The sequence below is a fragment of the Macaca fascicularis genome, chromosome 19, assembly GCF_037993035.2.
Source record: "Macaca fascicularis isolate 582-1 chromosome 19, T2T-MFA8v1.1".
In the NCBI taxonomy this organism is placed as follows: domain Eukaryota; kingdom Metazoa; phylum Chordata; class Mammalia; order Primates; family Cercopithecidae; genus Macaca; species Macaca fascicularis.
In genome coordinates this window covers 53,779,116-53,992,451 of record NC_088393.1, presented here as the reverse complement: position 1 = coordinate 53,992,451, position 213,336 = coordinate 53,779,116, and the positions used below count along the sequence as shown (strand labels likewise).

The following is a 213,336-nucleotide window of genomic DNA, read 5'->3' as shown; positions in this document are numbered from 1 at the left end:
GTGCACTACCCTCCAGTGCCCCACCACCTCTCACCCAGAGTACTGCAGTCACCTCCTCAATGATCTTCCTCCTCCTACTCTCAACCCCTTAGGTTCTATTTTCAGGCTGGGCACAGTGGCTCATTTCTGTAATCCCAGCGCTTTGGGAGGCCGAGGCAGGTGGATCACTTGAGGCCAGGAGTTCGAGACCAGCCTGGCCAACATGGCAAAACCCCATCTCTACTAAAAGTACAAAAATTAGCAGGGCATGGTGGCGCACATCTGTGATCCCAGCTACCCGGGAAGCTGAGGCACAAAAATCACTTGAGCCTGGGAGGCAGAGTTTGCAGTGAGCCAAGAAGGCACCACTGCACTCCATCCTGAGCAACAGAGGGAGACTGTCTCAAAAAAAAAAAAAAGGGTATATTTTCTTTTCTTTTCTTTTCTTTTTGTTTTTGAGATGGAGTCTCGCTCAGTCGCCCAGGCTGGAGTGCAGTAGCATGATCTTGGCTCACTGCAACCTCCACCTCCCAAGTTTAAGCGAGTCTCCTGCCTCAGGCTCCCCAGGTGCCTGCTATCACACCTGGCTAATTTTCATATTTTTAGTAGAAACGGGGTTTGCCGTGTTGACCAGGCTGGTCTCAAACTTCTGACCTCAAGTGATCCATCTGCCTCGGCCTCCCAAAGTGTTGGGATTACAGGCGTGAGCCACTGTGCCCGGCCAAGAGTATATTTTTAAAACCCAACAAAAGTGATCCCATTAAAACACAAGCCAGCTCACCTCCCTCCTCTGCTCCGAGCCCTCCTGTGGTCACTGTCTTACTCTGACTAAAAGCCAAAATCCTCATCTCAGCCCACAAGGCCCCACACAATCTGCCTCTCACCCAAGTCTGGCTCTTTTCCCACCCTCTCCCGTTTGCTCAATCTTCTCAAGCCGCTTTGTCCTCTAAGCTGTTCCCCGAACACTTCTGGAACATTCTGGCCTCGGGGCCTTTGCATTCACCCTTCTGGCTCCTTGGACAGCTCTTGGCCCAGATACCTACCTACATAGCCTACTCTGCCACTTCCTGCAAGCCTTTGCTCAAAGGTCACCTTCTCCCCGAGGCCTTCCCACCCACATATTCCTGATCCCTCCAACCCATCTCTACTTTTCTTTCCTCCTTAGCACTTATCATCATCTAACGTGCCTCGCAGCTGAGTAGTTTATGTCTCTGGTTGCAATGGTCAGTTTCACGTGTCAGCTTGTCTAGACCGCTGTCCCGTCATTCAGTCAAATATGAATCTGGCTGCTGCTGTGAAGATATCTCGTAGATGTGATTAAAGCCTATAATTAGTTTACCTTAAGGAAGGAAATCTATCCTCGATAATCTGAGGGGGTCGGGTGCGGTGGCTCACGCCTGTAATCCCAGCACTTTGGGAGGCCAAGGCAGGTGGATCCCCTGAAGTGTGGAGTTCAAGACAGACTGGCCAACATAGTGAAACCCTGTCTCCACTAAAAATACAAAAATTAGCCAGGCATGGTAGCACGCACCTGTAGTCCCAGCTACTTGGAAGGCTGAGGCAGGAGAGTTGCTTGAACCTGGGAGGCGGAGGTTGCAGTGAGCCGAGATCGCACCACCGCACTCCAGCCTGGGAGACAGAATGAGACTCTGTCTCACGTAATAATAATAGGCCAGCACGGTGGCTCACACCTGTAATCCCAACACTTTGGGAGGCCGAGGCAGGCTAATCACCTAAGGTCAGGAGTTCAAGACCAGCCTGGCCAACATAGTGAAACCCCATCTCTACTAAAAATACAAAAAAATTAGCTGGGTGTGGTGGTGGGCACCTGTAATCACAGCTACTCGGGAGGCTGAGGCAGGATAATTGCTTGAACCAGGGCAGCGGAGGTTGGCAGTGAGCCAAAATCATGCCACTGCACTCTAGCCTGGGTGACAGAGCAAGACTCCGTCTCTATAAATAATAATAATAATAATCATCATCATCTGAGTGGACCTGCTACAATAAGTCAAAAGGTTTTCAGAGCAGAGCCGAAGCTTCCCTGAGGAAATTCCACCTGCAGAGAGCGGCTTTAGTTCACACCCAAAGCTCCAGCCTGCACTTCCCGATGGGTGCCCTTTGTATGGATTTTGAAGGTGCTTAGCCAGCCCTACAATCCTGTAAACCAATTCCTTGCAACAAATTGCTTCATACATACCCCCTACTGGCTGCATTCCTCTGTGTTATACCTGATTGATGAAGTGATCTACTTCCTGTCCATCCCCCATTCCCCACTAGAAAGGAAGTTCTGAGAGTGGAAATCAGTATTTTGTTCACTGCTGTACCCCAGGTGCCTAGGGCGGCACTTTTTTTCTTTTTCTTTTTCTTTTTTTGAGATGGAGTTTCGCTCTTGTTGCCCGGCTAGAGTGCAGTGGCACGATCTCAGCTCACTGCAACCTCTGCTCTGGTTCAAGCGATTCTCCTGCCTCCACCTCCCGAGTAGCTGGGATTACAGGCGCCCACCACCACGCCCGGCTAATTTTTTGTATTTTTAGTAGAGACGGGGTTTCACCGTGTTAGCCAGGATGGTCTCAATCTCCTGACCTCGTGATCCACCCACCTCGGCCTCCCAAAGTGCTGGGATTACAGGAGTGAGACACCGCTCCCTGCCTTGTTTTTATTTTTTTGAGATGGAGTCTCTCTCACTCTGTCGCCCAGGCTGGAGTGCAGTGGTGCGATCTTGGTTCACTGCAATTTGTGCCTCCTGGGCTCAAGAGATTCTCCTGCCTCAGCCTCCCGAGTAACTAGGATTACAGGCACACGCCACCACACCCAGCTAATTTTTTTTTTTTTTTTTTTTTTTAATTTTTAGTAGAGACAGGGTTTCACCATGTTGACCAGGCTGGTCTCGAACTCCTGACTTCAGATGATCCACCCATCTCGGCCTCCCAAAGTGCTGGGATTACAGGTGTGAGCCACTGCGCCCAGCCTTACATTCACCATGTCTTACCTGATCCCACACCCCCAAGTGGGACCTGGGCCAGAGACTTGAGTTTCACCTAGATATCTTCCTTTCCCTCCCTAGCCCGACACTCATCATGCTTTCCATATATTCTCTCAAACGTCTCTCCATGTCCCCCCTTGACACTGTCCCTGTCTTAATCTAGTCCCCCCCGCCCCATTCCTAATCCTTTTCTTACCCCTGCTCATGACTTTTTTTGACTCTGCCCAGTAGTCTTGCTCCCTTCCACCCACCCTCCACACAATAGGCAGAGGGGCCTTTTATTTTTCTCTCTCCCTTCTTTTGAGACAGGGTCTCACCCTGTTACCCAAGCTGGAGAGCAGTGGCCTGAGCATAGCTCACTGTGGCCTCCAGCTCCTGGGCTCAAGCAATCCTCCCGCCTCAGCCTCCCAAGTAACTGGGACCACAGGCATGTATTTTTTTGTTTTTTTGAGACGGAGTCTCACTCTGTCACCCAGGTGGAGTGCAGTGGTGCAATCTCAGCTCACTGCAACCTCCACCTCCGGGGTTTAAGCGATTCCCGTGCCTCAGCCTCCCGAGTAGCTGGGATTACAGGCATGCACCACCATACCCGGCTAATTTTTGTATTTTCAGTAGAGACAGAGTTTCACTATGTTGGCCAGGCTTGTCTCGAATCTCTGACCTCAGGTGATCCGCCCGCCTCGGCCTCCCAAAGTGCTGGGATTACAGGCGTGAGATCCACCGCGCCCGGCCCAGGCTACGGATTTTAGCTTTTATGTTCATTGTACCAGCAACTGTATAAGTGCTCATTTATATTTATTGAGTCGATGAATGAAGCACCGCTTGTCGCATCACCTTGAGGACTCCTGCAGGATGCTTACGAACACATTTCTCAGCCGGACGGAGCTCCATCATCCTGCCATTCGGCTCACCTCACCTGCGTTCTGGCTTCTTTCCTGTCTGCGTGCACTTGCTTAAAGTCATGCCGGCGTCAGGATTTCCCTCCCTACCAGCCAAGAAGCTATTCCCTCTAATCTTCCCCGCTCCACGAGGTAAAAGTGCGGACAGAGGGGCCCCCAAGGCGTGATTGGAAGGCTTGCGGGTTGCTATGGTTACCGCATCCGCCCGGGGCGGGACATCCTCAGGACGCCCCGCCTCTAGGGGCTGCGAGGTGGGAAGCTCTGGAGCTGCCCAGCACGGGGGCGGGCAAGCCCGGAGGCAAAGCGGTTTCCTCACGCCTCCACTCCACCCACGCAGTTGTCAAGGAGACAAAATGCTTCCCTTCAGCGCTGCCTCCCTCCCCTTTCTCCTAGAGAAAGGGACAGTTGCGTAGTTAGAGAGCTGGGTGGGCTGGAAGACTGTCCGAAAGGCTGAGTACTGGCGCGCTCCCAGTATCTCTGCCCCCAAGGCTCGCTACGCCTGCGCCGAGACCCAGTCCCGGGTACGACCCGGGACACGCGCATGCGCGCGACGGAGTTTTTGCGCGTGCGCCGTTGTGGCCCCAGGGGCTAGGGTACCCGCGCGGCGCTAATCTTACGGCTGCGCAGTTGCGGCCTGCTGGTGGGGCTCGGCGGAGCGCGGTTCTGCGCCTGCGCTGTGCTTGGGGAGGTGGGAATGAAACCCAGGCTGTAAGGGCGTTGTGGCCGACTAGCCCTGGGCGCGCTTGCGCCTTGGCATGCGGGGCGGCCGGAGGCGGGGCCCAAAGAGGGGAGGGAGGGAGGCTGGGGGTGGGAACAGGCCGCAGAAGCCCGAGCCCTGACCCACCGGCGGCTGCGGCGGCGCCGGTGAGTGACCCGTGACCCGACTCGGTCCCCACCCTCCGCGACCCTCGCTCTCCCTGCCGTCCCCCGTAGCCTCCGCTGTCTCCTTGTGATACGGGACCTCCGTTATCTCTAGAGCTCCCCTTAATTTCTAGCAATCCCCAGAGCCTCCACAACCCCCGCAGACCCTGATCCCTAATATTTGATCGTTCCAGCTCTTCCAGTGATACAGGAGCTCCCACCTCACCATTATTCCTGGACATTCTCTAAGGGCCCTTCTCATATCAGTCTTACAGACGGCCCGGTTGCCCCCTGGAGCTCCTAGAGCGCCTCCTCTGCTCCAGATTCCCCCCTTCTTGCTGCATCGCCCCTTCCGCATCTCCTTATCTTCATGCATCTAAGACCCCCCCAAGGCACCCCCATCCTCCCTCCATTTCCTATCCTCCCATGCCCCCATTATCTAACTCCTGCAGACACCTCCTCTCCTCGCACTTTTCCTCCTTTCCCTCCATCCCTCCAGACCCTCCCCCAATTTCTATCAACTCTTCAGCGTGGCACTTCGCCCCGCGCGAAGTCCGAGCCGAGCACTCGGCCGGTGTCAGCTATTCTTAGGCGCTTCCGACTGCCCCGGGTGCCCGTCGCCCCCGCCCGCCCCCCGCCCCCCGCCCTCACTCCTGCCCCGGGGACTAAGAAGCTCGCGGCCTGGCGGTGCGGGCGGGGCGGCGGCGGGGGGACGCCGAGCCCCCGCCAGCCCCGTGCGTCCTTTGCCCGCAGCGCCGGCGCCCCCCATGCGCCAGACGGCAGGACGGCGGCGTCGGGGGGCGCCATGGCCTCGGCGGCGGCGGGCGAAGCGGAGGAAACCACCCGGTTGCGCAAGCCGCGCTTCTCGTTTGAAGAGAACCAGATTCTGATCCGTGAGGTGCGCGCCCACTACCCGCAGCTCTACGGCGCGCAGAGCCGTCGGGTGAGCGTGGCCGAGCGGCGGCGCGTGTGGGACGGCATCGCCGCCAAGATCAACGGTATCACCAGCTGGAAGCGCACGGGCCAGGAGGTGCAGAAGCGCTGGAACGACTTCAAGCGCCGCACCAAGGAGAAGCTCGCTCGCGTGCCGCACTCCACGCAGGGCGCCGGGCCCGCCGCGGAGGACGCCTTCTCCGCGGAAGAGGAGACAATTTTTGCCATCCTGGGGCCAGGTGTGGCGGGGCCAGGGGCAGGTGCTGGGGCGGAGGAGCCCCCCGCAGCCCCCTCTTCACAGCCGCCGCCCCCGCCAAGCGCCTGCCCCCAGCGCTACGTGTTGTCGGAAGACCGCCGGGAGGACCGACGTGCAGGTGAGTGTCTTCGGCATCGCTTAGCGAGAGCTAGCACACACAGAGTCGGCTGTGTGTCTGCGCTGTTCCAGCCTTGCTGCAGCCCTGTGAGGTGGATGCTGTCCTTTTCCCCATTTTATAGCTAGGGAAACTGAAGCTCAGAAAAATGAAATGACTTGCCCCAGGTCCCTTAGCTAGTAACTGTCAAGAGTCAGGAATGGAACCAGACCCAGGAGGCCTGACTCAGGTCCACACCTGGGCTCATCAGCGCAGGCAGGATTTCATTAAATGCAGTGTAGAGTAGTGACTCTGGAGGCAGGCTGCCTGGGCTCCTATCACAACTTCGCCACTCAACTGTGTCATCTGAGTAAGTTACTGTACTTCAGTTGCTGCATCTGTAAAATGGAGATAAAAATAGTCTGCACCTCAAAGCGTTTCTGTGAAGATTAAATGAGCTAATATGGGTAAGTTGCTTAGTTCAGCACCTCCTGAACTCTGTTAGTTCTTGATAGAATCGTCAATGCGGTGAGATGCATACTATTTCACTATTTCGTAAATATAAGACTCAGACATGTTTGGTAATTTTCCCAAGGTCATGCCTGGGATAGAGGTGTGGAGAGCTGACTACAGAGACTTCCTGCTTAGCCTTGATTCTGGATTATTTCTTCTACAGCCGTTCCCTGAGCACCTGCCCCGTGCTCGATGAGGTTGGGGACACATGGATGACTGAGCCAGTCTAGTAGAGGGGTGGGCAAGACAGTGATGACTTGAAGGGTCAGGGCTGGGGTAGGGGATCCTAGGGACTGTGGGAGCCCAGAGAGGGTTTCTGATTTTGGTGGGTGAGGTGGGGGGTTGTCCTGGAGGGCTTCCTGGAGGAGGGGACATCAGAGCTGAGATGCAGAGTAAGAATGAAGAACTGGGAAAGTATTTTTGGTAGAGGGAACAGCATGTGCAATGGCTTGGAAGCAAGAAAGCTTGGCCAGTTTGGGAAACTAAAAGAACTTGGGCAGAGGGTTTACAGTGGAAAGGTTGAAGAAAAGTAACATTTTGAGATGAGTTCAGAGAGGTCAGCAAAGGCCAGACCATACTGGGCCTGTAGGCCAAGGTGAGGAGTTTGGATTTTATCCTGACTGCTATGGGGAGCCACTGAAGAGTTTGGAGAAGGGGAGGAACATGGGCATGATCAAACAGGACAGTTCAAGATTATGTGATTCAGAGAGGTTCATTCACCAACCCAAAGTCACACAGCAAGTAAGCGACAGAGTCAGGACTCAATCATAAGTGTGTATCCAACTCCCAGTCCATGGCACTTAACCACTGAGCAAGATTGCCCAGCAATAACAAGAGTTAATATTGACCACAAGTTAGTGAGTGTGCCAGAATTAGATTATACATGGCTTGGAAGTTAAGGTTAGGAATTTGGACTTACTATTTTTTTTTTTTTTTTTTTTTGAGACAGAGTCTCGCTATGTCGCCCAGGGTGGAGTGCAGTGGCCGGATCTCAGCTCACTGCAAGCTCCGCCTCCCGGGTTTTTACGCCATTCTCCTGCCTCAGCCTCCCGAGTAGCCGGGACTACAGGCTCCCACCACCTCGCCCGGCTAGTTTTTTGTATTTTTTAGTAGAGACGGGGTTTCACCGTGTTAGCCAGGATGGTCTCGAACTCCTGACCTCGTGATCCGCCCGTCTCGGCCTCCTAAAGTGCTGGGATTACAGGCTTGAGCCACCGCGCCCGGCCGGACTTACTATTTTTTTTTTGTTTTGTTTTGTTTTTTGTTTTGAGACGGAGTCTTGCTCTGTTGCCCAGGCTGGAGTGCAGTGGCAAAATCTTGGCTTGCTGCAACCTCCGCCTCCCCAGGTTTAAGTGATTCTCCTGCCTCAGCCTCCTGAGTAACTGGGATTGCAGGCACCCGCCACCATGCCCAAGTAAATTTTTGTATTTTTAGTAGAGAGATGGGATTTCACTATGTTGACCAGACTGGTATTGAACTCCTCACCTCAGGTGATCCACCCACCTTGGCCTCCCAAAGTGCTGAGATTACAGGCCTGAGTCACCATGCCCGGCCTGGACTTGCTCTTGAGGGCATTCAGGAGGCATGAAAGTCTCTTAAGTAAGAAGGTGACACAATCACATGGGACCCTTGTTCTCAAACCTTGAATCAAACCTCAGTGTTTCCATCTGTGAGATGGCCCCATAGGACCAGAGCAGAGATGGTCAACTTATTTTTTCAGAAGCTTGTTACCGCTTCATTCACTCATTTAACAAATATATATTGAGAACCTCATCCAAGGCAGACACTGTGGTAGGTGCAGGGAATACTGTAGAGAACAAGACAAAATTCCCTTCCCTTATGGAGCTGACATTATTATTATTTATTTATTTATTTATTTGAGACTGAGTTTTGCTCTTGTTGCCCAGGCTGGAGTGAAATGGTGCAATCTCGGGTCACCGCAACCTCTACCTCCCAGGTTCAAGCAATTCTCCCTGCCTCAGCCTCCCGAGTAGCTGGGATTACAGGCATGTGCCACCATGCCTGCCTAATTTTGTATTTTTATTAGAAACGGGGTTTCTGCATGTTGCTCAGGCTGGTCTTGAACTCCCGACCTCAGGTGATCTGCCTGCCTCAGCCACCCAAAGTGCTGGGATTACAGGCGTGAGCCACCACACCCGGCCTGGAGCTGACATTCTATGTAGTTGGAGGAAACAGACCACAAAGACGTAACCCCCAAAACAGACTGTATACCAGGAGGTGGTGAGAACTAAGAGGATAAATAAGGCATATTCAGAGGATAGTGAGTCATGGAAGGGGGCTACACAGACAGGGTAGTCAAGGAGGGCTTCTCTGAGGAGGTGAAATTCAAGTAGAGATGGGAATACAGTAAGCCTGACAGACAGCTGGGAGAAGGGCACTCCTGCTAGAGGAAACGGCACATGGAAAGGCTCTGAGGCAGGAACACGCGTACAGCATCCTCAATTAGAACCTTACACAGGCCTGGCCAGGTGTGGTGGCTCACGCCTGTAATCCCAGCTCTTTGGGAGGCCGAGGCAGGCAGATCACCTGAAGCCCCATATCAGTTCGAGACCAGTTTGACTGACATGGAGAAACCCCGTCTCTACTAAAAATAGAAAATTAGCCAGGCGTGGTGGCGCATGCCTGTAATCCCAGCTACTCAGGAAAAGCTGAGACAGGAGAATCGCTTGAACTGGGAGGCGGAGGTTGCAGTGAGCCGCGATCGCACCATTGCACTCCAGCCTGGGCAACAAGAGCGAAACTCCATCTCAAAAAAGAAAAAAGAACCTTACACAGGCCTGGCATGGTGGTTCACGCCTATAATCCCAGCGCTCTGTGTAGTCCCAGCTCACACACTCATTTAAAAGTAGGGAAAATGAGGGCCAGATGCAGTGGCTCACACCTGTAATCCCAGCACTTTGGGAGGCCAAGGCGGGTAGATCACCTGAGGTTAGGAGTTCGAGATCAGCCTGGCCAACATGGTGAAACCCCGTCTCTACTAAAAAATACAAAAATTAGCCAGACGTGGTGGCGTGTGCCTGTAATCCCAGCTACTCAGGAGGCTAAGGCTGGAGAACCACTTGAACCTGGGAGGTGGAGGTTGCAGTGAGTTGAGATTGTGCCACTGCACTCCAGCCTGGGAGACAGAACAAGACTCCATCTCAAAAAAAAAAAAAAAAAAAAAAGTAGGGAAACTGAGAGCCAAAGTTTGCAAATAAATATGATTTTAACTCTTAAACAGTGAAGCTAGGCACAGAGGCACGCCTGTAATCTCAGCACTTTGGGAGGCTGAGGCGGGAGGATTGCTTGATCCCAGGAGGGCAAGACCAGCCTGGGCAACAAAGTGAGACCCCATCTCTACAAAATAATCCAAAAATTAGCCAGGCATGGTGGCACGGCGCCTTGGTCCCAGCTACACATGAGGTTGAGGCATGAGGATCCCTTGAACCTGGGAGGCGGAGGTTGCAGTGAGCCATGATCACACCACTGCACTCCAACCTGGGCAACACAGCAAGACCCTTCCTCAAAACAACCAAAAACAAACTCTTGCAGGGGCACTTCTGTGACTCCTGTGAGCCTTGTGGGCATGAAGGCTACTTTCTGTTCCTTTATACTTCGTAGACTGGAAAAGCCACATTTCTGTGTGGCTGCAATTCCCACGTTCCTCATAAGGAAGACTTACCATCCACACCCATACTCCAGGCCCACAGCCCTTGCCCAAGGAGTGGTTAAGAGCATGAACTCTGGCCTGGTGTGGTGGCTTACACCTGTAATCCCAGCACTCTGGGAGGCCGAGGTAGGCAGATCCCTTGAGGCCAGGAGTTTGAGACCAGCCTGGCCAATGCAGTGAAACCTCATCTCTACTAAAAATAAAAAAAACTAGCTAGGCATGATGGCACATGCCTATAATTCCAGCTCCTCGGGAGGCTGAGGCAGGACAATTGCTGGCACCTGGGAGGTAGAAGTTGCAGTAAGCTGCGATTACACCACTGCACTCGAGCCTGGGTGATGGAGTCAGACTCCATCTCAAAAAAAAAAAAAAAAAAAGAGCATGGATTCTGGCCAAGAGCAGTGGCTCACACCTGTAACCTCGGACTTTAGGAGGCCAAGGAGGGAGGATCATTTGAGGCCAGGAGTTTGAGACCAGCCTGGGCAATACAGCGAGGTTCCCATCTCTATAAAACAAACAAAAGAACAGACTATGGAATCAACCTGGGTTCAAATCCCTTTTCTGCGTATCACTCTATGACACCTCTCTCTCAGCCTCAAGTCACCTCATCTATAAAATGGGGCGATGATCATGGTAGTACCTACCCCAGAGAATGGCTGGGAGGACTCAGTGAAATAATATAAGTGGGGAGCTTAGCCCAGAGCTTAGCCTAGGTCCTGGCTGGAGCAGGTGTCCTGTCACTGTCAGCTCTGCTCATCTCTCTCCCAGCCTCCCTACCTCCTGCTCGTGGCTGGCCCGGGGGGCCTGGACCCCCAGCAGTCAGGGCAGGAAGTGGCTGGTTTGTTTGTTTTTGAGACAGGGTCTTGCTCTGTTGCCCAGGGCTGCAGTGCAATGGTGCGATCTTGGTTCACTGCAACCTCAGCCTCCAGGGTTCAAGCGATTCTCGTGCCTCAGCCTCCCGAGTGGCTGCAGGCGTGTACCACCAGGCCCAGCTAATTTTTGTATTTGAGTAGAGACGGGATTTCACCATGTTGGCCAAACTGGTCTCGAACTCCTGACCTCAGGTGATCCGCCTGCCTGGGCCTCCCAACGTCCTGGGATTACAGGCTGAGCCACCGCGCCTGGCCTGGATGGCTGGTTTTTTGGTTTTGTTATTCTTTTTTTTTCTCTCTCTCTTTCTTTGGCTGGCTGTTTTTGAGAGAAGAGCAGGGTGATCTGATTTGGCCAAGGAGCGGGAGGCCAGCTTCCCCGAGGAAGGAACATCCGAAAAAACATCCGAGCTGATGCAAGAGGCAGTGTGAGCCTGGCCCAGGGAGCGGCACGTGGGAAGACAGACAGAAAGGAGGAGGTGGGGGCAAGTACTGAGGCCCCATAGCCGTGGGAAGAGGCTGGACTTTCTCCTGTGGGTGCTGGGAGCTCTGGGGCCTGGGACACAATCAGCACTGAGTCTCTGGAAGCCCCAGTTCTTTTCTCATTAAAGAAAAAATATTGTGCTGGACATTGTTCTAGGCGCCGGGTAAACAGAAGGGAGCAATACAAAGCCCTGCCTGATGGAGCTGACATCAGGAGGAGGAGACAGACAGCAGACACAGAGCCATACCGTGCCAGGTGGAGATAAGTGCTGGGAGAGAAATCAGGTAGGGTTAGGGGAGAAAAAAGGAAGGGGACGGGGCCAGCCTGAACAACATGGCAAAAACCTGTCTCTACAAAAACAAAACAAAAATTAGCCAAGCATGGTGGTACACACCTGTAGTCCCAGCTATAGCTACTCTGGAGGCTGAGGTGAGAGAATCGCTTGAGCCTAGGAGGCAGAGGTTGCAGTGAACCAAGATTGCACCACTGCACTGCAGCCTGGGCGACAGAATGAGACTCCATCTCAAAAAAAAAAAAAAAAAGTAGGCGTGATGTATGTGAGGATCAGCAAGGAGGCCAACGTGGCTAAAGCCAGGTAACCCAAGAGGGCAGGATGGGAGCCGAGGTCAGGGAGGCAATGGGGGCAGATCGTGCGGGGCCCTAGAGGCCTCAAGGACTTTGCCTTTACCCTGAGTGAGGTGGGAGCCACAGGACGGTTTGAGCATAGTAACAATATCCGACTTGTATTTTTTTAAACAATTATATTGCGATATACAGCCGTGCGCGGTGGCTTATGCCTGTAATCCCAGCACTTTGGGAGGCCGAGGCGGGCAGATCACGAGGTCAAGAGATCGAGACCACCTGGCCAACATGGTGAAACCCCGTCTCCACTAAAAATACAAAAATTAGCTGGGCATGGTGGTGCACGCCTGTAGTTCCAGCTACTCAGGAGGCTGAGGGTGGAGAATGACTCCGACCCGGGAGGCAGAGGTTGCAGTGAGCCGAGATCTCGCCACTGTACTCCAGCCTGGGCAGCTGAGTGAGACTCCATCTCAAAAAAAAAAAAAAAAGAAAAGAAAAGAAACAAAAAAAGATATACATATATATGGCGATATAATTTCCATACTATACAATCAACGCAGTGTACAATTTGCTTGAGCCCAAGAGTTTGAGACCAGCCTGAGGAACACAGTGAGACCTCATCTCTACAAAAAAATAAAATTAACCTGGTGTGGAGTCGCACATCTGTGGTCCCAGCAGCTCAGGAGGCTGAGATGGGAGATTAAGCTGAGGAGACTAAGGCTGCAGTGAGCTGAGATCTCACCCCTACATTCCAGGCTGAATGACAGAGCGAGACCCCGTCTCAAAAAAATAAAAATCAAGGCCGAGCATGGGAGCTCACGCCTATAATCCCAGCATTTGGGAGGCCGAGGTGGGTGGATCACGAGGTCGGGAGACTGAGACCATCCTGGCTAACACGGTGAAACCCTGTCTCTACTAAAAATACAAAAAGGTGGCAGGCGCCTGTAGTCCCAGCTACTCAGGAGGCTGAGGCAGGAGAATGGTGTGAACCCGGGAGACGGAGCTTGCAGTGAGCCAAGATCGCACCACTGCACTCCAGCCTGGGCGACAGAGGGAGACTCCGTCTCAAAGAATAAAAAAATAAAATTAAAATTAAAGTGTACAGGGCCAGGCGCAGTGGCTCACACCTGTAATCCCAGCACTTTGGGAGGCCGAGGCGGGCGGATCACGAGGTCAGGAGACCGAGACCATCCTGGCTAACATGGTGAAACACCGTCTCTACTAAAAATACAAAAAATTAGCCGGGCGTGGTGGCGGGCACCTGCAGTCCCAGCTATTCGGGAGGCTGAGGCAGGAGAATGGCATGAACCCAGGAGACGGAGCTTGCAGTGAGCTGAGATCGTGCCACTGCACTCCAGCCTAGGCGACAGAGCAAGACTCCATTTAAAAAAAAAAAATAAAGTGTACAATTCAATGGCTTGTAGTATATTCAGAGTTGTGCAACCATCGCCACGATCAATTTTAGAACATTTTCATCACTCCATAAAGAAACCCTGCACTTCTTAGCCATCCCCAATCTCCCATCTTCCCCATCTTCCCCCAGCTCCTGGCAGCCACTCATCTACTTTCTGTTTCTATAGATTTGCATTTTGGTTTTGTTGTTGTTGTTGTTGTTGTTGTTTTTTGAGACGGAGTTTCGCTCTTGTTGCCCAGGCTGGAGTGCAATGAAGCAATCTCAGCTCACCGCAACTTCTGCCTCTCGGGTTCGAGCACTACTCCTGCCTCAGCCTCCTGAGTAGCTGGGATTACAGGCATGCGCCACCATGCCCAGCTAACTTTGTATTTTTAGTAGAGACAGGATTTCTCCATGTTGGTCAGGCTGGTCTCAAACTCCCAACCTCAGGTGATCTGCCCACCTCGGCTTCCCAAAGTGCTGGGATTACAGGCATGAGCCACCGCACCTGGCCTATTTTTTATTTTTGAGACAGTCTCGCTCTGTTGCCCAGGCTGGAGTGCAGTAGCGTGATCTTGGCTCACTACAACCTCCACCTTCCAGGTTCAAGCAATTCTGCCTCAGCCTCCCCAGTAACTGGGATTATAGGTATATGCCACCATGCCCAGCTAATTTTTTGTATTTTTAGTAGAGATGGGGTTTCACCATGTTGGCCAGGCTTGTCTTGAAGTCCTGACCTCAGGTGATCCACCCACTTTGGCCTCCCAAAGGGCTGGGATTACAGGCATGAGCCACCGCGTCCGGCCAAATTTGCCTATTTTGGACATTTCATATAAATGGCCCCTATGATCTGTGATTCTTTGTGAGTAGCTTGTTTCCTGTAGCCTAACTGACTTGTATTTTAGTTGGACCCCTCGGTGCTGGTGGAAAAAGATACTGTCAGGGACAGGGGTGGAAGCAGAGAGCCCTCAGGGAGGAGATGACCGCAGTGGTCCTGGTGGGAGATGCTGGTGGTTGGACCAGGGTGGGGACCACTGAGAAAGAAGTTGGATGTATTTAATTTGAAGGCAGAAGCTTCTGTATGCGGATGGTGTCTTAGTAAACAAAAGAGTGAAGGTGTTTAACCTGAGCAGCTGGGAGGATGGAGCTGCATCAGCTGAGATGGGGGTGGCTGAGGGAGGAGCAGGTTGGGGGAGGATCAGAAGCCCAGCTCTGAGCAAGTGAGTTTGGGGCGTTTTTAGACAATGAAGAGTGCACAGCTGGAGACAGGAGTCTGGAGCCCAGGCAGAGGTTCAGGCTGAGCCCAGGAAGCTGGGAGCCCCTGTATGCAAACTATTCAAGCCCATGAGCTTGAATGAGACCCCAGGTGAGTACAGACTGAGGAAACCTACCAGGCTGGAGGCTGAACTGGAAAATCCTGCTGTCCTGGTTGGAGAGAGTCTCAGGGAAATGTCCATCAGTGCCCAGCCACCCCAGCTCTCTCTCAGGCCCCTCTCTCACCTCCTTAGGATCCAGCAGTGTGATGCAGTATCCAGATAGTTCAGAGCCTCATCAAATGTTGGCCCTTAACTGGGCGGAGTGGCTCACGCCTGTAATCCCAGAACTTTGGGAGGCCGAGGCAGGTGGATTGCTTGAGGTCAGAAGTTTGAGACCAACCTGGCCAACATGGCAAAACCCTATCTCTACTAAAAATACAACAATTTAGCCGGGCGGGGTGGCGCCTGCCTGTAGTCCCAGCTTCTTGGGAGGCTGAGGCAGGATAATCATTTGAAGCAGTAAGACGAAGGTTGCAGTAAGCCGAGATCGTGCCACTGCACTCCAGTGTAGGCTACAAAGTGAGACTCTGTCTCAAAAAAAAATTAAAAAACTAGAAAAACTGTTGGCTCTTACTGTCAGTGAGATGGGAGCTGCCTGGCCCAGCAAGGGACTTTCAGGACCTGCTTCCACTAAAGCGGGCACGAATGTCTCTCCTCTGGGTACAAAGACTGGCCTGCCATGGAGCTTCTCTGCCAAGGCGTGATCTGACGTAGGTTTTAAAAGGATCATTCTGGGGCCAGGCGCGGTAGCTCACACCTGTAATCCCAGCACTTTGGGAGGCCGAGGCGGGCAGATCATCTGAGGTCAGGAGTTTGAGACCAGACTGGCCAACGTGGTGAAAACTCGTCTCTACTAAAAATACAAAAAGTAGCCGGGTGTGGTGGCGGGCACCTGAAATCTCAGCTACTCAGGAGGCTGAGGCAGGATAATCGCTTGAACCCAGGAGTTGGAAGTTGCGGTGAGCCAAGATCATACCACTGCACTCCAGCCAGGGTGACAGAGCAAGACTGTCTTGGGGCTGGGGGGCGGGAGGTAGGAAGGATAGTTCTGGGTTCGGGTAGCGGGGAGGTTAGGGAAGGAGGGGGGAAAGGGGAAATCAAGGCAGCATTGAGGGTCACTCACCCCTTGCCTGCATTTCTCTCTCTACAGATACATCAGCCCACAGCAAGGGGGGCTCCAGCAGCCCGGAGCCATGGGCCCGGCCCTCCTGCACTCCCCAGGAAGGGGGCTGCCCACGGCCCAAGGAGCGTGAGTCCCCACCCCCTTCCGCCCTGCAGCCGGTCCAGCTGCCTCGCCTGGCCTTGTCTCCACCACCCCCAGCCCCTCCACTGCCACCCCCACCGCCACTGGCCCAAGTGGCACCCTCGCCCCCTAGCCCCCCACCCCCTCCTCGGCCTCCGCCCACGCTCTCGGCCTCAGACCCCTCCCTGGACTTCCTGCGGGCCCAGCAGGAGACTGCCAACGCCATCCGGGAGCTGGCCGGCACCCTTCGACAGGGACTGGCCAAACTGAGCGAGGCCCTGAGCGCTCTGCTGCCCCTTCTGCCAGGAACCTCAGTCGACTCCCTGCCCCCACCTCTGCCCCCACCCCCACCCCCACCCCCACCCCCCAGGCCCGTCCTGCCCCCACCAGCCCCCAAGGTGGAGATCACCCCAGAGCCCGTGTCTGTGGTGGCTGCTGTGGTGGACGGGGCAGTGGTGGCAGCCAGGGGAGTGATCATTGCCCCAAGGAGCGAGGAGGGGGCGCCCCGGCCACCCCCAGCCCCACTCCCTCCACACGACTCCCCGCCACACAAGCGGAGAAAAGGTTTCCCTACACGCAAAAGGCGCGGCCGATGGAAATCTCCGTGAAATCTACTATCTATGCTCCTGCCTGCACCCCCTCTCCCCAGCTTGGCGCAGTCGAGGGGGGCGATGCTCTCTGCCCATCCCAGCTGCACCCTAGCTCCCTGCTCCAGGGATGTGAGCACCCACTCCCTGTGCTAGTTAGTGCCTGATTCTCTGGGGGGACCTCAGTAATGGGCCCCCCCAACCCCTTTCTCTGGTACAGTGCTGTCTGCCTGGCTGCCTCCCTTAACCCTGACTTCTAAGCCATCAATTTCATGTTATTTATTATTGCCCTATGTGAGGTGGGGAGGGAACCTCTCGGGTCTGCACATCTCCCCTTCCCTAACAGTTCCTGTTCTTGACTTGAAGAGAATTGACCCGTGGGGGACTCCCCACCTGCCCAACCCAGACTTTGGAGCGGGTGGGAGTTGTGAGACAAATCAAAATATGGATGACAAAGAGGATGTAGCCGTGTATACCCCAGGGAGAGGAGGCATTGAGTTCTGATGGGAGAGGTATAGGTTGGGTTCTCTGCCTACCATTGCTGTCTCTGACTTCCGGAGCTCAACCCCCTCCTTTCTCCCAGTGGTGACAAGATATCAATAAACTTATTTTTAATACAATTACTTGAGGCTCTGTCTGAGACAGGCCTGGGGGACCAGCACCTACACCTGCCCCGCCCCCTCCACAGGTAGGCAATTGGGAGGCTAGTGGTTTTCCAGCTTTTTTTTTTTTTTTTTTTTTTAATTCTTAAAGCCATCAAGTCTTGTGTTTACATGAAATCTTCCTGCTCGTCCTTTAGATACCAGTCTAAATGTCACCTCCAGGAGAAAGTCCTAGATTCCTTCCCAAGGCTAACATGGGTTTGCCTCTTAGAGTCTCTCTCAGTGTCCTGTGGTTCTTTTTTTCTCTTTGCTTTTCTTATTTCTGGTTTTTCGTTTTGTTTTGTTTTGAGACAGGATCTCGCTCTGTTGCCCCGGCTGGAGTGCAGTGACACGATCACAGCTCACTGCAGCCTCGACCTCCCAGGCTCAAGCAATCCTCCTACCTCAGCCTCCCAAGTAGCTGGGACCACAGGCATGTGCCACCATACTCAGCTACTTGTTTTATTTTTCTAGAGATGGGGTTTTCCTATGTTGTCCAGGCAGATCTCAAACTCATGGGCTCTGGCAGTCCTCCCACCTCAGCCTCCCAAAGTGCTGGGATTACAAGCATGAGCCACCACACACAGCTGGGTTCTTTTTCATAGTGTCTTTAAATGAACACAGGCCTTTATCTATTTAAGGCACATTTGCCCCATAATGTCACAAAGGCAGGAACTGGTTCTTTTACTCTGCTGCAGGGCCAGGTAACAAAATAGGTAATCACCACCACTCTGGACTCAGACGTGGCTCAAGTGCTGGTGCTGCCCTGGCCAACCGTGTAACCATTGACTTCCAGTGTCCTTACCTGTAGAATGGGCATAAAGATCTCAGAGTCTTTCTTCCTATAATTAGATTATACTTTTTTTTTTTTTTTGAGATGGAGTCTCCCTCTGTTGCCCAGGCTGGAGTGCAATGGCACAGTCTTGGCTCACTGCAACTTCTGCCTCCTGGGTTCAAGTGATTCTCCTGCCTCAGCTTCCCAAGTAGCTGGGACTACAGGCGCATGCCACCACACCTGGCTAATTTTTTTATTTTAACTTAGTTAGTTTTTTTTTTTTTTTTGAGATGGAGTCTTGCATCTGTCCCCCAGGCTGGAGTACAGTGGTGTGAACCCATCTCCTGGGTTCATGGAATTCTCCTGCCTCAGCCTCCTGAGTAGCTGGGATTACAGGTGTGCGCCACCACACCTGGCTAATTTTTGTATTTTTTAGTAGAGATGGGGTTTTACCATGTTGGCCAGGCTGGTCTCAAACCCCTGACCTCAAGTGATAGGCCTCCCAAAGTGCCGGGATTATAGGAGTGAGCCATTGCCACCGCCCGGCCTAATTTTTTAATTTTTAGTAGAGACAAGGTTTCACCACATTGGCCAGTCTGGTCTCGAACTTTTGACCTCAAGTGATCCGCCCTCCTCGGCCTCCCAAAGTGCTGGGATTATAGGCATGAGCCACCATGCCTGGCCAGGAAAGCTTTTCCAGACACACACTCCCCACAGCAGTCATCACAAATTTTAGTTCATCATTTGAGTAAATTTAGTATCTGCCTCCATCACCAGGCTGGGGCTTCTCAGGGGCAAGGCTTAAGCCTGTCTCAGCTGCTATGTCCCCAGCATTGCCCACCACGGAAGAGGGGCTGAATATTTGAATAACTGTCCAGCTTAAAAACAACTTCCATTTATGGCACTTTTCTGTGCCAAGCACCAAGCTAAGCATTTATATGCATGTTTGCATTCAATCTGAAGGTACCCAAATAAAAACAGACTGGAGGGGGTCTCCATTTTTTCCAAGAAGTTTAGAGACTTGTCCAAGGCCACAGCTGGTCAGAGGCCAGTCCAGTCCACCTGAAGGCTGAATCTGGCCAGAAGTCTTAACTCCCTTTAGAGTTTCGTAAATAATAGCCCAAAGGCAATTTTAAGTGACATATGAATGTCTTCTTGAATTAGTCGATAGTTTTCACTGATTTTTTTTAAGCTAACCAGTAGATGAAACCCATGATTGTGAACGTATTACCTAGGATGAGGTAAAAATAGATAGATCTTTTTATTTCTATTTATTTTTTTGAGACAGGGTCTTGCTGTGTTGCCCAGGCTGGAGTGCAGTGACGCAATCATGGTTCACTGCAGCCTGTTACCTCCAGACTCAAGCAATCCTCTCACCTCAGCCTAGTAAATCTTTTTTTAAGGGAGAAAAGTGTTCAAATACAGGTAGTAGACAAAATTGTGAAACCATTTTGAAATTGTGAAGTCTGGGTAACAGAATCAGAGTTGCTGCGGTTCCAGTGGGACGGGAGAAGGGACAAGCAGCCCCTCACTAGACTGAAAACCAGGGCCAACTGGCACATCATTCAAGTATTTTTGAGCACCTAACATGGACCCAGGCCTAGAGAAAGGGGCTGTTGTGGGTTAGAACCTGGAGACCCGCCTCCGCCGTTCCCCAAAGACAGCCCCGTCGTGTTCCCAATGCCTGGGAAAGAAGACAGGAGGGTCCTCAAAGCCTGATTGGGCCTTGCAGGTAGTGAGCGCTCAGGGTTGGGGAAAGGTAGTCTGGTGTTCGCCCTTCCCCAGCAACTCCCTCCTCTTGCCCGTCACTTCTTAACCCCTTACTCTTCCCTCAAATTGGGGAGCAACAGAGGATAAGGGTCCCCCAAACGCCATGCTCCGAATGCACGTAAAGAACCCCCAGAAAGATTGGGGGGGGGGCCGCGGGTAAAGCAGCGTGAATCTGAAAGGCCTACCCCAACCTCCCAGGCGGCGGAAGCACGTCACTTTGTCCGCGTCCGCAGTGCATTTTGGGAATTGTAGTGAAGCGGGTGGAGGACGCCGAGCAGCCGACGGTGTAACCCTTTAGAGACCAGAGCGCGCGGGCAGAGCTGGGACAGGGTTAGAGGGCGGTCAGTCGCCCCCCTTCTTTAGCAGAGAAAACTGAGGCAAGGCTCTGGCTCCGGAGCCCTTAGTCCTCTCCCTTCGCTGGCTGTGGCGGGCCCCAGAGGCATACATCTAGGATTCCGGGGGAGGACAAAGTGCCAAGTGGCCACCCCCACCCCCACCTAGTTGCCAGTTTCCCTTCCCTGCTCTGAAGCCAATCAGGGCTTCTCCGCCCCGCCCCAGAAGCTGCTACCTTCCTAATCCGTCATTGGCCCACCTTTGCTGGGCGGGGAAACTGAGGTTCAGAGAGGGCAAGACATTTTGCCTAAAGCTGCACAACAAATCGGAGCAGAAGTTGGAATCCTGGAAGCCTGTCCACCCACCCCCAAAATTTCTGAATCCGGAGTAGCTCTGATCATTCGTATTGCAAACTCGCCTCCCACCTTTGTGTCCCAGCATCTTGCGGCGCGCCGAACTCCGGCCCCGCGGAGACGGTTATAAGTACTGCGCGCGGAGAGGCGACGACCCCCCCAGCCCGCCTCTGCCCGCCGTTCCCTTTAAGAGCCGGCCCCGGCGGGACTACGTTTCCCAGAAGGCTTTGCTGGCGCGTTATGTAACTTTCCCTGCGAAGCGGCCTCTGGGGCAGAAGAAGGAGGTGGAGGCGGCGGCGGCCGTTGCAGCGGCGGCGGCGAGAGCGGCGGGAGCCCGAGGCGGCTGCGCTCGCGGCCCATCGTGGGGCCCGAGCTGTGCGCCTCGGCTCGGAGCCCGGACCGGGCGGGGGCGCCGACGTGCCTCAGCCTGCCTTTGCGAGGGAGGCGGGAGTGAGCAGAAAGGCTTAGGGCCCAGGGGGCGGGGAAGGGGGGCCGGGCCTGGATCCGGCGGGGAGGCCGAGCCGGAGGCCGGACCGTGGCTCGCGCTGTCCCGGGGACGCGGATCGAACGTCGGCGGCGCGGATCGCACGTCGGCGGCCGGTGGAACGCGGGAGCCGGGCGGCGCGCGGACTGGGGCCATGGCGTCTGTGCAGGCGTCCCGCCGCCAGTGGTGCTACCTGTGCGACCTGCCCAAGATGCCGTGGGCCATGGTGTGGGACTTCAGCGAGGCCGTGTGCCGCGGCTGCGTGAACTTCGAGGGCGCGGACCGCATCGAACTGCTCATCGATGCCGCCCGCCAGCTCAAGCGCAGCCACGTGCTCCCCGAGGGCCGCTCCCCCGGGCCCCCGGCCCTTAAGCACCCGGCCACCAAGGACCTGGCTGCGGCCGCCGCACAGGGGCCCCAGCTGCCGCCCCCGCAGGCCCAGCCCCAGCCGTCAGGGACCGGCGGCGGCGTCTCAGGCCAGGACCGCTATGACAGGGCCACATCATCGGGCCGCCTCCCCCTGCCCTCGCCCGCCCTGGAGTACACTCTGGGGTCCCGCCTGGCCAATGGGCTGGGCCGTGAGGAGGCCGTGGCTGAGGGGGCGCGAAGGGCCTTGCTTGGCTCCATGCCTGGCTTGATGCCCCCTGGGCTGCTGGCAGCTGCAGTGTCTGGCCTGGGAAGCCGAGGCCTGACGCTGGCACCCGGCTTGAGTCCTGCCCGTCCCCTCTTCGGCTCCGATTTCGAGAAAGAGAAGCAGCAGAGGAATGCGGACTGTCTGGCAGAACTGAACGAGGCCATGCGGGGCCGGGCAGAGGAATGGCACGGGCGCCCCAAAGCAGTGCGGGAACAGCTACTGGCGCTGTCCGCCTGCGCCCCGTTCAATGTGCGCTTCAAGAAGGATCACGGGCTGGTGGGGCGAGTGTTCGCTTTCGATGCTGCTGCCCGTCCTCCAGGATACGAATTCGAGCTGAAGCTCTTCACCGAATACCCCTGTGGTTCCGGCAATGTGTATGCCGGCGTCCTGGCGGTGGCTCGCCAGATGTTCCACGATGCTCTGCGGGAGCCGGGCAAGGCACTGGCTTCTTCGGGCTTCAAGTACCTCGAATATGAACGCCGGCATGGCTCAGGAGAATGGCGGCAGCTGGGCGAGCTGCTTACCGACGGCGTCCGCAGCTTTCGCGAGCCAGCTCCCGCGGAGGCCCTGCCCCAGCAGTACCCAGAGCCTGCCCCTGCGGCTCTCTGTGGCCCACCACCGCGAGCCCCATCCCGGAACCTGGCGCCCACGCCGCGCCGTCGCAAGGCATCCCCCGAGCCGGAGGGCGAGGCGACTGGGAAGATGACCACCGAGGAGCAGCAACAACGGCACTGGGTGGCACCTGGAGGTCCGTACTCCGCTGAGACCCCTGGTGTGCCCTCGCCCATTGCCGCCCTGAAGAATGTGGCCGAAGCCCTGGGCCACTCACCCAAGGACCCTGGCGGAGGTGGAGGGCCTGTGCGTCCAGGGGGCGCCAGCCCTGCAGCCTCCTCCACTGCCCAGCCGCCAACCCAGCATCGCCTTGTGGCCCGCAACGGTGAAGCAGAAGTCAGTCCCACAGCGGGGGCCGAAGCTGTCAGCGGGGGTGGCGGCGGCACTGGGGCGACCCCTGGGGCTCCCCTGTGCTGTACCCTGTGCAGGGAGCGGCTAGAAGACACCCACTTCGTCCAGTGCCCCTCGGTGCCCGGACACAAGTTCTGCTTTCCCTGCTCCCGGGAGTTCATCAAGGCGCAGGGCCCGGCCGGGGAGGTATACTGCCCGAGCGGAGACAAGTGCCCGCTGGTCGGCTCCTCCGTGCCCTGGGCCTTCATGCAGGGCGAAATCGCCACCATCCTTGCTGGAGACATCAAGGTTAAGAAAGAACGGGACCCCTAGGCTACCACTGCCTCCAGGCTACTGCCCTCTGCCCTTTTGCCATCCACCGCTGACGCGGATAAATTATTCCCTCCCCGACCCAGCCCAGTGCCACCCCTATCTGTGTACATACTCCCTTCCTCCACCCAGATGGGTCCCCTGGGGTAGATGCATTGTGGGTGGGGGGAGAAAGCTTGTGGCTCCTGTCCGAGGGGATATTTGGGGTCCCTTGGCCCCTCCAGTTTCCCTCTGTCCTTGGCTTGGCTTTGCTGCTGCTTGTAGTTGGGGGAGAGGTGCCCCCCTCCTCCTTGAGAAGGGACCTCCTGAAAATTCGCTCTTTATAAACGAGGCAAAAGCATTTTATTGCCCCCCCTCTCCCGCCCCCTTCTGCTCCTTCAATAAACCGAAAGATGGGTTTTTTTTTTTTCTCTCTCTTCTTGGTCCCTTGGTTGTGTGAGATGCTGCGCCCCCTTTGGGACTGAACTAGTCCTGCGAGGGCGAAGACGTTGCGCGGTAGCCTCCAGGTGGCGCCCTGCACCCAGGCCGTCCCGCCGGGCGACCTTCTGCAAGTGCGACCCACTGCTCACGTTTTAGCCATCGGCCCGTTCTCCAGATGAAAGAACTGAGGCTCAGAGAGGGGATGGCTCCTGTAGGGGAACCACAGACAGTCTCGGGAGTAGATTACCCTTCTGTAGCTGGCCCATTCCCTATCTCTACCTGGAAGGTGGACTCAGCGCCTACGTGGGGAGGGGAAAGAGGCAGAGGGAGGTTTCCTAGAAGAAACGGGCAGGGGGTTCTTGCTGAGTAGAAGGGAGAATTTAGGGTAGACTGCTAGAGGGACTACCTGAGGAAAGAGGAAATTTACCTCCACGGGGTAAACTAACAGGATGCCTAGAAACAACTTGGCTACTTCTCGCCTCTGGTGGTGCCCCAGAGGCGGACGTTTGGGAAGCCCCAACTGGACTCCTCGCCCTCGTGTCGGGAGACAAGCCCCTTCGGCGGCCACCCTAGAGAGCAGAGCGAAAGGCACTCGCCCCGCGGCTGCCTCTGATGTGCGCGGCCTTGTCCCGCACCTGTCCGGGTGGCTGATCATTAACCAGGACTTCCTGCTCGCTGGCGTCACGGGGCGGGGCCTGAGCGGGCTGCGGCAAAGCAGGGGTTAAGGGGAGGGGGCGGCCCCAAGAGCCCAGCCCCCACCCCTGCGGCCTCCCCCGCCAAGCCGAGGTGGAGAGATTCCGGGAAGGGGGAATGCGGGGCTCAAAGGCCCCCGGATGGACCGAAATAGGGAATGATTGTCCTACCACCACCCAGCACTGTCAGATAGCTCTGGGACCCGAGGTTGTCCCCAGATCCCCTCGGGAACCCAGGGTTCCCATCACCTAAATCTGGAGGCCTCTAAAGTCCTGCCCCATCAGCCCGGTTAGGCAGGGATCCCACCCATACTTGCATACCTACATGTCCTAACTCCCAGATATTAGGGATCCCTAGGGCGTCAACTTTCGCATCTGGAGGACCCTCTGTTCTTGGGCTAAGGGGTCCCATCCTTCCTCACCCCCCAGCCGTCAGCTCTCAGGTGTTCTGCCACCCCTGGCACTGCCAGCCTGGGCTCAGGGCAGGGCTGGGAAAACCACCCCTGATTAAATACACCAGGTGATAAGCCCAGGGCAAGAGAGACCTGGATGGAGCTCTGTGCCGGGGCTCCCCTCCCAGGCAAGCCTCTGGCTTCCCCTGACCAGCTCTGCAGACCCAAGTGCTGGGTATCTCACCCATCCCCAAATCTTTAGTGCTGGAGGCCTCTAGACACCTGGCTCCTATGCTGCAGTTGGAGCTAAATTGCTGTGGAGGACACCTGGTCCTTTAAGAACAGCTGGTAAGTGGGTGGGGGGCAGGGGAGTCACCCCCAGCCTGGCTGGTGTGTATTCTAGATAGAGGTTGAGTTAACCATTAACAGAGCAGAAGGCCTGACCTGTGTGGGTGTGGGGGCTGGATCAGCCCCCCTTCCCCCAGTGCCAGGGTGGGGCCAGGGTGGAGGGTTTCTGGATTTATTTGGGAATCAGGGAGCAGGTGCAGAGACTTCGCAACAAACGGGAAACACAGAGAGACACTCAGGGAATGATGGGAGACAACAGAGGTGGGGAGGGAGAGATGCGGAGACCAGCTCACTGAAAGAGACAAGGAGACACAGGAGCCGGAGACCCAGCGAGACAGGGAGAGACTCGAGAGAACCTCAGAGATGAGGCAGACACAGAGAAGGAGAGACAGAAAAGAAAAGGAAATGGACGATATTCTGATAGGTTGAGCCAGACTGAGATGACAGATGAGATGCCAACAACAGAGACGCAAAAGAGGGGAGACTGAGATGCAGAGAGAAGGCAATAAAGAAGAGATGAGAAAAAAAAAAGGAGAGATGAGAAAGACTGAAATCAGGAAAAGGCACAGGTGTGAACTAGAGTGATGACATCCTCAAACTCAAAAGTTCTGTGAGACAGGCAGGGAACGGGAGGAAGTGCAAGATTCTATCTGTTTGGGTCATTTGATCCCCAGTCAAGGCACCTCCTCCAGGAAGCCCTCCCTGACCCCCAGGCTGCATCAGGTGCCATTTCTGCACCCCACATATCCCTCTGTGCTCCCCCAGGCCCAGCCCTGTCCATTCTGGAGTGTTGCTGTCTGGCAAGCAGACTGTGAGCCCCAGAAGGGTAAGGCCAGGGCTGTCTTGATCACCACTGCATCCCCAGCATCACCCAGCACAGGGTCAGCTTAAGGGATGGATAGATTAATGGGCTGCTTCTCTTCCTCAACAAGTGTTTATTCAGCATCCACCATGTGACAAGCACTGGGGGAGATAATGTGGATGGAACAGGAAACAGAATCCAGTCCCTGCTCTCATGGAGCTGGCATTCAGGTGAGAGATGCAAACAGGACAATAAAATACGACAGCCGGCCGGGCACGGTGGCTCACGCCTGTAATCCCAGCACTTTGGGAGGCCGAGGCGGGCAAATCACGAGGTCGGGAGATCGAGATCATCCTGGCCAACATGGTGAAATCCCGTCTCTACTAAAATACAAAAAATTAGCCGAGCGTGGTGGCGCACGCCTGTAGTCCCAGCTACTCGGGACGCTGAGGCAGGGGAATCGCTTGAACCCAGGAGGCAGAGGTTGCAGTGAGCCGAGATCATGCCACTGCACTCCAGCCTGGTGACAGAGCAAGACTCCGTCTCAAAAAAAAAAAAAAAAAAAAAAAAAAATGACAGCCATAGAGTGGTCAGTCCTAAGAAGAAAAAATAAACCAGGGAAAGGAGATAGTGATGAGAGTTGCTATTTTACTTTCTTTTTTTATCTTAATGGAGATGGGGTTTCACCATGTTGGCCAGGCTGGTCTCAAACTCCTGAGCTCAAACGATCTGCCTGCCTCAGCCTCCCAAAGTGCTGGGATTACAGGTGTGAGCCACCGTGCCCAGCCGGGGTTGCTATTTTATTTTATTATTTATTTATTTATTTTGAGACAGAGTCTCACTCTGTCGCCCAGGCTGGAGTGCAGTGGTGTCATTCCAGCTCACTGCCACCTCCACCTCCCGGGTTCAAGCGATTCTCCTGCCTCAGCCTCCCAGGTAGCTGGGACTAGAGGCACGCAACACCATGCCTGGCTAATTTTTGCATTTTTATTAGAGATGGGGTTTGACCATGTTGGCCAGGTTGATCTCAAACTCCTGACCTCATGTGATCTGCCTGCTTCAGCCTCCCAAAGTGCTGGGATTACAAGCATGAGATAACATGCCCAGCCGGGGTTGCTATTTTAGAAAGGGATGTAGGGAAGAGCTCACTGAGCACGTGACACTAAGAACTGAAGGAGGGGAGGGAGTAAGCCAGCAGAAATCTGTGTAAATAGCACCTGCAAAGGTCCTGAGGTGGGAGCCTGCTTGGTTTGTCCCAGAAGCAAGCAGGTGACCAGTGCTGGGGGAGAGTAGTAGGAAATTGAATCAGAGGGGTGGTGGGGGAGCAGTAAGAGGACCTGTACACTGTGATAAGTACTTTGAATTTTGTTTTTTGTATTTTTTGGGACAGAGTCTTGCTCTCTGTCGCCCAGGCTGGAGCGCAGTGACACAATCTCAGCTCACTGCAACCTCCGCCTCCAGGGTTCAAGCCATTCTCCTGATTCAGCCTTCTGAGTAGCTGGGATTACAGGTGCCCACCACCACACCTGGCTAATGTTTGTATTTTTAGTAGAGATGGGATTTCACCATGTAAGGCAGGCTGGTCTCGAACTCCTGACCTCAAGTGATCTGCCTGCCTTAGCCTCCCAAAGTGCTAGGATTGCAGGCATGAGCCACTGCACCTGGCCTGAATTTCGTTTTAATAGGAACAGGTGGGAGCTTTCAAGCAGGGGTAAAGGGATGGAGCAAATGAGACAGAAATGGCATAGAACCCACTGGGACCGACATTTATCTCTGTGTTCTCAACACGGAGCCCAGCACAAATGCCCGATGACTGTGCCTGCATGCGTGAGTGAGACCCCAAACCAACAGAGAAAACGTCAGAATGGCATCTAGATGGACAGACGGGCTCAGAGACCCCCAGGGAGAGGCCAGCTCAGGGCCTGAGGACACTCAGGGACAGCAGGTCCACACAGACCCACAGCAGCCCTGCTGAGAACTCCCGTTCCTTCCAGAACCCTCCCCACCCGGAAAGCTTCCTAGAGCTGGAAAAAACCCCCAGGCCCTCCTGCCCGCCTCACCCGTGGCGTGCCCACTCACACCTCAGGCAGAGGAAGCTGGCAGGCCCCACAGGAACCTTTCTGTGCAGGGGGAGTGGAGGCAGGCGGGCGGCAGGGACGAAGGGAGAAGAGTGGCGGGCGGGCAGGCTGCGGCTACACAAAGGCCCCAGTGTCTTCCCCTCCTGCCTGGGTACAGATATAAATAATACGCACATATACGTTTATATATATACCAGCATGCTGGTGGGGGGAGGCTGGGGGGCACACACTCCCCTAAGGGTCCAGGCATGGCAGTCGGCCCCTGTAGGGGCTGGGGGCTCAGAGACTCACAGAGATAGTGCCCAAGACTAAGAGGCTCAGGCAGAGAGACGGCGGACAGAGAGAAGGAGAGGGAGAAACTTACAAAGTAGGACAGAAAGAGACTTGCAGAGACTGTGCCAGCACTAGATAGAAAGCAAGTGTCAGGAAGCAGGCGGACTTAAATGGAGACACAACAGCCGAACATCCAGAGAAATGGAACTTATCTGCAGAGAGACAGAAAAAGTCACAGGGAGAGGGACAGTGACAGAATGAAGACAACGGTCATTCCAGAGAGAGGCAGAGCCATAGAGAAGCCCAGGTGAGAGGAAGCAGGGACAGAAAGAAACAGAGAAATCGACATGCAGTGAGAGAGAGAGAAGCAGACAGACAGACAGACAGAGTCGAGGCTGAAGGCTTGGGGAGGCTGGTGCCCGGGGGGAGGGGGAGAGTCAGGGCACATTTCCAGTCTGTGGCACACTGTCTGCAGGGCTCTGGTCCAGCCCAGAACAGGCTGAGGGGCAGGAGCGGAGGTGAGGGAGGTGGCCCTTGGGTTCCGGATCTTGGTGTTTACCTGGGGCAGGATTGCAAATAGGCGCCCAGCCTGGCCCACGGTCAGCAAGGGTGGGATGGGCTGGGCCACAGCCTTGGCACCAGTGGGCCCGACACACCCACCTGTGGCCTGGGCGATGAGTAACACATGCACAGTGACACCTGGGTAGATGGTGACACACAGAGGGATAGACACGGTGACACACAGTGACAGATATAGACAGAGCCACAGTGACAGGTCCAGAGTGACGGAGACATAAACAGTCCCTGAGACACCCTGTCACAGACACAGTGACAGACACACTGATGCGTGCTGCGTGCTCACAGAAAACACAATGACAGGCAAACAGGCTGTCAGGCACAGAGGCACAGTAACAAAGCACACAGCAATGAACAGACACAGAGAACGTGGTGACGGCCACAAAGAAGACAATGACAGAACAGTCACCTACATGTGTACACGGTGAGACAGTCAGTGACACCAACACAAACCCAGCAATGGACACCAACACAGAGGCATCCAAGCACACACACTCATGCGCTGAACAGAGACCCATCATGGAGTAACACACGAACCCACAGACACAGTGACATCGAGACGCTGACAGCAAGACACGCGAATAAAGCCCAGTGACAAGCCACTTAGACACACATGTCCTACCTAGCTGTGACCGCCTGGTCACCAGTGAGCGTGTGGCTTCTGGGAATCCACCTCCTCCCATATGGCAGGCTATGGCGGAGAATGGGGGTGCCTGCCAGGGAGGGCTTGGGACCCCAGGACTACACTGCGCTGCCGTTGTCCCTCCCATCCTGCAGACCAGCGGGGTGCTTAGGGGCAATGACTCTGGGCCCAGACTGCCTGGGTTCATGCCCTAGCACCCCACTCATTATCTGTGCAAGTTACTTCACCTCTCTGTGCCTCGGTTTCATTCAACAGTAAAGTTGTGGGGAGCGGGAGGGATGCAGCCCATCAGTTCTGTAAGGTGCTAACACAATTCCTGACTCGTGGGAAGCCCTAGGAGCTTTTAATTATCATAATCACCATCATTACCATCATCATCATCATCATCGTCTCATGCCTCCTAATGCTGACAGCCCTCTGCCCACAGCTGGGACCCTGCCCCAGCCTCTGTCCCAACCCACGGGCCCTTCCCCTGGACCATGTCACCTTAGGCCCACAGCCCAGGGCCGCCTGTGTCCCCATGGCCACCCCATATCCCTGATTTGTGGTGTCCCGTGTCTGTCCATGCGTCCCATGTCTGACCGTGGTACTTTTCCACGTTGGACATCAGCCGGCTGTCCCTGGGGTGGGGGTCACACCTGCCCACGCCAGCAGAGCTGGTGGCCACCAGACACCCCGATGGATGGCCCCACCCTCCCCCGAGGACCCTACAACAACACCCCGCCCCTCCGGCCACCTGAGGTCCCCACTGGGGCGGCCTGAGGCCCGAGCCTGGGGACAGGAAGCCCCAGGCCTGGCCGCCCTGAAAGCCTCTTTCAGCCAGGGCCTCCTCCCGCCACCACCGACTCCTCCCGCGGAATAATATTTGGGCTGTTGGCCGGGGGGCGGGGGCCAGATCCGGAGGCCGCCTGGGAGAAGCCAGAAACCGCAGGGCTTCCTGCCTCGGGCTGGCCGACTCCGGGAGAGACCCCCAGGCCTGAGGGAGGGGGGCGGGTGCCTGGGGAGACTGAGGGCCTTTCTCTCGGCCCCAGTTGTTTTTTCCAGGAACCAGGAGGAATTCCCCGGCCTGCCCAGGACAGCGAGGCTGGTGGGATGGACGGGGAGCCAGCGCGGCAGGGGGCGGGGGTGACACGCAGCCGGCAAGGCGGGGCGCAGCGACAGGAATAGAGGGCCTGGCCTGCGAGGTGGCAGGTAGAGGCGGAAACCCAGGGAGCTGGGAGAGGGATGGAGGCCAGAGAAAGAGAGACCAGAGATCCAGGAAAGGAGTAGGGGGAGACGGACCCCAGGAAAGAGTCACTCTGAGAGGAGGGAGAAACCCAGAGACCCAGGGGAAGGGTGGGAGCGAGTCAAAGCAGTAGAGAGAAAAGGGGCAGTGCGGGGAGAGAGAGCGAGCGAGCGAGCATGAAGTGAGCCATAGGAGAGATAGCACCAGCAGCTCAATGACACCAAGAGACACAGATAACAGATAAAAGCACAGAAAGAGGGTCAGGGACAGACTGATACAGAAAGAAATGACACTGGCCAGGCACGGTGGCTCATGTCTGTAATCTCAGCACTTTGGGAGGCTGAGGCAGAAGGATTACTTGAGGCCAGGAGTTCAAGAATAGCCTGAGCAACACAGGGAGACCCCTTCTCCATAAAAAATTTAAAAATTAACCAGGCGTGGTGGTGTGCACCTGTAGTCCTAGCTACTCGAGAGGCTGAGGAGGGAGGATTGCTTGAGTCCGGTAAGTCGACACTGCAGTGAGCTGTGATTATGCCACTGCACTCCAGCATGGGTGACAGAGCAAGACCCTGTCTCAAAAAAACAAAAAAAGAAAGAAAAAAAAAAAAGAAGGAAGAAAGGAAGGAGGAAGGGAGGGAAAGAAAAAGAGGAAAAAAAGGACACTAAGAGACAAGGAGAAAGATGGACCCACAGAAACTGAAAGACACATCACACCAGTGTGCATGCACGCGCGCACACACACACACAGGTGGATTACAGTCTTTGGTCTTCAGATGACTAAATGGCTGTCTGGCTGACTGAATAAATGAATGAGCAACCAGAGAGCCAGCAACCAGGAAAGGCAGATGACGGATAAGGAAAAGACATAATCAGATCAACCTTGCCCACCCACTCCAGCCCCGCTGAATGACCTTAGCCCGGTCTCATCCCATCTGGGCCTCAGTTTCCATTCTGAAAGGAGAGGTGGGAGGGGCACAGTTGTGTTTCCCGGACAGCCAATCTGAGCAACAGACAGGCTGACTCAGAGTCACAGGAGAGACCTGGGGGACAGACACCCAGATCCCAAACCCAGAGGCTCACAGTGGCTGAAGGAGGATGCAGCTCTTTCCACACACACCCTCTTGCAAGTGACAGACACCAGGCCAGCCTACTCTCCACACATGTTCACATGCAAATGCAACAGTGACAAGTACACAGCAAAGGTGGCCATCAGACACACACGAACACACATGCTTTCTTTTTTTTTTTTTTTTTTTTCCTTTGAGACAGAGTCTTGCTCTGTCGCCCAGGTTGGAGTGCAGCGGTGCAGTCTCGGCTCACTGCAACCTTTAGCTCACTGCAACCTCCAACCTCCGCCTCCCGGGTTCAAGCAATTCTCCTGCCTCAGCCTCCTGAGTAGCTGGGACTACAGGCGTAAGCCACCATGCCCGGCCTAATTATTGTATTTTAGTAGAGTATTTTTAGGTCAACTTCGCCATGTTGGCCAGGCTGGTCTCACAACTCCTGACCTCAAGTGACCCGCCCACCTCAACTTCCCAAAGTGCTGGGGTTACAGGCACAAGCCACCGCACCCAGACTACATGTTTTCTTTTAAGCATGTATACATGGACTCACAGAAATACAGAACACACAAGAACAGCCAGCCCTGCCATATGCATGTTGTCCCACACACGCATTCTCTGAGGCAGTGAGTTAGGCAGAGAGTGACATTCAGACACACACGTAACACGGTGTGAGACCCAGAGGGACCCAGGGATAGGTGTACACAGGGAACTACACACACAACACAATAAAGACATACACAAAAGGCAGGGCACAGTGGCTTACACCTGGAATCCCAGCACTTTGGGAGCCTGAGGTGGGTGGATCACTTGAGGTCAGGAGTTTGAGACCAGCCTGGTCAACATGGTGAAACCATGTCTCTACTAAAAATACAAAAATTAGCCAGGTGTCGTGGCGGGCACCTGTAATCCCAGCTGCTTGGGAGGCTGAGGCAAGAGAATCACTTGAACCCAGGAGGCGGAGGTTCCCGTGAGCTGAGATTGTGCTACACACTCCAGCCTGGGCAACAGAGCAAGACCCTGTCTCAAAAAAAAAAAAAACATACACAAGAGTCCGATATCCCCAACCACAAGTAAGCACATAACCAGGGTATGAACAGACACACAAACCCACACAATCAAGGGATACCGACAACAGACAACACTCTGTGGTAGACCATGAGGACCCCAGTAGGCATAGTGCTATCCTATGACACACAGAGCACACACACGCACACACACACGCAGATAAACTCCAACACGTGCACAATCTCCAGTCATTGAATTGACACCTCATCTGTCCTTTTTCCTCCTCCCCAGCTTAGTCAAAGATTATTCGGCCGTTAGGCTTCCAGAGCCTCAGAGGTAGAGGTCTGTGTGTATGTCTGGGAGGTGGGGGTGGGGAGATGGCCTTGGTCACTGCAGAGCCACCTCCCCCTGCTGCTTTGGCCCCACTGCTGCGGGGGCTGCTATCTGTGAGCAAACTGTCCTTGGGGTCAGGGACAACAAAGAGCCAAAGGTCAGGTCGATGCCTCCCCCAACTCCTCCCCCAGAGGCAGCCAGCTCTTGGGGGCAGGAAGCAGAAGGGACAGAGGAGCGCAAATTCAGGTGTTCAAGCCCCACAGGGCCCACTGGCCAAGGAAAAGAGACTCAGTAAGAGGCGGACATGGTGCCTTTAATGATTAAACACAGCCAGTACCCCGCTTCCCGGGCAAGAATCAGACTTCAGTAGAAATTCCCCATACCCTAACCAGCCTTTTCCGGTTTCTCCTGGACCAGAGTTGGGGGAAAGGGTGGGCTTCAGAGAAAACCAAGGAGTATTCTCACCGCCATCCCCTACCCAACCCATGCCAAAGAGAATGGTGACGACATGGCCAACACGGGCCTGCAGCAGCCATCATGGCACATGGTGGCCCACTGACATTGTCACCTACTCAGTATGATGTCCATCAAAGCACCCAATGGGCCACAAAAGGTGTTACACAGAATGGTGGCCAACTTGGCACCTACTGTGCCAAGAAGTACACCAAAAAAGAAGTGAGCACAGCACCTAATGGGGGGCCAAAAAAGATGTCACGGAAATGCTATCACCATCACACCCAAAGGGCCAACCAAGATGGTGGCTATCAAACCATGCAGTGGATCAGCCAATAACATCAATGTAGCAGTCCTCACAGTATCCAGTGGGCCACCAAAATGTATCCATGGTGGTTATCACAGTACCCAATGGATCAACACCATGCCCACTGAGACAGCAGTCGTCACAGTAAGTAATAGACCCACCCAGATGTCAACCAACGGGACAAGCAAAGTGTCACCAGAAGTGATCAGGCCCCAAGAGCTTTGTGGTATGAGCTCCAGCCATACCCACCACCATGTTCCCAGCCCCTGCTAGGATGCATTAAGCAGAGAGCGGGAATAAAGGCCCTGGTAGTAGACTCCAGCCTCCCCACCCTCAGCCCCGTAGCCCCCAAACCCCACGTCCAGTTTGGGAGGTGCTGGTGTCTGTTCTGACATCAGGTTGTTGATGGAGAAAGGGTGGTTGAAGTTGTAGGGCGCATCTAGCTTCAGCTCCCCTGGGAGCTCCAGGCCAGTGAAATAGGGTGTGGAGGAAGGGGGTGAGCCACAGTCCAGAGCCCCCACATCTTCCCCACCCTGGGCCTCAGGCTCAGGGGCCGGAGGTGGGGGCTGGGGCGGGGAGGTGACTGTGGCCACGGGGGTGGTGGTCGAGGCAGCAGACCCTGTCCCGTTCCTAGTGGTGGTAGCAGCTCCACTGCCCCCTTTCTTCACCTTCTCCTCCAGCTTGAAGCGCTTCTGGCGGCGCAGGTAGCAACCGTTCTCAAACATGTTCCCTGAGCTGGGGTGCAGGGCCCAGTAGGAGCCCTTGCCAGGCTTGTCTGGGGAGCGTGCCACCTTGACGAAGCAATCGTTGAAAGACAGCGAGTGGCGAATGGAGTTCTGCCAGCGCTGCTGATTCTCCCGGTAGTAAGGGAAGAGGTCCATGATCCACTGGTAGATTTCACTCAAGGTCAGCATCTTGCCCGGTGCCTGCTGGATGGCCATGGTGATGAGCGAGATGTAGGAATACGGTGGCTTGGCGTGTGCCAGGGGCCGCCGATACCCCTTCGGCATCTCCTTCCCATGCACCAGCCCAGGACCCGGGGCCCCATACCCTGAGCTGCTGCTGCCACCACTGGCACCCAGGCCTGGGAAGGTGGGCCCCAGGGGTGCTGCAGGTGCTGGGGGTGCCAGGGGTCCTGAGGGCAATGGGGAGGCAGGGAGCCCCCCAGGGGGATAGGGAGAGCTTAGAGGGTTCAGGGTCATGTAGGAGTTGAGGGGGGCCATGGTGGGAACTGGGGTCACCGGAGAGTAGACCTAGAGGGAAAGATGAAAGGGGTCAGTGGGGTTCCACTCTGCTGGTCAGCGAAGGATCCCAGGACCCACTGCACATCTGTCTGTCGTCCATCTTGCATCCTCTACAAATCCCTTCCATCATCACCTCTATCTGTAGAATGCGGTCTCTAAAGGTCTCTCCTCACTCCCTAGACATGCCCTTTCTGCTCCCCACTTTCCCACTCACCATGCTCCCATACACTCAAGATCATCCTTTAAGTGATTCTCCAGGGTTTGGGACACCCAGGGGAGTCTCTGAAACCCTTTGAGGATGTCCACGAAGTCAAAACTATTTTCAAAATAATAGTATTTTTTTTTTCGAGGCAGAGTCTTGCTGTGTCGCCCAGGCTGGAGTGCAGTGGCACGATCTCGCCTCAATGCAACCTCCGCCTCCTGGGCTCAACTGATTCTCCTGCCTCCGCCTCCAGAGCAGCTGGGATTACAGGTGTGCGCCACCACGCCAGCTTTTTTTTTTTTTTTTGTATTTTTAGTAGAGACGGGGTTTCTCCATGTTGGCCAGGCTGGTCTTGAACTCCTGACCTCGTGATCCACCCACCTCGGCATCCCCCAAGTGCTAAGATTACAGGCGTAAGCCACCGTACCCACAATCCTAAGTTATTATTAGCCCTTTTCACTCTCTTTCTCATGAAGTGTACAGTGGAGTTTTCCAGAGGGTGTTGATATTTCAACAGAGAGAATACAGAAGCAGACAGGAGAATCTAGCTGTCTTCCACTGGGCCAAACTTGATTAGCAAAAATGGAAAACAGTGCCACTCTTTTGACTAAATTTTTTGAAATTTGGTTCTTTTAATAGAAATGCTTTTACACTAACAAATGATTGCTATTTTTAAGTGAATTAATACATGATTTTAACATTTCTCAGTTCTAATTTTAAATACAGTAAATGTAGATAGACATAACCCACATCAACAGAAACTGTTTGGGCTCCTCAATAATTTTTTCCCACAGGGTCTCACTCTGTCACTCAGGCTGAAGTGCAGTGGTTCAGTCACAGCTCACTGTAGCCTCAAACTCCGGGGCTCAAGTGATCCTCCTGCCTCAGCCACCTAAGTAGCTGGGATTACAGGCAGGCATCACTACACCCGGATTATTTATTTATTTAGAGACAGAGTCTCACTCTGTTGCCCAGGCTGGAGTGCAGTGGTTCAATCTTGGCTCACTGCAACCTCCACCTCCCAAGTTCAAGCTATTATGTCTCAGCCTCCCAAGTGGCTGGAATTATGGGCATGCACTGCACACCCAGCTAATTTTTTTGTATTTTTAGTAGAGACGGGGATTCACCACATTGCCCAGGCTGTTCTCAAACTTCTGGTCTCAAGTAATCCTCCTGCCTCAGTCTCCCAAAGTAATCCCAGGACTTTGGGAGCTGAGGAGGGTGGATCACTTGAGGTCAGGAGTTCAAGACCAGCCTGGCAACATGGGAAAACCCTGTCTCTATCAAAAATACAAAAATCAGCCAGGCATCGTGGCACACGCCTGTAATCCCAGCTACTCGGGAGGTTGAGGCAGGAGGATTGCTTGAGCCCAGCAGTCTGAGGCTGCAGTGAGCTGAGATGAGATCGCACAATTGCACTCCAGCCAGGGCAACAGAGCAAGACTGCATCTCAAAAACAAAACAAAACAAAACAAAAAACAGGGGTGCAGAGTCCTGAGACCAAAAAATTTAATAACTGCTGGTTTATTAGTTAAATCAGCAGTTCTCAATTTTAGTAATCATAAAGAGTTATTATAGGCCAGGTGCAGTGGCTCACGCCTGTCATCCCACCACTTTGGGAGGCCAAGGCGGGCGGATCACAAGGTCAGGAGATCGAGACCATCTTGGCTAACACGGTGAAACCCCGTCTCTACTAAAAATACCAAAACAAAATTAGCTGGGCGAGGTGGCGGGCGCCTGTAGTCCCAGCTACTCCGGAGGCTGAGGCAGGAGAATGGCATGAACCCAGGAGGCGGAGCTTGCAGTGAGCTGAGATCACGCCACTGCACTCCAGCCTAGGCGACAGAGTGAGACTCCATCTCAAAAACAAACAAACAAACAAAAAACAGTTATTATAACTGTGATAATCTAACATATATGTGTAGCTCTTTTCAATCTTTTAGCTTATAAAATTACTGTATTTAGGCCAGGCATGGTGGCTCACACCTGTAATCCCAGCACTTGGGGAGGCCGAGGCAGGCGGATCACTTGAGGTCAGGAGTTCGAGACCAGCCAGGCCAACATGGCGAAACCCTGTCTCTACTAAAAATACAAAAAACAGCAGGGTATGGTGGCACGCGCCTATAGTCCCAGCTATTCAGGAGGCTACGGCAGACCTGCTTGAACCTAGGAGGTGGAGGTTGCAGTGAGCCAAGATTGCACCACTGCACTCCAGCCTGGGCGACAGAGCAAGACTCTGTCTCAAAAAAAAAAAAATAAATAAATAAATAAAAATAAAAAATTACTGTATTTATACATAAAAGTGTTTGAATATCACAAATCACTTTTCAACCTAATATTATGTATCTATTTACTATATATCTTCAAATCTAAGACTTCTCTGGAAGCTGCAGCATAACTTTATGTATTAATACAAACGGGAAAAACAGTTAAAATCATTGGACACCACTGACTGTAAAATGCATCCCATTTTTGGAAATGTTCAAATGGGGGAAAAAGGAGGATCCTAGGTCAATGGAACATGTTAGATATTGCAATGCCTTTCTAAGTAACCCTCTGTATATTCTTTCATTCATTCAACCAATATTTATCAGTTAGCTGCTCCATGCCAGGCGCTGTTCCAGGCACTTCACAAGAATGGTCTCCTTGAATCTTGACAACCGTACTATGGGAGGAGGTGTTATGATGATGCCCATTTTACAGCTGAGCTAGCTGAGGCCCAGAGAGGTTGTTGGGGTCACACAGCAAGAATGGGGGAAGAACTGGGATTCTGCAACCAGGCAGTCTGGCTCCAGACCTGTTCCAGGTCACGCTATAAACGCAGTGACTAGGCGAGGTGCGGTGGCTCACGCCTGTAATTCCAGCACTTTGGGAGGCTGAGGTGGGAGGATTGCTTGAGGTCGGGAGTTCAAGACCAGCCTGACCAACAGGGAGAAACCCCGTCTCTACTAAAAATACAAAATTAGCCGGACGTGGTGGCACATGCCTGCAATCCAAGCTACTAGGGAGGCTGAGGCAAGATAATTGCTTGAACACAGGAGGCAGAGGTTGTGGTGAGCCGAGATCGCGCCACTGCACTCCAGCCTGGGCAACAGAGCAAGACTCCATCTCAAAAAATAATAATCATAAAATAAAATAAAAGCAGGGACTAAGACAGAAATGCCTGCCCTCGTGGTGCTAACAGTCTAGCAGGAACACAACAGTGAACAGAATACGCCAGGAAAACATAGGCATGCTAGAAGGTTGTTTCTTTCTTTGTATCTACCTATCCCTTCTCAACCACTATCTCCCATCCTCTCTGCCCCATCCTCTATCTGGACCTTTCCCCACTGCTTCCTCTGAGGCCTGGGGTCTCATGGCACTGCGCGGGTTGGGGGAATGCTGCTATATGTAGCACTGGCTAGAGCCACCAAATGTGAGTTAACTGGATACTGCCTAGTCTCCTGCCACTGTAAGCTTTTTTTTCTTTTTTTGTGAGACAGAGTCTCACTCCATTGCCTAGGCTGGAGTGCTGTGGTGCCATCTCAGCTCACTGCAACCTCTGCCTCCCAGGTTCAAGCGATTCTCCTGCCTCAGCCTCCTGAGTAGCTGGGATTACAGGCAGGCACCACAACACTCGGCTAATTTTTGTATTTTTAATAAAGACAGGGTTTCACCATGTTGGTCAGGCTAGTCTCGAATTCCTGACCTCAGGTGATCCTCCCGCCTCGGCCTCCCAAAGTGTTGAGATTACAGCCATGAGCCACCATGTCTGGCCCTACCACTGTCAGCTTCCGCAGGTCACAAGGTCGGGGGAGAAACAAGTCTTGCCAGGGTGGCTTAGGGAATCAGGGAGAGAGGGCAACCAACTCAACCCTAAGTCTAAGTTCCAGTGGAGAAATCCTCCACTCTTTCCTTTTCATGTCTCTCCAAGGAGCTCTTTCATCACGTCTCTTTGAATCTCTGTTGGCTATTTTTGCCTTTGTGTTACCTGTCTCAGTACCAGTACCCACATTCCCCTCTCCCATCTCCCTCCCCACCCCGCATTGTTTTCCCTTCTGTCTCCTCCCTAACCTCTTTTGCTCTTCCTCCCTACCCCCCACCCCTCCCGAGTCCTCTCCCATCTTTCTTTCCCCTCCATCTTGGCGCCTGTCTCTCTCTCCAGCCTTCCATCTCTTTCTCCCTTCCCTGGCACTCTCTCTCACTACCCGACTCTACCCCACTCCCATCCCACCCCCAACTCCCACCTGTCTTCCTCCTTCAGCCCATCTTCTTGTTTTTTTTTTTTTTTTTGAGATAGAGTCTCACTCTGTCACCCAGGCTGGAGCGCAGTGACTCTATCTTGGCTCACTGCAACCTCTGCCTCCAGGGTTCAAGCGATTCTCCTGTCTCAATCTCCCAAGTAACTGGGATTATAGGCATGCGCCACCACGCCCAGCTAATTTTTGTATTTTTAGTAGAGACGGTGTTTCACCATGTTGGCCAGGCTGGTCTTGAACTCCTGACCTCAAGTGATCCACCCTCTTCGGCCTCCCAAAGTGCTGGGATTACAGTCATGAGCCACTGTGCCCAGCCACCATCTTCCTATCAATCTATCTATCCATCCGTCTATCCAAGCATTTATCTATCTATCTATCTATCTATCTATCTATCTATCTATCTATCTATCTCCCTCCCTTCCTCCCTCCCTTCAATGAATCCACTCCTCCTCACCCCAAGTCTCACAGTAAAATTGCAGCCACAGTTACTCCCTTCCCCCATGCAATCTCTCCCCCTGGTTGGTGGCTTCAGGTCCCCTCCCCAGAAAAAGAAAAGAGATGAGGTGAGAAGGTTATGGATTAGAGGGGTCCACAGAGTTTCCAAATCCTCCTGTACCCCCATCCCCCATTTCTCCAACCCAGTCAGGCTCTCTGGTATTGCACAGTAAGACAGATAGGGACCCCAGGGCCCTCCTTCCTGGCTCCCCACCCACCCGGAAGTCCTCCTTAAGGTCCGACCTCAAGCACTCCAGCTGCTCTAATCCACCCTAGGCTTTCCCACGCCCCGGGGCTGGGATGAACCCCTGGTGTCCGGGTCTGAACCGGATCTCCCCTGCCAGGGTGGGGCTGAGATTGGGGGAAGCCCTTGGGGGACCTGCACCCCCACACCAGGAGACTGGAATTTCTCCTCTTTCATTTCCTTATTGTCTCTGGAGAAGGGTGTGACAGGGAGCAGAGGAAGGCAGTGTGAAGCCAGAAGCCAAGTTTCTAGTCCCAGACAACCCAGGACCCCAGTGTTCTGCGTGCGGGGCTTCAGAGTTACTACCTCTAAAACAGGGGTGCAGCTAGACCAGCTAATCTGCAAGAACCTGAGACCAACAGGGATATCCCGGGATGGTAACTTTCCAAGTTCCTTCCAGACAGCAAGCTGAGTCACCCCAGCGGGAGGGTGCAACAAGTGGTTTGGGGACCCTCTCAGCTCTCAGTTGCTGGCTGAGTGTAGATATTTCTCTCCCCATTGTTCTGACCCAAGGGGAAGAGGTGGGCTCATTTGATGGGAAGGCTCAGGAGAGCCTCAGACAGTATCACCTAACCATTTCCATTCCTCTAAATATTGCCTCTTCCAAAATATTCCCCAAAATGCTGATTACCTCCAGACTGTACCTCTACTACTATTATTATTATTTTTTGAGATAGGGTCTCATTCTGTCACCCAGGCTGGAGTGCTGTGATACGATCACAGCTCCCGGCAGCTCGAACTCCCAGCCTCAAGTGATCCTCCCACCTCAGCCTCCCAACCAAGTAGCTTAGACTACAGGCATGCCTGAGTAATTAAAAAAAATTTTTTTTTTGTAAAGACAGGGTCTCCCTATGTTTCCCAGGCTGGCCTGGAACTCCTGGGCTCAAGAGAGCCTCCCACTTTGACCTCCCAAAGTGCTGGGATTACAAGTGTGAGCCACTGTGCCAGCTATCCTTCAATTTCTGACACAATTTCCATACAAATTGTCCTCTAAACTTGGATCTATTCAGACTGTGCCCCAAATATCAATTCCTCCTGCCTAGACTCCCATCATTTACTTAAGATGTGCCCCCAAAACAACTGTAGTTGGTTTGTACAATTGGTCTATAGTCGGTTCCCTTAAATCAGGTCCGCAGACTGAGTTCTCCAGAGGCCCAGCTGGGATCACCCCCGCTGCCTGGAACCCTCCATTTCCCACCTGGGTCTCTGCCTTCCCCATCTCACAACTGATACCTCCAGTCACCCTGCCTCCACCTCTCAACACTCCCAATCCCTTCCCCAGTTGGCCCTGCCTCACCCCACGTGCACCTCACACCTCCCCAAACCCAGGACTGGCCCCTCCCAGGCACCCTGCCAAGCCCTGAAGGCCTGGGGATCCAGGAGTCCCACCCTACAGTTTCAAGCCCCAGACTCAAGACTCAGGCACGCTGGGGGCCCCACAGCCACCAGATCTTGACTCCTTGGAGAACCCAGCCATTCCTGCCCCACACCCCATCTCAAGTCCACAGTCCCCTTCCAGGTTAGAAGTCCAAGTGTCCAGACCCCCATAATTCTCAGACCAAGACCCCAACCCCCAGCCCCCACACCCTCACAACGTTGATTATAGAGTGAGGTAGCTAAGGTGCAGGGGTCGTTGCAGCACGAGGAATGGGGGTCAGACTTGAGGAAGGACTTTCTGTCTGTCCGGGTGAGGGAATGAAGACTATGCCCCCACCCCCTACTCCAGGGAAGCCTTGTCTGAGGTGAGACTGGATGGGAATTTTAGCAATAGCTGGAGGTTGCTGGTTTGCGGGGGAGCAGGGGAAGGTGCACAATCTAAAACTCTCCATCTTCCGATTTGGGGAGTCCCTGCTGAGGGTCATGGGTAGGGATTGTGGGGGGATGGAGAAGATCGGCCCCTCTCCTGCCAATGTGAATGGCCACATCTTCTGCTCTCAGATGCCCAACCCTAAGCCACCTGTTGTTTCACCCCCCAAAACGAAGCCTCATCTCTGAGCACCCCCATCTCTTACCCCTGAGCACCAATCCCTATTTCTGACCCTACCTTAGATCACCAGCTGATCCTTACCCCGAACCCCAGTTCTTTAACACTGTGTGCTGGCCCTGAGCTCCCACCTCAGTCTTCCCTTAATGGTGACTCCTCCTCCATCTTTTAGTCTTTCTTTCCCTCCAACTTTGAACCTCACATCCTGAAACCCCCCAGTCTGTCCCCTACCATGGAACTCTAATTCCTATCTTTGGTTTGTTCATATAAATCCCTTGCTTTTTGGGGCCCCAACACCTGGCTCCCACGTTTAAGGTGTGACCCGACCCTTGGCTAAATTCTCCTGACTTCCATTTTCAAGCCCCGGCCGCGGCGAGGCTGCCCAAACAGCGCTCCCATCCATGCCTCGTCCCGGGTCCCTGACTTCCACACCTGGTCTCCGTGTTCCCAGTTCCTCGGCTGCCCAACTAGACGCCTTTGCCCCCTTTTGAACCCACAACCAGTCCCTGCTCCATGTGAGCCCACACCCCGATACCTGCCCCCCACTTCCCGCTCCGCCATCCCCGAGGACACACCTCGCCCGCCTCCGGGTAGTAGCTCCACTCGGCCAGGTCATGGGCCTCCATCTTCACCGAGCCCAGCATCCCCCGGGCTTGTGCCCCCACCCGCCCCCGCTCCAGCCCCGGGGGAACGGAGCGCTCTGGATCTCTCCGCGGGCACGGCCCGAGCTCCCACCGGCGCCCGCCCGTCCGACCGCCCGGGGTACGGCTGTCCCGAGCGCCGCGGGAGGCGGCCACGCTTTATAGCCGGGACACCCCCGCCCTCGCCCGCCCCGGGCTCCCCTCCCGCCTCCCCGAAGGCGGCGCGCTCGGACTGGGGCGCCCCCTGCGGGATCGCCAGGAGACAGACCTCAGGCGCCGGGGACCTAAGCCCCGGGACGCGACAGCTGGGGGTGATTCAGGAGTGAGGGAGCAGGCGGCAGAGACGCTGCAGATACCAAGGGCCCCGAGGGCAGAACTCTGGAGCCTTTCTACCTCAGGGGGTTTCATCATCTCGACATGAGAGGACGAAGAGCCAGAGCCCTGCATGACCGTCGCGGAAGAAAGGGGAATCAGAGCGCCAGGGCCACTATGTGACTATAAGGACCCTTAAGAGGTCTCCGAAATCACATCCCCATTCGACAGACAGGAAGACTGAGACTTCCGACGGCTAGAAATGCTTCAGACTTGACCGGGCGCGGTGGCTCACGCCTGTAATTCCAGCACTGTGGGACGCCGAGGCGGGCGGGCGAATCACTTGAGGTCAGGAGTTTGAGACCAGCCTGGCCAACAGGGTGAAACCCCATCTCTTACAAAAACTAGCTAGGCGTGATGGTGCGTGCCTGTAATCCCAGCTATTCGGGAGGCTGAGGCAGGAGAATCGTTTGAACCTGTGAAGCGGTGGTTGCAGTGAGCCGAGATCCGGCCGCTGCGGTCCAGCCTGGGCGAGAGAGCGAGACTCCGTCTCCAAAAGAAAATAAAAAGAAATGCTTCAGACTGTTGAAAGAGTTAAGAACAAAGGTGGAGAGGATCGGGGCCTCACCGCAGACCCCATTAGGGCAACAGACCACCTCCCCTCAAAGACCCAGGAGCTTCGCTGCCCGAACTCCCCACTCTCCAAGACCAGCCAGCCGTCCAGGGACTCAGCACTACTGAGAACTCCATTTCCCAGAATGCTCTAGTTCCCTAGCCTCACTGTGCCGCCGAGGGGACTACATTTCCCAGAAGGCCTAGCGCCCCAAGCCGGAAATGAAGGGGCCGCTCGCCGTAGTAAGGAGGCGGGCAGAAGGCCGCTCTCACGGGACGAGGCATGGGCGGGGTCGGACTGTGCTCTGGACTCCATTTCCCGGCGGCCCTGGGTGTGGGGCGCGTGCGCACAGTTCCCGGCGACGAACGGAAGATGGCGGCGGCGGTGGCGGAGTCTAGGAAGAGGCGCTGCTGAGGGGGCGCGAGGGGAACGGAGGCCAGAGCCGCGGTGAGCGGGAGGCGGCGTTTGGGCCCGGAGACGAAGGGAGGAGGCGCCTAAAGAAGCAGGGGCGCGGGCGGGGAGGGGGTCGCCGTGGGGAGAGGGGAAGAGTGGCTTTCGCGACCCATGTTTCTTTCCCTGCTCGGGACCCTTCCTTGGCTCCCTAGTGCCCTCGAGGCAAAGTTCCAACGTGGCCCTCCGGGTGCGTCCGCCCCGCAGACCTCGCCTGCTTCGACTCGGCCTCTTTGCTTCTTCCCCACCTCTCGCAGCCGCCCTGGCCTTTCGGTTCCTTAAACTTGCCATGCGCTTTCCCGCGTCGGGGATTTTGCACAGGTTGTCCGCTCTGCCCGCAACATCCTTTTACCCATTCGGCCTGGCCAACTCCCATTCATCCTTCGAGTCTCGGCACCAACGTCACTTCCTCTGCGAAGCCCTCCTTGCCTACCCTCCATCCCGAAATCCGCCTGTTAAATGCTCTTGTCCGTCTCTGTTCCTTCATGTCACGTGTGTTCTAATTTGTTATCAGACTCTTATCTGTGTGCTGTTTTATGATGTCTGTGACCGTGTGTTTCATGAAGGTAGGGACTAGGTTTGTCTCTGTCGCCACTGGGTTCCCAGCACAGCGCCAGTCACGCCGGAGACGCCCAGCTAATGTTGGTTGAAGGAATAAAAGATACTCCTAGAGCCAGTCTGGGGAAACAGGGTAGTCGTCAGATTCCCGGGTAGCAGTGGGGCAGGGTACCACTTCTTAATGAGTACATCGAGAGGAAAGAGGAACCGGTGATACTGTTCATCACAGCAAAAGGCTACACGCATCCCAAATGTTCTTAAATAAGAAGATTGGCTGAAAGAAACTGTAATACATCCACATAAGAAAATACTATGCAACTCTAAAAAGGAATGAGGTAGATAAAAGGAAATGATGAAAATCTCTATACACTGATATAGTGGTCGCCAACATATATTAAGGGAAAACAAGTGGAGGTTAGTGTTTATTGTGTGTGCTTTTTTTTTTTTTTTTTTTTTGAGACGGGGTCTCACTCTGTCGCTCAAGCTGGCACGATCTCAGTTCACTGCAGCCTCCACCTCCCTAGTTCAAGTGATTCTCCTGCCTCAGCCTCCCGAGTAGCTGGTATTACAAACGTGCCCCACCACACCCAGGTAATTTTTATATTTTTAGTAGAGACGGGGTTTCACCGTGTTGGCCAGTCTGGTCTTGAACTCCTGACCTCAAGTGATCTCAGCTCACTGCAACCTCTGCCTTCCAGGTTCAAGCAATTCTCCTGCCTCAGCCTCCTGAGTAGCTGGGATTACAGACGCATACCGCTACCCCCGGCTAATTTTTGTATTTTTAGTAAAGATGGGGTTTCACCATGTTGGTCAGGCTGGTCTTGAGCTCCTGACCTCGTGATCCACCTGCCTCGGCCTCCCAAAGTGCTGGGATTACAAGCGTAAGTCACCGCTCCCGGCCCTATGTCTGCTCTTTTTGTAAAAGAAAGGGAAATATGTATATATGGGTTTTTTCTTTTCCTTTTTTTGCATAAAATCTAGCTCCTGCAGGAGAATTTTATATATGTGTTTAAAAAAAAAAAATCATAAACCAAAAGTCAGTAAGAACGGAACAGTAAAATATTTTGGTTGATCTGGATGTATTATCATCATGAAAAAAGTGGAAATGTTTATTATGGGGTTTTGTTTTTGTTTTTTGAGGCAGAGTCCCACTCTGTGGCCCAGGCTGGAGTACAGTGGGGTTGGGACTACAGGCGTGAGCCACCACGCCCAGCCTGTTTTTTATGTTTTGACTGGGGATGGCATACTGCCTGTTGTTTGGTGGCCAGGATCCTTGGCTTACGTAAACAGACCTGGGGGTGAAAAACAATTCCTTTCAGATAAACAGTACTGTAGCATAGTGGTAAGGAAGATATGCAGCCTTGCTGCTGGCTCTGCCTCTTACAAGCTGTGTGCCTTTGATCAGGTCACTTTACTTCCTTGGTCTTCAGTTTCCTCATCTGTAACATGAAGATTAAAAATAGTAACTCCCAGCCTGGGCGACATGGCAAAACCCTTCTCTACAGAAAGTACAAAAATTACCTGGGCATTCGCCTGTAGTCTCAGCTACTTGGGAAAGTGAGGTAGGAGGATCGTCTGAGCCTGGGAGGCAGAGATTGCGGTGAGCTGAGATTGCGGCACTGCACTCCAGCCTGGGCAACAGAGCGATACCCTGTCTCAAAAACCAAAAACATAAACCTAACTCATGTATATTAATTCTAATATATACATATTAATTTATTTAAACCTTGGTGTCTGAGGTTTAAATGAGTTAATATGTATATATTAGAATTGTGCTCAGCACATGTTAAGTGTTCTGTCTCTCTCTCTCTCTCTATATATATATATATTTTTTTTTTTTTTTCTTTTTTTTAATTTGAGATGGAGTTTCACTCTTGTTGCCCAGGCTGAAGTGCAATGATGTGACCTCGGCTCACTGTAACCTCCACCTCCCAGGTTCAAGCGATTCTTCTGCCTCAGCCTCTTGCGTAGCTAGGATTACATGTGCCCGCCACCATGCCTGGTTAATTTTTTTGTATTTTTAGTAGAGATGGGGTTTCACCATGTTGGCCAGGCTGATCTCGAACGGCTGATCTTGGGTGATCCACCCGCCTTGGCCTCCCAAAGTGCTGGGATTACAGGCTTGAGCCTCCGTGGCCGGCTGTGTTCAATATATATTAACTGATTATTTTTCTTTTCTTTTCTTTTTTTTTTTTGAGACGGAGTCTTTGCTCTGTCACCCAGGCTGGAGTGCAGTGCCCCATCTCGGCTCACTGCAAGCTCCGCCTCCTGGGTTCACACCATTCTCCTGCCTCAGCCTCCCAAGTAGCTGGGACTATAGGGGCCCGCCACCACGCCCGGCTAATTTTTTGTTTTTTTTGTTTTTGTTTTTGTTTTTTGAGACGGAGTCTCGCTCTGTCGCCAAGGCTGGAGTGCAGTGGCCGGATCTCGGCTCACTGCAAGCTCTGCCTCCCGGGTTCCTGCCATTCTCCTGCCTCAGCCTCCCGAGTAGCTGGGACTACAGGCACCCGCCACCTCGCCTGGCTAGTTTTTTGTATTTTTTAGTAGAGACGGGGTTTCACCGTGTTAGCTAGGATGGTCTTGATCTCCTGACCTTGTGATCCACCTGTCTCGGCCTCCCAAAGTGGTGGGATTACAGGCGTGAGCCACCGCACCTGGCCTTTTCTTTTTTTGGAAAGAGGTTCATCAGATCTATGCTCTGTTGCCCAGGCTGGAGTACGGTGGCCCAGTCATACTTCAGTACAACCAGGTTCAAACAGTCTTTCCACTTTAGCCTCCAGAGTAGCTGGGAGTAAAGGTTCATGGCAATATGCCTGGCCAATTTTTTTTTTTGTTTTTTGAGATGGAGTCTTTCTGTGTCTCCTAGGCTGAAGTGCACTGGCATGATCTTGATGCCCAGCTAATTGTGCATGTGTCTAGAGATGGGGTCTCACTGCATTGCCCAGGCTGTTTTCAAACTCCTGGCCTCAAGTAATCCTCCTGCTTCAGCCTCCCAAAATGTTGCGATTATAGGTATGAACCACTGCACCTGGCCTTCTTTTTTAGTTTTTAGGCCTAGTCTAGTCCTGAATTCCTGGCCTCAAGCCATCCTCCCACCTAGACCTACCAAAATGCTGGGTTTACAACTGTGAGCCCCTATACCCATCCTATTTTTCTTTTCTTTACTTTTTTTTTTTTTTTGAGACAGAGTCTTGCTCTGTCATGCAGGCTGGAGTGCAGTGGTGCAATCTCGGCTCGGCTCGCTGCAACCTCTGCCTCCCTGGTTCAGGTAATTCTCGTGCCTCAGCCTCCCAAGTAGCTGGGATTACAGGCATGCATCACCATGCCCAACTAATTTTTTTGTATTTTTAGTATACACTGGGTTTTGCCATGTTGGCCAGGCTGGTCTTGAACTCCTGACCTCAACTGAGCTGCTCACTTTGGCCCCCTAAAGTGCTGGGATTACAGGAGTGAGCCACCACATCATGCCTTTAAAAAAAAAAAGACTTGTTAAGTGCAGTAGTGAGAAAGGGGGAAAGAGTAGAACAAGTATAGCTATTATTTTTCGAGGATTCAAGAGTGAAAGGGCAGGAATACTGAACCCAGTGATTGGGGAGGCTGTTTGGCAGGAGTGTTCATTCATTCAGCAGATGTTTATTGAGCACCTGCTAGGTGCCAAGCACTCTTCCATGCTGGGAATATAAAAAGTGAAGAAACAAAGTCACTGTTCTAGGCTGGGGGGCGATGGCTCAGACCTGTTAATCCCAAGCACTTTGGGAGGCCAAGGAGGGTGGATTGCTTGAGCACAGGAGTTCAAGACCAGCCTGGGCAACATGGCGAAAGTCCGTCTCTACCAAAAAATGATTTCAAATAAATAAATTACTGTCCTCGTGGAACTTATAAATACGTAGTGTGCGATGATAAATGCTATGGAGAAAAAGCAACACAGATGGAGATCGAGAGGGAGTTGAAATTTGAAATACGGTCATCGGGGAAGGCCTTACTGCAGAGACATGTGAGTGGAGTCCTGAAGGAAATGAAGAGGGAAGGAGTTGTGCTGAGATCTAGGAGGAGGAATATTCCAGGCAGAAGGAAGAGAGGCACAGAGTCTTCAAGGAAGGGGCATGTTGGGCATGTTCACGGGACAGCAAGGAGGCCAGAGTGGGTGGAGCAGAGAGCTCGGGGAGAGGCAGTCAGAGGAAGAACAGGCCAGATGCCATAAGGTCTTGTAGACCTTCGTGGGGACATTGGCCCTGACTCTTTGCAAGATAGTGGGTGACAGGCAGCAGGGAAACTAAGGAGGAGGCTGTTGGCTCGTCATTCGTTCAGCGGACACCTATCATGTGATACTGCTGTGACTAGCTATTGTGTAGTTCCTTTTAAAAAATGTATCATTGGCCGGTGCAGTGGCTCAAGCCTGTAATCCCAGCACTTTGGGAGGCCGAGATGGGCGGATCACGAGGTCAGGAGATCGAGACCATCCTGACTAACACGGTGAAACCGTGTCTCTACTAAAAATACAAAAATTAGCCGGGCGCGGTGGCGGGCGCCTGTAGTCCCAGCGACAGGGGAGGCTGAGGCAGGAGAATGGCGTGAACCCGGGAGGCGGAGCTTGCAGTGAGTGGAGTTCGGGACACCGCACTCCAGCCTGGGAGACAGAGCGAGACCCATCTTGGCTAACACAGTGAAACCCCGTCTCTACTAAAAAATACAAAAAAACTGGCCAGGCGCGGTGGCTTACGCCTGTAATCCCAGCACTTTGGGAGGCCGAGACAGGCGGATCACGAGGTCAGGAGATCGAGACCATCCTGGCTAACACGGTGAAACCCCGTCTCTACTAAAAAAAATACAAAAAACTAGCCGGGCGAGGTGGCGGGCGCCTATAGTCCCAGCTACTCGGTAGGCTGAGGCAGGAGAATGGCGTGAACCCGGGAGGCGGAGCTTGCAGTGAGCTGAGATCCGGCCACCGCACTCCAGCCTGGGTGACAGAGCGAGACTCCGTCTCAAAAAAAAAAAAAAAAAAAAATACAAAAAACTAGCCGGGCGAGGTGGCGGGCGCCTGTAGTCCCAGCTACTCAGGAGGCTGAGGCAGGAGAATGGCGCAAACCCGGGAGGCGGAGCTTGCAGTGAGCTGAGATCCGGCCACTGCACTCCAGCCCGGGCGACAGCGCAAGACTCCGTCTCAAAAAAAAAAAAAAAAAAAAAGTATCATTGGCCTGGCGCAGTGGCTCAAGCCTGTAACCCCAGCACTTTGGGAGGCTGAGACGGGCAGATCACGAAGTCAGGAGATCGAGACCATCCTGGCTAACACGGTGAAACCGCATCTCTCCAAAAAAAAAAAAAAAATACAAAAAACTAGCCGGGCGAGGTGGCGGGCGCCTGTAGTCCCAACCACACGGGAGGCTGAGGCAGGAGAATGGCGTGAACCCGGGAGGCAGAGCTTGCAGTGAGTGGAGATCACGCCACCGCACTCCAGCCGGGGAGACAGAGTGACACTCCGTCTCAAAAAAAAAAAAAATGTATCATTGGCCTGGCGCGGTGGCTCAAGCTTGTAACCCCAGCACTTTGGGAGGCCAAGACTGGCGGATCATGAAGTCAGGAGATCGAGACCATCCTGGCTAACACGGTGAAACCGCATCTCTACTAAAAAAAAAATACAAAAAACTAGCCGGGTGAGGTGGTGGGTGCCTGTAGTCCCAGCTACTTGGGAGGCTGAGGCAGGAGAATGGCCTAAACCCGGGGAGGGGAGCTTGCAGTGAGCTGAGATCCCGCCACTGCACTCCAGCCTGGGCGACAGAGCGAGACTCTTGTCTCAAAAAAAAAAAAAATGTATCATTTTCAGCCAGAGGCAGTGGCTCACACCTTTAATCCCCGCACTTTGGGAGGCCGAGGTGGGCGGATCACCTGAGATTGGGAGCTCTAGACCAGTCTGACCAACATGAGAAAACCTCGTCTCTACTAAAAATACAAAAATTAGCCAGATGTGGTGGCGCATACCTGTAATCCCAGCTACTTGGGAGGCTGAGGCAGGAGAACTGCTTGAACCTGGGAGATGGAGGTTGTGGTGAGCTGAGATCGTGCCATTGTACTCCAGCCTGGGCAACAAGAGCGAAATTCCATCTCAAAAAAAAAAAAATAGGATCATTTTTCACCCTTCTCAGATTATTGTTTTTTGGCATGTTTGTTTGTTGTTGTTTTTTTTTTTTTTTTGAGACAGAGTCTCGCTCTGTTCCCCAGGCTTGTGTGCAGTGGTATAATCTCAGCTCACTGCAAGCTCCGCTTCCTGGGTTCATGCCATTGTCCTGCCTCAGACGCCCGCCACCACACCTGGCTAATTTTTTTGTATTTTTAATAGAGACGGGGTTTCACCATGTTAGCCAGGATGGTCTCAATCTCCTGACCTCAGCGATCCAACCGCCTTGCCCTCCCAAGTGCTGGGATTACAGTTGTGAGCCACCGCGCCCGGCCTTGTTTTGTTTTTGAGACAGTCTCGCTCTCTTGCCCAAGCTGGAGTGCGGTGGCGTGATTTCAGCTCACTATCTCTGCTTCCCAGGTTCAAGTGATTCTCCTGCCTCAGCCTCCAAAATAGGTGGGATTATAGGTATGTGCCACCACGCCTGACTAATTTGTGTATTTTTAGTAGGGACGGTGTTTCTTCATGTTGGCCAGTCTGGTCTCGAACTCCTGGCCTCAGGTGTTCTGCCTGCCTCAGCCTCCCAAAGTGCTGGAATTACAGGTGTGAGCCACGGCACCTGGCCTGTTTGTTTTTGAGACAGAGTGTAGCTCTGTCCACAGGCTGGAATGCAGTGGTAGGGATCACAGCTCACTGCAGCCTCCACCTCCTGAGCTCAATTGATCCTCCCATCTTAGCCTCCCAAAGTCCTAGGATTAAAGGTGTGAGCTGGCCAAATTATTATTAATTATCGTAATTGTTATTAACAGTTTATGCAATAACCTTCAGATCTTTTGCAATGTACATAAAAATGATAGTATACTTAGCCAATGTTTACTATGTATACTAACTCATTTAATCCTCAAAATTGTCTTGGGAGGTAAGCCCTGTTACTATCCCTGTTTTCTAGAAGAGGAAACTGAGAGCCAGAGAAGTTCAGTGTCTTGCCTCAGGTCATTCTGTGTATGCATGAACACATACTTGACAAAAATGACTTGAACTACATGTATTGTCCTCTGATGCAACAGGCTGTCAGGGACATCTTTTCATGATAATATATTAATATATTGAGATTCACCTTTTTTTTGTGTGTGTGTGATGTAGTCTGTCTCTCTGGCCCAGACTGGAGGAGTGCAGTGGCACAATCTCAGCTCACTGCACCCCTCCGCCTCCTGGGTTCAAGCTATTCTTCTGCCTCAGCCTCCCAAATAGCTGGGATTACAGGCACAGCTAATTGTTGTGTTTTTACTAGAGATGGGGTTTCACCATGTTGGCCAGGTTGATCTCAAACTCCTGACCTCAGACGATCTGCCAGTTTCGGCCTCCCAAAGTGCTGGGACTACAGGCATGAGCCAGGGCGCTCAGCCTCACCAATTTTTTTTTACCCTGTTTCCTCTGCTGGTTTTTGGTTTATCCTTTCAGATTTTTTTTCTTTTTTAACATATATATTTTTTTGGCTTTTTTTTTTTTTTTTTTTTTTTTTTGAGACAAGGTCTCACTGTGCAGTGACCCGATTTTGGCTCACTACAGCCTCTGCCTTCACCTCCCTGAGTAGCTGGGACTACCAGGCGCGCCACCATGCCCAGCTAATTTTTGTATTTTCTGGAGAGACAGGGTTACACCATGTTGCCCAGGCTGCTCTCCAACTCCTAGGCTCAAGCGATCTGCCTGCCTCAGCCTCCCAAAGTGCTGGGATTACGGGCATGAGCCACTGCACCCGGCCACGTTTTTCTTTTTTTGTGTAAAACAGAAACATATAGTCAACACTGTCTTCAGCTTTGCTTGTTTTCATTTAATATATGCAGTCTCTATCAGTGTCTAGAGACTGTTCTCATTTTTTTTGTTTTTTTCCTTCCTTTCTTGTTACAGTTTCATAGTCTGTTTTTTTCCTTGTAATATAAATTTATATTTATATATTTTCTTTTTCACTTTTTTTCACAGGTGTTCGAGTCCCGTGGTCTTTCATTATGTATGTGTATAACCGTGTTTTTCAGCCAGTCTCCCTGTTTGAGGACATTGGGATTGCTTCTCATCTTTTGCTATTATTTTTTTATTTTTTATTTTTTTTTGAGATGGAGTCTCGCTCTGTCCCCCAGGCTGGAGTGCGGTGGCGTGATCTCAGCTCACTGCAAGCTCCATCTCCTGGGTTCCCGCCATTCTCCTGCCTCAGCCTCCCAAGTAGCTGGGACTACGGGCGCCCGCCACTGCGCCCGGCTAGTATTTTTGTATTTTTTTTTTTTTTTTTTTTTGAGACGGAGTCTCGCTCTGTCGCCCAGGCTGGAGTGCAGTGGCCGCATCTCAGCTCACTGCAAGCTCCGCCTCCCGGGTCTACGCCATTCTCCTGCCTCAGCCTCCCGAGTAGCTGGGACTACAGGCGCCCGCCACCTCACCCGGCTAGTTTTTTGTATTTTTTAGTAGAGACGGGGTTTCACCGTATTAGCCAGGCTGGTCTCGATCTCCTGACCTTGTGATCTGCCCGTCTCGGCCTCCCAAAGTGCTGGGATTACAGGCTTGAGCCACCGCGCCCGGCCTATTTTTGTATTTTTTAGTAGAGACGGGGTTTCACCGTGTTAGCCAGGATGGTCTCGATCTCCTGACCCGTGATCCACCTGTCTCGGCCTCCCAAAGTGCTGGGATTACAGGCTTGAGCCACCGCGCCCGGCCTCGTCTTTTGCTATTATGAATAGCTGTGTAATTGATATATCCTGCCATGTTAATCATTCCATAATTTTGCCAGTGTGACTGTGTTAGATGCCTAAAAGCCCCCTTCCTCCCTTTTAAAAACAACTTCATAGTGTTCCAGAGAGTGGCTGAAACATAATTTATTGAAGCAGGCCTTTTATGATGTATTGAGTGCCTACTATGTGCCAGACTGTGTGCCTGGTATTCCTCAGAGCTATGTTTTTGAAGGTTTGCTCTGGGCCAGGCACTGTGGTTCATGCCTGTAATCCCAGCACTTTGGGAGGCTGAGGCAGGTGGAACACCTGAGGTCAGGAGTTTGAGACCAGCCTGGCCAACATGGTGAAACCCTGTCTCTACTGAAAATACAAAAATTAGCTGGGCGTGGTGGCGCGTGCCTGTAATCCCAGTTACTTGGGAGGCTGAGGCAGGAGAATCACTTGAACCTGGGAGGTGGAGGTTGCAGTGAGCTGAGATCGCACCACCACACTCCAACCTAGGTGACAGAGCACGACTTCGTCTCAAAAAAAAAAGTTCGCTCTGGTGCCCAGTCCAGAGCATATCCCAGGTGGAGAGAAGGGAAGCACGGAGACCTGTAAGGTGGCTGTTGCACATTCATGTGGGCCATCGTTCAGCAGGTGTTTGTGGTTGGCCCACTCTGTGTAAAGCACTAGAGGTGAGGCTTAGACTTCTGGCTCTGCCTTGGGAGATGTCAGTCTTCCCCAAGTTGCAGCCCCCATGCACACATGCATAAGCCAGAGACAGAGCCTGGAGGGGAGAGGGACTTCAGAAGGCTTTACTGGGGAGGAACAGGCTGGGAAGGAGGGTTGAGCCCTTTGTAGATGTTCGGGTGACAATCTAGCCTGGCCCATCTGCTGGTCCCCTGAGCTTGATCCATCCTCTTCTTTCCCAGGGACAAGCTGACGGCAGCCATGGCGAGTGGCAGTGGGGACAGCGTCACCCGCCGGAGTGTGGCATCACAGTTTTTCACTCAAGAGGAGGGGCCGGGAATCGATGGCATGACCACCTCAGAGAGGGTGAGTGTGGCGGGCAGGGCTTGGAATGAGGAAGCACAGCCCCTGGCTTTGGACAATCTTAGGTGGCAAAGCCCTGGGAGTGCCAAGGGGGCTGGACTGGGCTGGCACTATCCCCTGCCCCTTCCCTTCCTTCCAGGTGGTGGATCTTCTGAACCAGGCGGCGCTGATCACCAATGACTCAAAGATCACAGTGCTCAAACAGGTGAGAGCCCCGGGGGCATCCTGGGCTGAGCAGGTGAAAGGGAGGAGGCTGGGAACCTGAGAAAGAAGACACTAGCAGTAACACCAGTGTCTAAATTTACACACGCAGTGTGTGCTGGCCACAGTGCTCAGTGCAGGCCTCTGCTCTTCTAGTTCTCATGAAAGCTCTGTAAGGCAGGGTAATTTCATCCCTGTTTTATACAGAAAGAAGCAGACCCCAGGGCTTAAATCATTAGCCCAAGGTCACTCTGCTGGGAACTGGCTGAACTAGTACTTGAATCCTGGATTCCAGCTCCAAATCCTACACTCTTCATCATTGCATTTCTTCTCTGCCAGTGTCCAGTCAGAGAAGGTGACTGGAGGTGGGGCAGACATGCCTGTCACCAGACAATGATGACCCAGTATGGGCAGGGCTGGGATGGAGAAGGAATCCCAGGTGGGCTCTGGGAGCCCAGAGGGAGATCCTGACCCAGCCTAGGGATGAGGAGTCAGGGAGGACTTTTGAACCAAATCCTGGAGGATAAAAGGAGAGAAGTATACCAAATTAGAGAGACAGAGCATCTCTTTTATTTATTTATTTTGAGACAGAGTCTTGCTGTGTTGCCCAGGCTGGAGTGCCATGGCATGATCCCTGCTCACTGCAACTCCTGCCTCCCCGGTTCAAGCGATTCTCCTGACTCAACCTCCTGAGTAGCTGGGATTATAGGCACCTGCCACCATGCCTGGCTAATTTTTGTGGTTTTAGTAGAGACGTGTTTCACCGTGTTGACCAGGCTGGTCTCAAACTCCTGAGCTCAAGTGGTCCACCCACCTTGGCCCCCCAAAGTGTTTGGGATTACAGGCACGAGCCACCGTGCCCAGCTGAGAGAGGGAGAGCATGTCAAGCTGAGGACACAGAAGTGTGTGCAAAGGCAGAAGACAACATGGGGCACTTTAGGCTGGGCATGGTTCAGAGCAGGAGTTGGAGTTTAGAGACTGGCGAGGTTAGCATGCCTGTGTGATAACCCGTTTGGCTCCTTGATCAGCGTGTAGCCTTGTGGAGTAGCCCCACCTCCGAGGTGGAGTGGATGTACCTGGTGCCTCCCCCATGGGTGGTCATGAGGCCGTTTAGCAATAGTAGCTTGAGTTGTAGCAGCCAGGTCCTGTGCCAGCTCTTTGCTTATTGGAGGATGTCCATGAGAAGGGCTTATTCCAAAGAGTCTGGCCAGCACAAGGGCTTCAGGAGTTGGGTTCTCACTGTGAAGATGTTTGCTGAATCATGGCAATGCGAACTGGGGAGCAGAAGCAGGAGAGTGGGGAGAACTGATGGACAGGTGGAAGGAGGCCAAACCTTAGGAAGGCCTGAGCCCTGGGGCATTTCCCTCTTTTATTCAGCCCCCTCCTGTGTCATGTCCTCACTATCTACCAGGACCTGTGCCTTGTAGGATCTCATTCTGGCCTCCTGATATCCCTTTTGAGTTGATGTTTAAGAGTCTCATTTTATAGATGAGCAAACTGAGTGTCAGAGACCATGCCCAGGGCATAGCACCCTTGGTAGGGAGCAGCAGAGCCAGGCATTGAGATGAGTGTATCTGCTGCCTAGCCCTCTGCTGTCTTCCCCTCTACTCTCCTGTCTGTATTAGTTGGCCCCTGGTTTTATATGGTTATTCTTCCTCCCCACCCCCACTCTCCTTCCAGGTCCAGGAGCTGATCATCAACAAAGACCCCACACTACTGGACAACTTCCTGGACGTGAGTGACTGACAGAAGATAAAGGGGTGTGGTGTACGGGAAACGGGATGTGGATCCTAGTGTAGCCCTGATCCACTTTCTCTCTGACATTGGCAGGAGATCATCGCATTCCAAGCAGACAAGTCAATCGAAGTGCGAAAATTTGTCATCGGCTTCATCGAGGAGGCATGGTATGGGGTGAGGCAGGGAGGCCCGGGAGCATTCTCACTGGAGGCAGCCTTCAGCTCCTGGCCTGGCCTGGAGGCCACCACTGAGAGGCCGGCCCTCTGCTTCCCAGACCCTTTCTCTCTCTCTTGCACACTGATTCCCCAGTAAATACTTAGTAAGATCGAAACCCTGGGGTCATCTGTGATTCCTCTGGTTCTTTTTTTTTTTTTTTTTTTTTTTTTGAGACAGAGTCTCGCCTGTCGCCCGGGCTGGAGTGCGGTGGCCGGATCTCAGCTCACTGCAAGCTCCACCTCCCGGGTTTATGCCATTCTCCTGCCTCAGCCTCCCGAGTAGCTGGGACTACAGGCGCCAGCCACCTCGCCTGGCTAGCTTTTTGTATTTTTTTAGTAGAGACGGGGTTTCACCGTGTTAGCCAGGATGGTCTCGAACTCCTGACCTCGTGATCTGCCCATCTCCGCCTCCCAAAGTGCTGGGATTACAGGCTTGAGCCACCACACCCGGCGATTCCTCTGGTTCTTCCACACTTCACATCTACATTGTCACTAAGGACTGTGGGCTCCACTTTGAGAATATCTGCAGCATCTGACCATTTGTCAGTCGCTTCCTCTACCACTACACAGGCCCAAGCCACCCTTCCCGCCTACCTGACGACTTCAGTGGTCTCTCTCTGGCTCCCTTGCTTCTTTTTCTTTTTAGTTAAATTCATATAGCAAAACTAGCTTTTTTTTTAAATCTTTTTTTTTTTTTTTTTTGAGATGGAGTCTTGCTCAACTGTTGTCCAGGCTGGAGTGCCGTGGCGCAATCTCGGCTCACTGCAACCTCCTACTTCCGGGTTCAAGCGATTCTCCTGCCTCAGCCTCCCAAGTAGCTGAGATTACAGGCATGCACCACCACGCCCAGTTTATTTTTGAATTTTTAGTAGAGACGGGGTTTCCCCGTGTTGGCCAGGCTGGTCTCAAACTCCTGACCTCAGGTGATCCACCTGCCTCAACCTCCCAAAGTGTTGGGACTACAGGCGTGAGCCACTGCGCCCTTTTTCTTTTTTTTTTTTTTTTTTTTTTTTGAGACTGAGTTTTGCTCTGTTGTCCAGGCTGGAGTGCAGTGGTGCGATCTTGGCTCATTATAACCTCCACCTCCTAGGCTCAAGAGATTCTTGTGCCTCAGCCTCCTGAGTAGCTGGGATTACAGGTGCCCGCCACCATGCCTGGCTAATTTTTGTATTTTTATTAAAGATGGGGTTTTGCCATGTTGGCCAGGCCGGTCTCGAACTCGTGACCTCAAGTAATTGGCCCACGTCGGCCTCCCAGAGTGCTGGGATTACAGACATGAGCCACTGCGCCCAGCAAAAATCAGCTGTTTTAAACTGAACAAGTTAGTGGCATTTAGCATATTCACAATCTAGTTCCAAAGCATTTCATTCTCCAAAGAGGAATCACCATACTCATTTCCCACTTCTCCTCTTGTACTCGGCAGCCAGAGTGATGCTGTTAAATGTAAATCAATCTTGGCACACCCCTGCTCTCAGACTCCAACTGGCTCATCAGCTTACTTAGGTGGAAACCCAAACCCTCACCTTGGCTTCATCTCACTCCTGGCCCTGTCTCCCCTGCTCCTCAGAAGTCACTGTTGGATTTCGCAGCCTGTCTGCTTGCTGTGCCTGCTAGGGTCCCTCGTCCCCAGGTTGCCGCCTGGCTCACCCCCTCCCTTCCCTCAGGTCTCTTCCTCAGAAAGCCCTTCCTGCCCACTCCCATGCAGCCCCACGTCTCGGGCACCTCGCCTTCAGTGTTCGTTACAGTGTTCCTCACTCATTGAAATGACCTTGATTCTTCCCGCAAAATACCAGCTCTTTGAGGACAGGGCTTGACTTTTTCTGTCTTGCTCACCACTTTGTCCCCACTACCTGCCTGGAGCAATGTTGTCACCTAGTAGGGGCTGACTACGTATTTGTCGCACACGTGAATGAGTGGAACATAACGGTCACCACGTGAACGCGTACTGTGCCCTAGGCTGTGTTAGATCCTTTCCCGTGTTATCCTCGTAATCTTTATGGCAGCCTCGATGGATACTGTGGTTATCCTCTATTTACAGAAAGGGAAACAGGCTCAGAATGGTAAAGTGACTTGTTCAAGCTGGTCACTTAGTGATTTGTTCATTAAACATTTACTGGATGCTTTGTGACTGAGAGGAAGTAGAATAGCTGCTGTGTATTAAATATTTTTGTTTGTAACGCACTGTACTAAATGCTTGAGCAGCTTCGTTATTCATAGTACTATGGATCAGTTGTTTGATCCTTTAACTGAAGAGAAGACAGGCTCAGAGAGGTGAAGTGAATTTTCTTAAAGTCATACAGCCAGAATGCGGCAAGGCTGGGATTTTATTTATTTATTATTTTTTTGAGATGGAATCTCACTCTGTCACCCAGACTGGAGTGCAGTGGCGCAATCTTGGCTCACTGCAACCTCTGCCTCCTGAGTCAAGTGATTGTCCTGCCTCAGCCCCCCGAGTAGCTGAGATTACAGGTGCCTGCCACCACACCCAGCTAATTTTGTTTGTTGTTGTTGTTTTGTTTTTGTTTTTGTTTTGAGATGGAATTTTGCTCTTGTTGCCCAGGCTGGAGTGCAATGGCGCAATCTCGGCTCATTGCAACCTCCGCCACCCAGGTTCAAGCGATTCTCCTGCCTCAGCCTCCCAAGCACCTGGAGTTACAGGCGCCCGCCACCAGGCCCGGCTAATTTTGTATTTTTAGTAGAGATGGGATTTCACTATGTTGGTCAGGCTGGTCTCAAACTCCTGACGTTAGGTGACCCACCTGCCTCAGCCTCTCAAAGTGCTAGGATTACAGGTATGAGCCATCGCGCCTGGCCAAGGCTGGGATTTTAACTCATGTCTGCAATGCCAGAGCCCAAATACCCTATCTTCCCATTTACTGGGAGAATTCATGATAAATTTTCTGAATTTGTAAAAAGTCCATTCAGCAAATATATACCACGTGACTGCTGTTGTACCAGGCATCCGTGTTAGACTGTAGTATAGCGGTGAGCAAAAACGTATTATTCCTGCCTTCATGTAGCTGACAGCTAAGTTTGATACTTTTTGACTGATTTAATTAATATTTCACATTGTAATGTATGCTGTGAAAATTCTGTGCTGAGCTTCTGTTTATTCATTGAACAAACATTTATTGGAGGCCCTTCATTTTTTTCTTCAACGAAAATGACCCTGCTGGGGTTATTGCTAAGCTAGGAAAGGGTCCCCACTTTTTGAGCCCTCGGACTGAGGCAAGCAAAACTAGTGATTACAGAAAACAAAGTGCTTTAAAGTAGCCATGGCTGGTGTTTACTGAAGGCTTTCTGCATGTCAGGCACTCTTCTAAGCACTTTACATGTATTGTTGCAATTTTCCCAAAAAATTGCATAAACAATTGAGATACATACTATTATTCTAAATTAGGTGAAGTCACTTGTCCCAGTTCACACAGTTGTCTACCCCTACTGTCCCTTCTGTGAACAGCAGGCCCCTGAGAGAGCAAAGGAGTTGGGGTTGCAGGACCAGTCTAGATAGAGGTTCAGGGACAGCTCAGTCTGGAGGCGCCAGGCACCGTTCCCAGTTTCTGGATGTGCCATTCCGGTCCCCTGAGACAGGCCCCTGATTTCTCTTCCCTCCTGAACCTCAGGCTCCTCCCACCTGCTCTAAGACCACACCTTGACCTCACCCCTTTTTCCTCCATCCCTCAGCAAGCGAGACATTGAGTTGCTGCTGAAACTCATTGCAAACCTCAACATGCTCTTGAGGGACGAGAATGTGAACGTGGTGAAGAAGGCCATCCTCACCATGACCCAACTTTACAAGGTGGCCCTGCAGGTGAGAGTGCCTTCCCACGCAGGACCATCCTGCCTGATAGGTCTTGTTGACAGACTAATATGTTGGGGTTCAAAACCAGCATCCGAGCATACTCTTTATGGGCAAGATGTGCTGTTGTTCTGTGGGAACAGATAACAGAGAGCTAATGTTGTCTCCTGGGTCAGGAAGTTGCACTTAACTTCTGGTCCTTCCATTGACCATCCATTTATTCACTCAGTAGACATTCCCTGGACAGTAGAGCATGTCCTCTGTGATGCTAGGCTAGTGATGCTGGGGACACAGCAGTGACCAAGACAGCTTACTGCCTTCCCAGTGCTCATAACCCAAGGAGGGAGGTAGACCTTAATGAATGAATCACATAACTATTGATTATGGAGTGTGATAGGAAAAGAACACTCTATGGTGTGATGTACATTAGCATTAATAAAATGAATGAATCCATTTAATCACCACCACCTTGTGAAGTCAGCATTGTTACTCCTTTACCTTAAAATGTGCGCCTTCATCACACTGAGTGATCACTGTCTGCATCCCCATGAGGGCAGGGCAAGGCCTGGCAACTACTCAGTCCTGTCTCCAGCATCACCCAGCACTGGGCTAGGACAGAGTTGGAACTCAGTAACTGTTAACCAAATGAATGTATTCATCATTCATGGTTCTCTGCGTATCGGTGGAGGGTGTTGGTGATTGATGCGTTGTCTTCACCTTTTTGTCCCTTCCATTCCTTCCTGGCCTGCTGGCAGTGGATGGTGAAGTCACGGGTCATTAGCGAGCTGCAAGAGGCCTGCTGGGACATGGTATCTGCCATGGCAGGGGACATCATCTTACTGTTGGACTCTGACAATGACGGCATCCGCACCCATGCCATCAAGTTTGTGGAGGGCCTCATTGTCACCCTGTCACCCCGCATGGCTGACTCGGAGATACCCCGACGCCAGGAGCATGATATCAGCCTGGACCGCATCCCTCGTGACCACCCCTACATCCAGTACAGTGAGTGCTTCCTTCAGCTGCTGCCCCTTACAACCCTGCACCAGTTTCCTCTCCTTCACACCCCTCCCTCTCTCCCCCTTGTCTTTCTTGGTTTTAAATTTCTGGAACAGTGTGCGCAGTCGCTAAGAGCCCTGATGGAGGTTCAGATCCCAACTGCACTGCTTACTCATCATGAACTTGGGCGAGTTGCTTGTCTCTGTGCTTCATTTTCCTTTCTGTAAATTGGAGACGATAGCGTAGTCCCACTCTCACAGGTTTGTAGTGAAGTTCCATGAGTGTGAGCCAATCAATGCACTAGTTTTATGGTTTTCTTTTTTCTTTTTTTTTTTTTTTGAGTCGAAGTCTTCCTTTGTTGCCCAGGCTGAAGTGCAGTGGCGCAATCTTAACTCACTGCAACCTCCGCCTCCTGGGTTCCAGCGATTCTTCTGCCTCAGCCTCCCAAGTAGCTGGGACTACAGGAGCCCGCCACCACACCCAGCCAGTTTTTTTAAAAATTATTTTTAGTAGAGGCGGGGTTTCACCGTATTGGCCAGGCTGGTCTCAAACTCCTGACTTTGTGATCCACCTGCCTTGGCCTCCCAAAGTGCTGGGATTACAGGCATGAGCCACCCCGCCTAGCAGTTTTATGGTTTTCTTACCTGCAAATTATAAAAGTAGAACATAGGCCAGGCGTGGTGGCTCATGCCCCAGCATTTTGAGAGGCTGAGGCGGGCAGATCACTTGAGGTCAGGAGTTTGAGACCACCCCTGCCAACATAGTGAAACCCCTTATCTACTAAAAATACAAAAATTAGCCAGGCATGGTGGCGGGCACCTGTAATCCCAGCTACTTGGTAGGCTAAGGCATGAGAATCGCTTGAACCCGGGAGGCAGAGGTTGCAGTGAGCCGAGATTGTGCCACTGCACTCCAGCCTGGGTGACAGAACGAGACTGTCTCAAAAAAAGCGTAGTATATATACACTTGGTGTCAAGCAATATGGGTGAGTATAAAGGAATAATGTTCCCTCCTTCAGTTCTGCTTTCCAGAGATAAACGCTGGTAAGAGTGTTATGTTTCCTTCCAGATCTTTCCTGTGCAGGTGTAGGTATTTGTATGTGTATATGCACAGTGTCTGCGTTTGTTTGCTTTTCTGTTTGCAAAAACGAGGCCATGCTTTGTGTTTTCATTTGAGAGACATTAAAGTATAGTAGCTTGTGTCTGACACGTAGCCTATTTTCCCTTGTCTCTGAGCCTGATTCCTCATTGGTAAATTGGGGATCATTATTATGGCATCTAATTTAGGATGTAGGTATGAGCATTTGGTGAATTAATATGGCTGGAATAGTAAACATTCCGTAAATATTAGCTATTCTTATGTATTGTCTGACAGCCTTTTTGACTTAATAGTGTCAGTGACATGTTTCCCCATGAGAATCATGTTCAGTTGCTATACCATATTCCATAGTATAGTTACATTACATTCTTCTAAGCAATGCTCTCTTGATGGTCATTTAGATTTTTAATTCACTATTTTAAATAACGTGGCATTGAAATCAAAACTACAATGAAATATCGTCTCACCCCAGTTAAATAACTTTTATCAAAAAGACGGAACATAACAAATGCTGGCGAGGATGTCGAGAAAGGAAACACTTGTACACTGTTGGTGGAAATGTCACTTACTACAGCCTAAAAATTGTTTGGAGTTTGGAGGTTGGAGGTTCCTCAGAAAATTTGAAGTTGAGCTACCATATGATCTAGCAATCCCACTGCTGGATATGTACCCGAAATAAAGGAAATCAGTGTATCAAAAAGATACCTGCACTCCCATATTTATTGTAGCACTAGTCACAATAGCCAAGACTTTGGAGCAAACTAAATGTTCATCAACAGATGAATAAAGAAAATGTGGTACTCATACACAATTGAGTACTATTCAGCCATAAAAAAGAGGAGATCCTGTCATTTGTAACAACATGGATGGAAGTAGAAGTCATGAAGTGAAATAAGCCAGGCGCCGAAAGACAGCTTTGCATGTTCTCACTTACTTGTGAGAGCTAGAAATGAAAACAGTTGAACTCATGGAGACAGACAGTAGAATGATGGTTACCAGAGGCTGAAAAGCGTTATGGGTGGCTGGGAAGGAAGTGGGAATGGTTAATGGGTACAAAAAAATAATTAGAACAAATAAGATCTCGTATTTGATAGCCAGGCATGGTGGCATGTGCCTGTGGTCTCAGTCTGGGTGGCAGAGGTTGCAGTGAGCCGGGATCGTGCCACTGCTTTCCACCCTGGGCGACACAGTGAGACCCCATCTTGGGGGAAAAAAAAAAGATCTAGTATTTGTTAGCACAACGGGGTAACTATGCTGACAAATAATCGTACATTTTAAAATAATTGAAATAGTATAATTGGATTGTGTCTAACAAAACAGATAAATGCTTGTGATGGATACCCCAGTTACCCTGATGTGATAATTATGCATTGCATGCCTGTATCAAAATCTCATGTACCCCATAATTATTTACACCTACTATATAACCATTAATATTTTTTCAGTTAAAAAGATATGGCCGGGCCCGGATTACGGGCTCGCGCCTGTAATCCCAGCACTTTGGGAGGCCATGGCAGGCAAATCATGAGGTCAGGAGATCGAGACCATCCTGGCTAACACGGTGAAACCCCGTCTCTACTAAAAATACAAAAAATCAGCCGGGTGTGGTGGCGGGCACCTGTGGTCCCAGCTACTCGGGAGGCTGAGGCAGGAGAATGGCATGAACCCGGGAGGCGGAGCTTGCAGTGAGCTAAGATCACGCCACCGCACTCCAGCCTGGGCGACAGAGCGAGACTCTGTCTCAAAAAAAAGGTGTATATGGCATTCATTATGTTTCTGTATAGGAAAAGTCTGGAAAGATACCCACCAAAGTTTTAAGCATTAATTTTGGGGACTGTATTGAGGGGAGTGGTGCCACAAGGGACTTTGAGTTGTGTGTATATACACATATATTCTAGTCTTTCACTATTGCAAACCCATGCTTTGAACATCTTTATAACTTAATTTTTTTTTTTTTTTTTTTTAATACGGTGTCTCACTCTGTCGCTCAGGCTGGAGTGTAGTGGTGTGATCTCGGCTCAATGAAACCTCCATCTCCTGGGTTCAAGCGATTCTCCTGCCTCAGCCTCCAAAGTAGCTGGGATTACAGGCACAGGCCTCCATGCCTGGGCTAATTTTTTGTACTTTTAGTAGAGATGGGGTTTTACCATGTTGGCCAGGCTGGTCTTGAACTCCTGACGTCAAGTGATCCGCCTGCCTTGACCTCCCAAAGTGCTGGAATTACATGCATAAGCCTCCACGCCCAGCCCCTTGTAACTAAATTTTTATACTCATTAATAGTCTCATAGAACTAATCAACTACCGCATTTTCTGTTTTTCCCGCCATTCATAGACATCCAGGTACCAGGATCTGTCTTTCCTTTTAGTCCCAAAAGCTGCTGTCTCCAGAGGCCTGGGAAAAAGAATCCCACTGACTAGTTCTCCTCTCTGTCTCTTAGACGTACTATGGGAAGAGGGCAAGGCAGCCTTGGAGCAGCTGCTTAAGTTCATGGTGCACCCTGCCATCTCTTCCATCAACCTGACAACAGCGCTGGGCTCCCTCGCCAATATCGCCCGCCAGAGACCCATGTTCATGTCTGAGGTGATCCAGGCCTATGAAACTCTGCATGGTAGGTCAGCGCTCTCCCCCTGCCTTCTCTTCACTGGCCAGGCCACTCTTTCTGTGGTTTTTTTTTTTTTTTTTTGAGACGGAGTCTCGCTCTGTCACCAGGCTGGGGTGTGCAGTGGCGCAATCTTGGCTCATTGCAACCTCCGCCTCCTGGGTTCCAGCGATTCTCCTGCCTCAGCCTCCCGAGTAGCTGGGATTATAGGACGCACCACCACACCCAGCTGATTTTTTTTTACTTTTAGTACAGACGGGGTTTCACCATGTTGGCCAGAGTGGTCTCGATCTCTTGACCTCGTGATTCTCCTGCCTCGACCTCCTAAAGTGCTGGGATTACAGGCGTGAGCCACTGCACCTGACCTCAACCTGCCTATTCTTGAAGAAACGTATCTTGGTGGTGGACCTTGAGCGCTAGTCATCCATCTGGCAGGCCTGAGATTCTCCAGATTAGACAGGAATCTTTTGGCATGCGACAAAACTTGATTCAGGACTGGTTTTAATATTGAGGCATGTGGGGGTGAAATGACATGATGTCTGTGAAATATTTTCAAATATTCCAGTCCTCCCCTGCCACCAAAAGGGAGGATAGATGTTCTAAGATTAGCGAAATGGTGATGGGTACACAGAGACTCATATTATTTTCTCTGTTTTGTGCACAAATGAAAACCGAGAAGTCTGGGGTGTACAGGTCGTGGATCTGCGTCTCTCCATCTCTCGGCTCTTTGTTTCTCCATTTTAGTTTCACTCTCTGGTCCTTTCCTTAGGGTAGCAAAGATGGCCCCCCATAGTTCATGGCTCCCATTCGGTTCACTTAGCAACACCATGGGAAAGAGAGTGTCTCCTTCCCAACCATTCCAGCAGAAGTCCAAGGGCTGACGGTCATTGTTTCTGATTGGCTGAGCAGAGATTATGAGCCAATCTCTGAGCCAATAATAGTGGCCGAGGGAATGTGGTGTTCTCACTGGCCCCAGGTCTCATGCCCACTCGGAAGGAGACTGGAAAAGGGGGGTTTCCCTCAACGGAGAAAGAGAGTGTTGTTGGCTGAGGAAGGGGCAGTGGATGCTAGGCAGGCAGAATTACAGGCATCCTTTTTCCCTGTGGAACAGGGGAGTCTCACTTATCAGGGTGACCATTAGAAAGTCATCCTAGTAGCAGGGAGACCAGCGGTGAGCTGTTGCAGCAGTTCGGTTGGGAGTTTCTGGAGGTGAAAGTGGTGATTATAACCCTCCCCAAGCGAAGCATATGTGAATTTCCAGACCAGAGATGGAGGAAGACGAAACTGTATGTGTTTACTAAAAGAGAGGGTGAGTTTTTCTCTTTAAGATTGATACTGATGGAGACCCCCAGGATTTTAAGCATCAGCTTGTAAGGTGGAAAGCCACATGTTAGATCTGAGGGTGAAGGAGCTTTTCTAGTAGATGCCTGCAAGACCACTGCCCAAGTTTGAGGTTGAGAATTAGGACTGGCAGCATGCCATGAGATCTGTCCGCAAGACACAGCTCCTGCCGCTTTCTTCACAGCCAACCTGCCCCCGACGCTGGCCAAATCGCAGGTGAGCAGCGTGCGGAAGAATCTGAAGCTGCACCTGTTGAGTGTGCTGAAGCACCCGGCCTCCTTGGAGTTCCAGGCCCAGATCACCACCCTGCTGGTGGACCTGGGCACACCTCAAGCTGAGATTGCCCGCAACATGCCGAGCAGCAAGGACACCCGCAAGCGGCCCCGCGATGATTCGGACTCCACACTCAAGAAGATGAAGCTGGGTGAGGGGCTGGTGGGGCGGGGCAGGCAGACCATGCTGAAATGTTTCATTATTTACCTTAAACTATGCTGAATTTATATTTACTAAGATTATGTTATAGATTATATTATGTGGGCCAGGCACAGTGGCTCAAACCTGTAATCCCAGCACTTTGGGAGGCCGAGGCGGGTGGATCATGAGTCAGGAGATCGAGACCATCCTAGCTAACACGGTGAAACCCCGTCTCTACTAAAAATGCAAAAAATTAGCCGGGCATGGTGGTGGGTGCCTGTAGTCCCAGCTGCTCGGGAGGCTGAGGCAGGAGAATGGCATGAACCCAGGAGGTGGAGCTTGCAGTGAGCCGAGATTGCACCACTGCACTCCAGGCTGGGCAACAGAGCGAGACTCCCTCTCAAAAATAAATAAATAAATACATACATACATAAATAAGGAATTAGGCTGGGCGCAGTGGCTCATGCCTGTAATCCGAGCACTTTGGAGGCCAAGGCATATGCGTCACCTGAAGTTAAGAGTTCGACACCAGCCTGGCCAACCTGGAAAACCCTGTCTCTACTAATAATACAAAAATTAGCTGGGTGTGGTGGTGCACGCCTGTAATCCCAGCTACTCCAGAGGCTGAGACAGGAGAATCACTTGAACCTGGGAGGCAGAAGTTGCAGTAAGCTGAGATCATGCCATTGCACTCCAGCCTGGGTGACAAGAGTGTAACTCCGTCTCAAAAAACAAAAAAAAAAGGCCGGGCGCGGTGGCTCAAGCCTGTAATCCCAGCACTTTGGGAGGCCGACACGGGCGGATCACGAGGTCAGGAGTTCGAGACCATCCTGGCTAACATGGTGAAAGCCCGTCTCTACTAAAAAAAATACAAAAAACTAGCTGGGCGTGGTGGCGGGTGCCTGTAGTCCCAGCTACTCGGGAGGCTGAGGCGGGAGAATGGCGTAAACCCCGGAGGCAGAGCTTGCAGTGAGCTGAGATCCTGCCACTGCACTCCAGCCTGGGCGACAGAGCGAGACTCTGTCTAAAAAAAAAAAAAAAAGGGAGGGGGAAATTGCCAGGCACAGTGGCTCATGCCTGTAATCCCAGCACTTCAGGAGGCTGAGTCCGGTGGATCCCCTGAGGTCAGGAGTTCGAAATAGGCCTGGCTAACATGGTGAAACCCTGTCTCTACTAAAAATACAAAAATTAGCCAGGCATGGTGGTGCGTGCCTGTAGTCGCTGCTACTCGGGAGGCTGAGGCAGGAGAATTGCTTGAACCGGGAGGCAGAGGTTGTGGTGAGCCAGGACTGCACCATTGCACTCCATTCTGAGTGACAGAGCAAGACTCTGTCTCCAAAAAAAAAAAAAAAAAAAAAAGAGTGAAGTAGAGATCTTACTATCTTTTTTCATAATTAAGTAAGTATACTAAGCAGCAGCGTATTCGGTACCTTGAGTTGTTTTCATTTAGTTTCATTTACTTTAATCTCGGAGTTCTTTCTACATCTACACATAGAAATCTACCTCATCCTTTTTTTTTGGAGACAGTCTTGTTCTGTTGCCCAGGCTGGAGTGTAGTGGCGCAATCTGGGCTCACCGCAGCCTCCGCCTCCCAGGTACAAGCGTTTCTTATGCCTCAGCTTCCTGAGTAATTGGTACTACAGGCGTGTGCCACCACGCCCGGCTAATTTTTGTGTTTGTTTCTTTTTTTTTTTTTTTTTTTGAAGATGGAGTTTTACTCTTGTTAGCCAGGCTGGAGTACAATGGTGCGATCTCGGCTCACTGCAACTTCTGCCTCCCAGGTTCAGGCAATTCTCCTGCCTCAGCCTCCCAAGTAGATGGGATTACAGGCATGCACCACCATACCCAGCTAATTTTGTATTTTTAGTAGAGCCAGGGTTTCACCGTGTTGGCCAGGCTGGTCTTGAACTCCTGACCTCAAGTGATCTGCCTGCCTTGGCTTCCCAAAGTGCTGAGATTACAGGCCTGAGCCAGTACCCCCGACCAGGGTTTGTGTATTTAAAGTTATATTTTACCCAGTAACTTTATCTTTGTTTCCTTTTTTTTTTTTTTTTTTTTTTTTGAGACAGTCTCGTTCTGTCAAAAAGGCTGGAGTGCAGTGCCCTGATCTTGGTTCACTGCAACCTTTGCCTCCCAAGTTTAAGAGATTCTCCCTGCTCTGCCTCCCGAGCAGTTGGGACTACAGGCGTGCACCATCATGTTCCATTAATTTTTTTGCATTTTTAGTAGAGACGGAGTTTCACCATGTTGGCCAGGCTAGTCTCAAACTCCTGACCTCAAGCAATCCACTCCCCTCGGCCTCCCAGAGTGCTGGGATTATAGACGTGAGCCACCACACCCAGCCTCTTTCTGTTTCTTTAAGCTTTTTATTTTGAAATAATTTTGAATTTACAGACAAGTTATAAAAATAGTACTAAAAACTGTGTACTCTTATGAGGCATGGACCACACATTGCGTTCAGTTGGCATCTCCTGAATTAGTTCCTCAGCCTTCCTTTGTGTCTCGTGACATTGACATTGTTAAGAGTCCAAGACAGTTGTTTGGTGGAATGCCCTTCATTTGGGTTTGCTCTTGCCTCGTGATTGGAGTCAGGTTAGGTATTTTTGGCAGGAACGCTACAGAAACGATCCCCTGGTTGCCTCAGTGCATGGGATCAGGAGGCACATGGTGTCCCATTGTTGGAGATGTTAACTGTGAACACTTGGTTAAGATAGTATCAACCAGCTTTCTCTAGTGTCAAGTGCCATTTTTCTCTTTGTCAGTAATAAGCTGGGGGAGATACCTGAAACTTGAAACTATGTAAAATACATGTTTCTCTTTAAACGTTCACCCAGTGGTTTTTTTGGTTTTTTTGGTGTTTTTTTTTTTTTTGAGAGGGGGTCTCACTCTGTTACCCAGGCTGGAGTGCAGTGGCATGATCTCAGCTCACTGCAAGCTCCGCCTCCCAGGTTCACACCATTCTCCTGCCTCAGCCTTCCGAGTAGCTGGGACTACAGGTGGCTAATTTTTTGTATTTTTTTTAGTAGGGATGGGGTTTCACTGTGTTGACCAGGATGGTCTCGATCTCCTGACCTTGTGATCTGCCTGCCTCGGCCTCCCAAAGTGCTGGGATTACAGGCGTGAGCCACCGTGCCCGGCCTCACCCAGTGGTTTTTTTTTTTGTTGTTTTTTGTTTTTTGAGACGGAGTCTCGCTCTGTCGCCCAGGCTGGAGTGCAGTGGCGCGATCTCGGCTCACTGCAAGCTCCGCCTCCTGGGTTTACGCCATTCTCCTGCCTCAGCCTCCTGAGTAGCTGGGACTACAGGCGCCCGCCACCGCGCCCGGCTAATTTTTTGTATTTTTAGTAGAGACGGGGTTTCACCGTGGTCTCTATCTCCTGACCTTGTGATCTGCCCGCCTCGGCCTCCCAAAGTGCTGGGATTACAGGCGTGAGCCACCGCGCCCGGCCACCCAGTGGTTTTAACATCCAATGATGATTATTGCCTGAGTCTATTATTCTGTCTTGGCTCCAAAGAGATTTTCCTTCTACATTTATTAGTTGACATTCTGCTGTAAGGAAGGACTTTCTCTTCTTCCCACTTATTATCAGGAATAAGTTGTTTTGAGCATTACACTTACTTACTAGCATGACAAGATGTTCTAGATTCCTCTTGTACTGTCTTTGCACCAGCCCTGGAATCATTCTTTCTTTCTAAGGAGCCCTGGTTTCCTTTAAGTGAGGAATAGTTTCAGAAATCAAGGTCTAAGTACCAGGTGTGCCCTTAGCTACTGAGTATACATTCTTGATAGCCATTGCCAAAGTGCCTTCTAAACAACTGCACAAGGCCAGGCGCCGTGGCTCACGCCTATAATCCCAGCACTTTGGGAGGCTGAGGCAGGTGGATCACCTGATGTCAGAAGTTTGAGACCAGCCTGGCCAACATGGTGAAACCCCATCTCTACTAAAAATACAAAAAAATTAGCTGGGCCTGGTAGCGCATGCCTGTAATCCCAGTTACTTGGGAGGCTGAGGCAGGAGAATCACTTGAACCTGGGAGGCGGAGGTTGCAGTGAGCCGAAATCATGCCACTGCACTGCGGCCTCAGCAACAGAGCAAGACTGTCTCAAAACACAGTAATAATAATCTTTTCCTAGAGCTCAGCATGATAAGCTGCAGGGGTGTGGCTTACTCCCATTTCCCAGATCAGGAGAACTGAGGCCCAGAATGAGTCAGGTAGTTGCCCAGGGTCATACAGTGCTTTGGTGCCAGAGGCAGAGCTGCAGCCTGGATCTTCATCCGCTGTTTGCAGAGGCTGACTAGAGGCAGGGACCACCTGGGCGCCCCGGGAGGATGGAGGGCCTGCTGCTCTCTCTATAGCCAGCATCTTGTTCTTTTCCCTTATCCCAGAGCCCAACCTGGGGGAGGACGATGAGGACAAGGACTTGGAGCCAGGCCCATCAGGGACCTCGAAGGCCTCAGCCCAGATCTCCAGCCAGTCAGACACGGACATCACAGCTGAGTTCCTGCAGCCTCTGCTGACGCCTGATAATGTGGCCAATCTGGTGAGGATGAGTGAGGAGTGTTTTCCCCTGGAGCAGGAAGGAAGGATCTCCTCCGTCTTTCTCCTGCCTCCACTTCACACTGTCTACCTCCAGAGTACCCTCCTAATTTATAAAGAAAAGGGGTTTAATTGGTTTACAGTTCTGCAGGCTGTATAGGAAGTGTGGTGCTGGCATCTGCTTCACTTCTGGGGAAATTTCAGGAAGCTTCCAATCGTAGTGAAAGGTGAAGGGGTGCAGGCATCTCATGTGGCAGAGCAGGAGCAAGTGAGAGGGAGTGTTTTGGGGCAGGGAGGTGCCACACACTTTTAAATGACCAGATCTTGTGAGGACTTGTGTCCTGAAGACAGCACCAAGCCATGAGGGATCCCCCCCACGATCCAAACACCCCCGACCAGGCCCCACCTCCAGCATCGGGGATTGCAATTCAACATGAGATTTGGGAAGGAAAAAATACCCAAACTACATCAGTGAGCCTCAGGCCTGGGTATGCAGCCCGCTTCTGATCGTCCTCCACTGAGATGTCCCAGAAGCACCTCAGACTCACACGGCAGATCTGCACTTTTCCACTTTCTCCCCACGCTTCTCTGCAGGCCCCACCTAGTTCCCAAACCAGAAACTGGGAGTGAACCTCTTTTCCTTCTCTCCCTAATCCTTGCCCTCTTTTCCACCCCTGCAGCACTTGCCCTGGGCCAGGCCCACCCTTTTCACCTGAAGCCCAACCCTCACTTGCTACCTGGCTCCAACTTCCTTCAAGTAAAATTTAAGTTCCCCTTGCCTTAGTCAGCCATCTTTGATCTGGCTTCTATTAACTTGTTCTACCTTTTGTCTTTTTTTTTTTTTTTTGAGGCGGAGTCTTGCTTTGTCGCCCAGGCTGGAGTGCAATGGCACGATCTTGGCTCACTGTAACCTCCGCCTCCTGGGTTCAAGCTATTCTCTTGCCTCAGCCTCCCGAATAGCTGGAATTACCGGCGCCCACCTCTGCACCCAGCTAATTTTTGTGTTTTTAGTAGAGACAGGGTTTCACCGTGTTGGTCATGCTGGTCTCAAACTCCTGACCTCAGGTGATCTGCCCACCACGGCCTCCCAAAGTGCTGGGATCACAGGCATGAGCCACCACGCCCGGCCATTCTACCTTTTGTCTTATCACATGCTAGGAATTGACCTTTTTAGTTTTGCCATGAAGTTGCTCCTCACCATTTATAAAAATGCCTGCTATTCGTAGTATAAAATACCATATGTCCGTAATGTCCCCCTTTTTTGTTGCTACTACTATGTGCAATCTTGCAAAATATTTGCTTGTTTTCAGTCATCTCAAAAGAACTAGCTCTTTGTTTTGTTCATATTCTTTTGGCACTTTTTCTGTTTTATTTCTGTTGCCTTTATTTCTTCCCTGCTACTTTATTTGAATGTTTTTCCCCATGGTTTTAAGTGATTGGCTCATGAATTTTTAGTCTTCTTTTCCAATGTAAGCAAGCATTTAAGGATTTGATTTTCCATCTAAGTACTATTTTAGCTGCATTCCATACATTTTAATTTATAGTAGTTTCATTATCTTTCTGTTCTAATTAGTTATTACTTAGAGTGTGCATTTAAAGTTCACTGTGTAGCCTTGGCAACATAGCAAGACCCTGTCTCTACAAAAATAAAAATAAAAAAATTAGCTGGGCGTAGTGGCGTGTACCTATGATCCCAGCCACAGGAGAGGCTGAAGCAGGAGAATTGCTTGAGCCCAGGAATTTGAGGCTGTAGTGAGCTATGATGGCGCCACTGCACTCCAGCCTGGACAATAGAATAAGACCCTGTCTCTAAGAAAAAAAAATTTTTTTTTTTTTTTTTGAGACCGAGTCTCGCTCTGTTGCTCAGGCTGGAGTGCGGTGGCGCGATCTCGGCTCACTGCAAGCTCCGCCTCCTGGGTTCACGCCATTCTCCTGCCTCAGCCTCCCGAGTAACTGGGACTACAGGCACCTGCCACCATGCCTGGCTAAGTTTTTTGTTTTTTTGTTTTTGTTTTTGTTTTTTTGTTTTTTGAGACGGAGTCTCGCTATGTCGCCCAGGGTGGAGTGCAGTGGCCGGATCTCAGCTCACTGCAAGCTCCGCCTCCCGGGTTTTTACGCCATTCTCCTGCCTCAGCCTCCCGAGTAGCCGGGACTACAGGCGCCCACCACCTCGCCCGGCTAGTTTTTTGTATTTTTTAGTAGAGACGGGATTTCACCGTGTTAGCCAGGATGGTCTCGAACTCCTGACCTCGTGATCCGCCCGTCTCGGCCTCCCAAAGTGCTGGGATTACAGGCTTGAGCTACCGCGCCCGGCCAGTTTTTTGTATTTTTAATAGAGATGAGGTTTCACTATGTTAGCCAAGATGGTCTTGATCTCCTGACTTCGTGATCTGCCTGCCCACTTTGGCCTCACAAAGTGCTGGAATTACAGGCGTGAGCCACTGCACCCAGCATAAATTTTTTTTAAAGCTCCAAATGTATAGGGAGTTTAAAATTATCCTTTTCCAGCCTGGCCAAGATGGTGAAACCCCATCTCTACTAAAAATACAAAAATTAGCCAGGTGCGGTGGCAGGCACCTGTCATCCCAGCTACTTGGGAGGCTGAGGCAGGAGAATTGCTTGAACCCGGGTGGCAGAGGTTGCAGTGAGCCAAGATTGTGCCACCACACTCCAGCCTGGGGGACAGAGTGAGATTCCGTCTTAATAAATAAATAAATATAAATGAAATTATCTTTTGTTACTAATTGCTGGCATCCATGGATGTTCTCTGTTAGGATTCTGGGGGGTTTTTTGTTTGCTTGTTATTTGAAGTCAATTCCCAGTCCTTACACTTTTCCCTGAACCTCTTTTTGTTCCTCTCTCTCCTTTCTTTCTTTCTTTTTTTTTTTTTTTTTTTGAGATGGAGTCTCGCTCTGTCGCCCAGGCTGGAGTGCAGTGGCCGGATCTCAGCTCACTGCAAGCTCCGCCTCCCGGGTCTACGCCATTCTCCTGCCTCAGCCTCCCCAGTAGCTGGGACTACAGGCACCCGCCACCTCGCCCGGCTAGTTTTTTGTATTTTTTTAGTAGAGACGGGATTTCACCGTGTTAGCCAGGCTAGTCTCGATCTCCTGACCTCGTGATCCGCCTGTGTCGGCCTCCCAAAGTGCTGGGATTACAGGCTTGAGCCACCGCGCCTGGCCTCTCTTTCTTTCTGTCTGTCTGTCTGTCTGTCTCTCTCTCTCTCTCTCTCTTTCTTTATGAATAAGACGGAGTCTTGCTCTGTCACTCAGGCTGGAGTGCAGTGGTGCGATCTCGGCTCACTGCAACCGCTGTCACCTGGGTTCAAGCAATTATCCTGCCTCAGCCTCCCGAGTAGCTGGGATTATAGGCACGTGCCACTGCACCTGGCAAATTTTTGTATTTTTAGTAGAGTCAGGGTTTCACCATGTTGGCCAGGCTGGTCTTGGACTCCTGACCTCGAGTGATCTACCTGCCTTAGCCTCTCAAAGTGCTGGGATTGCAGGTATGACCCACTACACCTGACCTCTTTTGTTCTTTGGACAGGGTGCCAGCTCTGCTGCTTCTTAGTCTTCTCCCATGGTGTTTCTCTACGGGGAATACACACCCCTCCCACTGCAAAGCCTTGTCCTGTATTAGGCTGACTCCTACCCTCCATCAGTTCTCTTGCCCAGGGAGCCCTTGCCTTGCCTGGCTCCTGCTGTGGCTCACAGTACCCTTCGCGTTCCTCTCTCAAGCACTACACTGTATCGTTATTTATTTTCTCTGTGACTTCCCCAAGAGGCTGAGCTCCAGGAGTGCAGGCCCAAGTCGGTTTTAGGCACTGCCATTTCCCCAGTATTGGCATGGGCGTGAAAAGAATGCTTGTTGAGTTAATGATTAAGGAGAGGCTCTCTTCCTGGGCCTCCCACAGGTCCTCATCAGCATGGTGTACCTGCCGGAGGCCATGCCAGCCTCCTTCCAGGCCATCTACACCCCTGTGGAGTCAGCAGGCACAGAAGCCCAGATCAAGCACCTGGCTCGGCTCATGGCCACACAGATGACAGCTGCCGGACTGGGACCAGGTGAGTGTGTCCTGGCCCTAACCTGGGCCAGGGGTTGGCACTTGTGGCTTCTGGGTTCTCCTTACTGGAAGAGCACCTCCTTGTGGTGCAGATGAAAATCATGTGGGAGCTAAGGTGTAGATAATGACAGGTACCACAGATAGATGGCTCAGTGTTTTTAAGTCCTGGGCTTTGAAATCCAACAGACCTGGGTTTGAGGTTTGAGTTGAATCAGATCTCATCCACTTAATAGCTGTATAACTTTGGTCAAGTTAGCTAACCTCTCCGAGCTTCATAGTTTTACCCCGTTTTAACAGTACTATTAATGTATAATACACATAAGTACAATGCAGAACTCTTTTAACTATAGACCTTAGTGAATTTTCACAAAGTGAACACACCAGTGTAACCATCACCCAGATTAAGACACAGGTTAAATATCCCTTGTTGAAAATGCTTGGGGCCGGAAGTGTTTCAGATTTCACACCTTTGCATTTGGAATATTTGCATGTACATGATGAAGTATCTTAGGGATGAGACCCAAGTCTAAACATGAAATTCATTTATGTTTCTTATACGCATAGTTCAAAGGTAATTAGATATAATATTTCTTTTCTTTTTTTTTTTTCCTTTGAGACAGAGTCTCCCTCTGTCACCCAGGCTGGAGTGCAGTGGCGCAGTCTCAGCTTATTACTGCAACCTCTACCTCCCAGGTTCAAACGATTCTCCTGCCTCAGCCTCCCGAGTAGCTGGGACTGCAGGTGCCCGCCACCACACCTGGCTAGTTTTTTTGTTTTTTTGTTTGTTTGTTTGTTTGTTTGTTTTTTGAGACGAAGTCTCGCTCTGTCGCCCAGGCTGGAGTGCAGTGGCGCCATCTTAGCTCACTGCAAGTTCCACTTCCCGGGTTCACACTATTCTCCTGCCTCAGCCTCCCGAGTAGCTGGGACTACAGGCACCGGCCACCATGCCTGGCTAATTGTTTGTATTTTTAGTAGAGGCGGGGTTTCACCGTGTTAGCCAGGATGGTCTCGATCTCCTGACCTCGTGATTCACCCACCTCAGCCTCCCAAAGTGCTGAGATTACAGGCATGAGCCACTGCACCCGGCCCTAGTTTTTTGTATTTTTAGTAGAGACGGTTTCACCGTGTTCACAAGGATGGTCTCCATCTCCTGACCTTGTGATTTACCCACCTCAGCCTCCCAAAGTGCTGGGATTACAGGTGTGAGCCACTGTGCCCGGCCCTAGTTTTACCTATTCTTGAACTAAACTAAATAAGATCACAAAGTCTGGCTTCTCTGGCTTACCGTACGGTTTTTTGTGGTTTTTGTTTGTTTATTTTTAGTTAGTTATTATTTATTTGAGAAGGAGTTTTGCTCTTGTGGCCCAGGCTGGAGTGCAGTGGCACTTTCTTGGCTCACTGCAACCTCTGCCTCCTGGATTCAGGTGATTCTGCTGCATCAGCCTCCCCGAGTAGTTGGGATTATAGGCACCCGCTGCCACCATGCCCGGCTAATTTTTTTTTTTGCTTTTTTTTTTTTTTTTGAGACGGAGTCTTACTCTGTCGCCCAGGCTGGAGTGCAATGGCATGATCTCGACTCACTGCAACCTCTGCCTCCCGGGTTCAAGTGATGATTATCCTGCCTTCCAAGTAGCTGGGATTACAGGCATGCGCCATCACACCTAGCAGATTTTTTTTTTTTTTTGCATTTTTTGTTGAGATGGGTTTCACCATGTTGGCCAGGATGGTCTTGAACTCCTGACCTCAGGTGATCCACTCTCCTCGGCCTATTAAAGTGCTGGTATTACAGGCGTGAGCCACCGCGCCCAGCCTACTGTACATTTTTGAGATTCTTCCATGTTGTCGTGTGAGGTGCTAGTTGGTTTTTTTTATTGCTTAGTAGTATTCTGTGACATGAATATACAATCATTGTTTTATCCACACCGGTATTGATGGACCTGTGGCTTCTTTCGCGTTTTTGGCCATTGGAAATAAAGCTGCTGTGAATGTTTGTGTCCAGTTCTCTTCATGTACGCATGCTGTCATCTGTCTTGAGCATATACCAAGGAGTGGAACCACTGGGTCATAGGGTGTGATCAGTGCTATAAAAACTGCTGCAGGCTGGGTGTGGTGGCTCACACCTGTAGTCCCAGCACTTTGGGAGGCTGAGGTGGGTGGATCACCTGAGGTCAGGAGTTTGAGACCAGCCTGGCCAACGTGGCGAAACCCCGTCTCTACTGAAAATACAAAAATTAGCTGGGCATGGCGGTGGGCGTCTATAATCCTAGCTACTCGGGAAGCTGAGGCAGGAAAACGGCTTGGACCCAGGAGGCGGAGGCTGCAGCGAATCAGAATCAAGCCACTGCACTCCAGCCTTGGTGATGGAGCAAAACTGTCTCCAAATAAAAAAACAGATGAGGGCTGGGCACAGTGGCTCATACCTGTAATCCCAGCACTTTGGAAGGCCAAGGCAGGAGGATCCCTTGAGCCCAGGAGTTCAAGACTAACTTGGGCAACATATGGAGACCTCATCTCTACAAAAAAATACAAACATTAGCTAGGTATGTTGGCATGTGCCGGTAGTCCCAGCTAGTTGGGAGGCTGAGAGGCTGAGGCAGGAGGATTGCTTGAACCCAGGAGGTCGAGGCTGCAGTGAGCCCTGATTGCACCACTGTACTCCAGCCTGGGTGACAGAGTGACACCCAGTCTCAAAACAAAAACTGCTCATCATGTTTCCAAAGAGTCTGTAGCATTTGCTGCTCCCTCCAGCAATTAGTGGCATTTCTAGTTTGAGCCTTAGTTGTACTGAAAAGTGGGGATAAAAAGAGTACCCACTCCAGGACAGTGTTGTGTGGATTTAAACAAGGTTTTGTGTGTACAAGGCTCAGAACAGAGCCGGGCACATAGGAGGTCCTCGGGTTGGAGCTGGTGGGTCTCACACACTGGGTGTCCGTTTGCTGCCTCCCCCTCAGGTGTAGAGCAGACCAAACAGTGCAAGGAGGAGCCCAAGGAGGAGAAGGTGGTGAAGACGGAGAGTGTCCTGATCAAGCGGCGCCTGTCAGCCCAGGGCCAAGCCATCTCGGTGGTGGGCTCCCTGAGCTCCATGTCCCCTCTGGAGGAAGAGGCACCACAGGCCAAGAGGAGGCCAGAGCCCATTATCCCTGTCACTCAGCCCCGGTGAGTCCTCTTCTGGGTGCTAAGGCAGGACAGGAGCCCTGCCCAGCCGTGTGTGTGTGTGTGTGTGTGTGTGTGTGTGTTGTGTGTGTTGTGTGTGTTGTGTGTGTGTTGTGTGTGAGAGGCAGACAGAAGGAAGTCTGGACTGGCCGTGTGTGTGTGTGTGTGTGTGTGTGGTGTGTGTGTGGTGTGTGTGTTGTGTGTGAGAGGCAGACAGAAGGAAGTCTGGACTGGCCGTGTGTGTGTGTGTGTGTGTGTGTGTGTGTGTGTGTGTGTGTGTGGTTGTGTGTGTGTGTGGTGTGTGTGTGTGTGTGTGTGTGTGTGTGTGTGTGTGTGTGTGGTGTGTGAGAGGCAGACAGAAGGAAGTCTGGACTGGGTTCTTCCTGACTCCCGAGTCACTGCCATAACCACTAAGCCTTTGCTGTTTTCCTTCCTGTAAAAAAACAAAAACAAAAACAAACCCTTTTTTATGTCTAAAATTGGGATAACGATAGTATCTTTCGTGTAAGGATCAAAGAAGAATTAAATTAGTTCGTGGTGATGGTGACGGTTAGACAACTAGATTAGATAACTTGAGTGAAAGTGATTGTGATTGTCAAGCATTTTGCATGGTTTTGATGTGTAGTAAATGCTACTGGCTGTCACCATCATTGTCCCCATTATTACCTCCCTTACACACCACAAAATCCAGCCAGTCCCGGCCACCCAAGTCTTTTTTTTTTTTTTTTTTGAGACGGAGTCTCGCTCTGTCACCCAGGCTGGAGTGCAGTGGTGTGATTTCCGCTCACTGCAAGCTCCGCCTCCTGGATTCACACCATTCTCCTGCCTCAGCCTCCCGAGTAGCTGGGACTACTGGTGCCCGCCACCTCGCCCAGCTAATTTTTTGTATCTTTAATAGAGACGGGGTTTCACCATGTTGGCCAGGATAGTCTCGATCTGACCTCGTGATCTGCCCGCCTCAGCCTCCCAAAGTGCTGGGATTACAGGCGTGAGCCACCACGCCCGGCCCCAAGTTTTACTAACACAGCTGAGCAGGATCTGCTACCCTCCGAGCTCTCTGCTACCCTTACCCCTCCTCCAGTCGTGCCTACAAGCAGGTTCCCACCTAAGGGCCTTTGCCTGGAGAGCTGGTCCCCCAGACATTTGTGTATCTTGTCCCTGCCTCCATTGAGATCCCCACTTACAGAAGCCTTTCCTAAGACACCCTCTGCAAAACCACAATAACATCCTCTTCCTTCCTCTTACCCACCGCCCCACCATGCCTCAGAGACACAGGAATTGGAGAGGCAGCAGGGGGATGGGGGCCATCTCTGTGGCCTACCTAGTCCTTGAAGTTGGGAGAGTCACCAGACAGGCCTGTGCTGCAGTCTGGGCCCCTGCATCTCTGTCACTGCTCTTCCACGTAGGCTGGCAGGCGCCGGTGGGCGCAAGAAAATATTCCGTCTCAGCGACGTGCTGAAGCCCCTGACTGATGCCCAGGTGGAAGCCATGAAGCTGGGCGCTGTGAAGCGGATCCTGCGGGCTGAGAAGGCTGTGGCCTGCAGCGGGGCAGCCCAGGTGTGCCCCTGCCACCCCCCACCCCATCCTTCCAGTCCCTCTACCCAAGCGTCTACCTCACATCCAGCACAGAGTCTGGCCCCGGCATCAAACCTCCCTGGCTGTGGACCCCAGCTCTGCTGCCACAGCCGCTTCTCCAGATCACTCCCATCCTCCATAAAACAGAGACGGCAGCGGCAGCTCCCCCCGGGTGACAAGGAGGAAACGTGCCATGCACACAGGCGCTCAGGTGCACACGGCGGGTGCCGGGAGGCCTCTGCAAGTGAGGGCTGCTCTTGTGGTCTTGGTTCTTCACGGTTGTTAACATTCTTACTGTTACTATTTAGCTTTAAAAATATACCTAGTTCTCAGTCCTGATTCTGCCACTTGCTGACACTGTTACCTTCAAAGAATGGGGAAAAGTGACTTTTTTCCCATTCTGTGAAGTTAATTTTTGATTAGCTAGTAGTATAGGAACGTACTCCCTGAGCTGAAAAATATTTCTGGGGAATCCAGATCCAGTACTCTCTTCCGTGGCCATCACCTGCACCCCATCGCCCTCTCCAGAGGTGACAAAGGCACAAATGAGGGGAATCTTTGAGGATCTTTTTCTGTGCACTTAAGTACATGGGTGCTGCTCCTAGAAACTCGTTTTTATCCTGTGATGATCGATCCCCACCCTGGCACCCCCACCCCCTGCCACACAAATGGGACCTTCCTGGGCATAAGGGTCCTTGACTGGCCTTCCTCACTTCACTCCGTGTCTGCTCTGGGAGTTCCTGTGCCTGGGTGGGAGGAGTCGCAGGGCACCAATGCAGAGTCCCTGGATTGCCCACCCTACACTGACATGCTGGCTCGCCCTCCCACCAGGTCCGCATAAAGATCCTGGCCAGCCTGGTGACACAGTTCAACTCGGGCCTGAAGGCGGAGGTCCTGTCCTTCATCCTGGAGGATGTGCGGGCCCGCCTGGACCTGGCCTTCGCCTGGCTCTACCAGGAGTACAACGCCTATCTGGCCGCGGGTGCCTCAGGCTCCCTGGACAAGTATGAGGACTGCCTTATCCGCCTGCTGTCCGGCCTGCAGGAGAAACCAGACCAGAAGGATGGGTGAGGGGGCTGACCCTGCACCCTCCTGTCCCCACGAGGCCCCCTCTTCTGGTGCTGCTCTCCCTTTCTGATTCTGACCACCTCCCTCTTCATCACCCCCCGAGTCAGTCCTTCTCGAGTCCATCCCAAGTCTTCTCTCCTCCTTCCCCCTCTGGAGGCACGTTCAAGGTTGTAGTTTTGCATGTGAGCTGCAGGTCGCACTCCCTGAGCTGTTCCCCAGCTCTGCCACTTGCTCTGAGCATGGTTTGAGTGGCTTTGTCACTCCCCCTGTGTGTCATTTTCCCATCTGTAAATAACAGTACTCACCCATGGGCCTGGAGATAGACTTCTCTACACCCCATTTCCTACCTGAGTTGGTTCTGTAGCTTCCTCCCTGTCCGTGGCCTCCAGCTTACTCATCTGTCCTCCACACAGCAGCTCCGGGAACACTTTGTTATATAAATCCTTTTATTACTTCCCCACGAGGAACCTTCCATGGTTCTCCATTGCTCTTAGGGTAAAGCACAGCCTCCTTACTGTGACCAGTGAGGCGTTATGTTATTCACTCTCTTTGGCTTTACTCCCTGAACATTAGCCACATTGGCCTTCTGTCTGTTCCTCGAGTGTGCCAAGTTCAGGGCACTAGTGCTTCCTGTTCTGTCTGCCTGGAATGCCCTTCCCTCAACTGTGTGTGTGGTTGGCTCCTTCTCATCTACCAGTATACTCAAATGTAACTTCGAAGCAGCCTTTTGAGGCCACCATATCTAAAATACCCACACCCTTCTCCACCCGCCGTCATTCCCTCCCATTTTTATGTTCAATGAATAAAGTTAGGAATCCCTGTTTGACAAAAGGAAGAAATGAGTTTCAGAGAGGTGCAGCCTCTGCCTAGATCATCCAGCCGGCAGCTTTTGAACCCTGGTCTTTTCACTTCCAAAGCTTTATAACCAGGGGCTTGAACAAGCAACCCCTGAGGGAGGGCCTGCTGGCCCTGAGCTCCTACAATTCAGTAGGGCCTGGGAGCCAGGCGGCCTTTTCCTCTGCAGCCATGGCCCTCCCTCCATCTCTGGCAGGATCTTCACCAAGGTTGTGCTGGAGGCGCCCCTCATCACAGAGAGTGCCCTGGAGGTGATCCGCAAGTACTGCGAGGATGAGGTGAGGACAGGCCCTGGTCACTGCAGCCTGGGCCAAGGGACAGGGCTCTCCCCTGAGGATTCTGAAGGGCACACAGCCTAAACCTTGTGGCAAGGGGTTTCATGAGGGACCGGGCTGTTTTGTCAGAGGCAGTCAGGAGAGAGAGCCCAAAGGCACAGTCAGGTGGGCTGAGCTCAGGTCCCTTTCCTCTTGCTGCAGAGTCGCACCTACCTGGGCATGTCCACGCTTCGAGACCTGATCTTCAAGCGCCCGTCCCGCCAGTTCCAGTACCTGCATGTCCTTCTCGACCTCAGCTCCCATGAGAAGGACAAGGTGATCCCCTGCTCCACTTCCTGGCTGCCCTCAGCCTGCAGTTTGCAGAGGCCACCTGTATCCTGAGGAACCAACTCGTTCTTAGTCCGCCTGTGGTGGCCAGCACAGGCTCCTCGTGCAGCCCAGTCCTGTGCTGGGGCCTGAGGGCATTGCCCAGCAGGGGAGCCAGTGTGGCCTCAGCCAGCAGTGAGGACCCAGCATGCTCAGCAGCTGAGCAGAGCAGTGTGCAGCTGCGGAGCCCTGGGGAGGGAGGGGCCGACCATCTGGTGGTGGGGTGGGCAGGGGAGGTGTTTCAAGGAAAGCTTCCTTCAAGAAGGGGAGATGTGGGCCGAGACCTGGAAAATGAATAGCTGGGTGTGCTCTAGACGAGGGGACAAATGTGCATATGCTGTGGTTGAGAGCGCCCTTGACCCATCCTTGCCTGCAGCCTTTTGCCCCAGCCCCTGCCTGGCAGCATGTTTATTCATTCAGCAGACCTTCATTGCACACCCCTGGCCCTGGCCCTGGCCCTGTGCTGCTGCTGGGATCAGAGTGCCCAGGACCAGCCCCTACCCTCACAGGTCCCGGCAGATAATATCTGAGTGAAACAGTGTTTAGCTGGCAGTAGGCGTTCTAGGGAGACTTGGCAGGGAGTGGCACTTTTAAGGAACTGAGATCTCCCTCTGCTTGGAGCTTGGTGAGCAAGGCAAGGAGCAGTGACGGGCAGATGGGCTGGAAAGACGGGCAGATGGGCTGGAGAGGCAGGCAGCGAGGTGGTGCTGTGGGTCCGGCCCTGGCCGGGATATCTGCCTCCTGCGCTGGGGACCAGCTCTGGGCCCTGGTAGCAGCTGGGCTGCCCCTTCTCAGGCTCGGGTCTGTTTTCACATGAGTGTTGCCACACTCGCAGGAATAGCTGTTCTTCCTCTTCCCTCTTCCCTGACCCTGCCCTTCTCCATCTTCCTCCTCAGGTGCGCTCCCAGGCCCTGCTGTTCATCAAACGCATGTATGAGAAGGAGCAGCTGCGGGAGTATGTGGAGAAATTTGCCCTCAACTACCTGCAGCTCCTGGTGCACCCCAACCCACCGTCTGTGCTGTTTGGAGCTGACAAAGACACAGGTTGGGCGCAGGTCATCAGATGCATATTGAGTGCTGCTGTGTCCGCGCTCTGGTCGCTGCGAGCAGAGGGGCTGAGTGGGGAAGCCACCCAGACACCAGTGACGGGAACGGGCAGGGCTGGGACAGCCACCTGGGGGCTGTGGGAGTCAGGGTAGGGGCATCTGACCTAGCCTAGGGGGTCAGGGAGAGAGATCTGGCGGACGAGGAGAGCCAGCCATCGGTGGGGCCCCAGGAAGGACCAGGCAGGGTCATCTCAGGCAGGTTCCCTCAACAGAGCCTTGGGTCCCCCAGGATTACAGACAGGTAGACTCAGACCCCGAGTAAATGGACCCTTAAATGGGAAGTCTTGGGGCCATGATAGGGCAGCACGGGAGGCCTGGCCCAGGTGCCAGGAAGCATTCCCAGGAGACGCACAGCCTTCGGGAGGCCCAGAGTCTGAGCAGGTGCTGTGGACCAGGCAGAAAGGAGGGCGGATGCAAAGGCAAAGAGACCAGGGCCTTCGGGACTGTTAGAAGGGGTGTGTGACCACCATGGAGGGCAGCAGGGCAGCAGCAGGCCGGGGCCACCCCATGCAACACCTGGCAGCCACTGGGAGGCAGCGAGCCGGGGGTTTATTCTGAGGCTACAGGGCGTGGCTGGGCTTGGAGGTGGAGAGGGACAGGGTCAGGATTGCACTCAAAGATCCTTCTAATTGCCTTGTGTGTTGGCAGTCGGGGAAGGCTGGAGGTAGGAAGTCCTGGTCCCACCCCATTTCCCTGCCCTAGAACAATTAGCTCCCCAGCCCCGGCTCCCTTCTCTGCCCTCCCTGGCTCCACTGCCCAAGAAGGGACAGTTACTGAGGGTCCGAGGGGGTTGGAGAAGAGTGTGGGCCAATCCGACGCCGCTCCTGCCCTGTCAGAGGTGGCAGCGCCCTGGACGGAGGAGACAGTGAAGCAGTGTCTCTACCTCTACCTGGCTCTCCTGCCTCAGAACCACAAGCTGATCCACGAGCTGGCGGCCGTGTACACTGAAGCCATCGCCGACATCAAGCGGACGGTGCTGAGGGTCATCGAGCAGCCGGTGAGGCCCCTGAGCCCACCAGGCCCTGCCCACCCACAGGCAGGGCTATGTCCCCAGCTCCAGCTCTTCCCCAACCTGCTCTACCTCAGAGTGTGCCAAGCCCAAAGGGTGGTCACCCCGGGTTGACCCAGGCTGTGTAGCTTGCGGGCGGTCCGCATGTCACTCATCAGTTCCTGAGGAAACGTCAGAGTGGCTCAGCAGTTAGGAGCCTAGAGCTGGATAGAGCTGGGTTCGTGTTCACTTGTCACTTTCTCACTGCGACCTCGGGCCTGTCAGTAAAACTAGGGAAGACATTCCAGTCCCTCCACGCTGATGCAAGGAGTCCATGAACTCAGGCACATAAACCTCTGTGTCACTGTCACTGTTTATGAGCTGACCTTCCCGGTGTTGCTAATGGGACTCTTTAGCTGTCATTACATAAGTCCTTCCCACCTCTCTCTCTCGAGCCACAGGGCTGCCCACAGGAGAAGCAGCTCAGTGACAGACTGTCACCTGAGATGAGAAGGTCTGCACTTCAGTTTGCAGCAGGGTTTGAAACCACTTTTTTTCTTTCTGCCCCTGACATTTTTGGATTACCGAACATTTTCATGATAAATGGGAGAGAGAACTGTATGTTAATCCCCACCTATCTGCCATTTGGGTTCAGTGGGGCCCTTACCTGGAAAATGGGGATAACAGGCTTGTAGTCAGGAGGAAACATTTTTAGCCCCATTCCCAAGGTGAGCCAACTGTGGAAAAGTGATCTCACTTTGCGGAAAAGTGATCCTGTGGTCTGTGAGCTTCCCGAGGGCAGAGACATTCGGTTTTAGTCAGGAGCGTAAACGTTCCTGGGTGAAGGTGGAGCCTGGCCCCAGCTCCTGTGTTTGGCGTTCACCATGGGGCAGGCTCAGGAAGCAGCAGCAGGTGGAGCCTGGTCTGGGCTCACAGCCAAGCCAGCCGCGCATGAGAAACCAAGTCACGAAGCGGGTGGGTGTGGGTGGAGCCAGAAACATCTTTACCAGTGAGTGAAGCACAGGGTAGGCATTCGAGGTCAGGTCGGGTCTGAGCCACACAGGAGTGGCCTGCTGGAGGACAGCCCAGCCAGGGCTGGGAGCTGGAGCAGGCCACATCCGGAGAGGCTGCAGGGAGAGGCCGAGGTTTCTCTGACCTCTCCCACCCTTCCCTACCTTTCCCCCACCCTCCAAACCCTGTCACCAGTCTCACCCTGAGCCCCAGCATTTCCCGCAGCCACCCTGCCGGCAGCACCTGAGCCTTCCCTAAGCTCTCACCCTGGGTGTGGTCATCCCTGTCTCTGCCTCTAGATCCGAGGAATGGGCATGAACTCCCCGGAGCTGCTCCTGCTGGTGGAAAACTGTCCCAAGGGGGCAGAGACACTGGTCACACGATGTCTGCACAGCCTCACAGACAAAGGTGACCCTGGAGACCCCCACCTTTCATGCTTTCCTCCCTTTCCTTAGCCTTCCCCGGGTCCTGGGAATCCGAGCCACTGGGTCCCCAGATGGTCGTACCTCTTGTGGGTCTTTGCCTGTCCTAGGGCCTCAGTTTCTCCATCTGGAACAGTGTGGTGCTAATTGCACGTGAGCAGCCAAGGGTGAAAAGTTCTGCTGTGAAGTTGCCATACATTCCCTCACACCCGCCTGCTTCTCTTTCCTGGGTGCCCACCCTCCCCCACACTCCCTTCTGCCTCCAACTCGGTGCCTCCTGCTGCTTCCATGCAGTCCCACCCTCCCCGGAGCTGGTGAAGCGGGTCCGGGATCTCTACCACAAGCGACTGCCAGACGTCCGCTTCCTCATCCCGGTGCTCAATGGGCTGGAGAAGGTATGGAGCCGGAGGCCCGTCTGTCCCTGCTACCTGGGACATGTGGGACCGGGAGGGGCAGGGCAGCACGTTGCAGAAGCGGTTGAGCGAGAGGCACATAGCAGAGGGCAGAAGACACCTTGTCTGTGGTCAGAAGTCGTGGAAGCCGCTGGCACCTGTGTACCCTGGAAATGCAGAGCAGCTCCTGGACTCATTTGCATGGGCACCCGGGTGCCCGTGGCTCTGCTGCTTCCTCCTCTACCTCAAGCGGGTCCCTTCCCCTCTTTGAGACTCGCTTTTCTTCTCTGTGAGACAAGGATTAGGATGTGACATGCAAGGGACTCAGATGGGGTTAGAGCTGGGGAGAAAGCTCTGTCCTGAGGGTGTGGTGAGGGTAGGAGGGGCTCAGTGAGCCAGAGCTTGCCCTCAGCTCCCCAGGGCGAGCAGAAGGGGTGGCTTGTCTAGAAGGGAAGTGAGGGTGTATCTGACTTAACCCCCACCCCACCGCCTTCTCCCTGTAGAAAGAGGTGATCCAGGCCCTGCCTAAACTCATCAAACTCAACCCCATCGTGGTGAAGGAAGTCTTCAACCGCCTGCTGGGCACCCAGCATGGTAGGTGATGCAGCCTCCTCCCCACCAGGAGGCCCACCCACCCAGGTGCTGGGGCAGGAGGCAAGCTGCAGGCGCCCCCCTCGGGGAGAGGGGCCACATCCCGCTCCCTGGGACACCAGCTGTACTGGACATTTCCATGTGTCCCGGAGCTCCCAGGCCACCCTCCGGGATGCTTGGATGATGGTTTCATTCACAGCAGGGACAAGACTGTGGAGCTGGGGCCGGAGGCTCCAGCAGCGTCTCCCCTTCTGGGATCTGGCCACACCGCAGCCCCTCTCAGGCCCGGCTGTAGTCTGGCCCCTCCTCAGATCTTGCCTGAATCCCTCAAGCTGTGGGCTAGGGGCATTTTGTTTTGACACAGTCAAAAAGAAACAAAACTTTCAACTTAGAAAAACTAGCAAGTAAAGTAGAAGGGATTCTTCGCTCCTCACCCCAGTGGTTGGAGCTAAAGACAGAATGGAGGATGTCTGTTCCACACAGACAGACCTGGTGCTTTAAAACACACACATAGATGGCTCTGGGACCATCAAAAGAGCAGCAGCAAAGAGCCACCCCACCAGCCTCCTCCCTCCACTCCCCCAGGCCCCACACAGCTGAAGGCTCCAGCCACTGTGGAAGGCTGCAGCCTGGCTTCATCTTGTCCTGTGCCGCAAATGCCCATGAGCCCCTGTGCCGCGTTAGAGTCTGTTGGGGACCACACCATGAGGTGGTCCTACCCTACCCTCGCGGGTGCACAGCCCGGAGGCAGAGAGACCCAGCTGTGCCACACACTACCCAGGGTGGGAGCCCAGGATGGGGAGGAGCACACGGTGGCAACCGTAGGCTGCCCGAGGGCTGCTGCTACCTTCGGTGTCCTCTTTTTATGTTGTCAGTGACTTCCCCTGTTTCAGCCCTGAAAGCAGAGGGCACCTCATCTTTGCTCCCAGCTGCCCCGATCTGGGGAACTCAGACCCATCTCTTATGCATCCGTACTGTCTCCCCCACCCTTTCTCCCACCCGCTGCAGGTGAGGGAAACTCAGCCTTGTCCCCACTGAACCCTGGAGAGCTCCTGATCGCATTACACAACATCGACTCTGTGAAGTGCGACATGAAATCCATCATCAAAGGTGAGGTGCTTCCCCCAACTCCAGTGGCCTGGCCCCTGCAATGCCAGGGGCAGGACCTCAGTCACCTACATGCCCCCACTGGAATCTGCCAAGTCGAAGACTGCCACTCACAGCCCCACCTCAGAGCTCTGGAGAGCCACCTCCCTCCCTCCTTTACCTGCCTCCTCCTCCCTCCCTCCCTCCTCCTTTACCTGCCTCCTCCTCCCTCCCTCCCTCCTTCTTTTCCTTCCTTCCTCCCAGGTTTTACCCTTTACAACCCAACTTTTTCTGCCTCTGTCTAAGGCACTCTGATGTACCTGCTGTGCACTGGTACAGAGTGGGCCTAAAGCAGTCGGGGTAGCCCCACCCCTAGCCCCGAGGAATAGAAGGAAGCAGGGCGCACCATGAGTGGTAATCAGAGGCTTAGAGGCGCAGCAGCAGGGCAGACCCAGGGCTCCATGGCACTTGTGGCCTAGGGTAGATGAGGCAGGAGAGCTTGCCTCCAGGGCGGCAGGGTTGGCAACGAACTGACTGGCTCACGATGGCCCCCCACTCACTGAGCACTCTGCGCTGGGCTCTCCCTGAAGGCCTACAGACCTGAGCCTGCTGGTCCGCCACTTGGTGAGTATGTTCATTTCCATTGTGTAGACAGGAAATGGAGGCTCCAGAGAGGTTAGGTGACTTACTCAGGGCCGCGCAGAAGCTAAGTGGTGTAGTGGAAAAAACAGAATCTGAAGTTAAACGGACCTGGGTGGGAATCCCAGCTCTGCCGGTTCCGCGACGGAGGACCACCTCCCCTGAGAGCGCCTGCCCCTCCACTCCTCCTGAGCGAGGTTTCTGGGCCAGGAGCCATCCTGTCCCACGGAGCTGGACACCCTCACTGTCGCCCTCTCTACTCAGAAGACTGCTGTCCTTTGATTTCTCTTCTCACCCTCAGACAGGAAAGGGCTTCCTCTCTGTGCCGCTTACTTTCGTGTTCTAGCTTGAAACGGTGTTTCAGTGACTTACTTCCTAACCTTCCTCTGCAAGTTTTCTTTTTTTTTTTTTTTTTTTGAGACGGAGTCTCGCTCTGTCGCCCAGGGTGGAGTGCAGTGGCCGGATCTCAGCTCACTACAAGCTCCGCCTCCCGGGTTCATGCCATTCTCCTGCCTCAGCCTCCCGAGTAGCTGGGACTACAGGCGCCCACCACCTTGCCCGGCTAGTTTTTTGTAGTTTTAGTAGAGACGGGGTTTCACTGTGTTCACCAGGATGGTCTCAATCTCCTGACCTCGTGATCCACCCGTCTCGGCCTCCCAAAGTGCTGGGATTACAGGCTTGAGCCACCGCGCCCGGCCCCTCTGCAAGTTTTCTCAGAAACTTTTAAGGTCAAGAGAGGAGCTTACGGAAATATCAAACCCGCATTAAAACCCAGGAGGCCCCAAGGCCTCTCGTGGGAGACCCGCAGGGAGGAAAGATCTCCAGGCTCATAGGCCAGGGCTGTGGTCTTCACGTTCCCCGACCCCTTTGGTGATCTGAGGAAAGTTCTAGCCCATTCCCAGGACAGTATGCTCATATAAATTGCATACAGTTCGAGGGGGTTCACACATACACACACACACACACCCCAAGACCATTTGTGGACCCAGATTAGAAGCCCTGAGGATCCTAGGCCCAGAAGAAAGGGCCTTGCCGGAGGCCACACAGGCCACCAAGAGCCAGGCCCCTGGAAGGGTCAGCGGGGGCCTACCCTATACCACCCTACCCTTTTCTTCCAACACAGCCAGGCCTGCACACTGCAGGCTAGACAACCTTCCAGCTGGTGTCCCCAGACCCAGCCCACGTTTTTCCCCTCGGGCACCAGAATTCTTTCTGGTTGCACTCTAAGCTCCAGATCACAAAGTACAGTCCTTTTGTTGTGCACTGTTCACTCCCCCATAGACCACCCTGTTCCTCTGGGGAACTTGTCTATAACTAGACCCACTGCTGGTAGTCCAGCATTAAGAAAACTCAGCACCTCTGCCTACCCGTATCCATCCTGGGTAGTGCTGGGGACACAGGAAGGACAGCCCTAGCCCTGTCCCTCCAGGGCTTACAGTCCAGGGAAAGAGACAAGAAGTCCCTGGCCAGTAACAACTGAGGGGTGGCGTGGGACGGGGCAGCCCAGAGGGGCCACATAACCCAGCCTGGGTGTGGGACATCAGGGAAGACTTCCCAAAAAAGGGGACACTCGGGCTGAGACCAAGGAAGGCTGAGTAGGCGGCAGCAGCAGGAGACTGCAGGGACTGAGGGAGGTGCTCGCTGGCTGGTTCTGGACCTAGGAGACGAAAGAGGGGCCCTGGTCAAGAGAGGAGGTCAGGCTGTCGCCATCAGGAAAGGCGCCCCTGGGGTCTGCCCACAGGAGTCTCGCAGGCTGTGGTGGGAATTTGGCCTTGTTTCTTGAGGGTCTCTGGGAGGGGAGTCAGGTCTGAGCTTTCCAAAGCACCCTTCAGGCTGCTGTATGGAGAATGGATCAGAGGCTCAGGGGAGGCCCAGGTTGGGGGCCAGGGCAAAGCTGACAGGGAAGGAGGAGGGGAGGGCTGATTCTGGAGCCTTTAGGTGGTTGAGAGGGCAGGACCAGTGACCACCTGGCCCTGAGGAGGAGCAGGGGCTTCCTCGGTTTCTGACAGGCCCTTGCCTCCACTCTCTTCCCATTCAGCCGCCTCCCACCTGTCTACACCTCCCCCTCCCTTAGAGACCCCATCCCTGTTCTCTGTTAGCCTCAAGGATTTGGGGGGTTGGGGTGTTCTTCTGGCTCAATAAAGACTTCCTGGTTGACATTCACATGGCAAGTGGTGTTTGGGGAAGGGCTTCAAAGGCAGCTCCTGGGGCCTCCCATTAGCACAGTGGATTGGGGCATGGCCACCTACTGGGGAACAGACCCCGAGGGCCTGCCTTCGAGGATACTCGTGCTGTGCCAACCCTCTGGGTCCTCCTGGTAGTGGCACTGGGTGTTGAGCTCATCGTATGCCCCGGCCCAAGCCGCCTCTTGTCCCTCCCTTCGCTATTACTCTACTGATTGTGCTCATAACCCCCACGCAGCCCTTTGCCTGGCACCCCCCCCCATCTTCCCAGCACCAGCGCAAGCCCTGTACCCTTGTCAGGACCGAGTGGGCAGTCCCTTGGCCCTCTGACAAGCTGGTCTGTGGACTGCTGTTCTCTCTGGAGGGGCTGGTGGAAGCCAATAGCTGCCTTCCCTCCCTGGCAGTGTTGGGGGGCCCTGCCACTCCCCCAGGGCTTAGCAACACATCTTTCCCAAGGTCGTCCTCCAAGTGAGGGGCCATGGGTTCCCTGTTCTACCCATTTTGGGGCTTCCTGGAGTTGGATGTCTTCTCCCTTGAATGAAGCCCGCAGGTTTTCCAAGGGCAGGGCTGCAGTGTGCCTTCTGCTGGGTGGGGGGAGTTTTCTGTCTCCCTCAGGGGCTTTAGAAGTCAAGGTTTTAGAAGTCTTCCCCTCACACGGGCAGACAGCAGGGCCAGGGCTCCCACCTCCCAGGGGGCAGCTGGGCAGAGAGGACAGGCCCACTCTCCGCCTCCTCGCAGCCACCAACCTGTGCTTTGCGGAGCGGAACGTGTACACGTCAGAGGTGCTGGCCGTGGTGATGCAGCAGCTGATGGAGCAGAGCCCCCTGCCCATGCTGCTCATGAGGACCGTCATCCAGTCCCTGACCATGTACCCCCGCCTGGGGGGCTTCGTCATGAACATCTTGTCCCGCCTCATCATGAAGCAGGTAACCCACCCCCGGCCACCCCGCCCTCAGGCTGCAGACGGCAGCAGACCTAACCAGCAGGCTTCTATCCTGCTTGCCCTCCCCTTCCCCTGACCCCAGAGGGAGCCTGGTGGAGGATGGCAGGCTCTGCTCTGCCTCCTTGCCAAGAAAATAGCGGAGTTCCAGGGTCTATGACTGGGCCAGCTCCCAGGTGATGAGGGAGGGCAGCTGGGTGGTAGGAGCTATGGTAACCCTCAAGGGGTGTGCACCCAGGAGAGGCATGGCTGCTTCTTACCCTCCACTGCTGTGTGCCCGGCCAGGATGCATCCCCGAGCTGAAGAATGGTCCAGTTTTTTAAGAAGTGCTAGAAATTTGGGCTTTAGAAATACGACAATGAGGCCAGGTGTGATGGCCCACACCTGTAATGCAACTCCTTGGGCGGCCGAGGCAGGAGGACTGCTTGAGCCCAGGAGTTTGGGGCTGCAGTAAGGAAGAAACGCGCCACTCACTGCACTCTAGCCTGGGCGACAGATGAAGACCGTGTCTCAAAAAAATAATAATAATAACGTGATGGAACAAAAAACCAAATCCCGCAGGGCTAATGTCGCCCCCTGGAGGCTGCCGTGAGAATGTACATGTGACCCGGGACAGGTCCTGGCACCGGCATTGACCTCCGCTGTTTAGCAGGGCTAATGTCGCCCCCTGGAGACTACCGTGGGAATGTCATGAGACGTGCTCCCGCAGCACTTAGCCTAGGCCTGGCCCAGGGGTAGCTCTGGTAAAAGGCGGCTCTGAGTTTTCTTCCACCCCCTTCCCAAGTTGCCCTCATGGTCCAGCCCGCTGGATCGGGAAGACAAAGGCCTCTGGAGGGAGGTCAGGGCTGCTTGTGGCCCATCCAGAGGAATCTTGGATGGTGGGATTTGGGCATGGTCTTGGCAAGGTCTTTCTCCCATTGTCAAGGCGGGGGGACTGCCTGTGTGCCCCTCCCGACAGCTCCCTCCCTCCCTGGTTCAGGTGTGGAAGTACCCCAAAGTGTGGGAGGGCTTCATCAAGTGCTGCCAGCGCACCAAGCCCCAGAGCTTCCAGGTCATCCTGCAGCTGCCGCCCCAGCAGCTGGGAGCCGTCTTTGACAAGTGCCCTGAGCTCCGGGAGCCTCTGCTGGCCCATGTCCGCTCCTTCACCCCCCACCAGGTACCCTTCCCCCCACCCCGGGTGTGCGGTGGGCGGCCCCCTGGGTCCCTCCGGTTGGTGGGGACTGGATGGAGGTGGATACAAAAGGCCCTGCACTGCTAGGAGCTCTGGAGGGTTAGGGCCCCGGGACCTGAGGTGTGCAAGTGGGGTCTCTGTGCCAGAGCTGTCCCCAGCGCCCCCTTCCTGCTCTCCACCCAGCAAGCTCATATCCCTAACTCCATCATGACCATCTTGGAGGCCAGCGGCAAGCAGGAGCCAGAGGCCAAGGAAGCGCCTGCAGGGCCCTTGGAGGAGGTGAGGGCCCTGCAGCCCACCCATGTGGATCCTCAGACTCCCACCCCATACCCCAAGCCAGCAAGGCTCACCATGGCCACCCCTGCTCTGAGCCACCCGTCTCCCAGGGGATGCGCCTGCTGGAAGGGAGTTGGGGGTCTGGGAGACAACTGCCCCTTCCTCCCCATGCCCTTGGTGAACTCAAAGACCACCTCAGGGTGGTTCCTTCTCTTTCCCGCCGTCCTCTGAGCCACCCACCTCTGAGCTTCTGTGTGGCCCTCCCCACCCTCAGGACGACCTGGAGCCTCTGGCCTTGGCCCCGGCCCCGGCCCCCCGGCCCCCGCAGGACCTCATTGGCCTGCGGCTGGCCCAGGAGAAGGCCTTAAAGCGGCAGCTGGAGGAGGAGCAGAAGCTGAAGCCGGGAGGAGTGGGAGCCCCCTCTTCTTCCTCCTCCTCTCTCTCTCCCTCGGCCCGGCCGGGCCCGCCCCCGTCTGAGGAAGCCATGGATTTCCGGGAGGAGGGGCCTGAGTGCGAGACCCCGGGCATCTTCATCAGCATGGATGACGACTCAGGGCTGACCGAGGCCGCGCTGTTGGACTCTAGTCTCGAGGGCCCCCTATCCAAGGTAGGGAGAGCAGCCTTCGCTGCGAAGGAGGAAGCCGCAGCTGGGCCGGGGTGAAGGTGGGGGACGGGCATCGGGACAGGGCCTGAATGGGAGCATGGAGGGGACCACACCATCCAACCGGCTCCCCTTTCCTTCCCCGGTCACCAGGAGACAGCAGCGGGCGGGCTGACCTCTAAGGAGGAGCGGAGCCCCCAGACCCTGGCACCTATTGGAGAAGATGTCGTGAAGACCCCCAGCCCGGCTGCCGAGGATGCCAGGGAACCCGAGGCCAAGGGGAACAGCTGACGGGGCTGGGGGTGGGGAAGGGGGATGGGACGGGGATGCGGGGCTGGGGGACAGGGCGGGGCTTGACCTGCAGGTGCTTTGCCTTAAAAAATAAATAAAAGATGTGAACTTGGGCAAGTTACTGAAAAGAAAAAGGGTGGGCCTGGGGCGCGGGTGCCGTCTCGAGTCTGGCGCGACGTCCGCCGTGGGGCTGCGCGGGATCGGGAGGGCGCGCCGCCCGGAGCCTGCGCGGAACCCACCCTGGCCCGGCTCCCCCCGCCCTCCCCGGGTAACGGCCCCCGCTTCCGGTGCTCAGAAACCGGCGGTGTCCACAGGTGGCTCGCTTGGCTTCCTTGTCTGTAAGCCTTTCTCCTAGAGGTCTGTTCCTCCTGGCGAACCATGGGGGACCTGCCGCCCTACCCAGATCGCCCTCCCCAGCAGCCCCCGGACCGGAGGACTTCCCAGGCCTCCCAGAGGCAGTACAGTCGGGACCAAGTTCAGCCCCTGGCAGCGGACCCCGAGGAGGGGCAGCAGATAGCGCCAGACGCCCAGCGTAACGCCCCGGGTTGGTCACAGAGGGGCAGCCTGTCCCAACAGGAGAGCTTGCTGATGCCCCGGGCCTTCCAGGCTGAGGAAGCCCGGATAGGTAGCATGGAGTACCCATCCATGAACACGGGCTTTCCCTTGGAGTTCCAGCCCCAGCCTTACTCGGATGAAAGCAGGATCCAGGCCGCCGAGGTCACTACCAGCCTAATGCAGCGGCTCCAGCAGGGCCAAAGCAGCCTGTTCCAGCAACTGGATTCCACCTTCCCGGAGCCCCCAGTCAACCCTTTGGACCCGTTCAACCTCTACCAGACAGACCAGTTCTCTGAAGGTGCCCAGCACGGGCCCTACATAAGGGATGACCCTGCCCTTCAGTTCTCGCCCTCTGAGCTGGGCTTCCCACACTACAGTGCAGAAGTGCCTGAGCCCGAGCCTCTGGAGCTGGCCGTGCAGAACGCCAAGGCCTACCTGCTGCAGACCAGCATCAGTTGCGACCTCAGCCTGTGAGCAGGGGCTAGGAGTGGGGCAGGTGGGGGACCCAGGCAGGGAGGGGCCCCACCCAAGTCCCTGCCTCAATCAGTCAGACAAGGGATCGTCCCTCATGGAAAACCAGTGACTGCTCCCGGCCTCTAATTCAGTTCAGAGTCGGAATCAGGGCCAACAACAGCTAGCATTCACTTCCCAGACATGTGCCGGCACTGCACGCACACACGCCTAATTCTCAGGGAGATGAGCACATCAGCCCATCCTGTTTACAGAGGAGACTGAGAAGACACGGAGAGGTTGGGTCGCTTACCCAAAACTACACAGCTAGGATGTGGCAGAGTCAGGATTCCAGAACACGTGATTTGGCTCCCCAAGTCCTCTTGCTTTTCTTTTGTTTTGTTTTCCCCCAGACATAGTCTCACCCTGTCGCCCAGGCTGGAGCCTGGAGCACAGTGGCACGATCTCGGCTCACTGCAACCTCTCCCTCTTGAGTTAAAGTGATTCTTCTGCTTCAGCCTCCCGAGTAGCTGGGGTTACAGGCGTGCTCCACCTCACCCAGCTAATATTTGTATTTTTAGTGGAGAGAAGGTTTCACCCTGTTGCCCAGGCTAGTTTCAAGTTCTTGACCTCAAGTGATCTGCCCATCTTGGCCTCCCAAAGTGCTGAGATTGCAGGCATGAACCACTGTGCCCAGCCCTCCTGAGACCCTCTTATCCTGCAACTAAACCTCCCTGCCTGAGGAAGACACTTGCGAAAGCCACTTAGCTGCAGTCACAATACACTGCTCTCAGCCTCCATTAGATGCCTGGGACGCTCTCTTTATAGGGGAGTGGGCAAGAAATAGAAAAAGTGATCAACTGAAGCTAAGGGCTCAGGTCAAAAATAAGGGAGGCTAAGAGGGCTAGGGAACACATAAAATAGTGGGGGTCTGACCAGGCGTGGGGGCTCAGGCCTATTATCCCAGCACTTTAGGAGGCCGACACGGGCGGATCACCTGAGGTCAGGAGTTCAAGACCAGCCTGGCCAACATGGTGAAACCCCATCTCTACTAAAAAATACAAAAATTATCAGGGCATGGTAGCATGGGCCTGTAATCCCAGCTCCTTGAGAGGTTGAGGCAGGAGAATCACTTGAACCCGGGAGGCAGAGGTTGCGGTGAGCCGAGATCATGCCACTGCACTCCAGCCTGGGCAACAGAGCGAGACTCCGTCTCAAAAAAAATAAATTGTGTGGGTCAGAGAAGGCCTGTCCAAGGTGGTGACATTTGATTAGGGCCCTAAAGGAGGTGAGGGAGAGCATCTTGCAGATAACTGGAGGAAGAGTGAGCCAGGCAGAGCACACGACAAATGCAAAGTCTCTGAGGCTTGCTGTTTTTGAGGAGCTGGTATGTCTGGAACCAAGGGAGAAAGAGGGAGAGCGGGAGAAATGAGATTGATGAAGTAATGGTTCTTACCAAAGCACAAAGCTGGCCCTATCCCTCCAATGCTCAGAATCTGCTATGGCTCCCCATTGCCCGTGGAGGAAGCTCAGACTCCTCGCCACAGCCTTCAAGGCTCCTGACCTGAAACATACAAGGCCTTGCTCATGCCAGTAATCCCAGCACTTTGGGAGGCCGAGGCAGACAGATCACTCGAAGTCAGGAGTTCGAGACCAGCCTGGCCAACATGGCAAAACCCATCTCTACTAAAAATACAAAAAGCCAGGCATGGTGGCGCAGGCCTGTGATCTCAACCACTCAGGAGACTGAGGCAGGAGAATCACTTGAACCGGGAGGCAGAGGCTACAGTGAGCCAAGATCGTGCCAATGCACTCCAGCCTGAGCAACAGAGTGAGACTCTGTCTCAAACAAACCAACAAACAAAAGGCCTTATATGGTTCAGCCCCTGCCCACTGTCCAAATTTCATTTCTAGTCACTACCTGCTCCTTCCTCGGATCCTAGAATCTAGTCAGAATTAACCTCTGGCTATTCCCCAAGTGCCAGCTTTTCAGAGCTTCAGGCTGTCTTCCTGAGAATCCCTAGCCAAAGTCTCACCGCTTCTTACCCTTCCCAGCTTCCATGATGGCCCAACACCACACCCAAGACTGCCAACAAAACAGTTTCCGCATAGCAAAGGGTGACACATAACATGCTTGGAAATCAGACCAACTTGGTTTCAAAGGCTGATTGTGACCAGGCCCGGTGGCTCACACCTGTAATCCCAGCAGTTTGGGAGGCTGAGGCAGGCAGATCACTTGAGTCCGGGAGTTTGAGACCAGCCTGGGCAACATGGCAAAACCCCATCTCTACAAAAAGTACAAAAATTAGGCATGGTGGCACACATGTGTAATCCCAGCTACCGGGGAGGCTGAGGCGGGAGAATCACTTGAACCCGGGAACCAGAGGTTGCAGTGAGCCAAGACCGAGCCACTGCACTCCAGCTTGGGTGACAAAGTGAGACCTTGTGTCAATAAAAAGAAAAATACAAATGCTGGCCAGGCACAGTGGTTCACGCCTGTAATCCCAGCACTTTGGGAGGCCTAAGTGGGCAGATCATGAGGTCAGGAGTTTGAGCCCGGCCTGGCCAACAAAGTGAAACCCCATCTCTACTAAAAATACAAAAATTAGCTGGGGATGGTGGTGCGCACCCGTAGTCCCAGCTACTCAGGAGACCGAAGCAGGAGAATCGCTTGAACCCAGGAGGCAGAGGTGGTGGTGAGCTGAGATCACACCACTGCACTCCAGCCTGGGCAACAGAGCAAAACTTTGTCTCAAAAATAATAATAAGAGGCCGGGCGCGGTGGCTCAAGCCTGTAATCCCAGCACTTTGGGAGGCCGAGGCGGGCGGATCACAAGGTCAGGAGATCGAGACCACAGTGAAACCCCGTCTCTACTAAAAATACAAAAAAAAAATTAGCCGGGCACGGTGGCGGGCGCCTGTAGTCCCAGCTACTCAGGAGGCTGAGGCAGGAGAATGGCGGGAACCCGGGAGGCGGAGCTTGCAGTGAGCCGAGATCGCGCCACTGCACTCCAGCCTGGGCAACAGCGTGAGACTCCGTCTCAAAAAAAAAAAAAAAAAATAATAATAGTAATAATAATAATAATAATAAGAACAATATAAATGTTGGCTAGGTGTGGTGGCTCATGCCTGTAATCCCAACACTTTGGGAGGTCGAGGAAGGCGGATCACCTGAGGTCAGGAGTTTGAGACCAGCCTGGCCACCATGATGAAACTCTGTCTCTACAAAAAATACAAAAACATTAGCGGGATGTGGTGGTGTGTGCCTGTAATCCCAGCTACTTAGGAGGCTGAGGCAGGAAAATCGCTTGAACCCAGGAGACAGAGGCTGCAGTGAGCCAAGGTCGCACTACTGCACTCCAGCTTGGGCAACAGAGCGAGACCCTGTCTGAAAAATAAATTTAAAAAATCAAATTGCAAACCCTCTCCCATCCCTGGCACCCCCAGGCCCCATTCAGTACTTTATGTGTCACCCTATAAATTGCCACCCCATGCCTGACACGCTGTATATATTTTGCTTGTTTGATTAGTCTCAGTCTCCATCATAAGAATGTCGGCCGGGAGGCCACACGTGGCGGCTCACGCCTGTAATCCCAGCACTTTGGGAGGCCGAGGCGGGCAGATCACCAGGTCAGGAGATCAAGACCTTCCTGGCTAACATGTTGAAACCCCGTCTCTACTGAAAATACAAAAAATTAGCTGGGCGTGGTGGCAGGCACCTGTGGTCCCAGCTACTTAGGAGACTGATGCAGGAAAACAGCGTGAACCCGGGAGGCGGAGCTTGCAGTGAGCCAAGATCGCGCCACTGCACTCCAGCCTGGGTGACAGAGCAAGACTCTGTCTCAAAAAAAGAATGTCGACCGTTCATGGTGGCTTATGCCTGTAATCCCAGCACTTTGGGATGCCAAGGCGGGCAGATCACAAGGTCAGGAGTTCGGGACCAGCCTGACCAACATGGTGAAACCCCGTCTCTACTAAAAATACAAAAATTAGCCGGGCGTGGTGGCGGGTGCCTGTAATCCCAGCTACTCGGGAGGCTGAGGCAGGAGAATCGCTTGAACCCGGGAGGCAGAGGTTGTAGTGAGCAGAGATGCACCACTGCACTCCAGCCTGAGCAACAGAGCAAGACTCCATCTCAAAAAATAAATACAAATAAGTAAACAAGGGGGGAGGGGGGAGGGATTGCATTGGGAGTTATACCTGATGTAAATGACGAGTCGATGGGTGCTGACAAGTTGATGGGTGCAGCACGCCAACATGGCACAAGTATACATATGTAACAAACCTGCACATTATCCACATGTACCCTAGAACTTAAAGTATAATAAAAAAAAATAAGGCCGGGCGCGGTGGCTCAAGCCTGTAATCCCAGCACTTTGGGAGGCCGAGGCGGGCGGATCACAAGGTGAGGAGATCGAGACCACAGTGAAACCCCGGCTCTACTAAAAATACAAAAAATTAGCCGGGTGCGGTGGCGGGCGCCTGTAGTCCCAGCTACTCAGGAGGCTGAGGCAGGAGAATGGCGGGAACCCGGGAGGCGGAGCTTGCAGTGAGCCGATATCGCGCCACTGCACTCCAGCCTGGGCAACAGCGTGAGACTCCATCTCAAAAAAAAAAAAAAAGAAAAGAAAAAAATAAGTAAACAAATAAATAAATGTCAGCTACACCTGGGCAGGAACCTTTTCTGTTCCCTACTGTGTCCCCAGCACCAGGCACAGGGCCAGGCACATGGGAGCCGGCTCAGTGAGCTGAGTGAGTGAGGCCCCTCTCTTCCCACTCCTCCTGCGGGAGGCAGGTACGAGCACCTGGTGAACCTGCTTACCAAGATCCTGAACCAGCGGCCCGAGGACCCCTTGTCTGTCCTGGAGTCGCTGAACCGCACCACGCAGTGGGAATGGTTCCACCCCAAGCTGGACACGCTGCGGGACGAGCCCGAGATGCAGCCCACCTACGAGATGGCAGAGAAACAGAAGGCGCTGTTCACCCGGAGTGGAGGCGGTGCCGAAGGCGAACAGGAGATGGAGGAGGAGGTGGTGAGTGAGCCAGTCAGGAGAGGTGGGCTTCAGGGTCAGTGGGAGCCCAAGCATACTTAGGGCACAGCCTGTGTCGAGGCCCGGAGGCAAAAGACAGCATTGGACAATCCAGTCACAAAATAACTTCAGTCTCGGCAGGATGGGGTGGCTTATGCCTGTAATCCCAGTGCTTTGGGAGGCCGAGGTGGGTGGATCACGAGGTCACGAGTTCAAGACCAGCCTGGTCAATACGGCAAAACCCTGTCTCTACTAAAAATACAAAAATTAGCTGGGTGTGATGGCGGGCGCCTGTAATCCCAGCTACTCAGGAGGCTGAGACAGGAGAATCACTTGAACCCAAAGGTAGAGGTTGAAGTGAGCCGATCCCACCACTGCACTCCAGCCTGGGCAACAGAACGCAACTCTGTATCAAAAAAAACAAAAAACCAAAAAAAAACAAAAACAACTTAAGTCTCATGGGTGCCCCCAGTGGAGGAGGCAGGACCAGGTCACAGGAGGCCTTGAACACCAGGCAAAGGATGTGGGCTTTCTTCTGAGGCCACTGGAGCACCGCTGAATGGTTTGAAGCAAAGGAAAGGCTGTCAGCTCTGCTTTTTATTTTTTTAATTTTTATTTTATTTTATATATATATATATATTTATTTTTTTTTTAATATATATAGTTTTTTTGGCCGGGCACGGTGGCTCACGCCTGTAATCCCAGCACTTTGGGAGGCCAAGGCAGGCAGATCACGAGGTCAGGAGATCGAGACCATCCTAGCTAACACAGTGAAACCCCGTCTCTACTAAAAATACAAAAAATTAGCCGGGCATGGTGGCGGGTGCCTGTAGTCCCACCTACTCAGGAGGCTGAGGCAGAAGAATGGCGTGAACCCAGGAGGCAGAGCTTGCAGTGAGCCAAGATCGCACCACTGCACCCCAGCCTAGGCGACAGAGCAAGACTCCATCTCAAAAAACAGAAAAAAAAAAAATTAAAAAAAAATATATATACACACACATACACACACACAGTTTTTTCTTTTTTTCTTTTTTTTTGAGACGGAGTCTTACTGTCTCCCGGGCTAGAGTGCAGTGGCGTGATTTTGGCTCACTGCAACTTTCACTTCCTGAGTTCAAGTGATTCATGATTCTCCTTCCTCAGCTTACTGAGTAGCTGGGACTACAGGCAAGTGCCCCCACGCCCAACTAATTTCGGGGGGTATTTTTTGGTAGAGATGGGGTTTCACTGTGTTGGCCAAGCTAGTCTTGAACTCCTGACCTCAAGGGATCCACCCACCTCAGCCTCCCAAAGTGCTGGGATTACAGGCATGAGCCACTGCGCCCAGCTGTTTTTGTTTGTTTGTTTTAATCTTTTAATTGGATTTTTCACTTAAGCATACCCTGAGAAGCTCCGCTTTTTAGAAAGCTAAGTCCAGCTGCCAGGCAGAGACGGAGACTGGTCTCTCGTACCGTCTCCTACTCCTCTCTCCAGAAAACGATTTTGCCCTGCAGACCTTTTCTGTGAAATTCAGTGCCTCCTGGAGTCTCTGGACACTGAATCAATTACTCCTTTTCTCCCAGCCTCAGTTTCTCAGTTTATAAATTGAGATCCACTAAGAACTGCAGCACCCAGGACTCATTAACATTCCACCGTCCTCAGAATACAAGATGCTTTTCGGCCGGGCGCGGTGGCTCACGCCTGTAATCCCAGCACTTTGGGAGGCCGAGACGGGCGGATCACGAGGTCAGGAGATCGACACCATCCTGGCTAACACGGTGAAACCCCGTCTCTACTAAAAAATACAAAAAACTAGCCGGGCCTGGAGGCGGACGCCTGTAGTCCCAGCTACTCGGGAGGCTGAGGCAGGAGAATGGCGGGAACCCGGGAGGCGGAGCTTGCAGTGAGCTGAGATCCGGCCACTGCACTCCAGCCTGGGCGGCAGAGCGAGACTCCGTCTCAAAAAAAAAAAAAAGAATACAAGATGCTCTTCAACTTCTGCATGGGATCAGGTCCCAATAAATCCATTATAAGTCAAAAATACTGGCCGGGCACCGTGGCTCATGTCTGTAGTCCCAGCAACTTTGGGAGGCTGAGGTGGGCAGATCACCTGAGGTCAGGAGTTTGAGACCAGCCTGATCAACATAGTGAAACCCCATCTCTACTAAAAGTACAAAAATTACTCAGGCGAGGTGGCGGGCGCCTGTAATCCCAGCTACTCGGGAGGCTGAGGCAGGAGAATGGCTTGAACTTAGGAGGTGGATGTTGCACTGAGCCCAGATCGCGCCTCTGCACTCCATCCTGAGTGTGAGAGCAAGACTCCATCTCAAAAAAAAAAAAAAAAAAACATAGGTCAAAAATGCATTTAATACCCTGATAAACCCACCCTAAAGTTGAAAACTCTAAGTCAAGGCCGGGCGCAGTGGCTCAAGCCTGTAATCCCAGCACTTTGGGAGGCCGAGGCGGGCGGATCACAAGGTCAGGAGATCGAGACCACAGTGAAACCCCGTCTCTACTAAAAATACAAAAAAATTAGCCGGGCGCGGTGGCGGGCGCCTGTAGTCCTAGCTACTCAGGAGGCTGAGGCAGGAGAATGGCGTGAACCCAGGAGGCGGAGCTTGCAGTGAGCCGAGATCGCGCCACTGCACTCCAGCCTGGGCAACAGCGTGAGACTCCGTCTCAAAAAAAAAAAAAAAAAAAGAAAACTCTAAGTCAAATTATCTTAAGTCTGGGACTGGCTATATTTAATTTCACAAACCCAGAATTGGATGATGCTTAAAATTGGGGCGAAGTGTTCTTTCACTCGTTCAACAGACTTTTGTTCTGGACTCTATGATAATTCTGACACCTGCTTGGTCCCCTGCCAAGACTTTTAGGAGCGTGCTCTCATTTCATCATGTAACTCAAGCGCCAGGCGTTCATTCTACATGCTGTTACTCTCTGCACACAGAGCCAGTCACTGAGACATTGAGAATCACCAGCTGGAGGGCTTTTCTTTTCTTTTTTAAATTTTAATTAATTGCGACAGGGCCGGATATGGTGGCTCACGCCTGTAATCCCAGCACTATGGGAGGCCGAGGCGGGTGGATCACGAGGTCAGGACTAAAATACAAACATTGTACCAAACACAAAAAATACAAACTACAAAAAACGCACTAAAAATACACAAACTAGCTGGGCGTGGTGGTGCATGCCTATAATCCCAGCTACTGAGGAGGCTGAGGCAGGAGACTGGCTTGAACCCAGGAGGCGGAAGTTGCAGTGAGCCGAGATCATGTCACTGCACTCCAGCCTGGGTGACAGAGCAAGACTCCGTCTCAAAAATAATAATAAAATAAATAAATAAATAATAAAGATTTCGGGACTGATTGAATAATAAAGTGTTGGTGACAGCCTTGTGGCCACGTGGATAGGGGCTGGCAGGCATTTCCCTGGGAGAGGGAAGGATATTGGTCTGTGGCCTGTGCAGATGTACATTACACTTCTTTCCCTGGCTTCTGAGCCAAAACTTTGCTGGCTTCTTTTTTTTTTTTTTTTTTTGAGACGGAGTCTCCCTCTGTCACCCAGGCTGGAGTGCAGTGGCACGATCTCCGCTCACTGCAGGCTCCACCTCCTGGGTTCATGGTATTCTCCTGCCTCAGCCTTCCAAGTAGCTGGGACTACAGGTGCGTGCCTCCACGCCTGGCTAATTTTTTGTATTTTTAGTAGAGACGGGGTTTCACCATTTTAACCAGGATGGTCTCGATCTCCTGACCTTGTGATCTGCCTGCCTCGGCCTCTCAAAGGGCTGGGATTACAGGCATGAGCCACTGTGCATGGCCGTAAACTTTGCTGGCTTCTAGTTTCAGCTTGCTTGCCTTCAATCCCTTTCTGAGCCTCGCTCTCTCTCTCTCTTTCTCCTTCTTTCCTTCTTCCTCTTTTTCCTCCTCCTCCTCCTCTCCTTTTCTTCTTCTCCTCCGCCCCACCCGTCCTCTGGCTGTGTGAATCAAGCAAATGGTATAGATGGAGGCAGTGAGGGCAGACGTATTACCATCCTCTAACATCACTGACTCCTCCGTTCAAGACCTGTCTTCTCCCTTAACTTTCTGTGAAACATGGAGTTCGTGTTAGGAATGCATCAGGCTTCAAGTCACAGAAATCGTGAATAAAAGTGGCTTGTTACAGGAGGAAGAAGGTCAGGGTGGGTAAGGCAGCTGAGCAATGCTACTGGGGACCAGGCAATTTCCACCGTCATCTCCACCACCATTAAGGGTGTAGTACTTTGTCTCCCGTGTGTTGCCTCATGGTCCCAAGATAGCTGCTGTGGCTCCAGATCTTATGTCCCCATTCCAGGCAGGAAGAATAGGGAAAGACAAAAGACAAAAGGCAAAAGATTTTCTCCTAGTGTGGTTTTCCCTTTTCTTCTCCATCAGGGACATCCTCTCCAATGGCTTTCCCTACATCTCACTGGCTGGCATGAGTGGCAGCTGAGTTACAGAATCTTTTAGGTTTCTTTCTTTTTCTTTTCTCTCTTCTCTTCTCTTCTCTTCCCTTCTCTTTTCTTTTCTGAGACGGAGTCTCACTCTGTCACCCAGGCTGGAGTGCAGTGGTGTGATCTTGGCTCACTGCAACCTCCACCTCTCAGGTCCAAGCGATCCTCCTGCCTCAGCCTCCCAAGTAGCTAGGATTACAGGCGCCTGTCACCACGACTGGCTAATTTTTGTATTTTTTAAAGATACAGTGTTTCACCATGTTGGCCAGACTGGTCTCAAACTCCTAACCTCAAGTTATCTGCCTGCCTTGGCCTCCCTAAGTGCTGGAATTTCAGGCGTGAGCCACCACATCAGGCCTCTTTTTATTTTTTGAGACCGTGTCTCACTCTGTTGCTCAGGCTGGAGTGCAGTGGAGCAATCTCAGCTCACTGCAAACTCCGCCTCCCTGGTTCAAGTGATTCTCCTGCCTCAGCCTCCTGGGTAGCTGGGATTACAGGCTCCCGCTTGTATGGCTGGCTAATTTTTGTATTTTTAGTAGAGACAGAGTTTCACCATGTTGGCCAAGCTGGACTGGAATTCGTGACCTCAAGTGACCAGCCGACCTCGGCCTTTCAAAGTGCTGGGATTATAGGCGTGAGCCACTGCACCCAGCCTCTTTTAGCTCTCTTGACTCTAGAAAAGTCTGGAAAAGGTAGACTAGGGAGCGGAGCTTCAGCATTCTCCCCTCTGCCCTCCACCCTACCCTGCGCAGGGGGAGACGCCAGTGCCCAACATCATGGAGACCGCTTTCTACTTCGAGCAGGCGGGCGTCGGCCTGAGCTCCGACGAGAGCTTCCGCATTTTCCTGGCCATGAAGCAGCTGGCGGAGCAGCAGCCAATCCACACCTGTCGCTTCTGGGGCAAGATCCTGGGAATGAACCGCAGCTACCTGGTGGCCGAGGTGGAATTCCGGGAGGGCGAGGAGGAGGCGGAGGAGGAGGAGGTGGAGGAGATGACGGAGGGTGGCGAGGTCATGGAGGCGCACGGCGAGGAGGAGGGCGAGGAGGACGAGGAGAAGACCGTGGACATCATCCCTAAGCCCGTGTGGAAGCCGCCGCCCGTGATCCCCAAGGAGGAGAGCCGCTCGGGCGCCAACAAGTACCTGTACTTTGTGTGCAACGAGCCGGGCCTGCCGTGGACGCGGCTGCCCCACGTCACCCCGGCCCAGATCGTGAACGCCCGAAAGATCAAGAAGTTCTTCACAGGCTACCTGGACGCACCGGTGGTCAGCTACCCTCCCTTCCCGGGCAACGAGGCCAACTACCTGCGGGCCCAAATAGCCCGCATCTCGGCCGCCACGCAGGTCAGCCCGCTGGGCTTCTACCAGTTTAGCGAGGAGGAGGGCGACGAGGAGGAGGAAGGTGGTGCTGGGCGCGACTCCTACGAGGAGAACCCCGACTTCGAGGGCATCCCCGTGCTGGAGCTGGTCGACTCCATGGCCAACTGGGTGCATCACACACAGCACATCCTGCCGCAGGTGAGCGCCGGGACTCCCGCCTCCCACATGGCAGGGGCAGGGGGCTCGCGCATGACCCTGCAATACTGACCTCAAGCTCTTACTCTCTGCTAGGCAACTAACATTCATTCGTTCATTCATCCATCCATTGATTGGTTCAACAGATACTGGCGGATAATCCCTTCGGAAACCTTTGGGGGCAGAGGCATTTTTTTTCCTTTTCTTTCCGTTGTTTTTTTTTTTTTTTTTTTTTGAGACGGAGTCTTGCTCTGCCGCCCAGGCTGGAGTGCAGTGGCCGGATCTCAGCTCACTGCAAGCTCCGCCTCCCAGGTTCACGCCATTCTCCTGCCTCAGCCTCCCAAGTAGCTGGGATTACAGGCACGCACCACCACGCCCGGCTAGTTTTTTGTATTTTTAAAGTAGAGACGGGGTTTCACCGTGTCAGCCAGGATGGTCTCGATCTCCTGACCTCGTGATCCGCCCGTCTCGGCCTCCCAAAGTGCTGGGATTACAGGCTTGAGCCACCGCGCCCGGCCTTTTTTTTTTTTTTTTTTGGTGGGGGGGGAACGGAGTCTCTGTCATCCAGGCTGGAGTGCAGTGGCGCAATCTCAGCTCACTGCAGCCTCCACCTCCCAGGTTCAGACGATTCTCCTGCCACAGCCTCCTGAGTAGCTGGTACTACAGGCACACGCTGCCACGCCCGGCTAATTTTTTATATTTTAGTAGAGATGAGGTTTCACTGTGTTGCCCAAGCTGGTCTCAAACTCCTGAGCTCAGACAATCCGCCAGCCTTGGCCTCCCAAAGTGCTAGGATTATAGGCATGAGCCACTACGTCCGATCCTTTTCTTCTTCTTCTTCTTCTTTTTTCCTCTTTTTTTTTTTTTTTTTTTTGAGACAGAGTTTTGCTCTTGTCGCCCAGGCTAGAGTGCAATGGCATGATCTGGGCTCACTGCAACCTCTGCCTCCCTGGTTTAAGCAATTCTCCTGCCTCAGCCTCCCAAGTAGCTGGGATTACAGGCACGCACCACCACGCCCAACTAATTTTGTACTTTTAGGAGAGACAGGGTTCCTTCATTTTGGTCAGGCTGGTCTCAAACTCCTGACCTCAGGTGATCTGCCCGCCTCAGCCTCTCAAAGTGCTGGGATTACAGCACTTTGAGCCACCACGCCCAACTTTTTTTTTTCTTTTAACACATAGCATCTTGCTGTGTCACCCAAGCTGGCATGCAGTGGCACGATCATAATTCACTGCTACCTTGACCTCCAGGGCTCAAGCAATCCTCCTGCCTCAGCCTCCCGAGTAGCTAGGACTACAGGCAAGTACCACCACAACTATGCCTGACTAATTTTTTTTTTCTTTTTCTTTTTTTTTTTCCTGAGACAGATTCTCGATCTATTGCCCAGGCTGGAGTGCAGTGGCATGATCTTGGCTCACTGCAAGCTCTGCCTCCTGGGTTCATGCCATTCTCCTGCCTCAGCCTCCTGAATAACTGAGACTACAGGCGTCTGCCATCACGCCCGGCTAATTTTTTTGTATTTTTACTAGAGATGGGGTTTCAACATGTTAGCCAGTATGGTCTCCATCTCCTGACCTCGTGATCCGCCCACCTCATGCTGGGATTACAGGTGCCTGACACCATGCCCAGCTAAATTTTATATTTTTTAGTAGAGACGGCGTTTCGCCATGTTGGCCAGGCTGGTCTCAAACTCCTGACCTCGAGTGATCCACCTGCCTCACTCTCCCAAAGTGCTGGGATTACAGGCATGAGCCACTGCTCGGGCGGTGAACCCAGGAGGCAGAGCTTGCAGTGAGCCAAGATTGCACCACTGCACTCCAGCCTGGGTGACAGAGTGAGACTCCGTCTCAAAAAAAAAAAAAAAAAGAATCAATGCGTGGTCAGGTGTGATGGCTCGCTCTAGTAATCCCAGCACTTTGGGAGACCGAGGCGGGTGGATCACTTGAGGTCAGGAGTTCGAGACCAGCCTGGCCAACATGGCGAAACACTGTCTCTACTAAAACATACAAAATTTAGCCGGGCATGGTGTCAGGCACCTTAATCCCAGCTACTCGGGAGGCTGAGGCAGGAGAATCACTTAAACCAGAAGGCAGAGGTTGCAGTGAGCCAAGATCGTGCCACTGTACTCTAGCCTGGGCCACAGAGTAAAACTCCGTCTCAAAAAGAAAAAAAAAAAAGAATCAATGAGTGAATGAATGCATGAATGGGGGTCACACAGTCAGGAGTCCTCATCTCAATACAGCAGTTCTGTCGGCCCGTTTCCCACCTCCTCTTAACGGTGCGGCTAAATCTTGCCCTCTTGCCTGTGCCTGGGTCTCTGAGGACAAGGCTGTGCTTCAGTCCTGTTGGCCCTTCACCTCCCCCACAGGATGTAGGCTGGGCTCTGTGCACTGGGGCCATCGCCTGAGCTTCCCCCCACCCCCAGGGCCGCTGCACTTGGGTGAACCCTTTGCAGAAGACAGAGGAGGAAGAGGACCTGGGGGAGGAGGAAGAGAAGGCTGATGAGGGGCCAGAGGAGGTGGAGCAGGAGGTTGGCCCCCCACTGCTAACGCCACTTTCAGAAGATGCGGGTAAGGAAACCTTCTCAGCCTGTACACCACTAGCTGGGGAGGGCTGGGAAGAAAGGGAGGGGTGGCTGCACTGCTGGGGTCCATCTCCCCGGTCCTTCCCTCCCAGCCTCAGAGGCTCTCTCAGCTAAAAAATGGGCGTGATCACAGTGGCCCCATCAGGAGGTTCTGCCATAGATTTGTGGCAATGGCCCAAACCTTAGGATATGGCCTTTTGAGTCCCATGTGGGCCTGGAGGGAGGGGGATGTAGTTGGGGAGCCCTCCCTAAAGACTGGAGCTGGGTGTATGTGTGTGTGTGTGTGTGTGTGTGTGTGTTGCTGTTGTTGTTTTGAGACGGAGTCTTGCTCCGTCGCCCAAGCTGGGGTGTAGTGGTGCAATCTTCGCTCACTGCAACCTCAACCTCTCGGTTTCATGCAATTTTCTCGTCTCAGCCTCCTGAGTAGCTGGATTGCAGGCATGTGCCACCACTCCCAGATAACTTTCGTATTTTTAGTAGAGATGGGGTTTCACCATGTTGGCCAGGCTGATCTCGAACTCCTGACCTCAAGTGATCCACCTTACTCGGCCTCCCAAAGTGCTGGGATTATAGGCATAACCCACTGTGCCCAACCTGGAGCTGGATTTTGGATGAATGGACAGGAATTTCGTAACATTGGGGCCTCAGGCACTCACAGGGAAGTGGAGAGAGAGGCTAGGAGTGGGCCAGGGGACAAGTCCTGGATTTGAAGCCAGATCCTGCCAGGCTGTGCCCTGCCCTCTGCACCCTGGTCTAAACTGATGGCCAACTCAGGAGCGGAATCACAGCGGCTCCTCAGTCGGGGGGCCCTGCTGGGCACCAGGCACTGCAGCAGGTGTGCGCAGACCTTGTCACCGGGCCTCACTGCCACCCTGCAACAAAGGCCAGATGAGTCTCCCCATTTACTGGATGCAGCCAGCCGAGGTGGGTGGATCACCTGAGGTCAGGAGTTCGAGATCAGCTTGGCCAACATGGTGAAACCCTGTCTCTACTAAAAATACAAAATTAGCCGGGCGTGGTGGTGCACGCCTATAATCCCAGCTACTTGGGAGGCTGAGGCAGGAGAATCGCTTGAACCCAGGAGGCAGAGGTTGCAGTGAGTCGAGCTCACGCCACTGCACTGCAACCTGAGTGACAAAGTGACGAGACTCTGTCTCCAAAAAAAAGAGCGTGCGAGAGAGAGTGTGGTCTGCAGCCAGGGTTCAAACACCGCAGCCCGAGCTGTTGGTGGCTGTAGTTCCCCTTATGCCCCTCCAGGCCTCCCTTATTGCTGCCTGCCTTCCTCCAGGGTGCAGTGCAGGGACTGAGGGCCTTCCTGACCCTGCTGCCCACCCTCTGCTGCCTCTCCACCACAGAAATCATGCATCTGGCACCCTGGACCACCCGGCTGTCCTGCAGCCTCTGCCCGCAGTACTCAGTGGCCGTTGTGCGCTCCAACCTCTGGCCGGGGGCCTATGCCTATGCCAGCGGCAAGTAGGTCTTCCCCCAGCCCCTCCCAGCAGGAGAATCCCTCAGGACTTCTTCAAGGCCTCGCTGGGCTGGGCAACTCACCAGGGTGGGCAGAGATGGGGAGGGCCCCCTTCAGGAAGCCCCTAGGACTGACCCCCTCATAGCTCCTATGAGTTTCACCAGGGCTAAAGTGGGAAATACCAGCCCACTAGGATGGGTCTTGGTGATGAGTCATGACGAGAGTATGGAGAATCAGAGGGTGGGAGGGACTGGCTAAGGTCACACAGCACTTGTGGGATACGAACCTGGATCTCCAGCCCCCTGATGACAGGGACAGAGTCCCTCTCTGGGGAAGCTGACTCCTTCCCTGGGGTCCCCTGGACAGTTCTTCCAGTTTTTTTGTTTGTGGTTTTGTTTTGTTTGAGATGGACTCTCGCTCTGTCACCCAGGCTGGGTGACAGTGCAGTGGCGCCATCTCAGCTCACTGCAACTTCCGCCTCCAAAATTCAAGTGATTCTCCTGCTCAGCCTCCCTAGTAGCTGGGACTACAGGCACATGCCACCACGCCTGGCTAATTTTTGTATTTTCTGTGGAGACAAGATTTCACCATGTTGGCCAGGCTAGTCTCAAACTCCTGACCTCGAGTGATCTGCCCACCTCGGTCTCCCAAAGTGCTGGGACTACAGGCGTGAGCCACCACACCCGGCCTGTTCTTCCAGTTGGAAGGCTCTTCTCTCTATGGGGCAGAAACCTTCCCTCCCACCACCAGTTGTTCCAAAATAATGGCAAGCTTGGGCCAGATGCACTGGCTCATGCCTGTAATCGCAGCACTCTGGGTTGCCAAGGTGGGAGGATTGCTTGAGCCCAGGAGCTCGAGACCAGCCAGGGTAACATAGTAAGACCCTATCTGTACAAAAAAAAAATAATAATAAGTTTAAAACTTAGCTGGGCATAGTTGCACGGACTACAGATTCCCAGCTACTTAGGAGGCAGAGGCAGAAGGATTGCTTGAGCCCAGGAGGTCGAGGTTGCAGTGAGCTGTGATCCCACCACTGCACTCCAGTCTGGGCGACAGAGCAAGACCTTGTTTCAAAAAACAAGAATGGCAAGCCGAAGTCACTCCCATATCTTCCCACCCAGTTGCACACTCCCCACAGTCCTTCTCCTCCAGGCACCTGGCAGCCCTCTGCTGTGCCGCGTGACGGGGTTTGCAGCTGGAGGTGGGCGCACCTACCAGCTTTGTCCACCAGATGGCAGGACGATTTTTCCTAGAATTTCCTTTTTAATCTCGATGTGAACTGGGACTGTATTCACTCCTGTATGAATCACAGCCGTGGTGGGATTGCATGTAATCTGGATACTTTAACACATTCCTGGCATTTATTTTTTCCTTCTCTGGAAGCTGGGAAGAGGCACGTTTGCTTTTGCCAACTCCCTTCTTCAGGCCATACCCCAAGATGCCAACATTCCTCTGAAAGCAAATTATCCAAACTTGAGGCTCCACTTGTCCATCCATCCTCTGCTCCCACCCGCCCAATGCTCTTCTGTCCCCCTACCCATTGTTCCATTGTTTTTTTCTTTTCTTTTTCTTTCTTTCTTTTCTTTCTTTCTTTCTTTTTTTTTTTTTTGAGATGGGGTCTCTCTGTCACCCAGGCTGGAGTGCAGTGGAGTGATCATGGCTCACTGCAGCCTCCACCTCCTGGCCTCAAGCAACCCTCCCACCTCAGCCTTCCAACATACTAGGATTACAGACGTGAGCCACTGTGCCTGGCCTCATTTTTACATATTTTCTTTTCTTTTCTTTCTTTTCTTTTTTTTTTTTTTTTTTTTTTTTTTTGAGATGAAGTCTTATTTTGTCGCCCAGGCTGGAGTTTAGTGGTACGATCTCAGCTCACTGCAACCTCCGCCTCCCGGGTTCAAGCCATCCTCCTGCCTCAGCCCTCCCAGTAGCTGGGATTACAGGCATGGGCCACCACGCCCAGCTAATTTTTGTATTTTTAGTAGAGACGGGATTTTGCCATGTTGGCCAGGCTGGTCTCCAACTCCTGACCTCAGGTGATCCACCCACCTCGGCCTCTCAAAGTGCTGGGATTACAGGCGTGGGCCACCGCGCTCGGCTCTCTCTGCCTCTTTATCGGTCTCTGTCTCCCTCTCTCCCTACCTCTTAGTCCCCTCCCTTTCCTCCCATCTGTTCCTCTTCCTTCTCTAATTAAAATTCTGCAGAAAGGCTGAATTGGCTGGGTTAGGACTGGGCACTAATCTCCTTGTTCATTGTCAATCTCCTCTTAGCAGAATATAGGCACAACCCAGGGATTTTTTTTTTTTTTTTTTTTTTTTTTTGAAATGGAGTCTCGCTCTGTTACCCAGGCTGGAGTACAGTGGTGTGATCTCCGCTCACTGCAACCTTCATCTCTTGGATTCAACGGATTCTCATGCCCCAGCCTCCTGAGTAGTTGGGACTACAGGCGCCTGCTACCATGCCCAGCTAATTTTTACATTTTTTGTAGAGATGGGGTTTCACCAGGGTGGTCATGAGCCCCTGACCTCAGTTGATCCTCCCACCTCGGCCTCCTAAAGTGCTGGGATTACAGGCCTGAACCACCGCACCCGGCAGGGATTTTTGTCTAGTTTGTTTACTGCTGTGTCCCCAGCACATAGACAATTTTATTTATGTCCCACATAATATGTTGGACATAAATAAAATGTCACATATAAATAAATTGATATCCAACATAAAATTATGTCTTACGTAAATAAAATAGGAGCCGCATATATAATTTAAATTTGTTTTGTTATTTTTAGTTACTTACTTCTTGATTTATTTTGAGACAGGTTCTCACTCTGTCACCCAGGCTGGAGTGCAGTGGCATGATCACAACTTACTGCAGCCTCAAACTCCTGGGCTCCAGCAGTCCTCCCACCTCAGCCTCCCCAGTAACTGGAACCACAGGCACGTGCCACTGCAACTGGCTAATTTTTACACTTTGGGAGGTGGAGGCAGGCAGATCACTTGAGGTCAGGAGTTTGAGACCAGCCTGGCCAACATGGTGAAACCCCCTCTGTACTAAAAATACAAAAATTAGGCCAGGCACGGTGGTCATGCCTGTAATCCCAGCACTTTGGGAGGCCGAGGCGGGCAGATCACTTGAGGTCAGGAGTTTGAGACCAGCCTGGATAACATGGTGAAACCCCATCTCTACTAAAAATACAAAAATTAGCTGGGTGAGGTGGTGTGCACCTATAGTCCCAGCTACTTGGGAAGCTGAGGTGGGAGAATCACTTGAACCCAGGAGGCAGATTTTGCAGTGAACCCAGGAGGTGGAGTTTGCATCCAGCCTGGGTAATACAGAGAAACCCAGTGAGCACATTTCACCCTGCCATCCACAACTTTGCAGTCATGCTATGCACACGCTTTGTCCTACCCTTAAAGAAAGTTAAGGCTGGCCAGATGCAGTGGCTCATGCCTGTAATCCCAGCACTTTGGGAGGCCGAGGCGGGCAGATCACGAGGTCAGGAGTTTGAGACCAGACTGGCCAACAGGGTGAAACCCCGTCTCTACTAAAAATACAAAAATTAGCTGGACATGATGGTGTGTGCCTGTAGTCCCAGCTACACGGGAGGCTGAGGCAGGAGAATTGCTTGAACCAGGGAGGCGGAGGTTGAAGTAAGCTGAGATCGCACCACTGCACTCCAGCCTGGGCAACAGAGTGAGACTCTGTCTCAAAAAAAAAAAAAAAAAAAAAGTAAAGTCTGGGGTCTTTGAGGGAGAATTTCACAGTGTCTCTGCCTCTCCAGAAAGTTTGAGAACATCTACATCGGCTGGGGTCACAAGTACAGCCCTGAGAACTTCAACCCTGCCCTGCCAGCCCCCATTCAGCAAGAGTACCCCAGTGGCCCAGAGATCATGGAGATGAGTGATCCCACAGTGGAAGAGGAGCAGGCTCTGAAAGCAGCCCAGGAGCAAGCCCTGGGAGCCACCGAGGAGGAGGAGGAGGGTGAGGAGGAGGAGGAGGGCGAGGAGACAGATGATTGAGGCCCGCCTTCTAGCCACTTTCCCCAAGCAGGTAGATAGCAAATTTCCCCTTAGAGGTCGTTAGTATGTATTAATATTTTCACTGTTTGCTTCCTGTCCCCAGAGGGCAGGGATAGAAAAAGAAGGCAACTACTTCAAATAAAATTTCTCCACGGCGTTATGGATGAGCCATTCATTCATTTGTTCACCACATCTGTTGACATGAACTCCAAGCTAGGGCTGTTGGGCCCTGCAGAGGGCACAGACATTGCCTGGCAGTCTCTGCCACCTGTTTGGTTTTTGTCGTTGTCGTTGTTTGAGACAGGGTCTCATTCTGTCACCCAGGTTGGAGTACAGTGGCATGATCTCAGCTCCCTGCAGCCTTGACCTCCCAGGCTCAAGCAGTCCTCCCATCTCAGCCTCCTGAGTAGCTGAGACCGCAGGTGCACGTCACCACATACACTAATTTTTGTAATTTTTGTAGGGACAGGGTCCTGAGTAACTAGGACTGCAGGCACAGGCCACCATGCCCAGCTAAATTTTTTCAATTTTTCGGGGTTTCACTATGAGATGGGGTTTATGTTACCCAAGCCAGTCTTGAACTCCTGGCATCAAGCGATCTGCCTGTCTTGGCCTCCCAAAGTGTTGGGGCACAGCTGTGAGCCACCGCGACCAGCCCCACCGGTTTTATTTGTTCGTTTACCTCACCATCAAACCATTATTGAAATGCCTCCTGTCAGCCCAGCCCTGGGCTGGGGACACAGAGGTGACCAACTAGCCGCAGCCCTGCCTTCCTGGGCCTCACAACACTATAGGGAGAGAGACTCATCTCCAGACAGTGACAGCCCAAATGGGGAAGCCCAGAGGACTGACAGAGCTCCCGAGCCAACTCTTATAAAGGGTCAAGAAAAGAATGGAGAAAGGCATTCCAAGGATAGGGAACAGAATGTGCAAAGACCCAAGGGCAAGAGAGTGTGATACATTGGGGTAGTTTTTCAAGCCTCATTTTAGGTGATAGATAGTGTGAGGAGTTAGTGGTGAGAGATGAGATTGAAAAGAGGTTGACAGGGGCCAGATCACTTGGGGCTTAACTTTGCCCTGAGAGCACTAGGGAGCTACAGATGGGTTTTGAGCAGGGAAGGGCCCTGATCATATTCATGCTTTAGAAAGACCTCTCTAGGCCAGGTGCAGTGGGTCACACTCATAATCCCAGCACTTAGGGAGGCCAAGGTGGGCGGACCACCTGAGGTCAGGAGTTTGAGACCAGCCTGGCCAACATGGTGAAACCTCGTCTCTACTAAAACTACAAAAAAGTAACCAGGTGTGGTGACAGGTGCCTGTAATCCCAGCCACTCAGGAGACTAAGGCAGGAGAATCACTTGAACCCAGGAGGTGGAGGTTGCAGTGAGCCAAAATCGTACCATTGCACTCCAGCCCACATGACAAGAGCGAGACTCTGTCTCAAAAACAAAAAACAAAACAAAACAAAACAAAAGGCCGGGTGCTGTGTCTCATGCCTGTACTCCCAGCACTTTGGGAGGCTGAGGTGGGTGGATCACCTGAGGTCAGGAGTTCAAGACCAAGACCAGACTGCCCAACATGGTGAAACCCCATCTCTGAGCTGAGATGGTGCCATTGCACTCCAGCCTGGGTGGCAGGGCAAGATTCTGTCTCAAAAAAAAAAAAAAAACAAGGCCAGGCGCGGTGGCTCACGACTGTAATCCCAGCACTTTGGGAGGCTGAGGCAGGCGGATCACGAGGTAAGGAGATCAAGACCACAGTGAAACCCTGTCTCTACTAAAAATACAAAAAATTAGCCAGGCGTGGTGGTGGGTGCCTGTAATCCCAGCTACTCGGGAGGCTGAGGCAGGAGAATGGCGGGAACCCGGGAGGCGGAGCTTGCAGTGAGCCGAGATCAAGCCACTGCACTCCAGCCTGGGTGACAGAGCAAGACTGTGTCTCACACACACACACAAAAAAGACGGAAAAACAAAACAAACAAACAAAAAAACCCAAAAACCTCTCTACATGCCAAGTGAAAGGTGGAAGTGGGGGTGAGACAGAAATCTGGGAGACCAAGAGACACGGTTGATGTGGGGGTGAGGGAAGGGCTCGGGTAGAGGAGGACCTAGGATCAGGGCTGCGGAGAACAAGGAACTGAGAAAGAGGAATTGCAGGTGGTTGAATGCAAAAGACTTGGAGGCTGTAAGCAGGGGAGAGTGAAGATAAATGGTACACATCTAGGAAGACACCCAGGTCTGTGGCCTGGTTGACTGAGTGGACAGCAGATCTAACCCTAAGATGGTGATGCAAGAGAGGAGAAGGATTTGGTGTAAGACGTCAAGTTCATGGTAGGATTCTTTTTTTTTTTTTTTTTTTTTGAGACGGAGTCTGGCTCTGTCGCCCAGGCTGGAGTGTAGTGGCCGGATCTCAGCTCACTGCAAGCTCCGCCTCCCGGGTTTACGCCATTCTCCTGCCTCAGCCTCCCGAGTAGCTGGGACTACAGGCGCCCGCCACCTCGCCCTGCTAGTTTTTTGTATTTTTTTTTTTAGTAGAGACGGGGTTTCACCGTGTTAGCCAGGATGGTCTGGATCTCCTGACCTCGTGATCCGCCCGTCTCGGCCTCCCAAAGTGCTGGGATTACACGCTTGAGCCACCGCGCCCGGCCTCTTTTTTCTTTCTTTCTTTCTTTTTTTTTTAGAGAGACTGAGTCTGGCTCTGTCCCCCAGGCTGTAGTGTGGTGATGTGATCATAGCTCACTGCAGTCTTGATCTCCTGGGCTCAAGTGATCCTCCCACCTCAGCCACCTAAAGTGCTGGGATTCTGGGATTCCAGACGTGAGCCATTGTAGGATTTTTTTTTTTTTTTTTTTTTTTTTTTTTTTTTTTAAGTGTGAGATGCCCTTGGGACACTCTAAGGAGAAATCGTAGAGGCCATTGACTACGTGAGACTAGGAAGATCTATGATGGGGCTGGGTGACTTCAGCAGACATGGGGAGCACTGGCTATGAGTAGGAGCTGTTGGGATCAGTGGGAGACTTTGGGTTACGAGTGGATCACTGGGACACTGGGGCACCGTGGGGATCAATAGAATTTGAGAATCAGAGGTGGGTTTTGGAGGACAAGTGAGGTTGTTGAAAATAAGAAAGTCGGGCCGGGCGCGGTGGCTCAAGCCTGTAATCCCAGCACTTTGGGAGGCCGAGACGGGCGGATCACGAGGTCAGGAGATCGAGACCATCCTGGCTAACACAGTGAAACCCCGTCTCTACTAAAAAATACAAAAAAAAAAACTAGCCGGGCGAGGTGGCGGGCGCCTGTAGTCCCAGCTACTCGGGAAGCTGAGGCAGGAGAATGGCGTAGACCGGGGAGGCAGAGCTTGCAGTGAGCTGAGATCCGGCCACTGCACTCCAGCCTGGGCGACAGAGCGAGACTCCGTCTCCAAAAAAAAAAAAAAAGAAAGAAAATAAGAAAGTCATGGAAATATACATTGGAGGTTGGTGGAAAATATGAAGGATGTTTGGGGTTAGCATTAATCAATAGTGGGTCAGAGGAAGTCCTTTGAGTTGTGTGGGGACACAGGGATTTGGCGGGTCACCAAGGGTGGGGAAGAATGGTAGCAGATGCTGTGGTCATTCAGGGATTTGAATATGTCAGTGGGAAACATTGGCGGTCAGGGGAGTGTATGTTGGGCGTCTAAGGAGAGACCAGGGTCACTTGGGGTCGGCTGTGACTTCATGGGAAGGCTGGACTATGGATGAGGGCTTCTTTGGTGGGGGTCCCTCCGTTGCTAGGCAAACGGTTCCCAGGGCGCGGTTGCTAAGGACTTGAGCTTTCTAACTGGCCACGCCTCTTTCCATTGCGGGCTCCGCCCCCGCAGTCAACCACAAGTCGGTCACAGGCACAAAGACCGCGCCCACCTTCTCGCCCCGCCCACAGTCCCAGCACCGTTACCCGAGCGACCGTGGGGGTTCGTCCCGCCTCCGGACCTGGGTGCCAATCGAAGAGGCGTTGCCGGGGCGACGACTCCACCTTTTCCGGTGCGGGCCCGCGGCTTCCGGCAGGGGGCCCGGCTGCGGGCGGCAGTCCGGCAGCGGCGGGGCCCGGGGGGCGCCCAAGATGGCGGCGGGCGGCGCGGAGGGCGGCTCGGGCCCCGGCGCCGCCATGGGGGACTGCGCGGAGATTAAGTCCCAGTTCCGCACGCGCGAGGGTTTCTACAAGCTGCTCCCGGGCGACGGCGCCGCTCGCAGGTCGGGTCCGGCTTCCGCCCAGACCCCGGTGCCGCCCCAGCCGCCGCAGCCCCCGCCCGGCCCTGCCTCTGCCTCCGGTCCTGGCGCTGCAGGCCCTGCGTCGTCCCCGCCGCCCGCAGGCCCCGGGCCTGGGCCCGCGCTGCCCGCCGTGCGCCTCAGCCTCGTGCGCCTCGGGGAGCCCGACAGCGCCGGGGCCGGGGAGCCGCCCGCCACGCCCGCGGGGCTGGGCTCGGGGGGAGACCGCGTCTGTTTCAACTTGGGCCGTGAGCTCTATTTCTACCCAGGCTGCTGCCGCCGTGGGAGCCAACGGGTGAGCGGCCTGCATCGTGGGGCCCTGGGTGCTGAAAGGATGGACGTTCCAGAGAACTGATAGGAGGGTGCCTGAATTGATATAGGGCCCTGAGATAGGCATCCTAAATGTGATGGACGTCCTGGGGCAACAGCATTGGAGGGAGTACAAGATTCTGAAATGCGATGGGAGGCCCGCGGGGTGCTGGGCAGGCATCTTTGAGGTGATGGGGGAAATCCCCTTTACCCCCGTTATGCGTAGGGGTTCTGGGATGGCGAGTATTGGACATGATGGGGTATCTGAGATGAGGTGGGATCCCCCGGGTTCTGGGGTGGCAGGTATTCTGCAGGTAATGGGGAATCATGAGGTGATGCAAGCTCAGAGGTGATGGAGAACCCAGTATTGCATCCTGGAGGTGTTGGAGAGGGGCTTGAGATTGAGCCCAGGAATGTGGAGAAGTCTAGAAGTGATGGAGGCCTTGAAGGTAATAGGGGATCCAGAAGCTGAATGGGATCCTAGAGAAAATTGGGGTCTGGAGGTCATGAGGGTCCTGGAGGAGATAAGCGTCTGGAATCTGATGGGAGCTCTCAAGGGGATGAGAGGCTCTGGCAGGCGAATCTGCAAGTGTGATTCAGGGCATCTCTAAAGCCGTGTGGTGAGAACCTTGGGAAACTTATGGTGGCCCCAGAAATGATGAGGATCCTCAGAGCCCTGAGGTGGTAAATGGGCCTAAAATGTGGGAGACTATGAGTTTTGATGGGTCCCTGAACTGTGGCGGTTTAGGGATTCCAAAGTGAAGCGAATACTAGGATGTTAGGCTTTAGAGTCCTGGGAATTTGGGTGACCTTGAGGTTTGGGGGTCTTGGAATAGTGTGGTACTAGGTCCTAAGGGAGTTGCTGAGGTTATAGGGTGGAGTGGTGGGGCTAAAAGGAATCGGAGCTCAGGAACTGTGTGGCCCCAGAACCCTGAAGTTGTGGACAAGGGTGTTTCTGAATTAGGGGTGACCCAACTTGGGGGAGGCACTGTGGTCAAGGGGGATCCTTACTATCTTTTTTGCTACTCCATCTGTGATTTAGGTCCCCTTCCCGTCTGTGGTTGCCCCCTCTTTCCCAATCCACCTACTCACCTCCCCACTTCCCTCTGGGTTCTAACCCTGCTTCCTCTTAGTGGTTTCCCCCAACCTCAACATCCTTTTCCTTCCCCTCAGTGGCATACACCATTAACTCCTTTTCTCCCACCCCTCAAGTCCATTGACCTCAACAAGCCAATTGACAAGCGGATCTACAAGGGCACCCAGCCCACCTGCCACGATTTCAACCAGTTCACTGCTGCCACCGAGACCATCTCCCTGCTGGTGGGCTTCTCAGCGGGTCAGGTGCAGTACCTCGATCTCATCAAAAAGGACACCAGCAAGCTGTTCAATGAGGAGGTGATTGCAGCCCCCAGAACCCCCAACTGCTCTGCCTTCTCACCTACCCACTATATGCCATTAGGTTTCAGCTGCCTGGGGACCAGTGTAGGCCTGAGAGGGGCAGGACCAGGGAGAGATGAGAATGGGGTGACAGCAGCTAATGACAGCTGCACTGTACCCAGGCCCTATGCTGTGTTACCCCTGTGCTGAATACTTTACTCCTTGAGTTTTATTTATTTATTTATTTATTTTATTTATTTTTTTGAGACGGAGTCTCACTCTGTCGCCCAGGCTGGAGTGCAGTGGCGTGATCTCCGCTCACTGCAAGCTCCGCCTCCTGGGTTCATGCCATTCTCCTGCCTCAGCCTCCCAAGTAGCTGGGACTACAGGCGCCCACCACCACGGCCAGCTAATTTTTTGTATTTTTAATAGAGACGGGGTTTCACCGTGTTAGCCAGGATGGTCTCAGTCTCCTGACCTCGTGATCCGCCTGCCTCGGCCTCCCAAAGTGCTGTTGTTACAGGCGTGAGCCACCATACCCGGTTTTTTTTTTTTTAATTGTAATTGTAATTGTTATTGTTTTTAATTTTTTTTCCTTTTTGAGGCAGAATCTTGCTCTGTCACCCAGGCTGGAGCACATTGGTACAATCTCTGCTCACTGCAACCTCTGCCTCCCCAGTTCAAGCAATTCCCCTGCCTCAGCCTCCTGAGTAGCTGGAATTATAGGTGCCCACCATCATACCTAGCTAATTTTTGTATTTTTGGTAGAGACTGGGTTTCATCATGTTAGCCAGACTGGTCTCAAACACCTGACCTCGTGATCCACCTGCCTCGCCCTCCGAAAGTGCTGGGATTACAGGCGTGAGCCACCGCGCCTGGCCACTCCTTGAGTTTTCATCAACCAGTGGATGCAGAAGTGTGCTGCCCATTTTGCAGATTAGAGAATTGAGGCTAGTAAATAAGTTGGGACTTAGTTGATACCCTTGCTCTTTGAGTTCTGGGCTTTGGAGGCTTTGGATTCAAAACCCTGCTGCACCACTTACTCACCGTGTGACTTTGGGAAGGTGACCATTCTCTGAGCCTCACTTCTCCTTCTCTGCAAAATGGGATTCCAGTTCCTACCTTGCAGAACCGCTGTTGTAGAATCATACATGGAGATTGCTCAGTCCTGGGCCAACTTGGCCTACGAGGAGATACCAGTAAACGACCTTATCCGCGGGCAGGGACTGCTCTTGGCTTCTGTCTCATTCTCTCTGGTCCAGAGGAGGTGTTCCATAAATATTCTCAGAATGAGTGAATGGCTGAAGGGAGTGAACGGAATAGTGAGTGGATTAAAAATTCATTAGCTCATCCATTCACAAATAGTTTTTGAGCATCCGTTCTGTGCCAGGCACCGTTCCCAGCAGTAGGGATATCACATCTCAGGGCCCTGGACAGGAGGCCCTGCCCTTTTGGAGCTTTCAGTCTAGCTGGGGAGATGGACAGTTAATCAAGTTAAGTCTTCATGTGTCAGCAGGTGATTAAGGCCTGTTTAGAAGAAACAGTGGGGAAGGAGCTGAGGGAAGCTTGAAGAGTCTAATAGGGTGGTCAGGAAAGCCCTCACTAAGAGGTGATATTGAAATAAAGACCTGAAGGAGGCAGGTGAGAAGAGTTGCCTGGGGAAGGGCATCTTTTTTTTTTTTTTTTTTCCTTTCAAGATAGGGTCTCACTCTGTCGTCCATGCTGAAGTGCAGTGATACGATCTTGGTTCACTGCAACCTCTGCCTCCCAGGCTCAAGCAATCCTCCCATGTCAGCCTCCTGAGTAGCGGGGACTACAGGCAAGCACCACCACAATTGGCTTGTATTTTTCATAGAGATGGGATCTCTTTGTGTTGCCCAGACTAGTCTCGAACTCCTGGGCTCAAGCGATTCTCCTGCCTTGGCCTCCCAAAGTGCTGGGATTATAGGGCTGGGCCACCACACCCAGCCAAGAAGGACATTCTGAGTAGTGGGACCAGCTAGGACAAATGCAGGATAGCACAGAAGTCGTGTGGCCAGAGCAGTTACTGAGGGAGAGAGGATGGTAGATGAGTTCCAGGAAATAACAGAGGGGCCGGCTCATGGGGAGTCTGGAAGGCGGTGGAGAGACTTTGCCTTACTCTTAGTTGGAAACCTGTGGAGGAGCCTTTCTCATCGGGGCTCAGCTGAGCCCTGGAAGGCAGAAGTGACTGGAGTGATTATTTGCTCAGTTCTCCCAAGGATGGGAGGCCTCTCATCCTGGGAGAGCAGCTCCTTAGTTGCATATGCTGACTGCCTGAGGGCATTAGGGCCCTGGGCTCTGGAACCCTGCTTGAGAGAGGCTGCTAAGCGTTCAGAGCAGGACAGTGCCAGGTGCTGACTGATACTTAACAGAGCATTGCTGTGGCTGCTGCAGAGGACAGACAGGCCCAGGCAGTGGAGCCTGAGGCCAGTCACACAACATTGCAGGCTTGGGGTGGCTGGATGGGATGGTGAGAGGAGGTCAGATTCTGGGTGTAGTTTTTCTTTTTCTTTTGAGATGGAGTCTCGCTCTGTTGCCTAGGCTGGAGTACAGTGGCATGGTCTCCGCTCACTGCAACCTGCGCCTCCCGGGTTCAAGCAATTCTCCTGCCTCAGCCTCCTGAGTAGCTGGAACTACAGGCGCCCACCACCATGCCTGGCTAATTTTTGTATTTTTAGTAGAGATAGGGTTTCACCATATTGGCTAGGCTGGTCTGGAACTCCTGACTTTGTGATCCGCCCGCCTTGCCCTCCCAAAGTGCTGGAAGTACAGGCGTGAGCCACCGTGCCGGCCGATTCGGGGTGTATTTTGAAGGTTGAGCCCACAGGATTTGTGGAAGGATTGGATGTGAGGAAAAGGGCAGGTGCTGAGGTTTTTTGTCTTAAGCACCTAGCAGGATGGCGGGTTGTCACTCATTTGTCCAGGAATTACCTTCAGGCCGCCTCCTGTGTGCACTGCTTTAAAGAACAGCGAACCAAACAAAGATCCCTTCCTTTGGGGAGCTGGCTTTCTGTGAAGAAATTTCCTGCTTAAAGCCTGACATAGTAAAGATTGGGGGAGGGTTAGGTAGATAGAGCAGAGGTCCCCAACCTTTTTGGCACCAGGGACCGGCTTAGGGAAGACAGTCTTTCCACGAACTGCTGGGGGGATGGTTTTGGGATGAAACCGTTCCACCTCTGATCATCAGGTGTTAGATTCTAGTAAGGAGCGCACACCTAGCTCCCTCGCATGCGCAGTTCATGGTGGGGTTTGCGCTCCTATGAGGATCAAATGGTGCGCTGCTCCAGTAGGAGGCCGGGCTCAGGCTGTAATGCCTGCTTGCTCACCGCTCACCTTCTGCTGCATGGCCCGGTTCCTAACAGGCCACAGACCACTACTGTTCCATGGCCCAGAGGTTGAGGACCCTGAGATACAGGACAATTCTATGGCAAGCAGGACTGTCCCCTCACCAAAGATGACACATTGAGGCTCCTTGGAGCAGCCCCTGTTCCCCCATGTCTTCATGACCCAGTATCCATCTGTCTTCCCCAGTTTGGGAGCTTCTCGTCGAGGAGGACCTGGGCCTGGTGTGGCATCTGCTGTGTGGGCGGGGCCGTGTCCAATGGCCTTGGGGACTTCAGGTTGGGGAGAAGGTCTGCCTGAGTTTTACTGCCTTCTCCCAACCCCACCCTGTCTCCCCTGGCAGCGGCTGATCGACAAGACCAAGGTGACGTATCTGAAGTGGCTGCCTGAGTCGGAGAGCCTGTTCCTGGCATCACACGCCAGTGGCCACCTGTACCTATACAACGTCAGCCACCCGTGCGCCTCGGCCCCACCCCAGTACAGCCTGCTGAAGCAGGGCGAGGGCTTCTCTGTCTATGCGGCCAAGAGCAAGGCGCCCCGCAACCCACTGGCCAAGTGGGCGGTGGGCGAGGGGCCCCTCAACGAGTTCGCCTTCTCGCCTGATGGCCGGCACCTGGCCTGTGTGAGCCAGGATGGCTGCCTGCGCGTCTTCCATTTCGACTCCATGCTCCTGCGCGGGCTCATGAAGAGCTACTTTGGGGGCCTGCTGTGTGTGTGCTGGAGCCCCGACGGCCGTTACGTGGTGACGGGTGGTGAAGATGACCTGGTCACCGTGTGGTCCTTCACTGAGGGCCGCGTGGTGGCTCGAGGCCACGGCCACAAGTCCTGGGTCAACGCTGTGGCCTTCGACCCCTACACCACACGGGCAGAGGAGGCGGCGACAGCAGCCGGTGCTGACGGGGAGCGGAGTGGCGAGGAGGAGGAGGAGGAGCCCGAGGCTGCGGGCACAGGCTCGGCCGGGGGTGCCCCGCTCTCTCCACTGCCCAAGGCTGGCTCCATCACTTACCGCTTTGGCTCGGCGGGCCAGGACACGCAGTTCTGTCTGTGGGACCTCACTGAAGATGTGCTCTACCCGCACCCGCCCCTGGCCCGCACGCGCACCCTCCCTGGCACTCCTGGCACCACGCCACCGGCCGCCAGCAGCTCCAGGGGTGGCGAGCCTGGCCCGGGCCCACTGCCTCGCTCGCTGTCCCGCTCCAACAGCCTCCCGCACCCGGCGGGCGGGGGCAAGGCAGGCGGCCCGGGCGTGGCAGCAGAGCCTGGCACACCATTCAGCATCGGCCGCTTCGCCACGCTCACATTGCAGGAGCGGCGGGACCGGGGGGCCGAGAAGGAGCACAAGCGCTACCACAGCCTGGGCAACATCAGCCGGGGTGGCAGCGGTGGCGGCGGCAGTGGGGAGAAGCCCAGCGGCCCTATTCCCCGCAGCCGCCTGGACCCCGCCAAGGTGCTGGGCACCGCACTGTGCCCACGCATCCATGAGGTGCCCCTGCTGGAGCCCCTCGTGTGCAAGAAGATCGCGCAGGAGCGGCTCACAGTCCTCCTGTTTCTGGAGGACTGCATCATCACTGCCTGCCAGGAGGGCCTCATCTGCACCTGGGCCCGGCCGGGCAAGGCGGTGAGTGGCTCCATGCCAGCCTGCCGGGGACCTGGCAGGACCCTTGGTGGGAAGAAGCAGTCATTGGCAGAGAGAGGGCTTTGTTGCTGTCACAGCCTCTGGCTTCGTGGGGTGAGGGGAAGCCATGGAAATCTTAGTGTCTCAGAACAAGACCTCTCAGATTCCCAGGTGGCAGGCAGCAGAGAGAGGGGTGGGTGTGAGAGCCAGCTGGGAGACGGGGCGTCCAAGGCTGGCCGTCTGAAGGGCAGCAGATGGGCCCCGCATGGCCAAGTCTTGCTGCCTGTCACTCGAACCAAAATCTATTTCTATTGAACATCTGTTTTTTAAATGGTGAAACTTTTTTGAGTACTTCAGGCCAAAACTCTAGGGGCGAGCTCAAGCCTGTGGGCATGGCTGCCAGGCTGGTTCTGGACTCAGGATCTGAGCCTCCTGCTGAAGGCACAGTCTGGGAATCCCAGGCCTGGGTTCCAGTCCCATTCCCTGTGTGATCCCGGACAAGTCACTGCTCTCTCTAACCTCCAACTTATCACCTAAGTCTTAGAGCCTGTAGAATGGGCAGAGGGGGGATGCGTTTGCCTCCTGGGTGGGCTATGGTGTTGGAAAGGTCACAGTAGGCAAAAGCAGGCCTGGCATCTTGTCAGTCCGGAGCTTGTCTTGGGTGTCTCCGCTCCTTAGGGCTTGGACTCAGCTGCCCAGGGTCCTGGAGGCTGTGGCTTGGTTCCTCAGATCCTCGGTTTTGGTATTGTAGAGTCCTGAGTCCCTAGAACTTGAGAGTACAGTCTGAGTGCCTCAGAGGCAAGAGTGGTGGGATTTGGGGAGTCTGGTTGAGTCCTAAAAGAGACCCCTCTGTCTCCCTAGTTCACAGACGAGGAGACCGAGGCCCAGACAGGGGAAGGAAGTTGGCCCAGGTCACCCAGCAAGTCAGTGGTAGAGGTAGGACTGTCCCTGAGTTCTTTCCCCAGCACCTCAGGGTCCCTCCCAAGTTAGAAGGGAGCCCCAGTTTCCCCCTCCCCTCACACCCCTACCCTTACCCCATCATCTCACTCAGGATCTGCCGAGGACTTTGATTATTGAGTGAAAGTGCCGACTGCCAGGACAGGAAGCTAGCTAAGATGCAAATTCCCAACCTAGAGCAGCGGCCTCTGGGGGCTCTGGGGTGGACCCAAGGGCAAGGCCAGGGTGGCAGCAGCTTTGGGGACTCTGGGCTGGCTCCCTCCCCTTGACACTGGCTGAAGTCCAGGTGGTCTCTAACCCCTCCCATTTCTCCCTCTCATCTTCCCCAGGGCATCTCCTCCCAACCAGGCAACTCCCCGAGCGGCACAGTGGTGTGAAGCCATGGATATCGGGGCCCCTACCCCATGCCCCCAGCCTCCTAGCCATAACCCTCCCTGCTGACCTCATGGATCAACGTATTAACAAGACTAACTATGACAGATGGACTGCGCCGGTCCCCCAACCTGCACAAAATTTGGGGGCCCCCCCAGACTGGCCCAGACACTGGGGGAATGTAATGGCCCTTGTGGCCTCAGCCTTGTCCCCCACCCACTGCCAAGTACAATGACCTCTTCCTCTGAAACATCAGTGTTACCCTCATCCCTGTCCCCAGCATGTGACTGGTCACTCCTGGGGAGAGACTCCCCGCCCCCACCACAAGAGCCCCAGGTCTGCAGTGTGCCCCTTAGTTGAGTGGGCAGGGCTGGGGGTGGTCCAGCCCTCACCTGGCCCCCACCCCAGCTGCCCTTGCTATTGTCTGTGCTTTTGAAGAGTGTTAAATTATGGAAGCCCCTCAGGTTCCTCCCTGTCCCCCAGGACCTCTTATTTATACTAAAGTTCCCTGTTTTCTCAGCGGCTCTGTCCCCTTCGGAGGAGGTGGTGTAGAGGACCTGTGTGTGTGCTCTGCGGTTCCAGGCAGTCCGCTTTCCCCAGAGGAGGAGTGCAGGCCTGCTCCTGGCCCAGCGCCTCCCACCCCTTTTCATAGCAGGAAAAGCCGGAGCCCAGGGAGGGAACGGATCTGCGAGTCACACGGCTGGTGACCCACACCAGTGACTGGAGCAGGGCCCTCTCGGGGAGAAGAGCATCCTGCCCGCTGCCAGGGCCCCTCATCAAAGTCCTCATTGGGTGTTTTTAAAATTCTCAAAACTGCCCAGAACCTCATTTCCCAAGCCCTGCCCAGCTGGGACTCCTTGGTCCTTGCCTCGTTTCTCAGGCCTGGCCCTCTCAAGGCCCAGGCACCCCAGGCCAGCTGGAGGCCCCGACTTCCACTCTGGAGAACGGTCCATACTGGAAAGAAGAGCTCAGATCCCTCCTGGCTCTCGGAGCCGCAGGGAGTGTCTTCCCGCGCCACCCTCCACCCCCCGAAATGTTTCTGTTTCTAATCCCAGCCTGGGCAGGAATGTGGCTTCCCGGCCAGGGGCCAAGGAGCTATTTTGGGGTCTCCTTTGCCTGGGGAGGGCTTGGCTCCACCACTTGCCTCCCCCAGGCTTTGGGCAGCAGGTCACCCCTGTTCAGGCTCTGAGGGTGCCCCCTCCTGGTCCTCTCCTCACCACCCCTTCCCCACCTCCTGGAAAAAAAAAAAGTGTAAAGCAGAGAGCCTGAGGGCTAAATTTAACTGTCCGAGTCGGAATCCATCTCTGAGTCACCCAAGAAGCTGCCCTGGCCTCCCACCCCTTCCCAGGCCTCAGCCCCTTTCTCCTACCCAGCCCTCAGCCCCCAGCGCCCAGCCCCCAGCGCCCAGCGCCCAGCGCCCAGCGCCCAGCGCCCAGCCCCCAGCCCCCAGCGCCCAGCGCCCAGCGCCCAGCGCCTAGCTCTGGAGCTTGTCAGGAGCAAGGGGGTGGTTGCTACTGGGTCACTCAGCCTCGACTGGCCCCATTTTAGTAATGGGCAGGTTCCTCTTGGAATCCATCACACCTGTGGCTTCCTCTGTGCTCTACCTTTTTATTGGGGTGACAGTGTGAGAGCTGAGATTCTCCATCCATCCCCTCTAGCACTGAAGGGTTCTGAAGGGCCCCGGAAGGAGGGAGCTTGGGGGGTGGCTTGTGAGGGGTTAAGGCTGGGAGGCGGGAGGGGGGCTGGACCAAGGGGTGGGGAGAAGGGGAGGAGGCCTCAGCAGCAGAGAGAAGTGGCCAGAGAGGCCCAGGGGACAGTCAGGGACAGGCAGACATGCAGCCAGGGCTCCAGGGTCTGGACAGGGGCTGCCAGGCCCCGTGACAGGAGGACCCCGAGCCCCCGGCCCGGGGAGGGGCCATGGTGCTGCCTGTCCAACATGTCAGCCGAGGTGCGGCTGAGGCAGCTCCAGCAGCTGGTGTTGGACCCCGGCTTCCTGGGGCTGGAGCCCCTGCTCGACCTTCTCCTGGGCGTCCACCAGGAGCTGGGTGCCTCCGAACTGGCCCAGGACAAGTACGTGGCCGACTTCTTGCAGTGGGGTGAGTGCCTGCCCTCAGGGCTCCTGCAGATGGGGTGGGGGTGGGGCAGGAGACAGGTCTGGGCACAGAGGCCTGGCTGTTGCGGGGGCAGGATGGCAGGATGGGCATGGGAAGATCCTCCCATCCTGGGGCTCAGAGCGTGGACCTGAGTCCTGGGACAACATTTCTCTGTCCTATGCCACCACCCTGGAGGGGCAGAGTAAGGTCAGCAGAGGCCAGGGTGGCTATGACTCAGAGCCATGGCTTAGGAGTCACAGCAGGCTACACTGCCAACAGCCTCCCATGGCCTCTCTGCACCCTGCCTCAGGGACAGGGCCAGTGTCATGCTGGGAGCTCCCTCTCCTAGGATCCTCTCCCCACAAGTGGGCTCTATGGCCCACTCCCTTGGTTTTCTGCAGCCCAGGGCAAGCCAGGAGGGCCAGCATGGGGCAGCTGCCAGGGGCGCAGCCGACAGGCAGGTGTTCGGCGCCAGCCTCTCCAGCTGCCCCAACAGGTGCCCAGGCACTGGGAGGGCGGTGACTCACGCGGGCCCTGGGGGAGAACCAGCTTTGCAGACAGGCGCCACCAGCGCCCCCTCCTCTGTGATCCAGGAGGGACAACTTTGGGTTCTTCTGGGTGTGCCTCCTTTTGTAGGTTCTGCACCCACCCCCACCCCCAGCCCCAAAGTCTCGGTCCCTATGAGCCGTGTGGGTCAGCCACCATTCTCGCCACCCCAGCTCCCTGCGTCCTTTAGTTCTCCTGGCCCACGGCCTCCAACCTTCCAGCTGCCCCACAAAGCCCCTTCTTGCAAGGACTTTCCAGGGCCTGGGGCCAGGGCTGGAAGGAGGATGCTTCCACTTCTGCCAGCTGCCTTGTCCGCCCATCTCCTCCCCAAGCCCAGGACTCAGGCTCACTGGTCACTGGTTTCTTTCACTCCCAGCACCCTGCCCCTCTGGCCCTCACGTGCCTGGCCCTCAGCGACTGGCACTTGGTCTTTGGTCTGTGTGTGACAAACTGTGTGACACTTGTTTCCTGTTTCTCCACCTTCCCCTGCTTCCTCTTGTGTCCATCTCTTTGTGACCCAGGTCTGGTTCCTCTCCCTCCTCCTCCCATTTCACAGATGGGAAGGCGGAGGCCAAGAAGGGCCAGGCCACTCAGCCTCTGGAAAAACCTTCTCCCAACCTCCCGCAGCCCCTAATGACTCTCCTGGCCCCCCTTTAACAGAGGATGAAGTTGGGCTGGCAGGGTAAACTGAGACCGGGCGGGGTAGGGGTCTGGCGCTCCAGGGAGGAGCACTCCTTTTGTGGCCCGAGCTGCATCTTGCGGCCCCTCCCCTGCCAGGCCTGGGGCGGGGGAGGGGGCCTGGGTTCCTGCTGCCTTAAAAGGGCTCAATGTCTTGGCTCTCTCCTCCCTCCCCCGTCCTCAGCCCTGGCTGGTTCGTCCCTGCTGGCCCACTCTCCCGGAACCCCCCGAAACCCCTCTCTCCTCTAGAACCCACTGTCTCTTCTCCTTCCCTCCCCTCCCATACCCATCCCTCTCTCCATCCTGCCTCCACTTCTTCCACCCCTGGGAGTCCAGGCCTCCCTGTCCCCATGGTCCCTGAGCCCCAAGCCTCCACCCCAGCCGGTCCCCCACCCAAGCTGCCCTGTTTAACATTCCTAGTCATAGGACCTTGACTTCTGAGAGCCCTGATTGTCATCTGTAAATAAGGGGTAGGACTAAAGCCCTCCTCCTGGAGGACTGAGAGATGGGCTGGACCAGAGCACTTGAGTCTAGGATGTGTGACCATGCCGGCTTTGTCTCCCTGTCCTGTTCCTTCCCCCAGCCCCAGATCCAGGGTTTCCCAAAGTGTGGTTCAAGAACCACCTGTATCTGAATCTAGAGGTACTGGATACAACCCCACGTCTGGGCCATTACCCAGGACATTCTACATGAGAACGAGGGGGTGGGGTCCTGGCTGCGCCTGAACTGTCACCTGGAGTCGGGGTGGAGGACTGGAAGCCCAGGAAGGTGGAAGAACTGGGTCTTATTTCCTTCTCCCCTTGTTCTTTAGGGTCTGCCCTTCTGCAGACTTTGTTACCCCACCCTCACCGTCCTGCACACCCTTGGAGCCCTCTGGTCCAATGCCCTGTCCCGCAAAGGGCTTCCCAGGCATCTCGCCTCTATGGGAGGGCAGTTTTGGGTCCCCTGAACCTTACACAGTGTTTATGTGGGGAAGCTCTTGGGAAGCAGACAGTCCTAGGGTGAAGCTGAGAGGCAGAGAGAAGGGGAGACAGAAGGTGGGGTTTTTCCCCTTGTCTCCAGTGCCTTTTCTGGTGACCCTCGGTTCTTTTCCCCCACCACGCCCCCAGCGGAGCCCATCGTGGTGAGGCTTAAGGAGGTCCGACTGCACAGGGACGACTTCGAGATTCTGAAGGTGATCGGACGCGGGGCGTTCAGTGAGGTAAGCTCAACTGGTCGGCAGCCCGACTTGACTTGTGGTGGGTGGGGCATAAGGGTTGGGGTGGGGCCTTAGAAATTGATGAATGACCAAGCCTTAGAACCTAGGGCTGGGCTGGAGGCGGGGCTTGGGACCAATGGGCGTGGTGCGGCAGGTGGGGCGGGGCCACGACTGAGTGCAGAAGCGGGTGGAGTTGGGTCTCGGGGAGCCCTTCTGTTTTCCCGGCGTCTCCACCTTGTCTGCCTCTCTTGGCCTCAGGTAGCGGTGGTGAAGATGAAGCAGACGGGCCAGGTGTACGCCATGAAGATCATGAACAAGTGGGACATGCTGAAGAGGGGCGAGGTGAGGGGCTCGGCGGGCGTGGGGGGCTTTGAGGATCCGCGCCCTCTCTCCGGCTGCAGCTCCTCCGGGTGCCCTGCAGGTGTCGTGCTTCCGTGAGGAGAGGGACGTGTTGGTGAATGGGGACCGGCGGTGGATCACGCAGCTGCATTTCGCCTTCCAGGATGAGAACTACCTGGTGAGCTCCGGGCTGGGGTGACTGGGAAGAGGTACAGAGCCCATGCTGTCACTGGATGAGGAGGTGGGGAGAGGAAGCTCTAGGATTGGGGGTGCTGCCCACCACAAGTCCCCCACGCCTGTGGGAGAGTCTGTGTGCAGTAAGAGGGTGTGTCAGGTGGATGAGGGGCCTTCCTTATCTTGGACGGGGATGGGGTCCCTCACTGCCCCTTTCTGGGGTGTTTTGGGGGACTCCTATAAAGAAGTCTCTGTTGGGGGGGTCTCTTACCTGGAATGGGATAGGTCTTCAGAAATTCTAACGGGGCCACTGCCTAGGGAGGGAGTGTCTGGGACCTATTCTCTGGGTGTTCAGTGGTCTATGAGTTCTCTTTCCCAGAACATCTCAGGGGGAGTGAATCTGCCCAGTGACATTCCAGGAAAGGTTTTTTGTTTGTGTTTTTTTTCGAGGGGCGGGGGGCGGGGGCCGCAGGTGTCTCTGATTTGGCCCGGCAGATCTCTGTGGTTATCTCTGGGCTGGGGCTGCAGGTCTCTGCCCAGGGATGGGGTGTCTCTGGCAGTGGTTGTCCCGGCCATCCGTGATGGATCAGGGCCTCGGGACTACCAGCCACCCATGACGAACCCCTTCTCAGTACCTGGTCATGGAGTATTACGTGGGTGGGGACCTGCTGACACTGCTGAGCAAGTTTGGGGAGCGGATTCCGGCCGAGATGGCGCGCTTCTACCTGGCGGAGATTGTCATGGCCATAGATTCGGTGCACCGGCTCGGCTACGTGCACAGGTGTGTGTGGCATGGCTGAGGGCTAGGGCGAGGGGATAGCAAGCTTGTTCCCTGGCAGGGTTCTTGGAAGGTCAGAGCCCAGAGAGGCCAGGGCCTAGAGAGGGACCTCCTTGGTTGGGGCCCACTGGGGCGTGCCTGGGAGTAGGGTCCAGAACTGTAGAATCCCTACAGGGGCAGAACCCAAGGAAGTGGGGCCCGAGGTGGCACTGCCCAAAGGGGCAGAGCTTGGTGGGACCACAGAAGGGAGGTTCACTTATCCCACCCTTCTCCTTTCCTCGGTGCAGGGACATCAAACCCGACAACATCCTGCTGGACCGCTGTGGCCACATCCGCCTGGCCGACTTCGGCTCCTGTCTCAAGCTGCAGGCAGATGGAACGGTGAGCCAGTGCCCTGGCCACAGAGCAACTCGGGCTGCTAATGAGGGATGGGAGGTGCAGAGTGTGGGGGCAGGACTGGATTTGGAGGGGGCAGGAGGAGGTGACCCAGGCCTAAGTGTGCATCTGTGTGGCAGAGCATTAGACCAGGCAGAGGGAGAGGCTAAGCATTTGGGGAGTGGTTGGAAGGAGGGCCCAGAGCTGGTGGGCCCAGAGGGGTGGGCCCAAGCCTCGCTCTGCTCCTTTTGGTCCAGGTGCGGTCACTGGTGGCTGTGGGCACCCCAGACTACCTGTCCCCCGAGATCCTGCAGGCTGTGGGCGGTGGGCCTGGGACAGGCAGCTACGGGCCAGAGTGTGACTGGTGGGCGCTGGGTGTGTTCGCCTATGAAATGTTCTACGGGCAGACGCCCTTCTACGCGGATTCCACGGCGGAGACCTACGGCAAGATCGTCCACTACAAGGTGAGCATGGCCCCAGGGAGCCCTGGCCTCTCCAGGTAGGCGCTCCCCAACTATCGCCTCCTCTCCCTCTCCCTCTGAGCAGGAGCACCTCTCTCTGCCGCTGGCAGATGAAGGGGTCCCTGAGGAGGCTCAAGACCTCATCCAGCGTCTGCTGTGTCCCCCGGAGACACGGCTGGGCCGGGGTGGAGCAGGTGACTTCCGGACACATCCCTTCTTCTTTGGCCTCGACTGGGATGGTCTCCGAGACAGCATGCCCCCCTTTACACCGGATTTCGAAGGTGCCACCGACACATGCAACTTCGACTTGGTGGAGGACGGGCTCACTGCCATGGTGAGCGGGGGCGGGGTAGGTACCTGCGGCCCCTGCTCAGCTGCGGGAACCTCCTCATGCTCCCTCCAGAAAGTTGGAGTAAGGACAGTGCCTACCTCCTGGGGTCCTGAACCACTCATTCCCCAGAGCACCTGCTGTGAGCCCATCTAGTGCTGAGGACCCAGCAGTGACCTAGACTTATAGTCCAGTGGGGAAACACAGACCAGTCTTCAGACAGTGAAGCCCCAGAATGATCAGGGCTGAGACAATGGAGTGCAGGGGGTGGGGGGCTCCTGACTCAGCAAGGAAGGTCCTGGAGGGCTTCCTGGAGTGGGGAGCTATCTGAGCTGAGACTTCGAGAGATGAGAAGCAGGAGAGGACTCCTCCTCCCTCAGGCTGGCTCTCTTCACCGTGTAACGAGCTGTCGTGGAATGCTTGCTTGGCTCTGGGTGCCCTTTTGCTGGACAATACTGGGGATCCAGCACTGACCAGATCATCTCTGGTCCCTGCCCTCATCCACTTGCAGTCTAGAGAATTAGAGAATTATGGAGAGTGTGGCAGGTGCCCTTGAAGGGAAGCAACAGGATACAAGAAAAAATAGTGGGGCCAGGCGCCGTGGCTCACGCCTGTAACCCCAGTACTTTGGGAGGCCGAAGCGAGTGGATTGTTTGAGCCCAGGAGTTCAAGACCAGCCTGGGCAATGTGGTGAGACCCTATCTCTACAAAAATGTTTAAAAAATTGGCTGGGTGTGGTGGCGCATGCCTGTATACTCAGCTCCTAGGGAGGCCGACCTGGGAGGCTCGCTTGAGCCCAGGAGGTCAAGGCTGCAGTGAGCTGTGATTGTGCCACTGTATTCCCGCCTGAGCAACAGAGGAGAGACTCTGTCTCAAAAATAAGATAAAATTAAATTGAAATTTAAAAATAGGCTGGGCTGCGGCCGGGCGCTGTGGCACATGCCTGTAATTCCAGCACTTTGGGAGTCCGAGGTGGGCGGATCACGAGATCAAGAGTTTGAGGCCAGCCTGGCCAACATGGTGAAACCCCATCTCTACTAAAAATACAAGAAAAGTCGCTGGGCGTGGTTGTGGTTGCCTGTAATCCCAGCTACTGGGGAAGTTGAGGCAGGAGAATTGCTTGAACCCGGGAGGCAGAGTTTGCTGTGAGCCAAGATCATGCCACTGCACTGCAGTCTGAGTGACAGAGTGAGACTCTGTCTCAAAAAAAAGAGAAAAAAAAAATAGGCTGGGCAAGATGGTTCACGCCTATAATCCCAGAACTTTGGAAGGCTGAGGCAGACAGGTCACTGGAGGTCAGGAGTTCAAGACCAGCCTGGCCAACATGGTGAAACCCTGTGTCTACTAAAAATACAACATTTAGCCAGGCTTGGTGGTGTGTGCCTGTTGTCCCAGCTACTCAGGAGGCTGAGGCAGGAAAATTGCTTGAACCTGGGAGGCGGAGTCTGCAGTGGGCTGGGATCGTGCCACTATACTCTAGACTGGGAGACAGCAAGATTCCATCTAAAAAAAAAAAAGAAGTGGGCCGGGCACAGTGGCTTATATTTGTAATCCCAGCACTTTGGGAGGCTGAGGTTGGAGGACTGCTTGAGCCCAGAGTTTGGGACTAGACCAGCCGAGGCGGGCGGATCACTTGAGGTCAGGAGTTCGAGACCAGCCTGGCCAACATGGTGAAACCCCGTCTCTCCTAAAAATATAAAAAATTAGCCAGGTGTGATGGAGGGCACCTGTAATCCCAGCTACTTGGGAAGCTGAAGCAGGAGAATCGCCTGAACCCAGGAGGCAGAGGTTGCAGTGAGCTGAGATCACGCCACTGCACTCCAGCCTGTGCAACAGAGCAAGACTCCTTGTCAAAAAAAAAAAAAAGAAAAAAAGAAAAAAGAAAAAAAGCTGGAGGGGCCACTTTAGATAAGCCCTGAGTTGGGGCTGGTTTGTGGGGAACATGTAAGCCAAAATCAAAAAGCAGTGAGGGGCCCACCCTGACGATTGCCGGTCACATCTGTGTGTCTTGTGCAGGAGACGCTGTCGGACATTCGGGAAGGTGCGCCACTGGGGGTCCACCTGCCTTTTGTGGGCTACTCCTACTCCTGCATGGCCCTCAGGTAAGCACTGCCCTGGATGACCTCCAGAGGCCCCGAGGCTGCTGGAGCTTCCTGGGTCCTGCTCCTTGGCAGCCAATAGAGTTGCAGGATCAGTCTTGGAACCTTATTGTTTTGGGACCAAAGACTCCTAAGAGGCCAGAGTTGGAGGACCTTAAAATGTCAGATACATGTACTTCGAAATGTTAGATTGAACTTTAAAACCTCAGTTACAGACTGGGCTTTCCAGAATCTCGTAACCATCAGCTTTACTCTGTGGTACACAGAGTCACAGGACTTCAGAATCTTGGAAAATATGAAGTTGAGACTTTTATAATCTAATTGTAAAAGAATGCAAACTCTTTGAATCACCCACATAATAATAAGGCCATTTAAAAATATTAATTTAGGCCAGGTGCGGTGACTCACACCTGTAATCCCAGCACTTTGGGAGGCCGAGGCGGGTGGATCACCTGAGGTCGGGAGTTCAAGACCAGCCTGACCAACATGGAGAAACCCTGTCTCTACTAAAAAACAAAATTAGCTGGGCGTGGTGGTGCACGCCTGTAATCCCAGCTACTCAGGAGGCTAAGGGCGGGAGGCAGAGATTGTGGTGAGCTGAGATCGTGCCATTGCACTCCAGCCTGGGTAACAAAAGTGAAACTTCATCTCAAAAAAAAAAAAAAAAAAAAAAAAAAAAAAAGTATTACAGGCTGGGCATGGTGGCTCACGCTTGGAATCCCAGTACTTTGGGAGGCTGAGGTGGACGGATTGCTTGAGCCCAGGAGTTCAAGACCAGCCTGGGCAATATAATGAGACCCTGTCTCTACAAAAAAATTGAAAAAATTTAGCCAGGCATGGTGGTCTGTGCCTGCAGTCCCAGCTATTCAGGAGCTGAAGTAGGACGATCACTTGAGCCTAGAGTTTGAGGCTTCAGTGAGCCATGATAGATTCCAACCTGGGCAACAGAGTGAGACCTGGTCTCAAAAAAAAGTATTAATTACACAAATAATGCATTGCTTATCACAAGTAAATTAGAAAATACAGATAAGGGAAAGGAAGTCGGTATCTCGTGAGCTCACCAGACGGCAGTGGTCCCTGGCTCACACGTGCACAGACACGTTTAAATACTGAAGAACAGGTGTTTTGTTGTGTTTTTTTTTTTCCCTTTCTTCATGCTACTTTGTCTAAGAGAACAGTTGGTTTTCTAATCAGCTTTTATTACTGGACAACATTACAAATACTGTACCTTACCGTTAATGAACTCTAACTCAATTCTGAACTGCTGTGGGGCCTGAACAGTGGGTCAGGATTGAACCCATCCTCTATTGGAGCCCAGATGCATGCCCAGGATAGCTGGGTCCTGAGCCATGTTCCCACAGGAGGGACTGCTAGGTTGGTGGGGACAGCCACTTTGTACCCTAGGGAGGAGCTGTCCCCTTCCCACAGCTGAGTGGGGTGTGCTGATCTCAAGTCGCCATCGTGGGGTCTCATGTCCAGTCTTAGGACCACATCTGTGGAGGTGGCCAGAGCCAAGCAGTCTCCTTCATCAGGTCGGCCTCCCTGTCCTGTGGCCCTAAGAAGAGGGGTCTGCAGAGATCACATGTCAAGGGAGGAGACGAGCTGACCCTGGAACATGGGGGTCTGGACCCCGAGTCCCTGCAGAAGGTTTACAAAGAGCAGCTCCCAGGGGCCCAAGGCCAGGGGAGGGGCAGGGCTTTTCCTAAGCAGAGGAGGGGCCACTGGCCCACCTGAGACTGTTCTCTTCGCGCTGTCGCTCCCCTTCCTCAAATCAGGAGGTCTTGGAAGCAGCTGCCCCTTACCTGTAGGCCAGGAGCTCTGGTTCTCCACCAGAGAATCCGCATTCCGTCTCCCTGCCCACCCCCTCTCCTCAGGGACAGTGAGGTCCCGGGCCCCACACCCATGGAACTGGAGGCCGAGCAGCTGCTTGAGCCACACGTGCAAGTGCCTAGCCTGGAGTCCTCAGTGTCCCCAAGGGATGAAACAGTAAGTTGTGGAGGGGAGGGGGTCCGTCAGGGGCAAGCAGGAGAGAAAAGGTGAGGGCTTCCCGGGTGGCGTGTGCTGTAGAGCCCTCTGGGGACTTCCTGAACAGAAGCAGACAGAAACCACGGACAGACCAGGTTACTTCAGACGTGACACGGTCTCTGTAGTTACAGTGGGGCATTAAGTAAGGCTGTGTGCGTTGGTGGGGATCTGAGGAGTTGAACTTTGAGCTGAACGCTCCTGAAGGAGAAGCCAGCCATGGAAAGAAAGGTGCCAGGTGGTCAGGCGAGAGCCTCAAGGGCAAAGGCCTTGAGCAGGTGGGAATCCTGATACCCTGATTTGTTCCTGTTTGGCTGAACCGTTCCTGAGAATGCTGGAGAGGCCAGCAGGCAACAAAACCCAGCAAGGCCTTTTGTCGTGAGGGCATTAGGGAGCTGGAGGGATTTTGAGCAGCAGAGGGACATAGGTTGTGTTCGTGTTTGAGGACCAGCTCTCTGGTCCCTGTGTGGATTTCGAGGACCAGACTCAGAGAAGGGGCTGAGGGAGGTAGGGAAGGGAGGGGGCTTGGATCATTGCAGGAGCTGTGGGGATTCCAGAAATTTTGAGGGGACGGAGAAGTAGGAGACAAGCAAGGATCCCTAGCCTGGAACCAGTGCCCAAGTTCTGAGTCCTCCAGGAGCCACAGGCAGCCTTAAGCCCGGTCCCCATACACAGGCTGAAGTGGCAGTTCCAGCGGCTATCCCTGCGGCAGAGGCTGAGGCCGAGGTGACGCTGCGGGAGCTCCAGGAGGCCCTGGAGGAGGAGGTGCTCACCCGGCAGAGCCTGAGCCGGGAGATGGAGGCCATCCGCATGGCCAACCAGAACTTTGCCAGGTCGGCGTTGGGGCCGGGGCGCAGGGCCCATGGCAACCCTTGGCAGCCCCTCTCGTCCGACTCGGACTGACTCACTGTCCTTACCTCCCCACAGTCAACTACGCGAGGCAGAGGCTCGGAACCGGGACCTAGAGGCGCACGTACGGCAGTTGCAGGAGCGGATGGAGTTGCTGCAGGCAGAGGGAGCCACAGGCGAGTCCCTCATGTGTCCCCTTCCCCGAAGGGCCGGGAGGAGGTGGGCCGTCTGCTCTGCGGGGCACGTATAGACACCTGGAGGAGGGAAGGGACCCATGCTGGGGCACGCCGCGCCACCGCCCTCCTTCGCCCCTCCACGCGCCCTATGCCTCTTTCTTCTCCTTCCAGCTGTCACGGGGGTCCCCAGTCCCCGGGCCACGGATCCACCTTCCCATGTAAGACCCCTCTCTTTCCCCTGCCTCAGACCTGCTGCCCACTCTACAGATCCCCTCCCTGGCTCCTGGTCTCCCCGTCCAAATACAGGGCTCACCCTACGTCTTTGCGACTTTGGAGGACAGATGCCCTTCGTTCAGCCCCAGATCTCCCTCCGTTCAAGGCTCACCAGATTCCCTCCGGGATCTCCCTAGATAACCTCCCCGGCCTCGATTCCCCTCGCTCTCTCTCGCCCCACTGCTGAGGGCTGGGCTGGGCTCCGATCGGGTCACCTGTCCCTTCTCTCTCCAGCTAGATGGCCCCCCGGCCGTGGCTCTGGGCCAGTGCCCGCTGGTGGGGCCAGGCCCCATGCACCGCCGCCACCTGCTGCTCCCTGCCAGGGTACGTCCGGCTGCCCACGCCCCCCTCCGCCGCCGCGCCCCTCGCTCCACCCGCCCTGTGCCACCCGCTTAGCTGCGCATTTGCAGGGCTGGGCCCACGGCGGGAGGGCGGATCCGCGGGGAGCCAATCAACACAGGCCGCTAAGAAGCAGCCAATGACGAGTTCAGACGGGATTAGAGGCGTGCGAGTGGACTAACAGCTGCCGGCTGTTGGGGCGGGGGTGGGGAGCAGGGAGGCGTGTGGGCCCACCTATGGGCGTAGGCGGGGCGAGTCCCAGGAGCCAATCAGAGGCTCATGCCGGGTGTTAACCTCGCCCTCTCCCCGCAGGTCCCTAGGCCTGGCCTATCGGAGGCGCTTTCCCTGCTCCTGTTCGCCGTTGCTCTGTCTCGTGCCGCCGCCCTGGGCTGCGCTGGGTTGGTGGTCCACGCCGGCCAACTCACCGCAGTCTGGCGCCGCCCGGGAGCCGCTCGCGCTCCCTGAACCCTAGAACTGTCTTCGACTCCGGGGCCCCGTTGAAAGACTGAGCGCCCGGGGCACGGCAAAGAAGCCGCGCCCACCGCCTGCCAGTTCACACCGCTCCGAGCTTGGGTCTCCGCCCAGCTCCAGTCCTGTGATCCAGGCCCGCCCCCTAGCGGCCGGGGAGGGAGGGGCCGGGTTCGCGGCCGGCAAACGGGGCTCGAGGGGGCCTTGTAGCCGGGAATGCTGCTGCTGCTGCTGCTGCTGGTGGGGGATCGCAGACCACTTCTTTCGGCCAGGCTGAGGCCCTGACGTGGATGGGCAAACGGCAGGCCTGCGAAGGCAGCAAGCCGGGTCGTCCGTGTTCCACTTTCCACGCATCCCCACCTACCGTCGGTTCGCAAACTGCAAATCCTCCCTTGTGCATGACGCCCTGCTCTCTGGGGAGCGTCTGGCGCGACCTCTGCCCGCTTACTCGGGAAATTTGCTTTTGCCAAACCCGCTTATTCGGGGATCCCGCGCCCCCCTCACGTGCGCTGCTCTCGGAGCCTGAGCCGGCTCTGACTGCTTCGGCGGTTTGGATATTTATTGACCTCGTCCTCCGACTCGCTGACAGGCTGCAGGACCCCGAACACCCCAATCCACGTTTTGGATGCACTGAGACCCCGATATTCCTCGGTATTTATTGTCCCCACCTAGGACCCCACCCCCGACCCTCGCGAATAAAAGGCCCTCCATCTGCCCAAAGTTCTGGACTCCGCAGTCCGCGGTTTGCGTAGTGGGCAGGAGGTTGCGCAGCGGGCCAATCCGAAGGCGAGTGGAGGCGGCCGAAGGTCTGGGAGGAGCTAGCGGGATGCGAAGCGGACGAATCAGGGTTGGGGGAGGAAAAGCTACGGGGCGGGGCCTTGGCGTCCGGCCAATAGGAGGGCGAATGGGCCACCCGGAGGCACCGCCCCGGCCCAGCTGTGGCCCAGCTGTGCCACTGAGCGTCGAGAAGAGGGGGGATGGGCTGGCAGCGCGCGGCCATCCTCCTTCCACTGCGCCTGCGCACGCCACGCGCATCCGCTCCGGGGACGCAAGCTCGAGAAAAGTTGCTGCAAACTTTCTAGCCCGTTCCCCGCCCCTCCTCCTGGCCAGACCCGCCCCCCCTGCGGAGCCGGGAATTCCGAGGGGCGGAGCGCAGGCCGAGATGGGGAATGTGGGGGCCTGCAGAGGACCCTGGAGACGGAGGCGTGCAGAAGCTCAGTCTCGGGGCGGAGGCTTCGCGCCCTTAGCCCTCCTGGACGGCCCGTTACCTTCTGCATTGTCCCGATGGGGAAACTGAGGCCCTGAGCCAGAAGCACACGCTGGGGGGGAGGCAGAAAGCGCGGCCAGAGGCGGAGGGAAAACAAAGGGAGAATCACAGACAGACGGGAGGGGAACGGACACACACACGGGGACAGAGACCCGGGTCTCGCCTTCCCGGCGTGGGGCGCAGTCGGCCAGGGAGAAGATCGAGAACAGCGGGGAGTGGGGGCGAAAAGGGGGGACAGGCGGGGGAGGGGGCTGGGGAAAGCCCAAGGGAGGAAGAGAAGGAGGGAGGAACTTCCCAAAGTTGCAAAACATGGCTACCTTGCCTGCGGAGCCGAGCGCAGGGCCGGCGGCCGGGGGGGAGGCGGTGGCGGCGGCGGCGACCGAAGAGGAGGAGGAGGAAGCGCGCCAGCTCTTGCAGACTTTGCAGGCGGCCGAGGGTGAGGCGGCGGCGGCGGCCGGGGCCGGGGCGGGCGAAGCGGCTGCGGGAGCGGAGGGCCCGGGATCCCCGGGCGTCCCCGGGTCGCCCCCCGAGGCCGCTGCCGAACCGCCCACGGGCCTCCGCTTCTCGCCCGAGCAGGTGGCGTGCGTCTGCGAGGCGCTGCTCCAGGCGGGCCACGCCGGCCGCTTGAGCCGCTTCTTGGGCGCACTGCCCCCGGCCGAGCGCCTACGTGGCAGCGACCCGGTGCTGCGCGCGCGGGCTCTGGTGGCCTTCCAGCGGGGCGAGTACGCCGAGCTCTACCGGCTACTCGAGAGCCGCCCCTTCCCCGCCGCCCACCACGCCTTCCTGCAGGACCTCTACCTGCGCGCGCGCTACCATGAGGCCGAGCGGGCCCGCGGCCGCGCGCTGGGCGCAGTGGACAAGTATCGACTGCGCAAGAAGTTCCCGCTGCCCAAGACCATCTGGGACGGCGAGGAGACAGTCTACTGCTTCAAGGAGCGCTCCCGCGCCGCGCTCAAGGCCTGCTACCGCGGCAACCGCTACCCCACGCCGGACGAGAAGCGCCGCCTGGCCACGCTCACCGGCCTCTCGCTCACGCAGGTCAGCAACTGGTTCAAGAACCGGCGACAGCGCGACCGGACCGGGGCCGGAGGCGGCGCACCCTGCAAGAGGTGAGGGGCCTCGGGCGGCGCAAGTCCCGCTCTCCTGGGGACATCCCGTCCACCAGCCCTCCTTCCCCGTGCCTATTACTGGGGCTGGCGTGCCGAGGTCCTTGGACACCTCCCGCTCACAACCCCGGGCGCCCGCGGGGCGCGGGGACTAAGCGTGGACGGGACAGACACCCGCCCGGGCCCTCTCCCCGGCATCACTGCCCCGCGCGTCTCCTCTTCCAGCGGCTCCACTCCGAGCTCCTGCCCCAGTCCCATCGGTGTTGGGGAACCACACTGCGGGGCCACTAGAGGGGCTGCGGAAAGGGGATAGGGGCCTGTGGCCACCCTCGGCCCGCGTAGGGCCTGCTTCCCAGCCCCCTTTCTTCGCTGACCGTTACTCTTACCCACCCCCCCCCACACCCCCTCCGAGTCCCGACGGCGTGGTCCATCGTCTGCCTTTGTTGTGAAACGTGAACCTTCCCCAGCTCCGGTTTCCCTGTAACCCAAGACCTTCCCCTCCCACCCTGAGCGCCGGCCTCTCCCTTCTCTGACGCCCCGCGGGGAGGGCACCGGGAACTGTGCTGGCGGCTGCTGCTCCCTCTCTCCAGGGCACTCGCCCTTTATACCCAACCAAGGAACTTTTAGGGCAACCTGGGAGCTCAGCCTCTGGGGACCCGAGGCTGAGGCAGGGGGAGAGCAAGGGCCTCTTCCCTTCCCAGCGCTTCTCTGCAGTGGTGTCCATGCAGGACTTGCAAAAGGCCCTGGGGTTTGGGGTGGTCTCAGAGAGGCTTCATAACGCCTGGAATGACCCACCGAAACTAGGGCCGGGAAAGGTGGGGGAGCAGCCGGCTGGCTCTGTGGGAGGCCCCACAGGCTAAGGGACCCCAATTGACAGCCATTTCTCCTGCCAGCGAGTCTGATGGGAATCCCACCACTGAGGACGAGTCCAGCCGAAGTCCTGAGAACCTGGAGAGAGGGGTGGCCCCAGTGTCCGCCGAGGCCGCTGCCCAGGGCTCCATATTCCTGGCAGGGACCAGCCCGCCGGCGCCGTGCCCGGCCTCCTCCTCCATCCTGGTGAACGGGAGCTTCCTGGCGGCTAGCAGCTCCCCAGCAGTGCTTCTCAACGGGGGCCCCGTCATCATCAACGGCCTTGCCCTGGGCGAGGCCTCCAGCCTGGGCCCGCTGCTGCTCACTGGGGGCGGGGGTGCCCCTCCACCGCAGCCCAGCCCTCAGGGGGCCAGCGAGGCCAAGACCTCCCTGGTCCTGGACCCTCAGACAGGGGAGGTACGGCTGGAGGAGGCTCAGCCGGAGGCCCCTGAGACCAAAGGGGCCCAAGTGGCTGTTCCAGGACTAGCCCCTGGAGAGGAGGTCCAGGGACCCCTGGCCCAAGTGGTACCTGGCCCCCCGCCGGCTGCCACCTTTCCTCTTCCCCCCGGGCCAGTGCCTGCTGTGGCTGCCCCACAAGTGGTACCACTCTCCCCACCCCCAGGGTACCCCGCGGGCCTGAGCCCCACCTCCCCGCTATTGAACCTACCCCAGGTAGTGCCCACCTCGCAGGTGGTGACCCTGCCCCAGGCTGTGGGGCCCCTGCAGCTGTTGGCAGCCGGGCCAGGCAGCCCTGTGAAGGTGGCAGCTGCAGCAGGCCCTGCCAACGTGCACCTCATCAACTCCGGGGTGGGCGTGACTGCCCTGCAGCTGCCTTCGGCCACTGCCCCAGGTACCCCCATCTCCCTCTCTCAGGCCTGGGTGAGAGCCAGGGGAGGGGGTGCAGTCATCTCAGAGGGAGGAGCTGTCAGTGGGCTCCTGGGGGGCATCTCATCCCTGGCAAGTCTCAGTGCCCCGAGGACAAGGCCCACTGGAAGGCTCCTTCTGCCCGCCCTCTAGCCGCACAGTCTCTACCTCTGCGTGGCTTGGCGGGCTCTCCTGGCTCTCACCTGCGCTCGGTCCCTTTCTCCCCGCAGGAAACTTCCTCCTGGCCAACCCTGTGTCTGGCAGCCCCATCGTGACGGGTGTGGCCGTGCAGCAGGGCAAGATCATCCTCACCGCCACCTTTCCCACCAGCATGCTCGTCTCCCAGGTCCTGCCGCCAGCTCCTGGCCTGGCCCTGCCCCTGAAGCCAGAGACAGCCATCTCCGTGCCCGAGGGAGGCCTCCCGGTGGCCCCCAGCCCTGCTCTCCCAGAGGCTCACGCCCTAGGCACCCTCTCTGCGCAGCAGCCACCCCCCGCCGCTGCCACCACCTCCGGCACCAGCCTGCCCTTCTCCCCTGACTCCCCTGGCCTCCTTCCCAACTTCCCAGCGCCCCCACCGGAGGGGCTGATGCTGTCACCCGCAGCTGTGCCTGTCTGGCCAGCAGGGCTGGAACTAAGCACAGGAACAGAGGGGCTGCTGGAAGCAGAAAAGGGGCTGGGGACACAGGCCCCCCACACCGTGCTGAGGCTGCCGGACCCCGACCCCGAGGGGCTGCTCCTGGGGGCCACTGCAGGGGGTGAAGTTGACGAGGGGTTAGAGGCTGAGGCCAAGGTTCTGACCCAGCTCCAGTCGGTGCCTGTGGAGGAGCCCTTGGAACTGTGACCCAGTGCGGCCCTGTGGCCTTTCCCAACAATGGTGCTGAAGATGCAGGGACAGGAGTGGGAGGAGGGGGCCCCAGAAACACGGTTGCTGAAGACCGCAGCCACCACATCCTTCTGCCCGGGTGGCCTCTCCAAGCCCTGGTGGTGCTCGGGGTCGCGTCCCTGGCTGCCTCCTGTCCAGGTCTCCCTCCCCCTGTGGATGGGAAGCTTCTCTGTTACAGCCCTCCCCATGCTGTGTCCTACCATATACATGGGGGACCCAGGGTCCTGACTCAGGGGCCCTGCCCCCTCCACTTGGTACTAGCTGTGAGTGGAACACCCTGCCCCAGGGCCGGACTTCCAGCCCCCAGAGCCCTCTCCCAGTCACTCCCTGAAACACTATTAATAGCTCTGCTGATAGCTGGTGTTGTCACAACTGTCTGGAATCCAAAAGTGGAGGACAGGCAGCCCCGTGCCCCCAAGACTGGAGACCCTCCCCAGCGTGGCATTTCCTGCCGGGGGCGGGAGGGGGCAGCTGTGGGGAGGCGGGGGTCTTCCCCCACCAGCTTTCCTGGACTCAAGCCCTTGTCCTCATATCCGGCCCAGACCAAAGATTCCCTCATTCCTGGGGGCAGCCCTGCCACTGTGTCTCCTTTGTATCCTAAATCTTTATTTTTCTAGGATATGTTATGCCTCCATTTTCAATTAAAATAAAATTACCGGACTACACCACCACCAGGGGTGTGGGGTGCCTTCCAGGGGCGGTCCAGAGGAGCTCGGAACACACCCGGCCTTCCCACTGCTGCCTCCCGAGGGGGAAGAGGGGTTTGCGTTCAGATGCACGGGGTGGCTGGGGAGGGGGTGGCAATGAGGCCTCTTGCAAGCCACAGGCCTCCAGATGAGGGTGGAAGGAGCACCCCAGTGGGGCAGCAGGGGGACGCGGGAGGGCCTGCCCTTGTCTCTCTTGCTGGTAACAAAGGTTCCTCTTGCTTTATTTTATTTAAAACAATAAATAGTCTAAAAATAGAACAGGAGAGGGAGGAGTAGGGTGAGGTGAGCATGAACAGGGTTGCAACTGTGTGGCTCGGGTGGGGACGGGAAGGGGAGAGGGGTGGGTAAACTTCACCTTCCAACACCCTGCATTTCATTTTGGGTTTCCTTCCTAAGCCTGGGGGAGAATCGAGGCAGCTGCGGGCGACTGGTGCTCCAGGCAAACGTGCTCAGCAGTTGGGGCCAATCAGTGCCCCCCTCCGCAGTCCCATGGTACCTGCATTCTCAGGGGCTGGAGGCCCAGGAGGGACAAGTTCATTGATGGGTCCTGGCTTCCAGCAAGAGCTGTGGTTGCCATGAGGGGTGAGGGGAGCGAGGTGAGGGGCCGCCCTTTCTCACTGGATGTGCGGGGGCAGCGGCAAGGCCTTCTCGGCCAGCAGCTGGTAGAAGGGCTTGGGCGTCTCCCAGTCCTCAGCCTCGCTGCTGGAGCCATCCTGCTTCACGATGCGGTTGTGCTGGCGGCTGAACCTGCGAGCCTTGGTGCTGGGGAGACGGCGGCAGGACGGCCCAGCTTCCTCACTCGCCTCCCGGGCATCCCTGTCCCACCCCCAATCCTGTGGCCCCCACAGCGGCCTGGGCCACCGTTTTAGCCTCTACTGGGCGAGCCTTGGGGCCACCAAGTCCTTGTCTGTAAAATGGGACTCAGCCAAGGGCTCTGGGATGTGTTCAAAGTCAGGAGCCAGGGCAGGTGGCAGCTCCTTGAAAGTGGAGGGGACAGGGTTTGGGGGAGTCGAGGTGGCCAAGTGACAGAAAAATCAGACCACACCCCAAGAAACTCATGTGGCAGAGACGCAAAGGAATTGAGGCTGGGGGTCCTTGTCCGGGCTCAGCTGTTCCCCAGCTTAATTGTGGTATGCACCCCTACACCTGTGTCACTCCCAAGGGTTTCATAAGAAGGGGCAACACGCAAATTCCTCGGCCCAGTCTCCCATGCCATGACACCCAAGGCTCCAGAGACAGAGCAGGTTCCAGGGCAGGGAGGCCCTTCCAGCCCCCACCCACAGCTCGGGGCCGGGGCCTCTCACCAGTATGGCCTCCGCTCCTGCTGGGTCATCACCCGCCACAGCTGGGCCAGCTCCTTGGTGGCAGCTGTAGAAGCGGTTCCAGGACAGGATCTGGGACAGGAAGAAGGAGGAGGTAAGGAGAGGCCTGCAGGACACCCTGACTGAGAACTCAGACCCTTCCTAGACTCGTGGGTCTACAAGGCCTCCAAGACCACCCTCGGGAGCTGAGGATGCAGACGGAGCTGGACTCAGTGGCTGTTCACAAGGGGGCATCCGGCATCCCAGGAGCGTGCAGGGGACCTGTGGCCACCGCTCCTGGCCCCCACATCTGGATCTTCCTGTAAAGGAAGATCTTCTCTTCTGTGGCTTCTCCTCTGTGGCTTGGGGGGCCTCCCCATCCCCTGGCTCCAGGCCTGACAGTGACTGGTTCCGGATTGGCACGAGATCTACCAAAGTCAGTCCCAAGGACTTTGCTTAAAACCTCAGAGACCTCTGCTGCCCCCGGGGTCGCTTGGGTGGGGGACGGGACCCGAGCCTGCGCCTCCTGGGGTGACCCCGCCTGCCAGAAAATGAAGCCAGCACAGAAGACAGCGGAACTGAGCGAAAAGGACAAAGATTCCAGACAGCCTGTGTGAGCCCTGAAACCAACTACATCTCAAGGCAATCTATACCTGCCCTTGTTTTCTAGGTTATATAAGTCAATTCATTTCCTTTTCTTGCTGGGCCTGAGGCTCACACGTGTAATCCCAGCAATTTGAGAGGCCAAGGCAGGTAGATCACTTGCAGGTTTTGAACTCCTGGCCTCAGATGATCCGCCCACCTCAGCCTCCGAGAGTGCTGGGATTATAGGCATGAGCCACTGCGCCTGGCCTATTTGTTTTTGAACAAAGTCTCGCTACCAGGAACGCAGGTGAGGCGTTCGAGACCAGCCTGGCCAACATGGTGAAACCCTGTCTCTACTAAAAATACAAACATTAGCCAGGAGTGGTGGCACGCCTGTAATCCCAGCTACTCAGGAGGCTGAGGCAGGAGAATCTAGGAGGCAGAGGTTGCAGTGATTTGAGCCCGGGAGGCAGACATTGCAGTGAGCCGTGATTGTGCCACTGCATTACAGCCTGGGCGACAGAGTGAGATTCCATCCCCTCCCCACCCCCCAAAAAAAGTCCTTTTTTCTGAAGGCTAAAGTCTGAATTGGATTTCAGCGCTGACAATGGATGGACCCTGTCCAATACAATGGGGCCGGGTTCAATTCTGGGGAAGAACTGTGGTCCAGGAAGAGTTCGTGGGGTCTGGGATGGGGAGAAAGTGTCAGACAGCTGTGAGGAGCGGCATGGCCAGGCTACGGGCAGAGAACGAAGCCAGGGCCTTCCCCAGGGCCAAAGACGGACCCCCTACCCACCGGATGTACTGCTTCCGGTTCATCCTGCAGAACATGATGAAGCCATTGACACACTTCTTCTTCATCTGGGGTGGGCAGGGGCCTTTCTTCTTCTCCTTGGGCTTCACGGGGGCTCTGGCTGCTTGGCCCTTCCTGGCCTTTTTCTCGGCTGCTGGCAGGGGTGAGGTCGGCCGGGTGGGGGTCCATGTGGTGTCTTCGTCCTCTTCGCTGGAGCCCGGCATGCCCGCAGGGTTGGCCTGCATATCCTGGGGGAGGGAGAGGGTGGTGAGAGAGGAAGGAGGCCCAGCTGGCCCTGGCGTGTGGCCGTGTCTCTCACCTCTCGCTGCTTCCACAGGGGCTCTGAGTCGCTGTCCTCCGAGCTGGAGCTAGAGCTGGAGCTAGAGCTGGAGCTGGAGCTAGAGTTGGATGGCACCTTGCTGTTCCCGCTCAGTGAGAGGTAGCAGTGGTCCAGCGAGACTGAGGACCGGTGCAGGCTGTGGGACTCAGGAGGGTCTTTGGGGGCCTTGGAGGCTGTGTCCTGGGGCATGACGAGGGAGAAAGATGGGAGGGGAGACAAGTGGTGCCCCTTCATCTCCCCAATACTGCTTTTCTAGGACGTAACATGAGCATTAGCAGCAGCTCAGATTGGCAGGGTGTGGTGGCTCATGCCTGTAACCCCAACACTCTGGGAGGCTGAGGCAGGAGGACGGCAGGGCCAGGAGTTACAGACCAGCCTGGGCAACATAGAAAGACCTCGTTCTACAAAAAATAAGAAAAAAAAAGGCCAGGCACAGAGGCTCATGCCTGTAATCCCCACACTTTCGGAGGCTGAGGCGGGCGAATCACCTGAGGTCAGGAATGCAAAACCAGCCTGGCTAACAGGGCGAAACTCTGTCTAAAAATACTAAAAAATTCGCCAGGTGTGGTAGTGGACGCCTGTAGTCCCAGCTACTCTGGAGGCTGAGGCACGAGAATCGCTTAAATCCAGGAGGCGGAGGCTGCCGTGAGCTGAAATCGCACTACTGCCCTCCAGCCTGGGCAACACAGTGAGACTCTGTCTCAAAAAAAAAAAAAAAGAAATTAAATTAAGTTAAATTAAAAAAAAAAAAAAAAACAAAAAAAAACAGCTGGGCCTGGTGGTGCATGCCTGTATTCGCAGCTACCTGGGAACCTGCGGCGGGAGGGTCATTTGAGCCCAGGAGTTCAAGGCACTGATCTATGATGGTGACACTGCACTCCAGCCAGCCTGGGCAACAAAGCAAGACCCTGTCTTTCTCTCTTTCTCTCTCCTTTCTTTTTCTCTCTCTCTTTCTTTCTTTTTTTTTTTTTTTTTTGAGATGGAGTCTTGCTCTTGTCCCTCAGGCTGGAGTGCAATGGTGTGATCTCAGTTCACTGCAACCTCTGCCTCCCACGTTCAAGCAATTCTCCTGTCTTGGCCTCCTGTGTGGCTGGGGTTCCAAGTGCATGCCACCATGCCCAGCTAATTTTTGTATTTTTAGTAGAGATAGGGTTTCATCATATTGGTCAGGCTAGTCTCAAACTCCTGACCTCAGGTGATCTGCCCACCTCAGCCTCCCAAAGTGCTGGAATTACAGGCATGAGCCACCACGCCCAGCCACGCCCTGCTATTTTTCTTTTTTTCTTTTTTTTTTAGACTAGGTTTCGCTCTTGTTACCCAGGCTGCAGTGCAATGGTGCCATCTCGGCTCACTGCAACCTCCGCCTCCCAGGTTCAAGCGATTCCCCTGCCTCAGCCTCCTGAGTAGCTGGGATTACAGGCATGTACCACCACACCCGGCTAATTTTGTATTTTTAGTAGAGATGGTATTTCACCATGATGGCCAGACTTGTCTCCAACTCCTGACCTCAGGTGATATGCCCTCCTCGGCCTCCCAAAATGCTGGGATTATAGGCGTGAGCCACCGTACCCAGACAATTTTTGTTTTTGTTTTTGTTTTTGTTTTGGAGACTGAGTCTCACTCTGTCGCCCAGGCTGGAGTGCAGTGGCTGGATCTCGGCTCACTGCAAGCTCCGCCTCCTGGCTTCATGCCATTCTCCTGCCTCAGCCTCCCGAGTAGCTGGGACTACAGGCGCCCGCTGCCTCGCCCCGCTAGTTTTTTGTATTTTTTTAGTACAGACGGGGTTTCCCCGTGTTATGGTCTCGATCTCCTGACCTCGTGATCTGCCCATCTTGGCCTCCCAAAGTGCTGGGATTACAGGCTTGAGCCACCGCGCCTGGCCAAGTTTTGTATTTTTAGTAGAGATGGGGTTTCCCCATGTTGACCAGGCTGGTCTCGAACTCCTGACCTCAGGTGATCCACCCGCCTCAGCCTCTCAAAGTGCTGGGATTACAGGTGTGAGCCACTATGCCCAGCCTAGTCTTTTGATTTCAGTTTCCTCATCTGTAAAATGGGGCCACAGGAGACCCTGCTTCGTATAGTAGTTGTAAAATGATGTGGGAAGCTGGGTGCGGTGGCTCACACCTGTAATCCCAGCACTCTGGGAGGCCGAGGTGGGCAGATCACTTGAAGTCAGGAGTTGGAGACCAGCCTGGCCAACATGGTGAAACCCCATCTCTACTAAAAATACAAAAATTAGCTGGGTGTGGTGGCAAGCGCCTGTAATCCCAGCTACTCAGGAAGCTGAGGCAGAACCGTTTGAACCCGGGAAGTGGAGGTTGCAGTGAGCCGAGATCACGCCACTGCACCCCAGCCTGGGCAACAACAGGGAATCTCAGTCTCAAAAAAAAAAATAAATAAATAAGTAAAATTAAATAGTTGTTTTTTTTTTTCTATGCGCACCTGGCAGCTTTTATCCTTTTTATCCAATTCATTCCACGTGCCCAGCACAGAGCCGGCATCTGGTGGCCACTGGCAGGTGCACAAAGGGTGGGGGGTTTTTAAGGATGAGGAGAAGCATGAGTGGAAGGAGAGATGGGTAGATGGCGGCTGAAAAAAGGGTGAGGGAGCGGATGAGTGAATGAAGCCGTGAGTGACGTGTGTGGAAAGACGGATGGATGTATCTGTAGACAGAGGGGCAGAGGATGTCTACCTTCTCCAGTGGGGCCTCCTGCGTGTAGGCTGAAGGTGAAGACTCCAGATCTAAGCACACTTCTTCAAAGAAAGCTGCCAGGGAGGGAGACCAGAGGGGCTGCCAGAGCAGAAATGCTTCTCCCACACCGCCAAGCTTCAGCCACGCTGTCCCTGCTAGCTGGAGTCCCCGTCTCTGGCGTTTTCCTTCAGGATCTCCCACCCTGTTTCCAAATCCCACTCACAGCCCACTCCCCTGGGTCACTTCCAACACACAAAGTGAGCCCAAGTCCTGCTATGGGCTTCTAAAGCCACACACGCACCACACCAGCCTGTGGCTGCTCCCCCACTAGGCTGTGGGCTCCTTGAGGCAGGGCCAGGGCAGGATTTACCCTGGGCACCCAGGACGGCCCCATGCAGGCCTGGCCGCCATATGTTTCCCGAATGAACTAAGCATCAGGGCCAGGCCCGGGCCTCACCTTGGGTCAGGTACTCTGTGCCATCCTCCAAGATCTCGTCTGGCAGCAGTTTCCCTGGGGAGCTGAAAAGGCTAGGGCTGAGCCCGAGGATCTCACTTGGGTGGCCGGTTCCACTCCAGACATCAATCTGGGGAGGCCCCAGGGACAGTGGGCTCCCTGGAAAGGAAACAGCAGACTCAGGGGTGTGGCCAGAGATCACCCTCTCCCCTATCACAGCAGCTGGCGTTGAGGAGATAGTGCCTGATGCTTCGGAAAGCGAATCTCAGTTTCTCATTTTGAATTCTTTTTTTTTTTTTTTTTTTGAGACGGAGTCTTGCTCTGTCACCCAGACTGGAGTGCAGTGGCCGGATCTCAGCTCACTGCAAGCTCTGCCTCCCGGGTTTACGCCATTCTCCTGCCTCAGCCTCCCGAGTAGCTGGGACCACAGGCGCCTGCCACCTACGCCCAGCTAGTTTTTTGTATTTTTTAGTAGAGACGGGGTTTCACCGTGTTAGCCAGGATGGTCTCAATCTCCTGACCTCGTGATCCTCCCGTCTCGGCCTCCCAAAGTGCTGGGATTACAGGCTTGAGCCACCGCGCCCGGCCCATTTTGAATTCTTGATTGGAGAAATGAAGAGGCAGCTGGGCACGATGGCTCACGCCTGTAATCCCAGCACTTTGGGAGGCCAAGGCAGGTGGATCACTTGAGGTCAGAAATCGAAGACCAGCCTGGCTAACATGGTGAAACCCTGTCTCTACTAAAAAATACAAAACTTAGCTGGGGGTAGTGGCATGTGCCTGTAGTCCCAGTTACTCAGGAGGCTGAGGTGGGAGAATTGCCTTAACCTGGGAGCAGAGGTTGCAGTGAGCCGAGATCGTGCCACTGCACTCCAGCCTGGGTGACAGAGTGAGACCCTTTCTCAACATTAAAAAAAAAAAGAAGAAGAAGAAGAAATGAAGCGAAGTGACGTTTGGCATTATGTCAGGGATGGCCCAAAAAAAAGAAAAATCAATATCATAATGTACAAAATCCCATAGGCTGATTATAACTACCTGCAGCTCTACAATAAGAAAGATTCTGAGGTCAGGTGTGGTGGCTCATGCCTAGAATCCCAGCGCTTTGGGAGGCTGAGGCACGTGGATCACTTGAGGTCAGGAGTTCAAGATCAGCCTGGACAACATAGTGAAATCCTATCTCTACTAAAAATATAAAAATTTGCTGGGTGTGGTGGTGCACACCTGTAATGCCAGCTACTCAAAGGCTGACACAGAATCACTTGAACCTGGGAGGTAGAGGTTGCGGTGAGCCGAGATAACGCCATTGCATTCCAGCCTGGGTGACAAGAGCAAAACTCTGTCTCAAAAAAAAAAAAAAAAAAAAATGGATTCTGAGGTCGAGAGCAGTGGCATGTGGCTGTAATCCCAGCTCTCTGAGAAGCTGAGGCAGGACAATCCCTCGAGTCCAGGAACTGGAGGCCTCAGTGAGCTGTGATTGTGCCACTGCACTCCAGCCTCAGGGTGAGAACTTGTCTCAAAAGAAAAAACAAAACAAAAACACAAAAAGAGGTCGGAGGGGTGGCTCACACCTATAATCCCAGCACTTTGGGAGGCTGAGGCGGGTGGATCACCTTGGGTCAGGAGTATGAGACCAGCCTGGCCAACATGGTGAAACCCCATCTCTACTAAAAATACAGAAATTAGCCAGGCATGGTGGTGGGCACCTGTAATCCCTGCTACTTGGGAGGCTGAGGCAGGAGACAGAGGTTGAAGTGAGCTGAGATTGCGCCACTGCACTCCAGCCTGGATGACAGAGTGAAACCCTATCTCAAAAAATAAAACAAACAAACCAAAAAGACCCAGAACGATTCTGAGGCAGTGTCTGGGCTCAAGGAAAGAGTGGTGATTGATTAGCAATGTCTGCCATGGCAGCGGTGGTGGACAGATGGCAGGTACACTGCATGTTTGCCTTCCCTGTGCTTAGGGGATCTCTATTTCCTTTCCTGCCTACCCTCTTCCATAGAAATCCTCAGACTGGAAGTATGGGAAGGCCCACACCAGCCTACAAGGAGGAAAGACAGAGTTGCAGTCACCTTGGGGGCTGTTTTCTGGGGTCCAGGCAGGAAGCCAAGGGTCAGCATCTAGGGACCCTTTGTCCACATCCTCGCTGGAATCATAGAACACCAGCTTCTGCCTGCAAGAGATGGAGTTTCAGAGTCAGACACACAGGCCCCGGGCTGGAAACTGCTATAGGGCCCTTTGGCGCTCTGCACTGGCCCCTGGGGGAGTGCTGGGGGCATAAAGCTCAGTCAGTTGAGACTCCCATCCTCAGAGAGCTTACAGTCTCATGAGGAGAGCCCAGCCCGTAAGCAGGCGCTGCAGACGACAGGGCAGTGCTGTGACCGAGGGCATTGGAGGATGAGCCAGTGGAGGGCAGTGGGCTCAGCCTGAGGGATGGGTGGTTTTCCAGGGGCACAGGGAAGCAGGCTATCCAGGAAGAAGTACTGGAATGTGAGAAGCTCAGAGGGGCTGGCGCAGGGCTCCTGGGGAATGGTGAATGTGTGGCGGTGTGAAGTGTGAGTCATGGGTGAAGGGCAGGAGAGAGGGCTGACGAGGTGAGTTGGGGGCCACTAAAAGTCTCACAGGCCAGGTAAAATATCGGGGCTGGGCGCAGTGGCCCATACCTGTAATCCCAGCACTTTGGGAGGCTGAGGTGGGAGGATTGCTTGAGCCCAGGAGTTCAAGACCAGCCTAGGCAACATAAGGGGACCTTATTTCTACAAAAAATAAACATAAAAAAAATTAGCTGGGTGTGGTGGTGTGTGCCTGTGGTCCCAGCTACTCAGGAAGCTGAGGCAGGAGGATGTCTTGAGCCCTGAAGGTTGAGGCTGCAGTGACCTATGATTGCGCTACTGGTCTCCAGCCTGAGCGACAGAGTGAGACCCTGTCTTAAAAAAAAAAAAAAAAAGATACTGGACTCTATGCTGCAGGCACTGAGGAAAGGCTTTAAGCCTCAACCTCCATGGCCAAGGTCTCTGTGTTGGAAAAGCCATGTGGTCCATGAGGATGAGATGGAGAGGAGACAGAGGAGGCAGAGAGACTGGTGAGGAAGCTGTGACCATGTCCAGGAAATGGGAAGTCAGGCTTTCCTGCGAGCTCACAGTGGCAGGCACAAAGCTGGGCCCCCACTGGTGCTCAAGGGGCACCCGCAGAGGACACACCTCGGCCTCTCTTCCCACTACCCGTCACCCACGCCAGACCAAACGCCTCAGCGCCGCAGTCAGTGCCCTGGGGACTCTCTTACCTGGGATAGGGCTGGGTCTTGTTGAGAAAATGGATCCTCGCCACATCTTCCTGGGCCAGGAGCGCAGGGAAAGGCACGTCATCCTGGACACTGCCCTGGCACCAGCAGCCTAAGGGGCAGATCAGGGTGAGCATGCCTGGGGACTGAGCCAAATTCTAGGAAGCCCAGATGCAGGGGACAAAGGGGTGCCAGCTTCTGCCACACACCCTCTCACTCCCCAATCCTAGTCCAAACCTCAGGATGCAGGGCATCGCATCGGTGTGAGGCTGAGGGGTGCCCCAAATCACCCCTGGGTTTTTTGAATCCCACATCCCTATCAGAAGCTGTAATGGGGGCCGGGCACAGTGGCTCACGCCTGTAACCCCTGCACTTTGGGAGGCCGAGGCGGGTGGACCACGAAGTCAGGCGTTCAAGACCAGCCTGGCCAAGATGGTGAAACCCCGTCTGTACTAAAAATACAAAAATTAAGGCTGGGTGCAGTGGCTCACGCCTGTAATCCCAGCACTTTGGGAGGCCAAGGCGGGCAGATCACGAAGTCAGGAGTTCAAGACCATCCTGGCTAACACGGTGAAACCCCATCTGTACTAAAAAAAAACAAAAAAAATTAGCTGGCCATGGTGGCATGCGCCTGCAGTCCCAGCTACTCAAGAGTCTAAGGCAGGAGAATCACTTGAACCCAGGATAAGGAGGTTGCAGTGAGCTGAGATTGTGTCACTGTACTCCAGCCTCGGCGACAGAGTGAGACTCTGTCTCAAAAAAAACCAAAAAACAAACAAACAAACAAACAAAAAACAGAAATTAGCCAGGCATGGGGGCAGGCGCCTGTCCCAGCTACTCATGAGACTGAGGCAGAAGAATCGCTTGAATCCAGGAGGCAGAGGTTGCAGTGAGCCGAGATCATGCCACTGCACTCCAGCCTGGGCGACAGAGCAAGATTCCATCTCAAAAAAAAAAAAAAAGAAAAGAAAAAAGAAAAGGCTGAATGAACAAATAGAGGAACGAGATGACTTGAAGCCTCAAAGCCTCCAGCTCCGAACTCCCTCCCTCTCGCCTAGCTCTCTGCTTGAACACATCACCACACCTTTTCCAAACCAGCGCAGTGACTGGGGTACAGGAGAGCCCAGTGAGGCCTGAGGTGGAGGCCCTGCCGTCCTCCCCGGTTCTGTGATGGGAAACCCACACAAGACGATGCTGATCTCGTCCCACCCTTACAGCCACGACACAGCCTGCGATGAAGACCACCAGAGCAAGGCCACAAGCTTGAGAAGTGAGACGCGGTGTTTCCTATTCACTGCTGCAGCCCTCACTACTGGTACTGTGTCTGGTACACAGCAGGTGCCCCCAAAGTGGCATCTCAATGAAAGAGTAAGTTCAGAGTGAGGAAAGAGACCCACTCGAGATGCCACAGTGGATGGTGTCCTCGGCCAGATCCAGCAGCGTCAGTTGGGACTGTCCTCCTTTTCTATCAGCTGGAGGCGAGGATGATGCAGGCCTCGGGTGACCACAGGAGTCGGGGCACCTTGGAGGGGTGGTGGTCCCCGCTGTGCTGCTTCCTTTCTGGTCTGGGGATGGGGTCACCAGCTTCTCAGGCTTGCTCAGGGCCAGGGAGCGGCGAGGCTTCGGGGTCCGAGTCTGGCTTTCTGGGGGAGCAGAGGTTCAGGTGTTAGAGGGGCCTGGGGGTCACCTGCCTGTCACCAGAATAGGGTTCAGGTGGGAAATGTCCGTGTCTGTGTCAAAGCTATGCCTGGCCCGGTATGGGTATGCCCAGATCCTCAATCACAGGCCCCTTTGTTCAACCCCTGTCCACGTGTGAGAATCATCTTGTGATCTTTAAAAAACACCAGGCAGGGTGGGTGCGGTGGCTCACGCCTGTAATCCCAGCACTTTGGGAGGCTGAGACAGGCAAATCACAAGGTCAGGAGATTGATACCATCCTGGCTAACGTGGTGAAACCCCGCCTCTACTAAAACAGAAAAAATTAGCTGGGTGTGGTAGTGGGCACCTGTAGTCCCAGCTACTGGGGAGGTTGAGGCAGAAGAATGGTGTGAACCCGGGAGGCAGAGCTTGCAGTGAGCCGAGATCGCACCACTGCACTCCAGCCTGGGCGACAGAGCGAGACTCTGTCTCAAAAAAAAAAAAAAAAAAAAACACTGACCAGGAGCAGTAGCTCACGCCTGTAATCCCAGCGCTTTGGGAGGCCAAGGCAGGCAGATTACTTGAGGTCAGGAGCTCAGGACCAGCCTGGCCAACATGGTGAAACCCTGTCTCTACTAAAAATACAAAAATTAGCTGAGCATGGCAGCAGGTGCCTGTAATCCCAGCTACTTGGGAGGCTGAGGCAGGAGAATAGCTTCAACTTGGGAGGCAGAGGGGGCAGTGAGCCGAGATGCGCCACTGCACTCCGGCCTGGTGGACAGAGCGAGACTCTGTCTCAAAAAAAAAAAAGAAAAAAATACTGATTCCCAGGTTCTGCCATAGACCAGTGAGCCCCAAATTTCTGGGTGTGAAGCCTCAGTGTTAATACAAGGAGGAGTTGGGAGTTGAACCCAGGCATAGGGTGCTGAGAAGGCCCCCAGAGTAAGGACATCCCTGGAGAAGGAGCCCTGCTCCTGGATGACCTGGGCTTCTGGTTCCGCCTCCAGTGACAGCTTGTACCTGATGCCTGGGTCAGCTTCTTCTTCCGAGGCCTCTGGCACGCCCCCTGGAGACGGGACTTCTGAGAGCTTGGGGAGCTGGAGGGGGTAGAGTGTCTCCTCCGCCTAGCTGGGCCCCAGGCTGGATTCTGACTCAGCCCTGCAGGGATGGAGAGGGAAACAGGTCAGATCCCGCACTCTATCTGCACCCAGCCGGCAGTTCCTGTCTTCTAGACAATGCTCCTCAGTCCCGGGTCAGGGTGGGACCCCAGGCTGACTTTACAGTGTGAAAACTGAGGGCTTATCCAAGGCCGCTCAGTCAGGACTGTGAAAGTAGAGGGTGAGAACTCAGGTTTCTTCAGGGCTGTTTTGGGCCTTGGCCCAGGGGGAGAACGGAATCAACACTTCCCCAGACTGGGCACCTTGAAGATGCTTCGCTTCACCCTCTCCCCGCCCACACCAGCTTCTCCTCCAGCCTTCCTCAACACAGTGAGGGTCCCTACCCAACTCCCCCACTGGGGCCTTTCCCTCTGGCCTCTTGATTCTTCCTCGTTAACATCTCCTAGGTTTACTCACTTCTATCCACATTCTCAGCTACAGAGCTCGCTTGGGCCTTATTGTCCCCTGTCTAGATCACTCCGAACAGTGTCTTTCCTCATCTCCCTGACTCCAGTCTCTCACTTCATGACCAGTCCTCTACACTACATGTTAGGGACAAAAATTAGCTGGGTGTGGTGGCGGGTGCCTGTAATCCCAGTTACTCAGGAGGCCGAGGCAGGAGAATCGCTTGAACCCAGGCGGTGTAGCTTGCAGTGAGCCGAAATTACGCCACTTCACTTCAGCCTGGGCAAAAGAGCGAGACTCCGCCTAAAAAAAAAAAGAATAAAAAGAAACTATCTGAGTAAGAGTTTGCAGGCATGAGAAGACACATGCGGGGTGTCTGCGGATGGCAAGTCACTGGGTGTGATTGGAGGTCTGCATGGCATGGAGATGATGTGTGTGGGCTCTGAGCCAGGTCCTGACTCAGGTTCATCTCTGTGACCTTAACCTCTCTGTGCTTCAGTTTCATCACCTGCAAAACGGGGCCACACTAGCTTCTCCCTTCTGTATTTGTCCTGCGGATTAAATGTGAGTTAATACATAGAAATAAGTCAGACTTGGTGACCCACTCCTATAATCCCAGCACTTTGGGAGGCCAAGGCGGGAGGATCGCTTGAACCCAGGAGTTTAAGACCAGCTTGGACAACATAGTGAGACTCTGTCTCTACAAAAAAAAACAAACAAAAATATTAGCCAGAGACAGGCATGATGGCTCACATCTGTCATCTCAGCACTTTAGGAGGCTGAGATGGGTAGATCACTTAAGGTGAGACCAGCCTGGCAACCACGGCAAACTCCCGTCTCTACTAAAAATATAAAAATATAAAATATATATATAAAATATATATATAAAATATATATATAAAAATATAAAAATTAGCTGGGTGTGATGGCATGCGCCTCTAGTCCCAGTTACAGCTAGAGAGAGACTCCATCTCAAAAAAAAAAAAAATTATCTGGATGTTGGTGGCACGTGCCTATAAGTACAACCTACTTAGAAGTCTGAGGCAGGAGGATTGCTTGACCCCTGGAGTTTGAGTCCTGGGAGTTTGAGGTTACAGTGAGCCATGATCATGCCACTGCATTCTAGCCTGGGTGACAGAGTGAGACCCTGTCTCAAAAAAAAAAAAAAAAAAAAAAAAGAGGCCAGGAGCGGTGGCTCACGGCTGTAATCCAAGCACTTTGAGAGGCCGAGGTGGGTGGATCACCAGAGGTCAGCAGTTCGAGACCAGCCTGGCCAGTATGGCAAAACACCGTCTCTACTAAAAATACAAAAAAATTAGCCGGACATGGTGGTGGGTGCCTGTAATCCCAGCTACTTGGGAGGCTGAAGCAGGAGAATCGCTTGAATCAGGGAGGCAGAGGTTGCGCTGAGCCGAGATCGTGCCACTGCACTCCAGCCTGGGCAACAAGAGTTAAACTCCGCCTCAAAAAAATGAAAAAAACATACCACAGCACCAGGAATACACCAGTCCCCTAAGGCTAGATGTGCTGGGTGCTGTCACTGTTACCGTAGTGTAAAATATACTTGTAGAGGCCTGGGAGGCAGAGGTTGCAGTGAGCCGAGATTGTGCCACTGCACTCCAGCCTGGGCGACAGAGAGAAACTTCGTCTCAAAAAAATAAATAAATAAAAATGAATAAATAAGCCTGGCCAACATGGCGAAACCCCATCTCTACTAAAAATACAAAAATTAGCCGGGTGTGGTGACGCATGCCTGTGGTCCCAGCTACTTGGAAGGCCGAGTCAAGAGAATCGCTTGAACCCAGGAGGCAGTGAGCCGATATTGCGCCATTGTACTCCAGCCTAGGTAACAGAATGATATTCCATCTCAAAAAAAAAAAAAAAAAAAAAAAAAAAAAACACACACACACACACATACACACACAAATGAAACAACAAAAAAAACAAAAAAACCCACAAATAAATAAATAAAATATGCTGGCAGAATGCTAGAAGATGAGGCTGGGGAGGTTTGGCAGGGACTAGGAAGGCAGGGATGAGATCCCAAAGGGCTTCCAGCATCAGGCTATGGAGGGAAGTGAAGAAGATGAAAATTACTGAGGGATTTATGCCAGGGGAAGGTCATGATCAGATTTGTTTATTTTATTTATGTATTATTATTATTATTATTATTATTATTATTTTGAGACAGAGTCTTGCTGTGTCACCCAGGCTAGGGCGCAGTGGTGTGATCTCAGCTCACAGCAACCTCCGCCTCCCAGGTTCAAGTGATTCTCCTGCCTCAACCTCCGGAGTAGCTGGGATTACAGGTGCCCGCCACCACGCCCCACTAATTTTTATATTTTTAGTAGACACAGGGTTTCGCCATGTTGGCCAGGTTGGCCTCGAACTCTTGACCTTAAGCAATCCGCCTGCCTTGGCCTCCCAAAGTGCTGGGATTACAGGCGTGAGCCACTGTGCCTGTCCTGTTTCTTCTGCCTGGCTGGGCTTCCCTGAATCTCCTACTGTCCTGAAGGCCCAGCTCCAAGGCCCCTCTTCTCTGAGTTCCCATGGCATCTTGCATATCTTTCTGACTTTGTTTCCTTTTTTTTTTTTTTTTTTTTTTTTTTTGAGACGGAGTCTCGCTCTGTCGCCCAGGCTGGAGTGCAGTGGCCGGATCTCAGCTCACTGCAAGCTCCGCCTCCCGGGTTCACGCCATTCTCCTGCCTCAGCCTCCCGAGTAGCTGGGACTACAGGCGCCCGCCACCTCGCCCGGCTAGTTTTTTTTGTATTTTTTAGTAGAGACAGGGTTTCACCGTGTTAGCCAGGATGGTCTCGATCTCCTGACCTCGTGATCCGCCCGTCTCGGCCTCCCAAAGTGCTGGGATTACAGGCTTGCGCCACCGCGCCCGGCCCTGACTTTGTTTCCTATACCAGGCCTTGATACAAGGGTCACTCAGTATCCCTGATGGCTGAAACAACACTTGGCACATCGCAGGCACCAAGAAACACTGGCTGAACTACTTACCCGCAAGTCCACCTTCCCCAGTGGTGGTGTGGCATTTGAACAAGGCCTTGGCGGCATCGATGTTTCTCTGGAGGTACTGAATGTACTGCAGGACATGCACCAGAATCTCCTTCTGCCTCAAAAGAAAGACACGGTTGGCCGGGCTCACGCCTGTAATCTCAGCACTCTGGGAGGCCGAGGAGGGCAGATCAACTGAGGTTGGGAGTTTGTGACCAGCCGGACCAACGTGGAGAAACCCCATTTCTACTAAAAATACAAAAATAAGCCAGGCATGGTGGTGCACGCTGGTAGTCCCAGCTACTCAGGAGGCTGAAGCAGGATAATCGCTTGAACCTGAGAGGTGGAGGTTGTAGTGAGCTGAGATCTTGCCATGGCACTCCAGCCTGGGCAACAGAGCAAGACTGTCTCAAGAAAAGGCTGCAGAGATGGAGCAGCAGAGTGAGAATCTCCTGGTGCAGTTTTTGGCACACACTCCCTGGCGTCTCGCCTGGCTCCTCGCTCATGCTGTATTATTCTCTATCTGCAAAGCCCTCGTCTTCTCCCCATGAACTCCCTCACCAGCTTCTCCCCCTCTGAGCCTCTGCACAGTGGTCTCCTCTTCCAGAAGTGCCACCTCTCTGCCCCCTCACCCAGGCTGGGTCAGCTGTTCTTTTTTTGTTTTTTGGAGACAGAGGTTTGCCCTTGTCACCCAGGTTAGAGTGCAATGCGCGATCTCAGCTCACTGCAACCTCCACTTCCTGGGTTCAAGCGATTCGATTCTCCTGCCTTAGCCTCCCAAGATGCTAGTATTATAGGCATGCACTACCACGCCTGAGTAATTTTGTATTTTTAGTAGAGATGGGATTTCACCATGTTGGTCAGGCTGGTCTTGAACTCTTGACCTCAGATGATCTGCCCGCCTCAGCCTCCCAAAATGCTGGGATCAAGCTTGAGCCACCTCACCTGACCCCCTCCTGCACTCTTGTGACACCCTGGGCCTACCTCCACAAAGGCACTTGCCATACTGTTTTATAATCATCCATCATTCTCTGCCACTGACCATGAACTAGTGAAGGGTGAGACTAGCAAATTGGTTTCTCATCCCAAGCACACAGAATTGAGAGGTCACTAAACCAGGCATTGTCGAAGGAATGAGTCTCCCCAAAGCACCATGAAGGATGTCTTCTGCCCCACAGGCATCATCCATGCAGCCACCAAATACCTCCTGAGTTGGTACTGGAGTCACAAAGCTAAAAGAGACTATGACTGACTAGGGGCCAGGTGTGTCAGGGTAAACTGGACATGCTTTTTTTCGACTTCATGGAGCTTACAATCTAGTGAGAGCAACACATCTTAATAAACTCACCAATTATCGAAAATGATCGACTGTGTGATAAGCATTATAAATAAAAGAGTATAACAAGGGGTTCCAAAATTAGGGTGTCTGAAAAGGCCTCTCTGAAGAACTAGCACTTAAACTGAGACCCAGGCCGGGCGTGGTGGCTCATGCCTGTAATCCCAGCACTTTGGGAGGCCGAGGCGGGCGGATCACTTGAGGTCAGGAGTTCAAGACCATCCTGGCCAAGATGGCGAAACCCAGTCTCTACTAAAAATACAAAAATTAGCCAGGTGTAGTGGTGCACGCCTGTAGTCTCAGCTACGTGGGAGGTGGAGGCAGGAGAATCACCTGAACCCAGGCGGTGGAGGTTGCAGTGAGCCGAGATCATGCCACTTCACTCCAGCCTGGGTGACAGAGAGACTCTGTCTCAAATAAATAAATAAACTGAGATCTGAAGAGTAGAAGGAGTTATTCTGGGGAAATGGTGAGGGAAGAACACCAGGAAGTACTTTTCGAATCAAACTGGATCCCTAGAAAAATAACACAACAGCAATCATCTTCCCAACTCCAAATCAGAAAACATGGTCTGATGAAGGGACTCATGCGAAGCTGTTGTATAAAACACAGACAGTCGGCCGGGCGCGGTGGCTCAAGCCTGTAATCCCAGCACTTTGGGAGGCCGAGACGGGCGAATCACGAGGTCAGGAGATCGAGACCATCCTGGCTAACACGGTGAAACCCTGTCTCTACTAAAAAATACAAAAAAAACTAGCCGGGCGAGGTGGTGGGCGCCTGTAGTCCCAGCTACCTGGGAGGCTGAGGCTGGAGAATGGCGTAAACCCGGGAGGCGGAGCTTGCAGTGAGCTGAGATCCGGCCACTGCACTCCAGCCTCGGCGACAGAGCGAGACTTTGTCTCAAAAACAAACAAACAAACAAACAAACAAACAAACAAACAAAAAAACACAGACAGTCACTGAAATGATTCAGCGTGGTCCACAGAAGGAAGCTATAATCTAACTCTGTGATCTAAGAGACAGAGGTGACTCAGCAGAGAGGACACTGGTTTTGGAGAACCTGGGGCCAATCTGCCACTTTCCAGCGTGTATTGGCAACATGGCATTTTTAGTTCTTTGAGCCTCGTTTTTCTCATCTGTGTCATGGGAATGAGGATATTAATTCCAGCTCAGATGATTGTCATTAGAACTAAATAAATTAGGGTATGTGAAATCACCCAGCAGAGTCTGCGTGATAAGCATTATAAATAAAAGAGTATAACAAGGGATTCAAAAATGGCCTATATTGCCAGGCACGGTGGCTCACGCCTGTAATCCCAGCACTTTGGGAGGCCAAGGCAGCCGGATCACTTGACCTGAGGTCAGGAGTTCAAGACTAGCCTGGCCAACATGGTGAAACCCTGTTTCTACTAAAATACAAACACTGGCCAGGCGTGGTGGTTCACGCCTGTCATCCCAGCACTTTGGGAGGCCAAGGCGGCTGGATCACCTGACCTGAGGTCAGGAGTTCGAGACCAGCCTGGCCAACATGGTAAAACCCTGTCTCTACTAAAATACAAAAACTGGCCGGACGTGGTGGCTCATGCCTGTAATCCCAGCACTTTGGGAGGCTGAGGTGGGTGGATCACCTGAGGTCAGGAGTTTAAGATCAGCCTGGGCAACACGGTGAAACCCTGTCTCTACTAAAAATACAAAATTAGCCAGGCATGGTGGCACATGCCTGTAATCCCAGCTACTCGGGAGGATGAGGCAGGAGAATCGCTTGAACCTGGGAGGCAGAGGATGCAGTGAGCTGAGATCGCACCATTGCACTCCAGCCTGGGCAACAAGAGTATATCTCTGTCTCGCCAAAAAAAAAAAAATAATAAATAAAATAAAAATAAAATAAAATACAAAAATTAGCCGGGCGTGGTGGGGCGTGCCTGTAATCTCAGCTGCTCGGGAGGCTGAGGCAGGAGAATCACTAGAACCCAGGAAGCAAAGGTTGCAGTGAGCTGAGATTACAGGCATGAGTCACCACACCTGGCCTCAGTCTTTTTAAGCTTATTATCTCTAATACCAGGTTTTGAGCACATGGTTGGCACTCGATAAGAAAAAGTCCTTATAAACCATGAAGTAATATATAAATGTTACTTATTATTACTAGTATAAAGGTTTTATGTAGAAAGCAATTGGGCATCATCCCAGATTTCAAGACAGAAGCCTCAGTAATTGCAACTTCAGGAAGGTTAGTTTGGAGGCTACACCAGAGTCTGAACTCTCAAAGACCTTCTGAAGGTAAGATCAACAGGTCCTGTAACTGTCCCAACCAAGGGGGCTCATTCAGTCATTCAACAAGCATCTATTGAGCCTTGAGTGGCAGAATGGTTGAAGGGAAGAGCCTTTGGAGTGAGATACATCTGACTCTCTCTCTTTTTTTTTTTTTTTTTTTTTTTTGAGACGGAGTCTCACTCTGTCGCCTGGGCTGAAGTGCAGTGGCCGGATCTCAGTTCACTGCAAGCTCCGCCTCCCGGGTTTACGCCATTCTCCTGCCTCAGCCTCCCGAGTAGCTGGGACTACAGGCGCCCGCCACCTCGCCCGGCTAGTTTTTTGTATTTTTTAGTAGAGACGGGGTTTCACCGTGTTAGCCAGGATGGTCTCCATCTCCTGACCTCGTGATCCGCCCGTCTCGGCCTCCCAAAGTGCTGGGATTACAGGCTCGAGCCACCGCGCCCGGCCGACTCTCTCTCTTTTAAGACAGGGTCTTACTCTGTTGCTCAGGCTGGAGTGCAGTGGTATGATCTCGGCTCATTGCAACCTCCACTTCCCAGGCTCAAGCTATCCTCCTGCTTCAGCCTCCTGGGTAGTGGGTACCATGGCCGGTTAATTTTTGTATTTTTTGTAGAGATGGAGTTTTGCCACATTGCCCAGGCTGGTCTTGAACTCTGAAACTCTAGCAATCTGCCTGCTTCAGCCTTCCAAAGTGCTGGTATTACAGGCATGAGCCACTGTGCCTGGCCACATCTGAATCCCTCCCTCTCTCTCTCTGTCTGTCTCTCTCTGTATTTTAACTCTGTGCCTGTGGGCGATGTGACTATTCTCTGCACTTCAGTTTCCTCAAACCAAAGAATGAGCATAGCCATACATCTCTCACAAGCCTTGTGGGAGAGTTAAGTGAGAGAAATGTATCTGAGACACTCAGCACTCAAGACCTGACACGTAGAACTCTCACTAAGTTGGGAACAGTTGTTACTGCTCTCTGCTCTATGCTAGGCCCTGTGGGCAAGGCGGACAGAGATGTCTCCTTTATGGCTCTCGCTGAACTCCACCTAAAGGAGGTCGGAAACAAGGAAGTAACTGCAGTGATACACTGCAGGTGTTCATGGTCAGAGGAAGAACCTACAGGATCAGATGGGGCAGGGGGCAATTCACCAGCCAGAGTGGTGAGGAAGGACGCTCTGAATCGAAGCTGCACCTCAAATCTCTAATACAGGAGAGGCAATTCATCACAGCTCCCGCTATGGCACGGAGCACCGGACTGAGCATGTCCCATGGCCCCGGGACGCGGGTTGTCTGTGGAGCTGGATCCCATGATGCAGTTGAGGGAAGGATGAAGAGGGAGGAGAAGAGGGGTTCTGAAGACAGCAGAGGATACATGGTAAATAAGTAGGCTGAGGCCTGGGGAGAATTCCAAGAGATGTGGCCATCAAGTCATTTATGAAATGTTGCCAGTCCCCTGACGAGACTGCCATTCCTCGAGGGCAGGGACTGTGTCGTAGTCATCTCTGGCTCCCCAAGGGCTATTCCAGCACCTGTGTATGCCAAAAACTCACATTCCTCAAATATTTTTAGCACCATGATGGACTGCATAATGCATCCCCCCAAAGTTCCAAAGATGTCCATGTCCTAGTCCCTAGAACCTATGAATATGTTGCCTTGTATGGCAGAAAGGACTTTGCAGATATGAGATATGATTGAGTTAAGGATCTTTTTTTTTTTTTTTTGAGACAGAGTCTTGCTCTCTCACCCAGGCTGGCGTGCAATGGCGTGATCTTAGATCACTGCCACCTCTGCCTCCTGGGTTCAAATGATTCTCCTGCCTCAGCCTCCTGAGTAGCTGGGATTACAGGCATGCGCCACCATTCCTGGCTAATTTGTTGTATTTTTAGTAGAGACGGGGTTTCACCATGTTGGCCAGGCTGGTCTCAGACTCCTGACCTCAGGTGATCCACCTGCCTCAGCCTCCCAAACTGCTGAGATTAGAGGCATGAGCCACCGTGTCTGGCCGTGTTAAGGATCTTGAGATGCCATGATTATTCCTGTTTATCTGGGTGGGCCCAGTGTAATCACATATAATCTTATGGAGGCAGGAATGTCAAAGGCAGACAAGGCAATGTGACAACAGAAGTGGTAGGACAGGAAAGAGATTTGAAGATGCTTCCATGCTGGCTTTGAGGGACCATGATGAGTCAAGGAATGCAGGCAGCCCCCAGAAGTTGGCAAAGAGAAAGGAAACAAACTCTCCAAAGCTTCTAAGAGGAACCAATCCTGCTGACAACTTGACTTTAAACCAGTTGAGACCGGCCAGGCGCAGTAGCTTATGCCTGTAATCCCCGCACTTTGGGAGGCCAAGGTGGGCGAATCACTTGAGGTCAGGAGTTTGAGACTAGCCTGGGCAACATGGTGAAACCTTGTCTCTACCAAAAATACAAAAAATTAGCCGGGTGTGGCAGTGGGTGGCATGAGCCTGTAGTATCAGCTACTTGGGAGGCTGAGGTGGGAGGATTGCTTGAGCCTGGGAGGCAGAGGCTGCAGTGAGCTGAGGTCAAGCCACTGCACTGCAGCCTGGGTGAGAGAGTGAGATCCTGTCTCAAAAATAAAACAGAACAAAACAAAAACAAAACCTAAAAACCCCAAAACAACCAAACAAGTGAAAAAGCCACTGAGACAGATATTGGACTTCCGAACTCCAGAACTATAAGAGAATAAATTTGGCTGGCCACGGTGGCTAACACCTATAATCCCAGCACTTTGGGAGGCCAAGGAGGGTGGATCGCCTGAGGTCAGGAATTTGAGACCAGTCTGACCAATATGGTGAAATCCTGTCTCTACTAAAAATACAAAAAAAAAAAAAACAAAAAAAAAAACAGGCGTGGTGGCGTGTACCTATAGTCCCAGCTACTCAGGAGGCTGAGACAGGAGAATCACTTGAACCTGGGAGGCGGAGGTTGCAGTGAGCCGAGATCGCATCACTGCACTCCAGCCTGGGCAACAGAGCGAGACTCCATCTCCAAAAAAAAGAAGACAGAATAAATTTGTGTTGTTTTAAGCCACTAAAGTCTGGGGTGATTTATTACCATAGGAAACTCAGGGATTTAATACAGCTTTTATATATAAAGCACCTACTAGTGAGAGAGATTTAGGAGAATCCATGTGACCCGGTAGTTGACAGATGTGGTAGGCAGGATAACGGTTAGGGTTAGGGTCAGGGTTAGGCAAATCTGTCCCAAACACCCACTCCTCTGAACCTCTCTAAAGGCAAGTCACACACTCTAGCTGGGATCAGTTTTTCCTGTGTTTAAATCTTTTTTTTTTTTTTTAGACAGAGTCTTGCTCTGTTGCCAGGCTGGAGTGCAATGGCATGATCTCAGCTCACCACAACCTCTGCCTCCTGGGTTCAAGTGATTCTCCTACCTCAGGCTCCCGAGTAGCTGGGATTACAGGCATGCACCACCACGCCTGGTTAATTTTTTGTATTTTTAGTAGAGACAGAGTTTCTCCATGTTGGTCAGGCTGGTCTCAAACTCCCGACCTCAAGTGATCCACCTGCCTCGGCCTCCCAAAGTGCTGGGATTACAGGCAAGAACCACTGCGCCCAGCCAAATCTTTTTTTTTTTTTTCCTTTGAGACGTAGTCTTGCTTTGCTGCCCAGGCTGGAGTGCAGTGGTGTAATCTTAGCTCACTGCAACCTCCACCTCCCAGGCTCATGTGATTCTCATGCTTCAGCCTCCCAAGTAGCTGGGATTATAGGCGCATGCCATCACAGCCAGCTAATTTTTTTTTTCTTTTTTTTGAGATGGAGTCTGGCTCTGTTGTCCAGGCTGGAGTGCAGTGGCGCAATCTCGGCTCACTGAAACCTCCACCTCCTGGGTTCAAGCAATTCTCCTGCCTCAGCCTCCTGAGTAGCTGGGATTACAGGCACATGCCACGATGCCTGGCTAATTGTTTTGTATTTTCAGTAGGGATAGGGTTTTACCATGTTGGCTAGGCTGGTCCTAAACGCCTGACCTTAAGTGATCCACCAGCCTCGGCCTCACAAAGTGCTAGGATTACAGGAGTGAGCCACTGCGCCCAGCTAATTTTTGTATTTTTAGTAGAGATGGGGTTTCACCATGTTGGCCTGGCTGGTCCTGAACTCCTGACCTCAGGTGATCCACCCACCTCGGCCTCCCAAAGTGCTGGGATTACAGGCATGAGCCACCATGCCTGGCCCCTGTGTTCAAATCTTCATCTTCCTGACCAGATTCTGAGTTCCCAGAGGATGAGCACTGTGTCTCAAATTTCCTTGCCTCTCCCTATTGTAACAGAACAGCTGCCTGCATCCAACAATCTTTCATAATGCCTGATGAATGAATGAGTAGATGAATGCATGAGAGGAAACAGAGCAGGAAAATATCCTACCAAGGCTTCAAGATCTGAATTTCATATTAAGGTACTCCCACTGGGCACAAGGTGTTAGCTTAGCACTATATGCATTTCTGGAGTAGCCTATGGGGACGCAGAGGGAAACCTTACCTATTCCTGCCTGATAGAGATGATACCCATAGGTCACAAAACAAGGTGCTAGAGGGGAAACTGACGTTTACTTGAGGCATGCTATGCACTGGGCCTGTCATAGCTATATTGTCATTTTGGTCTCACAGTGTCTCTGGGTAGCAAGAGTCACCCAGGGTGGAGTGCAGTGGTACAATCTCGGCTCACTGCAACCTCCACCTCCCAGGTTCATGTGATTCTTGTGCCTCAGTCTCCTGAGTAGCTGGGACTACAGGCACCCACCACCACACCCGGCTAAGTTTTGTCCTTTTTTTTAATTTAATTTTTTTTGAGAGGGAGTCTTGCACTGTTGCCAGGCTGGAGTGCAGTGGCATGATCTGGGCTCACTGCAACCTCTGCCTCCCGGGTTCAAGCAATTCTCCTGCCTCAGCCCCCCAAGTAGGTGTGACTACAGTTACGCGCCACCATGCCCAGCTAATTTTTGTATTTTTAGTAGACATAGGATTTCCCCATGTTGGCCAGGATGGTCTCGATCTCTTGACCTCATGATCTGCCCACCTCAGCCTCCCAAAGTGCTGGGATCACAGGCATGAGCCACAGCATCCGGCCTAAGTTTTGTCCTTTTTAGTAGAGATGGTGTTTCGCCATGTTGGCACGGCTGGTCTCGAACTCCTGACCTCAGGTTATCCGCCTGCCTCGGCCTCCCAGAGTGCTGGGATGACAGGCGTGAGCCACTGCATCCGGCTCCAAGAGTTCTTTTCCCTTGTTTGACAGTTGAGAAAACTGAAGCTTAGAAAGTTGGCCAGGCACAGTGGCTCACGCCTATCATCCTAGCACTTTGAAACTGTCTCTACTAAAAATACAAAAATTAGCTGGGCGTGGTGGTGGGCACCTGTAATCCCAGCTACTCGGGAGGCTGACGCAGGAGAATTGCTTGAACCCAGAAGGTGGAGGTTGTAATCAGCAGAGATTGCACGCCAGCCTGAACAACAAAGCGAAACTCCCTCTCAAAAAGCAAAAAAGAAAAAAGAAAAAAAGAAAGTCTGGGTAGCCTGAGGAACTGCCCAGAGTTCTGCAGCTGTGAAGCTAGAGGGCTCAAACCCATGGCTATTTGATTCCTGGAACAATGATCTTTGTGCTATCTCTATTTCCCCAGCCCGGTTTCTCCTGTCTCCTTTGCAAAAAAGCATCCTCCAGGCACCTAGTTATGGGATCACAGACTCCCAGAAATTCCCGTTCAGAATAGCCCCATTCCCATTTGAATGCTGCCACTGAAAGGATCTGTCTAGGTTTCCCAGGAGAGGGTGACCCAGTTGCTGCTATTTAAGGACCTGCCTCCCAAATCTGGCCCCTTTCCTCTAGTCCCTCTACCTTTGTGAGCTTCTTGGTCCCCGTCTTCAGGGCTATGGGCAGCAGCAGTGCCAACTCTTGCAGCTTGCTAGTGTGGTTTTTCCTCTGCTTCTTGTTTGGGGACAGGAGCTGGTTTTGGTTCCTCTGATTCCTGTTTGGGGACAGGAGCTGGTTTTGGTTAGGACATCCAAAACTGAATTCCACATCTAACCCACAAACCTCCTGTCTGTGTTACCCATTTTAGGGCTGCCTGCACCCTACCCTGGACACTCAAGACAGAATCCCAGGCATCACCCGTACTTGTTACGTTCCCTTAGCCCTTAATCAGTCAGTCACCAAATCTTACCCACTCCTCCTCCATCGCCTTCTCTTCAACCTCACAGCCCTGCCCTAGTCCATGTGTTAACATCCCAATAGTTCACTCAACCCTGCTATTTGGCCTCTTCCACCCCTACTTTCTGCTAGAGTCAGGGTGACCTTTCTGAAACACAAATCTGACCACGTCACTCTCTTGCTTCAAACCTCTCCATGTCATCTCATTGTTAAGGATCAAGTTTAAGTGCCTAATGTGGGTTGGGTGCAGTGGCTCATGCCTGTAATCCTAGCACTTCGGGAGGCTGAGGCAGGAGAATCCCTTGAACCCAGGAGGTAGAGGTTGCAGTGAGCCAAGATTGTGTCACTGCACTGCAGCCTGGGAGACAAAGTGAGACTCTGTCTCAAATAAATAAATAAATAAATAAATAAATAAAATACAAAAATTAGCCAGGCGGGGTGGCAGGCACCTGTAATCCCAGCTACTGGGGCAGGCTGAGGCAGGAGAATCTCTTGAACCCGGGAGGTGGAGGTTGCAGTGAGCCAAGATTGTGTCACTGCACTGCAGCCTGGGAGACAAAGTGAGACTCTGTCTCAAATAAATAAATAAATAAATAAATAAATAAATAAATAAAATACAAAAATTAGCCAGGCGGGGTGGCAGGCACCCGTAATCCTAGCTACTGGGGCAGGCTGAGGCAGGAGAATCTCTTGAACCCGGGAGGTGGAGGTTGCAGTGAGCTGAGATCGCACCACTGCACTACAGCCTGAGCGGCAGAGTGAGACTCTACCTCAAAAAAGAAAAGTTCCTAACGTGGCTTATTTGCATCCTGCCCCCGCTGACCATTCTGGCGTCCTCTCTTGCTTCCTTTGGCTCTCTCCCATCAACTGATTCCACAGGATGGGTGAGGTGGCTCTGCTAAGGCCCCTGCGCCCTGGTGCTCACACACCTCTGATCACTTCACCAGGCTGTCACCTGTGTTGGGGGCACCACTGCACCCCTAGCACCTAGAACATGGTCTGGCATATTGTGACGACTCACTGTGTATTTGCTAAGTGAATTAATAAATAAGGACATGAAATAAGTTGTGTTGGCTGGGCGCGGTGGCTCACGACTGTAATCTAGCACTTTGGGAGGCTGAGGCAGGTGGATTACTTGAGCTCAGGCGCTTGAGACCACCCTGGCCAACATGGTGAAACCCCGTCTCTACTAAAAATACAAAAAAATTACCCGGGCGTGGTGGTGGGCACCCATAACCCCAGCTACTCAGGAGGCTGAGACAGGAGAATCGCTGGCTGGCTAACTTTTTTATTTTTTGTAGAAGTATGCTCCACCGGCCGGGTGCAGTGGCTCATGCCTATAATCCTAGCACTTTGGGAGGCCAAGGCGGGCAGATCACAAGGTCAGGAGTTCGAGACCAGCCTGGCTAATATGGTGAAACCCCATCTCTACTAAAAATACAAAAATTAGCCGGGTATGGCGGCGGACGCCTGTAGTCCAGCTACTCAGGAGGCTGAGGCAGGAGAATGGCATGAACCCGGGAGGCGGAGATTGCAGTGAGCGGAGATCACGCCACTGCACTCCAGCCTGGGCGACAGAGCAAGACTCCATCTCAGAAAAAAAAAAAGTGCGCTCCACCACCTAGGTAGCACATGGCTATAGTTCCAGCTACTTGGGGGGCTGAGGTAGGAGGATCACTTCAGCCAGGGAGGTCGAGGTTGCAGTGAGCTGTGATCACCCCATTATACTCTAGTCTGGGTGAAAGAATGAGACCCTGTCTTGAAAAATAAAACAAAAAACACCAAGAACAAATACAGCCCCTTGTTCTGGAGATTACAGTATATTTGGGGCTAAGGTAATTAATCAAATTGTCACACAAACAAAATTGCAAGTAAGACCAGAAAAAGCTACATAATTTACTGGGTTAACGGGCCATTGTAAACGAAAATATGGAGCCTCTTATTCAAAAATTGAGAATTTAAAGATGGTGAGAGCATGCCGGGTGTGGTGGCTCATGCCTGCAATCCCAGCACTTTAGGAGGCTGAGGCAGGCAGATCACCTGAGGTCAGGAGTTCAAGACCAGCCTGACCAACATGGAGAAACCCTGTCTCTACTAAAAATACAAAATTAGCCGGGCGTGGTGACGCATGCCTGCAGTCCCAGCTACTAAGGAGGCTGAGGCAGAAGAATAGCTTGAACCTGGGAGGCGGAGGTTGTGGTGAGCTGAGACCACACCATTGCACTCCAGCCTGGGCAACAAGAGCAAAACTCCGTCTCATAAACAAAACAAAACAAAAAAACATGGTGAGAGCAGAGCATCAAACCAAGCATCGAATCATCCTAAGCACAGGGCCCTATGTGACTGCACATGTCTATGAAGCTGGCCATGACAAAGAAAAAAGTGTTGCTTGGTGTTATAGAAGTTTGTAAAAGGAAGCCAGGCGTGGTGGCTCATACCTGCCATCCCAGCACTTTGGGAGGCTGAGGTGGGCTGATCACTTGAGGACAGGAGTTCAAGACCAGCCTGGCCAACATGGCAAAACCCCATCTCTACTAAAAATACAAAACTTAGCTGGATATAGTGGCACGTGCCTATAATCCCAGCTACTGGCCGGGCGCGGTGGCTCAAGCCTGTAATCCCAGCACTTTGGGAGGCCGAGATGGGCGGATCACGAGGTCAGGAGATCGAGACCATCCTGGCTAACACGGTGAAACCCCGTCTCTACTAAGAAATACAAAAAATAGCCGGGCGAGGTGGCAGCGCCTGTAGTCCCAGCTACTCGGGAGGCTGAGGCCGGAGAATGGCGTGAACCCGGGAGGCGGAGCTTGCAGTGAGCTGAGATCCGGCCACTGCACTCCAGCCTGGGCTACAGAGCGAGACTCCGTCTCAAAAAAAAAAAAAAAAAAAAAAAATCCCAGCTACTTGGGAGGCTGAGGCACGAATATTGCTTGAACCTGGGAGGCTGCAATGAGCTGAGACTGTGGGCGACAGAGCCAGACTCTCAAAAAAAAGAAGTAAAAATAGGCCGGGCACAGTGGCTCAAGCCTGTAATCCCAGCACTTTGGGAGGCCGAGACAGGCGGATCACGTGGATCACGAGGTCACAAGATCAAGACCATCCTGGCTAACACGGTGAAACCCTGTCTCTACTAAAAAATACAAAAAATAGCCGGGTGAGGTGGCGGGCGCCTGTAGTCCCAGCTACTCGGGAGGCTGAGGCAGGAGAATGGCGTGAACCCAGGAGGTGGAGCTTGCAGTGAGCTGAGATCCAGCCACTGCACTCCAGCCTGGGTGACAGAACGAGACTCCGTCTCAAAAAAAAAAAGAAGCTTGTACAAGGAAATTGATCTGAATGCTAAGTAGCAAGTGCAGTGTCACCAATACATCAAGAGGCTGTGTTTTGCTTTTGACCAAGTGTGGTGGCTCACATCTGTAATCCCAGCACTTTGGGAGGCCAGGGTGGGAGGATCACCTGAGCCCGGGAGTTCAAGACCAGCCTGAGCAAAAAAGTGAGACCTCGCCTTTACAAAAAAATAAAACGTTGGCCAGGCATGGTGGCTCACACCTGTAATCGCAGCACTTTGGGAAGCTGAAGTGGGCAGATCACTTGAGCCCTGGAGTTCAAGGCCAGCCTGGCCAACACGGCAAAACCCTGCTTCTACTAAAAATATAAAAATCAGCCGGGTGTAGTGGCGAGCGCCTGTAACCCCAGCTACTCGGGAGGCTAAGGCAGGAGAATCGCTTGAGCCTAGGAGGCACAGGTTGCAGTGAGTTGAGATCACACCACTGCACTCCAACCTGGGCAACAGAACAAAATTCTGTCTCAAAAAAAGAAAAAAATCACTGATGAGTCCTCAAATTACCTCCTGGTAGAAACCATAACTTTGAGCCAAGGGGGTGTTGGGGTTCTATCCTTAGAGGTAAATTGAGTAGGCTGACCTTAAACTCCTGTCTAGCCCTGATAAATATATATATATTGCACATTATTTCCCGTGTGTTCTAGAGGGGCCCTTGGAAGACCTGGCAACAAACAACTCAGGAAGCAAGGAAGAAAAAGTGTCCAGGTCTACTTATAAAGTTCAAGGTGTTATTTGACCTTGTCTCAGAGGGTTTCCTATAAACCATAGTCCCTGGATGTTTACTCTGGGTTTTACGGGTTTTACAAAGCACTGGACGAAACTTCTGGGCAAACACAGAGGTTAGGGAGCAACTGAGTGGCTGGGAATCCCAATGACTTGGCATCCCCTGGGCAGTAGTCCTGAATAAGTACAACCTGGGCTCTGCTCTCAGGGGCCTCCAGGAGCCAGGGACCACCTGCTAGGGCTGCCTCTTTCTTTGCTGGATGGTTTGGGTTTTAGCCAGTTTCCTCCCTCACAGTCTCTATATTTGCATCCGCTAATCTCAGCTGTGCCCTCTGGGTTTTCAGGGAACAGGTCAGCTCCAGCCACATGGGTTTTCTTTCTGTTTCTCTAGACTGCCAAGTTTATTTCTGCCTTAGGGCCTTTACTATTCCCTCTGTTTGGAATGTTCTTTTGCCCTGGTTTTTGTTGTTGTTGTTTTGTTTTGTTTGTTTGTGTGTTTTGAGACACAGTCTTGCTCTGTCACCCAGGCTGGAATGCAGTGGCGAGATCTCAGTTCACTGCAAGCTTTGCCTCCCGGGTTCACGCCTCCTTGGCCTCACGTTCTCCTGCCTCAGCCTCCCAAGTAGCTGGGATTATATGCACCCACCACCATGCCTGGCTAATTTTTTGTATTTTTAGTAAAGATGGGGTTTCACCATGTTAGCCAGGATGGTGTCGATCCCCTGACCTCGTGATCCGCCTGCCTCAGCCTCCCAAAGCACGGAGACAGGCATGAGCCACTGTGCCTGGCCCTGCTTGTTTGTTTTTAAAGAGACAATGAGTTGCTCTGTCACCCAGGCTGATGTGTAATAGCACAATCATAGCTCACTGTAACCTCAAACTCCTGAACTCCACCAATCCTTCTGCTTCAGTCTCCCAAGTAGCTGAGACTTTAGGCACGCACCACCAGGCCAGGCTATATTTTAAATTTTTTTGTAGAGACAAGGCTGGGTGTGGTGGCTCACACCTGTAATCCCAGCACTTTGGAGGTCGAGGCAGGATGACCCCTTGAGCCCAGGAGTTTGAGTTCAGCCTGGGCAACATAGTGAGACCCTGCCTCTACAAAAAAAACTTTTAAAAATAAATTTTAAGCTGGGCATGGTGGCTCACACCTGTAATTCCAGCAGTTTGGGAGGCCGAGAGATGGGTGGATCACCTGAGATCAGGAGTTTAAGACCAGCCTGATCAACGTGGTGAAATCCCATCTCTACTAAAAATACAAAAATTAGCCAGGCATGGTGGCAGGTGCCTGTAATCTCAGCTACTTGGGAGGCTGAGGCAGGAGAATCGCTTGAACCCAGGAGGCGGAGGTTGCAATGAGCAACCGAGATTGCACCATTGCACTCCAGCCTGGGCAACAAGAGCAAAAGCTCCACCTAAAAATAAATAAATAAATAAATAAATAATAAAATAAAATAAAATAAATTTTAAAATAAATTTTTTTGTGGAGACGGGGTCTCTCTATATTGTACAGGCTGTGAAATCTTATTTCTTTCATTATTTATTTATTAATTATAAATATGAACTCCAAGAGGGCAAGAATTGGTTTATTTGTTTGTTTGTTTTTGAGGCAGAGTCTTGCTCTGTTGCCCAGGCTGGAGTGTAGTGGCGGGCTCTTGGCTCACCACAACCTCCACCTCCTGGGCTAGTGATTCTCCTACCACAGCCTCCCAAGTAGCTGGGATTACCCACAGGACAAGAATTTTCGTTTTATTTATTGCTATATCCCAGGCTGATTGATCCATAAAATGCAGAAAGCACAGTACTTAGAACCCATGATACTTTTAGGGGCTCATGAAAATATTCTAATTCCTTTTAAATTAGAACAAAAAATAAATATCACCCCATCTGTAGTATACTTGTCTTTATATTAATACTATCATAAATCACAATTGTTAATATTTTTCTTTTTTTTTCCCCCCAAGATGGAGTCTCACTCTTGTTGCCCAGGCTGGAGTGCAGTGGCATGATCTCAGCTCACTGAAACCTCCGCCTCCTGGGTTCAAGCGATTCTCCTGCATCAGCAACCCAAGTAGCTGGGATAGCAGGTGCCCGCCACCACGCCTCCTAACTTTTGTATTTTTAGTACAGCCAGGGTTTCACCACGTTGGCCAGACTGGTCTCTAACTCCTGACCTTGTGATCCGCCCACCTTGGCCTCCCAAAGTGCTGGGATTACAGGCATGAGCCACTGCGCCCGACTCAGTAAAAAATTATTGAATTAATAAATACTGAGAGGTCTTGAGATAGCCTCTTAGACTTCTGAAGTGGTCTATGAAACTAATTCCCAAGTTTCCTTTTCCCTGAGATAATCAACCTGAACATATCCTAGTTACTTTACTGTTATTGAGATGGAATCTCGCCTTGTTGCCCAGGCTGGAGTGCAGTGGCATGATTTCGGCTATTGCAACCTCCATCTCCCAGGTTCAAGCGATTCTCCTGCCTCAGCCTCCCAAGTAGCTGAGATTACAGGCATGTATCACCACACCTGGCTATTTTTTTTTTTTTGTATTTTTATTTTTATTTTTATTTATTTATTTTTTTTGAGACGGAGTCTTGCTCTGTCGCCCAGGCTGGGGTGCAGTGGCCGGATCTCAGCTCACTGCAAGCTCCACCTCCCGGGTTTACGCCATTCTCCTGCCTCAGCCTCCTGAGTAGCTGGGACTACAGGCGCCCGCCACCTCGCCCGGCTAGTTTTTTGTATTTTTTAGTAGAGATGGGGTTTCACCGTGTTAGCCAGGATGGTCTCGATCTCCTGACCTCGTGATCCACCCGTCTCGGCCTCCCAAAGTGCTGGGATTACAGGCTTGAGCCACCGCGCCCGGCCTTTTTTTTGTATTTTTAGTAGAGATGGGGTTTCACCACGTTGGCCAGGATGGTCTCAATCTCCAGATCTCGTGATCCACCTGACTCGGCCTCCCAAACTGTTGGGATTACAGGCATGAGCCACCGTGCCTGGCCTTCATTTGTTTTAATAGTGTGTAGGGATGTAAGAGTAAGAGCTGCCCCAAAGTGGGACAAAGCAGGGGACAGTCCCAGGAGATGGCATAAAGGTTGATATATAAGCTCAAGTTTTTGAAGCAGAAACACTGGGATTCCAATCCTAGTTCCACCACTTGCTGTGTGACTTTGGGCAACTGCTTTCATTTCTCTGTGCCTGTTTCTTCCTCTTTTACAAAATGGAGGTGGTTAGGAAAACCTTGATCCTGTCTGGAAGGTGTTTTGTATAGTGCCTGGTACATAGGGAGTGTTCATGAAATGTTAGTTCAAGAAAGCGGGTGGTGTCAGGTGCGGTGGCTCACACCTGTGTCCTAGCACCTTGGAAGGCCGAGGCGGGAGGATCACCTGAGGTCAGGAGTTCAAGACCAGCCTGACTAACATGGTGAAACCCCGTTTTAAATAAAAATACAAAAAATTAGCTGGGTGTGATGGCACACACCTGTAATCCCAGCTACTTGGGAGGTTGACGCAGGATAATCACTTGAACCCGGGAGGTGGAGGTTGCAGTGAGCCGAGATTGCACCATTGCACTCCAGCTTGGGCAACAAGAGTGAAGCTCCGTCTCAAAAAAAAAAAAAAAAAAGAAAGCGGGTGGACAGTCATTTGTCAGAAGGATTTTAGGGGTAAGAGGTGTTGATGAATGGGCTGTTTTTGCTTGACCAACATCCAATCCCCCCTTTTCTGTTAACAGTACCTCATTCTTCCTTTGAGCAACCATTTCTCCTCCATTCTCAGTCCATGTGGTTCAGAGGGGCTGACCTTATCTTCTCCTTCCACTAGGGAGCACAAAACCAAGGTTCTGCCAAGAATAGTCACAGTGATTGGTTCAGGGTTGGAGTGGTAATCCTAGGTTTCGCCAATCAGAGTTCATCAACCTTAGAGGCTTTCTCTTCTGGGTATATGGAGTTGGCAAGATATGGACCTGGAGCTGCTGGGAACCATCTTGCCCTTCCAAAGGGACAACCTGCAGCTGGGCACGAGGACTCACGCTTGTAATCCCAGCACTTTGGGAGGTCAAGGCAGGCAGATCATTTGAGGTCAGGAGTTTGAGACCAGCCTGACCAACATGGTGAAACCCCGTCTTCGTTAAAACTACAAGAAAGTTAGCCTGGCCTGGTAGCACATGTCTGTAATCTCAGCTACTCAGGAGGCTGAGGCTGAGGCAGGAGAATCCCTTGAACCCGGGACGCGGAGGTTGCAGTGAGCTATCACGCCACTGCACTCCAGCCTGGGCAACAGAGCAAGACTCCATCTCAAACAAACAAACGATAAGATAAAATAAATAAAACAAAGGGACAACCTGCTTGAGACAGAAGCCATCACAGACAATACCAGAACCAAGAGTAACAGATTCCTGGCAACATCATTTAACCTCCATCCTGGAACCAGCCAAGGCTGACACCCTTGAATTTTTTGTTTAAATGATCCAATAGGCTGGGCGTGGTGGCTCACGCTCGTAATCCCAGCACTTTGGGAGGCCGAGGCAGGTGGATCACGAGGTCAGAAGATCGAGACCATCCTGGCTAACACGGTCAAACCCCGTCTCTACTAAAAATACAAAATTAGCCCGGCGTGGTGGTGGGCGCCTGTAGTTCCAGCTACTGGGCAGGCTGAGGCAGGAGAATGGTGTGAACCCAGGAGACGGAGCTTGCAGTGAGCCAAGATCGCGCCACTGCACTCTAGCCTGGGCGACAGAGTGAGACTCCATCTCAAAAAAAAAAAAAAGATCCAATAAATCCCTTTTTATGCTTAAGCCACTTTTTGCTAGGTTTCTGTTTATTGCAACTAAGAGTCTTTATCAACACAAGGACCCCCACCTCTAGAAAGGGGGATGAAAGTATGAATTGTGGGCAACTCTAAAATTCCAGGAGGAATGGGCAGCGGGATAGGCATTCTTCATTTTCTTCATGGTGCTTCTTCTGAGCATAGCATCTAGGTAGAGAACCTGAACAAAGCACACAGTCCTCATCTTATAATGGTCGGACTTAACATTTTTCGACTTTAGGATGGTGTGAAAGCCATACAAATTCAGTAGAAGTCATACTTCTCTTACTGTGCTGGGCAGCAACACTGGGCCACAGCTCCCAATCAGCCATGTTTTTTTTTTTCTTTTTTTTTCTTTTTTTAGACTGAGTCTTGCTCTGTTGCCCAGGCTGGAGTACAGTGGCGCGATCTTGGCTCACTGCAACCTCCACCTCCCGGGTTCAAGTGATTCTCCTGCTTCAGCCTCCTGAGTAGCCAGGATTACAGTCGTGCACCACCATGCCCAGCTAATTTTTGTATCTTTAGTACAGATGGGGTTTCACCATGTTGGCCAGGTTGGTTTCAAACTCCTGATCTCAAGTGATCAGCCCACCTTGGCTTTGCCAAGTGCTGGGATTACAGGCATGAGCCATCAACCATGCATTTTTGACATACAGTATTTTCAATTTATGATAGGTTTATCAGGACATAACCCCGAAGATGCTTAATTTTGGAGTTAATGAAGAGATAGTTGGATGGAAAGTCACTGGGGGGAGATGGTAGGGGTTAACATGAACTCTGGCCTTATTTTTTATTTTTCCAGACTTTGGAGGGAGGGAGAAATCTGATCCAACCCCTAATCTGCTGTGACAATCCCCTCTATAAGATTCATTATACTTGGTGGGTGCTTGATGGATGAATGAATGCGTGAATAAAAGAATGGAAGTAAAGACATGGCAGCTCACGCCTGTAATGCCAGCACTTTTGGAGGCTGAGGCAGAAAGATCACTTGAGCCTAGGAGTTTCAGAGCAGTGTAGGCAGCATAGAGAGACCATGTCCACAATTTTTTTTTTTTTTGAGACAGTTTCTCTCTTGTCGCCCAGGCTGGAGTGCAATGGCACCATCTCGGCTCACTGCAACCTCTGCCTCCTGAGTTTAAGTGATTCTCCTGTCTCAGCCTCCCAAGTAGCTGGGATTACAGGCATCCACCACCATGCCCAGCTAATTTTTGTATTTTTAGTACAGATGGAGTTTCACCCTGTTGGCCAGGCTGGTCTCAAACTCCTGACCTCAGGTGATCCACTCACCTTGGCCTCCCAAAGTGCTGGGGTTATAGGTGAGAGCCACCACACCTGGCCTTTTTTAAAAATTAGATGGGCTTAGTGGAGTGTACCTGTGGTCCTGCATACTTGGGAGGCTGACGTGGGAGGATTGCTTCCGCCTGGGAGGTCAAAGTCACAGTGAACTGTGATCATGTCACTGCACTCCAGCCTGGGGAACAGAGCAAGACCCTGTCTAAAAAGAAAGAGCCAGGTGTGGTGGCTCATGCCTGTGACCCCAGCACTTTGGGAGGCTGGGTGGATCACTGGATCCCAAGAGTTTGAGACCAGCCTTGGCAACATAGCAAAAATCCATCTCTATGAAAAATACAAAAATTAGCCAGGCGTGTTGGTGCGCACCTATGGTCCCAGCTACTCAGGGAGCTGGGGTGGGAAGATTGTTTGAGCCCAGAAGGTCAAGGCTGCAGTCAGCTGGAATTGCACCACTGCATTCCAGCCTGGGTGACAGAGCAAGACCTTGTTTCAAAAAAAAAAAAAAAAGGAAAGAGGCCAGGCTTGGTGACTCACGCCTGTAATCCCAGCATTTTGAGAGGCCGAGGCGGGTGAATTACCTGAGGTCAGGAGTTTGAGACCAGCCTGACCAACATGGTGAAACCCCGTCTCTACTAAAAATACAAAAATTAGCTGGGCGTGGTGGCTGGCGCCTGTAGTCCCAGCTACTCAGGAGGCTGAGGCAGGAGAATTGCTTGAACCCGGGAGGCGGAGGTTGCAGTGAGCCAAGAGCACGCCATTGCACTCTAGCCTGGGCAGCAAGAGTGAAAATCCATCTCAAAAAAAAAAAAAAAAAAAAAAAGTCCAGGTGCGGTGGCTCATGCCTGTAATCCCAGCACTTTGGGAGGCCGAGGCAGGTGGATCACGAGGTCAGGAGATCGAGACCATCCTGGCTAACATGGTGAAACCCCGTCTCTACTAAAAATACAAACAACAACAAAAAAATTAGCCAGGCATGGTGGTGGGTACCTGTAGTCCCAGCTACTCATGAGGCTGAGGCAGGAGAATAGCGTGAATTGGGAACAGAGCTTGCAGTGAGCCGAGATCGTACCACTGCACTCCAGCCTGGGCGACAGAGCAAGACTCCGTCTCAAAAACAGACAGACAAACAAACAAAAAATGGGCCGGGTGCAGTGACTCATGCCTTAATCCCAACACTTTGGGAGGCCAAGGCAGGTGGATCACGAGTTGAGGAGTTTGAGACCAGCCTGGCCAACACAGTGAAACCCTGTCTCTATTAAAAATACAAAAAAAAAAATTAGCTGGGCGTGGTGGTGGGCACTTGTAATCCCAGGTACTTGGGAGGCTGAGGCAGGAGAATCACTTGCGCCCAGGAGGTGGAGGTTGCAGTGAGCTGAGATCATGCCACTGCACTCTACAGCCTGGGCATCAGAGAGACTCTGTCTAAAAAAAAAAGAAAGAAAGACACTCAGAATGTCAATTGGGCGTGGCGGCTTAGTAATCCCAGCACTTTGGGAGGCTAAGACAGGAGGATCACTTGAGGCCAGAAGTTCCAGACAAGTCTGAGCAACATAGCAACACCCTGTCTCTACAACAAATAGAAAAATTGGCTGGGTGTGGTGGCATGTGCCTGTAATCTTAGCTGTTCAGAAGGCTGAAGCAGGAGGATCAAGCCTAGGCTCAAAACCAGGAATCCAAAGCTATAGTGAGCTATATGATGCCACCACTGCATTCTAGCATGGGCAACAGAGTGAGACCGTATCTCTGAAAACAAACAAACTCAGAATGTCACAGGCTGCAAGGACCTTAGAAGCTATCTTTGCCATAAAAATAAAAAAAGAAAAAGAAAAAAAGACATGGGCCGGGCATGGTGGCTTACACCTGTAATCCCAGCACTTTGGGAGGCTGAGACAGGCAGACCACTTGAAGCCTGGCGTTGAAGACTAGCCTGGGGAAAATAGCAAAACCCTATCTTTACAAAAAATACAAACATTAGCCAGGCGTGGAGGCATGTGCCTGTAGTCCCAGCTACTCGGGAGGCTGAGGCAGGAGAATCATTTGAGTTCGGGAACGGAGGTTGCAGTGAGCTGGGATCGCACCACTGCACTCCAGCCTGGGCAATGGGAGTGAAACCCTGTCTCATAAATAAATGAATAAATAAATAAGTAAGAAATAAATGATCTTTGCTGATCATCTCAGAGTATTCTCATCTGGAAAATGGTAGGCATCTTTGTATATACTTCCTCAGGGGGGTTGTTGTATGGATTAACAGTTATCATACAAACAAAAGGTTTGGCAAAGAATCTAGCAAATAGTAAATGCTCAGCAAATGTTTTTGTTATTATTATTCAATGAGAGTGGTTGGGGCTATAAGGGAGATGGGGCAAGCCCTTACCTGTCACTGGGACCCACTGAACTAGCTCTGGGCTGTTCAGAGGAACACAAGCATCTGCTGGAACTGAACATCTGCAAAGAGGGAAAAAGAATGATTAGTGACCTCTGAGATTGCGGGAATGATGGGCAGGAAGCCTGATGGGCACCCTTCATTTTCCCTATGGTGCTCCTTTGAGCACCCAGAGATCCCACAATAAGAGTCCCCAGCCCCCAACAAATTATGGGCCCAGAAACCCAAATTAAACAGGTAAACCTTGGCCGGGAGTGGTAGCTCACACCTGTAATCCCAGCATTCTGGGAGGCCGAGGCAGGCAAATCAATCGAGGTCAGGAGTTTGAGACCAGCCTGGCCAACATGGTGAAACCCCGTCTCTACTAAAAATACAAAAATTAGCCAGGCATGGGGGTGCACGACTATAATCCCAGCTACTCGGGAGGCTGAGGCAGGAGAATCACTCAAACCCAGCAGGTGGAGGTTGCAGTGAGCCAGGATCAAGCCACTGCATTCCAGCCGGGACAACAAAGTAAGACTGTGTCTCAAAAAACAAAAACAAACCCCTAAACCTCTAAACTCAAATCTGTGAATCCCAAATTGTAAATCTGGGCCTTAAATCATGATCCAGACTTAAAACTAAAACCAGCAAACCCCTAAGCTTTACTTCAGAACTTAGACATTAATAGTGAGATGCCAGACTCTGAAACAGAGACTACCAGGCCTTAAAAGTGTGGCTTGAGACCTACAGACTGTGATTTTAAGACACTAAAACTGGCCAGGGGTGGTGGCTCATGCCTGTGATGCCAGCACTTTGGGAGGCCAAGGCAGGTGGATCACCTGAGGTCAGGAGTTCGAGACCAGCCTGGTCAACATGGTGAAACTCATCTCTACTGAAAATACAAAAATTAGCTGTGTGTGGTGGCACACGCTTATAGTCTCAGCTACTCGGGAGGCTGAGACAGGAGAATTGCTTGAACCCGGGAGGCAGAGGCTGCAGTTAGCCAAGATCGCACCACTGCACTCCAGCCTGGGTGAGACAGGGAGACTCTGTCCCAAAAAAAAAAAAAAAAAAAAAAACACAAGACACTAAAACTAATACTTTAGAGTCCCAAAATGAGGACCTAAATCCTCACTTTGGAGCCCTCACAAAGCCGGGCACAGTGGCTCAAGCCTGCAATCCTAGCACTTTGGGAGGCCAAGGCGGGAGGATCACTTGATCTCAGGAGTTTGAGACCAGCCTGGTAATATAACAAAACTCCACCTCTACAAAAAAAAAAAAAATTACCTGGGCATAGTGGCACATGCTTGTAGTCCCAGCTACTTGGGAGGCTGAGGTGGGAGGATTGTTTGAGCCCAGGAGGTCAAGGCTACAGTGAGCTAAAATCGCACCACTGCACTCCAGTCTGGGTGACAAAGTGAGATCTTATCTCAAAAACAAAAAAAGGAGCCCTCCCAAACCTACAAACCCTAAATTGTAATACTGAGATACCCCAGACCCTCAAACTGTCAACTTCTGATCTCCAAATATGATCCTAATACTAAGATTACAGACCACAAGCTGTAACACTATGAACCTATATCCTAAAATAAGAAATCCAGGACCCTATGAAGCAAACCTCACTCCTCCAAATTGACCTCTTAGACCCCCATATTGTCCCTCAAATTGTGGCCCCAACCCTAAAACTGAGATCTCAAATGTGGGTCCTACTCTGAAACCCCAGACCTTAAAACTGGGAGCTCCCATACTCAAAGTGGGCACTCCGGGCCCTAATACGTGCTTTTAAAGACCCGAACTGCAACTCCAGATCCTAAAGCCTCATGTGATACATTGGGATTTAGGCCCTAAATCTACACTGAGGCTTCAATTGCCCCAAATTAGGCCCCAGACTCTCAAAATGTTACATCATAACTCAGAACTAAGACTTCCAGATTCCCAAATTGGGATCTCTGGATTCCAAGGAGAAAGCTTCCAGTCACAAAACCCGAGCCCTTCAGATTCCAGAACTAGTCACCCCTAGACACAAATCCCGAGATCCCAGATCGGAACTCGAGAGCCCGGATCCCCAACATAAACAGTCTTCTGTTCCTCAAACTCGAACTTGGACCCCTGCCTTCAAACGCGTACTCCTTCGCCCGCGGCCCTGCACCCAGAGCATGTTCTATTCCCCTGAGACACCCCCGAGAGAGGCTCCTGTGGGGATCCCGGGTTCCCCTAAGCCCAGCTAGTGCTGGGGGAGTCACCCTGCCCCGCGCCCCATTCCCCTTGGCCTCCAGCACCCGCCTCAGGGCGTGCAAAATGGCGTGAGGCTGCCCCCGCCGTTCTGGTTTCTCCGGGCCCCACTCTAGGGAGCCCGATCAGACAGCGTCTCGCGCGGGTCCCGGAAAGACGGCCGCGCGCGGGGGTCCCAGACGGTCTCGGACACCACGTTCCCAACCCGGCTTGGGGTTGGGTGCGAATCCTCCCGGCGCGAGGATCCTGCGCGAGGCGTGAAGAGCAGAGCAAGAGTGCGTTCCTGAGGCCAGGCCACGCCCCCACCAGTTCCAGCCAAGGTGTGCTGGGCACGAGACGACGGGGTTGAAAGGGCAGGGTGCAAGTGGCCGTGCGCACGCGCGCCTCGGGAAGGGCCCTGTCGTCTTGCACAGCGTGAGCTGGGCCTCAAGCCTTCTGACAAGGCCTTTGCCGGCGTGAGCCGCTAGGCGGCCAATCAACGCCCGCTCAGCCACCCGCCTTTTTAAGCGGTCACGCCCCTGCACGACCCCAGTGGTCCAGGGCCTTTGCATCCCAAGGAGGCTGGGTTTCCCCAACTGCCAACTCTCAGGAAGAGAGCGAGAGAGCTCGCTTGTGTCCCTTCTGGCCCTGTGGTGCCCCATTTCCACGTTTTCCCTTCAGTTCTTGTTTCATGAGGGCCTCCTATGTGCCAAGCACCAGGCTGGATGGTGGGAATTTAGCCACTGTCTTCTTCCCAGTGCAATCCAGGCCATGAGAACCTCCGACACATGAGAATCCGGTCAGACAGGAACTCGGTTAATGCAGAGAACAATACGTTGGGAAAGGACTCAAAGAGGAGGGCCATTTGAATTGGGCCTTCTTGGGAGGCCGAGGCTGACGAATCACTTGAGGTCGAGTTCCAGACCAGCCTGGCCAACAATGGTGAAACCCCGTCTCTGCTAAAAATACAAAAATTAGCCGGGCGTGGTGGGGCGCGCCTGTAGTCCTAACTACTCGAGAGACTGAGGCAAGAGAATCATTGAACCCAGGAGGTGGAGGTTGAATAAGCTCCAGCCTGGGCGACAGAGCAAGACTGTCTCAATAAATAAATAAATAAATGAAAAAAAATAAAATAATTGCCCGCCCCCCTTTTTTTTTTGTAGAGACGAGGGTCTCACTTTTTTGCCCAGGCTGGTCTTGAACTCCTGGACTAAATCCAGTCTCCTGGCTGAGATTATAAGCGTGAGCCACCGCAGCCAGCCTGGAAAATACGTCTTAAGGGGAGGTGATCTAACGATCTAGTCAAGAGTAGAAGCCCTGAAATCCAATATATTTCAGTTCAAATCGTTTTCTTGGCTGTGTTGCCAGCGACAAGAGGCTTAATCTCTTTCTGCCTTATAAATTTAGGATGGTAATTCTTACTAGGGTTGTCTGCAGGGTGTCTGGCATATGGTTCTGATGCAATAAATATTTACTGAACACATATTTACGCTGTTCTAGGTGCTTGAACAAGGTACACAATTATCTCTGCCCTCGTGGAGCTTCTTTTTTTTTTTTTTGAGACGTACTCTCGCTCTGTCCCACCCTGGCTGACGCGGACTCGGCTCACTGCAAGCTCCGCCTCCTGGGTTCACGCCATTCTCTTGCCTCAGCCTCTCTAGTAGCTGGGACTACAGGCGCCCACCACCCCGCCCGGCTAATTTTTTTTGTATTTTTAGTAGAGACGGGGTTTCACCGTGTTAGTCAAGATGGTCTTGATCTCCTGACTTCGCGATCCGCCCGCCTCCGCCTCCCAAAGTGCTGGGACTACAGGCGTGAGCCACCGCGCCCGGCCTTCTTCTTCTTCTTTTTTTTTTTTAAGAAACGGCAGGGTCTCATTCTGTCACCCAAACAGAGACGGCAGGGTCTCATTCTGTCGCCCAGGCTGAACTCCATGGCGGGCGGTGGTGTAACCCTAGCTAACTGCCTCGAACTCCTGGGCTCGAGCGATGTGGAGCTGCTATTCTGTGATGTGGACTAACTCCTAATGCATGGGACTTTCCTTCCTCCTAAGGCTTAATTTTCTCATTTGTAAATCAGGAGGTAAGAAGGGAGGGGATGGGCCTGGCGCAGTGGCTCATGCCTGTTAATCCCAGCACTTTGGGAGGCCGAGGAGGGTGGATCACGAGCTCAGGAGTTCAAGACCAGCCTGACCAACAGGGTGAAACTCCGTTTTTACAAAAAATACAAAAACTAGCCGGGCGTGGTGGCGGGCGCCTGTAATCCCAGCTACTCAGGAGGCTGAGGCAGGAGAATCGCTTGAACCCAGGAGGCGGAGGTTGCAGCGAGCTGATATTACGCCACTGCACTCCAGCCTGGGTGACAGAACAAGATTACGTCTCAAAAAAAAAAAAAAGAAAGAAAGAAAGAAAAAAAAAAAAAGAAAGAAAAAAAAAAAAAAGAAGGGGATGGATGGGAATGACTTTGGAAAAGCATAAGGAACTGTTAGCTATTGTGTTGATCGGTACAAATGAATCAATAAATGTGCTCTTCCCCGACTCTCCACCCCTCAGCAACACCCTATTGCAATACTCTCAATTCCCTTCCCAAGGGCCCCGGGTAAAAATGGAGCCCTCCTGGCTAGACTCCATCTCCCAGCGCGCCCCGCGGGGAAGCGCCCTGCGCTTGCGCTGCCAAGTCCTCTCCGGCTTTGTCTCCCGGGAGTTCGAGTCGTTCTTTTCCTCCGCCCGCCTAATTTGCTTCCCACCCCACCTCCACGCTTGACCGTGCTGCCTTCTGGGGTATGTAGTCCGTGGCTGCCCGGACTTCAATTCCCAGCGGGCTTCGGGACGAGAACCCGGAAGGGGAGGCTGGAGAGGAGCGAGTAGGGGAAACCCGCGTAGCTGAGGGAGATGCAGCGCGCGGCGATGGTGAGAGCCCAGGCGAGGGCCGGGGGCGCTGGAGAGTCGGGACGGGGGTTCGGGACCGGGTGACGAGGGGGAAGAGGCAGGGGCGAAAGAAGGGGCTGGGCGAGGGGAGATTGCCTGGGGGAGGGGATTGGGAGGAATGGGAGCCGGAGGTAGTAGTAAAAGAATGGTGGCTTGGGGAGGGGTCTTGGAGGTGGGGTGGGAGTGGAGCTTTGGAATTGATTGTAAAGGGGCTCAGAGCTGGGGAAGTGGGCCCCGAGTTGGAGACGGGGCTGGACGTCCAGGTAGAGGCCCTGAAGGTGTCGATTTCGATAGGGGGTTAACCTGTGGCGAGGGTATGAGGATCACGGTTAGGATGAGTGAGGGGGTCTGGAAGCTCCAAGGGACAGGCGAACGGTGGACGCGATGGGATGGGGCCTCTGGATCGGATTGGGGGCAGGAAGGCAAGTTGAAGAGGTGGGAGGGAGAAATCAGTGGTAGGAGAGTGTGGGTTCAGGCTCCAGGACTGAGGGTGGGGTGAGGAGCGTGAAATTAGGGGCGTGGATGTAGTGATAATTTCCCTAGTCCCGCCAGAGACTCCCGGTGAGCTGGACAGGCACAGAACTGTAGGATAATATGGCCAGAAAGGGCCATCCAGACAGGCTTTGCACCCTCACTTCCCCAGTGGAATTTAGAAGAGTGTAGTGGTTTATCCCTATGAGAAGTACAGCATTCACATCCCCTATTCTCCCACCCCTTTGTGCCATGGACAAATCTGTGAGCCTTAGTGCCCTTATCTGTAGTATGGGAACGGCAAGCATGCCTCTGAGAACAGGGTTAAAGGGAGTCATTAAAATCGTTACTATTAATGGGAGATCTGGGCTGTGAAGTTTCAGTCTCAGAGCTGTTGGTGGGAAGTTCTCCGCCCCCGGAATGTGACTGGGTTACAGGTGCTAATGGATTTCCTCCTTTCCAGTCCAGTCCCAGAGGGCGTTTTCTCAAAAGCTGGCACTGATCTGGGCACACACCCCAGCTCAGAAGCATGTAGGGGTTCCCTACTGTGGATTACAGTTAACGCTTATTGTTTTACAAAATGCCTGGCCCTGTCCTTAGCTGTTTGTATGCATTAACTCATTTAATTCTGATAACACCCCTGAGGGGTAGGTGCTGTTATTTTCTCCATTTTACAGAAAGGAAACAGAAGTGCAGAGAAATTAAGCAACTTTCCCAAGGCTATCCAGCATTAATTGCTAGACTCAGGATTCCGATCTTGGCAGCCTGGCTCAGAATCTGTGCTTTCAGCACTATAATTTAGTCCCCTCTCCATACTGAAATATACAATGTGATGAGTAGAGACAGAGAACAAAGCAGTCTAGAATATTAGTTCTGCCATTTACTTGCTATATGACCTTAGGCAACTCTTTTATATTCATTTATTTATTTAGAGACAGAGTCTACCTCTGTCACCAGTGGTATCTTGGCTCACCAGGAGCCTCTGCCTCCTGGGTTCAAGCGATTCTCCTGCCTCAGCCTCCTTGAGTAGCTGGGATTACAGGCTCATGCCACTATGCCTGGCTAATTTTTGCATTTTTAGTAGAAACGGGGCTTCGCCAGTTGGCCAGGCTGGTCTTGAACTCCTGACCTCAAGCCATCCACCCGCTCCGGCCCCCCAGAGTGCTAGGATTGTAGGCATGAGCCACCGTGCCCGGCCTATTTTTATTTTTTAAATTTTAATTATTATTTTTTTTAGACAGATTTTCGCTCTTGTTGCCCAGGCTGGAGTGCAATGGCGCGATCTCGGCTCACTGCAACCTCCGCTTCCCGGGTTCAAGCGATTCTCCTCCCTCAGCCTCCTGAGTAGCTGGGATTACAGGCATGCGCCACCATGCCTGGCAAATTTTTGTAGTTTTAGTAGAGACATGGTTTCAGCATGTTGGTCAGGCTGGTCTCAAACTCCCGGCCTCAGGTGATCCACCTGCCTCCCAAAGTGCTGGGATTAACAGGCGTGAGTCACCGCACCTGGCCCTATTTTTATTTTTATGGGTTTTCTGTTCATTTGTTTTGAGGCGGAGTTTAGTTCTTGTTGCCCAGGCGGAGTGCAATGGTGAGATCTCGGCTCACCCCAACCTGCGCCTCCTGGGTGCTTTGGTTTTCTCGCCTCAGCTTCCCAAGTAGCTGAGATTGCAGGCATGCGCCACCACATCTGATTAATTTTGTATAGTTAGTAGAGACAGGGTTTCTCCATGTTGGTCAGGCTGGTCTCGAACTCCCAACCTCAGGTATCTGCCTGCCCCAGCCTCCCAAAGTGCTGGGATGACAGGCGTGAGCCACCGCGCCCAGCCTTTTTATTTTTTATTTTTTTAATTTTTTTTGAGATGGAGTCTCGCACTCTTACCCAGGCTGGAGTGCAGTGGCGCAATATTGGCTCACTGCAAGCTCTGCCTCCCGGGTTCATGCCATTCTCCTGCCTCAGCCTCCTGAGTAGCTGGGACCACAGGCACCCACCACCACACCCGGCTAATTTTTTTTGTATTTTTAGTAGAGACAGGGTTTCACTGTGTTAGCCAGGATGGTCTCGATCTCCTGACCTTGTGATCTGCCCGCCTCGGCCTCCCAAAGTGCTGGGATTACAGGCGTTTCCTGTGAGCCACCATGCCTGGCCTGCCTTTTTATTTTTTTAAAGACAGGGTCTCGCTCTGTTGCCTAGACGGGCCGGAATGCAATGGTGCAATCATGACTCACTGCAGCCCCAACCTCCTGGGCTCAGGCAGTCCTCCCACCTCAGCCTCTCAAGTAGCTGGGACTAATTTTTTATTATGCACGGCTAATTTTGTATTTTTATTTTTGTAGAGACGCGGGTCTTACTATGTTGCCCAGGCTGGTCTCAAATTCCTGGGCTTAAGGGGTCTTCCTGTTTCAACCTCCAAAAGTGTTGGGATTGCAGGCATGAGCCACCACGCCTGGCCCTGGGCAAGTCTTTTGGGTTCTTCTCACCTATAAAATGGGATCAGTAACCCTAGGAAGGTGAGAGGTTCGGGAAGATAATGCAGTATAGTGGAACTTACTTTGTGAGCCCTTACTCCAATACTTATTGAAGGGCTCAGTACATGTGAGTTGTTATTTTTGAATGTTAGCGGGAAAGAGAAGGCGGTAGAGAGGAACCGAGAGGGAAGATGTCAGGCTGTCTCCTTTCTCTCTTATGTTGTCACCATATCCCTGCCCTCCACCCCTGGGCTCCTAAATCCAATTATGACTTCTGGAGATGGTGCTTACAAACTCAATCTGTGGGCCCGGCATGGTGGCTCATGCCTGTAATCCCAACCTGTTGGGAGGCCAACACAGGCAGATGGCCTGAGGCCAAGAGTTCAATCGAGACCAGCCTGGCCAACATAGCAAAACCCCGTCTCCATTAGCCGGGCGTGATGGCGGACGCCTGTAGTCCCAGCTACTCAGGAGGCTGAGTCAGGAGAATCTATTGAATCCAGAAGGTGGAGGTTGCGTTGAGCCAAGATTGTGCCACTGCACTCCAGCCTGGGCGAAAGAGTGACTCTGTCTCAAAAAAAAAGAAAAAAGAAACTCAGTGTATCCCCATTCCCATTCCTGTCCTCGCCAATTACCTAGTCTGGCCTTACTCCAGGTGTTTCAGTGAAGAGGAAATATTTCTAACTAGGTTTTTCCTGTTGTTGTTGTTGTTAGTTTGCTTTTGTTCATTTAACTTTTGGGTCATTAAGGCCTCACTGGGCAGTTTGACAACTTTGTAAATTCACCTTAAAACAGTTTGGTTTATTTATTGTGAGCTTTCTGGGCTTAATTCAGTGACTGTGATAGTAAGCTTATGGTTGAAAACATTGGCTTCAGAGAGGCCCAGGCTCAAATTCCTGCTTCTGTTGCTGTGTGTCCTTAGCCAAGCTGCATTACCACTCTGGGCCTCAGTTTACTTTTCCTTTTTTTTTTTTTTTTTTTGAGACAGAGTCTCACTCTTGTCCAGGCTGGAGTGCAGTGGCATGATCTTGGCTCACTGCAATCTCCAACTCCTGGGTTCAAATGATTCTTCTGCCTCACCCTCCCGCGTAGCTGAGATTACAGGCTTGTGTCACCACGTCTGGCTAATTTTGGTATTTTTAGTAGAGATGGGGTTTCACCATCTTGGCCAGGCTGGTCTCGAACTCCTGACCTCAGGTGATCCACCCGCCTCGACTTCCCTAAGTGCTGGGATTATAGGCATGAGCCACTGCTCCGACCTCTTTTTCTGTTTTGTTTTGAGCCAGTGTCTCACTTTGTTGCCCTGACTGGCATGCAGGGGCGTGATCTTGGCTCACTGCAACTTCCACCTCCCAGGATCAAGGGATCCTCTCACCTCAGCCTCCTGAGTAGCTGGTACTACAAGTGTGTGCCACCACGCCTGCCTAATTTTTGTAGAGTCAGCGTTTCACCACGTTGCCCAGGCTGATCTTGAACTCCTGACCTCAAGTGATCCACCCACCTTGGCCTCCCAACGTGCTGGGGTTACAGGCATGAGCCCCAGTGCCCAGCTGGCCTCAGTATTCTCATGTAAAAATGGGACCACATTTAAACTCTGAGCTTCTTGTAAGGAGTTGATGTGGTAACTGATGAGGTGGCATATATAAAATGCCTGGGGTATATTATGCTCTCATTAAGTGTGAGGTTTTTTTTTTTTTTTTTTTTTTTTGAGACTCCATCTTGCTTTGTCACCCAGACTGGAGTGCAGTCGTGCGATCTCAGCTCACTGCAAGCTTCGCCACCCGGGTTCATGCCATTCTCCTGTCTCAGCCGCCCGAGTAGCTGGGACCACAGGCGCCCGCCACCACGCCTGGCTAAGTTTTTTGTATTTTTTAGTAGAGACGGGATTTCACCGTGTTAGCCAGGATGGTCTCGATCTCCTGACCTTGTCATCCGCCCGTCTTGGCCTCCCAAAGTGCTGGGATTACAGGCGTGAGCCACCGCGCCCGGCCTAAGTGTGAGGTCTTTATGATTTTTATTCTTTCAAGAAAAGATATTGAGGCTGGGCAAGGTGGCTCATGCCTATAATCTCAGCACTTTGGGAGGCCAAGGTGGGAGGCTGGGATTAACAGGGTGGCAGGATTAGTAGAACTCAGGAGTTTGAGACCAGCCTGGGCAACACAGGGAAAATTCATCTCTACAAACAAAAAAATTTTTTTTTTTTTTTTTAAAGACAGTCTTGCTTTGTTGCCCAGGCTGGAGTGCAGTGGCACGATCTCAGCTCACTGCAACCTCCGTCTCTCGGATTCAAGCAGTTCTCCTGCTTCAGCCTCCCAAGTAGCTGGGATTACAGGTGTGCACCTGCATGCCCTGCTAACTTTTGTCTTTTTAGTTGAGACGAGATTTCATCGTGTTGGCCAGGCTGGTGCCAAACTCCTAGCCTCAAGTGATTTACCCATCTCAACCTTCCAAAGTGCTAGAATTACAGGCATGAGCCACCTTGCCTGGCCATTTTTTTTTTTAGACAGTCTCGCTCTGTCGCCCAGGCTGGAGTGCGGTGGTGCGATCTCAGCTCACCACAGCCTCAACTTCCTGGGCTCAAGTGATCCTCTCACGTCAGCCTCCTGACTAGCTGGGACTACAACTGCATGCCACCATACATAGCTAATTTTTGGATCTTTTTTGTAGAGACGGAGTCTCACTACATTGCCCAGGCTCGTCTTGAACTCCTAGGCTCAAATGATCCGCCTGTCTTGGCCCTCCAAAGTGTTGAAATTACAGGCATAAGCCACTGCACCCAGCCTCAAATAATTTTTTTTTAAAAATTAGGCTTGATGGCATGAGCCTATAGTTCCAGCACCTCTGGAGGCTGAGGTGGGAGGATCACTTGGGCCCAGGAGGTGGAAGCTGCAGTGAGCTCTGATTGTCCCATGAACTATAGCCTGGGTGACAGAGCGAGACTATCTCAAAAAAAAAAAAAAAAAAAAAAAATCAAAGCAACAAAAGAAAAAGTAAAACAAAGAGAAAAATGGACTTTGGAGTCAGAGTGCCCAGCTTTGAATCTGGAAAATGGGGGTTCATTCCTTAGGTAGTCCGTGTGTTTGTTTATTTATTTTTATTTAATTTTTTGAGACAAAGTCTGGCTCTGTTGCCCAGGCTGGAGTACAGTGGTACAATCTCAACTCACTGCAACCTTTACCTCCTGGGCTCAAGCCTTCCTCCCACCTCAGCCTTCCAGGTAGCTGGGACTGCAGGCGTGCACCACCATGCCCAGTTAATTTTTTTTTAATTTTTTGTAGAGACAGGGTTTTACTGTGTTGCCTAGGCTGGTCCTGAACAACGAGACTCAAGCTGTCGACCTGCCCAAACTGCTGGGATTACAGGCGTGAGCCACCACATCTGGCCTACAAGTGTTTTAGTTATGTATTTATTTGTTCATTTATTTTTTGAGACAGGGTCTGGCTCTGTTGACTGGGCTGGAATGCAGTGGCACTATCTTGGCTCACTGTGACTTCCACCTTCTGGGCTTAAGCCATCCTCTCACCTCAGCCTTCAAAATAGCTAGCACTACAGGGGCATGCCATCACACCTGGCTAATTTTTGTAGAGATAAAAAATACATCCTGCCAAGGCTGGTCTCAATCTCCTGAGCTCAAGTGATCCACCGGCTGCAGCCTTCCAAAGTGCTAGAATTATAGGGTTGAGCCACCGAGCCCAACCTATTTATTTAGAGACAGAACCTTTCTCTGTCGCCCAGGCTGGAGTACAGTGGTGCAATGACAGCTTACTGCAGCCTCAACCTCCTGGCCTCAAGTGATCCTCCTGCCTCTGCCTCAGCCTCCAGAGTAGCTGGGACTGCAGGTGCTTGCCACCATGCCCGGCTAATTAAAAAAAATTTTTTTTGGCCGGGTGCGGTAGCTCACACCTGTGATACCAGCACTTTGGGAGGCCGACGTGGGCAGATCTCTTGGGGTCAGGAGCTTGAGACCATCCTGGCCAACATGGTGAAACCCCATCTCTACTAAAAAAACAAAAATTAGCCGGGCACGGTGGCATGCCCTTGTAGTCCCAGCTACTCGGGAGGCTGAGGCACAAGAATAGCTTGAACCCAGGAGGTGGAGGTTGCGGTGAGCTGAGATCGCACCACTGCAGTCCAGCCTGGGTGACGAACAGGTTTCCGTCTCCAAGAAAACTAAAAAAAAAAAAATTTTTTTTGTAGAGACAGGGTCTTGCTATATTGCCCAGGCTGGTCTCAAACTCCTGGACTCAAGTGATCCTTCCACCTTGGCCTCCCAAAGTGCTGGGATTACAGGCATGAGCCACAGAGCCCAGCCCACAAGTGTTAATAGAGCACTTACCATGTGCCACCGTCTGTATTGGGTGCAGACTCGACCCTGCCATTGGGGAACTCGCTGTTGTCATAATGGTAGGGAAGTTCTGCAGGTATGCGGGCATTTGGGCTCATTTTCAAGTTTGAGTTTCCCTATTCCTGGTTCATTTTCAGTCCCTTATGTCAGCTTTGCCTGCTTGTCACTGCTTTCACGGATTTTTTAACATTCTGTCTCCGGCCCTCATTGAATTATCCGCAGACCTATTGGTTTGGGAAAAAGTTTCCAGTCCCTCACTTGTCCCCAATCCTATGTGTCACCTCTGTCCACCCTGGGGTGATCTGACACTTTTTTGTTTTCCATTGCCTTCATTTGTTTGTCTTACAGCATTTGTCTGCTTTCCAAGTTGTTTTGCCTTTTCTTAAAATCTTAAATTTGTTTTCAGCCTGTGCTTGTCTGAAGCTTACTCATACAAAATGGTATTTTTACCATCTTTATTTCAAAACCTGTGACATGTACTAGGAAACGAAGAAGAAAATTGTATTTTTTACCACGTTTAATGGTGTATTTCTAACTGCTATGGTAAAACTGTCTTACTCCTAAAAGCACAAGTTTTCTTTTTTCTTCTTCTTTTTTTTTTTTTTTTTTTGAGACGGAGTCTCGCTCTGTTGCCCAGGCTGGAGTGCAGTGGCGCAATCTCGGCTCACTGCATGCTCCGCCTCCTGGGTTCATGCCATTCTCCTGCCTCAGCCTTCCTAGTAGCTGAGACTATAGGCGCCTGCCACCACGCCCGGCTAATTTTTTGTATTTTTAGTAGAGACGGGGTTTCACCGTGTTAGCCAAGATGGTCTCGATCTCCTGACCTTGTGATCTGCCCGCCTCAGCCTCCCAAAGTGCTGGGATTACAGGTGTGAGCCACTGCGCCCGGCCCTAAAAGCACAAGTTTTCTAAACGGTTTGGTTCGTGGCACCTGCTTGGTGATGCCATCCCTGACCCCTTGATTTATTATTTATTTATTTATTTATTGAGACAGAGTCTCACTCTTTCTCCCAGGCTGGAGTACAGTGGTACCATCAGGGCTCACTGCAGCCTCAACCTCCCGGGCTCAAGCAATCCTCCTGCCTCAGCCCCCTAAGTAGCTGGGATTACAGGCATGTGCCACCTCAACCAGCTAGTACTTTTTGTTTGTTTGTTTGTTTTTGACATTTTAGTACAGTTAGACTCTCACTATGTTGCCCAGGCTGGTCTCCAACTCCTAAGCTCAAGCAGTCCTCCTGCCTTCACCTCCCAAAGTGCTAGGATTGCAGGCCTGAGCCACTGTGCCCAGCTTTTTTTTTTTTTTTTTTAAAGATAAAGATGAGTTCTTGCCATGTTGCCCAGGCTGGTCTCGAACTCCTGGGCTCAAGTGATCCATCCTCCTCAGCCTACCAAAGTGCTATGATTACAGGCATGTGCCACCACGCCTAGCCCCCTTGATTTAGAATCATAACCTCACCCTTCCAAATTCTCCTGACCCTTTTTTTTTTTTTTTTTGAGATGGAGTCTCCTCCTCTGTTGCCCTGGGTGGAGGGCAATGGCGTGACCTTAGCTCACTGCAACTTCCGCCTCCTGGGTTCAAGCAATTCTTCTGCTTCAGCCTCCCAAGTAGCTGGGATTACAGGCATGCGCCACCACGCCTGGCTAATTTTATTTTATTTTTATTTTTATTTTTATTTTTTTTTGAGACGGAGTCTCATGCTGTTGCCCAGGCTGGAGTGCAGTGGCGCGATCTCGGCTCACTGCAAGCTCCGCCTCCCGGGTTCCCGCCATTCTCCTGCCTCAGCCTCCTGAGTAGCTGGGACTACAGGCGCCCGCCACCGCGCCCGGCTAATTTTTTGTATTTTTAGTAGAGACGGGGTTTCACTGTGTTCTCGATCTCCTGACCTTGTGATCCGCCCGCCTCGGCCTCCCAAAGTGCTGGGATTACAGGCTTGAGCCACCGCGCCCGGCCAACCTGGCTAATTTTTTTGTTTGTTTGTTGTTTTGTTTTTGAGACGGAGTTTTGCTCTTGTTGCCCAGGCTAGAGTGCAGTGGTGTGATCTCGGCTCACTGCAACCTCCATCTCCCAGGTTCAAGAGATGATTCTCCTGCCTCAGCCTCCCAAGTACCTGGGATTACAGGCATGTGCCACCACGCCCAGCTAATTTTGTATTTTTAGTAGAGATGGGGTTTTGCCATGTTGGTTGGGCTAGTCTCAAACTCCTGACCTTAGGTAGTCCACCTGCCTGAGCATCCTAAAGTGCTGGGATTACAGGAGTGAACCACCGTGCCCAGCCCTGACCCTCCTCTTTTGCTATATTTGTTTCCTCATAACGCTGGCCACCATGATGCTTACTATGTATTTGTTGTCTCCTTTTCCAATTAAGTTTTTTGTTTGTTTATTTTTGAGACTGGGTCTCGTTCTTTCGCCCAGGCCAGAGTACAGCGTCACAGTCTCTGCACTCATTGCAACCTCTGCCTCCCAGGCTCAAGCAATCCTTCCACCTCAGCCCCCTGAGTAGCAGGGACTACAGCATGAGCCACCACGCCTAGCTAATTTTTATTTTTGTGTGTGACTCTTTAGGATCACTTTAACTTCAGAATGGGAAATAAAGAGGGAAGTAGTCTTTGGCTCAGTTAGTGATTTTCAAAGTCTTTTTTTTTTTTGAGACGGAGTTTCGCTCTTGTTGGCCAAGCTGGAGTACAATGGCGCGATCTCGGCTCACTGCAACCTCTGCCTCCCAGGTTCAAGCGATTCTCCTGCCTCAGCCTTCCCAAGTAGCTGGGACTACAGGCATGTGCCACCATGCCCGGCTAATTTTGTATTTTTAGTAGAGATGGGGTTTCTCCATGTTGGTCAGGCGGGTCTCGAACTCCCGACCTGTGATCCGACCACCTCGGCCTCCCAAAGTGCTGGGATTACAGGTGTGAGCCACCATGCCCGGCCTCAAAGGCTTTATTAGCTTCCCTTTTTATCTTTGTTTTGTCTTTAAGAGACAGGGTCAGCCGGCACAGTGACTCACGCCTGTAATCCCCAGTACTTTGGGAGGCTGAGGTGGGCAGATCACCTGAGGTCAGGAGTTTGAGACCAGCCTGGCCAACATGGTGAAACCCCATCTCTACTAAAACTACAAAAAAAAAAAAAAAAAAAAAAAAATTTGCCGGGTGTGGTGGCGAGAGCCTGTAATCCCAGCTATTCAGGAGGCTGAGGCAGGAGAATCGCTTGAATCCAGGAGGCAGAAGTTGCAGTGAGCCGAGATTGTGCCATTGCACTGCAGCCTGGGCAACAAGAGTGAAACTCCATCTTATTAAAAAAAAAAAAAAAAAAAAAGAGCGAGAGAGACAGAGTCTCACTCTGTGGCCCAGGCTGGAGTGCAGTGGTGCAGTCATAGCTCACTGCTGCCTCGCCCTCCTGGGCTAAACTGACCCTCCCACTTCAGCCTCCCGGGTAGCTGGGCCTACAGGCGTGCACCACCGCGCTCAGCTAATTTTGTTTATTTTTTGTAGATAAGGTTTCACCATGTTGCAGGGACTGGTCCCAAGCTCCTAGGCTCAAGTGATCTGCCTGCCTCAGCCTCCCAAAGTGCTAGGATTACAGTTGTGAGCCACTTTTTTGCTTTAATTTTATCTCTTTTTTTGTTTTCAAATAAATTTTTAAGAAGAATTAGTTGGGGCTGGGCGCGGTGGCTCATGCTTGTAATCCCAGCACTTTGGGAGGCCGAGGCAGGCGGATCACGAGGTCAGGAGATGGAGACCATCCTGACTAACACAGTGAAACCCAGTCTGTACTTAAAATACAAAAAATTAGCCGGGCACGGTGGCGGGCGCCTGTAGTCCCAGCTACTTGGGAGGCTGACACGGGAGAATGGCGTGAACCCGGGAGGTGGAGCTTGCAGTAAGCCGAGATTGCACCACTGTACTCCAGCCTGGGCAACAGAGCCAGACTCTATCTCAAAAAAAAAAAAAAAAAAAAAAAGTGGGCTGGGTGTGGTGACTCACGCTTGTGATCCCAGCACCTTGGGAGGCTGAGGTCGGCAAATCGCTTGAGGTCAGGATGAGACCAGCCTGGCCAACATGGTGAAACTTCATCTCTACTAAAAATACAAAAAATTAGTTGGGCATAGTGGCAGGCGCCTATAATCCCTGCTACTCAGGAGGCTGAGGCAGGAGAATCACTTGAATCTGGGAGGTGGAGGTTGCAGTGAGCCGGGATTGTGCCACTGCACTCTAGACTGGGCTACAGAGGAAGACTCCATCTCAAAAAAATAAATAATTAAAAATGAAAACTGAAAGTGAAGGGTGTGGGTGGTGACTCATGACTTAATCCCAGCACTCTGGGGGGCCAGGGCAGAAGGATCGCTTGAGCCTGGGAGATCAAGACCAGCCTGGGAAACAAAGTGAGACCATATCACTAAAATAATTTTTTAAATTGGCTGAGCATGGTGACATGAGCCTGTAGTTCCAGCTACTCAGGAGGCTGAGACAGGAAGATCCGTTGGGCCCAGGAGTGTGAGGCTGCAATGAGGTATGATCATACACTGCACTCCAGCCTGGGCAACAGAGGCAGGCCCTGTCTCTAAGTAAATAAATGAATCAAACACTTGTGGATTACTTAAGGAATGAACCCTCATTTTCCACAGGAGGAAACTGATGTCCAACGGGATCAAGTGACTTACCCTAGGTCACACAGCTGATGAGAGATAAAGCCAGGACTCAAAGCTGGGCACTGGCTCCAGAGCTGTGTTCAATACATTTTTCGTTTTGTTTTCGTTTTGTTTTGTTTTTTTGTTTGAGATGATCTCACTCTGTCACCCAGGCTGAAGTGCAGTGGTGCTGTCACAGCTCAATACAGCTTCAACCTCCTCAGCCGCCAAGCCCAACTAATTATTATTATTTTTTTTTGTAGACGTAGTCTCACTCTGTCACCCAGGCTAGAGTGCAGTGGTGCAATCTCAGCTCATTGCAGCCTCCGCCTCCTGGGTTCAAGCAATTCTTCTGCCTCCAGCTCGTGAGTAGCTGGGATTATAGGAGCCCGCCATCACATTACAGGCGTGAGCCACCGCGCCCAGCCAGGATGATTGTAGTTTAGACCTTGAGCTCTAGAGTCAGCTGATCTTTGATTCTAAGTTCTGACTTGGTTTGGTTGCTCCTGCCTATAGTCCCAGCACTTGGGGAGGTCAGGGTGGAGGACTGCTTGAGCTCAAGAGTTCAAGACTGGCCTAGGCAACATACTGAGACCTCATCTGTACAAAAAAATGTAAAAATTAGCTGGGCGTGGTGGTACACACCTGTGGTGTCAGCTCCTCAAAAGGCTGGGATAGGCTAGGCACGGTGGCTCACATCTGTAATCCTAGCACTTTGGGAGGCTGAGACAGGTCAGGAGTTCAAGACCAGCCTGACCAACATGGTGAAACCCTGTCTCTACTAAAAATACAAATATTAGGCCGGGCACAGTGGCTCACACCTGTAATCTCAACACTTTGGGAGGCCAAGGTGAGTGGATCATCTGAGGTCAGGAGTTCGAGACCAGCCTGGCCAACATGGTGAAACCCCATCTCTACTAAAAATAAAAAAAATTAGGCGAGGCCTGGTGGCTCATGCCTGTAATCTCAGCACTTTGGGAGGCCAAGGCAGGCGGATCACGAGGTCAGGAGATCAAGACCATCCTGGCTAACATGGTGAAACCCCATCTCTACTAAAAATACAAAAATTAGCCTGGTCTGGTGGCGGGCGCCTGTAGTCCCAACTACTTGGGAGGCTGAGGCAGGAGAATGGCGTGAACCTGGGAGGCGGAGCTTGCAGTGAGCCAAGATAGGGCCACTGCACTTTAGCCTGGGCGACAAAGCGAGACTCCGTCTCTAAATAAATAAATAAATAATAAATTAAAAAATAAAACAATTAGCTGGACATGATGGCACATGCCTGTAGTCCCAGCTACTTGGGAGGCTGAGGCAAACAAATCGCTTGAACCGGGAGGCAGAGGTTGTAGTGATTGCAGTGAGCTGAGATCGCACCATTGCACTCCAGCCTGGGCAACAGAGCAAGAGTCCGTCTAAAAAAAAATAAAAAAGAGGGCAGCTGAGATGGGAGGATCACTTGAGTCCAGGAGATTGAGGCCGCGATGAGGCGAGATTGTACTCCAGCCTGGGTGACAGTGAGACCGTCTCAGAAAACAACAAAAAACAAAACACACTCACAAAAAGAGTTCTGCCACAAAGCTCTAAATGAGGGCAATTACTTAGCCATTCTCTGCCTCAGTTTCCTAATCTTTAACACGAAATTAAAAATAGGAGATAGAGGCTGGGTGCGGTGGCTCACGCCTATAATCCCAGCACTTTGGGAGGCTGAGGTGGGCGGATCACGAGGTCAGGAGATCGAGACCATCCTGGCTAACATGGTGAAATCCCATCTCTACTAAAAATGGAAAACTTTAGCCTGGCATGGTGGCACGCGCCTGTAGTCCCAGCTACTCGGGAGGCTGAGGCAGGAGAATAGGTTGAACGTGGGAGGCGGAGGTTGCAGTGAGCTGAGCTGAGACTGCGCCCCTGCACTCCAACCTGGGCGACAGAGCGAGACTCTCTCAAAAAAAAAAAAAAAAGAGATGGAAGAATCAAACAAGTTCATATTTGTAGAGTGCTCGAGTATTTGTAGAGTGCTCAAGTATTGACTGCTGTTGTGATGATCATTTTCTAATATATTCATGTTGGTTCTGACTGTTTATTTGGATGTCTGACCCCTTTCCCATGAGCCATTCATGGGGAGCTCAGTGTCACCTGTGTGTTCCAGCACCCAACAATGGCCAGCATGCAGGACCACAGTGAATGTCAGGGACAAGTTTTTGTAAATGCTCCACTTATGCTAGGGATGTAAATATGTGGATTATTTAGTTGTTGAGGGCATTTGACCAAGGGTGTAAATTGCGTGGTTCAGGTCCTTACTAATTTTCCCAAGCAGTCTTTTCTTAGAAATATGTTAAGGTTTCCCATATCAGTTGTGGATTTAACAAACTTTCCCTTGTCATTTTGTAAGTTTATGGCTGTCATGTGTAGAGATGGTCGTTTTTTGCTTTATCTATTTGGAGGCCATAGTATTTGGATCATGTATGTTGAGAACTTTTGTGTATAATGGGCCACTTCTACCTCCCTCCCCCAGCCCTAGGTACTTATGTAGAGAAATAAATAATGGGTCATTTTGTTTTGTCATCATCCATTGCTTTTGTCAATTTTTTATTTTATTTATTTATTTTTAATTTAATTTAGGACAGTCTCATGCTGTCACCCAGAGTGGAGTGCAATGGCCCCGATCTCAGCTCACTGCATCCTCTACCTTCTGGGCTCAAGGAATCCTCCCACATCAGCCTCCTGAGTACCTGGGACTACAGGCACGTGCTACTACACCCTGCCAATTTGTGTATATTTTGTAGCAATGGGGTTTCACCATGTTGCCCAGGCTGGTCACAGACTCCTGAGCTCACGGGATCTTCCCACCTCAGCCTCCCAAAAGTGCTGGGATTACAGGTATGAGCCACTGCACCTGGCCAAGTTTGTTTTTTTTTTTTTTTTAAGGGGTAATGTTACTCCTCTACTTGTCTCTTGGTTCGTGTTTTCCCAGCCAGTTTTTTGCCATCTTTTGATTTTCCATATTTTTGGTTCACAGTGTTTTACAATGAATAGATTTTCATGGAGTAGTTACTGAAGGCTGACCTAGTGTAGGGCCTTATGCTGGGCTCAGTGTGGGGGGAGTTAGAAGATCCTGCCTCAGGCCCTTCTCCCCTTCCTGCCCCAACCTCCACAGGAGGATCATAGTTGGGGAGAGAGACCCACCCAAGACGATGACCCAGAGTGGCCAGGGAAGAGGGAACCCAGAGGTCCTCTCTGGGCAGGTGGGTGATTTCCAGGAAGGGAGTTGGGGAAGGCCTCTCCATTAAAACTGCATTTGAACACAGACCTGAATGCAGTAAGGAATTGAGCCTTGCAGAGCGTGAATGTATTGCTGTTGGTGGGAACAGCAAATGCAGAGACCAGGGAAGGCAAGAGCCGGGTGACTGTGAGGAATAGATAGCAATGAGCCCACCGCATGGACGCCCTGGGTGAAGCCTGACCTGGCCTAGGGGGATTGGGGGTGTCAGCTTCCTGGAGGAGGGGTGGTCAAGCTGAAACCCCAGGGAATATATAGTGAAACAGTAGGGCACAGTGACTAGGAAATCAGATTCCCTGGCTTCATATCCCTGCTCCAGCTCACACCCCAGCTCTGTGACCTTGTGGTCAGGAGACCTGCCCTGCGTGTTTCTTCATCCATACCATGGAAACGATCACTGCTACCGGGGATCAGATGGGGCCTGAGTATTCTATGTATGCCAGATCAGGTGCCCACTAGGGTGCACTGGGGTATTGCCTGCGGGGCGGAGGAGTGGGGAGGGATGCCACTGGACAGGTGGGGTACCTGGGTGTTTTCCAGAGGGCACTGGAGAGCCATGGCAGGTTCTCACCAGGATAGGGACGGGTTCAGGTTTATAGGATTGTGCTTTAACAGGACTTTCCTGGCTGCTCTTTTGTATTAAGCGAGGCAGGCTTGGGGCGCCCGTTTGGAAAGGATGGACTGGCAGCTCTGAATGGCTACACGGCTTGAGCCTTGAATGCCAGGCCCAGAGGCTTGATTTCTGTTGCCGTGGGAACCTTCGAAGGGTTCTGTCCATTTGTTTTTCAGGGTGGGGCTATCCCAATGCCAAATTCCCCCCGCGGAAATCCTCAGCACCCCACCCCCCGCCCCTCATAGTTCCCAACTAAAGCTGGATACTCTGATCTCTCCGCCTGCTTCCTTCCGCCTTGGTGTTCTTAATCCCCGGGCTGCCTGGCCCTTTAAATCTCAATCGTCAATCAGGGCTTCTGTTCGAGGGAACGTGGTGTAATAAGCCTCCCCTGGAGTGCTGTGGCCTTTGCCCTGACCTTGTTCCGTTTAGCTGGACGTTGGGAGTTGTTCCACGCTCCCTTGCATCCGGCTGTGTCTACCCCACCACCCACTCCCGTCACCTCTCGCCTACTCCTCCCTATTTCGAAGTTGGGCCCCTTCGCCAAGGCCTGCCTTATATGGGCACGGCCCCGAATGGCGGCCGCTCATTGGCTGAGGGCGTCACGCGCGCGTCTGTCAACAAAGGGGCGGAGGGAAGCTAGTTGCTCCCCTGCCCGCGCGGTGGCCGGAGGGAAGGAGCGAGGGGGCTGGCCCTCTTACCTTTCGCGCGCATGCGTGTGGGCTGCAGCCTTCTCCCGCCGCCTGGGGGGGCTGCGGGTGAGGGCTCTTTGGGGGCGTGTATAGGTTTCGAGGGTCACCTGAGGGGTTTGGAAGGTTTCTTTGGCGGGGCGGTTACAAGATTTGGGGGTTCCCTTTGCATTGCAAAATGTTCTGGGGCTTGGGGAAGTTTTAACGTGGGTTCAAGGGATACTTTTGGGGTTCCTTTGCGCCTAAGGGGCACCTTGGAGTTTGGGTTCGTTTGTAATGCGGAAGGTTCGGTTGTGTTCTCGGGATCAGGTTCCCTTTGTGTTTTGGAGTGTTTGTTGGGCATAGGATTTGGGGAGCTCCGGGAGAGACGGAAGGAAAGAGCCCGAGAGTACCAGTTCTAGAGCTGGAATGTCTGGGCTTGCATCTTGACTTCCTACCTGTCTGAACCCGGACAGGAGATTTCATCTGTGTCTCATCGGGAACTAGGCATTGATAACACTACCTGCTTCCTAGGGACCGAGGAGGATTAGCAGGAATTGTTAGCGCAGTACCTAACAAGCTCGCAGCGAGTGTGCAGTAAGCACATGTCTGCTATTGTAACATTTGTGAGGTGTCTTTGGGTTGGTTTTTTTTTTTTTTTTTTGGCTTTGTGAAACATTTTTAAGGTTTAAGATTCATCTTAAAGTGTTAGGGAGCTTTTGTGTTTTCAAAGAGTTCGTCTGCTGTTGGAGGGCTTCTAGTGGAATTAGAAGATAATGGAGGAGGGTTGGGGGGAGTATAGGATTCCGGGAGAGTGGTTGTTTATGACATAGGTTGGGGAATTGCTGTGTTGGGATCTGTGAGAGATTGATTGAGATTCGGCCCTTCAGTACTGGCGAGGATATTTTTAGGTTCGGTGGTTTAAAGTAGTATTTGGAAGGTTTTCGATATTTGGGGGAGGACATTGAGATGCTGGAGGTAAGGTTGGAACTGATTAGGGGACTTGAGTGGGTGGCCAAGTTGTAGCAGGATGGCATCTGTAGAGACTGGGTTTTGCTGTGTTAGCCTGCCTCTCTGGGCAGTTGGATATACAGGTCAAGTACCGCTTACCTGAAAAGCTTGGGACCAAAAGTGTTTCGGATTTTGGATTTCTTCAGATTTCGAGTATTTGCATTATACTTACCAGTTGATATGCCAAGTCTGAAAATCTGAAATGCTCCAATGAGCATATCCTATCAGTGTCATCTTGGCACTCAAAAAGTTCTGAATTTGGGAGCATTTTGGATTTTCAGATTTGAGATACTCAACATGTATGTGAATTGGTGGTTGGTAAACAGCCATCTATATGTTTTGGAGGCTATGGAGTGATGTTTTTAACACTGAACTGAGATTACAGCAGGGACTGTAAGTATTTGAGGGGTAGGTGGGATTGGGGATTATGGAGGGGAGATAAAGATTCTTGACACGGGGTTTCTCTGTGTTTACTGGTACCTGTGAGTGCTCGGAGGCTGTCTGGATTTTGCTTTGTTTTGTTTACCTTTTTTTTTTTTTTTTTGAGACGGAATTTCGCTCTTGTCACTCAGGCTGGAGTGCAATGGCAAGATCTCAGCTCACCACAACGTCCGCCTCCCGGTTCAAGCTATTCTCCTGCTTCAGCCTCCTGAGTAGCTGGGACTACAGGCTCACACCACCGCTCCTGGCTAATTTTTGTATTTTTAGTAGAGATGGGGTTTTGCCATGTTAGTCAGGCTGATCTCGAATTCTGACCTCAGGTGATCCGCCTGCCTGGGCCTCCCGAAGTACTGGGATTACAGGTGTGAGCCACCGCGCCTGGCCTGGAATTGCTTGAATTTAGAGGGACAGTCTGTACTGCAGGAGTTGGCAAACTTTTTCCATAAAGAGCCAGATAATGGGTATTTTAAGCTTTGCAGGCCATGTGGTCTTTGTTCTGCTGTTCAGCTCTGCTGTTGAAGATGAAAGCATCCATAAACAAATGAGCATGTTTCAATAAAACTTTATTTACAAAGACAGCGAGCTGGATTTGGCTTCTGGGCCATAGTTTGCTGACCTCTCTGGCCTGTAGGCATGTGGAAGTTTCAAGGTTTAAAGGGTCATTTTGGTTTTGAGCTGTCTGGAGGGAGATGAGCCAGAGAAAGATTGAGGCATATGTTACTTAGTAGGTTCAAACTGCAATGAAAGTGATCATATCGGACTCATGTGCAAGATTGCCTCCAGATTAGATCACTCACATCAAGTCATTCCAAAATAAAATAGTCATTATTAACAGAGCCCTAAATTGAAGAGTCCAGAAACCAAGTTGAGAGCCTCTTTTTGCTCCGGACCCACTGGAATCTTAGCTATGTCACCCTTCCCCACTCTGAGCTTCTGTTTATCTGTGTGCGGCTTGAGGAGAAAGCTAGGCTAGAACAGCACCCCCCGCCCCGTTTTTTGTTTTTCTTTTTTTCTGAGATGGGTTCTCTCCCAGTCAACCAGGCTGGAATGCAGTGGCATGATCACAGCATCACAGCTCACTGCAGCCTGGGCCTCCTGGGCTCAAGTGATCCCCCCACCTCAGCCTCCCAAGTAGCTGGGACTACAGGTGCGCCCCACCCCCCCGGCTAATCTCTGTCTCTTTTTTGGTAGAGATGGGTTTTGCCCAGGCTGGTCTCAAACTCCTGGGCTCAAGCAATCTGCCCACCTCGGCCTCCCAAAGTGCTGAGATTACAGGCACAAGCCACCACACCTGGTTTTGCTCTCTCTTTTTTAGAGGGTCTCACTCTGTCACCTAGGTTGGAGTGCAGTGGTGCCATCATTGCTCCCTGCAGCCTGGAACTCCCAGGCTCTAGAACAGGCCCTCTTACTCCACAGGTCTATGGTTGTGCTTCAGGGAATTACCTGTACCGTCTTTTCAAGGGTGTGCATTTTTCTGTCTGAGGACACACAGCTTTAATAAATTCTCATTAAGCCCCGACTTGAAAAAAAAAGAAAAGCCGATTTCTTAAGTGCTTGTCTGAATCTGACCTCAGATTTTCTTCCGCCTCCCAGCCCATCTCGTTGCTCTCTCTCTGGGTTTAAGCAGCCATAGCTGTGGGTGGGGCTGGGAATTTCTGTCTTTTCAGGGACGAGCTACTGAGTGAGCAAATAGAAAAAGGACCTTGTCTGTCAGTGGTCCTTTCGCTTAAGTGTAAAAGTTATGGCAGTGTAAAGGCCTCTGGATTGTGGGCGAAGGCAGTTGGGCAGTGGGGTAGGATCTATGGGGTTGGAGCACGCTGCCAGTTAGGGTCCCACTCTGCAAGTTAAAAGGGTATCTCTCATCCCCTCTGCAACCCTTTGCTCACCTGAGCAAGGCAGTGGGACTAGAGTTCTTTTTTTTTTTTTTTGAGATGGAGTTTCGTACTTGTTGCCCAGGCTGGAGTGTAATGGCGCCATGTCGGCTCACTGCAACCTCCGCCTCCCAGATTCAAGCGATTCTCGTGCCTCGGCCTCCCGAGTAGCTGGGATTACAGGCGTGAACCATCACGCTCAGCACAGTTTTGTATTTTTAGTAGAGATGGGGTTTCACCACGTTGGCCAGGCTGGTCTCAAACTCCTGACCTCAGGTGATCTGCTTGCCTCAGCCTCCCAGAGTGCTGGGATTACAGGCGTGAGCCACCGCTTCTAGCCAGGAATAGAGTTTTGATGGTCTGGTTTGGTCTAAGGAGAGGTGGGGGTTGGGGTGGTCCTGGCAAGAAAGGCTGTCCCCCTAGCTCCCCAACCTCCTCTTCCTGTCTCCAGGTGGCATGTGGAGCCTCCCACCACCACCTAGGTCCTGAGATGTGGTGAAGCCCAGCCCGTCTGCCGTCATCCCCCAGCATGGACCGCGGAAGCCTCCTGCCCTTCCAGCTATGGTGCCCCCGGCCGTTTGGCACCTACTCACAGAACCAGCCGCGCCCGCCTTCTGCAGCCCTCAAGCCATCAGCCTGCCCTGAGCCTGGCGGCGGGGCCGAGCCAGACCATGGGCCTGCCCACTCAGAGAACACACCACCTGCCTTGGCCACCGAGGTCCCTGCCTCCCAGCCGGCTCCGCTCCTCTCAGCAGCAGCTGCTGGTGATGAGGGTCGAGTCCTCCTGGACACCTGGTATGTCATCAAGCCCGGGAATACAAAGGAGAAGGTGGCCTTCTTTGTGGCCCACCAGTGTGGTGGGGGCAGCCGGGCCAGCTCCATGAAGGTCAAGGGGCACTGGGGCAGTGATAGCTCCAAGGCCAAGCGGAGGAGGCGCTGTCTTGACCCCACCAAAGCTCCTCCTGACCCAGGGGGCCGGGAGGGCCTGGCTGCCTCTGAGGAGGGCCCTGCCTCAGCCGGTGAGGACGTGGACCTGCTCTCTGTGGCCGAGATGGTGGCCCTCGTGGAACAGCGGGCGGCCCTGGCCCTGCAGAGCTACCCACGACCGGCCACCCCAGCGCCTGTAGTTTTTGTGTCCGCGGAGCAGGGTGGACCGGCCAAGGGGGTGGGGTCTGAACGGCGGTCCGGTGGAGGGGACTGCAGCCGTGTAGCGGAGGCCGTGGCCCACTTTGAGGCGCAGAGAGACAGCCCTCCCACCAAGGGCCTCCGCAAGGAAGAGCGACCCGGGCCAGGCCCTGGGGAGGTGCGCATCGCCTTCCGCATCTCCAATGGCCGGGAGCCCCGTGCACCAGACAGCGGCCTGCCCACTGGGGGCGGGGGCAGGCCTGGTTGTGCCTACCCTGGCAGCCCAGGTCCTGGGGCCCGAGCCAAGGACAAGATCACATGTGACTTATACCAGCTCATCAGCCCCTCGCGGGATGCCCTCCCCAGCAACGTGGAGTTCCTGCTGGCCAGGGCGGATGAGGCCAGCGAGGGTGAGAGCCCGGCGCCCGCCAGGCCTGAGGACACTCCCCCGGCGCCCCCTCCGCCCCCTGCCCGGGACTGCGGAGCGTCAGGCTTCCACGTGGACGTGGTGGTGACGGGCGTGGTAGATGAGTGCATCTTCTTTGGCAAGGATGGCACCAAGAACGTGAAGGAGGAGACTGTGTGCCTGACGGTCAGCCCAGAGGAGCCGCCGCCTCCGGGCCAGCTCTTCTTTCTCCAGAACCGCGGGCCGGATGGGCCCCCGGAGCCACCCCCAGCAGACTCCCCGGCCTCCGCGCCCGGCCCAGACGATGCCGAGGGCACGGCGGACACCTCCCTGTGTCGCCTGTACCGGCACGTGTCGCACGACTTCCTAGAGATCCGCTTCAAGATTCAGCGGCTGCTGGAGCCGCGACAGTACATGCTGCTGCTGCCAGAGCACGTGCTGGTCAAGATCTTCAGCTTCCTGCCCACGCGCGCGCTGGCCGCCCTCAAGTGCACCTGCCACCACTTCAAGGGCATCATCGAGGCATTCGGCGTACGGGCCACAGACTCGCGCTGGAGCCGAGACCCGCTCTACCGCGATGACCCGTGCAAGCAGTGCCGCAAGAGATACGAGAAGGGCGACGTGTCGCTCTGCCGCTGGCACCCCAAGCCCTACCACCATGACCTGCCTTACGGACGTTCCTACTGGATGTGCTGCCGCCGAGCCGACCGCGAGACGCCCGGCTGCCGCCTGGGCCTCCACGATAACAACTGGGTGCTGCCCTGCAATGGGCCGGGCGGAGGCCGGGCAGGCCGGGAGGAGGGGAGGTGAAGCCGGGGGAGGGGAGGGGAGAGCCCACCACACCCACCCCTCCCCTCTCCCCTGGGAGCTGAGGGTCCGAACTGGGCCGCCTGCCCATTCCCCCACTCCAGACAGCATTGATCCCCCACTGGAACTGAGCTGGGGTTCAGCAGGGGTGACCCAGGAAGGCACTCTGCTTGATCCTGTTGATTTTCTACTCTTCAGAACCAGGGCCGTGGACCCTCTGAGAAGGGTGTTTTTTTTATCAGCATCTCACTTTATTCTCCATTCAGCCCCAACCCCCTTCCCTGCCACGCTCTCCACCCCAGGGACCCACCAGCAGGGAGCAGACGGCAGCTAATTTTGGTATCACGTAAGGGTTCCCCCATTCTGGCCCCCATCCTCTCCCTCGCCCCAATTCTTTCTTGCTGGAGCTGTTATTTCCCAAGAGGCTGCATCGCCCAACGTTGGCACCTCTCCTAACCTGCCACACCACCGCTCTCACCTCTCTAGGAATTGGGGGCTATCCGGTCACAGGTGGGAGCTGGCATTTTTTCATGACAGTTCGCCATTTCTGGATGGTTTGCCTATTAAAGAAGTGAGGGGAAAATAACTTTTCTCCTTAACCTCAAGCTACCAGTCTCTCCTCTTCCCCGTAGAGGAAGAGGGGGGCAAAAAAAAAAAAAAAAAAAAAAAAAACTGAAGTATAAAAATCCTCCTCGTCCCGTTATTATTTAAGCTACTGCCATCAACCCCACCCCCATGAAGCTGTGAAGCCCTTTGCCTCGCTTTTGACAGCGTGGGGGGGCCCCGTGGGCAGGGACTTCGGATTTGCATTTCTGGGTTGTTTTTCCTTCCACTCTGGGCTCTCATTCAGGCATTGGGGTCTCCTCACCCCAGCCACATGTTTCTTTAAGAATCCTTTGGTCAACCAAGACCTTGATTTTTCAGCCATTTTGGTCTGGGGTATTTTTGTTTGTTCTCTCTGTTTTTTGTTTTTTTCTTTCCATCATTGTGGTTCTGGAAGCTTCTAGCGTGTGGCATCTGACCAATTTTGAATTGGTCCTTTCTATAAAATCAATATTTATAAGGCTGTGCGCAGACTGGTTTGTGTGTTGTGAAGGGAGGGTTTGGGAAGAGAGGGGAGTTGTAGGCCTGTGCATGGGGGATGGAAAAAGTGGAGAGAGAAGGGATCCCTAGCCAAGTCCCTTAGTCTGAGATTATTTTTTACTCTTCTCATCTGTGTCGGTTTGGATTTGAAAAATCTCAAAATAGTAGAAGCTTGAACAAGATTTTTTTTTTTTTTTCTCCTTAGAGACAGGGTCTCATTCTGTCACCCAGGCTGGAGTGCAGTGGTGTGATCACAGCTCACTGCAGCAACCTCCTGGGCTCAAGGAAACCTCCCACCTCATCCTGCCAAGCAGCTGGTTTTCTACAGGTGTGCGCCACATACCGAGATAATTTTTAAATTTTTTTTGGTACAGATGGGGTCACTAAGTTGCCCAGGTTGGTCTCAAACTCCTGGGCTCAAGCAATCCTCCTTCCTCAGCCTTCCAAAGTGCTGGGATTACAGGAGTGAGCCACGGTGCCCAGCCAAGATTATTTTGCTTTTACTATCACCATTTTGCCGGAAGGGAGGCCCCCTTCCTCCCAGAAGCACTACACTAGGCTTCTATATACATCTCACCCGTCAGACTTAGCCACAGAAGGGCTGCACGAGAGTCTAGGAAATGCGGTCTTTTAGCTGGGTGCAATAGCCCAACAAAACACTCTTTAGAAATCCCTGTAATTACAGTTTTAAAATAGCCACTTATTTATTTATTTATTTATTTATTTAAGACAGTCTTGATCTGTCGCCCAGGCTGGGGTGCAGTGGTGCAATCTCGGCTCACTGCAACCTCCACCTCCCAGGCTCAAATGGTTCTCTTGCCTCAACCTCCTGAGTAGCTGGGATTACAGGTACTCGCCACGACACCCAGCTAATTTTTGTATTTTAGTAGAGACAGGGTTTCACCATGTTGTCTAGGCTGCTCTCGAACTCCTGGCCTCCAGTAATCCACTCGCCTCAGTTTCCCAAAGTGCTGGGATTACAGGGGTGAGCCACTGCGTCCAGCTGGGTATCTTAAATTTTCAGTTTAAAGAAAGGGAAAAATGGACATTGAGAGGCAGCTAAGTCTCTGACGTTCTTCTCAGGAAATCAGAATTTCCAGAGGACTAGGATACGTTATGGTAGTGATTCAATGCTTAGATTTTAGAATCAAAAAGACCCGGGTTTGAATCTTGTGGGGAGGGTGAGTTAGATTATTCGGACCTTCCTGTTGAGAACAACTGAAAATTTTAAAAAATCTCCTTAAAAGGATCAAATAGCCAATAAAATGCAGTAAGGACCCACCACGCCAAATAGTTAAGAGAATGATATGGGGGGCTCTGAGGCCACATTTGCTCTCAGGGTGTTTGCTGATGTGGACACACTGGGGTTTCCTACTTGGCAGCCTTACTGGAAGGATCAAGCAAAAGTCAAGACCAAAGCCGGCCCACGGTGAGCAACTGCAGGAACTGGGATCCCAGAGAACTACAAGCTCAGGTAAGGATGACCCGGAAGACTGCAGAGGTATTCAAGA

General features: G+C 53.2%; 10 protein-coding genes and 1 long non-coding RNA gene across 45 annotated transcripts; 8 read left to right on the top strand and 3 right to left on the bottom strand.

Annotated features, from left to right (window-relative positions):
* The first annotated feature begins 4,681 nt into the window (after positions 1-4,681).
* Positions 4,682-17,282, top strand: MYPOP (Myb related transcription factor, partner of profilin). The gene is made up of 3 exons (XM_045379427.3): positions 4,682-4,725; positions 5,476-6,029; positions 15,983-17,282. The coding sequence occupies exons 2-3, from the start codon at positions 5,528-5,530 to the stop codon at positions 16,681-16,683; spliced, it is 1,203 nt and encodes a 400-aa protein (XP_045235362.1). The 5' UTR covers positions 4,682-4,725; positions 5,476-5,527; the 3' UTR covers positions 16,684-17,282.
* A 3,520-nt stretch (positions 17,283-20,802) lies between these two features.
* On the top strand, positions 20,803-23,323 carry IRF2BP1 (interferon regulatory factor 2 binding protein 1). The gene has a single exon (XM_005589637.5). The coding sequence runs from the start codon at positions 21,173-21,175 to the stop codon at positions 22,925-22,927; it is 1,755 nt and encodes a 584-aa protein (XP_005589694.1). The 5' UTR covers positions 20,803-21,172; the 3' UTR covers positions 22,928-23,323.
* A 9,744-nt stretch (positions 23,324-33,067) lies between these two features.
* Positions 33,068-42,717, bottom strand: FOXA3 (forkhead box A3). Its single transcript, XM_005589636.4, has 2 exons — positions 42,518-42,717; positions 33,068-34,788 (listed from the first exon to the last, which is right to left on the bottom strand). The coding sequence occupies exons 1-2, from the start codon at positions 42,584-42,586 to the stop codon at positions 33,805-33,807; spliced, it is 1,053 nt and encodes a 350-aa protein (XP_005589693.1). The 5' UTR covers positions 42,587-42,717; the 3' UTR covers positions 33,068-33,804.
* Positions 42,718-43,868: 1,151 nt separating this feature from the next.
* On the top strand, positions 43,869-94,483 carry SYMPK (symplekin scaffold protein). Of its 5 annotated transcripts, XM_045381106.3 has the most exons (28): positions 43,869-43,955; positions 52,609-52,636; positions 54,260-54,383; positions 54,520-54,585; positions 56,262-56,315; positions 56,412-56,485; positions 60,218-60,344; positions 61,088-61,337; positions 64,868-65,038; positions 66,555-66,794; positions 71,171-71,325; positions 75,232-75,382; positions 78,333-78,537; positions 79,941-80,091; positions 80,941-81,176; positions 82,229-82,310; positions 82,509-82,622; positions 83,570-83,717; positions 84,616-84,776; positions 86,078-86,186; positions 86,495-86,595; positions 87,096-87,186; positions 88,192-88,293; positions 91,830-92,017; positions 93,011-93,187; positions 93,386-93,481; positions 93,753-94,085; positions 94,233-94,483. In XM_045381106.3, coding segments are annotated over exons 2-28 (3,846 nt in total). In that variant the 5' UTR covers positions 43,869-43,955; positions 52,609-52,634; the 3' UTR covers positions 94,371-94,483. The 5 variants fall into 5 exon arrangements, with proteins under 5 accessions (XP_045237041.1, XP_045237043.1, XP_073880022.1 ...); XM_045381108.3 differs by lacking the exon at positions 52,609-52,636; XM_074023921.1 differs by lacking the exons at positions 91,830-92,017; positions 93,011-93,187; positions 93,386-93,481; positions 93,753-94,085; positions 94,233-94,483 and adding an exon at positions 88,921-89,169.
* A 167-nt stretch (positions 94,484-94,650) lies between these two features.
* Positions 94,651-114,600, top strand: RSPH6A (radial spoke head 6 homolog A). The gene is made up of 6 exons (XM_005595574.4): positions 94,651-95,395; positions 100,171-100,408; positions 105,608-106,372; positions 108,795-108,939; positions 110,309-110,426; positions 114,198-114,600. Exons 1-6 carry the CDS (start codon positions 94,749-94,751, stop codon positions 114,433-114,435), a joined length of 2,151 nt encoding a protein of 716 aa, XP_005595631.2. The 5' UTR covers positions 94,651-94,748; the 3' UTR covers positions 114,436-114,600.
* Positions 114,601-118,462: 3,862 nt separating this feature from the next.
* On the top strand, positions 118,463-127,187 carry DMWD (DM1 locus, WD repeat containing). Of its 2 annotated transcripts, XM_045381177.3 has the most exons (5): positions 118,463-118,970; positions 120,197-120,379; positions 124,068-125,342; positions 126,201-126,275; positions 126,626-127,187. In XM_045381177.3, the coding sequence occupies exons 1-5, from the start codon at positions 118,530-118,532 to the stop codon at positions 126,671-126,673; spliced, it is 2,022 nt and encodes a 673-aa protein (XP_045237112.2). In that variant the 5' UTR covers positions 118,463-118,529; the 3' UTR covers positions 126,674-127,187. The 2 variants fall into 2 exon arrangements, with proteins under 2 accessions (XP_045237112.2, XP_045237113.2); XM_045381178.3 differs by lacking the exon at positions 126,201-126,275.
* A 1,279-nt stretch (positions 127,188-128,466) lies between these two features.
* Positions 128,467-140,584, top strand: DMPK (DM1 protein kinase). 26 transcript variants are annotated; one of them, XM_065534633.1, is made up of 16 exons: positions 128,467-128,764; positions 130,569-130,627; positions 131,095-131,186; positions 131,442-131,525; positions 131,605-131,700; positions 132,329-132,477; positions 132,762-132,855; positions 133,107-133,313; positions 133,396-133,659; positions 135,655-135,740; positions 137,612-137,723; positions 138,435-138,592; positions 138,687-138,784; positions 138,956-139,002; positions 139,296-139,381; positions 139,709-140,584. In XM_065534633.1, the coding sequence occupies exons 1-16, from the start codon at positions 128,586-128,588 to the stop codon at positions 139,866-139,868; spliced, it is 1,971 nt and encodes a 656-aa protein (XP_065390705.1). In that variant the 5' UTR covers positions 128,467-128,585; the 3' UTR covers positions 139,869-140,584. The 26 variants fall into 26 exon arrangements, with proteins under 26 accessions (XP_065390705.1, XP_065390706.1, XP_065390698.1 ...); XM_065534634.1 differs by having other exon boundaries at positions 139,292-139,381; XM_065534626.1 differs by lacking the exon at positions 130,569-130,627 and having other exon boundaries at positions 133,396-133,644.
* On the bottom strand, positions 136,916-140,598 carry LOC141409111 (uncharacterized). 2 transcript variants are annotated; one of them, XR_012427733.1, is made up of 2 exons: positions 139,631-140,598; positions 136,916-138,862 (listed from the first exon to the last, which is right to left on the bottom strand). It is a non-coding gene; the product is annotated as an uncharacterized lncRNA (long non-coding RNA). The 2 variants fall into 2 exon arrangements; XR_012427732.1 differs by lacking the exon at positions 139,631-140,598 and adding an exon at positions 139,170-139,399.
* Positions 140,599-141,011: 413 nt separating this feature from the next.
* On the top strand, positions 141,012-145,504 carry SIX5 (SIX homeobox 5). The gene is made up of 3 exons (XM_065534622.1): positions 141,012-142,240; positions 143,131-143,936; positions 144,181-145,504. Exons 1-3 carry the CDS (start codon positions 141,441-141,443, stop codon positions 144,789-144,791), a joined length of 2,217 nt encoding a protein of 738 aa, XP_065390694.1. The 5' UTR covers positions 141,012-141,440; the 3' UTR covers positions 144,792-145,504.
* Positions 145,505-145,733: 229 nt separating this feature from the next.
* On the bottom strand, positions 145,734-204,361 carry MEIOSIN (meiosis initiator). The gene is made up of 14 exons (XM_045379343.3): positions 204,329-204,361; positions 178,757-178,908; positions 170,650-170,779; positions 161,193-161,304; positions 157,644-157,781; positions 156,383-156,628; positions 154,989-155,097; positions 153,778-153,878; positions 151,709-151,864; positions 151,252-151,325; positions 148,539-148,739; positions 148,223-148,467; positions 146,845-146,934; positions 145,734-146,302 (listed from the first exon to the last, which is right to left on the bottom strand). The coding sequence occupies exons 1-14, from the start codon at positions 204,359-204,361 to the stop codon at positions 146,155-146,157; spliced, it is 1,935 nt and encodes a 644-aa protein (XP_045235278.2). The 3' UTR covers positions 145,734-146,154.
* Positions 188,528-211,808, top strand: FBXO46 (F-box protein 46). 4 transcript variants are annotated; one of them, XM_074023917.1, is made up of 3 exons: positions 188,528-188,604; positions 203,146-203,267; positions 208,856-211,808. In XM_074023917.1, exon 3 carries the CDS (start codon positions 208,934-208,936, stop codon positions 210,743-210,745), a length of 1,812 nt encoding a protein of 603 aa, XP_073880018.1. In that variant the 5' UTR covers positions 188,528-188,604; positions 203,146-203,267; positions 208,856-208,933; the 3' UTR covers positions 210,746-211,808. The 4 variants fall into 4 exon arrangements, with proteins under 4 accessions (XP_073880018.1, XP_005589687.3, XP_073880016.1 ...); XM_074023918.1 differs by lacking the exons at positions 188,528-188,604; positions 203,146-203,267 and adding exons at positions 205,351-206,485; positions 206,640-206,895; XM_005589630.4 differs by lacking the exon at positions 203,146-203,267.
* The last annotated feature ends 1,528 nt before the right edge of the window (positions 211,809-213,336 follow it).

What these genes read in the sequence shown, in the direction of transcription:
- MYPOP (XM_045379427.3), top strand. Translation starts at nt 5,528, where the DNA reads ATGGCCTCGGCGGCGGCGGGCGAAGCGGAGGAAACCACCCGGTTGCGC. An exon ending in CCGGGAGGACCGACGTGCAG is followed by an intron (nt 6,030 to 15,982) that starts GTGAGTGTCTTC and finishes CTCTCTCTACAG; the next exon opens with ATACATCAGCCCACAGCAAG.
- IRF2BP1 (XM_005589637.5), top strand. Translation starts at nt 21,173, where the DNA reads ATGGCGTCTGTGCAGGCGTCCCGCCGCCAGTGGTGCTACCTGTGCGAC.
- FOXA3 (XM_005589636.4), bottom strand. Translation starts at nt 42,586, where the DNA reads ATGCTGGGCTCGGTGAAGATGGAGGCCCATGACCTGGCCGAGTGGAGC. An exon ending in ACTACCCGGAGGCGGGCGAG is followed by an intron (nt 34,789 to 42,517) that starts GTGTGTCCTCGG and finishes CTTTCCCTCTAG; the next exon opens with GTCTACTCTCCGGTGACCCC.
- SYMPK (XM_045381106.3), top strand. An exon ending in CTGATAATGTGGCCAATCTG is followed by an intron (nt 71,326 to 75,231) that starts GTGAGGATGAGT and finishes GGCCTCCCACAG; the next exon opens with GTCCTCATCAGCATGGTGTA. An exon ending in ATCCCTGTCACTCAGCCCCG is followed by an intron (nt 78,538 to 79,940) that starts GTGAGTCCTCTT and finishes TCTTCCACGTAG; the next exon opens with GCTGGCAGGCGCCGGTGGGC.
- RSPH6A (XM_005595574.4), top strand. Translation starts at nt 94,749, where the DNA reads ATGGGGGACCTGCCGCCCTACCCAGATCGCCCTCCCCAGCAGCCCCCG. An exon ending in CACAGCACATCCTGCCGCAG is followed by an intron (nt 106,373 to 108,794) that starts GTGAGCGCCGGG and finishes CCCCACCCCCAG; the next exon opens with GGCCGCTGCACTTGGGTGAA. An exon ending in TATGCCTATGCCAGCGGCAA is followed by an intron (nt 110,427 to 114,197) that starts GTAGGTCTTCCC and finishes CTGCCTCTCCAG; the next exon opens with AAAGTTTGAGAACATCTACA.
- DMWD (XM_045381177.3), top strand. Translation starts at nt 118,530, where the DNA reads ATGGCGGCGGGCGGCGCGGAGGGCGGCTCGGGCCCCGGCGCCGCCATG. An exon ending in GCCGCCGTGGGAGCCAACGG is followed by an intron (nt 118,971 to 120,196) that starts GTGAGCGGCCTG and finishes CCACCCCTCAAG; the next exon opens with TCCATTGACCTCAACAAGCC. An exon ending in CCAGCAAGTCAGTGGTAGAG is followed by an intron (nt 126,276 to 126,625) that starts GTAGGACTGTCC and finishes CATCTTCCCCAG; the next exon opens with GGCATCTCCTCCCAACCAGG.
- DMPK (XM_065534628.2), top strand. Translation starts at nt 128,605, where the DNA reads ATGTCAGCCGAGGTGCGGCTGAGGCAGCTCCAGCAGCTGGTGTTGGAC. An exon ending in GGCCGACTTCTTGCAGTGGG is followed by an intron (nt 128,765 to 131,094) that starts GTGAGTGCCTGC and finishes CCACGCCCCCAG; the next exon opens with CGGAGCCCATCGTGGTGAGG. An exon ending in TGTCCCCAAGGGATGAAACA is followed by an intron (nt 137,724 to 138,434) that starts GTAAGTTGTGGA and finishes CCCCATACACAG; the next exon opens with GCTGAAGTGGCAGTTCCAGC.
- SIX5 (XM_065534622.1), top strand. Translation starts at nt 141,441, where the DNA reads ATGGCTACCTTGCCTGCGGAGCCGAGCGCAGGGCCGGCGGCCGGGGGG. An exon ending in GGCGGCGCACCCTGCAAGAG is followed by an intron (nt 142,241 to 143,130) that starts GTGAGGGGCCTC and finishes TTCTCCTGCCAG; the next exon opens with CGAGTCTGATGGGAATCCCA. An exon ending in GCCTTCGGCCACTGCCCCAG is followed by an intron (nt 143,937 to 144,180) that starts GTACCCCCATCT and finishes TTCTCCCCGCAG; the next exon opens with GAAACTTCCTCCTGGCCAAC.
- MEIOSIN (XM_045379343.3), bottom strand. Translation starts at nt 204,361, where the DNA reads ATGGCTCTCCAGTGCCCTCTGGAAAACACCCAG. An exon ending in TTGCTCAAAGGAAGAATGAG is followed by an intron (nt 170,780 to 178,756) that starts GTACTGTTAACA and finishes GTCCCCAAACAG; the next exon opens with GAATCAGAGGAACCAAAACC. An exon ending in CCCAGAAAACAGCCCCCAAG is followed by an intron (nt 151,865 to 153,777) that starts GTGACTGCAACT and finishes TTTCCTTTCCAG; the next exon opens with GGAGCCCACTGTCCCTGGGG.
- FBXO46 (XM_005589630.4), top strand. Translation starts at nt 208,934, where the DNA reads ATGGACCGCGGAAGCCTCCTGCCCTTCCAGCTATGGTGCCCCCGGCCG.